At 39.6% G+C, this 288358-nt stretch overlaps 6 protein-coding genes and 2 long non-coding RNA genes across 23 annotated transcripts; 5 read left to right on the forward strand and 3 right to left on the reverse strand.

The window, feature by feature from the left end:
- Nucleotides 1–1991: 1991 nt before the first annotated feature.
- Nucleotides 1992–28813, forward strand: CCNC (cyclin C). 2 transcript variants are annotated; one of them, XM_082731874.1, is made up of 13 exons: nucleotides 1997–2244; nucleotides 8385–8491; nucleotides 9324–9408; nucleotides 9575–9644; nucleotides 12402–12453; nucleotides 19688–19743; nucleotides 20660–20695; nucleotides 21374–21465; nucleotides 22116–22183; nucleotides 24769–24848; nucleotides 26005–26123; nucleotides 26943–27033; nucleotides 27576–28813. In XM_082731874.1, exons 1-12 carry the CDS (start codon nucleotides 2213–2215, stop codon nucleotides 26992–26994), a joined length of 849 nt encoding a protein of 282 aa, XP_082588000.1. In that variant the 5' UTR covers nucleotides 1997–2212; the 3' UTR covers nucleotides 26995–27033; nucleotides 27576–28813. The 2 variants fall into 2 exon arrangements, with proteins under 2 accessions (XP_082588001.1, XP_082588000.1); XM_082731875.1 differs by lacking the exon at nucleotides 26943–27033 and having other exon boundaries at nucleotides 1992–2244.
- Nucleotides 9293–26983, reverse strand: LOC309865506. Its single transcript, XR_014312140.1, has 2 exons — nucleotides 26885–26983; nucleotides 9293–9720 (listed from the first exon to the last, which is right to left on the reverse strand). It is a non-coding gene; the product is annotated as an uncharacterized lncRNA (long non-coding RNA).
- An 8518-nt stretch (nucleotides 28814–37331) lies between the features above and the next one.
- Nucleotides 37332–50906, reverse strand: LOC309865507 (thiosulfate sulfurtransferase/rhodanese-like domain-containing protein 3). Its single transcript, XM_082731877.1, has 4 exons — nucleotides 50647–50906; nucleotides 38177–38350; nucleotides 37918–38077; nucleotides 37332–37628 (listed from the first exon to the last, which is right to left on the reverse strand). The coding sequence occupies exons 1-4, from the start codon at nucleotides 50717–50719 to the stop codon at nucleotides 37556–37558; spliced, it is 480 nt and encodes a 159-aa protein (XP_082588003.1). The 5' UTR covers nucleotides 50720–50906; the 3' UTR covers nucleotides 37332–37555.
- A 4599-nt stretch (nucleotides 50907–55505) lies between these two features.
- USP45 (ubiquitin specific peptidase 45) lies at nucleotides 55506–129042 on the forward strand. 7 transcript variants are annotated; one of them, XM_082731878.1, is made up of 18 exons: nucleotides 55506–55576; nucleotides 60367–60485; nucleotides 64469–64641; nucleotides 67221–67324; nucleotides 72944–73044; nucleotides 87117–87259; nucleotides 87654–87749; nucleotides 91137–91267; nucleotides 96305–96392; nucleotides 110895–110976; nucleotides 112961–113052; nucleotides 114242–114298; nucleotides 114632–114775; nucleotides 116471–117146; nucleotides 118947–119044; nucleotides 121084–121170; nucleotides 124505–124658; nucleotides 125287–129042. In XM_082731878.1, the coding sequence occupies exons 2-18, from the start codon at nucleotides 60386–60388 to the stop codon at nucleotides 125415–125417; spliced, it is 2457 nt and encodes an 818-aa protein (XP_082588004.1). In that variant the 5' UTR covers nucleotides 55506–55576; nucleotides 60367–60385; the 3' UTR covers nucleotides 125418–129042. The 7 variants fall into 7 exon arrangements, 6 of the variants coding, with proteins under 6 accessions (XP_082588004.1, XP_082588005.1, XP_082588006.1 ...); XM_082731879.1 differs by having other exon boundaries at nucleotides 64472–64641; XM_082731880.1 differs by lacking the exon at nucleotides 114632–114775.
- A 3879-nt stretch (nucleotides 129043–132921) lies between these two features.
- PNISR (PNN interacting serine and arginine rich protein) lies at nucleotides 132922–156666 on the forward strand. Of its 6 annotated transcripts, none has more exons than XM_082731884.1 (13): nucleotides 132922–133189; nucleotides 141405–141484; nucleotides 143305–143423; nucleotides 144853–145041; nucleotides 146407–146630; nucleotides 148077–148248; nucleotides 149353–149543; nucleotides 151257–151394; nucleotides 151827–151926; nucleotides 152656–152709; nucleotides 153779–153949; nucleotides 154993–156079; nucleotides 156322–156666. In XM_082731884.1, the coding sequence occupies exons 3-13, from the start codon at nucleotides 143336–143338 to the stop codon at nucleotides 156350–156352; spliced, it is 2445 nt and encodes an 814-aa protein (XP_082588010.1). In that variant the 5' UTR covers nucleotides 132922–133189; nucleotides 141405–141484; nucleotides 143305–143335; the 3' UTR covers nucleotides 156353–156666. The 6 variants fall into 6 exon arrangements, with proteins under 6 accessions (XP_082588010.1, XP_082588011.1, XP_082588015.1 ...); XM_082731885.1 differs by having other exon boundaries at nucleotides 132925–133022; XM_082731886.1 differs by having other exon boundaries at nucleotides 132940–133026.
- Nucleotides 156667–160800: 4134 nt separating this feature from the next.
- On the forward strand, nucleotides 160801–184087 carry COQ3 (coenzyme Q3, methyltransferase). Its single transcript, XM_082729608.1, is given in 8 exon segments — nucleotides 160801–160841; nucleotides 160843–160922; nucleotides 165351–165468; nucleotides 168082–168234; nucleotides 169885–169984; nucleotides 171052–171294; nucleotides 181584–181743; nucleotides 183206–184087. Coding segments are annotated over 8 exon segments (1101 nt in total). The 5' UTR covers nucleotides 160801–160815; the 3' UTR covers nucleotides 183427–184087.
- A 17849-nt stretch (nucleotides 184088–201936) lies between these two features.
- Nucleotides 201937–277162, forward strand: FAXC (failed axon connections homolog, metaxin like GST domain containing). Of its 4 annotated transcripts, none has more exons than XM_082731757.1 (8): nucleotides 201937–201971; nucleotides 202770–202891; nucleotides 208202–208337; nucleotides 219792–219988; nucleotides 229430–229653; nucleotides 260073–260189; nucleotides 268695–271188; nucleotides 273924–277162. In XM_082731757.1, exons 2-7 carry the CDS (start codon nucleotides 202785–202787, stop codon nucleotides 268982–268984), a joined length of 1071 nt encoding a protein of 356 aa, XP_082587883.1. In that variant the 5' UTR covers nucleotides 201937–201971; nucleotides 202770–202784; the 3' UTR covers nucleotides 268985–271188; nucleotides 273924–277162. The 4 variants fall into 4 exon arrangements, with proteins under 4 accessions (XP_082587883.1, XP_082587882.1, XP_082587880.1 ...); XM_082731756.1 differs by lacking the exon at nucleotides 201937–201971 and adding an exon at nucleotides 202010–202269; XM_082731754.1 differs by lacking the exon at nucleotides 201937–201971 and having other exon boundaries at nucleotides 202279–202891.
- LOC309865431 lies at nucleotides 202723–203902 on the reverse strand. Its single transcript, XR_014312091.1, has 3 exons — nucleotides 203322–203902; nucleotides 203021–203087; nucleotides 202723–202807 (listed from the first exon to the last, which is right to left on the reverse strand). It is a non-coding gene; the product is annotated as an uncharacterized lncRNA (long non-coding RNA).
- Nucleotides 277163–288358: the final 11196 nt, after the last annotated feature.

Raw genomic sequence — 288358 nt, forward strand, 5'->3', positions numbered from 1 at the left:
CATAAGTGTTCATCAAACATACTACATGTTCCCCTGCATTTCTCAGCCTCCCTTGCAGTTAAGGTAGATCATGCACCTATTCTCGTCAATGGGTCAGGAGAGGAAGGGATTGTACTGTTTCTGGTTCAAGTCTCTTAACACTGATTAAGAGCCAGTGAGAGTTCTCTGTGCTCTCTTTAGAAAGATATTTAAGCCTAGAAGCAAAGAACCAAGAGGCAATAGTTGAAAGATGAAAATATGCTGGATCCTTAAAGATCTGGAGGACAACCACCAAGGAGGTCAATCTACTCCACATCAGACTTTTTGGTAGTGACATGCGACTTATAAAATATTTTTATGTTAAGTCACTGACATGCATTTCACATCTGGACCCAGTGTGTATGCATGGGTGTGTATAAAACAAAAATTTAAAATAATACGACTGTAATACTTGCTGTTTCTGACATAGTTATATTTTCATTCAGGAAAATGCTCATCAGACTTACAATGTCACTACACCCTAATTGGTCTCCACCCATAATGTGAAAAATAATGTTTTTAAGGGGCACCTGTGTGGCTCAGTGGGTTAAAGCCTCTGCCTTCAGCTCAGGTCATGATCCCAGGGTCCTGGGGACTGAACCCCACATCCCGCTCTCTGCTCAGCAGGGAGCCTGCTTCTTCCTCTCTCTGCCTGCCTCTCTGCCTTCTTGTGATCTCTGTCAAATAAATGAATAAAATCTTTAAAAAATAATATTTTAAAAGTTTTTCTCTAATTTCACCTTTAATTCCAGTATAATTAACATACAGTATTAGTCTCACGTGTACAACAGAATGATTTAACAATTCCATACATTACTCAGTGCTGATCACTGATATGTGTACTCTGAATCCTCTTCACCTTTTTAACCCATCACCACTCACCTCCTCTCTGGCAACCACCAGTTCTCTATGCTTAAGAATCTGGTTTTTTTGTCTCTTTTTCTTTCTCCAGTTGTTTTGTTTCTTAAATTGCATGTGAATGAACTCATATCCCATTTTCTTTCTCTGACTTATTTCGCTTAGCTGAAAAATAATGTAAAGCTGCTCAAAACATTCGTCGTCTAGCAACAGCTTTCAGGTGTATCCAATTATTTAGAATAGGAAGATTTACAATAAATGCAATGTCACAATGATAATAAAAATGGGAAATACTTGGGACACCTGGGTGGCTCAGTGGGTTAAGCCACTGTCTTTGGCTCGGGTCATGATCCCAGGGTCCTGGGAGGGAGCCCCAAATTGGGCTCTCTGCTCAGCAGGGAGCCTGCTTCCTCCTCTCTCTCTGTCTGCCTCTCTGCCTGCTTGTCATCTCTCTCTGTCAAATAATAAATAAAATCTTAAAAAAAAAAAAAAAGGGAAATACCGAGTATTTCATCTTGTAAAATTAAATTATTGCATTTTGGCTGTATGTTTCTATTTGGCATCTATTGGGAATACACACACCTACATACATGCATACGTAATAAAGGAACAATGTTTTTCACTGTTCTGCAAAACCGGTAGTCTCTGGCACTGAAACGTACCGCTGCTCTAAAAATTGCATTCCAAAAAATAAAAATAAAAAATAAAATAAAATAAAATTTGCATTCCAATCCTAAAGGACTCCATTAAGAAAGTATTCGGCTTGGTGCAGGCAAATTTTGGTAGATCCCTGAGGACAAAATAAGCTTTATTCCTTTTCTCAATAACAGGAGAAAGAACCGAAGTCAGGAAATCTTATACTTTAATGAAGTGCCGTAGCGGCGGCCTGTAAAATGAAGCAGCAAGATCCCAGACCGGCCTAGCTTTCCTCTCCAGTCTTTGAATGGACATAGCTCAGAGAAAACAGCTCTCGAGCTCTAGGCCGGAAACAGAATGAAACTCTCGCGAGAGCCTCCCGAGCGCCGGGAGCCCTCTGAGAGCACTAGTTCCCGCCCCGTCAGTGCGCCTATAGGCTGCCTGCCCCGCCGGCTGGCTTCCTCTGCTACTGCGGGGCGGGCCGGAACTTTTATCCGTAGGAACGGGTTTACACTGTAGAGTGTTGCCGGCCGGCGTCAAGGAGAATAGAGTGCCATCCTCTTCCTCTCACCGTAGCCGCCGCGGAGCGGAGCCGAGCAGATCAGATCCAGGAGCGCGGTTACCGGGCGGGCTGGGTCTATGGTCGCTCCGCGGGCCGCTCCGCCGGCTGGTGCTTTTTTATCAGGGCAAGCTGTGTTCCATGGCGGGGAACTTTTGGCAGAGCTCCCATTAGTAAGTGATCTTCCGTCTCGTCGCCCGGGGCTTGCTCTTGGGGAGTCGGTGAGGACAGGGCCTGCGACTCCCTTTGGCCTGGATCCCGGCCCCTGTCCCGAGCGCCGCGGGGTCTCCCGGGAGGCGGCAGCGGCCGGAAGCGGGATGCACTTTTCTCCGGCGACTCCCCTCTCCCCGCCCCCTGGCAGCATTTCGGGGGTGGCGGGGGGGGGGGACATCGCTGTGAGCGGGGAAGGGCAGGGGCTGAGGGGGTTCGGTCTCCGGGGAAGGAAGGAGGTTAACTTCCAGTTCTTGGATAATCTAGGCCTGGAAGCGGGGTGGGGCGGGCTGCGGTGCGATGGCGTGGCATGGGCCCGGGTCTAGGAAGCGTGGCCCGGTTCCGGACTGTGAGGCCGGCTCCGCGGGACAGTGGGGGTTCGCTTTTGCCTGGGCTCTCTCTTCCGTTGCCGGCATTGTAGTCTTTTGTCGTTGACCTTCTCTCTGGAGTGGATTGAATACTATTCCGAGGAGAGATCCAGACTCCGTCTTGTGTCTGCCCTCTCCCCGCTTCTTGCCATTGCCTTATGCCTAGCTGGAGTTGGATTATTGGTTAGGTATAGGGCAGGTGCTCTCAGATTATCCATTTCATTATTAGTCTGTGCCTTATACTTTAGGCATGTATTTTCCTGTGACGTCGCCAATTTCTTGAACCCATTTCATGAGTTTTTGTTTTTGTTAGTGACCATGGAAGAACTAGAGCAATATTAAAAATGTGTAAAGACATATATCCCGTACATACATTTGTTTAGGCCGGAAGGTGGGTGATGCGACTGACAGAACTTGGACCAGGCTTTCCGCTGCACGGTTCAAAGATGAACAGAGCTGGATACTGTTATATTTTAGTGTAAATAGGTCTGAATGCCAAGAGAGCGTTAGTAATTGGAAGTTAAACTTTGATTCTGTGAGGATGGTGGGTTCCTATTCATTCTGCTTTCAGTCCTTTGTAAGAGAAGAAAACAATGGGGTTGGAAACCTATTTTCAGAACAGCTGGTTTGCCCCTTGCTGTAAATGATTCTGTAGAGATGAAATTCTATAGAAGCCTTACTTCTGATTATATTTTTATTTGGCACTCTTTTGCTCAGTGTAATACTTGCTTGGGCAAAATTAAAATATAGAAAATTTAGTGAAGAAGGGATAGTATTTTTTTTTTTTTTTTTAAGATTTTATTTGTCAGAGAGAGAGGAGCTAGAGCGAGCACAGGCAGGCAGAGTGGCAGGCAGAGGCAGAGGGAACTGAAGGCAGCTGTTTAACCAACTGAGCCACCCAGGCGTCCCCAGGGATAGTATTTTGATAAACTTTGAAAGAAGGTGAAAGAATTGACAGGTAGCTAGGTGTTAGTTATCAGAAGTTACAGCCATTTTTCAACTTAGAAAAAAAAGATCCTACCTGCCTTTTGATAAATGGTCTCATTATGCTTTCATTTATTTTTGGCATAATGAGACCATTTATCGAAGGGGGAGCAGTATCTATAATACTTGTTTTTTTCACTTTGGAAACATAAAATTGTTATACTGTTAAATGCCTCCACCCCCCCAAAAAGTGTTTAAATGTGCTTTTTTGAAAGCATCCTTTCCTTACAATTCAAATAGTCCTGGAGAAAGGGGCCACTGAGATCTTTTGAGGATCATGAAGTGCCTGATCTGCAAAAGGTTACAAGTGAGAAAGACAAGGCAATCAATTCTGGGAAAACAAACCAACAAAAAGATTACAAAAACCATTGTTCTAGGTGATTTTGGTAAAAGAGGAAAATTGACGTGAACTATGTTGTATATCATGGTTTGAAGATGCACAGTTTAACATTTCTGAAATGGGCATGACAGTTTTTTTCTTAGTAGCACATGATATAATGGTAAATTTTACAAACAGTGTAATCTTAAATTTTATGAGATTTCCTATTTATAAGTGTTCTTGGCAAACCTCCATACTATATGCTGTGAGGAAAAACTTGAATACTTGTGAAATTTATTGTTTTAAAAACCTTAAATGACTGTAAGGATGGAATTAATGATAATGCCAGAACATAGTGAATCACAGTATTTTCTAGAAAGTTGAAGTAGAGCACAACATATTCTTTGACCTTAACTGCAGTAAAAGTGGAAGGGCACTGAATACTAGGGGTTGACTGAACTAGTGAAGAGATAACAGAAATAAAAAAGTACAAAATCAGTTCTGGGTATTTTATTGTATCAAAGAGGAAACTGAAAATACAGTTACATAATATCAAGGAAATAACCTGATGAGATCAATATATATCCATACCTATGGGATGTAGCCAAAGCCAGTTATAAACAAACATCCAGAATAACTGAGAATAAAAATAAGTCAAAATAGTCTACTTAAGAATATTAAAAAGAAAATGTTGGAATAAATCCAAGGGGGGAAAAAAGACTTAAAAAGGTAACACTGATAATAACATATTAAAGGAAAAATAGTCAAATGATAAGCACTGATTCTTTGGAAGGGAAAATCAAAACAGTAGACTGAACTGTTGAATCAAAGTTGAATCAAAGAAAAGAGGGATGATGCAAAGATAAAAATTAGGATAGGAATGAGAAAAGTAAGTAAATCTAGACGTACCTTTGGGTCATCTCCACGCTAGTAGATTTGAAAGCCAAAGCAGGGGTGCCTGAGTGGCTCAGTGGGTTAAGCAACTCTGCCTTCAGCTCAGGTCATGGTCTCAGGGTCCTGGGATTGAGCCCTGTATCTGGCTCTCTCTTCAGCAGGGAGCCTGCTTCCTCCTCTCTCTCTGCCTGCCTCTCTGCCTACTTGTGATCTCTCTCTCTCTGTCAAATAAATTAAAAAATAATAATAAAATCTTAAAAAAAAAGCCAAAGCAAATTAAGTTTCTACCCCTTAAAAAATGCTCTGGCCTACCTTATGTCATGGGTAAATGTTTTCGCATTTTCAAGAGAATCTACTGAAATTATTCCAGTTCACACAGAAAGAAAGCTTTCCAGTTCTCTCTTTGAAGCTACAAGAACACTGATAAAATATAGCAAAGGTAGCACTAAAAACAGTCTCAGTTTTGAATATTGATACAAATTGTAAATTATTAACAAGTAGAGTCTAACATTACATTAGAAATATAAAAAATGATAGTCATTTTATTGTAGAAATATAGTCAGTATTAGGAAATCTGTTAATGAACAGTGAAGACATCAAAAGAAGCCTATTAATCTATTTTTGACTAAAAGAAGTATGTTGCTTTTTTAACATGGTAAGAACATCAAAACATGAATAAGAGATATTTAGCGGTGAAACATTAGGAAAATTAGGGTGCCTGTTTAACATTGTTCTGAATTGCTACTCAATACAATTAATAGAATGAGGTATTAAAAATGATAAAGTAGTCAGCCTGTAGAGATAAAATTAACTTGAAAATTCAGCTGATTGAAAAATTATTATAAACAATAAAGGTTTAATAAAGTGACCAGTTACAAAATGTAAAAATGGAAAGCTTTCTTTTAAATGAATAGCAATGGAAAATATGAAATACACAAGAATAAACTAAAGAAATGTGCAGGACCTATCTGAAGAAATTTTTAAATTCTGTAGTAGAAGATTTTAATAAGAGGAATTTGAATTCTAGCATTGTAGAGATAACATTTCTTTATTTCTAAATTTTTATTTCTAAATTTCTAAATTTAATGCAATTGGGACTTGACATAATACTTCTAAAGTTCACGTCTTGGAATAATTGTAATAGAATATTGAGTTTTTTTAAAAGAATAGCACGTGGCAAGGGGGATAATTTCCATATGAGATTTTAATAATTTAATCTTACTTTTTAATATAGGATGGCATAGGAATAAGAAAAATTGAAAGGAAAAAGCCTGAAGTGTATTAGAGAATATAGGTGATTTTTTAATTTTTTTTTTATTTTTTTTTAAAGATTTTTATTTATTTATTTGACAGAGAGAGATTACAAGTAGGCAGAGAGGCAGGCAGAGAGAGAAGGGGAAGCAGGCTTCCTGCTGAGCAGAGAGCCCGATGCGGGACTCGATCCCAGGACCCTGGGATCATGACCTGAGACGAAGGCAGCGACTTAACCCACTGAGCCACCCAGGCGCCCCTAGGTGATTTTTTTAAAAAAATAATTTTGTGTTAGGGTAGGCCTTCCCATTTGTGACCAGCATAAAATCAGAGTGAAATATGGGTTAGTTTTAGTAAGTGATTCATATTTCTATGTTACAAATAATTAAATGTTACGAGATCATGCTAAACTTAGGAAATGTTTGCAGTTTATTTGACAAATGATTTATTATCCATAATATGCAGATTATAGGGGTGCCTGGGTGGCTCAGTGGGTTAAGCCTCTGCCTTCAGCTCAGGTCATGATCTCAGGGTCCTGGGATCAAGCCCTGCATCTGTTGCATCTGTCTCTCTGCTCAGCAGGGAGCCTGCTTCCCCTTTCTCTCTGCCTGCCTCTCTGCCTACTTGCGATCTCTCTCTGTCAAATAAATAAATAAAAATTTTCAAAAAATAAAAAATGCTTTAAAAATATGCAGATTATATGGGAAGACTCTCTAAATCGTGAAAAAGACCATTCCATTAGAAAAATTATCATTAGAATTACAGTGTACAAAAGAACTCTATTTGGCCAATAAGGCATGGAAAAATGTTTAACCTCAGAAGTAAACTAAAAAACAAATAAGACTCCCTTAGACTCCTTTAAAGATACTACTTTGCCTTTAACTTGTAAAGTATTTAAAAGATTGACAGTAGTAACCCATGGGGGGTTAAATATCTTACACTCTCAGGTACTGTTAACATGAACGGAAATTGGTATGACACATGGAATACAAACTGACAATGTAAAACAGAGTTACCAGCAAAACCTACTGATCAGTTCTGTTTCTGGGAAATTATTTTAAATATATTATTAACCAAATATGCAAGGGTGAATTACAAAGCTGTTCATTAAAGTATTAGTTTTAATAGTGAAAAATTAAAAGCTGCATGCCTATTAATAGGAATTAACTAAGTAAGTAACAGTCTATCCATAATACTGTGCAGCAGTTTACAGGTATGCTGAATAACAAATTTGTTGACATAGAAAGACCTCTAGAACATACTCAGTGACAAAAGGAAGTTGCAGAATAGTAATTTTAATTTCATATCTCTGGTTAAAAATAGACATGATTAGGCAGGTGGAGGAGACTATTAGTGTAATAACTTCTGAAGCAGCTTTTTTTTTAGATTTTATTTATTTATTTGACAGAGAGAGACCACAAGTAGACAGAGAGGCAGGCAGAGAGAGAGAGAGGGAAGCAGGCTCCCCGTTGAGCAGAGAGCCGGATACAGGCCTTAATCCCAGGACCCTGAGATCATGACCTGAGCCGAAGGCAGCGGCTTAACCCACTGAGCCACCCAGGCGCCCCTGAAGCAGCTTTTAACATGATTGGACTTTGTGAAGTAGGGAAATTAAATACTGTAGTTACTCATGAACAACGAGAAAAGATACTTTATTTTTTTTTAAGATTTTATTTATTTATTTGACAGAGATCACAAGCAGGCAGAGAGGCAGGTGGGGGGGGGGGTGCAGGAAGCAGGCTCACTGCTGAGCAGAGAGCCTGATGATTGATCCCAGGACCCTGGGACCATGACTTGAGCTGAAGGCAGAGGCTTTAACCCACTGAGCCATCCAGGCGCCCAAAGAAAAGATACTTTAAATCTAAGGCACCATCATTTGATGCCAAATAATTATATATGTGTGTGTGTGTGTATCTATCTATCTAATGATTTTATGTATCACTAGGAAAAAATAAATATGTTGCCAGTTAAAAGCTTAAGGCATCAGTGATTGTAAGATTTTCTTGATCCCAGAGTCTTAAAGCCAATAAAATAACAATATAAGGTAGTGAGAGAACAAAAAAGAGAGACAGACAATTAGAGTAAAATTTTTTTCAGGGCATATTTACATTCTTTACTGAGATACTTTCAAGAGTTTCAAGAAATGTGGAAAATACTATCTTCTAAGGTTACTTCTTACACTTCGTGTTTTTCACAATGTTCATAAATTGTTCAGTCTTAGAATTTTTTTTTTGTGACTTTGTTTGTTGATTTTCTGTAACATATCTTAACATCTTCATTCTTCTAGTTTACAATGGATTTTGGATAAACAAGATCTGTTGAAGGAACGCCAGAAGGACTTAAAGTTTCTCTCAGAAGAAGAGTATTGGAAATTACAGATATTTTTTACAAATGGTAAACTTAAAAAAAAATTGGCTGAAATGGTATAGTTGGTGATCTCTGAATTAAATCTTTGTACAATAATTTGTGATGAGCTATTTTAGTCCCTACTTAGTAGTATTTTTTATTCATGTATTCTTTTTATGACTTACATTCAAGTAATCTAAATAAAGTCTTTTGTGGATCTTGCGTTGCAGAGACACTCAAGACAGTTTGAAGGTGTTCATTAATCTCCCTAAGCCTCTATAATGTGTTGTTAAACCCAATTTAATATTGGCTAAAGCAAGTATTTTGAGGATAAATGGATTCTTTGGGCTGATATCCTATATTGGTCATTCTTACAAATTTGCTTTGGAGGGAGAGGGACATGGTAGCTTTGTTACATGATCTTTCTAACCCTCAGTTCACTCTTCTGCAAAACTACCTCTCTGTTGTTTAGAGAATTTACTATGGACTTTTTAATAAATTTTACGAAATAGAAGTTGTAGTGAGTTTGATAACTCTCTAATATTTTCTTTTTTACATTTATTCTAAAGATAATATAAAAACATTGAAAATACTTAAGGTAGAGGGAAATAATTATCATTCAACCTTCTTAATAGAAGAATAGTGTTTGCTGTGGGACACTCTCTATTTTTTATTGTTCATGCATACCTATATTTTTTTTAACAGATTTGCAAATCCTAGTACCAGCCCAGTGTGATCCAAATAGAGTTTTATAGCATATGTAGGTTTTTCTTTTTGTTAAAAATCAATACAGTCATTATTTAACCACACGAAAGTTCTTGTTCAATGTCAAAATTATAGAGATACCAGAACATTTAAAATTTTATTATTTTTCTTTTAGTTATTCAGGCATTAGGTGAACATCTTAAATTAAGACAACAAGTTATTGCCACTGCTACGGTCTATTTCAAGAGATTCTATGCCAGGTAGGACTTTTATGTTGGGATTATGTCACACCTATTTGAAACTCTTACATAATGTTGATGAGCCTCATAAATGAATCATGAGTTTGCCACTAGAGTTATCTTGTTTTTTATTTTTTACAGTGTTTTCTAAATAAGTGATATTTAACTTTGTTTTATCATATTTTAGGTATTCTCTGAAAAGTATAGATCCTGTATTAATGGCTCCTACATGTGTGTTTTTGGCATCCAAAGTAGAGGTATGAAATAGTTTTCTGTTCTTCATTGAAGTATAGTCAATGTACATTGGTTAATCTGTCCTGATTTTCACATTACCTGTATAAAAATAACAACAGATGGTGATTTATGCAAAATACTGAAATTCATGCAAAATCAAAGATACACATCTTTATATATTCCTTTAACGCTTATGTAGCATTTACTATATACGAAGTGCTATTCTAAATTCTTTTACAACTATAATTGACTCATAATGTGATTTATAATCCTCATAAGAAACAATGGGGTATATGGTAGTAATATCTTCCATTTCATAAAGGAGGAAACTTAGGTATGTAGAGGTTGAGAAATTTGCCTAAGATCATAAAGCTGGTAAGTGGCAGAGCCTGGGAGCCTGGCTACTAATTCCATGCTTTTAACTGCGTTGTTCTAGGTCCTCTAAGACATTTACTGTTTGGCACTGTAGTATTCCATAAGTGCCACAGCTTCTCTACTATAACTTGAATTATAGTACTTCTTCCTATGTTTGTATTATGTTTCTTAGATGTCTTTAGAGTCATAATTGTATTTTTGAAAATTAAATGTAATTTATTTTATTTTTTTCTAAAGATTTTACTTATTTGATAGGCAGAGATCACAAGTAGGCAGAGAGGCAGGCAGAGAGAGAGAGAGGGAAGCAGGCTCCCTGCTGAGCAGAAAGCCCGACATGGGGCCCAATTCCAGGACCCTGGGATCATGACCCGAGCTGAAGGCAGAGGCTTTCACCCACTGAGCCACCTATGCACCCCTAAATGTAATTTAATCATAGTACATTTATGTTCCTTTTGGTGGTCAATTTTGAATTAGTTTTTAGTCATTATTTAGGATTACTGAAGAAATTTTACCTAATTATTACCTGAAGTAATGAGAGTTGACTCTGTTAGAAATAATATTAAGACAGACTTTCTAGAGGCTTATGGTTTTCTAATTTTAAGTGGTGGCTTAAACAGAATCTGCTGTGTTGTTATCATTGAGTTCTTAATAGTGGTAAAAGGAAGTGTTTATAAAAAGCCCATGGTATTGGGTGTTATTTCCAAATGTTAACATGTAATTTGATGTATCTGAAGTGAAACCAATATGGAAAATCTAGATAAAATTTTATAAATTTCTATTCTTGAAGATTAACGTGGGGGAGTTTAATTTGTTAAATACCTTTTGTTGTATGATTTACTGAGTGAAAGTTTTCATTCTAAGAATTTTAGATAAAGAATAATTCCTGGATTGGGGTGCCTGGCTGGCTCAGTTGTTAAAGCATATGACTCTTGATGAGTTCAAGTCCCACATTGGGTATAGGGAATACTTTAAAAAAAAAAATTATTCCTGGAAAAAAAGATGTATCCCTTCATATTTGCTTATAGCATTATGTTTTTAATCTTTAACTGTGACCATATGTTTCTGTGTTTTGTCTAGTTGTGTGGGTATTATATAGAAATGACTTTTAAGACATCTGAGGCATTTACTTTTTAGTATCAGTTACTATGGTTTAAGATTTGAATATAAATATAAATATATATGCACACATACATAACCACCCCAGAAATAAGGATGTAGGTTGAAGGTATTTATATAGACTAGGTTCAGTTTAGTTCCTTTTGTTGAATAAGGAAACCAATTTTTGACTTTTCTGTTTTAAAATGAAGTGAAGGCTTTAGTAATCTTACGAGGTTAATCAAATCAAATGAGACAGTATATGTAAGGTGGATCACCTCCTAAATTTTCGTTATTTTTACAATGGTGGCATACTAAGTTCAAAAAGGAAGTGGGAATTGACATTAAGAATCTTGGGGCACGTGGGTGGCTCAGTTGGTTAAGCATCCGACTATTGATTTCAGCTCAGGTCGTGATCTCCAAGTCTTGGGATGGAACCCCACATTAGGCTTCCTGCTCGTCACACAGTCTGCTGAAGATTCTGTCCCTTTCTGTCTGCCCCACCTCCCACCCCCAACACCGCTTGCGCTCTCATTCTCACTCAAAAATTAAAAAAAAAAAAAAAAAAAAAAAGAGCTTGCTTTATGGTAAGGCTGAAATTACTTTAAAAAAAAAAAAAAGAAGATGTCTTATGGGGCATCTGGGTGGCTCAGTCAGTTAAGTGTCTGACTCTTGATCTCAGCTCAGGTCTTGCTCTCAGAGTCATGAGTTCAAGCCCTATGTTGGGCTCCTCACTGGGCATGCATGGAGCCTACTTTAAAAAAGTAGAAAAAAAGAAAAAAAGGAAAGTTTTACATTGTATCATTCTATTATTCTTGTCTTCTTCCAAATAGAATAATAGTTTCAGTGGTCTTTTAAATTATTTTGGTGATACTAAAGTTTATCTTTAGAGATTTAGCTGTTTTATTACTAAATAGCGTAAGTACCTGTTCATTAATCTAAAAACAGTTGAATAGGAAGCATACTTAGTATTTTTCTTGCAGTTAAGTGTAGAATCTAAGATAATCTTTTTGGAAACTAATTGGCGTGGAGAAAACTGGCACTGTTGCTTTAGGGCTTGACTTCTAACTTGGTATCTCAGTGATGTTAAATGACAAAATTATTTAAACATTTGTCTTACTGCAGCAATTTTAAAGAAAACGAATACATTTTAGAGACTTAAGTACTTCATGCCTCAAGTAGGTAGAAGATAAAAAACAAACTATGAACATGGGGGATATATAAAAAATGCTTTGCTTTGAATAAACCCAGATACCCTCAGGCTCATTGGGTTACTATGTACCTGATCTCATCCACTTTTATTTCTCTAGGAATTTGGAGTAGTCTCAAATACAAGATTGATTTCTGCTGCTACTTCTGTATGTAAGTGCAAAAAGTATATTCTGCTTTAAGGACGTAATTCTTTAAAAAAGCTCCATAGGACCTTAATGTTTTTCAGTTTATGAGAACTGTAAAAGATTTGGTTGTGTTTATTAAATTTCCTGGGGTCACATTTATGGCTAGTGTGTTTGGCTAAAAATAAAGTTAAAAATACAAAAATTTTAAAAGCCACTTGTAGTGTTATGTCCAGGACATTGCTTTTTAATTCTAAAAGTGGATAGTAACTATTGTCCAAAAACATAAGTTCAGTGGCTCTTAATTTTAAATAATAAGGGTAAAGAAAAAACTTATTTCCCAGCTCTTTTGTATTTTTTTGCCTCATAATGACTAACCATTGTGTCATTCTTGTGGGTAAAATAAACTGTTTCTTTAGTAATTGTAGTATATGTATTTGATGGGAATTAAGTATTTTGCCTCCATATTGAAAAACAGAGTGCAGGGGAAAAAAAAAATGCTGACTGTAGTAGTCAGCCCCAAGTTCTGTCTAAGCAGCAGCTGTATAACCTTGAGCAAATTGCTTTACCTCTTGGCTTTAGTTCTGTTTACAAAAAGATAGGGTTTAGCTTCCTTGGAGTCATGGCATTAAAGGAAATAACACTGTAGACTAGTGATTGTAAAATATTGTATACAAGGTATTAACATGATGCTATGCTGCATCTTCATAGGTTAAGCACAAAGGCAGCACCTAACAAAAGATGAAAGATAATGTGATCTTGCACAGAAGAGGCAGAAGGTTTTTTTGTGTGTTTTTAGGTTTCTGAACCACACTAATTTTCATATTTTTGGGTCTTTCACTTTTCTGAGATGAGTGTAATAATCTAATTCAGTTTTTTCCATGCCATATTTTACTCTTCTGAGGATAGCAGAGTAGTAATCAGTTTTGCCATAGAATTTAATATAGCAGACATATCTCATTGATAAGTATTGAATTTCCCTCTGGAAAATTGAATTATTAAACATTGAGAAACAGCCGGAAGGTAATCCACCAGAATGTTAGCAGTGCTCATCTGCGAGTAGTGGATTCTAGGTGCCTTATTTTATTCCTATGTCATTTTTTGTTTTCCAAATTTTTTAGAAGGTGTGTATCTTTAAAAATGTAAAATACAGGGGCACCTGGGTGGTTCAGTTGGTTAAGCATCCACCTCTTGATTTTAGCTCACGTCATAATCTCAGGGTCCTGAGATCAAGGCACACACTGGGCTCTTTGCTGAGTGTGTTAGCCTGCCTGAGGTTCTCTTTTTCTCTCCTCCTGTCCCTCCCCCTGCTCACACGTGTGTGCTCTCTCTCTCTCTCTCTCTTAAAAATAAATAAATAAATAAATAAAATACCTATTACTAAGGTTTATTTTTCATGCAGAGATGTAAAGGTATATACTTAACAGTGTTTGGTTCCTAAAGGAATAGGAAATTGTTACAGTAGAATATTTTGTTGAATTTCATAATGTTATGGTGTATTATATTGGCCCACACAGCTAGGTTTCAAATTTCAGCTCTCTTGCTTTCTTTGTGGCAAATTGAACAAAATACAATATCTGTGTCTCAGTTTCCTCACCTGCAAGGTGAGGATTAGTAACATTTACGTCAAATGGTTGTTGTGAGGATCAAATGAGTTAGTATCAGTAAAGCTCTTAGAACAGTGTCTTGCTTAGTGTCTTAGTTTGGTAGGTCTGCCATACAAAGTGATAGAGACTAAGTGGTTTAAACAACAAAATTATTTTCTCACAATCTGAAAGCTGAAGTCCAAGATCAAAGTCCACAAATTTAGTTTCTCCTGAGGCCTCTCTTCTTGGTTTTCACGTGGCCACCTTTTTGCTATGTCCTCACATGGCCCTTTCTTTGTGGTTGTGCACCCTTAGTGTTTCCTCCTCTCTTAAGCACACCAGTCCTATAGAATTTGTGCCTCATCCTTATGACCACATTTAACCATAAGTACTTCTTAATTACCTATCTCCAAATCAATCACATGGGGGTTAGGTCTTCAACACTGAAATTTGGTAGGGGCAGGGGCAGAAAGCACAGTTCCATCCATAATACTCAGTAAACTTAAGTGCCTACTCATCATCAATAACTGGATTATCCTCACTAGAAACACCATATCAAATGCAGTGATGGTTACAAAGATAAATACAAGGAATTTAAGGACAAGAATACAAGACATGCATATATAAATGCTAATACAAAAGAAAAAACAAGTGGCATAAGAGAATTAGAGAATGCAGCGAATGTTTTAAGTGATAAAAGATGATTTGTTAGAGGAATCCAGAAAGGCTTAACTGGGATTTGGTAAAGAAAGACTTTGAACCTGGGGAAATGTAGGGGAAAGATAGACTAGGAACATTGAACAGTTTGGTCAAAAGTAAAGAAAACTAATGAGTTCCATTCAGTGAATAGTCAGTAAGGAAAGAGGCAGGAATAGTCCTACCTGGCTAAGGCCAGGTAAAAGAGGGCCTTCAATGAAGAATCTGCCATTTGTTCTGTATGTTTGAAGGCTTTTTTCTCAACATGAGGATAATGCCAGAATGGCAGATTAGGAAGGTAAATCTGGCAGAATAATGTAAGATGAATTAGAAAAGAATGTGAGTTGAGGTAGACAGATTTTAAAGTTTTTCACATGCTACAACATGGATGAACCTTGAGGCACCTGGCTGGCTCAGTAGGATAGCATATGACTCTCAATCTCAAGGTTGTAAGTTTGATCCCCCACATTAGATGTAGAGATTACTTAGAAATGAGATCTTAAAAAAAAAAAAAAAAAAAAAAAACCATGGATAAACCTTGAGTACATTAGGGTAAGTGAAATAGGCCAGTCAAATACTGTGTGATTCCATTGAATACTATAAATAATCACATTATTAGAGATAGAAAGTAGAATAGAGGCTGTTAGGGACTGCAGGGAGGGGAACATGGGGAACTGCTGAATGAGTAGAGAGTTGCAGGTTTGCAAGATGAAAGTTCAGGAGATGGATTGTGGTGATGGTTGCACAATTGTCAGTGTACTTAATACTACTAAACTGCATACTTAAAAATGGCTAAAGATGATAAAGTTTATGTAATGAGTATTTTACCACTTTACCATTTTACCATTTTGAAAGCACCCAAAAAAATCCCTCTGAAATATACATAAAACTGCAAATTGTAGTCAGTGACCTCACCACAGGGTGCTATGAGAAATAAAAACTAGGGACGCCTGGGTGGCTCAGTTGGTTGGGCAGCTGCCTTCGGCTCAGGTCATGATCCCAGCGTCCTGGGATCAAGTCCCACATCGGGCTCCTTGCTCCGCAGGGAGCCTGCTTCTCCGTCTGACTCTGCCTTCCACTCTGCCTGTGCTCACTCTCGCTCGCTCTCTCTGACAAATAAATAAAATCTTTAAAAAAAAAAAAAAAGAAAGAAAGAAAGAAAAACTAACAAGTTTAAAAAAATAGGAAAATATTATTTTGAAGTTACTGAAGTGGCCCAGGTGAGTACTAATGAAGGGTTAAAATGATGATTGGGCCCCCAGCAAGGAGAACAACAAGCAAGCTAGATTTGCATAATAGAGTCAGCAGAGCTTTTACAAAGCAAGGTTTTAAGACAAGTCAGAAATGGTTTTTGAGGTGTTTTGCCTGGGCATTGGGAAGGTGAAGGTGGTACCAGAAGAGGAGAATAAGTTGGTTCTGAAAAGAGTTAAATTTAATCTTGGACCTTCAGTGTGTAAATATATCAGTAGAAATGTGAGGCCGATGATAGAAATTTGGAACTTGGTAAAATTTAAGAGATAGAGGTGCATAGTGTCTTATGCTGCTTAGAAGATGAGTGCCAATGGGGGTGGGGGGGCAGGAAGAGACAGACTTTTGGTTTTGTGATCTTTGAGAATGTTGCCATCATTAAACATGCAATGGGTGTTGAAGCCAGATTGCAAAGAACTGAGAAGTGAGTAGGTGCAGAGAAAAGGAGAATCTAACTGTATTACAAATACATAAAATAGCCTTAGTGAAGGGGGTGAGGGGAGGTGCTGACCTAGTAACTTTAGGAAGTAACTTTAGGAAGAAGAACAGTCTGTAAGACCAAAGGCAAAAGGAACTGCATACGAGCACTATATTCTAGTTGATAGATTTGATACTTAATAATATGGACACAAGTTAATTCTGATACTGCTATACTGTATCTGGAATTGAACAATTCCAGTAAATATATATATCCATAGTAAATGGATGGCAGATGTTGGGAACTAGGTTTCTCACTGCTGGAATGGGAATACACAAATAAGGAGAGGAGACCAGAAAATCCATGTACTGTTCAGTTAGAGTTAGAGGCATCAGTATGAGCTCATGGTTACCTTAACATCTCAGTTGCAATGAGTTCTCCTTGTGTTCACATCATTGTATCTAATGCCATTCTCCAATAAAAGAACTAGGTCTCCTTGGAGACTGGGACAGGAAATATGCAAGATAGACCTGGTGCATAGTGCCAATAAGTAAGGAATTGCTTTAAAAAAAAAAAAAAAAGGCCCCGAAACAAAAACACCTAGCTTAATAGGATTACAAAGGGGACAGAAAACCCAACTGAAAGCTGTCAGTGGCCAAGGCTAGAAGAATTTGTACTACAACAACAACAACAACAACAAAAAAATAGTATTGGATTATAATCCAAAGTATAAAAAAAAAAAAAAATCCACGAGTCCATACTGATACAAATAAATTATTGAGTAAATGGGGGAAGAAGAGACAAATTTCTAATACAGGAGAATTTCATATACTTTACATAGCTAACTACATCGTCAGGGAAGCATAAATTTCTGCTTCTTAAGTATTCATTGTGCATAGTGACTTCCTTCTAATGTGTATATTATGAAAAGGGATGGGGAAAATAATTTTACAGTAGACTAACCCAACAAACACTACCTCAGCCAAGTGGTTGAGGTTATTTTCAACAGTGATAAATCACTAGTAGTGAGTACGTTTCATGCGATATGATGAAATGGTGCTTTATTTCTGTCATCCTTCCTTCCAAGATCCCACAACCCCAGTCTAAACTTTAAGTAAACATCAGACAAATTCCAATGGAGCGTCAAGCAACAAAATAATACTTGGGGGGGATACAGTACTCTTAAAACTGCCAAAGTCATCAAACATGGAAAGTCTGGAAAACTGTCACAGCCAAATGGAATCTAAAGCAGACGTGACAAGTAAATGTAAAATGGTCTTCTGGATGAGAGCCTGGAACAGAGAAAGGACACTAGCAAAAACTAAGGAGATCTGAATAAACTATGGACTTTAGTTAATAATGTACCATACTAATTATCAGAGGTTAATAATAAGGGAAAACTGGGTGATGGGGGGTTGTTTTAGTCTATTCCAGCTGCTCTAACAAAATACCATAGACTGGGTGGCTCAAACAATACGCGTTTATTTCCCACAGTTCTGGAAACTGGGAAGTCTAAGATCAAACAAAGTGTCTTCCTTGATCAGCTCCATGACTGGCGGTTTCCTGGCAGGCAGACAGTGGCTTTCTCATTGTGCTCTCACATGGCAGAGAGCGATTGCTCATCCTCTTATAAGAACACTAATCCTGTCATGGGAACCCCACCCTCATGACCACCTAAACCTGATTAATTCCCTGAATTTGGAGGTGGCTCTAAATACCATCACACAGGGGTTGTGATTTCAACATATGAATTTGGGGGGACATATTCAGTCCATAACAGGGAGTATATGGGAACTCCCTATCTTTTCAGTTCTATAAATTTAAAAATGTTCTTGAAAATGGTCTACTTTTAAAAAGCAGAAGAATATAATTTGGTAGAGGTTTTATGTGTTTCTGATTTTGAGAGAGATTTGTGCATTTTAGTAAGTGATGGGACAGATTTATTGGAGGAGGAATGGTTAAGGGTGCAAAAAAATATATGAACTGTCAGTTGAGCAGATGAAAAACAAATACACAAGTGATAGAGGTAGCAGTAGAGTGGAGGGGTGTACTTTCCTCCCAGGTTAGAAAAGGATTAGAAGATAGAAAATCAATATGCAGAGCAATTTTATCATGGAGTAGGAGAGAGGTTAACAGTATCAGGTGAATGTCAGAAAGTTAGGCGTCATAGTTTCAGCGTTAGGGATGCGTATTTGTTTTATGTACATTTTTAAATTTGTTAATTAGTTACCATTATGTAAGTACCATATGTAAGTTATGTAAGTATATTTTACATCTTGTTTGTTTCACCAGGATTTGTAAAACTCAGAAGCCTTAATATTAGGTATGTCTTCAAATAAAGGAGAAAGAAAAGGAAAGCTTAAGTATAAATTTCCTACTGTCAACTTTAAATGGTTTAGATTTCAATCTTGGCAGATGTTACCTATCTAAATTAGTTGTTAGGTTCCTCAGTTTACAAAATAAAACTTTTTGAAAATAAAATACATAGAATACATGAAAAAAAATTTAAATCTCTGTGAAGTCTTAGGCTTTATACAAATGGAAGGGATCACAGAACAGATCCTCTAGAATGTCACTTGATTTAGTGAAATGTTGCATCATAATAACCTGAATACAGTTTTTTCCAATAGTAGTACTTAAAAGTGTACACTCACCATTTTGAAGAGATAGAGGATTGATAGTTCAGCTTTTTCATTTGTACTTAGTGACAAAGAAGAGTAGTAACTGTGTGTATGCGTTTGTGTGTGGTGTGAAAAAGTCCTAGAGAACTTTGCACATATATTTATGCTTTTATTTAAATATATCTTTTGACAAAGAAATACCTATTTATTCTAGAAAGTATAGATTAGTAAAAATCCTTAAATCTCAGATGACCACTATTAACATTCTTTGGTTGTATTATCCTTTCAATTATTATATATATTTGGAAATACATATATTATATATATATTTCTGAACACATAAATAACTTGTGTTCCTTCTACGCTAAATTACTGAGAAATAAAACCAATACCATTCTAAAGTTGGAAAGATTTTAGAGATGAAACCTGCCCCTTTATTTTTTAAACTGCAGAACCCCTTTTTAATACAATAAGTATATAATTAAAGCTCTCTGATTGTAATATAGATAGGGGCCTAGGACTTCCTGCCACTTAGTTCTTTCCCCTTGACTGACAATAAACAAGTCTGGGTCCCTAAGCATCTCTAAGAGCACTTACTAACAATGATTTAGCTCTTATACACTGTGTTAAAGAAATTTTGGTTTAATTTACTTTTTCTTTTTCTTAGTTTAAGTCATTTTTTGTTTTCTGCAGTAAAAACTAGATTTTCATATGCCTTTCCAAAGGAATTTCCTTATAGGATGAACCATGTAAGTATATTATATAAAATAAAACTACTTGTCAAAGCTGTATATAAGCTAGATCCATTTTATGTTAGAATAAACTGTATAGTTTATAGGAAACTACAGTTTCCTATAAATGGCAGTTTCAAATACTATAAGAATATAAACTTTAATTCTAAATTAAAGCTGAATTGCTCCTACCTTAAAAAGAAAAAAACAAAACTACTTAATAGCATTGGTTATCAACCCTGGGTGCTGCCTATTAAATCACTTTGGGAACTTTTTAATAATGCTGATACCAGGGCCTCTGTAGACCAATGAAAACAGAATTTTTAGGCTTGAAACCTGGGGATTGGTATTTTGTAAAAGCTCCCAGGTGATACTAGTGTGTAGCTAGGGCTGAGAACTATTATAATGGAACAGTGTGAAAACCATATTTGAAACTTTAATTTAGAAGGCGAGTTTCTGTTAACATTTTTAATAGGCATGTCCTTTTTCTACTTTTGAGGGATTTCATCATCCTGTATAAATTGTATATTTTTGTTTCATTTTCAGTATTCTTCCCTTTTATTGATGCGTAATACAATAAGAGTAACATAAGTGGAGATAGTTGCATTTTTGCATTTGTTGAGTGTAAAGTGTATTAGAAAATCTGAAGTTTACACAGCAGCTTTTAAATTAAAAAAGTAAGAATGCTTATATGAGGCTGACTTTTCTATAATGATTAAAGTCCTTTATAGTCATAATTGCATTCACTGTATAGTAGTAAAAAAGTAATTTTTATTGAACCTGTTCATTTTGATATATTATATGTATCTATGGATATTTTCTTGATTTAAAAACATTAGTAAAAATTTACGGTATTTTAATGTATAAATTGTTAGGTTAGACTAAGACTCACCTAATTTGTTTCACAATGACATTTATAATTTTTTTTAAACAGATATTAGAATGTGAATTCTATCTTTTAGAACTAATGGTAAGTATAATACTTCCTTGTGATTAATAGAATAAAACTTATTTTCAAATTTAGTGAAGTCAGAAATTCTTTAAAGAAATGATTTATAGGGAGGTGCATTTTTAAACCATCAAAATGATACATGATGGTGAAATCGGAGTACCTAGTAGCATCATCACCTATTACCTCTGAGAAGCCTGTAAAATAATTTGTATATCCCACTTAGGATGGGAAAATTTTTCTATTCTGTGGTAACTGTAATAAAAGAATACAAGCAAACCAGTCAGAACATGAAGCCACTGTAAATAATTTGCACAATTTGTGTATGTGTGTGGTGTTATTTAAAGATAGATTATGTCTTTGGCAGAATTCTGCTCCTCCAGTTGGGAATTACGGATTTATAGGCTAATAAGAGGTTTCAGTGTGTTGCAGATGTGACACTTTGAGTCTCTAAGGGAATGGATGCTGACTGACTGCCAACCGATTTACCAAGGTATATTCCAGAGAGAGCGCTGCCTTCACTATTATAGTAGAGTTTAGGGCTGCCATACTGCTTGCTTAAGAGAATAAGAGGGAAGCAAGCATGAGTTAGAGAAATACATTTTGAAATACACAATTACAAATCAGTTGGGTAATGATAAGTTTTTGTGTTGTAATAAATCTGTTTTTATACATACACATTTTTTAAACTGTTTCTAGGATTGTTGCTTGATAGTGTATCATCCTTATAGACCTTTGCTCCAGTATGTGCAGGACATGGGCCAAGAAGACATGTTGCTTCCCCTTGCATGGTAATTAGAACAGAAGTTATTCATAGTGTAACATGTTATTAGCTAGGAAGGTTGACAAATGAATGTGAAGTTTAGTATTTTTAAAGTAATTAAACTAGTGCCCCAAGATGATGATTATTGAGTGAAATACCTGTTTGTTGAATTTTAATTAACTATATTTATAAATGCTAAATTGATAAGGATCCTTAATTCGATCAATATTTCCATTAAAATTTGGTCTTATCCAAAAAACCCAGACTAATTACATAAAAGTTAGGACAGTTTATCTTTCAAATACAGTATTTTTTGTTGTTATTCAACAATATTACATATTAATTCATTGTATAATTTCTGGTTTCCTCTGATTTTCTAGTTTTTGAAAAATTGGGAAAATCCTTATTGTAATTTATTATAAGGTTTTAAGTTTTAAAATCTATTTAGCTTAATTTTATCCATTAAAATATGCTTATTCATTGTCATGTTCATGTATCCATCTTTTTCCCTTGATTGGTTTCACCTGTGTATCTATGCTTTAGTAATAATATAATGTACAAAGATGGAAAATCTGACCCTCTCTGGGGGGGAACTCTGACCGTCTCGGGGGGGAAATGTACAATCATACAAGGTAGTTCTGATTTCAGTAATAAAATGATTTACATTTATTTCTATAGGAGGATAGTGAATGATACCTACAGAACGGATCTTTGCCTACTGTATCCTCCTTTCATGATAGCTTTAGGTATGTAAGCATGGTATGCCTTTACTAGTAGAATTGTTACAAGCTTATTTAGGTCATCCCAAAAGAAATTTCACCCTGTTACGCTTTGGATTCTTATGGTTCATGAAGTAATAGACTAATCCTTGCATGTGAACTTGTAATATTCTGAAATGCAACTCTCAGAAGTGAGAGTTATTGTCCTTCTTACCCCCCTTTCTTTTGGTAAGTGTTTATTTTTTGTTTTTTTTTTCTAAGTCATTTAAGATAATTTTGACCAGTGTTTGAACAGAACGTTTTTGTTTAGAAGGAAAAGTTCAGAATTAAGCCTGCTCATATTACTTGTAAATTATATAGAATAACTGGGCCTGACTTTTATTCCCTGAGCTCAGTTAAGTCCTCAGAGGTTCAGTAAAGGAAACTTGTCGTCGTTGCCTTGCTGGAGGGAGAAGTTAGCTACCATTTTATTTATTTGTGAAAGGTAGTGTACTGGGTTAGAACACTGTCTTTGGAGTCAGATAGTCCTTGGTTTAAACTTAGCTTTCTTTACACTTGTGGGAAAAGCATTTAACCTTTCTGAGTTTGTTGCCTTAATTGTAAAATGTTGGGGATACTAACTCCATACAATTGTTGCAAATATTAAATGAGATATATTAGAGAACATCAGTAATTGGGACACCTGGGTGGCTCAGTGGGTTAAGCCTCTGCCTTTGGCTCAGGTCATGGTCTCAGGGTTCTGGACTCCAGCCCTGCATCAGTCTCTCTGCTCAGCAGGGAGCCTGCTTCCCTCTCTATCTCTGCATGCCTCTCTGCCTATTTGTGGTCGTCTCTCTCTCTCTCTAAATAAATAAAATCTTTTTAAAAAAATTTTAAAAATAGATTAAAAAAATAAAAGAACATCAGTAATGCCTGCCATATATTAAGCACGTAATAGTTTCTTTTCCCTTTGTTTTTCCTATCAATTTCCATGATTCTGTCCTCTTGATTTTCGCCCATTCCTTTACCGGCAATTTCTGGATAAAATACACAACTTCTTTTAACCTGTACAGTACCATTCTCTGCTGCCATTCTCACCTTTTTTAAAGACTTGTCTCACATACCATCTCTTTAGTGACCCTCTCATCCCCAAACTTCCTACATCACCTCACTCCAGGTTTAGGATTTTTCTCTGTTTGTCCAGTAAATGGCATTTTCCACTGTATTTTATTTTATTTTATTTTTATTTTTTAAAAGGATTTTATTTATTTATTTGACAGACAGAGATCACAAGTGGGCAGAGAAGCAGGCAGAGAGAGAGGAGGAAGCAGGCTCCCTGCTGAGCAGAGAGCCCAATGCCGGGCTCGATCCCAGGACCCTGGAATCATGACTTGAGCCGAAGGCAGAGGCTTTAACCCACTGAGCCACCCAGGCACCCCTCCACTGTATTTTAATTACCCGTACTGTAATTTCAGTTCTTTGACCTCTTAATCCCTTAAGGGCCTACACAGTACTTTACAGCTTCATTTGGCTTGGGTCAACCAGTATGTCAGTTCACATTTGAGTCACTATTTGCCTAGAATGTCATCCTTTGCAAAATCATGCGGGTAACTAAACCAGGGAATATAACTCTTAAGAAGCTGGTGTGGGCTTAAGGTAGCCAAGCTGCTGGTAGGAATTATATTAGGTAAAATGAGGATGTAGATTGTTTCTGGGTTCTTTTACTGTTTTTGTTAATTTATGTTGTGTGTAATGTATATATACTTGACCCTAGAACAACATGGATTTGAATTGTGCAGGTCTACCTATTTTACACAGGTTTTCCTTATGCTGGTCTTAATAACATTTTTTCTTTAGCTTTACTTTATTATAAATATACAGTATATAATATATACACAAAATATGTGTTAATCAACTGTTTATCAGTCTTCAGTCGAGAGTAGGTTATTAGTAGTTAAGTTCTGGGAGAGTCAAAAGTTACCTGCAGATTTTTTTAACTGCAGAGGAGGCTGGTGCCCCAACATGTTGTTTAGAGGTCAACTGTAATTATATTGTATATAGTGCATTATACTTCTTTCTAAGCTCCTTTTAATTGTAACACTGAAATACTGGGGTGCCCAGTGTTCACTGGACTTGGTCATGCACTAATAACTGAAAACAGAAGCAACACACTGCTTTTAATTGAAATATCAAAAAATAATCAGTTGTTGAAATGTATCAGCATATTATTGGCCTGTGTGCACATGAGTATATGTGTGTGTGTGAAACTGACTTCTGGGTGTATTTTGACCACTCCTTTAAGCCACTGCTCAGGGATTCCTTCCCTGCTCTAATTTCCTCATTGGATTTTTTTCTTAACATGCCCTGTCAGAGCAACTGTACCGTCCTTATTATACAGTGAAGAGGAGGAAATGTCAAGAACTTTAATATAGTCTAGTAATTTTTCTGTCTGTACTACATTAAGTTGATGGGATGGTCATTGGTAACTATTAGATGAATCTGTGTAATTTTTAAAAAAGAATGTTGGAAAATGCACATGCAAATTTTAAATGAAGACCTTATCTTTAGTTTTGAGTCCATACATTCCATATTTGTGGTTAAACATGGGCCTTTTTCTTTCATTTTCTTTCCAGCTTGTCTACATGTAGCCTGTGTTGTACAGCAGAAAGATGCCAGACAGTGGTTTGCTGAGCTTTCTGTGGATATGGAGAAGGTATTCTTTAAAATTCCCTTATTGGAGGGGCGCCAGGGTGGCTCAGTTCGTTAAGTGTCTGACTCTTGGTTTCGGCTCAGGTCATGATCTCAGGGTTGTGAGATCAAGCCCCATGTTGGGCTCTGCACTGGGTGTGGAGTCTACTTAAGATTCTCACTCTCCTTCTCCCCTTTATCCTGCTTGCACTTACTTTCTCTCAAACAAAAATTTAAAATTTTAAAAAATACATTAAAAAATAAAATAAAAATAAAACACCCTTAATTAAATATAAACTTGGACATTTTAAAGTTATTATGATATTTACTTAACATGAATCTAAAGTCTTACTATGACCACAAGGCTAAGAAAATTTTTGGTAAAAAATATTAAGAAACATATTTGGCAAGAACAGTTGATGTTGACTGTTTTGGTTATGTTTCTCTTTTGGGTTTAGGCTTAAACAGAATGATAAGCTTTTGGTTTGCTGAGGTGCAAAACTGCCTCTGATTTCCAGGATTATTTTAAAAACTACCTAGAGACCCCTAAATACTACTGTAAACTTTTATAACAGCCTGTCTCTGACAAAGTGGGTTTTGCCCTTTTTTCTACCCTTTCTGTGTAAAATGTTGATAGCATTAAAATCAGTCCAATGTGAGGTCTACTCAGATGAGAAAGAGGGCTGATTTGGAAACTGGATATGACAGATGTATAGCTGCCAGCTTTTGAGTACCTTAACTCGTGTGTAGAGTAGTTAACAGAGAAACCAAACAATGTCTTTCCTGTACCAGCTCCCATTAATTTGTTTGAAACAACTGGTTTTAGAGGACCGTACTTTGTAGTGGCATACTCCTTCATGATTTAGACCTTGTTCCCAGTATATCACTGATTTGTTTTGGTTTAGGATAGTAGCAGATAGAAGGAAACCAACTGCGGAAATCGGTAAGGATGAACAAAGTATACATGTTAAAAGATGAGAGGGTAGAAGGAGAAGCTTATAGAGCAGTGCAGTAAAAATACTGCTTTCAGGTTTATCAGGATTGTCTAATAGAACCTGAATACTTAAGGACAGAGACTATCTTTTCACTGTTTTCTGAGGATGTGTGTGAGATATGTGTTCTTTATATACTAAATGTTGCTTGATATTGCCACTGAGAACTTCTCAAATATTTACTTCTAGATTTTGGAAATAATCAGGGTTATTTTAAAACTATATGAGCAGTGGAAGAATTTTGATGAGAGAAAAGAGATGGCGACTATTCTTAGTAAGATGCCGAAACCAAAACCTCCTCCAAACAGGTACTTTGTAGACATTAATTACTGATTTCACTTATATATTTCATATATATTTTTTCATAGATTATATTTATTCTTTTAATGAAATTGCTTCCAAAACTTCATGATTTATGTAACTTTTTAAAAAATCTGATTTGGTAGATTGACAATGCCTCATTTTAAAAAATACATTAATCTGATTATCTGTTAACTTTCCCTGATGCAATGGCAGGTCTCTTACAGGTATCCCTCAACATATGGCTATATACAGTTCATAAATTTAAACAGAACAGAATTTAGGCTAGTTCATTTGAAATTCAGGGATAAAGAATTCTGTGGTATCCTATGTCATTTTGACTCTCTGACCTCCCCCCCGCCACACACAGTGCTGGCTTTTATCCAGTTTTATAAATTTCAGTAGCAGTTTTCAAAAACTTAGGTGATTGATCTATTATTGTAAAGATAAATAATTTTTTCTTTCGAGCTACCTGAAGATCCACGGCACATAGTAACATGATTTTGGTAACTGAATCACTTGTGCTAAGAGGGTTTTCTTTGTGGTTTTTTTTTTTTTTTTTTTTTTTTTGGTACAGGATCTTTTTATTTAGTTCAATGGTTCTCAACTCTTGGTGTATATCAGATCACTTAGAGTAGGAAAAAAGATCAGAAGGGAAATAAAGAAATGCTACCCATCTTAATGATCAAGAAAAATAATTATATAATATTAAGATAGATTTATAGGTTTGATAAGTTGATGTTACCATTTAGAAAAAATTGATACTTACACAAGGAGCTGTTTAAGGCAGTTATTCAAACAGCTGCCTTTGGATACATTTTTTGCAGAAATTCCCTGAGTGATTCTCCACTAGTGGCAGGGCCTGAAGCTGCAAGATGATGATGGACAAGATAAGGCAATAATCCTGTTGCCACACTGGTATTTTCAGTTTTAGTTATTTTTATTTTAAGTATTCAGCATTTTCCAAGAAATTGCCATTTTTCTTTCTGACTTATATAAGTTTGCTGTATTTATATGTGATTCTATTATGCATTTGGACAATAATATTTTGGGAAGAAAACTTCTTGATTTTCATATTTAGTAGGAATGAGATTTTATATGTAAGATTTAATTTTACAGGAAATTTGTTCAGAAGAAGCTCTAATCTCTATGTTGAGTGATACCTGTAATGACAGTAACATCCCATACCCTTATTTAAATTTTTTCAGTGTATATGGACACTAACTTCCAGAAAGTTTGTTTTGTGTGAGGGCACCAAGTTAACATAAGAATAAAAATATAAAACCAAATGTTAGTCTTCTGTATTTCAATTTTCCATCTCTTGTCTTAATGATCAGGAATGCCTTTGTTTTGTGGGTTGTACCATAGAGTAACTAACTTTAAAAATTAGTTGGCTTATTGGGATGTTGAAAATGAGTCTTTTAATTGGTATAAAATCTCTTTCTTCCCCACTTGAACAGTGAAGGAGAGCAGGGTCCAAATGGAAGTCAGAACTCTAGCTACAGCCAATCTTAAAACATTCCGAAGAATTCCGTAGTGGACCAGTTGGAAATAAACCATTGGACAGATTTCAGTTATGTCTTCAATGGAACACAAATGAAAATGAATAGCTTGTTTCTGTCAAGCATATTGGGAAGTGATTTTATTTTTGCAAATAAGTTTTTCCTTACCTAATTTGATTCTAGCACATAATTGATTAAAATCTCTTGATTATAAAAGCATGAAAGGTTCTAAGGGGACCTACAGACAGACTTACATAGACATTTCAAAATTAATAGCTTTTGATTAGTATAATTTTTCTTAATTTGGATAATAGAAATTATAGCTTTTTAGTAAGCCACGAAACATGAAGCATAATCTGTTTAAAATTCTCTTTGGTCATTGAAGGACCAAAAAAGGACATTAAAAAGTGAAATATTTGAGGGGTTTTTTCCCTCCTTAAGTTAACTTTAAAACTGTATTTAAGGAATCAAATCTTACAAAATCCTGGAAGATTTTGGTAATGATGTTGATAATTTCAGGGAAATTAATCAAGTACCTATTGATTTAAAAGTGTATTTTATTCAATAGTTTTAGTATCTTGCCATGGAAGATACTAGCCCAGCCTAGCAGAAAAGTGCAATATGTATAGCATACTTTGACATTTTAAAAGTTATATTAATTCCGTAACCATTTTGAAATGCTGGGCAAACTTTTAAAAAAAGAATCCTACATGATGTTATTTGTATTTGATTCACAGTTAATCAGGCATTTTGAAAGCTAATTGGATAAAACATGATAATATGGTTGAAATTTGGTAACATTTTAATGTTAATTTTTACTCTACTGTGAAAAGTTTTTATATGACATACACACCCTAGTTTATTTTTGTGTCTTAGTGTGGATTTACAAATTTACTACAGGTATCCTGAGCCAGGAACACAATCAGGTTTCAGGCCAGTTTGATACTGGCTATTCTTAATTCTCATGAGTGTAGGACTTTGGACTAAATGTCATGTCAGTGGGCCTGTGCTGTCTGTGGAACTTAATCATTTTCTTCAGATTTAAGGAGAGTGATAAAATTTGGAGTCAAAGGATATTGATGTACGATTTAAGGATTAAATTTTTTTATAAATCAGTTGTGAACAATGGATTATTAAATTAAATGTTGACTTCCTAGTATAAAACTGCAAGAATAAAAAGTAAAGTTCTCCAGCTATATTGACTAGTGTCTTGAATTTATCTCTTTGAATCTGCCTTGTGTTTTCTGAGAGCCTTCTTCCTTTAGATCAGTATCAAAGTCTTCTATAGTTTGTCAAGTGGGTAATTTCAAATGGCTTATGAACAGACTCTGGAGTTTGCTTCCTAATGGGGAGGATTAGATAAGTTGGAAAGGAAGATTATGTGTAAAGTCAGTACCAATGATAAATACAGGTCTCGTAGGCTTACAGGGCAGGATAAGAAATGAGGAGAAAAGCTGTCCTCGGGTCTGAAAGAATTAAGGTTGGATTTGGGTTGGAAGAGCAGACTGATTATATATCACAATCATTGACTTGACCCTAATTTTTCACTTAAGCCCACCTTTATTTCAAAGTTATCATTTTGAAAATTAATACATGTGACTTGCAGTTTTGTTTTCAACCTCTTGTTACAGAAAATTTAAAACAGATACAAGAGTGTAAAATAGTGTAATGAACCTCCATGTATCATTACCCAGTTTCAACAATGATCAGTTTATGACCCATTTCATTTCATCTAAACTCACATCCACTTCTCATATAATAGGCATATTATTATTATTTTGTTTAAAGATTTAATTTATTTATTTGACAGATGAAGATCACAAGTAGGCAGAGAAGCAGGCAGAGAGAGAGGAAGGGAAGCAGGTTCCCTGCTGAGCAGAGAGCCCGATGCGGGGCTCAATCCCAGGACCCTGGGATCATGACCCGAGCCGAAGGCAGAGGCTTTAACCCACTGAGCCACCCAGGCGCCCCTGCATATTATTTTTGAAGCAAATCCAAGATACCATATTTCATCATCAAAGTATTCCTAAAGGTAATGGCTCTTAAAAAACTGTTATACCTGAATAATTAGTTAAAAAAAGGGGCACCTGGGTGGCTCAGTGGGTTAAGCCTCTGCCTTCGGCTCAGGTCATGGTCTTAGGGTACTGGGATGGAGTCCTGCATCTGGCTCTCTGCTCAGCAGGAAGCCTGCTTTCTCCTCTCTCTGCCTGCCTCTCTGCCTACTTATGATCTCTGTCAAATAAATAAAATCTTTTAAAAAATTAGTCAAAATAATGTTAAATCTAGTCAGATCTAAATAAGGATAAATTATTGCAATTGATGAATCCTTTAAATCTTTTTAAATCCATGGATTCCTCCTCCCATCTTTTTTTTTTTTTTAATGTTCAGTTAGCCACTGTTTAGTACATAACTAGTTCTTGATGCGGTGTTCAGTGATTCATCAGTTAAATATCATACCCAGTGCTCATCACAGCACTCCTCAATACCAATCACTCTATTACCACCACCCTACCCTATCTTATTTTTTAATTTTCCCTTTTTGGCTTGATTACCTACTAAGAGTATCTCTCCATATGGATCTTGCTAATTGTATTCATGAGGTACCATTTAACACACTCCTTTTTCTGTATTTTCTATAAATTAGTCATTGAATCTAAAGGCTTGATCAAGTTCAGATTTTTTAAAAATATATTTTTTTTGGTGCAGGTAGACTATTGTGTAAGGTTCTTTTATCAGAGGGCATACCATACCTGGTTGTCTTTCTGTGACTTATCAGCCATTGATGACATGAATTGTTTTTAAAAATCAAATAGTAAAAAAAAAAAAAAAAATCAAATAGTACTGTAGGCTGCACTGTCTAGTGTCATAGCCACTAGCTACATGTGGCTGTTGAACACTGAAAATGGGGCCAGTCTGAACTGAGATGTGCTATAAATGTAAAAATAGTGTTAGATTTCAATACTTAGTACAAAACAAAAGAATGTATACTATCTAGTGTTTTTAACTATTAATATAAATGATAGGATGATGGGACCAAACAAAACAGTATTGAAGTTAATTTCACCTCTTTTAAAAATGTAAGACAATTAACGATCACCTAAATGGCTTGCATTATAATTGATGGACTGTGCTGCTGCAAGGCAAGGAAGATGTTAGACCCCTGACCCATTCTCCCTACTGCTCATTCCTGCTCCCCAGAGCAACTTTTAGTTATTTCTTTGTTGTTGTGTTACTTTCCACATTTCCCAATAATAAGCATATAATTACAGCATTTATTGAGCACTTAGGTGACAAGAATTTTCTCTGCTTTCTATATTATGAAATTGAATTCTCAGAACAAGAGAAGGAAACTCAGGAACAGAAAGTTAACTTACCCAATCACAGGTCAAGTATGTGACAAGAGCTTGGATTAGGTTCTAATTCTTAAAACCTGGGCAGCTGGGCTCCAGGGCCCATGTTATTAATGACTTTACTGCCCCCTCTGTTTACCTTCCAGTTTTTTAATTCTTTTTTCAATTGTAAAATTATCTAGTAACTTCCTACTCTGGTAGATGAAGATTTCACTTTCTTATACACCCCCCTTTATTCTGTTTCCCCACCAGCCAGGTTCTATACTAAGACTTCTATTCCATAGGGCGCCTGGGTGGCTCAGTCATTAAGTGTCTGTCTCGGACTCAGGTCATGATCCCAGCGTCCCGGGATCAAGCCCCACTGTCAGGCTCCCTGCTCATCCGGAAGCCTGTTCTCACACTTTCCCTGCATGTGTTCCCTCTCTTGCTGTGTCTCTATCAAAAAAAAAACCAAAAAACAAAAAACAAAAAACGATTCCATCGCATTCCCAATTTAATTATATAATTTTTGTTAAATTCATGTAAAGTGTACATACTAACAAGTTCTGTAGTGTACTGTGTTATATTTCCTTTGAGAATATTTTTAATCTTTCTGAAAGGAGTAATTGCCTTGGTTGTAATTTGCTCAATTTGTTTTGCATCTTTTGTTAATTTATCACTGGAATAATTTATTACTCATTTATTCCCTAAGTCACTCATAAGAAGACGTTCTTCCCCCAAGTCCTTCATCTTTTTGTTTTGGTATCCAAGATATGGGGAATCCACTTACTTTTCTTTGCCTGCCTTTGTTTTAATGGGATACATCCTCTAGTTGCTTCAGAAAAGGTGTTTTTTAAGTAGCACCTTGTTCTTGCTTGAGAATGCACTGTGTTATCATTCTACAGATAGTCATGTAGGTTTTCCGGTCATTTTAAAAATTTTCTTTGCTTCCTGCATTAGCACTTTTTCCTTGAAGTTCCTTTTTTCTGTTTGGTCATAATTTTTCAAATTAGAATCTTGCTTTAATTGTCTCAAGATCCATATTTGAGAGACCAAGGGAGATAATTGGGAAGTCTGTGTGCATGAGTAGGACTTTACAGAGGTGGGCCTTATTACACCACAAAACATTTTCATTATTATCCCACCCCTAACATCCTATTCTAAAGCTCTTCTTTGCCAGTGGGTCACTTTTTCTAGAATGAAAGCTGGCTTTATCTGTGGTGGTACGAGCCGGACTGTTCAGAGTTCTTGGAGGCAAGTGAGGTCAGGGGTCTAGGTATTTCATTATTCAGTATTCAGAGTTTCATTTTACATTCCCACCTGCAATAAGGGATCTCACTGCCATTCTTGCCACCAGATGTTTAACTGGAAGTTTCACCTCCCTTCTTTATCTGTTAACTGAATGCAAATAGCAACCCAAAATACCAGCTGCCTATAAACAGGTAACATACCATACAGATCCACAAAGCAGCAATAAAGCATAGTATTAAATATTTAGCATAAATTATCTAATACAATCTTCAAAACAGTAATATTAATCCCATGTGAATACACTTTTTTTTTTTAAAGATTTTTAAAATTTTATTTGACAGACAGATCACAAATAGGCAGAGAGGCAGGCAGAGAGAGGGGGGGGGGGGAAAGCAGGCTCTCTGAGAACCAGATGCGGGACTTGATCCCAGGACCCTGGGATCATGACCTGAGCCAAAGGCAGAGGCTTAACCCACTGAGCCAACAAGGAGTCACCCAGCTCCCCCCAACATGGATACACTTTAACCAGATGCTACCATTGTAATACTTTTTATTAATTTTCTCTCCTTTTTGGGGGGCGCCTGGTGGCTCAGTCGGTTAAAGTCAGCCTTCAGCTCAAGTCATGATCTCAGAGTTCTGGGATTGAGCCCCACATTTAATCAGATTAAAAATATTCTCAAAGGAAATATAACACAGTACACCACAGAACTTGTTACTGTGTACACAGAGGGACTATAAATGAAGGAAACCTGAGACACTTTAATTCAACTCTGAGCCTGTCCACTTGCTACTTTTTCTAGGACCGCTTCCTTCTATCCCATTAGGAGAAAAGTATATACAGTATTTTAAAACATAATTTGGCTGTTCTACATTTCTAAAACTTTTGATCTACCCTTGCATTAGCAGAGTAAAAGGGGTATTCTCCCATGACTGAATTAAAACAGCCACTTCTTAAATGATGTATTAAATCATATGCTATATGTATTTTGAGGCATTCAATACCATAGAACTTAGTAATGATTTTACTCTTAAGATTTAAGTGTAAAGGTCACTGCAACTTCAGATACATTTGTTAAATTTTAATTTCAAAATAACGAAGCTTGTCTTTTTATAAATTTGAATATAGAAAATAAATTATTCGGGCGCCTGGGTGGCTCAGTGGGTTGAGCCGCTGCCTTCGGCTCAGGTCATGATCTCAGGGTCCTGGGATCTAGTCCCGCATCGGGCTCTCTGCTCGGCAGGGAGGCTGCTTCCTCCTCTCTCTCTCTCTGCCTGCCTCTCTGCCTACTTGTGATGTCTCTCTGTCAAATAAATAAATAAATAAATAAATAAATAAATAAATCTTTAGAAAATAAATTATTCTAACATATGAACCCTTTGCTTGTTCACAAATACACAAGTGCATTTATGCTTGTGTTAATAGGATACTTTATCATAAGTTTTTTTTTTTTTTAAGTACCAGGAATCCAGGATATTATAATTGTAAAATCTGGTTTAATTTCCTCCAAGTTAGAGATACTAAGTTCCTATCCCATTCTCACAAAGGTAAAATAGAGTGTTTAACCAACAAACATGCTAAATTAAAAGTCTATGCTCTCTCCCCAAAGGAAATTATTCTGAATCTGGTATTTATTCATCTCCTAATTTATACTTACACTATATAGGTACATCCATATATGTATAGATAGCAGTACTTTGCATGGTTTCAAACTATATTCACATTTCTGTAGTATACTTCTCTCAACATTCCCCGTGCAAGTCATGTTCATGTGTACCTCAGTTTTTCCATTTTTATTAATTCTCATCAGCTGTGTCTGTTAAGCCCACCTACCGTCTACTGGGTTAATTTCAGTTATTGTGTTCTTAAATTCTAGAATTTCTATTTGATACTTTTTTGTAGTTTTCATTACTTTAATAATTTTTGTATCTAAGTTATTGAATATGTAAGTCAGTTATTTTAAAGTATGAAAATTCCAACATGCGGATCATCTTCAAGGTGGTCACATCACTTTTCTACTTCAGATTCCCCTTGTAATACCATTTAAGATAGGTTTCTCTATTGTGTCTTTTTTTTTTAATCTTCTAAAAAATTTTTTCAATCATGAGGTCTTACATACTGCTATTTCTAATAAATTTCAGAGAATTCTGAACAATGAATATGACAAACTGTAAGGAATGTTTGTGGCTTTGGCTCAGGGGTCTGTAAGCTGTGCCCTATGGGCCTAATCTTCCCTGCCATCTAGTTTTGCCTGGACTTTGAGCTAAGAAGGTTTGCCATATTTTTAAATGTTTGAAAAATAATTAAAAGAATATGCGGCAGCACATGAAATATAAAATTCAAAGCTAAGTGGCGGTAGTTTTGTGGGTATCCAGCCACACACATTCATGTATGTACTGTCAGTGGTTGCTTTGTGCTATAGTAGGAGAGTTGAACAGCTGCAATAGAGACCTTATGGCCCACAAACCTAAAATATTTATTGTTGCCAACCCCTTGCTCTAGATAATGACATCTCTCTCTAAGAGAGGACTTACTGCTGGTAGGCCCTTAGGTTAGCAGGAAGATCACCTTAATTCAGTCAGGGATTTAGTTGATTCAAAGCCATTCTTAAATTTTATGAGGGTTGGTCAATTTCTGGTTCTCCTTTGCTCTGAGGGTATCGTTTCCCAGGGGTTCCAACTAAACGTCTGGTGTATCTACCCAGGTTCTCATTCCTCGATGGGCCCAGTTCTTCAACCACAACTTCCCTTCTCTCTGAGATCGTGGCTCTTCAAATCCCACCTTAGTCTATATGTTCTAGTACATTTGTTTCTATAGATAAGATCAGTTTGATTGATCTTATCAATGAAGATCAATGAAGGAATTACTAAAGCAGCAAGGGTTTGAAGGGCTATGCTCCCGAGAGCAGGAAAGCTGTAGAGGATGACCCAACATGGAGGGGTGTGCGTGCATCAGTGCATGTGTGTTTACTTGCCAGCTTCTCTAGTTCTTATAGGGAGTTTGCTAGAAACTAGACTGACATTCTCAGAAATAGAAGTTCAAGGTGGTCACATCACTTTTCTACTCCAGATTTCCCTTGTAATACCATTTAGGACAAACCAAGTCCTAATAATTACTTCTTAGGCCTTATATGGTCTGAATGACTGCCAAAATGAGACAAAAACATTTGGGGGTGAAGAGGTACAGAGGAAAGAAACAGAGTTGTACCGTCAGTGCTCTAAGGCCTATACTCATCCTAGTGAGAGTCCTTTACATTTAAACTCCCCCCCATTTTCCTTATTTGTAATTGAGATATAATTACAGAAGATGTGTTTTTTTTTAAGATTTTATTTATTTATTTGAAAGACAGAGATCACAAGTAGGCAGAGAGGCAGGCAGAGGTGGGGGGGGGAGCAGACTCCCTGCTGAGCAGAGAGCCAGATGTGGGGCTTGATCCCAGGACCCTGAGACCATGACCTGAGCTGAAGGCAGAGGCTCAGACCACTGAGCCACCCAGGTTCCCCTAGAAGATATGTTTTCAAGTGTTCAATGAGTTTATACTCTGGTTTCTCTTCAGATCACATAAATCTTTCGCCTTTTAAAATGAGTTTTGATACATGTATGTACCAACACCTCACTCAAGATCTAAAGCATTTCCATCACCCTAGAAATTTCCCTCCTTGCTGCTCTTTCCAGTTAATCTTGCCTCTACAGAAGCAATCATTTTGCTATTTCTATCTTTTTTCTTCATAGTTTTTTAAAAAGATTTTATTTATCAGAGCGCACAAGCAGGGGAAGAGGCAGAGGCAGAGGGAGAAGCAGTCTCCCTGCTGAGCAACGAGCCCAAACTTGGGGCTTGATCCCAGGATCCTGGGATCACAACCTGAGCTGAAGGCAGATGTTCAACTGACTGAGCCACCCAGGCATCCCTGTTATTTCTATCTTTATAGATCATATTAATTTTTTGTTATAAATCATATCACTACCATGGTTACAACACTACCGTAAGCCTTTTAGATGGTGTTAATGTATTTTCATTGTTTGTATTTCACCTATTTTTCTGGATCTCAGATTCTTGGTGTTTTAAGACAAAGTCTGCTTTTAAAAATCTAACTTCTATATACCTCTGCTAGACATCAGACCTCTTCAGAGAAGAATCACATCTTTTTTATTATCTTTTTAGCATTTGTAATATTTAGCATTGGATCTAAGCCAAGGAAATGTGTTCAAGAAATGATTACTAGCTGTTTTTATTTTATTTAATACATGGGTGAAAGATATATCCATCAGAAATATCTGTACTATATATCATTATAAGAAAAGAAATTTTATGAATTTTCTAAAATGGGAAAATTTACAAATATATTATTAAAAAATAACTTGTTTAGTTCATAGCCCCTTTATTGAACAAAAGCTATGCTAACACAATGGCCATACATTATGATTAGGTACTGTAAGTATCCTGGGCTTGGGAATACTATTGTACTATACTAAACTATTTTAAAAATTCATTTCTAGGGTGCCTGGGTGGCTCAGTGGGTTAAGCCGCTGCCTTCGGCTCAGGTCATGATCTCAGGGTCCTGGGATCGAGTCCCGCATCGGGCTCTCTGCTCGGCAGGGAGCCTGCTTCCTCCTCTCTCTCTGCCTGCCTCTCTGCCTACTTGTGATCTCTGTCTGTCAAATAAATAAATAAAATCTTAAAAAAAAATTCATTTCTAGAATCCTAACCCTTTTTTTTTTTAAAGATTTTTTTTTTTATTTATCTGACAGAGATCACAAGTAGGCAGAGAGGCAAGCAGAGAGAGAGGAGGAAGCAGGCTCCCTGCCGAGCAGAGAGCCTGATGTGGGGCTTGATCCCAGGACCCTGGGATCATGACCTGAGCTGAAGGCAGAGGCTTAACCCACTGAGCCACCCAGGTGCCCCTAGAATCCTAACCCTTAATACTCCCATGGCAAGTCACATACATTATTTCAATCCTCAATAGCCTTTGAAAATAGGCAAGGGCAAGTAGTATTCTCAACTTAAACAGTTAAAGAAAAGATACAACAAGTAACTGAGTTACACAAAACCCTTTCCGGTGATGCCCTGGCTTTGTGTAAACCTTTGTACATTTCAATATCATAAGCTGCATATACAGAAGGAAAGAGCCAACTTGGTTTTCTTTTTTTGTTTGTTTTTAAGAATTTATTTATTTATTTGACAGAGAGAGATCACAAGTAGGCAGACAGGCAGTCAGAGAGAGAGAGAGAGGAGAAAGCAGGCTCCCTGCTGAGTAGAGAGCCTGATGTGGGACCCTGAGATCATGACCTGAGCCGAAGGCAAAGGCTTAACCCATTGAGCCACCCAGGTGCCCAAAAAGTGCCAACTGGTATTCCAAAAATCAATTTCCGTGTTTCTTCTCTGAAAATTCATAGGTTGCCCATTCCTTCCATCCTCCAGCATAGTGTTGAGCACTGAAAACATATAGCAAGGTTAGTGCTGTAAAAATTCCCTTCTGCTTTATAACACAAAGTTGATAGGAACTTTAGAGATGTAGAGATGCCATGACTACTCTAGCCTTTAAACCTACGTGAAAGACTGTTACTTTTGAGTAGGATGAAAATATAGAGGCTTAGTCTCTATCCTGCTATTAATAACACAGTATTAGAAGACATTTTTCAGTCGACCAGTAAAAATATAATACATATGAAACACTGCTATTATACACACTCTTGAATACAATTTTATACTTCATTTATGCACCTGTTAAAGCCCAGAGATACTGCCATGTCCAAAGCCTTCTTGCTTCTCACTCCAGCTAAACAAGAAAACACCAGACTGTCTGATTTGGATGGTTTTACTTCGTTGTACTTCTCTTTGAAGTCTTTCGGGTTCATCTGTAGAGCTTTACCTACCTCACCCACTGAAAGAAAATGTTAAGAATTTCAATTAAATCTTAGGTACAGTATATTACTGAATATATACTTTTGTGAGGAATTAATTCAAGTCACACATCACTTACGTGGAATGTTGATGGACCCGGGAATTTTCCCATACTCGACAATTTCCCATGGCTCTCTAACATCAATTAACATAATTTTTTTGGAATTCAAGAGGTTTTTAAGTTCCTTATAAGTGACATCTTTAAAAATAGCTGTACAAAAGTTATAGCAGCTTCCCTTTATTGACTTCAAACCTGGAAAGAATAAAATAATTTCGGTACCTTCAAAGTAACATTGCTATTAATATCTGGAAGGCAGGTCAAAGGAATTTCCCCCCTGATTCCAGTCAGTTCTTTTACTTCACTGACCTGTATATGTATTTTGTACACAGCCTGACAGAGCCACAGGAAGGCTACCCTCGTGCCCTCCATGCTGAATGGCTGGCCTTGTGCCAGCTCCATATTCTACTCTCTCCAAGCCCTTAATTAGGTGGAACTTATAAATACACATTCAGCATTTGGTACCTGAATCCTGCAAATAACTTGTGAATTTAATCATAATCCAAATTACAATGTTAAGAAAATTTCAATTTCCCCTTGCAAGTGAAGATGTGGGAACCTTATATTTGAAACTACACTTGTAAGTACTTAAAGGTTGTTTCTATCTGTTAAATAATTGGTGGGGCACCTTGGCTGGCTCTGTCAGAAGAGCCTGTGACTCTTGATCTCAGGGCTGTGAGTTCAAGCCCTATGCTGGGTGTAGGGATTACTTAAATAAAAACTTAAATAACTGGTAACATAATATGGTACTGGGTCATATCCTATAAAATAAATCCATGGGTCCACACTGATATAAGGATAAAATTGAATAAATGGGGAGAAGGGGTTATTTCAATTGATAAATGTAGAATGAATGATGAAAAGAGAAAATCACCATTAGGTTAACAAGTAATAATTATTTCAGCGAGAGCCATTGACAGAAGCTAGAGTTAGTAGGTGAAATTTTGATTAGAAACAGGATAGTATCTCCCCCAGGAAATACGTACTAATAACAAAAGGAAACACCTGAAAGATACTACTTTAACCAATTATTCAAAGATCACTTCACTAGTAGTAAGAAATGTCAACATGTATACTTTGATAGGATGCTCAAAGAAGAGCACATCACTTCCTTAGTATTTTTGCCAAAATACATACCCTGAATCAAGTCAGAAGAAAATCTCAAACTCAACCTACAAAATAACCAATACTCTTAAAAAAGTGTCAAAGTTATGAAAGACAAAAGCTGTGGAACTGTCACAGATTGAAGCAGACTAAGGAGCCATGACGAGGTAATAACATAGAATCCTGGATTGGATCTGGGACTAAAAAAGACCTCAGTGGGAAAACTGGTGAAATTCAAATAAGGCCTATGGATTAGTTAACAATATTATGTTAGTATTACTTTCCTGATTTCAGTAACTGTACCATCTAAGATGCTTACGTTAAGGGAAGTTGGGTAAGAATAAAGGGAACTCCATTTTATTTTTCCAACTTTTCTAAAGGTCCAAATTGATTTCTTAAGCATGAAAGAAAACCCCGAAGATTTTTAAAATAAAATAAAATTAAAAAAAATTTAATAATCATATTTCACAACAAAATGACTGCTATAAAGTAAATAATAAATGCTCAAAGGTTGAAATATCTGGGGCGCCTGGGTGGCTCAGTGGGTTAAAGTCTCTGCCTTTGGCTCAGGTCATGATCCCAGGGTTCTGGGATCAAGCCCCGCATCGTGCTCTCTGCTCAGCTGGGACCCTGCTTCCTCCTCTCTCTCTGCCTGCCTCTCTGCCTACTTGTGATCTCTGTCTATCAAATAAATAAATAATAAAAAAATCTTTAAAAAAAATGAAGTATCTTATAAAGTGAAATTGGTATAAACAGTATAAGCTGGCATAGAAAGAGTTTTTTTTTTAATTTTTAATTTAATTTTTAATTTTTTTATAAACATATATTTTTATCCCCAGGGGTACAGGTCTGTGAATCACCAGGTTTACACACTTCACAGCACTCACCAAAGCACATACCCTCCCCAATGTCCATAATCCCACCCCCTTCTCCCAAACCCCCTCCCCCCAGCAACCCTCAGTTTGAGAAGCAGACACACAACATACCGTAATCTATGAGAATTCAGTATTTGGTAACAATTATATTTCAAAATAATGGGGATATTTTGTTCAACAAATATGCAGGGCAAATAGCCAGCCAATAGGAAGAAAGGATAAGCAGGCTATTGCCTCATTCCTTACATGTAAATAAATATAAATTTCAATCTAAAAACTAGTATCTTAGAAGTACCAATAGAAAACATGAGCAGATAATTTAAACCTTGGAATAAGAAGACCATTCTAAACACGGCAAAAGCCATAAAGATTTGACCTCATAAATATGCTAAATTTATATATGGGAAAAGAATAATGAATAACTAGAAGACACGTGGCAGGCAGGAACAAAATATTCATAACACAAAAAAGACAAAACATTAGTATTAATAGAGCTTATACAAATAGGAAAAGGACAAAATTCCCAATAGAAAAATGGCCAAAACAGGAACAGGGAATTGGCCCGAATAATACCAATGATCAATAAAATGTAAAAAGATGACTTAACTCACTACTTATTAAGGAAATGCAAGATACAAACAAAATTTTTCAAATTTTGCCAGATTTGTAAAAATTAAAAGGGATTGATAACATCAAATATTGGTAAAGGTATGAAGAAATGGGTACTCTTTTACAATGTTGGGAGTGTGTAATGTCATAACCTTTTGAAAGGAAAATTTAGCAGGAATAACACTCTATGTGTATATTTTTTACTTCACAATTTCACTTTTAGGAATCTATCTTCCTACAGGAGTATTAACATGAATGCATACAAATGTATATTTGTATAAATATATTCATGGGCAGCATTCTTTGTAGTACTGAAAAATGGCAAGAGGCTGGAAGTCTATCCATAAGGAAATAGTTGTAAGTAGTGCATTTATACAATGGCATATTATTTAATGTAAGTTATCAAAAATATAGTATTAAATTTATAAAACTAGTTAGAGAGCATTAGGTATAAACCAGGGGTTCCCAGACTTTCTTGGTTCATCCTTTAATGTCTTAGTAAATTTTCTGCAATGTGCATAGGCCAAACAAAACAAAACAAAACACAACACACACACAAAAAAACACTTCATGGTTCTATTTATTAAATAGTTAAGAAAATCCAAAAGTGAGTTTTGAAAAACCGCATTTCCTTTGTAAAACCAAACACTGCGCTATTTTCATTTGTCTTTCTCACTGACAGCAAAAGATGGAAAAATGGACAAATATACTAGTTAAAAAATTCAGGTTTCCTAGCAATTCCACTCCAAGGTATGTACCCAAAAGATTTGAAAACAGGGACTCAAACTCAGACACCAATGCTCATAGCAGCATTATTCACAATTATTCGCAATAGCTAAAAGATGGAAGCAGCTCAAGTGTTCATTCAACAGATGAATGGATTAACAAAATGTGGCTTATACATACAATGAAATATTATTCCGTCATAAAAAGGAATGAAGCTCTAACACATACTGCAGCTTGAAACTAAGACATGGAGAACACGCTAAGTGAAGTAATCCAGACACAAAATGACAAATATTTAATGATTCCACTCATGAAATATCTAGAACAGGTAAATTCATAGAAAGTAGGTTAGAGATTACCAGAAGTTGGAGGGAGGGGTGTTATTGCTCAATGGGTTTGAGTTTCTGTTGGGGGTGATGAAAATTTTTTGAAATACAGTGGTAACGATCCCCACAATGTTGTGAATACAATTAATGCCACTGAATTGTACACTCAAAAATGGCTAACAGACACATGAAAAAATGTTCATCATCATTTGCCATCAGAGAGATTCAAATCAAAACCACATTGAGATACCACCTCACACAATTAGAATGGCCAAATTTATCAAGACAGTAAACAATATGTGTCGGAGAGGATGTGGAGAAAGGGGACCCTCTTACACTGTTGGTGGGAAGCAAGTTGGTGCAGCCACTTTGGAAAACAGTGTGGAGATTCCTTAAGAAATTAAAAATAGAGAGGTGCCTGGATGACTCAGCTGTTAAGCATCTGCCTTCGGCTAGAGTCATGATCCCAGGGTCCTGGGTATGAGCCCTGCATCAGGCTCTCTGCTTGGCCGGAGGCCTGCTTCTCCCTCTTCCAATCCCCCTGCTTGTCTTCCCTCTCTCGCTGTCTCTCTCTCTCTGCAATAAATAAATAAAAAGTCTTAAAAAAAAAGAAATTAAAAATAGAGCTACCCAATGACCCTGCAATTACACTACTGGGTATTTATCCCAAAGATACAGATGTAGTGAAAAGAAGGGCCATCTGTGCCCCAATGTTCATAGCAGCAATGGCCACAGTTGCCAAACTGTGGAAAGAGCCAAGATGCCCTTCAACAGATGAACAGATAAAGAAGATATGGTCCATATATATAGTGGAATATTATGCCTCCATCAGAAAGGATGAATACCCAACTTTTGTATCAACATGGATGGGACTGGAAGAGATTATGCTGAGTGAAATAAGTCAAGCAGAGAAAGTCAAGTATCATACGGTTTCACTTACTTGTGGCGCATAAGGAATAACATGGAGGACACTAGGAGAAGGAGAGAAGTGAGTTGAGGGAAATCGGAGGGGGAGATGAACCATGAGAGACTGTGGACTCTGAGAAACAAACAGGGTTTTGGAGGGGAGGAGGAGTAGGAGGAGAGGTGAGTCTGGTGGTGGGTATTAAGGAGGGCACGTATTACATGGAGCACTGGGTGTGGTGCCTAAACAATGAATCTTGGATCAATGAAAAAAAATAAAATTAAATTTAAAAAATTTATAAAAAATGGCTAAAATGGCAAACTTTATATTTATTTAATATTTAATATAATATATAATATATAATATAAATATATATTTAAAATATATTTACATATATTTTATCAAAGCAAATACAGTAAAAAAATAAAAATACAGATTTCCCCATCCTCTTCAGATTTTGAATAGTTGGCTCATGTAATTTATAAGATTCTATCTTAAAATGCCTGGGATAAAACTATTTCTCACTCAACTTTTTTGTGAATTCCCGGAATGCAACAAGTCAGCCAGCTGACTTGATACAGTTCCTCGTTGTTAGGAATTGGAAAACTACGGTAATTTAAAAAATGGTTAAACTCAAGTCTGTGGTACTTCACCACAGGGAAACAAATATCATCTCGGCATGTAACTTGTGTAACCGAATCAAAGATAGTTATGTTTTTCTTAGATATTAGAGCCAAACTGACATTCAGTTTTCTCTATGCTTCCTGTTGGGGTGTGTGTGTATGTAGGGGGCAATGGAGAGCACGTGTACAGTCAATGAGGACTAGATTTCCTAGCTTTCTACGGCACAAATATTCTCTTAATGAGTCTCTGCCCCCCCCCCCCCAAGCCTCTCATGCTGTGAGCCTCAAGTCCATACTAACTCTTGAGTGAAAGCTATAGTGTATTTTTGGGGCACCTGGGTGGCTCAGTAGGTTAAGCCTCTGCCTTTGGCTCAGGTCATGATCTCAGGGTCCGGGGATCGAGCCCCACGTCAGGCCCTCTGTCTGTCAAAAAAATTAAAAATTAAAAAAAAAAAGCTATAGTGTATTTTTTGTACAAGGCCTCTACTTGTAAATCAACCACTTCATCTATTGCGTGATCAAAGAAACAGCGATCAGTTCCTACACTGAAGGAAAACTGGCTGTTTGGGATTTATTGCGATGAGGTGTGATTCTCTTGAGGGATTCTGAAGAGTAACACAGGCTATATGTGATTTTCACATTTTTGAGGCTCGTTTTTGAATAAACTCCAGTTTGGCTTTTCTACACTGGTCAATCTAGCCTTGCCTGGATGTTCCCTACAGCCTACGTTATAAGACACAGTCTGAACTCCTTAGCATGATCTTTCATGTCCTTCAATCTACTTTACCAGCATAATTTACCAGACCTTCTCCTCCTCCCCATTCCTCCTCTGCATCAAGAACCCTACCCTCCAGCTACATCAAAAGTAGACATGTGCCCCAACTACCTTTTTATAATGGAAAGAGCAGGGATTTTAGAGTCTGATAAACCAGGTTCAAATCCTCCCTTGTCCACTTAGCTCTGTAGTCCTGGGAAGATTACTTAAATTCTCCAGGACTTTGTTTCTTATTTTTAAAACAGTAATAATATTACTTAACCTTTCTGAGTTATTGTGAGGTTTAAGCAATCTCTATGGTGCAATCTTCAAATACATGTTTTCACCTTCCTTCATGATATATGCACACGGTTCTTTCTGAAGGGTTCTTTTCTTCCTTCCTCATCTCTACCTGGCACACTCTTACTCTCCTTGAAGACTCTGTTGAATACCACTTGTCACCAACCCAACAGTTCCACTTCTAAGTATCTATTCTAGTAAGTTACTTGTAGAGATACACAAAGAGCTGTGTACAGTAACTACTGAAGTTTTCAGAACGGCAAAAAAATGGAAACCAAAATGTCCATCAAGAGGGGACTGGTTAAATAAACTGTGGTAATCCATACTATGGACTATATGCAGTAGTTAAAAGAGTTATATGTACAGCCATGAAAAGTTTCTGAATACCTAAGTGAGAAAAGAATTCAGAAAAGTATGCACGATAGATCACATTGTATGACAAGAAGTAACTAGTGTCAATGAGAATGTGGAGAAAAGGGAACCCTCATGCACTACTGGGAATGTGAATTGGTGCAGCCACTGTGGAAAACAATATGGAAGTTCCTCAAAAAATTAAGAATAGAACTACCATATGATCCAGCAATTCCATTTCTGGTATTTATCTGAGCAAAATGAAGATGCTACCTTCAAAAGATATATGCACCACTGTGTTTCCTGCAGCATTATGTGTAACAGCCAAGATATAGAAACAGCCTAAGTGTCCATTGATGGATAAATGGATAAAGAAATTGTGGTACACAGAGCGCCTAGGTGGCTCAGTGGGTTAAAGCCTCTGCTTTTGGCTCAGGACATGATCCTGGGGTCCTGGGATCGAGCCCCACATCGGGCTCTCTGCTCGGTAGGGAGCCTGCTTCTTCCTCTCTCTCTGCTTGCATCTCTGCCTACTTGTGATCTCTGTCTGTCAAATAAATAAATAAAATCTTAAAAAAAAATAAAGAAATTGTGGTACACACACACACACACACACACACACACACAAATATTCAGCCATAAAAAAGAATGAACTCTTGGCATTTGAGACATGGACCTTGAGGGCATTACCCTAAGTCATATCAAGAAAGATAAATACCGTGTGATCTCATATGTGGAACCAAAAGCAAACAAGCAAAAAAATAAACAAACCTTCAAAATCCAAGTTCACAGATACAGAGAACAGACTGGTGGTTGCCAGAGGCAGGGAGGGGTGGGGCAGGAGAAATGGGTGAAAGCAAAAAAGATAAAAAATTTAAAATATGTACTTTTTTGGGGCGCCTGGGTGGCTCAGTGGGTTAAGCTGCTGCCTTCGGCTCAGGTCATGATCTCAGGGTCCTGGGATCGAGTCCTGCATCAGGCTCTCTGCTCAGCAGGGACCCTGCTTCCCTCTCTCTCTGTCTCTGCCTGCCTCTCCATCTACTTGTGATTTCTCTCTGTCAAATAAATAAATAAAATCTTAAAAAAAAAGTTTAAAAAAATAAAAAAATAAAATATGTACTTTTTTAAATTAAAAAAAATAAGAATTCTCATCTTCATAGGGAGACAGAATGTAGGCCTCTTGGGGGAGAGTAAATGATTTTTAGGAAAGATGAACGGGCTCGTAGAAGAATAAATGGGAGGTATGCCAGTTTGTGACAAAGATTGGGTGTGGTGTTGAGTTCTAGTCTCCTTTCCTGTGATGAGTCAATCATCCTTGGTTGGTGAAACTCTTGGGGAGGGGATTTATGAAATTGAGTTCCTTTTGGAGGACTGTCTTAAGGCAGGTAAGAGGAGTTCAGAGAAATCCTCTCTCCATATTTGCTCTTTTTCAAATGCCTATAGCTTAAAAAAAAAAAAAAAAATCAACCTACCAACCCAAATTTCAGTGTGAGATAAAATGATGACCTAAATTCATTCATTCATTCATCCATCCATTTATTTATTTATTTATTTATTTATTTGACAGAGATCACAAGTAAGCAGAGAGGCAGGCAGAGAGAGGGGCAAGCAGGCTCCCTGCTGAGCAGAGAGCCCGATGCAGGACTCCATCCAGGACCCTGAGATCATGACCTGAGCTGAAGGCAGAGGCTTAACCCACTGAGCCACTCAGGTGCCCCTGACCTAAAAATATTTAAAATCGCATCAAATTAGACTATGCAAATTGAAGATCCAGTATAATTCAGAATGGTCTGATACATACTGCATATACATGTTTAGAAGCTTGCTTTTCTAAAATTGTCAGGTCTGTTTAGTAAGAAGAAACTTGTAGGAAGAAGCTTTTTTTTTTTTTTTTCCAAACAGAAAACTTAAGGAATTTAGGATTACTTCTAGAGGCGCCTGGGTCGCTCAGTCATTAAGCATCTGCCTTCAGCTCAGGTCAATGTCCCAGAGTCCTGGCATGGAGCTGCTCATGGAGACCCTCATGGAGTCCCCCGCTCTGCGGGAAGCCTGTTCTCCTTTTCCCACAACCCCCTGCTTGTATTCCCTCTTTCTCTGTCAAATAAATAAAATGTTTTTTTTTTTTAAAAGAAATTTAGCATTATTATGATATATCTCTAAGTTCTAGATTCAATTATTCTTTGAAAAAATTTTTTAAAATTTTATTTATTGATGTAATATCTACACCCAGTGTGGGGCTTACCCAAGATAAAGAGTTGCATGCAAGTTCTTCCAAGTGAGCCAGCTGGCACCCCTATTTTTTGAATTATTTAATTTCAATTAGCCTAATGCAATTTAATTATTATATGTTTAAAGAAACTATATATAGAAGTCATACACATGATTTGGGTTCTGAATGTATTTTTTCATAAATTTAGCTTCTTTTCTATATTATAATATAATATAGTTTTGTATTATATGTTCTGCTTTAAAATACTGAGCTAGGGGTGCCTGGGTGGCTCAGTGGTTTAAGCCTCTGCCTTCAGCTCAGGTCATGATCTCAGGGTCCTGGGATCGAGCCCCACATTGGGCTCTCTGCTCAGCGGGGAGCCTGCTTCCCTCTCTCTCTCTGCCTGCCTCTCTGCCTACTTGTGATCTCTCTCTATCAAATAAATAAATAAAAATATTTTAAAAAATAAAAAATAAAATACTGAGCTAAATTTCACTTAGAGGGGCACCTTGGTGGCTCAGTCTGTTAAGCGTCTGCCTTCAGCTCAAGTCATGATACTAGGGTCCTGAGATCAGAGCCCCGCACTGGGCTCCCTGCTCAGTGGGGAGCCTGCTTCTCCCTCTCCCTCTGTCCTACTCCCTGTTTGTGTGCTTGCTCTCTCTCTCAAATAAATACAAATCTTTAAAAAAAATTTTCCACTTAGAAATAGCGTACCATCACTTCCTACCAATTCAGTTTGATATTCTTTTTATAATTTCAAACAAAATTTTGATGGGAAAAATGTAACTATTTGAAACATAAAAGTTTTTGCTTAATGATAACAACCATAATGATGGCAACTCACTCTTGCCACAACTATAAAATAAATTCTCTGGTTCATCTGTAATCCTCTTTTGGATGTTGACACCTTAGAAATCCCACATTAGTATCTGTTGAATACCTAAAATTATTTCTAGGGATACCTGGGTGGCTCAGTCGGTTAAGCTGCTGCCTTCGGCCCAGGTCATGATCTCAGGATCCTGGGATCAAGCACTGCATCATGCTCCTTGCTCAGTGGGGAGCCTGCTTTACCCTATTTCCCCACTTGTGCTCTTTCTCACAAATAAATAAATATAATCTTAAAAAAAAAGAAAATTATTTCTAGAGACCATGTAACAGTGAATATAAACAACCCACAACCAAGAAAGAATACATTAGAAATAATGATTGTTACTCCAGAGAGAAAATATTAGTAAGAACATTTGGTGTGCTTCCTTATCGAACGTGTATTTGGGTTTGGTGTGAACATTTTATGACTTCCAATGTAATCACTTCAATAAATATTTTGACTTTTTGAGAACCACTTGCAGCAAAATTTGAAAAGCAAGTGAACAACCATCCTATGGGATATAAAGATTATTTTAGGGACTCCAGGGAGTAAAAGATTAAAGGGAATCTAAAGATTCTAGGGAATAAAAGATTAAAATGGAAATTTTAGATACGGCAATGCATTTATCAGATGAAGTGGTGAATTTAATATGAAAGGGGAATCCATATACTGTCTTTGAGCTCCTCAAAGTTACTTGTCTTCTCAACCTCCATTACTACTCACTCACAGTATTTTCCCTTAAATAGCCGCTCGAGTCGCCACGTCCTCTGACTGTCACCTTCCCCAACCTCCCTCCTTTTTTAAAGCATTTTCTACTGCTGCCAACTGATTCATATTGACAAAGCACTTCCGTGTTTTCTGTTGTTCTTTGTAGGACTAGGATTAAGTAAAGGCCTTTACACAACCTGACTATTACCCCAAAATCTACTTAGAACCTTAGAGAGGTCAGAACTCAGGGGAGAGACAGGACAGGATGTGGTAGATGAAAGTTGACTCACTTCAGGTCACCACAAAGGTGTGTGAGTACAGCTCAGTGTACATGACTTAGTAGGTCAGGTTTGGGATCCTGCTTCAGCCCTGCATAAGTCTAAACAGAAGCAAAGAGGAAGATGAGAATAAAACTAGTAGAATAAAACCTGAGGGGATACTTTCAGAGAATAAAGGTAGACGGCAAGTTTTTATCCTCGTGGAAATGTAGGAGACAAAGGACATTTTCAGTGTTATGGGGAGGGGCCACTGTTTCAGTAACAAGCACTCATGTTAGCAGCCTCAGGTCATTAAGAAGACAAGACTCGACAGTATTCTCTTTGGAAAGTCTAGGCTGCAAGATTAGAAACCCACCCTGGCGATTGGAAGCAATGTAAATATTCATACAGGGAATAGTTAAATTAATTATGAAGCATAGCATGCAGCATTTACAAGCATTTACCTACATTTATTGACTTGGAGAGATGTCCATATTGCTAAATGAAAAAGCTCTCCCTTTAAGATCGATACACACATAAGATACAATACTTATGTTTTATAAATGTCCAGAAGAACACCTGGAAGTAAACAAGAAACTATTTCTGGGGAGTGGGATTGCAGGGACAGGAATTCTGGGGCATAAATTAAAAAACACCAACACCTACATATTATATATGTAGTATTTTTAAGTGTACATTTATCTAGACTCATAGAAAAGTGTTCAGAAGGATGTATACCCAACCACATTTGGCGAGGAGGGTGGAATATGGGAGCGTGTATAGAGGGAACTGTCAGCTGTTCTTTATTGTCTGTTGGAATATAATGGGAATATAATGTATCACTAGCAGAATTTTTTCTTTAAAGATTTTAAGTCATCTCTACGCCCCACCTGGGGCTCCAGCATAACAGCTCTGAGATCAAGGGTTGCATGCTCCACCAATGAGCCAGCCAGGCACCCCACTAGTAAAATTTTTTTTAATGAAAAGGCACCTTTTCTCTAACACTTTCTCCAACTCGGATAGAATACTTGCTTTTTCCATTGCAGTCTCCCGGGGCTCTGTGTGTGGTCATTGTTTACCTGTGTCTGTCTCTCCCTAAAATGGTGACGTGAACTGAGGCTGTATCCCCAGCAGGAGGTCTGCATTTCTAGGCACTCAATAAACAACATATTTGCATCGAACAAGCACATTTTAAACTACAGAGGATGCACCAAGAGTGCACGTGGAGTAAGTGGTTGGGAGAGTTTGGGACACAGTGTCATGCCACGGTCTCTGCAGCTGCATCCACAAATAAAAATTGTGGTAACGGAGAGACCAGGTAAAGCAGAACGAAGGGACTGGAAGCATGCTCTGAGTCATGCACACAACGCCTCCACGAACAACCTTCGTTTCTCCGGCCGGTTTTGCCGTCCGTAAAATTAGCAGTGGTACTTTAACAGCTCTAAGTGTTACAGTTCTAGGTGACTTGCCACGGAGCTCTGAGCGCGGCTCCCCAGTGGGTCACAGGTGTAACTCGCAAAGCTGGGCTCATCCTCAGTCTCCAGCAGAAACTGGCCCTGTTGCTCGCTCGTCTAGTCGCCAACTGACCTTCACTGCCCAGTTCCGCACCAGTATCTTCCTAAAAGCCTCCCCTACGCGAGCTCCCTGGAGCAACGCTGACCTCTCTCCCTGCGTCCCCCGAGCACCCCCAGACCCAAGTAGCCCGGAATCGGAAAGAACGAGAACGGAATGTAGGTGCTATATCTTCCCAGGAGCCAAGAGTAATTGGACTGATTTTTAACTGGAAGCCGCAAGCAGCGAGCACCCCCACCAATGCCATTCCTTCCCCGAGCCCGAGGTCAGACGCTCTCTCTTTACCCAGGGACCACCGAGCTCACCCCAGAGAGCAGCCTCCGCGGACGCCAGGATCGGCCGGCGCGCGCTCCGGAACAGCGGCAGCGGCAGCACCATGGCCCGCTTGCGCCCACCGGGCCCCAGACTTCCTCCTCTGGCTCCTCCTCCTTCTTCTTCTCCGCGGCACCGCCCTCCCCCCCGCCCCCGCCCCCGCCCCCGCCCCCCGCCCCGCGCCGAGCTCTTGAGCGCCCCCGGGACGAGTGCTGGCCGAAGCGGGGAGTTATCGCCGAGGGAACCGTTCCCTACTCTGGAACTTTAAATTGGAAAGTAACTCGAGAGTTGGGGCGCGCCTGGGTGGCTCAGTGGGTTCGGTGTCTGCTTTTGGCTCCGGTCATGGTCATGATCCCAGCGTCCTGGGATGGAGCCCTCACCGGGCTCCGCGGGGAGCCTACTTCTGCCTCTCTCTCTGCTTGTGAGCCCTCCCCCTGTCAAGGAAATAAATAAAATCTTTAAAAAAGAAGCAGAGTTGAGCTTGCTTTTTTTGTTTTGGATTATTATTTTTTAAGGAGAGACGAAGCTTAAAAGTGGAAATTAGAAAATATACCAAAGATGAAACTAAAAGTTTTTTTTAAAAAGATGTTATTTATTTATTTTTGAGAGAGAGAAAATGAGCCGGGGGAGGGGGGGGCAGGCTAGGGGTAGAGGGAGAAGCGTGCTCCCCATGGAGCTGAGAGCCCCTAGCCCTGCTCATTCCGGGACCCTGAGGGGAAGGCAGATGCTTAACCGACTGAGCCATCCAGGCGTCGAAATTTAAATATTTAAAGTAAACAAATTTTTCCAACTTACTTTATAATGGGATTCTTATAGATTAATTTAAAGGGAATTACATGGACGCTTTTCTAAGAACTGCTCTTAACTCCAATAGCTGGTTTAACTAATGTCAGTATTAAGATAATCTCATGCGATCATCTTTCCCCCGCAACTCTGATACTTGACTACAATTGACCACAGCTTGCCGGAGTTAGATCCAACTATTTTATAAAATGCCTTAGTTTGCAATTGCTACTGTAACAAATTACCACAAATTTACTGGCTTCAAACAATATAAATGTATTATGTACAGTTCTGTAGGTGTCAGCAAGCCTGTGTTCCTTCTGAAGGCTCTAGGCAGAATGTCTTTTATTGCCTTTTTCATCTGCTAGAGGCTGCTGGCATTCCTTGGCCAGTGGTCCCCTTCCCCATTTTCAAAGCCAGCAACTAGCATCTTCAAATCTCTAACTCTGACCTCTGCTTCTGTGGTTGCATCCCTTACTCTTCGTCTGACCCTCCTGCCTCCCTTTTATAAAGACCTTTGTAATATCTTGGGCTACTTGGGTGATCCAGGATAATTTCCCTATCTCAAGATCCTTAATTTAATCATATCCGCAATGTCCTTTTGCCATGTAATGTAACATGATCACACGTTCCAGGAATTAGAATACCTTGGGGGTGGGGAGTGTTGTTCAGCTTACCACATAAAGTTTATTATTGGGACGCCTGGGTGGCTCAGTGGGTTGAGGCTCTGCCTTCCTCTCCGGTCGTGGTCTTGGAGTCCTGGGATCCAGCCCAGCATCACATAGGGATCTCTGCTCAACAGGAAGCCTGCTTCCTCCTCTCTCTCTGCCTGCCTCTCTGCCTACTTGTGATCTCTGTCAAATGAATAAATAAAATCTTTTTTAAAAACGTTTATTATTACTGTGGTTCATTTCCTTTTTTTAAATTTATTCTCAATTTGGGGGACCAAATTGAGAATAAATTTAAAATAATTGAAAGCTGTATTTAACTGCAAATTAATTTACAATGGAAATTTAAAAAAATTAACTTCTAAATGATATTATTATTTTTTAAGATTTTATTTATTTATTTGACAGAGAGAGAGAGAGAGAGATCACAAGTAGGCAGAGAGGCAGGCAGAGAGAGGGGGAAGCAGGCTCACCGCCGAGCAGAGAGCCCAATGCGGGGCTCGATCCCAGGACCCTGTGACCATGACCGGAGCTGAAGGCAGAGGCTTAACCCACTGAGCCACCCAGGCGCCCCCTAAATGATATTATTAAAGTATGTGTCCAAGGAATAATTTCGTTAAGCAGTCTAAAATTATTCTGTTTTCAATAATTAAATAATTAATAGCACCACTTCAGATTTCTATGCCAGTGCCATCACTTACCATTATGTCTCTCCAAATTATTTGGAGTTTTGCTATAGTTTCTATATGATCTATGTTGTGGATTAACTTTGAATTAAAATGTCATCAAATTCATGGACTTCCCATGGCATCCCAAAGCTGTCTTGAATACATCAAAACAACAGATAGTCTGAACACAGATATGGAAACAATGAAACAAAGCGCTTGACCTCAATAACTCACATTCAATTTGATTTATACTTTTGCAACAGCACATATCATGAAACAATTTTTTTCCAATGTTCATGACTAAGTATTTGAGATATATTTTTCTGCAGGATTTTTTCTCTCAAAAGGTGAATAGCTCCTCCCTTACCTAGCACAGTGCCAGACTTGGTTTATTTAAGAGTTCTCATAACAAAAATTCTTGTCAAGAAAGAGCCTTGATTATTGTTCTTTGGACAGGTGTCCAAGTTCTTCTTTCAGAGAAGAATCAGGAAGGCTTAAAGTGAGATGAAGGGAGAAAAAATAGTTTAACTTTTCTGGGAAAGGTCTACCAGTGTTGAGTTAATATGCACCATTAATTCTCCAACAACTCCTTTTATTTCTTGGCATAATGAAAGTGAAAGGCAACTTTAAAGGAGGAGATTTTCCCCATTTCTTTCTAAGTCACATCAAGCCTCCAGATATTTGACAAATCAAATGAAGATTAGGAAATATTTTTCTTGCAGCTTTTTTTTAATGTGTTTCTATCAAAACTTAAAATAACTATCTGTTGACTCAGCATTTCCATTGCTGTCTACTAATGATTATTTGCACAAGTAGGCAAAGATAAAGATAAAAGTACATCAACAGAAAACTGGGGAAAAAACGATACATCCATTTTAAGTTTAAGCAACTAGACAAAAGAATGAGGTTAATGTAGGTTTATGTCCAAGATATACTTCAAATGAAAAAAAAATCAAGTTGTAAAATAGAATGTAGACAGCTAGAAATCAAGATAGTTTTGGAATTTTATCATTTCCAAAAAAAATTGTATGGTATTTGCATAATTGCTGTTTCTTGTCCCCTTTAAAAAAATTTATTTATTTATTTATTTGACAGAGAGAGAGAGAGAGAGATCACAAGTAGGCAGACAGGCAGGCAGACAGAGGAGGAAGCAGACTCCCTGCTTAGCAGAGAGCAAGATGCAGGGCTCTCTCCCAGAACCCTGAGATCATGAACTGAGCCTAAGACAGAGGGTCAACCCACTGAGGCACCCAGGCACCCCATCTTTCCTTTTGAGAGAGAGCAAGCAGGAACAGGAGAGGGTGAAAGGGAGAGGGGCAGAGAGGGAGAAGCAGACTCCCCACTGAGCTGGGAGCCTGAGCCACCCAGGAGCCACCAGGCACACCTAATTCTTAAATTTCTTTGTTCTAATTCAGTCCCCACCTTTTTAAACTATAAATTGGGAGTCCAATATATGATACATTTTTTCTTTTCTTTTTTTTTTTAAGATTTTATTTATATATTTGATAGATCGCAAGTAGGCAGAGAGAGAAAGGGAAGCAAGCTCCCAGCTGAGCAGAGAGCCCGATGCAGGGCTCTATCCCAGGACCTTGGGATCATGACCTGAGCCGAAGGCAGAAGCTTTAACCCACTGAGCCACCCAGGTGCCCCTATGATACATTTTTTAAAAAGTTCATTTACACCAATGCAGTTTAGTATGGAAATTTAGATTTTTGCAGGTTTGCATATCTTCTTTTCCTCCATGTTCTGTTTCAAATCTGATGTTAAAATAAATAAAAAACTTCGATTTGTGATAGACAGTTTTGACTCAACAATTACACCACAGTACGACATGTTCTTATTTGGGGAATATTTTTTTTTCCCTAAAGAAAAAAAAATTCCCCTACTCCCGAACTTGAGTAGTGATCCCTATCCCCAGCAGGTAACTGGCAAATTTGTACTTAGTTACATTTGTCGAATGGGTGGTTTCCATAAATACAGTGTGAACACCTAGTGACCTCCTTTGCTAAGTTCTGTACATAGAAGTAATGCTAACTATTTCGTAAGAAATTAATTAGAGATTTTACGGGGAAAACCAGAGTTTTTTAAATTTAACCTTTGGTATCTTGGACTCTTAACCCAAGGTTCTATCATTAGGCCACCTGTCTCCTGGTTGAAGAGTTGTGAAGGATTACAAAGCTCTTAGGACTCACGCATAACTAGAGTGGATGTTTGCAACATCATTAAAATATTTTCAAAACGATTATTTTTACTAAACAAATGCAGTGTGCAAACCAATTTAACGGATAATCGAGCTTCGAAGAGCTATAGATGAAGGTCAAGAAATTTCTTGTCTCCGTAAGTAAGCTAGGACAGGTAAGCCGATAATAATGAAAAAAAATGCGAGACAACATATGACAATGACAAATGTCAGATGTGATTTTATTGCAGTGTGACGGAGAGAAGTCAGAAGCTATCCCTTCAGGCCCTCAGCAACAAGTGGGATTTAAGCCCGACTCCGGGAAGCCCTTGAACTGCTCACACCCGAACACCAACCGGACGCAGCCGGGAGTTCCTTGCGGTTACCCTCCGATTAGCCGGCCTACGGGGCTCTGCAGATCCACAGAACGCAGGCGCGGCGCCACCGGCCCCGGGGTGAGGGTGGGGGGGTCCACGCCCCACTCCCGTGCGCCGCGGCGGGGAAGGCGTCAAACCCCGCCCCGGAGGCGGGGCCGGCACACGAGGCCCCGCCCCGGCCGACCGGGAGGTCAGCCGCGCATGCGCAGTCTCTTCTGGTTATAGACCCGGCGGCTCGGCCCGGCGTGGTGAGTCCGGGCTGAGGGGCTGGGGTCGTCGTAGTGTCTCGGTCATCGCTTCCTTTACCCCAGCCCCTTGTGGCAGGGCAGGCCTGGGAGAGAGGCCTCCTACGCGCCCCGGTGTTGCCGATCCGGAGGTTCCCGGCGGTCACCGAGGGCTGCGTGAGTGCGGCCCGGCTGGGCGCCGGCGGCGGCGCCGGGTGGTTTGGGCGGGAGGGGTTCGCAGGGAGGGGCCCGAGTCTCCCTGTATCGGGAAGCAGGCGCTCCCCGACGCCCTTCCCGCCTTCCTCCCGCGCGCTCTGCTCACTACCCATTTGCTCTTGAGAAACTTGGGGTGCTGTTGTTAGTGACGGGAGGGTACTGTTAGGAGCCCCGGAGAAGGGCTGCTGGGGTCCAGGTCTCCATCCACCTCTTCCTGGCTCCGGGACCTCTGAAGTCACTTAACCTCTGCGGCTCTCAGATTCAAGTGTGAACTGGGGGCAGTCCTAGGAGCCCGTCTCCTAAGGTGGTTGTAGCACTACGTGAGGAAGTATCCTGGAGTGCTGGGAGCCGAGCGTGATGCACGGCCAACGTGTGCAAGTGCTGTTCATCTTCTTGAGCCTGGTACTAAACGGAGAGTGTGTCTTCCTCCTCCCCACGGCGAAAATAATTGCCCAAGAGTTCAAGGGTAGGGAAAAAAGATTTTTTTTTTTTTCTTGAGACTATGGGCTTTTGTTTGTATAGGACGTTAAAAAAAAAATAAAACATTTCTAAATAACTTAGTTGCGCATCCTACAGCAGAGAAAAGACAGATGTTAGAGTAATACTGAAATTGAAAACTGAACAGTTTTGTTTGGGAAACCGCGTGAAAAAAAAAGGGCCAGAACTTACATGTCCTGAAAAGAGTTAACATATCAGGCCTGAGACTGCTCTCCTTAGAAAGGCCTGCTTGCTTGTTTGGCGTCTGGAAACAAAATAGTTCATGCATTACCCTGTGGTTTATGCCGAAGTTAGCAGCCTCCAGGAAAACCCCAATCCTGTGAGTCTGTGATGGGCTTCCCTGGGCAGAAACATTGCACAGACGTTGCTGGACTTTCCTTATTGGGAGGAAGAGTGTGCTCTGTTTGACCCTTTCTGGGAGGAAGAGAACACAAGGAAGCCTGCACATAGATTCCTGCAAACTTCATTTGTGTCTTTCCCTTATGCTCAGGTTGTATGTCCATACTCCATTGCCCTAATAAAAGTTAGCCTTGAGTACAACTACGTGCTGAGTTCTGTAAGTCCTTCCAGTATATCTCCAAACATGACGGTGGTCTTGAAACTCCCCACACACAATATTGGTGATACAAAGTACTTGAAGCTTGAGTAAATAGATTTTAATTTTGTCTCTTTTTGCCTAAAAAAGGAAAGAAAAAGCTGTACAGATAAATGATTGCTAAATAGTGGGTTACTATCCAAAATTATTGCAGGTCTTAGAAAAATCACTGGAAATTGACTGCATTGGCAAGTGAAGTTTGAGTCACTGTCTTTTACAGACCTTTCATAGATTGTGGTCAGATACCTTTTCTTTTTGTTATTCTGCAAGCAGTATCTATGGGTTGATGTCTGTCTTTATCAAGATAAAGATGTCTGGGAAGCTGGGGAAAGGTATGGCTGGTTTCTCATGGCCCATTTTTCCTGGATTTTTTTTTTTTTTAAAGTTATGCCTGCATTTTCAGGACATCAAGTTGAAATAGTTGGAGGTAAGTCTGTAAATTTGGGGTTGGAAAGAGCAGATTGCTTTCTGATTATATCTTTTTTCCCTTGATAAAGTAGAAGACTAGATACTATTTTGAGAAGAAGGGAGATGGAGGAGTTAGACGTTTAGAAGAGTGAGGAAGGTTTCAAATTGCTGTGTGAGGAATAGGTAAATAGGTTTTCCAGAAAGTGTAGTAGATAATGTCATGTCTCGATCCATTTGAGATTGAGATTTTGATTATGAATTTAGCGGACCCAGTCACCTTTCTTACAAAATTTTCTCCAGCTTGTTTGGATGCAGACGTAGAGAAAGTGGTTAATTGGATTCATTTAGATTTGGGGTTCTGTTAGGGGGGTTTTGTGGTAGTCCTTAAGGCTGGGCACACATATTTTGTTCTTTCTGTATACATGGTAAGGTTACATTCTTTGTACACATCCCACATCCCACTTCCTTACCCACATGTCTACTCGAAGTTGAACGTGTCGAATGAGTTGCTTGGGCTGGTAAAATACAAGCAGACGTGACATACATCATTTCCAAGTGAAGCTTTAAGCACCAGCACTCCATTTGCTACTTCCCCATCTGTGCCTTGCTATAGTGATCATCTCACTTGGTGAGATGCAGCCTCTCGCCAGCCTGGGCACTAAAGGTGAATAGGAGTGGCTGAAGAGGCAAAGCTGGAAGAACTTGAATGTGTGATTAGAACTTGAATTAATGATTTTGCAAGGTAGAGCTATAGGGGTTTATAGCTAATAAATATAACTATATATATATATATATAGTTATGTAGTGGAAGTTTGGAGGGAGAAGGCAATCAGAAATGAAGTGCTCGGGGCGCCTGGGTGGCTCAGTGGGTTAAAGCCTCTGCCTTCAGCTCAGGTCATGATCCCAGAATCCTGGGATGGAGCCCCACATCGGGCTCTCTGCTCAGCGGGGAGCCTGCTTCCTCCTCTCTGCCTGCCTCTCTGCCTACGCGTAATCTCTGTCTGTCAAGTAAATAAATAAAATCTTAAAAAAAAAAGAAACGAAGTGCTCAAGGAACTCAGAGCCCTCGTGCGTCTCTCACCCTGAAGACCATAATTTGTTGCAGTTCTGTTCAAGAGTGATGACCTCTGGAGTTAAAGAAATGGCTCTTAAAATGGTAAACTAAAAAGCTCCCTTATGCGGGATGTGGTATAACTGAATCAAGACTCAGAGTTTATTTTTTTATTCATTTTTGAAGATTTATTTATTTTAGAGAATGTGTGTGCGCATGAGCACAGGGAGGGGCTGAGAAAGAGGGAGAAAACTTCAGACTTTCCACTGATTGAGGAGCCCAGCAGGGGGCTCCATCCCATGACGTTGAGATCGTGACCTCAGCCAAAATCAAGAATTGGCCACTCAACCAAGTGAGCCACCCAGGCACCCCAAGATTCAGAATTTATTATTGAGTTGAAAGATTCTTCCATCTTAATCAACAAAAGCAAATAAACAAATAGCCATGAAAATTACAGTGTAGCTTAACCGTAGAACAGATGATATTAGGTAGGATTTAGGCTAAGCTTTAACAGAGACACCAAATACAGTGATTTTTAAAAAATGCTTAATTTCGTTTTAAATGCTTACTTTTTAATCTAAAATCTTAACAATTAACTTTGGATTTTTTAAAAATATAAGGAACAGAGGTAAGTAACAGCTTGAAGAGACAAGTGTGGGACATTATACAATGTTGCTATTGAAAGTGTGGTCTGTGAAAAAAAAGAAAGTGTGGTCTGTGGGGGCACCTGAGTGGCTGAGTTGGTTGAGCGTCTGACTCTTGGTTTCAGCTTGGGTCATAATCTCAGGATCCTGAGATCAAACCCCCTGTTGGGTTCCTCACTCTGTGGGGATTTTGCTTGAGATTCTTTCCCTCTACCTCTCCCTCTGCTTCTCCCAATGGTCGTGTGCATGCTCTCTCTCTAAAATAAATCTTAAGAAAACAAAACAAAATAAACACACCTGGTTTTTGGACCCACAGCAATGGCTTACCATTGGGAGCTTGTTAGACAGGCAGAACCTCAGGGCCTGTGCAAGACTTATTGAATCAAAATCCACATTTTAACAAGATCTTTAAGGTGACTCATATGCTCTGGCCTGATTCTTAAAAAAGCCAGTGTCTTAGGAAAGTGTAAGATGGGAAGAATAGCTGTGGATTAAAAGATGCGAACAGTTAGCATGACATAACCAATACAAAGTGCACACCTTGACTGAATCTTGATTTTTAGAAAACAAGTATGGAAGATAATTATGAGTCAGCTGAAGAGGTTAGAATACGATGGAACCTCAGAATGGGGAATTACTGTTAATTTTCTTAGATGTCATAATGATGTGGCTATATATAGGAAAATGCTGTTATTCTTAAAAAAGATACAGACTCTTTGCAACTTTGAAATAGTTCAGCGGAAACAAATATACTCACATGTGTGTATTTCTCTGTCTCTCTCTGTACACACTGATACTTAGGTAAAACAAATGGGGCAGATGTTCTAGATGTGGAATGTAGGTAGTAAGTATATGGGTGTTTATTATATTGTTCTTTTACCTTTTCTGGAAGTATAAATTTTTTCATAATAACGTGGGGAAAAAACCCCACAAAAAATGCAGTATAGCTTAAAACAATTTCTGTCAGTCATTGCTAGGTCATACGGTGCAGGTAGAAGGGCTCATGTTGTGTTGGGCACATGGCTTCCGTCCCTGGTCCATTATGGCTTTTCCAACTTCTGTTTCCTAGCTGGTGGGACGGAGTAGAGGCAAGGAGACCACATGACCCAGAAGGAGCACTGATTTCCTTGATCAAACCTTTTGGGTTTTTTTGTTTGTTTGTTTGTTTTTCATCCACCTGGACATCATGTATTTGGAGGGTAATTGGTAAAAGTCAAATGTAGTGTGCGTCTGTATATTGGTTTATAAAGATGTCTTTGGTTTCACCTGATGTTCTCTTCTTATTTTGATGTACTAGGGCCCAACTAAAACTGAAGTCATTTCTATTTTAATATACATTAAGTAATATACCTAAAATTTTAATTTTGAGGATTAAAGTGTATTCATTTCCCCCTACCCCCAGCCTTTTCAGTAAGTAACAGATGCGGGTGAAAGAGCCTTCCAGAGCTTTGCCTGAGAAAGCCAAAAGAACTAAAAGGCCTGCTCTACCTCATGATGAAGACTCTTCAGACGACATTGCTGGTAAATTGTGACCTCTGGCATCCTGAATAGTGTTGTGGAAAATAACCATATGTTTTTAATCAATAAGTCTTTTGCTCTTTATTTCCACTATTTTCTGCATGAACTGTAAAATCAGCTTGTCTAGTTCCAAAACATCTGGGTGATATTTTTATTGAGATTTCATTTCATTTATAAGTAACTTAGAATTGGCATCTTTTTGTTGTTTTCTGTTTCTCATGACCTGTTAAAGCCAGGCCTTCAAGCCTTGGGAGGGGTGGGTAACTGGGGAGTTGCTGGCCTCAGGCTCGCTTTTCTTTTGAGCTTCATGCCTTCTGTTTCAGCTTTTCTGAGAATTTTCCCTACTTTCTCATAGCTCTCCATTTAAAAAGACGTTTTTAATTTTTATTTCCACTTTTAAGTATTTTTAACTTGGATAATGTTTCAGGATAGATTGTTGTATTGAGGGAAATCTGAATTCTATCTTTAAGCATTTGTTTCATTCTGTGAATATGATTTTTTTCTCAGGGATTCTGATGATTCTTATGTTAGCTCTTCCTTGCCTGTCTTCTAGTTATTTTTTCTCAAATCCTCTGAAACTCCTACTTCCTTTTCATTCTGCTTGCTCTTTTCCTTTTTATCTTTTACAGTGTTTTCTGTAGTGCATCCTTTTTAGTTTTATCATCCTTTTTGTGGTTTTATTTATTTGTTCTTCCATTTCTATCCTGAGCTCTGCCAGTCACTTCCTACTGTTTTGCCACCTCATGTGGGAACATTTGCTTCTTCTGTTTTGTATTTTTGTTTCATGGCGGTGATTTTTGTGCCATTTGTTTTTCCTTTTTTTTTTTTTTTTTTAATATTGGATAGAAATTGTGGCTTTAATTTTTCCTTGATTTCTCATTCTTTGATGTAGGGTTGCCTTTCTTGGACCAGGTAGTTTTAGAATATTTGTGTAAGGAGGAGGGCCATAGCACTGTCGAGACCAACTGGAGTTTTGAGTGTGAGCTCAGTTAGCTTGTATTTCTTTTCACCCAACAGGATGATGCAGCCCTGAGGTATTTTCCAGAATCTGAAGATCTCTTCTCCCCTCCTGTCATAGAGACAAGACTGTTTCTGGCAAATTTGGCTTCTTTGTTTCTCACTTAGTGAATTAGAAATTGCCTTCTTTTGCTTCTTAAAACAAAACTGGCTCTAGGGGCTCTGCTGCCAGGGTTGTTGCAGCCCGGAGATTTAGGTTTCATTCTGCATCTGCGAAGCATGCGGGGTTCTCTGTGAGACCTACCGCTGCAGTGTGCTCTCTGCTTCCTTCTCTATGCACTCCTGTTTGAGCTCTGCTGTGTTGTGCGGGGAGGGCCCTGCCACTGGATTTATGACATGGGGCTTCAGAAAATGAACTGGGCGTTTTTGTTTTCTACTCTTGTTGACCTTGGACAATTTCTGGAAGGAAAATAGGGAAGTGTTGATTTTATTTTTTATTTTATTTAATTTAAAGATTTTACTTATTTATTTGAGAGAGAATGAGAGAGAGCAAGCACGAGAAGACGAGGGTCAAAGGGAGAAGCAGACTCCCTGCTGAGCAGAGATCCTGATCTGGGGCTCAATCCTAGGACTCCAGGATCATGACCTGAGCCAAAGGTGGTCGCTTAACGAACTGAGCCACCCAGCTATTGACTTTAGACTATCATTTGTAAACTAGAGGACTTTCCTGTAAAGTTTTTTAATATTTAAAGTGAAAAACATGGATTTTAATTTGTTGTTTTTTATTTGTTTATGTGAAACAACTCTAGACTTTAATATATTTATATATTTTATTCAGGAATCTCAAGAAGACTTATTTGGCAGATGAAATTTACACAGTTGTATGATTAAAGAAATTACAGAAGACTGAGGAAATTTTATTAGCACAGAAATTTTTTTTACATCCCCCCCCCAAAGATTGTGAATATTATTTAAACACTGGTTAACTCTTGTAAGAAAACATAAAATTTTGAAATTTACTTATAAAAAGTATGTATGGTTGAGACATTTAAAAGCTCATAGAGTTAATTTGGACTCCTAGAACCTTTTTATCATGAATTCACTTGTCTCTGGATTCATTAACTATTTCAGTTTTGTAAGTCTGAATTGTAGACTCAGAGAATAGTTAAGTTGTGTCCTGGCCAGATCCCACCTCAGAGATGATATAGAAAGTGTATGGAATGATTTTTAGCCTTAGAAATTTAAACTATAAAAAACTCAAAGCATTGATATCTAGTAACCCACTTCTAGGTCCTGTATTTGTGTGGTCATCTATCAGTCTTCCTCAGAACACCCCTTTCTTTAATGGCAGGTGTCCTTGCTTTTCAAATATAGGACTCTGGAATTCCTCCTTTTGTGTCTATTCTTATAACTTGCTTTTGGTGTAAAATTAGAAGTCCTAATCTTTCACCAGATTTACACATTATTTTTGTTGAAATTATATTTTATAATAAGTCACTTGTCAGGAGTCACATACTTAGGCTTGAGGATGAAGAGAACTAATGCTTCATCTCTCACTAGTTAACTAATAGGTGAAAAGGAGTGCTCTGCACTTGGGAAGGAAATGGAAAAAGTTGAAATGTACATACTCCTGCCTCCCTCTTCAAGTTACTCAGTCTTTCCTTCATTGTTTACTTTTGGTGGATAGTTGTAGTTCTGGTGTTTGAAATAGTTGAGTTGGAAAAATAGAAGTGTTCAGGTATTTGGGAGACGTGGAAATGTCATTGTGCCCTTGGGAGAAGAACACGATTATCTGAAGAAATAAAAACATATTAGTTGATTTAGTTCAGTTGTCTCCACACAGTGCACCCGGTTCGACTCTGTTATAAAGGATAATTAAGGACCATGCAGAGTCACTTGTTATTTGGAAATATTCGTTAAGGAGAATTCTTGTTCCTGTAAATTATGCCATTGTTTGTTTCTCTTTCTCCTTTCTCTCAATAGTGATGAAAATAGCATCTGAGCAGAGGTAGGCTCTGTGAAAAGATTTTGTGTGTATATTTTATTTATTTATTTATTTATTTATTTATTCAAATATTTTATTTGACAGAGAGAGAGATCACAAGTAGGCAGAGAGGCAGGCAGAGAGAGAGGGAGAAGCAGGCTCCCTGCTGAGCAGAGAGCCCGATGTGGGACTTGATCCCAGAACCCTGAGATCATGACCTGAGCTGAAGGCAGAGGCTAAACCCACTGAGCCACCCAGGTACCCCTTTGTGTGTATATTTTAATGAGAAGGAAAATATTCAAACTGCTTGACCTGCTCACTAATAATATATCTATCTATCTATCTATTTATTTATTAGACTCTTTATTTTTAAACTAATTTTTGTATTAATAGGAAGGTTCAAAGAGATATACAAGGGGGTCCCATTCACCCTTCACCCAGACCCAACATCTGGTTGGGTGATTAACATCTGATTTAACATCTGGTATCTCCTTTTTTTTTTTTTTAAATATTTTATTTATTTATTTGACAGAGGCTTTAACCCACTGAGCCACCCAGGCGCCCCAATATCTGGTATTTCTATAGTACAACGTTAACACCAGGAAAATGGCATTTGTAGAATCCTTAGAACTTATTCTGATTTCACCAAGATATTCAGGACCTCGTGTGTGTGTGTATCTGTGTCTATGTGAGTGGGTATAACTCTGCACACTTTTATTACATGTGTAGTTTTGTATAACCGACACAATTGAGAGACTCGACTGCCCCATCACCACCCCCAAGATTTACCTGTTTATAGCCACACTCCCTGTTATCCATCCATGGTCCCTGGCACCCACAAATCTGTTCTCCAAATCACCAATCATGTTATTTCACAAATGCTTTATAAATGAAACCATACAGTATGTATCCTTTTGAGCTATTTTGTTTTTCGGATCTCTCTTCTTTTTAGTTACAGCATTATAATGCTACTGACTTTTGCTTACTGATGCTAGCTCTTTGGTTTAGCAAAGAAAATGTTCCCATTTCATTTTGTCTCATTCAGCAGGTTTCACTTGCCAGCATGTAAGTCATGCTATCAGTGTGAATCATGTGAAGAAAGCAATAGCTGAGAATGTGTTGTCAGTTTGCTCAGAATGTTTAAAAGAAAGAAGATGCTGTGAGGGGCGGCCAGTACTTCCCTCTGACATTTGGTTGTGCCTCAAGTGTGGTTTTCAGGTGAGAAAATTGATTTTTATCTGTGAGTTTGTCTTAAATATTTTTCTTAAATGCTTATTGTAAGTTGGACTATTGGTAATGTTTAGAACTTAAAATAAATTTATTCATGTTCAGATAGACTTCTGCAAGGTTGAACTAAGAAACATTTGTTAAGGTAAAAAGGTATATTATCTTCAGAAAGCAATCACGTGTGGTTTAGAAATACTTTGATAGGGAATCCAACCTACTTGCAGTAGTTCTCATCTCTGGACCTGCCTTTACCTATTTGTATTTACTTAAGAAATAGATCCAAGATTTTTTGTACATCTTACTAGATTAATTTTTTTTCTCTCTACAAAAGGATTCTTTAAAAAAAACAATTTTTAACATCTTAGAAGCTATTAATATCTGTAATATATTTTTTTAATTTTTAATGTTTTTTATAAACATATAATATATTTTTATCCCCAGGGGTACAGGTCTGTGAATCGCCAGGTTTACACACTTCACAGCACTCACCAAAGCACATACCCTCCCCAGTGTCCATAACCCCACCCCCCTTCTCCCAACCCCCCTTCCCCCAGCAACCTCAGTTTGTTTTGTGAGATTAAGAGTCACTTATGGTTTGTCTCCCTCCCAATCCCATCTTGTTTCATTTATTCTTCTCCTACCCACTTAAGCCCCCATGTTGCACTTCCTCATATCAGGGAGATCATATGATAGTTGTCTTTCTCCGCTTGACTTATTTCTCTAAGCATGATACACTCTAGTTCCATCTACATTGTCGCAAATGGCAAGATTTCATTTCTTTTGATGGCTGCATAGTATTCCATTGTGTATATATACCACATCTTCTTGATCCATTCATCTGTTGATGGACATCTAGGTTCTTTCCATAGTTTGGCTATTGTGGACATTGCTGCTATAAACGTTCGGGTGCACATGGCCCTTCGGATCACTACGTTTGTATCTTTAGGGTAAATACCCAGTAGTGCAATTGCTGGGTCATAGGGCAGTTCTATTTTCAACATTTTGAGGAACCTCCATGCTGTTTTCCAGATTGGTTGCACCAGCTTGCATTCCCACCAACAGTGTAGGTTCCCCCTTTCTCCGTATCCTCGCCAGCATCTGTCATTTCCTGACTTGTTAATTTTAGCCATTATGACTGGTGTGAGGTGATATCTCTTTGTGGTTTTGATTTGCATTTCCCTGATGCCGAGTGATATGGAGCATGTAATATTTTTTAATAACATTTAAGATGTCTATAATTTTTTTTTAAATGAGAGGAATGCTTATTACCTTACATAGTTTGTAAGTAAGAACCCTTTAGGATTAGTTAATTCAATGAAAAGAGCACTGAAAACTGAAATTTCTTCCATTTTTCTTTTGTCCACCCTCAATTTCGTAGCTTTTTATCGCCAAATATGGTTCATGCGTTATATGTCATACAGCAAACCTCAAAGGCCAGAAAGAGGGCAAAAATGACATCCTTTTCCTGTTTTTTTTTTAATTATTTTTGTTAACATATAATGTATTATTTGCCCCAGGGGTACAGGTGGCTTACACATCTCATAGCACTCACATAGCACTCACATAGCACATACCCACCACAATGTCCATAACCCCGCCACCCTATCCCTATGCCCCCACACCCCAGCAGCCCTCTGTTTTGTGAGATTAAAAAACTTTTCCCAGAAACATCTAGCAGACTGCCCCTCATGTCGCATTGACCAGAACTGGATCTCATTTCTTTACTTAGCTGGTCAGGGAAATTACTGTGATTGGTCTGAGTCTCATTAGTTGCCAGTGGGTTTGGGTGGAGGTGTGGACAGTATTAGAAAATATGTTTATGGGGGGGGCACTGATCTGCAAGGATGCTTGGTGCCCCACAGTGTGTAAGGCAGAGAGTATGTTCATTTTTTTTTTTTAAAGATTTTATTTATTTATTTAACAGACAGAGATCACAAGTAGGCAGAGAGGCAGGCAGAGAGAGAGGGGGAAGCAGGCTCCCCACTGAGCAGAGAGCTCGATGTGGGGCTCGATGTGGGGCTTGATCCCAGGACCCTGGGCTCATGACCTGAGCTGAAGGTAGAGGCTTAACCCACTGAGCCACCCAGGCGCCCCAGTTCATTTTTAAATAATAGGGAAATGAACTCAGCCCATGATTGTTCTAGGCAAATACTATATTACAAAAAGCAAGTTAGCCTCTTTGCAAGAAATTAAACTTAATGAGAATCTATATTATTTTCTGAAACTTTTCTCTCCTGCTTGAAATTAAAAACCAAAACTTTTCTAATCATGAGTATGATTTAAGTTTTTTTTTAAATTTTTTTTAAAGATTTTATTTATTTATTTATTTGACAGAGAGAGAGATCACAAGTAGGTAGAGAGGCAGACAGAGAGAGAGAGAGAGGGAAGCAGGCTCCCTGCTGAGCAGAGAGCCCGATATGGGACTCGATCCCAGGACCCTGAGATCATGACCTGAGCTGAAGGCAGCAGCTTAACCCACTGAGCCACCCAGGCGCTCCTGATTTAAGTTTTGATTAACTTGAAACAAACCAATATGCAAATGGTACAAATAGCATTCTGTTCATCTTTAGGGATGTGGTAGAAACTCAGAAGGCCATCATTCACTGAAGCACTACAAGAGTTGGAGAACAGAATCTCATTGTATTACAGTTAGTCTGAGCACATGGATTATATGGTAAGTTGGATTTTCTTGCCGTTTGTGTCCACTACAAAAAAATATCATTTTCTTTGAGCTTTACAAGGTAAACTATTTAAAGATATTATACCCTCTTGTGCTTTTTATCCTGAACACAACCTGTGGAATACTTTAAGAAAATTCACATTACGTGTGAATATAAAATTTAAACAAGGAATAATTTTAGTCATCCCTCTACTTTTTTTTTTTAAACATTTTTTTCATAGGATAAAGAAACGTTCTTCCTAGTTGATTTCTCATAATCAACTTGCTAAGACAGGAATTCCAGAGTACTAGGAAAGGAAAGTGCTTCAAAAGCAGTCAAGTGGTTTGGTGATTCCCTGGAGGGGAAAGGGTAAGCCGGGTGATTCTACTGCTTAATCCTGGCTGGGAACAAAGTTCAGTTCCCTCCTTTTACATATAAGGACACTGAGTATCATTTACTATTTTATAGTTACAAAGTAAACGTCCAGGCACTAAAACAAGTCTTTGATTCCCTAGTTTCTTACTAGCATGGCATACCTGCTTCAATGGCATAAATGGATACTGTATCAAAAAGCTTCCCAGCTTTTTTTTTTTTACAAAAAAAAAATTTTTTTTTAACAATTTTCTTTTTTAAATGTATATATGCATCTTTTTCAACAGAAATTTTCTAAAAATTTCAAAAGCTTTCAAGTTTTCCTTGAATGAATTTTCAGAGGTTTTCACAGAAATACTTTAACTTTGTGTTTTCACTTCTCGGATCTAAAATTAATGTAGCAATATTTTGGCTTATAGAAGAAATCATCATCTTATAATATAAATTCATGACATGGGTCAGGTGTTGCTGCAGTTGTGTTTTTGTTGTTCCCAAGTAATAATATTGGGGGGAATGAGGAAAGCATAGAGACAGATTACTATGTAAATGATACATTGGAGTAGGGGAGAGGAGGAGGATGATGCCTGGTGTGGCAGCTGAAGAACTACTTCTCTGCAGCCTGAGTGGAGCAGTGGTCTCCGACAATGGGGCCCATCACAGTCTCCAGGAAGTCTTGTTAAAATAGACTGCTGGGCCTCGGACTAGAGATTCTGATTTCGTAGTTCTTGGGTGGGACCTAAGAATTGCATTTCTAACAAGTTCCTAGGATTGCTGATGCTGCTGGCCTGGGGACCACAGTTTGAGGACTACAGAAACAGAGGAAGGTGGAGGGAGAGTTGACTGGCACCTGGTACAATAGGCTTATTTCAAGTGAGTCTGTGTCAGAACTTCTGTTGTAGCTCTGAGGACCATAATTATGGTGTGAATCATGATGTCATTTCAGAAAAAAAAAAAAAAAACCCTCAAAAAAACAAAAAAACAAAGCCCACAAAAACCAAAACAAGTTACCTAGCATAATAGTGTTGTTAGATTTAACTTTATTGATTTTGTAATTTTATTTTTATGCTTAATTATTTAATTTTGCTTTCATAGATATATAGACCTATAAGGACAATCAATTATTGATCATTTTGTGAGTAGACTGTTAGATATGTATTATAATGAAAATAATTTAAGTCATATTTGAGGAAAAAATTTTAAAGGAAGAAATTCAAGCTGGTCATATGCATTTACAGAAACTTAGAGGTTGGGACTATTTTCTTTTCCCCATCTAATTCTTTTTTTTTTTAAGATTTTTTGTTTTTTATTTGACAGACAGAGATCACAAGTAGGCAGAGAGGCAGGCAGAGAGAGAAGGGGGAAGCAGGCTCCCTTCGACTCGGGGCTCGATCCCAGGACCCTGGGATCATGACTTGAGCCGTAGGCAGAGGCTTTAACCCTCTGAGCCACCCAGGTGCACCCCCCCTGCATCTAATTCTTAAACCTTAAAAAGTTTAACAATTTTTGGGGTGCCTGCGTGGCTCAGTCACTTAAACGTCTGCCCTCGGCTCAGGTCATGATCTCAGGGTCCTGGTTCCCGGGTCCTGGGATCGAGCCCCACATCAGGCTCCCTGCTCCTCAAGGAGTCTGCTTCTCCTCCTGTCCCTTCCCCCTTCTCACGTGTGTGCTCAAATAAATAAATAAAATCTTAAAAAAAAAGTTTAACAATTTCAGTAGAAAACTTTACTAATTTTGATTAAAGGCCAACTTGAACTAGAAAAAAAAAACTTGGAAACCCTAAAAAAGAAAGGAATGTAGTAGATTTGATTTAATTATGGCTAATAAAGTGTTGCTCAGTGGTGGATTTAATGCTGCTTTAACAGGTAGTAATTATTAGCGTAGTGGCTTCTTACCTCTGACTTTCTTCAGAATCACAGAGGTGGAATGAAAAATCCATTGGTACCATTCATTGGTCTTCTGTTAAATCAGGGCTTTTATATTGTTAAATTCCATATGTGATTCTTACGCCTGACCAGTGTTAAAAGGCACTGGTTTAGCACTTAAAGTTAACATAGAAGATGAGTGCTTTTATTTATCTTTTTACTTTTTCAGGTGAGTGCTTTTATTAAAGTACTTAAATCTTGGTTGAAAGGTATAGCATTTCCCCTATACTTTTATTACCTTCTGATTTGTGAGCCCTCCTGTGTTCTAGTTTCTCATCTGTAAAAAGGAAGTATTATACTTCTGGAGAGCCAATTATTTTAAAAATGATAATAGTCTTCTGGCTGTTGTGAGGAATTAAACCAGAAAATGCATGTAAAGCATTTACAGTAGTTCCTGACACAAGTAGAAGCTCAATTAAAAATTTTTTTGGGGTGCCTGGGTGGCTCAGTGGTTAAGCCGCTGCCTTCGGCTCAGGTCATGATCTCAGGGTCCTGGGATCGAGTCCCGCATCGGGCTCTCTGCTCAGCAGGGAGCCTGCTTCCCTCTCTCTCTCTCTCTCTGCCTGCCTCTCTGTCTACTGTGCTCTCTCTCTGTCAAATAAATAAATAAAATCTTTAAAAAAAAAGAAAAAAAAATTTTTTTGGTTATTTCTAATGGGAACAAGTAGTATTAATTCATGTTGAGCTGTCCTTTTTTCTCCAAATCCACTGCCATTGTGTAGTTTTTATTTACATTTTCTTTTTGTATTCTTAAAGTGACAATATATTTTATAGCAAGTAAAAATTTCTTGATATTTCAATATTTTGCAAATGAGCAATTTTTATTATTTTTGGCAATAGTTACATCAGTAAATTTTGAGGGTGTATAATAGTGTGAATCTGGTAACAACATTGTTTGAATTCCATCATGGTATATTAGAAAAGATATTCTGGGAATGTTTTCTGTGGTTTGTTTCCTTCACAGGTTTATGTACCTATGTATTTCCTTTTTTCTTTTCTTTTTTTTTTTTCTTTTTAAGATTTCATTTATTTATTTGACAGATAGCGCAAGTAAGCAGAGCGGCAGGCAGAGTGAGAGAGAGAAGCAGGCTCTCTGCTGAGCAGGGACCTCGATTGGGGGCTTGATCCCAGGACCCTGGAATCATGACATGAGCTGAAGGCAGCCACTTAACCAACTCAGCCACCCAGCCGCCCCATACATGTGTATTTCTGTATGCAAGCAATAAAGTAATATTTGTATTTTGTGTATGAGTAAATATTTGACTGAATTTTGAGTGCTGTTTAAAATAGGAACCCAGACCTAGTTTGTAGCCATTAATCTCAGGACCACTAGTAATTACAAGAAGATTGTGAATATGTAGTGTGTTGGCATAACACTTAATATTTAGGGGTGCCTGGGAGGCTCAGTGGGTTAAAGCCTTTGCCTTCAGCTCAGGTCACGATCTCAGGGTCCTGGGATCGAGCCCCGCATCAGGTTCCCTGCTCAGGGAGCCTGCTTCCCCCTCTCTCTCTGCCTGCCTCTTTGCCTACTTGTGATCTCTCTCTGTCAAATAAATAAAATCTTTAAAAAAAAAACCCACTTAATATTTATAAAACACTTTCAATATATTCAAATATATGTTCTTATTTAACCATTGGATCTTATGAAGATATGTAAGATATTATGAAGCAAGTAATGATAATACATAGAAAAAAATTTTATTAATACTATATGCACTAATGAGTAAACTTAGTAGAGGGCAGCTTTCTAGAAAGAAATGTGCTTTTGAAAATCTTTGGGAACTCTCTTCCCAACTAAGCCCCAAATAAAACAAAACAGTTAGCCAGTCTTCCCCTCTCTATAAGTGGCATCTCCATCACTTAAGTATTCAGGTCAGAAGCCTAGTACTTACTTTCTTTCCCTTTCCATTTTTAAATCCTTTAACAAATGTAGACAAAATGGTATAATGATATTCTCCATACCTGTCAACCAACTTTAAACATTCCCAACTCTCAGCAGGTCTTTCCTCTAGACCAGAATTTCTGGATCTCAGGACTGTCGTCATTTGAGCTGACAGTTCTTTGCTGTGAGAGGACTGCCCTGTATGTCACCGGAGGTCTAGCTGTCTACCCAGCAGCTTCCCCAGTTGTGACAATGAGACGTGTCTCAAAACATTACCAAATGTCTCCTGAGGGGCAAAATTGCTCCTCTTTGAGATTCTCCAACTTATCCTCATCCACTTTCCATGGCAGTTATTATTATTTTTTAAAAGATTTTATTTATTTATTTGACAGAGAGACACAGTGAGAAAGGGAACACAGGAGTGGGAGAGGGAGAAGCAGTCCTCCCGCCAAGCAGGGAGCCTGATGTGGGGCTCCATCCCAGGACCCTGAGATGACATGAGCCAAAAGCAGGCATTTAACGACTGAGCCACCCAGGCGCCCTGGCATGGCAGTTATTTTTATACCTCTCTGTTTCTACCTGTAATTTCCATAAAATAAATCTGTTCATTTCTCTCTTGCTTCTACCCTGACCTTCTATTCCTGATTTTCTCCATCTGACATTTGCCAGAATGATGTTTTTTTGTTGTTGTTGTTTGTTTGTTTTTTAATTTATTTGACAGAGAGAGCCACCCAAGTGCCCCTCCAATCTGTATTTTAAAAACATCACTCTTGGGGCATCTGGGTGGCTTAGTGGGTTAAGCCTCTGCCTTTGGCTCAGGTCATGATCTCAGGGTCCTGGGATTGAGCCCCACATCGGGTTCTCTGCTCGCCAGGGAGCCTGCTTCTCTTTTTCTCTCTCTGTCTGCCTCTCTGCCTACTTGTGATCTCTGTCTGTCAGATAAATGGACGAAATCTTAAAAAAAAAATACAGATTGGATCACATCACTTCCCTGCTTAAAAAACTCCTCATGGCTTTCCCTTACACTTAGTATAAAGTACTAGAACTTTAATTTGAATAAGGCTCCGTATGAACTCTCTCCTGCTCATTTCTCTAGACTTACCTAATGCCCCACTCTACGTATATTACCCCCCCCATTTTATTTATTTACTTATTTTAAAAAAATTTATTTATTTATTGGACAGATAGAGATCACAAGTAGGCAGAGAGAGAGAGATGAGGATGCGGGTTCCCCACTGAGCAGAAAGCCTGATGTGGGGCTTGATCCCAGGACCCTGGGATCATGACCTGAGCTAAAGGCAGAGGCTTTAACCCACTGAGCCACCCAGGCACCCCTACACACCCCCCCCATTTTAAAGACAAGACTGGGTAAATATCAACTTTACTACTTTATTACCTGGTGTGCAAAATTATTGAAGATGATTTCATATTTACTTACATATTTATATTTTTTTCAGGTGTTATGAATGTGATGAAAAATTATCAACACAGTGTAATAAGAAGGTTTTGGCTCAAACAGTTGATTTTCTCCAGAAGCATGTTTCTAAAACACAAACAGGTAAGTTAAGCAGTTGCTAAAGAAATTTGTATTAATGTATAATAGTTTATATTTAATACAGAGAGTTTATAAGTTCATAAGTAGTACCTTAGATTTTACTGAGAGCTCTCCACACAAGAGCCATGCATCCTTAGGTGGTAATCTTGTGATGTTATGTTGTGTTGTATTTACGTAGCTAATATGAGAAGCTAGACAGGGTAGTGACTGGATCGTGGGCTTCTGAGTCAGACCAGTGCTGAGTTTGAATTCAGGCTCCACTTAAATTTCTTACTATCTGTGTGTCCTTTACTTCTTAGTTTGCTTACTTTAAAAATTAGGATGATAATTCCAATGTGTGCGGTTACTGTGAGCCTTAGAAATAATGTTTTCTGAAAATTTAGAAATGGTGAATGTAAAAATGCTTGCATGGTGCCCAACACCTGTTTATGGAGTGATATCTGCTCTTCGTTATGTAATCATAGTGTGGTTCTGACACTAACCACCAGGAGTTAGGCTAACCTTGCAGGTTAAGGGCTTGCTTAGTCCAACTCAAGATTAAACTCACTTTGGACACCATCCTCAAGCTCCCGTGCTTTCAGGCTGTCCACATTTCTGACAAACTGGCTATAAATTTAGGGGTTCCCACTATCCTTCTTAGATTGAATAATTTGCTAGAATGACTCAGAGAACTCAGGAAAGTCCTATAGTTAAAATTATAGTTTTATTATAACAGGAAAAAGATACAAATTAGGACCAGCCAGAAGAATAGACACATAGGGCAAGAACTAGAAAAGTCCCAAGCATGAATCTCCTGTATCTTCTTGTGGAGTCAGGACACTTTACCCTCCTGGCACACTGATGTTTATCAGACACACAAAGTATTGTTAACCAGGAAAGGTATCTAGAGCTGTGGTGTCCACAGTTTTTAGTTGGTGTTTCATTGGATAGGTACCACTGCTGGAATCATTGGCCACATAGTTGAACTCAGTTTCTGGTACCTCAGCCCTCTAATCACACGTTGGTCTTTCTGGCATGGCTAGCTGCCATCCTGAGTACTCTTATCAGCATAAATTGTCTAGGGGCCCACCAAGAATAAGAAAGACATTCCTGTCCCTCTGGAAATCCCAGGATAGAGGGGTTACTTTTCAGGTACCTGGTTACTGAGAGGCCAAATCCTTTCTCATTCAATAGTAATGTATTATATATTATAAACTTCATTAGTTATGTGTGTTGTTGTCTAACATATAAACTATGTATAACACATGTTAATCTAAATGAAGAGTGTGTAGGGAAGCAGTTTCTTCATTTCTTCATTCAGAAATATTAAGTGCCTACCACATACTGGGTTTTATACTTTATTCAATATTAGTGATAAAACAAAAAACAGTTTTATATTGCCCTTTTGGAGTGTACAGTATAGTGGGACAGACAGACCAAAAATATGTGTATGTATTTCTGATGAGCACAAAGGAAAGAAGAGATTGCAGGGATAGGTAATAATCTAGTGGTCACAGTGATCAAAAAAGGCCAGTAGAGCTGGAGTGTGGTTTGCTGGGAGAGAGTAGAACGAAATGAAGAAGTGAGTGGGGAAAGAAAATAAGTGTGAGTTCGTGAAGGATACTGTAAGGAATTCCTTGGTAAAGAATTTTTATTTCATCGGAAGTGTAATGGAAGCTCTTAAAGTGTTTCGAGCGGGGGAGATGAATGTTTCATCTTTTTAAAATAACATTACTCTGATTTCTGTATGGACTGTTGGAGTTGAGAGCAAAGGTGAGGAGATCATTAAGAAGGTCAGAGGAGGTTGTTGTGGTAGGGCAAATGAGAACCCAGGAGGGGCACTGGTGGAAGGTGGGTGGAGTAGATATAGAGGGTGAGGGAGAGTGGGGAGAATCCAAACTCACCTCAGGGTTTTGGTACTAGGTGAATGGGTGAATGGACATGATCATTTTGAAACACCTTTGGTGCAGAATTGAACTGCTTAGTAGGTGGCATTCAGAAACTGAAAAATAAAATTAAAATATACAGTCGTTAGCTATATTTTCTATAACCCAACATACAAGCATTTTTGTTAGCTATTGCTCAAGACAAAAATGGCAAACAAATTGGCAAAGGAACTGGAGGAGGTAAACATGGGTTCCGGACAGCAGTAGAAATGATTATTTTTTTTCACTCATTTATTTACTCAGCAAACATGTATTGAAACATTACTCTGTCCCAAGCATACTAGTCATAGCTCCAATTCTGCTCAAATAAAGAACCAGGAAAATATGATGATGCTAGACATTTAACACTTAAGGAATGGCTTAGGGTCTTAATGCTGCCTCCTGAAGACTGCACATTTAATGTGCTTTTTTGGCCATGAGAAGGTATGTGGGGCTATCTGGGGGTGGCAAAAGTACAATTACAGAAAATATTTTATCTGGATTTTTTTTCCATCTTAGAGGTTCTTTGAGATTAAAAATAAAGCCAGTCTGATTTCATTCCATTTCTATTGGAATAGAATGAATAGAAATCTATTCCATTTCTATTTCTTGAGTATTTATTATCATAAAGGATATAAGGTAGGGAGCATGGAAAGATATGGTCAGTAGAAAGAACATGGGCTTTGTCGGAGTGTGGGTTCTGGCATTCAAATTTGACTCTCTCAGTCACTGGCTCTTTGACCTGGGGCGGGTTACAGTTCATCTGAGCCTCATTTTCCTCAGCAGTTCCTCCCTCTTTCCCGTGGTGTTTTAGGGAATAGAGATTGATGAGTTTTTATCCTCAAGAACAATAATAAGCAGAATAGAGTTGTATTTTGAGTGATGTTCAAACAGAGTCCTTCAGAAATTCAAAAAGGGTTGAAATGTTCAATCGAAAAGAACAGAGAAAGAATTGCGAATGAGTTGGCTTTCAAGCTGACCCTTAAAGAAAGAATTTTGGGTAGGCAGAGACGAGAAAAGCAATCATTTCAGGTAGTGGGAAGCACCAGTGTAACCCTTAATTGTGTTTGTGGAACCATGGGTAGCACCTGGGACAATGGGAACAGGTTCTTGAGGGAGTTAGAGAGTGTGTCAAGCCTTCAAAGTTAGGGAAAGACATAGTTCTCAATTCAAGGTTTCCTGAGGTTCCAGGTCAAAATGTCATTATCTTTCTGTTCCAAGCTACAATATCTCTCAGGCAAGTTTGATTTAAAATAAGATGCATTGACATTCTAGAAATATGTTTTTTGGGATAGTAATCTGCAGTATTTTTTCTTGTGTGAGGCTTTATTTTTATAAAATACATTAAAAATCAGATCTGAAAGTTCTGTTGAGGTTTGTAGGAATGCCGATTATGATTATGCAACTATTTTAAATGATAATTGTGAAGACTGTAGAAATACAAAAATGTATATGGTAATTTAACAAAAATATGAAACTAAATTGTGTTTTAGGAGGGAAGATAAGAATGTTTTTAAAGGATTCTGTTTATATTTTGCTCTAAGAAAAATAACTGCTGAGCAAAGCCTGTACCTGTACTTTACAGTCTGAACAGTTTCGTTTCTAATACATCTAATTTAGCTACTCTGTGCAGAGAATCTCAGCCAATGCCCCAACCATTTGTAAATACCACCAGCTCAGTGAATCTCAGCTTTTGGTCTCAGTAGCCCTTTAGATTCTGAAAAAATAAGTGAGGACTTAAAGCGTTTTGCTTGGGTAGGTTATAGCTATCAATATTTATCACATTAGAAATTAAAGTAAAAAATTACAGTATTTATTAAATCACTTAAAAATAGCAATAATTTCCATGACATGTTAACACAAATAATGTTTTAAGGAAAGATAACTTTTTTGTAAAGCAACACAAACTTAATAAAAGGCATTGTTTTACATTTTTGTAAAGCTCCTTAGTGTCTAGCTTAATAAAAATAGTTGCATTCTCCTAACTACTTCTGTATTCAGTCAATGATACCATGGTGTCTACTCTCTAGAAAACTGCATTATATAACTGAGAATGAATGGAAGGGGGAAAAAAAACCCCAAATAATGTCCTAGATTTATTATGAAAATACTTTTGACCTTATGGACCAGGGAAAGGAAGAGAGTGTCTTCAGATCCACTTTTAGAACTGCTGAACTAGCATATTTCTGTCTGCATTTTCTGTCTTCAACCTTATTTGCCCTGAGTTTCAGCTCACACCCTACTTCAAGGACACTGTCCCAGTCTTTTACCTTATCTTTCCTACTTCTGTGCAGCATACTAGAGAATCTAATAACACAAGGTTTTGTGGTGTTTAGTTTTCCTGTATGTGTGTCTTTTTAAAAATTTTTTTTTAATTTAAATTCAGTTAATTAACATGTAATATTGGTTTCAGAGGTAGAGTTCAGTGATTCCTCAGTCTTATATAATACCCTCTGCTCCTTACATCATGTGCTCTCCTTAATGTTCATTACCCACTTTATGTGTCTTTCTATGAAACTGCACGTTCCTTGAGGATTGTACCCTGGCTTATATTCTCTTTGACTCTCAGTGTGTCTAAGCAGTAAATACTTGCTGAATTGAACTGAGCTAGCATGTGATGAGTTTTTACTGAAGAAGTAGGAAAAGCTTTGCATTTTCACCAAAAAAGCCCTATTAATCTCAAAATTATCTTATTTATTCATTCAGCTTTTATTATACTTGAGCTTCTACCTTGTGCCAGATGCTGTGCTAGATATTGAAGATACAATAGTGAATGAAACAGATCTATTTCTGTTTCTGCTATTATCGATCTTCTGGTCAAGTGAGGGATATTGCCAAATCACACTTAATTGGTTAATGATTGCTTACGTACTGCTGTGATGGTGCAAGTGCAGGGGACTATGAGGATACTTCTGAGTAGTAGTGAATGTAGGCTGGCTATTTTTATTTCGAGCCAGAGCTTTTTTTTTTTTTTTTTTTTTTTAGTTTTATTTATTGCAAGAGAGGAGTGGGTGCATGAGCAGGGTTGGGGGGCGGGGAGAAAGAGAGGGAGAAGCAAACTCCCCACTGAGTGAGGGCTCAGGATCCTGAAATCATGACCTGAGCCAAAGTCCGATGCTTAACTGGCTGAGCCACCCAGGTGCCCCTAGAGCAAGAGCCTTCAGAGCGAGGAGCTGAAGGATATGTAGAAATTAGGTAGACAAAGAGGAAAGGGGTGTATGTTCAGGTGGAGGAAATAGCTCATTGATAAGGGAGCTTGATTTGTTCAGGGAATTCTATAGAGCTGTAGGTTGAGTTTTTTGAGCTGGGGGGTGGTGAGGGGGTTAGACTAGATGTAGGTAGAAACAGATCTTGAAGGGCCTTCTAAGTTTAGAGTATATCCTGTAGGCAGTTAGGAACCACTAAAGGATTTTAAGTGGAGAATTGAATAATTAGTTTTGTATTTTAGAAAAATCACTAACAGTAACATGGAGATAGACAGAAATGCATATATATATATATATATATATATGCCTACTCAGTCATGTGGCAGTATCAATTTAATATGACTGAAGATTTTCTGAGGCTAATGGTTCACTAAGAGTTTGTGGAATTTTGAAAATAGACAGGTGAAGTAATTATTATTTGCTTCCAAGGTACAGGAGTAGCAGGGCAGACAAGTTTTTTCTTTTTACTCTTCAAAGATTAAACTTTTCAGCTGTAGAAATGGGCAAATTACATTAATACTACATGACTGGTTTAGGTAATTGCATTAGGCAGTTGAGGAAACCCCAGTGCAGGTTCCCAGAAGAATGCTTACAGCTGTGTAGATTTCACATCTGATGCTAGGATTTGCTTTAAAAAAAAAAAAAAATCTGTCTACATCTCCCCCTCAAACACATACCAGAAAATTGAAAACAAATAAAATCCCCATAAAATAAGGTCACATATAAGATTTTTAAAAAAGCAAGAAAACTTTACTGTGAAAACCAAGAAATATGTATTATTAAAAAGTGGGTCACTGTTCTCTTCAGGTTCATGAGATATGTCACTTTGATAGTCTTGTAAATGTCTTGTAAATATTCTACAATTACTTAATGAATATAGGTATTCCTGAAAAACTAATAGCATTGAATATTGATTTGCTTTTTATGAACTAGATGGATGATTGACAATCCCATATTGTTTTCTGAGTAATATTGGCCCATAATTTTTAATACGGGGGGATGCCACTTTCAAAGAGCTTAAAGAGGGCCTGAAATATATTCTGTTAAATTCATTAAGCTTATGCTTTTGGTATAAAAAGATACAAGTTATGTTGGTTCTTTCAGTTTTATTAGGAATAAGTTTGCTGTATCTTTTTTTTTTTTTTGGCATGTTTGAGATCTGAAATAATGTGTCTGAGGATAAATAATATTGTGCCCTTTTATAGTAACAATTTGAATATAATGTGGTACTTTATAGCTTTTTGTAAAAAAGGAATACATTTTGTTTTGCTATAAAGTGACCATCAAACATCTCTTAAATTTATTTGAATTTTCAAAAATAAGTACTAAAAATAGTTAACTTTCCTGTGTAAAAGAGGTTAGGGACAAAAAGATGTTGGGCATTTAAAAATAACTTATTATTACCTGTAGGGATAAAAATCCACAGCTCTCCATCCAAACTACAGAACACAAAATTATCTGAGTGACTATTTTCTCAGTTCTCTCAAAGATAGTACTAACTAGTTCCTTTGTGAATACACAGAGAGAAGTTAATTGTATACAGTGAGTGCCTCGGGCATTAGGGCTTAATTCTTTTTAGGAACCCTTTGAGAAGGCTGCTATAAACTTTAATAAGGTATAAATTCACACCAAAGACATCTGGCAATTGATTACATTCAGCCTTTGCTAAAGAGTAGTGGCCTTTTCTTTCATATCACCACTAGCATTTCGTGTCTTAAGTTATCAACTTATTAACCTTATAAACCATTGTTACCCAGACAAATAGTAGATAATAGTGGTTAAATTTGTGGATTCTGAAGCCACATTGCCTGGGTTTGAATCTCCTGTCACTAAAAACTGTGTGCTTTAATTTCATCATCATCTCTACAGTGGGGGCAATTATCAGATATAATAATGCTCTCAAACTCTTCCTTTAAAGAAGCAATTTACAAAATAAGTTTACTTTCCTTGTGCTCGTGGGAAACTCAGGAATCACCAGGGTTCCCTTTTTGGTTTAACCAAAGTAATTTACAAATCACCAAGGTAATTTAAAAATATTTATAACTTTAAGAAAAGGTAGACATTTAATATTGTTTGGCAACGGTTTGCAACACTGTGGATGGAACCTAGGGGGTATTATGCTAAGTGAAATAGTCAGAGAAAGACAGTTATTGTATGATCTCACTGATATGAGGAATTTGAGAAACAAGACAGAGGATCATGGGGGAAGGGAGGGAAAAATGAAACAAGATGAAAACCAGAGAGGGAGACAAACCATAAGAGACTCTTAATCTCAGGAAACAAACTGAGGGTTGCTGGAGTAGAGGGGAGTAGGAGGGATGGGGTGGCTGCGTGATGGGCATTGGGGAGGGTATGTGCTTTGGTGAGTGCTGTGAAATGTGTAAGACTGTTGATTCACAGACCTGTACTCCTGAGGCAAATAATACATTATATTTTCAAATTCCATTTGATTTAAATACCAGAGAAATGTGTTAAATTACAATAAGATGGTAATAACAGAAAAAAAATATTGCTTGGCAACAAATTTACTAGTCACTATTTTCATTTTTCTCCCATGAAAGCTGCATCTCTTTGTACTTGCTCTTTATTTCTGTAGGTAGTTTTTTTTTTTTTTTTAAATTTTGGAGAGTTGAGAAACACACCTTAAATTTTGATGACTGTTGTAATGCTGCCTTCCAGAAAGATTATACAGAGGGTATAGTTGACAAGAATCCCTATTTTCCTGTATTTAGCTTTGTTTACAGTTTTTAGGGGTTTTATTCTTTGGCAATAATGAAGTTTGAAGTTTTAAATGTCATCATTACCAGATCCATCAATCTTTCCTGTAAAGATTTTTTAGTCTTTTGGGCCATGCTTTGAAAGGCTTTTATACTCTGCAATTATAAAGATATTCACCTACAATTTCTTGCACATTACATTTTAATATATGTCTGGTTTGATTTTTTTTTTTTGGTTTGATATTTTTAAATTTGATTTTTAAAAAATCATAGGAACTTTGTATTGGGGTCATATTTGTGATAGGAAAATTTGAGCTACATAAGATTACTTTTTAGATAGTCTTAGCCAAGTCGTTGAAGAAAAAAAAATTTTTTTCTTTTCTGGTTCTGTGATCACCCAGTTTTCTATCTTGCAAGACCTGAGGTATCTATAGAACCTATCAGGTCTATTCAGTTAACCAGAAACTCTTTGAGTACTCAAATTCAAGGCTTAAAGGGAAACGACAGAGATCTAAAAGAGCTTTAATAATTATATCTGGAATGCCTGAAGCTTTCTCTTGATGTTCTCTGTCTTCTGGGTCTATGTTTATCTTATTACGAAAGTACAATATCTGATGACAGTGTTGTAATATAAAAAGATAAGGAGGGTAAGCTAGAGTAAATCCCTTTTGATGTAATAACCTTATAACCCTGAAAATCTTTGATGAATCTTTCTAATTATGGGCATTTCATGGGTTCAGGTAAAAGTTGAGAACAAAATAAATCATTGGTAATCAAATTTTGTATAGTTTGTCTTTTTTGTTATTGCTGTAACAGCCTAATCCTTTTTTTTTTTTTTTAAGGATTTTATTTATTTATTTGGCAGAGATCACAAGTAGGCAGAGAGGCAGGCGGGGCCGGGGGGTGGGGGGGCAGGCGTCCTGCTGAGCAGAGATTCCCAGGACCCTGAGACCATGACCTGAGCTGAAAGCAGAGGCTTTAACCCACTGAGCCACCTAGGCAACCCCAGCCTTATCCTTTTAATTATACTGTACTTCAGAACACCTTGAAGTTCAGTCCTTAGTGCATTTAGTTCTGCGTTTATAAAGGAAGAGTTCGTAAAGTGAGAATGACCTGAAATCCCTGCCAGATTGAGAAAGCATTGTTGTCTCTATAAACAAAATGATCGGTAATCATTCCTCATTAATAATGCATTACTCTTTATTAAAACACACACACATGTCAGTATGTCAAATTATTGAGAGACTGATTCAGATGCCCTTGTTTTATTTAAGATTTATTTGAGGGGTCAGGGGCAGAGTCAGATGCTTAATGACAGAGCCATCCAGGCGGGTCAGATACTCTTAAACTAGAATCTTAAATTCTCAGCTGATACTTTCTTAGTGAGCAAATGTGAGCATATATACTTAACTGCTAAAAGTTTTGCTAAGATGTTATGAATCTGAGGTTCAGTATCTCTATGTTGGCTATATATCAGTCTTTACACTCATCAGTCATAAGCAATCAAATATAAATCAAATATAGTGGCTCATATAGTACCTGAGACAACAGAAATTTAATAAATCAGTTGTATTTGAATTGTTACATGTTATAAATGTGCTGTTTAGTAAAACAAAAAACTTGCACTTTAAAACACATTTAGGGGTGCCTGGGTGGCTCAGTCATTTAAGTGTCTGACTCTTGATTTCAGCTCAGGTCATCATCTCAGGGTCCAGGGATGGAGCCCCAAGCCCCGTGTCATGCTGTGCTCTCAGCAGGGAATCTGATTGAGATTCTCTCCCTCCCTCTTTCTACACCCACCCACCTCAGCACTCATACACACTCTCTTTCTCTCAAATAAATAAATAAATCTTAAAAAAAATTAAGCACATTTGAATAGTTCTTAGAAAATGTCATTTTATTTTCTAGTTAAATTATCTGATCTATGTAATATTTAAGTCTAACAGCACAATTGTGAATATGTTCTCACAGACTTACATGTAGAAGTCAATAAACAGACCCTTGCCACTTGTGTGAAGTGGCTATTTAACCATGAAATAAACTATTTTTATTGCGATTGCCCTGTGGCTATGTTCTTTCTGGCAGTGCTGTCCATATTTGGTGGCTCTGCATGGAGAGCCAGGTGGTGCTGAAAAGCATCGCACAGTGAAGCGTGGATATATCTAGGTTCGACATTTGTCATCCCTTACTGCTGAAGGGAAGGGTAAAATCTGTTTTTCCATATGTTTATGCTTTTTTTTTTTGCCCGCAGTTTTGTCCAGATGGTCTTATGAACATTGTTTACTTTAGGATGCTATCCCAGATGTTTTGAAAACTGATGGGTAATGTGGTACACAGATACATAATCATTTGCATGTTACAGTTTTTAAAAATGCTATTTGTTCTTGTAAGAATAAAGTATAATTTATTTCTGGAAGTATTTTTCAGGTGAACGATTAATGTATTAAAATACAAAAATATGAAAAATATTACATATATATGATTAGCATATATAGTATATATGATACACATATAGACATATATACTACATATATACATTAGTATCATCTGCAGTTTATTTTCCCCAACATTTTTTTCATGTTAATAAGCAAAAAAAAAAAAAAAAAAAAAAAAAAAAATTCTGGCAGCTTTAACTGAAGGAAGTACTTTTGAGGAGTGTTTTGTTCAGGGTTGTATATACCTTGGTATGTAAGACGCTTGCCTTCCTATCTTTTATAATTCTTCTCATAGTACATAAATCAGGAGAAGAAATTAGGTGGTAAAATGGCGATAGATTTATAATCAAAAGATTATCATATGACTTTGGGCAAATCAGTTAACCTGTTGGATACTGTGTTTTTTAAATGTAAAATCAGAGTAACAACCTTGCCTAAAAAGATTTGTTAATTACTCTAGCATCTGAAATCTCTTCAAAGTCACTATGAAGCCATCTAGTGGCAGCAGCAAGAACGAGAGCTGAGACCAGTTGATTCTAGGCTCGACTTGGAATCTCAGATGTAATGACGAGGTGGATGGCTCCCATGTGCACAGCCAGCCAGGGGCCATATGGGGCCTCCTCTTGTTTGTGCAGTGCTTCTTAACCACTGACTGGCTTTTTTCAGTTTTCATTTTACATCCAGTTACAGGCTTGAATACTGTCTTGCTTTTTCCTGCTTTTCCTTCTCTGTGTGCCTGGTTTCTGCCCTTGAGTAACCTTTCTATTGATTTTACCAGCCTTTGCCCCCCAAGTTCTAGTATGGAGTTTAATTATTACTTGTTTTAATATATGAAAGACAGGAGAAGAGATCTATCTTGCTAGTTCTTTTCTGTGTTAATTCAGAACTCCAGGGTTCAGAGTCCAAAACAACTCTTCAGTATCTGGACACAGACCTCCTGTAACAACCAGTCATGTTTAAAGAATAAGCCAACAGGAGAACTTGTGTGGCTCAGTCAGTTAAGCAGTCTGACTCTTGATTTCAGCTTAGGTCATGATCTCAGGGTCTTGGGATGGAGCCCCGTGTAGGCTCTGTGCTCAACAGGGAGTTTGCTTAAGATTCTCTCTTTATCTGCCCCTATTGCCTGCTTGTGTGTGTGCGCACTCTCTCAAATCTTAAAAAAAGAAAAAAAGAATAAGCCAACAGATACAAAGGGAAAAAATGGGTAATACGGTTTATGGGAAAATATTACATCATGGATAAAAGTTGCTAAGACATGAAAGAAAAATATTTTCCGGGGTTTCTGGATGGCTCTGTGGGTTAAAGCCTATGCCTTCGGCTCAGGTCATGATCCCAGGCTCCTGGGATCGAGCCCCACCTCCGGCTCTTTGCTCAGCAGGAAGCCTGCTTCCTCCTCTCTCTCTCTTCCTACTTGTCATCTCTGTCTGTCAAATAAATAAATAAAATCTTTAAAAAAAGAAAAAAGAAAAATCTTTTCCATGCAGTAGATTTACTTAATGAAAAAACCCTTAGAAACCACCGTTCATTTTTCTCAATGAGGTATGAAAACCACACAGTCAATATAAAAGGCAAGACTCATATTAGCAGTTCTGAAAATCGATTAGAAATAAAAGCTAAGCTTGAGGGCAAAAACCCAGGAAGTTACAGGAAATGATTAAAGAGAAGAAAAAAATGAGGGCAGATAAACAATGGATGTGAAGTATCGCTTATGAAGGTATGGGTTTTGGCACAAGTAACAATTTTGGGTAGACTCTCTAGGCTGTTTTCACCTACTTACATAGTGCTTACCTTGCCAGGTGCTTTGCAGATAGTCGTTCTGCATTTAATCCTTATGAAAAGCTTATTAGAAAGTTTATTAACCCCCCTTAATGGATGCCTTTTTTTTTTTTTTTGGCAAAATTCACAAGTGCTGAGTCAAGCTTTATTTGAACCAACAGGATGCGTATAACATCAGTCTGTCCTACCTTAGATTACACTTTCTTTTTATGGTGTTTGCTTTCTGCTTCTGTTCCTGAAAAGAGGGCGACTTCCAGCCCCGTTCCTCTCCCTCAGTGCTGTTATGTTGAAGGGCAGGATGGGAGGGGTGTCTTAACTTATTTACTCTTAAGAACACATCAGAAACACGGAGGGCTGAGGTGCTACTGAACCTGTTTAATCCGGTATGTTTTCATTTATATTGAATTTTTCTTATATATGATCTCTCCAACATTACACCCTTATGGCAGAAAGAGCAGTAGTGAGACATTTTCTGATCTCCCTCAGTCTGACTGGGGAGACAGTCAAATATTTAAAAATTAATTAGCAGTGCAAGGCAGTATGTCACATTAGATGAATAAAACACATAGTTGCAAAGAACTACAAAATCTGAAGGATGAAAGGAATTTAAAAATGATATTTTGGTTAGGGGCCCCTCCGTGGTCAGTTGGTTAAGCGTCTGCCTTTGGCTCGGGTCATGATCCCAGGGTCCTGGGAGCTTGCTTCTCTCTCTCTTCCCGCCCCTCTGCCTATTTGTGATTTCTCTCTCTCTCTCTCTCTCTAATAAATAAAATCTTTTAAAAAAAGAAAAAGAATACTTAGGTTAAAACCAAAAGATTTGAGAACTTGGAAATTTCCTGTTCCAAATTGTATATATATAATAGATTTAATAGATTTTATTTGAGAGAGGGAGAAAACAGAAGTGGGGGGAGGGCAGAGGGAGAGTCAGAGAATCTCCAGCCGACTCACGCTGAGCATGGACCCCATCATGGGGCTCCATCTCCTGATCCTGAGATCAAGACCTGAGCTGAAATCAGGAGTTGGCTGCTTAACTGACCTGAGCCACCCAGGTGCCCCTCAAATTATATTTTGATTCAGAAAGTAATTTGCTGTTCAATAGATGTGATCATGTCAGTTTGTAAAAGTTAGAAATTGTTCTTTTTCGAATTGTTTTGAAACATGATGAATTGATATAATTTTCATATCTTTATTAACATAAACCAGTGAACCCCAAACATGTACTTCTATACCATACATATAGGCATTTTACTTTTTATATTATAATATAGTTCTAATTTGTTAAGCTTTTTATTTTGTTGTTTCAAACTTATAAAAAAAGTTGCAAGAACAATACAAAAAATTGCTATTATATGGCAATTTTACAATTCCAGTATTTCTTCTGTATATTAGTTGGCATTTTCTTGTATGGAAGAGTTTTTCCCTTTTCCTCCAATTTAAAAAAAAAAAAAACCTGTTATTGATTCTGAGCCATTCTCATTATGTTCAGTGAATAGTAAACTACTACAACCCTTTTTTATTTTCATATTCAGGTTGTCCCAGAGTGGACCAGTGGAAATGTGTTCAGAATGGTGCATGTGTATTTTTGACCTACTCATCACTTTTTTTGAGCACTTCCTTATTTTCTGGCACAATAAAAATGTTATAGGCTTACTTTGTTTCTTTGCTGTCCTAGGTGTAGAATCAGCCTTTTCCTCAAGGAGTCTTCATTTCTTTTAGTTAGGAATAGTGTTTAGGAACAGAAATCTGGATGTTTTCTTCGTGTTTTTTTTACTTTATTCTTTTATACCTAACCATGTAATTCATCTGGAATATATCCCTCAATGTTGTATGGAGTTTAAATATATAGCAGTAAGATACAAACTGGAGATATTTATTTGTGTTTGTATTCTTGCCCTTCAGGGACACCAATTCAGGGGAAAATCTTAATTAATGTATTCAAATTATTTCAAATTATGTATATTATTACATATAATATTATTATTATTATGTATATATTTGATTTTATGTCTTATGACAGTTATGTTTTCTCTAACTTAGGTGCATTTTCTAGAATCCTAAAACTTTGTGAGGAAAAATGTGAAACAGATGAAAAAAAGAAGGGACGAAAAGGCAGCAGTGTACCGTCTGTGAAAGGAATTTCAAATTTAGGAAATACTTGCTTTTTTAATGCAGTCATGCAGGTAAGAGCCATCAGGAATCTTTGTAAAATGTAAAAGATAACTTTAATTAATTTATATTTACCGACACACCTGTAAACTAGCAATTCACTGCTGAAGGTTCGCCTAGAAATTTCCATTTTCTTTTTGTTTTAGGCTGTCTGTAGCCATTGCTGCTTACATATATATGCCTCATTTTTGCACAGTGCTTCTGGAAGTCCTTCTCTGTTTTACTGTGGTTCTGTCCATAATACGGACATCTATTAAATGTGAAATGTGCACAGTCAGGTTTTTTAAAACTTAAAATTATTTTTTGCTCTGCTAGATGACATTGAGAGTTGAAGGGACCATTTATTCCATAGAATCAGAGGCATATGACAGCCGAATCAGAAGACTTTTTACTTTTGCTTTCTTTTAGAACTTGGCACAATCTTACATTCTTATGGAACTGATGAATGAGAACAAAGAAAATGGGACAAAACTCAAGATTTTTCCTTCTCCAGACTCTCAGCTGGTAAGAAGAATGACTACTGGGATAATTGCTCTTTTTAGATGAGCCACTGATGGTGCCAAAATTGATCTTTTGTATTTCTCAGCACTGTTAACTGAGATGGTGTTTTGAAAAAGTATTTTGAAAAAAATAATTCAAAAGCATTTTGTGAAAATAATCTGATTTTTAAATTCTAAAGTAAGACCTCCAAACATATGTGGTTCAAACATATCATGGGCCAAACGATACAAAAATATTATGGCAACTTTCAAACAAAAGGGTTTGGACTTTATTGAGCAAAATGTCTAGGACTCCTATTTTGGAGCATTTGCTTAAATATGACATTTTAGTTCTTTAAAACTAGATTTTATTTTAATAGTGAGCATCTAAAGGTTTTTTGGAGCCTAGTTTGAAAATAGGTTTAAGCTAATGAGAAAAGAAAAAAAAAGAAAGAAAAAAAAGCAGCCCTTAATATTCAGAAGCTGGCCTGGCACCACAATTAGGCCATATTTTTCAGTCTCACTCAAAATACCAACCTCAGGCCAGGTTACTCAGAGACTGATAAAATAAGACAAAGTAAAGCCACTTGATAATTTTTTCTAAACTCAGACAAAAGCAAGGTTAGTCTACCGCTTAGAAAAATCCCAAGCACCCTCTCATGACCAAAGTGAGAGACTGTGACTTCTTTGCTAATTACAGATTTAGCCTCATTCTTGTCTCCCAAAGAGACTAGAATTTTGGTTACCGTAACTCAAAGATAAGATTTATTGAGATACCAGTCTAAGAATTGTCTCCACTTTCTGACAGCAGTCCATTGAGAGCAAACCTTTGTTTCCTTAGACTCATCCCTGGATTATTCAACCAAAGACATATCCTGTATCAGTTCTTTCCAACACCGTCTTTTTAAGACACCGTGTGGTTTCCCATGGTGTGTTTTCTTCCTAAATGCAACAAGTAATAAACCCCTCTTGTTCAATTACTAGTGTGTTCCTGGTAGTCTTTGCCTAGAGGGCCCTGAGACCAGTAATAACTTTTTTGTTAGAAAGTGGTGTGTGTGTGTGTGTGTGTGTGTGTGTGTGTGTTTTGGAGGAAGAGAATGTATGTACAGCTCATGCCTTTTGAAAACACTTCAGAAAGGGGAGTTCTAAAAATTCTTAGCCCAATGTAGTAATCTTAGATTTTTCTTCCAAGGAGGAAGTTTTGAAAGACAGTATTGTTGTATTTCTTTGTTGAAAAGGCAGCCTGTAAACTTACTGCCTGTTCAGCCCCTTAAAATTTTTATGGCAGATCCCAGTGCCCTCTGCTAAAATGTAGTGAGGTAGTGAAAACTACTCACTGGGAGTTAGTGCTTCGTCATTTGAAAATATTTCCTATTAAATGTGATTAAATGTTAGGTACTTTACATGTGGAACTGTGTCTTGAGATGACTGTGGCAATTAGATATTATAGCTGATCACTTTCGATTGTGTTCTTCTAAGAGGAGAGTTTCAAGCTTAGGTCTTCGGTCTTTGGGACATAGAGTTGACCTGAGCTGGAGAACTATCAGTGTAGATCACTGCTCTTTGAATCACCAGTTTTACTTTGTCCTTGGCAATCTATATGCCTTTTGTTTTCCTTACCTTATTGTACTGGCTCTAACCTCTAGTAACATATTGAATAGAAATGATGAGAGCAGACATCCTTGCCTCAAATACCCAGAGTAGGGCAAAAATATTCAGTCCCTTTCATTAGCATCAGGAATGAAGTTAACTGTAGGATTTTCATAGGTTTTTTTTTTTTTTCTTCTTTCCTTTCATTTTCATTTCATTTCATTTCATTTCCCCATTTACCATCCCCTATTCTCTATGAGCTGGTTTTGGGGGTTTTGTTTTGTTTTAAATTCCATGTGTGAAATCATGTGGTATTTGTCTTTCTCTCTCTGATTTATTTCCCTTATAATAATACCCACAGGATCCATCCATGTTGTTTCAAATGGTGAGATTTCATTCTTTTTTTATGGCAGAATAATATTCCATTATATGTGTATACCGCCACATCTTCTTTATCTGTTCATCAACTGATGGGCCCTTGGGCTGATTCTGTAATTTGGCTATTGTAAATAATGCGGCACTAAATACAGGGGTGCATGTATCCCTTTGAAATAGTGTTTTTGTATTCATTGGTTAAATACCCAGTAGAGTGATTACTGGATCATATTGTAGTTCTATTTTTTAATTTTTGGAACCTCCATACTGTCTCCCACAATGGCTGCACCAGTTTGCATTTCCACTAACAGTGCACAAGGTTTCCATTTATTCCACATCCTCACCAACACTTGTTGTTTCTTACGTTTTTGATTTTAGCTATTCTGACAGACATGAAGTAATATCTCATTGTAGTTTTCATTTGCATTTCCCTGATAATGAGTGATGTTGAGTATCTTTTCATGTGTCTGTTGGCCATCTGGATGTCTTCTTTGGAGAAATGTCTGTTCATGTCTTCAACATGGCAGAGAGCACTTTTGATATTCAGAAGCTATGAAGAATTATAGCCTGTCCTTTCTGTGGTTTTAGTCAGATGATAGATTTTTAAGGATAGTGGGTATGAAATATATATATGTATGTATGTAATATATATGTATATATGAAATATACATGTATTTTATGAATACATGAATGAGATAACGTATTTGATATTGTCTTAAAAAATAATGTTCTGTAATGTCCTAAGATTATACTAGGGATCTGTTTTTAATTATAAGGAAAGGGGGTTACTAAAAATTCTAGAATAAAGTGGGTTTCTTCTTCACACAAGTCTACCTGCTTTTGTTAAGCTTTATGACTCTCCCTGGTAAAGAGGGAGAGTGGTGTACCAATTTTGTGACATAATTTCCCATTCCTTATTTTATTAGTAAACTATTTGGGGCAAAGAAGGGTATGGAGTTTTGCTAACAAATGTAATTTGTGATCATATGTAAAGTACACGTATCAGGTAGATCAGTAATTTTGCTTTTAGGAGAACACTTTTTTTTAAGACTTTATTTTTTTAAGTAATCTCTACACCCAATGTGGGCTTCAAACTCACAACCCTGAGATGGAATTGCGTGCTCTCCTGACTGAGCCAGCCAGGCGCATCTAGGAGAGAGCACATTAAGGGACAGTAATGAGCAACTAAAGATTGGTGATTTTACTTTTAAGCTAATAGTTTTATTAAATAAGGGGCAGAGGATATGCGAATACCTGTGTTTTTGAAGGTAAGGCTTTTAATTCCAATTTCCATTTTTAATATTCATTTTATATATGTAGGAATGAAGTTTCTTGATACACTTAAGGCAACTTAGTTCATTTAAGCAAAATGTAACTCCTAGATTTTTAATAATATTTAATTTTAAAATTGCATATTTCTGACATAGAGTTGATCATGTTTTTAAAGGACCCATTAATAGTGGAACTTTCAAGCCCTGGACCATTGACCTCAGCCTTGTTGGTGTTTCTTCACAGCATGAAGGAGACTGAAAAAGGACCACTTTCTCCTAAAGTTCTTTTTAATCAGCTTTGTCAGAAGTGGGTGCATCTAAGTTCTTGATATAAATAATAATGAGTTGTAAAATTCTAACGTATCAGTGCTTGTGAAATTCTAATATCACTTAGTATGAGTAGTTTTCACTCTTATTCTAACATCGCTATTATTGTCTAGATTCTCAAGAGAAAGGACTAATATTTATTTACTTGCAGCTCTGTGCTTTATGTAAATGATATCTCATAGCACTCTGAATTAGTGCTTGTTTATCCCCATTTTATAAATAAACTTAGACTCACAGAAGTTGAGCAGATTACCTAGTATTTTTTATTTGTATAAGATTTTATTTATTTATTTGACAGACAGAGATCACAAGTAGGCAGAGAGGCAGGCAGAGAGAGAGAGGAGGAAGCAGGCTCCCTGCTGAGTAGGGCTTAATCCCAGGACCCAGAGATAATGACCTGAGCTGAAGGCAGAGGCTTTAACCCACTGAGCCACCCAGGCGCCCCAGCTTACCTAGTTTTACAGTGGCAAAGCCACGATTCAAATAGATGTCTGTCCTGATTCAGAAGCCCATGATGTAATAACAAAAAATAAGAAAATTACAGAATTATAAAACCTGAAAGGTGCTGTAATAGGACATCTCAATCTAGTTTTCTTATATTTACTTTTATTTTATTATTATTTTTTTACACACACTGTACCCCCTGATGTGGGGCTCAAACTCATGACCCCAAGATCAAGAGTCATATGCTCTGCCAACTGAGCCAGCCAGGTGCCTTCTTTATTTTTATTTATTTATTTTTAAAAAGATTTTATTTATTTATTTGACAGAGATCACAAGTAGGCAGAGAAAGAGAGAGAGAGAGAGAAAGAGGAAGAAGCAGGCTCCCTGCTGAGCAAAGAGCCCGATGCGGGACTCGATCCCAGGACTCTGGGATCAAGACCTGAGCTGAAGGCAGAGGCTTAACCCACTGAGCCACCCAGGCACCCCCTTCTTTAGTTTTAAAGACAAGCTTTGAGGGAAATAGAATTTAAGTGAATTTCTCAAGATAGCACTGTATGTTGAAAACCGAAATTCTTGTGTGCCAGAAATAAATACATACCATAAAGGACCTGACTTAACTTTAGTTCTTTCATATATTCTTTCATCTAAAGAATATGAGAGCTTATTTGTGTCAGGTGTTTACTAGAATCTAAGGGTACAATGTGTAATATATTAAAAATAGATACTGTCATGGAGCTCATGAGCTAGTCTTATCTCCAGGCTTTAAAATTGCATTTTAATTTAAGCTAGTTATTTGTGCATAGTATTATATTGTATTTCATCTCCTAGAACTGTACCAATGTTAATTATTTTTAAAAAATTCTAATTGTGGAAAGGACACTTAGCATGAGCTCTGCCTTCTTAAAAATGTTTAAGTGTACATTGTTGATATAGGTACAATGCTAAACAGCAGATCTCTAGCTTGTCGGTCTTGCCTGAGTGAAACTTTATGTCCATTGATTATGTCTATATATTCATTTCCTCTTCACTCCAGCCCCTGGTGGACACCATTGCCCTCTCTTTGATTCAGTGACTTTGCCTATTTTAGATTGCTTATGTAAATGGAATCACGCTATTTGTCTTTCTGTGACTGGCTTATTTCACGTAGCAAAATGTGCCATGGTATTTTGAATATAGTACAAAATATAGAGGGATATTACGTGTTTCATTTGGTTGGCAAATGCTGTTTTTTTCAAAGCCCAAAGAACAACAACAACAAAATCCAGGAAAAGTCTCAGAGACGTTGGTGCCTCACAGAGTTAAAGTTTTTAGGATTCTTTGTGTTTTCAAAATTTGTTTTTCGCTCTGCCAAAAATAACTGTTTTATATCTTTTTGTTGTTGTTGTTAAGATTTAATTTATTTATTTGGCAGACAGAGAGGCAGGCAGAGAGTGGGGGGGGGGGAAGCAGACTCCCTGCTGAGCCAGGAGTCTGATGTGGGGCCCGATCCCAGGACCCTGAGATCATGACTTGAGCCGAAGGCAGAGGCTTTAACCCACTGAGCCACCCAGGCGCCCCCTTTTTTTGTTGGTTTTGTAAAGATTGACAAATTTTTAAAAATAAGATAATAGGTGCTCATGATAAAAATTTAGAGTACTATTTGTACTCTGATCAAAAATCAAAAGCGATATGTGCAGGCACAGACATATATAGAAATTGTTTGCAACTTGCTTGTTTTGCTTAATATCTTCTTTTTAAAAAAGATTTTATTTATTTATCTGACAGAGATCACAAGTATGCAGAGAGACAGGCAGGGCGTGGGGGTGGGGAGCAGGCTCCCTCCTGAGCAGAGAGCTCCATGCAGGGCTCAATCCCAGGACCCTGGGAGGCTTAACTCACTGAGCCACCCAGGCGCCTCTGCTTAATATCTTTTCTACATTTTTCCATATTACATGTGGAAATGACATGTTTGATTTAATGTGTGTGTGTATTGCTCTTGTGAAAATACATCTGTAGGACCAATAGAATTACTGGATCAAAGCAAATTGTATTTGCTTTGCTATGTTTATGTTAAAAAGAAATTTATAAGAAAAGTAATTTTTTAAAAAAAATCTGGTGAAGATTTAAGCCATATACATTGTGTCTGTTTTTGGACTCTGTTCCACTGATCTAAATGTCCACCCTTACCCCAGTTCTGCACTCTCATTACTGTAGCCTCATAGTAAGTCTTAGAATTGGGTAGTGTGAGTGCTCAAACTTTCCTTTCCTTTCCTTTTTTTTTTTTTTTTAACTACTCCAGGTCCTTTGCTTTTTTATGTGAATTTTAGAATCAGTTTGTTCATTGGGATTGCATTTGGAGATCAGTTTGGAGAGGACATCTTAACAATGTTGAGTCTTCCAATGATGATTATGAAATATCTTTTCAGTTATTTAGGTATTTGATTTTCCTCATCAACTTTGTGGTTTTTCAGCTTACAAACCCTGCACTATCTTGTTACATTTACCTTAAGTATGTAATATTTTTAAATACTATTTATTATAAATTGGTATGTTAGAAAAACTTCAACATCCATTTGTACATTCCTTTTTTTTTTTTTTAAGATTTTATTTATTTATCAGAAGGGGGGGGAGAGAGCGAGCACAGGCAGACAGAATGGCAGGTAGAGACAGAGGGAGAAGCAGGCTCCCTGCTGAGTAAGGAGCCTGAGTGGGACTCGATCCCAGGATGCGGGGATCATGACCTGAGCCGAAGGCAGCTGCTTAACCAACTGAGCCACCCAGGCGTCCCCATTTGTACATTCCTAATATACAGAAATATACTTGAGTTCTGTATATTGATCTTGTTTTGCATATTGATCTTGTTTTTGTTCCCTTACTCAGTTTATTTACTGGTTGTGGTAGTTTAATGTAGAAGATCTTCAGGATTTCTCATTTTGAATAGGTGACTCTCTTCACATGTTTGTTGATTTTTCTCTTTTAATTTGGTATTGGTAACTCAGATAGGCTCCATTAAAGATTCTGTATGTCATCACAGAATATTTTACTCCAGTCCTAGGTAGAAGAAGAAAGAAAAAAATCTAAGTTTAGCAAATTTTCTTGAGTGGTTTAGAAAGCGGTACTGCTTTGTGCACAGTTGAGATGGAGCTATAGGCAGAGATGTGGTAGAGAATGTTCCTCCTCTTTTCATGAGCAATTTCCATCCTGTGCATCTGCTTCCAAAGCTGGAGACTGGTCGTCCTACCTGCCACCTGGCAGATGAGGATCTCTGAAGGATTCCCTGGTTTCCCCTTGCAGCCTTCTTCCATTCCACAGACCTTTCTTAATCCCTCCGGCACAAATGTTGTGTTATGCAATTTCAGCCTTATATGGATTCCAGCCATGAAAGCCCAAATGGGGTTAGGATTTGTGTCCCACTTGGTTTCTGTCCTCAACACTGGTCTAGAAGGTGAACAATATCTACCACATGCAGAAAGGGAAGCCTACAAGGGGAGTAAATCAAAGTCTCAACATCTTGCTGCTTTTGTTACTTCTTAACAAGAGTGAGTAACTGAAATTATGGCTCCTGTTATAGGCTAGATTCACTACTATTTCAGATAGCATTTTAATACCAGGGACTCACAGTAGTGCATTACTGGTGTGAATGTTTATTATGAGATGAGGAATAATGCTTAAAGTATGGAACTTAAGAATCAAAAGATCTGGATTTAGGTCAGTGGCACTTAGCTTGTTCTTCAGTTTTCTCAAGTGTAAAACAGAATTCACATTAATTATGAATTTCTTAACAGCACTGCTGTGCATGTCAAAGGAGATATGTTACACATACCCTAATGAGACCATTGTAAACTCGTATTACCACAACATATTCTTACTCTTTTATATTATTTAGACAGAATTCTTTCTTTGTCTTCAAGCACTATCTAAATTTAGTACTTATTTTTATTTAAGGCAAAATGCTCATTTTAGTATTGGAGTTTGTTGCAGAAAATACTACTTTTTAAGGTTACTGAAATCACCTAAATATTTGCTCTGTTGAAGTCTCCATGAACAGCACCTGATCCTTTGATTAATAGAAGGAAATATAATTGGTCAAATCCTTAAAATAAATACATTCACAGAGATACCAGATTGTAGTTCTTTATTTTAATATAATTAACCTCTTGTTTTTCTTTTGGTTATTCAGGGTGGGAAGAAAATAGACCACAGTGGCTTGGGTTTGAATACTTTTTGTTTGCTTGTTTGCTGTGTGACCTTGCAAATTCTGTAAATAATCCCTCTAAACCTCTTATATAAGCCAGAGAAAATAGTGCATTCCGAACTTGTTTGAGGATTTGATGACTTGTCATATATAAAGCTTCACATAGGTACTGTGCATGCATGTAGTAGTTGCTTGATAAATGGTAGCCATATTATTCTCTGTGTACTTAAGATCTCATCCTAATTGGAACAGTGATCACATCTGGTCTTTTTACTTAGTAGAAAAAGGACTTACATTGAATCTTTGACTAGATGCTATTTAAAAATAATTTTAGATGATAGTAATATATTGTTGATGAAATGATCTTTTTTTCTTTCCTGTTTTGTTTTTAAATCATAGGGCCCCTCGGTTTAAAAGTTTCCAGCAACAGGACAGTCAGGAGCTTCTGCATTATCTGCTGGATGCAGTGAGGACAGAAGAAACAAAGGTCAGGTTTTGTTAAGTTTATTGCATATACTCTTTAAGAAGAGGGTACAAAACTGAAGGAATTAATTTTTACCATCATTTTAATGTAGGTTAAGAAGTAATTTGATCTTTCTTTCTATTTATTCCTTTATATGTATTTTTTGCCTCTTCTTTTTTTTTTTTTAAAGATTTTTATTTATTTATTTGAAAGAGAGACAGTGAGAGAGAGCATGAGAGGCCGGAAGGTCAGAGGGAGAAGCAGACTCCCCATGGAGCTGGGAGCCTGATACGGGACTCAATCCTGGGACTCCGGGACCGTGACCTGAGCCGAAGGCGGTTGCTTAACCAACTGAGCCACCCAGGCGCCCCTTTTTTTTTTTGCCTCTTCTAAGAGAATGTTTTCTCTCAACCTTTTGCAACCCTATTATCCTTTATTAGTTAATACCATTTAACTATAAATAAAAATATCCAAGCTGGCTTAAAGAAAAGAGAATCTGAGACTCTAGGGACAGGAAGAGTCTTAGAGTCCAGAGAACATTCTCCTAACTTCCCTGGGTTCTCTGACCTGTTGATTCTCTTTGTTCCTCTCCCCGAAGATGGAGCTGTCGCTGTGCTGCTCTCTCTGAACGCTAAATCTGCATATTGTGCAGATGTTGCGGTTCCACATGTATTAAAACAAAACTGGCTGCTTATGAAGCCCCAATTCTGAATTCCCAAGTGAGAAACTTTGTTACTCCACGTTGGATTAGGGTCTACTCAAGGATCAGTCACTTACAAGAAGGGAAGGAGGATCCCAGCCTCCTGGATCAGGGAATATTTCTGAGAAAAGAAGGAATGGCTCATGGCCTGGATAGATTTCCCAAGTGTTCCTTGTAATCCTGTCCCTTAATCAATTGGGTCATAGTTGACTTTAATATTAAATGAGTGAAATTCATCATTTTTTGGTGGAGTCCTGCAAATGGCATACAATTTTTCAGAGAAAATGCAAGATACCAAAGATGTCAAGTACATAGTACATATCCTTCTTATTTCCCCCTTTTCACTCAGAGCGAAATAATAATAATATTAATAATAATAATAATAATAATAATCCTTCATAACAGTTGTGCTGAGTCTGGATTTAACCTCAGAACCATTTTCAGCCGAGCACTGCAGACAGGCTCTGTCAATCGTAATTGTCTTAATAGGTCAAATCCTGTTTTCCATTCAAGATAAATATACTTCTTAATCTATATTAACATGTGGTTAAGCAACCATCTGAAAATGAAGTACTCATATGCTTGTGGTAGCCGTTACCATGTTACTAGGTAAGGGGGACCTTTCTCTCTCTCTCTTTTTTTTAAATCCCACCTTCAATTGTAATCCTGCAGTATTCTAGCTTCCAGTGAAGAGAGAGTTAGGGTTCTGATATTTTCTTATAAGTTATCTCAAAGAATGAGTTAATCATTCCCTCCTGCTACCAAATAGTGTTTATTACAATCCTGTTCTTGTCTGTTTATTGACTTTCATATTAAATTAGTTGAATTCAACTTTTGAAGGTGTCACTTTTTAAGTTTTTTTAAGTTTTTAAAGTTTCTTTTTAAGTTTTACATATACATTTTATATATATATATATTAAGTTTTTATATTAATTGCAGTTAGTGAACATACAGTATTATATTAGTTTCAAGTATACAATATCGTGAGTCAGCACTTCCATACATCACCTGGTGCTCATCACAGGTGCAGTCCTTTATCCCCATCACCTATTTCACCCATCCCCCTGCCACCTCCTCTCTGGTAACCATCAGTTTGTTCTCTAGAGTTAAGAGTCTGCTTCCTGGTTTGTCCCTCTCTCTCTCTCCCCTCCCCCTCTCCCTGGCCCTGTACTCATTCGTTTTGTTTCTTAAATTCACATATAAGTGAAATCATATGGTATATGTCTTTCTCGGACTCTTATTTCTCTTGGCATTATACTCTAGTTCCATCTGTGTTATTGCAAATGGCAAGATTTCATTCTTTTTTATGGATGAATAATATTCTACTGCATGTTCAGACATAGATACATATATATTACATCTTCTTTATCTATTCATCAATCAGTGGACTCGGGCTGCTTCTATAATTGGGCTATTGCAAATGATGCTATAGTAAACATTGGGGTGCATGCATCGCTTTGAATTAGTGTTTTTATATTCTTTGGGTAAATACCCATTAGTGCCATTGCTTTATCACAGGGTAGTTCTATTTTTAACTTTCTGAAGAAACTTCAACTATTTTCCACAATGGCCGCACCAGTGTGCATTTCCAACAGTGCAGGGGGCGGGGAGGGGACATGGTTCCTTTTCTTCTACATCCTCACCAACAGCTGATATTTCTTATGTTTTTTATTTTAGTCATTCTGAGAGGTGTGAGGTGATCTCCTTGTAGTTTTGATTTGCATTTTTCTGGTGATGAATGATCATGAACATCTTTTCATGTGTCTATTGGCGATGTGTATATCTTCTTTGGAGAAGGGTCTCTTCATGTCTCCTGCCCATTTGGTAATTGGATTACTTGTTTTTTAGGTGTTGAGTTGTATCAGTTCTTTTATGTATTTAGTTACTACCCCTTTATTGGATTTATCATTTGCAAATATCTTCTGTTTCTTGCCTTTTAGTTTTATGGATTGTTTCCTTTGCTGTGAAAGAGGTTTTTTATTTTGGTGTAGTCCCCCAAAAGTTTATTTTTGCTTTTGTTTCTCCTGCCTCAGGAGACATACTTAGAAAGAAGTTGCTACAGCCGGTGTCGAAGTTGTTACCATCTGTTTTTTCTTCTAGGATTTTTATGGTTTCAGGTTTTATATTTAGGTCTTTAATCCATTTTGAGTTTATTTTTGTGTCTGGTCCAGTTTCATTCTTTTGCAGGTAGCTGTCCAGTTTTTTCACCATCATTTGTGGAAGAAAGTCTTTTTCCTATTGGATATTCTTTCCTGTTTTGTCAAAGTTTAATTGACCATATAATTGTAGGTTTATTTCTGGGTTTTCTAATCTGTTCCACTGATTCATATGTCTGTTTTGTGCCAGTACCATACTGTTTTGACTCCTACAGCTTTGTAATATAATTTGAAGTCTGGAATTGCGATGCCTCCAGCTTTGCTTTTCTTTCTTAAGATTGCTTTGACTATTTGGGGTCTTTTGTGATTCCATACAGATTTTAGGATTTTTTGTTGTATGGTATAATTTAACATGTGAAGCCATCTGGTCCTGGACTTTTGTTCGTTGGGAGTTTGATTACTGATTCAATTTCTTTGCTGGTTATCTGTTCAAATTTTCTATTTCTTCTTATTTCACTTTTGGTAGTTTATATGTTTCTAGAATTTATCCATTTTTCTAGATTGCCCAATTTGTTGACATATGGTTTTACATACTACTCTTTTATAATTGTTTGTATTTTTGTGGTGTTGGTTATTTCTTCTCTCTCATTTGTAATTTTGTCTGAGTCCCTTCTCTTTTTTTCTTGTGAAGTCTGGTTAGGGGTTTATCAGTTTTATTGATATATGTTTTATTTTTTCAGAGAACCTGCTTCTGGTTTCACTGAGCTGGATTTTGTTTTTGTTTTTTAGTTTTTGTATCATTTATATCTGCTCTGATCTTTATTATTTCTTCCCTTCTGCTGGTTTTAGGTTTTATTTATTGTTCTTTTTTCTAGCTCCTTTATTTGTAAGGTTAAGTTGTTTATTTGAGACTTTTTTGGCTTCTTGAGGTAAGCATGTATTGCCATAAATTTCCCTCTTAGAACTGCTTTTGCTGTATCTCAGAAGTTTTGGGCTGTGGTGATTTTATTTTTATGTGTTTCTATGTATTTTTAAAATTTCTTCTTTTATTTACTGGTTGGCTTATTCATTGTTTAGTAGCATGTTGTCTGACCTCCATGTATTTGTGGTCTTAACAGATTTTTCTTGTGGTTAATTTCTAGTTTCATAGTGTTGTGGTCAGAAAAGATGCATGGTATGACTTTGATTTTGAGTTTGTTACGACTTGTTTTGTGGCCTAATATATGATCTGTCCTGGAGAATGTTTTATATGCACCTGAAAAGAATGTGTATGCTGCTGATTTAGGATGGAATGTTCTGCATATATCTGTTAAGGCCATCTTGTCCAGTGTGTCACCCAAAGCCATTGTTTTCTTGTTGAATTTTTTGTTGAATCTGTCCATTGACATAAGTGGGGGTGTTAAAGTCCCCTACCTTTATTGTGTTATTATTGATTAGTTCCTTTATGTTTGTTATGAACTTTTATGTATGTGGTTGCATAAATATTTACAGCTATCATATCTTCTTGTTGGATAGTCCCCTTTATGACTATATAGTGTTCTTTTTTGTTTCTCATTCTAGACTCTGTTTTTTTTTAATTATTATTATTTTTAAAGATTTTATTTATTTATTTATTTGACAGGCAGAGATCACAAGTAGGCAGAGAGGCAGAGGGGGAAGCAGGCTCCCTGCTGAGCAGAGAGCCCAATGCTGGGCTTGATCTCAGGACCCTGAGATCATGACCTGAGTCAAAGGCAGAGGCTTAACCCACTGAGCCACCCAGGCACCCCTAGACTCTGTTTTAAAGTCTGTTTTGTCCAATATAAATATTGCTGCCCTGGTTTTCTTTTGACATCCATTTTTGTGATAAGTGTTTCTCCATTCCTCACCTTCAGTCTGCAGCTGACTTTAGATCTGAAGTGAGCCTCTCATAGATAGCATATGGATGGGTCTTTTTTTTTTTCTCCCCATTCTATCACACTATCTTTTGATTGAAGTAATTAGTTTATTTACATTCAAAATAATTATTGATATTGCCATTATATTACTTCTTCTATAGTTGTTTCTGAAGATTTTCCGTGATCCTTTCTTATCTTTCTCTTTTTTCATGGTTTGCTGGGGTTTTTTAGTGATCTGTTTTTCTAGGGATATATTTAGTGATATAATTTTTTTCTTCTTATTCTTGGCATGTTTTTAGTGGTTCTTGATTTGTGGTTACCATTAGGTTTGTATATAACATCTTCTACATGTAACAGCTTATGTGAAGTTGGTGGTCATTTAAGTTGAGCCCATTCATTATTCCTCTCCTTCCTACATTTTAGGTATATGATAACATACTTTATATCCTTTTATTTTGTGAGCTCCTTGACTAATTTTTTTTTTTTTTACAGAAGTACTCATTTTTACTGCTTTTGTGTTTCTTACCTTCATATTGTCACTTTTGGTCTCTCCTTTGTTGAATAAGTTTTCTGTGCTCAACTTTAAATGGACAATTTCTGTGGAGAATTTGAATTGGAAAAAAACAGTTTTTTTCTTTTAAAGATTTTATTTATTTATTTGACAGACAGAGATCATAAGTAGGCAGAGAGGCAGGCAGAGAGAAAGGAAGGGAAGCAGGCTCTCTTCTGGGCAGAGAGCCCAACGTGGGGCTTGATCCCAGGACCATGACCCAAGCCGCAGAGGGTTTAACACACTGAGCCACCTAGGTACCCCAAAAAACCAGTTTCTTAAATAAGTTATACTACCTAGTTTCTTGGGGATTTTCAGTTATTTTGAATATGTCATAATTTGAAAGAACTGATAAATTGATAAGATAATACTACATCATGTTTTACCTATAATTTATTTTTAAAAAATAAATTAAGGGATTTATAGGTAAGTTTTGAGGACATTAGCACAATCCTCCTGAGCAAATATTTGATCATATTTTCTTTGGTTTAGAAATTGATTTAGAAATTTAGGATGGGAGATTCAAACTTAAGTCTTTCTTTTTTTTTTTTTTTTAAGATTTTATTCATTTATTTGACAGAGAGAGATCACAAGTAGGCAGAAAGGCAGGCAGAGGAGAGAGAGGGAAGCAGGCTCCCTGCGGAGCAGAGAGCCCAATGCTGGGCTTGATCCCAGGACCCTGAGACCATGACCTGAGCTGAAGGCAGAGGCTTAACCCACTGAGCCACGCAGGTGCCCCCAAACTTAGGTCTTTCTGACTACTAGATGAATGGTGCTTTTTAATTCTATACAGTACTGCTTATTAAAGTTTAGTTTTAATGCTTGATCATCAATGACCAATATAAAAAAATTTTAAGCTTGCTATTTAAAAGTTAACCATTTAACCATGTGGTGCATAAACAGTGAAATCTTGGAACATGGAAAAAATAAAATTAAATTTAAAAAAATTAACCATAATTATTTCACTCTTTGATATAATATTAAATCTGATTCAGTAACTTTGGCATATTGATATTCTTGTTGAGGGAGTTGATACAATGCAACAAGGTGGGGGAGAAATACAGACAGAGACTTGTATCTTAAATGATAAATGCATATTGATGCTTCTAAGCCTACAGACAATATAGGAGTTAAGATTAATTCAGACAATCAATTTCTAGATGATTGTTCTTCTGGTATGATTTGTAAGAATATGTTTACTATATGGTCCTGTATCATTGTAAATGGAATTAAAAATTACCTCTACATTGTTTTTGTCATTATTCAAATAAAACTGTAAAATCTATCCCTATCATCTTCCCCTATCTTACTTCTGTTACTTGATGGCATACTTTGTCACAATTAAATTGAATTAAATTAATTAAATTATTTGTTTTGTGCATTAGGATTCACAATATCTTAAAAACTCAGGCAGTACAGTGGGAAACCTGGCTTTTTGGAAGCTCTCATTCCTCTGTTTGAGGGTTTAGATGGTGTGGCAAAATTAACATGTCAGATCTGTGGGTTTATTCGCTCTTGTAAGCAGGGACAGGCATGCGGTCAGTTACAGTGAGTCCCCAAGCAAGAGCTGCATTGTCTGGCCTGGGAACGCCACAGCTGGCGATCGTGCCGTTGTTGTAGTTTGTCACTGCTGTGTGTGTTTTGATTGAAGAAAGGCTCCAGCGTGGTATCTGCCACCAGAATCTTGTAGTAATGATGAACAACTACTGACCTCCTTTCGTAATGTTTCATTAAAGTTTTTTCCTTATGGCTGTAAAGTTGTGAGCGATGCCACACTTTGGCCAGGTAGAGTGCTAAAGGGACCATTTGTGCAAAAATTGTAAATTTCTTGTGGACAAAGTAAAATCAAATTTACTGTAAGAAATTATTTTATAGGCAGCCTTTCAACTTATAAGGTATGTGCTTCTTCACTGTCTTGCTTTTAATTTGAGCTATCACCAAATTGGTGATGCTACATTTTTATTTCCAAAGATCTATCACTGATACATTATTGGTTAGGATTATTGTAAAGGCAGACTGTTTCAGTTAACTTTTAAGCCATGGGTGTTACGCATTCTTACTGAAAGAAGTTTATGGTGGAGATTTAAAATAGTTGAACCTTGACCCTGCTAATTGATTAATGTGCTGCAGTTGTTAGCAGCTCCCTGGCCAAAGTCTGTCTCTCGCTGGTGCTCTCTCTCTCTCCCTCCTTTTTTTTTTTTTTTTTTTTTTTAAACTTAAACGGTTCAAAGCATGACTCTCAACAATGAGAGGCTATAGCTGAACCTAAACTCATTTATTCTATTCAACTTGATGAATTACCTATTAATTAACTCCTTTAACAGTTTAGAGAATATAAATCTGTGGCTAAGATACAATAAAAAAAGCAAATGTCTAATAGTTTAGAAGTTAATAATTTAAACAGCTCCATTGTTTTTATTTTTAAGAGTTTGACATATATTATAGCTTACATTTCAGCAAATGTCAAAGACTCATTAAATCATATTGAAAGTCACTTTTGAATTGGTAAAATATTCAAATTATAAAATATATTTATAGACTTATAACTTGGTTTAGAATTTTTTATCTTTGCTAGCTGGAGAGGCTTTTTACAGTGATACTAAGTATTTACAGGTGAATATGGCATTTATTGGAATCTTTAAGTCCATTTTCCTGCATGGAATTCATTCTAATTTGTTTATTTTGATGCAATAAATTCTGTTTTGAAGGTGTAAAAGTCAGCTTCAGCTCAGTATCTGAGTTACATCAATTTTCAAATTTATTGCATCTGAATTGGAGATTATTTCAATATTTAATTGCTTTGGGGATATATTTTATAATTTTTATTTTCTTCACATATATTTCAAGAAAGTATGACATGGCACAGATCACTGTATATTTACTTTTGTACCCTACTTTGTATGTATTTACGTTTTTGAATCTTGAATCAACTTTCAAAATATACTTGAAGAAAATAGTCAGCAGTTCTAGGAAATATAATGCGCTGATTGTAGGCCAGTTAATAAATGAAACTCAGTTTCACAATTATTGGGGAAGGTATTAAAAACTTATCATGAAATCTATCCTACATACAGAAGAATGTGTGTCTATATGCATATAGATCTATATATACACACACAAATAGTTTAAGCATAATATAAGGAAAAGCCGTTTTCCACTAGAAACCCTCCTCACCATCACACCCAAAGTTTAAAAAAATAGGATGTTTTTAGTGCCATAGAAGCCACCTGTTATTTCTTTTCAACCATATCTTCTTCATCAGAGGAGATGATTTTTTTTTTTTAAGATTTTATTTATTTATTTGACAGAGCTCACAAGTAGGCAGAGAGGCAGGCAGAGAGAAAGGAGGAAGCAGGCTCCCTGTGAGCAGAGAGCCGGACATGGGGCTTGATCCCAGGACCCTGGGATCATAACCTGAGCCGAAGGCAGAGACTTAATCCACTGAGCCACCCACACGCCTTGATTTTTTTTTTTTTTTACTTTTACAGTAATCGTTTTATTGCCTTATAGTTTTGAGAGCGACCTGTGTATGCTTAAGCTGTAGATTGTTTAGTTTTTCGTAACTGGTTACTAAGTGCAAACCTATTCCCATTATCGGGATGAAGGATCCCCAAAAAAGAGGGACTGAGAGAATCTCTAGAACATTGTCTGGCTTTGGTGTCCCAGAATTTCTAAACGTTCTTTCTGCGGAAGTCAGTGGGCAAGATCATGAATGTGTCCTGAGCCACGCTTGTCAAAGTCAAAGCCACAGACAAAGTTACTAGCTCTCCGGTCCAAAAAGGTTAAAGGCTGCTCTGCGTCTTCTGCTTCAGAGTTCATCATGACCCACCTCCTTGCTCTCAGGAACAGGTCAGAGCAGAACAACTTTGGGTTAGGTAATGTGTATCCTCTGCTGATCCACAGCAGAGCTGGGGGAGGAGAATAAGGACATTAGCAGCTCATTCCCCATATATTCTGTTCTCAGATTTAAAACATGGTACAGGAGCAGGGGGATCTTGGTGGTGACTGTCTGTCTGTCTCCTGCTCTCACTGCTTCGGTTTGGGTTGGTTGCCTCCTACATTTGATGTACAGGCATTGTTCTGGAATTCCCTCTAATTATGCTCCTGGGAATTCTCTTGCCTCTTTTTTTTTAAATTATTTTTTCTATTTTTTATTACGTTAGTCACGATACAGTACCTCATTAGTTTTTGATGTAGTGTTCCAAGATTCATTGTTTATGTATAACACCCAGTGCTCCATGCAATGTGTGCCCTCCTTAACACCCATCACCAGGCTGACCCATCCCCACACTCCCCTTCTCTCTAAAACCCTCAGTTTGTTTCTTGGAGTCCACAGTTTCTCATGGTTCATCTCCCCCTCTGATTTCCCCCAACTCACTTCTCCTCTCCTTCCCTCAGTGTTCTCCTTGTTATTCCTTATGCTCCACAATTAAGTGAAACTATATGATAATTGACTCTTTCTGTTTGACTTAGTTCACTCAGTATGATCTCCTGCAGTCCTATCCATGTTGATGCAAAAGTTGGGTATTCATTATTTCTGATGACTGAGTAATATTCCATCGTGTATATGGACCACATCTTCTTTATCCATTCGTTTGTTGAATGGCATCTTGGCTCTTCCCACAGTTTGGCTATTGTGGACACTGCTGCTTTGAACATGAGGGTGCATATAGCCCTTCTTTTCACTACATCTTTGGGGTAAACACCCAGTAGTGCAATTGCCAGGTCATAGGGTAGCTCTATTTTTAATTATTTGAGGAACCTCCATGCTGTTTTCCAGAGTGCTTGCGCCAGCTTGCATTCCCACCCACAGTGTTTCTGCAACCTCGCCAGCCTCTGTCATTCCCTGACTTGTTAATTTTAGCCATTCTGACTGGTGTGAGGTGGTATCTCATTGTAGTTTTGATTTGTATTTCCTTGATACCAAGTGATGTGGAGCACTTTTTCATGTGTCTGGAAGACATCTGGTTGTCTTCTTTGCAGTAATATCTGTTCATGTCCTCTGCCCATTTCTTGATTGGATTATATATTCTTTGGGTGTTGAGTTTGATAAGTTCTTTATAGATTTTGGATACTAGTCCTTTATCAGATATGTTGTTTGCAAATATCTTCTCCCATTCTGTCAGTTGTCTTTTGATCTTGTTGACTGTTTCCTTTGCTGTGCAGAAGCTTTTGATCTTGATGAAATCCCAATAGTTCATTTTTGTCCTTGCTTCCCTTGCCTCTGCGCTGTTTATTATATTCCATATATGAGTGAAATCACTTAATTGTCTTTCTCTGACTTATTTCACTTAGCACAGTACCCTCCAGTTCCATCCATGTCGATGTAAATGGTAGGTATTCATCCTTTCTGATGGCTGAGTAATATTCATTGTATATATGAACCACATCTTCTTTACCCATTCATCTGTCAAAGGACATCTTGGCTCCTTCCACAGTTTGGCTGTTGTGGACATTGCTGCTATGAATATTGGGATGCATGTGTCTCTTCTTTTCATTACTTCTGTATCTTTGGGGTAAATACCCAGTAGTGCAATTACTGGGTTGTAGGATAGCTATATTTTTAACTTCTTGAGGAACCTCCATACTTTTTTCCAGAGTGGCTGTATCAGATTACACATATAAGTGAACTCTTATGGTGTTTGTCTTTCTCTGACTTATTTCACTTAGCATAATATCATTCAGGTCCCTTCATGTTTTTCCAAATAGCAAGGTCTCATTCTTTTTTATGTCTAAGTAATTATTGCATTGTGTTTGTATTCCATTAGAACATTTTCTTTATTCATTCATCTATTGATGGACACGCGGTTTCTTCCATATCTTGTCTATTATAAGTAACACTACAGTAAACATAGGGGTACCTATATCTTTTCAAATTAGTGTTTTTGTTTTCTTTGGGTAAATACCCACTAGTGAGGGGCACTTGGGTGGCTCAGTCAATTGAACATCTATCTTCGGCTCAGGTCATGATCCCAGGGCCCTGGGATCAAGTCCTACATTGGGCTTCCTGCTCACAGGGAGCCTACTTCTCTCTCTCCTCCCTGCTGGTGCTCTCTTTCTCTCTCTCTCAAGTAAGTAAATAAATAAATCTTAAAAAAAAAATACCCACTAGTGGAACCACTGGATCATATGGTATTTCTATTTTTAATTTTTTGAGGTATCTCCTTACTGTTTTCTACAGTAGCTGCACCAAACTTACATTCCCATCATCAGTGCGCAAGGGTTCCTTTTTCTCCACATCCTCACCAACACTTGTGATTTCTTGTCTTTTTGATACTAGCCATTCTGATGGGTGTGAGGTGATATCTCATGGCAGGTTTGATTTGTATTTCCCTGATGACTAGTGATGCTGAACATCTTTTTATGCTGTCTACCATCTGTATGTCTTCATTGGAAAAATGTCTGTTCAGGTCCTCTGCCCACTTTTTTTTTTAAGGATTTTATTTAGTTATTGGACAGAGAGAGAGATCACAAGTAGGCAGAGAGGCAGGCAGAGAGAGAGGAGGAAGCAGGCTCCCCGCTGAGCAGAGAGCCCGATGTGGGGCTCCACCCCAGCACCCTGGGATCATGACCTGAGCTGAAGGCAGAGGCTTAACCCACTGAGCCACCCAGGTCCCCACCTCTGCCCATTTTTTTAATGCATTAAAAATCAAATCTAGTGGGACCAACGTCTGTCAGTATATTTCCTCCCCCCACACTGATTTTTTTCATTGCTCATTTGGAACTAATCTCTCCCTTCAATCTCTCACATTAAAAAAAAAAAGAGACAGAGTACCTATTATGTTAAATGAACACATTTAGGGGGCAAAAATGAAAGGTTTATTTAGGATCTGTCAAAAAACATGGTGTGTTTTTCCATTTGATCAGGTTTTCTTTTGTGTCTTTCAGTAGTGTTTGTAAGTTTTCTTCCTTTAGGTCTTACACATTCCTTAAGTTTATTCCTTATTTTATCTTTTTAGTTATTATAAATGGGGCATTTTCTTCCATTGCTTCTAACTGGTTTTTGTTTGTGTGTGTGAAGGCTATTGATGTCATTATATTTACATACCCCATATTAAATTCTTTTATTATTTATAGTAGTTTTTCATTTCAGTTTGTTCTTTTGGCTTTTCCAAATAAAAAATTATATCATCTGCAAATAATTTTATCTCCCTTAAAATTTTTATACCTCTGAGATTTATTTTTCTATCAAATGCATTGACTAGAACGTCAATACAGTGCTAAATAATAGTAATAAATCAAGGGATTTAATCTTATAATCTTTTTCTTCTTATATCTGTTAATATGATGGCTTGTATGAATAGATTTCCTAATATCCCTGCATTACTAGAACAAAAGTCTTAATGATACTATATTATTCTTTTAATGTGCTTCTGTATTTTACTTAGAGCTTTTTTCATATGTGATGTTGGCGTGTGTTGTATATATTCTTTGTCAGCTTTAGTAGAAATATTATGCTTCATGAAATAATTTGGAGGTTTCTCTTTTTTATGCTTTGAAAAATATGTTTAGTGGCATTCCTCTGTGAAATTATTAGGGCTTGGAGCTTTTTGTAAGGAGTACTGTGTAAATACCATTCTTCTCTCTCTGCTCATTCACCTACCCCATGAAAGCTGGAAGGTACTCTGTCTCTTCTGGGACTCATTTCCTAGAGAATTATCTAATTTTTTCTGAATTTTCAAATGTAATTACATGAGAGTGGAACAAAGTTGTCTCTTATGATTACTTGAAATATCTTTAGTCATGTTAGCGGTTTCCTTTTTCTTAGGTTGATGTTAACGCTTTTCATTCTTACTTTGATTAAGATTGGCTGGTAGGGGGCGCCTGGGTGGCTCAGTGGGTTAGGCCGCTGCCTTCGGCTCAGGTCATGATCTCAGGGTCCTGGGATCGAGCCCCGCATCAGACTTTCTGCTCAGCAGGGAGCCTGCTTCCTCCTCTCTCTGCCTGCCTCTCTGCCTTCTTAAAAAAAAAAAAAAAAAAAAAAAAGATTGGCTGGTAGGGGGTGCCTGGGTGGCTCAGTGGGTTAGGCCGCTGCCTTCAGCTCAGGTCATGATCTCAGGGTCCTAGGATCGAGCCCCACATCGGGCTCTCTGTTCAGCAGGGTGCCTGCTTCCCCCACCCCCCTCTAACTGCCTCTCTGCCTACTTGTGTTCTCTGTCAAATAAATAAATAAAATCTAAAAAAAAAAAAAAAAAAAGATTGGCTAGCAGGTGGGGTGCCTGGATGGTTCAGTGGGTTAAGCCTCTGCCTCCAGCTCAGGTCATGATCTCAGGGTCCTGGGATCGAGCCCCTGTGTCCTGGGATTGAGCCCCTCCCTCCTCGGATTGAGCCCCACATCCTGGGATCTCTGCTAAGTGGAGAGCATGTTTCCCCCTGCCTTTCTGCCTACTTGTGATCTCTCTCTCTCTGTCAAGTAAATAAATAAAGTCTTAAAAAAAAAAGAAAAAGATTGGCTAGTAGGTTTATTTATCCCTCACCCAAAGAATCAGCTTTTGATTAATTTATTAATCGCTTCAGTTTACATACTTTTATTTTCATTAATTCTTTTGTTTTGTTATTTACTTTCATTCAGCTTTGATATCCTTTTCCTAAATTTATGATTCAGCTGTTTAATTTATTTGTTTTTATTCTTTTTAATTGTTTTAAATATTTAAGGCTGTGAGTTTTCTTCTGAACAGTAGAATGTATCTGGCTTCTGGAGGATAATTAACAAGCTTTCCTCTCTCTGCACTGTTAAAAACGTGAATTAGAGAAGATTAAATTCATCCACTAAGTAGAGACATAATTAGTATAAAAGATGATAATTTATTAGTTCAAATGTCTTTATTCTTGGAATCCCGTTTTCATTCTGAAAAAGTTTTCTGTGATATTGGATCTCTCCTGAAACATAGGCAAAAGCTATGGAAACATATAAATCTCGTCATTTCCTAAGAGCTGCTAAAGACTTTAATACTAATACTCATTATTGATAACTGAATTCAAATAAAATGATAACTAGTCAAGATTTGGGGTATTCTTGCTATAGAAATTATTTGATGTTCTGGACTTACTCATGTATGTATATAAATAATCTAGATGAAGATCATCGTGACTAGTTTAAAAGCTTCTTATATAGAAAGATTTTCTTCAATAGATAAATTCCACATGGTCTCTGTGTTACCTTTTGTCCTGATTAAAATGATACATCATTTTAGGGACAGAGTGGTGGAGTGGGGGAGAGAGGGAAAAGAGGGAGAACTTACTCTAAACCTATAAGAATACATTCAAGTATGGACTCTTACTAAATTCTTGTTTGTTTTATAGCGAATACAAGCTAGCATTCTAAAAGCATTTAACAACCCAACTACTAAAACTGCTGATGAGGATACTAGAAAAAAAGTCAAAGGTATGTTGATTCTCTCACTATTAAAACTTTCTGCTGTAGAAAATTGTAAGTTTCTTTTCAGGGGAAAAAGAACTGAGCATTTATGTGAACTAATTCTATAAAGTAGTGGCCTTAAAGGGAGCTTACCCACAGCTTACTCCTGTGGCTACCAAGATAGTCTAGTTAGTCATAGAAAGAAAATTTTAGGATGTGTCCATGTGAACTTTAAAAACTAAAATTAGTATCAAATATACAGACTGACACTGATACCCTAATGTGAGGTTTCCTAAGGGAGACATGAAAGGTTGTTGAAAGCAGTAGCCTCACTTGGAAGTTCCGTTTCATCATACTGTATCATTTTGCATTTGACCTGTGCTTGGATAAGTTGACTTACGGATATTATACAGTTTCATCTAGTCAAGTGCCTAAGCGTTCCAAAGATTCCTGCATGGAAACCAGTTATTGGAGAGAGTACTAAACCAAGCATACCTGTTTACTTTAGTGTCCGACTCTTCCTTAGCCAAGGTATGAGGCAAAACCAGTGATTATCTAATCAAAGCTGATTATTTATAATTATCAATATTTAAGTGTGGGCTTATATCTAATGATATGAGTGATTTGCTTTGTCCTAACTGTATATTCTGTCTTCAGATATTAACTAGTGGTTATATGAAATCATCATTTTTAGAAGGTGTTCAAAATATTATTTGTATTTTATTTATTTTCTTATCTATTTTTTTTGTCATTATATATATACTGCAGGTCTGTAATTCACAAAATGATTGTACATGCCCAAACTATATACAGTTAAGGGTTCAAGATATTTTTAAATTAAAGTATAGTTGACACACAATGTTACATTAGTTTCATGTGAAGGATTCAAGATTTTTAAAAATGTGGATTCTCATGTATGCTTTGGTTTTTTTGTTTGTTTTGAGATAGTGCCATCTACTGTATGTTTAGAATAACTGCCCAGTTTTGCTTTTCCTTCAGTTTTGTGTGATCTTTTCTATTTTTAATCCCTTGTACAGTTTTCTTAATGAAACATCTTAGTTTACCATAACTTATAGTAATTGTTATATTAAAGATGTTTAATGATATATCTAGCTATGAGTTGGCTGTGACATTCATTGCTTCAGATAATGTTTTAAAATGATTTTAAATGTTGTTTGTATTAAATTTGAAATTAGAAATCCAAAAAGGATTGAAGTTTGAAAGAGGAGTGAAGTTTGTTAATATATATTTTTTGTCCTAATTTACTGTGGAAAGTTTTAAACTTCTATTAAAGTAGGGAGAATAGTATGACGGAGCCTCATGTACTCCTCACCCCTCTTAAACTCTTAAACTACATTGAAGTCATGGCGTGTTATGTTTTACCTATGTTCTCCTAACCCATGATTATTTTAAAGCAGATCACAGGCATAATTTTCTTTGATTTATAAATATTTCCCAAACAGAATGATTTTACCATTTTAAACTGAATACACACAAACACACATACATATATAAATGTTATATATATGTATGTATTATATATATAAATGAGTGACAAATTGCCCACATTAATTCTTTACACTATGCTATGTTTACTTGTCTTTACTGCTCTGTTGCTTCCATAGTTATCGCCTAGGCATCGATATAGCCCTAAAAGCATAATCTTCTTTTTCATTCCCCCTGTCTACCTCTACGTTAGGCACAGAGGCTTTAAAGGGTTTAATGGGAGCAGTTGAGCTATGGTATAAACAATGGTTATTGGTCTACTTTTCTTGCCTCAAGTTTAAGAACAGTTCATCATTTCTTGGAATCTACTGTAGCTGGTAATCCAATTTTCTCTACAGAATTATAAAGAAGAAAGACATTATATAGTATGATGTATGTACATCATACAAAGAAGTATATTATTAATGTAGTACTGGACATCTTTTAAGTCAACAGAGAAAAAGCATGTTACATTGTTAGGTTGATGGCTGACTTTTTTTTGCATTAAAAAGTATTATTTTTACAGCATATGGAAGAGAAGGTGTGAAAATGAACTTCATAGATCGGATCTTTATTGGTGAATTAACTAGCACAGTCATGTGTGAAGAATGTGCAAATGTAGGTGCTTTGCAATTCACTTCAACATGGAATAGATTACAGTGATATCATTTTTTGTTTTCTTCCACATATAATCATCAGCATTTATTTTTGTTTGTGACAGATGACTACCTAATAGTTTTCAAAAGTCATTAGAATATCTCCTTCACTCCCAGAGGAGAAACATAATTTATAATTTTTTTAAGTGTTATTTTTCCTCTCGGCAAGCCTGTGAAGTTCTTTTAGCCTATTTTAATGTGCTGGAATGTGTTAGCTACTTGTTTGGATTGAAATGAAAGAGAAACTTATGGGAAGGGAGTAACTAGGTTCTATAACTATGCATTGCCCTAAAATATGATTCTAATAGAAATAACTTAAGGTAGTAACATAACTTAGGGTAATCTATCATATTTTATTTAAAGTTTACATTTATGTAACTTGTTTAAGTTTTGTTTAAAGTAGACTCACCTTTGAATGTAATGATAATTTTTATTTTGAATGCTGTCTGTACTTTTAACAACTTAAAACACATAAAGATTTTTTATAGGTTTTCAGTTACTTGGTAAAAGTATTTCTGAAAGCATATGGCTTGGAGTATGATAGGGGTAAACTTTTGTTACATTTTCCTGTCCCAGATTATGGCGTACCTTTCTTTTCCTCTGTAATCTTATAAAATCAGGATTATATGTTATATCTCCTTCTAGCCTGTCATGTTGAAGCACAGCATTTGTCAATGTGACATTACTTAAATTTCTAGTATTTTCAACACAGAACTTGATTTCTCGCTCACAAGCTAGAGAGAATCCTTTTAAACAGAGTTCACCTAAAGAATATGCAAAACACAGTCAAGCACTCTGGTTTTTGTTTTTTTTTTTAATGTTTCTATTTGATTTATGTTGTGGCATGTAATTTAGTTAATCAGTTTTATTAAACACAGTTTATTTTGAAGTTACTTTGAATATTCTAAGTTAGTCGTATTGGCAATATTATAAATTTCAGCTGGGTTGCATTTATTAGGTTTTGGGATATCTTGTTTTGATTAACAATATGTGCTGCTCTACCCAATTAAAATCATGGTTTGTTCCAGGGATGTTTTTTAACTTGAAATTCTAAGTTACCTGGGAAGTTTGATTTCTTTAAGAATTTATAAAACTCTACCTTGTCTATATTAGAACTCTAACTGAATTTCTCAATATGTTTTCTTTTTAAGATCTCCTCAGTGAATGATCCTTTTATTGATATTTCACTTCCTATAATAGAAGAACGGGTAAGGAGAAACTTAATGAGTCTTCTGTGAAGAGCATTTATTCGTTCATATACTTAGATATTTGTTGAGCATATGATCACATTATCTGCGAGTCTTTTTTTATACGATAATGGAGTTCATATACTGTATTTGATACTGGGATTTATGTATATATGCATAAATTATGATATAGTTCTTACTCTCAGGGACTTCAAACCATTATGTATTATAGTTTGAGAATTAATGTTAAGGAAGTTACCTAATTTCAAATGAGCTAGAAATTTTAAAAAGTAGATGATATCCAGAATTTATTTCCTAAAGAAGTTTTGTGTTATGTACATGACATCTATATAGGTTTCAAAACCTGTACTTTTGGGAAGAATGAGTAAATGTAGAAGTTTGCAGGCGACAGATAATGGTCAGTACAGTGACACTGTTACTATAGAAAATACTCCTCAACCCAGAGCCACCAAGAACCAGTCTTCATCTAAAGATAAGGTAAGATAATATGCATTTGTGAGACAAGTTTTTTAAAAAAACTTTTTAATAAGAAAAGTTTTAAAAATACACAGAAGTAGAGAAGGTAGTATAATAAATTCCCATGTACCCGTTTCTCAGATTCACAGTTATCAGATCATGGCTAATCATATTTTATCTATATCTATCCCACATTCTCCCCTTCCCCATTTCAGATTATTTTGAAATAATTCTGATATAAAAGATACTTTTTTGAAGACATAACCACAGCACATTATCCTAACTAAAAATATTAACAACTTTTAATACTGCCAATATCCAGTCATTATTTAAATTTTTGTAGTTGTCTCATAAATACCTTTTTTGTTTTTGCTTTTTAATGTGTGCTTGAATTTAGGATCTAAAAAAGATTTATAGGGGCACCTGCGTGGCTCAGTCATTAGGCATCTGTCTTCAGCTCAGGTCATGATCCCAGGCTCCTGGGATGAAGCCCTGCATCAGGCTCCCTGCTTGGCGGGAAGCCTGCTTCTCCCTCTCCCACTCCCCCTGCTTATGTTCCCTCTCTCACTGTGTCTCTCTCAGTCAAATAAATAAAATCTTTAAAAAGTAAACAACAAAAAAAATCTATCGACTGCAGTTGATTGCCATCTCTTAATCACATGTCTCTTATATCTCTTTTATTTTTTAAAGATTTTATTTATTCATGAGAGACAGAGAGAGGGAGAGGGAGAAGCAGGCTCCCAGCAGAGGGCATTTGTTAAAGAAATCAGGTCATTCTTTTCCCCCTATGATTTCTCACATTCCCACATTCAGTAGTAATTTATTTTGCTATTGCATTTCCATGGTGTTAATAGGTTTCTTTAGTCCCTTTATTTCCTCTCTAAGGCAGTTCAATCTAAAAACCTAATTAGGCTCAAGTTTTATTATTTATTTATTTATTGGCAAGAAAACATTTGTTTAAAATTTCATTTATTTTGAGGGAGAGAAAGAGACTCCGTGCCCAGCGTGGAGCCCCATATGGGGCTCAGCCTCCGAACCCTGACATCATGACCTGAGCTGAAATCAAGAGTCGGATGCTCAACTGGCTGAGACACCCAGGCACCCCTTAGCAAGAAAACTTTTAACTGGTGGTATATGCTTCCACCAAGGAGATGCACATAATGTTTAATATGTAATCTTTGATGTCACCAGTCATTCATGACTATTGTCTAGACCCATTATGTCACTAGGGACATAGTAGGGACATAGCTGGTTGTTGAATTATCCCATAAAACTTAAATCAATCTAAATTTGTACCTTTAAAAAAAAACACAAACTTTTTTTTTTTTTTAATGTGATATGATTTGTATAACTTGGCAAGTTGATATATTATCAGGTTTACCTTTTTCTGTTAGACTGCTCTTGAAGTGGCCGGACTCCAGAAAAAGGATTGTAACTTAAAAGCCTGCCTCACAGCTCTGTTCTACAAAGACCTGCTTCTTTCTCCACAGATTAGTAACTGCTCTTGTGGGTTTCTTGTATCAAGATTAATTTTACATTGGCGCTGTTTGTTATTATATCTTCTATTGATTGTAGTTTAGGTAGATTTAGGAAATGGATGTCAGAGGGTCTAGAAAAAGCATTTATTCAAGAGTTGCGGAACGTGTAAATAAGCCTTGCATTTATTTTCAGTAAAGTCAAAAGATTCTTTCCTCTGAAAATACTGTCAACTTACAGAATCAACTAGTTCATGGCAGAAAATGTGTGAGAAAATGGTCATCTGGAGAAGATCGGGCGGTCGTCGGGCCCCGGAAACGTGGGCCCCCTGAGCTGAACGGGGCGTCCCCGGCCGCGGCCGCGGCGAGCACCGCGAACACCGAGTCTCTGACCGAGAGCGCCACGGAGGGCAGCGAGAGGGAGGCCGGCCCTTCTGAGAGCAGCGCTGATGCGGACAGCGAGGCCTCAGAGTCCGAAAGTGCTTCTGAGCAGCCTGTGCTGTCCGCGTCCCCCCGGGGCTGCGGCGTGCAGCCGCGCGCCCCCTCTCCGCAGCCGCCGGCCGGTGGACCCCCCAGCCGCGAGCCTGGCCGCGGGGAGGAGCGAGTGGCCGAGGCTCTTTCGGAACTTCGTCTGAGCAGCCCTGTACCCCGAGAGAGAGATTTTGATAGAGAAGATAGGCCCCAAAGGGTTCCAAGCAGTGCATGCTCTTCGGAGGAGAAGCGCGTGCTGTCTCCTCGCCCCCCCAATGCCTTTCAGACCCTTTCTCGGAGCTATGTGACCGCCTCCAAAGAATGCTCGCTTCAGTCCTGTTTCTACCAGTTTACATCGATGGAGTTACTAATGGGGAATAACAAGCTTCTGTGTGAGAACTGTACTGAGAAGAAACGGAGGCACCAAAAGGAAACCGGTTCTGCAGGTGAATATTTAGGTTTTTGTTTTTCTTGGTATTCACGGGGTATTTGATAGTCAGTGACCACTGGGTATAGATCCGAAATAGAGGAACCTGAGAACCTTGTCCCTACACTGAAGCTGCTTGGAAGCATGAATGATCCTTTTCATTCTTGTATCTCAGCCCTGAAGATAGGGACTGCACTTCTAAATAGATTTTTGATGAAGTCGATTGAACAGGAAATACCCATCTCTGCCTCGAAAAGTGCAAATCCACAGAATCTTATTTTGGTGGACTAGCTCTCTGAAATCTTTCCAGAAAAAATTTCCCTAGTGCATCTCTAGCCTTAATATGGAGAGAATACTCCGCTTCTTAATGACTAGTTGTTTCAAAATGCAGGCTTTGTAACCAGTTGTGGTGAGGCGGGTAGATCAGGAGAAGCCGCTGCTGAAAAGATAGTGTGTTACGTACAGTTCTGAAGAGGAGGGAGGACACTAAGCCATGCCATGCAGGGCCACATGGGGAAGCACCAGGGTTGGGCAGGAGGCAGAAGGAGTGAGGAGAAGACATGGACAAGCCTTTTTGTAGTTTCCAGGGAAGGAATTGGAATCAATGAATTTGGGACTGATTGATTAGTTTTGAATAATTCCAGTGGGCTCTGGGACAATGGGGCTGTCTCTAGTTGGCTAGTGAGTGACACTAGTGTGATGAGGGCACACTTTGATTGGTTTGCATAGGAGAGGCACACTTTTGTTTACTATATCTAGGAATTTCCTAGTTCTGGCTGAAGCCTTCCTTATAATGTCAGCAAGGGGGTGCCTGGGTGGTTCAGTGGGTTAAGCCGCTGCCTTCGGCTCAGGTCATGATCTCAGGGTCCTGGGATCGAGTCCCGCATCGGGCTGTCTGCTCAGCAGGGAGCCTGCTTCCCCCTCTCTCTCTCTGGCTGCCTCTCTGCTTACTTGTGATCTCTCTCTGTCAAATAAATAAATAAAATCTTAAAAAAAAAAATAATGTCAGCAAGGCCCTAGGTGTCAAAGTATCAGAATAAAGACATGCTTAATACACTAGTAATTAAAGAAATGTCTAGATGGGAGAAGTAAGAAATACCAGTTTCTATTAATCTAAGTTAAATATGCTGTTGGCCATATTCAAATCCCACCCCAGGTACTTTTTTTTTTTTTTAAGATTTTATTTATTTATTTGACAGACAGAGATCACAAGTAGGCAGAAAGGCAGGCAGAGAGAGAGGAAGGGAAGCAGGCCCCCTGCTGAGCAGCTAGCCAGTTGCGGGACTCAATCCCAGGACCCCGAGATCATGACCTGAGCCGAAGGCAGCTGCTTAACCCACTGAGCCACCCAGGCACCCATTTTCTAACAACCTCTTACTGAAATGCCTCGTGGTTCCCATGACTCGTGATCTCCTTTCACTACAACAAGTAATGACCTATTTTTTCAACTACAGGTGTGTTTCTGGTGGTCTTTGGCTGGAGGGCATTGACATAAGTCGCTTTAGTCCATCTGCTTCCCAAAATTTCATTGCAAGTGTCACCTCCCCTATTCTTTGTCCTCATAAGCACGTGCTTTTTAAAAAAAATCGCTTTCATTTCAGTGGAGTTTTGGAAAGGAGTATATGAGGCACCCTTGTCACCAGAGTCTAATCTCTTTAACATGTTTAAAAATATGATACGATGCTTCTTCATGAATGTTAACTCTGTTGTCTGGTATATAATGTATAATATGGAATTTTACAAATAAATTATTAAATAATTTAAATTATTTAATTAAATTATATTAAATTATAATTATAAATTATTATATTTTTTATAGAAAAGAAAGCAGAAGGAGTTTATACTAACGCCAGGAAACAATTGCTCATTTCTGCTGTTCCAGTCATCCTAATTCTCCATCTCAAAAGATTCCATCAGGTAAAAGCCCTTTTAGTGGCACTGTAGTAATTTTGTCATATGTTTCACAGAGCCCTACGCCTTGTAAAGTGCTGTCAAGGATTAGACAGTAACTTGTTTAATATAAAAATCTGTCTTAAGGGATTTATTGCTTTTTCAGCTACAATAGTTTACAAGAATTTTCTAATTAAAATTGTTTAATTCATAATACTGTATTTGATGATTTGGGTGGTAGGAACCTAAGTTTTGTGTGTGTGTGTGTGTGTGTGTGTGCGCGCGCGCATGTGTGCACACGTGTATGGAAGAGAGAGAGAATGAAAAATAAAGTTTATTAAGAATCCTTAGAAACAGGGAAATAGCAAAGTGCACATAGCTTTCTGAGTTCTCATGAGCCCAGTGATAGGGATAGGTGGGCTGAGCATGGTTGACTTGGACTACCTGCAAAAGGGCCACAAAATGCAAATGTAGGGACTTTACAGTGAGAGGTAACCTAAGTGTTTTTAGTGGGTCAGATTTTTCTCTATGCTTAGTTTTAATCCAGTGCCTTGTCTTATTTTTTGTTTTTGTTTTTTTCATTTTTTTTTTGCATTTGATATAATGATTTCAAAACTTCTCTGAAAGACTAAATAAATGACATACTAAAACTTTTTGGAAAAAGTTAGAATGGGTGATTTTTTTTTTGACACCAGTTTAAAAATAAAACTATATCATTAGAACAGTATGGTTGAGATTGTCAATAAATAAAACATGAATATTATTTAAAACTCTTGTTATGATAAAGGAAGAATCTCAAATCACTTGGGAAGGAGGTGCATTCTTTTGTTTCTAAGTTTATTTATTTTTAAGTAATCCCCACACCCAGTTTGGGCTCAAACTCAGGGCTCCAAGATCGACCCCAAGATCAGGAGTTGCTTGCTCCTTCACCTGAGCCAGCCAGTACCCCACAGCGTACATTATTTGATAAAGGATTTAGGAAAAAGAGCTGAAATTAAAAAATGTAAAGCTTTCCTCTATATTATGTATCAATACTATTTTTAGATTAATATTTTAACTGTGTGAAACGAATCTTCAAAAGACTAGAAGAAAACTTAAATGAATGTTAACCTGACCTCTGGGAAGAAGATTTTTCTTCTTCTTCTTCTTCTATTTTTTTTTTTTTTTTTTTTTTTGGTGGGCAGCAAAGCAGAGTTTATTGAGTGATAGCAAAATAGCAAGGTGATAGTACAAAGCTCCCAAGGAGGGAGGGAACTCATGGGAGTTGCCTGGGAGGAAGATTTTCTAAGCATAAAACCCATGGAAGAAATCTCAAGGAAAAGATTAGGAGTTTTGATAATATATCTGCAACGTTTCAGGCAGGCCATAGGTAGGCAGGAAGAGGTTTTTCTCTATACACCCCCATCCGTATCCACAGAAAAATTAGACTAAATTGTTGGTTTTTTTTTTTTAAGATTTTATTTATATGACGGAGAAGAGAGACAGTTAGAGAGGGAACACAAGCAGGGGGTGTGGGAGAGGGAGAATAGGCTTTCTGCTGAGCAGGGAGCCTGACTTGGGGCTTGATTCTAGGACCCTGGGATCATGACCTTAGCCAAAGGCAGATGTTTAACAATTGAGCCACCCAGGTGCCCCCTAAATTCTTGATTTTTGATGGCCAAGAATTAGAAACTCAGTGAAAGTGAAGTGGCCGAGGAGAGCAGAAATGGATGTCTTGTGTCTCATCACATGAGAATGACTAGTGAAGGGCGTATATGCACAGTTACTCTGAACAAGATAGGGTCATGTGACATCTGAGAAGCCAATTTCATGATGTACCACAGTTATTTTATATTTGTTACTGCATCTCAAGTTAGAAAGTTACAGAAATAATTCATACCCTTAGAAAGGAAATATTTACAGACTAATCAATGGTGTCAAAGTTATATGTCGGTTTTGGACTACTCGTTAGTCATGTTTTTATAGCTATTAAGAAAGCTAACTTCTAGGATTTTTCTTTTGGTTTTACTTAGTAACAGTGATTTAGATGGATCTTGCATTAAAAATAGCTTTTTGTTCTTTTTAAGGCTGGCTTGAGTCTTCGAAAAGTAAACAGACATGTAGATTTTCCACTTGTGCTTGATTTAGCACCATTCTGTTCTGCTACTTGTAAGGTATTGTATATATTAAGATGTTTAATTGACATGTAAATAATATGCTTAGATGTATTAGGCCTTTGTTTCTTTCATACCTTCATTCATTCATTCATTCATTCAGTTTCTCTGAAAGAGAATTTTATCATTAGTGAAGTTAAATCCATAACGTGGGACATTTAACACACTGAATGACTTCTGTCCTTTGGGAGACAGAGTAAGGGACAGTTGGAAAGTTGTGTAAACCATGAGGCATGGTGGTCAGGAAGATCAGTGCTGCTTGTCAGTGCTGCTGGAATCAGATAGTTGCAGAGAGAAGTAAGCAGATTTTGTGACCTCTTCTGTTCCTTGTGAATGATGTGCTTGATTGACAACAGTTTTAGCGGTTGTGGAGTTCATTCTCTTTTGTGAGTCAATATTCTAGTGCATTGTTTTTGATGCCATTTCATCTACATTACTGAAAATAGTATACTTGTCAGCTGAGTATGATACTTTAAAATCGATAATATGTTAGTAATTAGGTACAGAAATCAGACTGGTTTATAATTGCTTGTATTTGTATGTATGTAAGAACTATGTAGGTGAAATCAATGGCTTTGTCTCCATTGAGGGAACCACATGTTATAGGGTAACATGTTCTGTTCATGATTCCTGGTTAGCAGTCTAGATTTTGTGGTATGGAGTGGAATGCCTCTTGTACTTAATAGTTTTACTACACTGATTAATCAAAACAAAAATATCTTAAAAGCAACTATTTGGCAGATTCAGTTTATCTGCTGCAGAATATCAGCACTATCTATCAACTAGTAACACTCCATATTCATAGAATTTGATAATGTGGCAACAGGGTTTGTATTAAATTTATGAAAACATATTTTTAAAAGGTACTTTTTACAGAGAATTTTCAACATACACAAAAGTAGACAGAACAGTACAAAGAACCTATATAGCACCCATCACGTAGCTCTAAAACCTTAGGTACGTGGCCAGTCTTGCCATATCCACATGCTAACCTACTACTTCCCATGTTATTTTGAAGCAAATATCAGGCATTATTTCATTCATAAGTATTATTTTGTGTGTCTATAAAAGAAGAATCACTCCCTCCCCTTTTTAAAGAACATAACCACAATACCATTTTCACACTAAAAAACAAAACAAAACAAAACAAAAACAGCAACACTTCTTCATATCATTTAATGTATTTATTTCCAGTTGTCTCACAAGTGAAATTTTAAAAATAAATTAGTATCAAGTAAGGTCTATACATTTAATGACTGGATGTCTTCTGGTCTCTTCTAATGTCTAGTACCCCTCTCCCACCTCTCTCCCCTTTTCTCCCTTGTAATTTATGTTTTTAAGAAATTGAGTCATCTCTCTGGCAGTTTCCGTAGTTTAGATTTTGATGATTCTTTCCCTGTCCTCTTTATTTCCTACAAATAGATAGTTGGCTCTTAAGAGCCTTGAGCAGATACAGGTTTGATGTTTTTTGTTCCCCCTGCTAAGACTATTTTATAGGGCTTTTTGTTTTGTTTTGTTCTGTTTTGTTTTACTCAGGTGGCACATAATGCCATTTACCTTTCTTTCTGTGGTATTAGCAAGCACTGATGCCCGAGTGCTAGATCCACGAGTTCATTAAGAATTACAGGATGGTGGTATTTTAAATCTGTCATTCCTTCTTCATTGATTAGCTGAACACATCTATACAGAGAGAAATTCCTTTAATCTATTTAGTTATAAAAGAGTTTTTATAGAAAAGGCTGGATAAATGTTTTGATTCTTAACCTCTCCCGTTCTAAACCAGTTTTCAGAATAATGAATTCATTCAGTGGCATCCTTGAAAACTATGATCAGTTAATTTTTGATTTTTTAAAAAGATTTTCTTTATTTATTTGACAGAGAGAGAGATCTCAAGTAGGCAGAGAGGCAGACAGAGAGAGAGGGAGAAGCAGGCTCCCTGCTGAGCAGAGAGCCTGATGCAAGGCTTGATCCCAGGACCCTGGGATCATGAGCTGAGCCAAAGGCAGAGGCTTAACCCACTGAGCCACTCAGGCACCCCTAATTTCTGATTATTAATTTATGAATTGAAACACATTAAGTATATTTCAGCTTACTACACTTTTCTTTTTGTGTTCTAATATATTTAGTAGAATATAAATGGGTCCATAGTTGGCTACTGAAAGGCCCTCAAGCTGGCATCTGGGTTCTCTTGATATAACCTTAGTGGTTTCTCTCTGAACGATTATGCTGCCAACCAGAATATATTATTCACCTGTTTAATTTTTAAATTTTCATTTTAGGGATTTCTTTTTAAATTCAAACTTAAATGTTTAAAATTTTGCTAAATACATAAAATATTTACATAGTCCCAAAAACAAATGTATTAAATGAATGAAACAAGGTGAATTCAAATAAGTGTAACTTTCCTACTCCATGTTCATTCCACCTGTTTCTTCCCTCCCTTTATATATGAACCATTTAAAATTTGTTTATTCCTCTGTAATTTTTAAAAATATAAACAGATATGTGTATATGTGTCTTTAATCTTAAATAATGACAGCTTACAATACGTATCCTTTTTTTTTTTTTTTAACCTAACTCTTAACATTATATCCTGGAGATTATTTCACAGCAGTATTTTGAGATAGTCTGCACTCTGTTTTTCAAGCAACGTAATACTCAATGCATCATAATTTATTCAACCAGTCCCCAGTTTAATGGGGACTGATTTATTTGGGTTTATTCCAATTTCTTTTTAATTGAAGTGTAGTTGACATACAGTATTATGTCATTTTCAGGTATATAATACAGTGATTCACCCTTTATATACCTTACAAAGTGATCTTGATAAGTCTAGCTATCATCTGTCACCACACAAAATTGTTATATTATTACCTATATTCCATGTATTGTACATTATATCCCCATGTCTCCAGTTTTTTGATATTACAAATATTTCTGCAGCTAATTGTCAAAATAATAACTAATAGCATTTTTTTTTTTTTTACATTTTGCTCATGTACCTGTAAGATAGACTCCTACAAATAGGATTGATAAATCCAAGAGTAATACCTGTGTAATTTAGATAACATGAAATACCTCTGCAAAGGGGTTGTATCCCTTTGTGTTCCTGCAGGCAGTGTGTGTGAGTACTCTTTTCCCCACAGCCTAGCCAACAGAGAATGTTGTCAGGCTTTTGCATTTTGCCAGTCTAATACATGTGGAAACACAACTCATTGTTGTTTTAACAATGCGTTTCTCTTGGTTTAAGCAGGACATACATTTGACTTAATTTTCCTTTTTATAATATTTCATGAAAAAAATTACTAATTTCAGTTTTTCCTTTGTCCCAAAGAATGTAAGTGTGGGAGATAAAGTTCTCTATGGTCTCTATGGCGTGGTGGAACACAGTGGCTCCATGAGAGGAGGTCACTACACAGCTTATGTGAAAGTGAGAACACCCTCCAGGAAATTATTGCAGCATATCACTGGAAAGACATACGTACCTGGTATGGCATCCCAAGTTCATGTTATTCCTAAAAACAAATGAATGTGTTCTTCCTATTCTGGAAGGGGTCTTCTGTTTCATGGATACCTCCAGTGGATCCACTTTGTTCAAGTTAAGTGAGAAATACCTTGAAGAGTACTTCGATCATTGTAAAGAACCTTAAATATCATAAGGCTGTCCCCTTCTAGATGGTGTGAAGTGACACACTGTTTTTCAGGGTGTTGAGTCATCGTGTATTTCAGTGGAGTGGCATTTTACTTAACAACACCAAAAGATTTTGAAGACCTACCAGGTCCTCAGAATAGAGTGGGGGTTGAAAATGTGCATACTCTGCCTTATGAATGAGCAGGCTTTGCTTTTGTTCTTTCTATTTCAGTGAGAATGATTCTTTTCCTTGAGCAAATAAATATTCATGGGTCTATCTAATATTTCAGTAGGTATTTAGAGTGAAGTGATGCCAATAATGCTTTGAAAGAGTTGGTTGATTTTGGAAGATGTGTAACACAAGAAGAAACACACCAGTAAGATCTAGCATTAGATAGATAGAGTTGGTGATGAATGCGTTGTTATTTATAATGTAGAATAAGAGCATATTTTTTGTAAAATTATACTTCTTTTTGTCTTGTTAGATTTGAAGGAGCCTGATAGTGAATCGACAGGCCAGTGGGTCCACGTTAGTGACACTTACGTGCAGGTGGTTCCAGAATCAAGAGCGCTGAGTGCCCAAGCGTATCTTCTTTTTTATGAAAGAATATTATAATTATCTGGTAATACTTGGTGATGATGATGATTTTAGATCACTTTTGTTTCAATGCTGCAACCATAACCATAATATAGTAATGTGCCTTTGTAGTCTTTTCTGTAGGAATAGCATGTCCCTCAAATGCCTCTGAAGATTTTTAACACTTTGGTGAATCCTTTTAATGTTAATTAAATTTACTCAACGCTTCCAAACTTATATTCTTAAAATACATGTAAATAAATGTTTTTAAGGAATATTTATCCTAGGAAAAAAAAGAGTTTGCAGCAGTAGAGGAAACCCCCCCCCCTTATAATGTGGCTTATTACTACCAGCATTCAGAAATGATGCTGGCTAATCACATTGTTCCTTAAAACAGTGTTTACCAAATGTGAGTTGCATACCACCTTTCTGATTTCATGTGTGTGTGTGTGTATGTGTATGTATTTATCTAGTGTGCCATTGTTTAGTTATTTTTAACCTGAATTTTTTGGCTTACATTTTTAAACGTAGCCTTGTTTTGAGCATATTTCACATTTTATGTGCTAGTTATATTATTCCTAATAAACATTAAAAATACATAGCGATTAGAGAAAAATTTTTCATCCACGTAGCACTCCGCTTCATGTCTCAGGGCTGTCCAGTGGTGTACATATACTGCTGTGTGGGAAACATTGTTATAACATATACTTACACAGTAGGTACAGTGACCTCATGATATTTTGTGTGATTCCACCTTATAAAAAGATACCACTGTAGCTTCAGTAATAGGATCCTACACATAATTTATTGATTAGCTTGTTGCTTTGAGGTTTTGACAACTAGACAAATGTTGAAATATATCATCAGCGTATTATTTGCAGCCTGTTCATGATGGAATTGAAAATAATCTGCATGTAATTAGCCAACGTCAAAATATAACTATTGGTAATTATAACAAGCGGAATTGGTAAAAAGAAGTTGTTAATCCACATGGGATCATTGGATACTTTGAAATATAAATTACCAAATTATATTATTATACTTGACAGGGAAATATAATTTTCTAGTTCTGTAGGTCAGTAAATATTAATCATGGTTTTGGAATTTGTGATCACTTTTGTCACCAACAAGCATCATTAATAAGTTCATGTGGGCTTAGCTTGTATTTTAATGAGGTGTAAAGTTGGCATTTCAGTTTTTAAATAAATACAGTAAGAATTTGGTACTTAAACCCTCCCTGCAGAATACAAATTATTGAGCTGTCTTGGCTTAATACTTGGCATGAACATGCTTCTATTATTACTTAGGCATAAAATTTTAAAAAATAACGGCTACTTGGGTCTTGTATTACTGAATCAAAACCCATACCTGCATGGTTCAAGCATTCTAATCATTAGTGCCAACACATCATACTACAGGCAGCTACTGGCCAAGTGCCTAGTTCCAGTTCATTTTCCTCTTGGGAAGGAAGGATAGGAGTAGAGGCTGTAGATAATGTGTGGAAATATTTAACCAAGCCTTTGACCCTTCTTAACATTTAAGGTTGTATAATATTGTCAAGTTTACTGGTGCTGCCTTTTGATATGTGGTTAAGAGGAATTGTGATTAGTGTTAAAGATGGTAATAATATATAAAAATCAGAGCTTAAAAATGTCATTGCACAAATTCTATCTTTAAGGTATTCAAATTTGAAATAATAGTGTTTTCTTGATTTTTTTAATGTGATGGAGAAATATATCTTTATAAATTAATCTGCAAACTCAGATTGGGTCCTATAAAAAGCAGTTTGAACTGTTTAAATTAAACAATGTTTTATGTTTATTTGTAATCCATGAACATTGAAGTTTTCAGTACCAGAGCAGTGAGTTTTTTTTGAAAATATTAGCTAAACCTTATTATTCAAGTTAGCCATATTGGTAATGACAATTACCATCTTTTCCCCCAAATGTAAATACCAAGTCACCTCATTTTTCTCCTAAGAAAAGATACCATTAGGAGGCACATATTTTTCATTGGATGGTCACTTGCTTCCTGTTTCATTGGTAGATGGATAGACACAAGAGAAAAAGTGAGAGAAAGAAGGAAAGAAAGGGAAAGGAAGGAAAAAGGATAGGAAAGATACAAGAGCATTCTTTTCTCTTGCCTCTTGGCTTTATCCCTTACATAGCTCAAGTCAGAGATGGTGAGACAGGTAAGGGCAGGAATCAGGGAAAGTGCCTAGTCCTCTTTTCATTAATAGCATGCCCAGGAAATGCAACAGTGCTGTAGTTACCAAAGAGGAGACCGTATGAGCTTTATTCTGCGTACCAGTTAAGACAATTTTTCATTGAGTGATACATTGTAGCTTTAGAATATTACCTCGGTACTCAAGTACTGCAGTAGTTCTTATGTTTAACTTAACATTTGTTCAGTAAGTATGTATTTTTTGAATACCTGAGATGGGTCAGACACTGTGCTGACACCATTTTAACATGTTTTAAAATGAAGAAGCCTATATATGTTTTAGACATTATTCCAGAAGTAACATGAAAAGAGAAACTTTATTTTCATCTCATGGTAAAAGAGCAAAGTCTGAAATCTACTTTTTTATGGCCTAGAGTTTCTGAATATTTTTCAGGGTCTGCTGGTAAATGGAACAAATTTGATTTTGATACCTAAGAATTTCCTAAAGATAGAGTTGTAATAGGGAAAGTATGTTGAGGTACTCATGGGCCTACATTTAATTTCTTGTTTATTCTGAACATTTTGAAAGCACATTTGCAGGGGTACTAAATTGTGAAGCTGCTAGAATAACAATAGTTTCTAGATGACCTCAGGAAACCATACAAATAAGTGAGAAATGTTTACAGATTCTTGAAACAACTACTGTTGTGCTTGGCCAAGTGAGTTTAAGAAGTAAAACAGAAGTTTCACTAGCTGTATTTAGAAACTGGTTTACAGGGTATGTCTAACCTGTTTCCTCTGTTTTTTCCTATTTAAAATGATAAAATTTTGATTATGTGTCAATTATGGGAATACTTTTGGCATAACCAAATATGTTTCTGTATTTAAGACTTTGTTATTTAATGTTTTTAAACCAGATGTGAAAACCACCTTTTTGGGTGGCAAGAACAGTGGTAGTGGTGTCAGTTCTAAGAGGAGTTGATTCCTGTTTTCTTATTTTAAATGCTCCAACAGAACTATTTTACTATATATAATAGCTCTTAGCTCGCATGCGCGATGATTTTAGTGATTTTATACAACAGCTGAATAAAATTTCCTAAAGATTAAGCTGTGAACTGTATCACTTTCACCCAATTTTTATAGAACAAAATACCATTCTGCCCACTTCTAAATTCATATTCATAATTTGCATGATATCTGATCAAATAAGCCTAAACCAAATATGTGCAATAAAATTGAGCCTTTATATATTAACTAGTGAATTAAGAAAGATGATTTTTAGATATTTAAAATATTTTGGTTCATGTAGAAATCACCAATTCAAATCTGTTTAAAAGATAGAGGACTGTATTTTTAATTTTGAGTAATGCTGGTTATATACCATTCCTACCGTTTTATCTTTTTTGCAGTGTTTTTAGAAAATAGCTATGTAACTTATTGAGCACTATTTTGATGTTACTGTATAAAAATGCATAATAAATATTAAATTTTTTGTTTCGCAGTTGGTCCTGGAGTTTTTGCAATGCACATTATTGATAATATTTATTTATCAACACTGTATTTGCTTACCTAGCTATATTCAAAATATCCTTTGCATTTCAGAAATTCATTATTTCAGAACAAAAGATATTACAGGTCACTTTCACTCAAATTTCAGTTATCTACCAAGGGCGAATCTTCCTCTTTTCAGATGTTTCTCAAAATATTTGGATTATTTAGACAGGATTATTCCTTAGGAAATATTTTGTCTCCCTGTTTGGATTTAAGCTCTTTTGGGTCATGAAGCTCTTTGAGATTATGATGAAAGTTATAGACCATCTTTCATTTGTTCACTAATTTAAAAAGTATTTATTGAAGCTGTGAGTTGGGGGAAGAGGAGGGTTTTAATTCTGGACCCCTCTTCACTCTTGCTAATGACAATGTAGAAGTTGGGAAGGGATATCTTGACAGTTATGTAGTCTCAGAAAAATATACAACCCAGATTTTTGTATGTAAGTTCAGAGGTTCATGGACCCCCCCCCTCAACCGAAGCCATTTTCATACATTTTTAAAAGTTGCTCTCAAGCAGAAATCCAAAACGTTTGCATTCCAATATGCATTAGGACAGCCTCATTTTTGCTGCAGTAACAAATAACTCCATAGCCCAGTGGTTTAATACAACAAAAGTTTATTTCTTCCTCACCCAATGCCCCCCTGTGAATCCGGGCAATCTTCGTAGCCAACTAATTTTCCAATTGATGACTTTGTAATCCAGTCTTTTATGTTGTGCTTCTATCATTTTAACACCAGGTCTCCCCACTCTAGCAGGGGAAGAGAGCACTAAACAGTCTTGCACCAGCAATTTAATTCATCTTGAATGTGTCGCTCACAACCCACCGGCCAGAAGTAGTCACATGGCCCTGCCTAACAGCAAAGAGGGATAGATAGGATGGGTAAGAAAGGGTAAGTCTCCCATGGGCTGTCTTGTTTCCTTAGCAAAATCTTTCCAGCATTCATCCATGTGGCAGCATGTATCAGAATTTCATTCCTTTTTAAGGCTAAATTATATATATATATATATATATATATATATATATATACCACAGCTTTAAAGAATTTTATTTTTCAATGTTAAGATGGACGATATATGGAACTTAACACTATAAAGATTCCTATCTTGAATGGTAGGAATACTTCCAAATTCTGTATCTTTACCACATCTCATTTTTTTCCCCATTTAACCTTGAGGCTAACTTGATTCCACAGTAATGCAAAATTCTAACTTGAACATACCCTCCCTTTGAATTTTCTACTTCAAGCACTGCAAACAGGGAAAGTTAATAAAAATTTAATTGACAGTCTGCTAATCTGTTAGTCATAAATAGCAGATTACCAATACTGCCAAGATGGTGGCTGCTTCAGTACTTTCTGATCAAAATGCAGAATGACCAGACTGTAGCAGATAATGTACATGATCACTCTTTAGACACTTTAATACGAAAACATTCTGAGAAAGTTTGGGGATGAAATACATATATGTGTGTGTGACGTTTCCTTCAGATCCTACCTAACATTACAGGGAAATCCTAGCTGATAAGTCAGGGAAAGGGAAATGGGACTATAAAATTCATTTCCTGGGGTGCCTGGGTGGCCCAGTTGGTTAAGCGACTGCCTTCAGCTCAGGTCATGATCTCAGAGTCCTGGGATCAAATCCCACATGCAGAGAGCCTATTTCTTCCTCTTTCTCTGCTGTTCCCTCTGCTTACGCTCTGTCAAAAAAATAAAATCTTTTAAAAAATACAGTTCTTGATTTGGCAATCAGTGATTGCTGAGAGTGTCTTAAGTTGGCACAAGGAACAAAACATGAGTTATTTAATAATTATCTCCATTTGGCAAGGGGTTTCTAAAATTATTGGCTTATATTGGGCTGTTCAAATCTTCACTCATCTGACAAATGGAAAAACTCTTATATGATACACAGTATGCTGACTGGTTGGAGAATAGAGATGGGGTTGGGATAACTACCAGAAAATTGCTTCAACTCTACTAGGGAAATCAACAAAGAATTACAATAGGATTATAGGAGGTCCGTAGGAACATGCGGAAAAAGTTTCAGTAGGGGGATCAGGTTTCATAGACCACTTTCTCTAATCCCAATGTTTCTCAGAGGTGTGCTTGGGTAGCTCAGTAAGTGAAATGTCTGACTTTGGCTCATGTCCTGATCTTGGGGTCCAGAAATCAGCCACTAGTCCTGCTCTGTGCTCAGTGGAGAGTCTTCTCGAGATTGTCTCTCACCTCTGCCCCTCCCCTCACTCATGCATGCACACACGTGACTGCGCCCGCGCTCTCGCTCTCAATCTGAAGAAGAAGAAAAAAAAAAAACCTCAAAAACAAATTGGAAAATCAGACACTGCAAAAAAAAAAAAAAAAAAAAAAAAAAAAAAAAAAAAAAAATCTGGAAAATAAAATCACAGATCAAAATCAGAGAGAACCACTGGTAAAATGTGGTATATGTCCTATGTTTCCCCCCAAGAGCGATTTAAAGAATCTATTAGATTATTGTGTAGTCTTCTTTGTGCTAAGTGGAAATTAGGGAAAAAGGCTAAACGAATGGAACTTTTCTCCACTCACATTATGGTATTGCCAGGTGTAATTTGCAAGGGTTTCTCCCAAGATAAAATTTTAATTTCGAAGGCCACTTGGATTTGAGAATCAGCACATCTTTAGCTACTGAGGACTTTCTTCTGATGCTCATCCAGGAGTATCAGGGTTTCAAGTGTTTTATTAAGGAAGACTGAATTTCATGCAACTAACATCTATATTCTCACATCTATATTTATCTTCTTTATCCAACTAGATGCACTTAATTTTATTTCTATTGTAATATGCCCCCCACCTTTTTTTGCACAATTCAGTAACTTGGTCCACCCTTCAGTCACGCAGAAGTTTCCTATACTTTCCAAGATTCCGTTGAAAATAAATACCGCATCTTCGGGATAATTTTGTGTTCCTTGTAACTTGTAGTGCTAGCCCGGAGATAGATACTTTTGATACTTTAAGGGTCGCATGAACACGCCGTGCAATCGAAGAATTCCACTCGAGGAACTGCATCGCGTAAGCCCTTCCGGGAGGCCATCTTGTAGTCGCGAGAACGGGAGCCACAGGACAGAAACTGATTTCCCCACTTCTCCCTAGGGGTCACGGGTAAAGAACGAAATACCGGGACCAACTGGGTGACGTAGAGTTGAGCAAATGCTGCCGGAAGGGGGCGCGACGTTTTGAGGTTAACAAAGAGCAATCGCCGCGGGTTTAGTTAAGGTCTCTGCAGTCGCTACCATCTAGACTGGCCATTTCACTAACGTCCGGTCTTCCTGAGGTTGAGCCGTCAGCGACGCTCTGTAAGGCCCAAGCCTGGAGTACTCCAGATGTTCCAACAGAAAAATGCCGCTGTGGGCGTACTGAGTAACCCGCCGGAGTTGGTTCAGTTTGACCCTGAGGCCTCTCCGTAGTCTGAAAGTAGCGCCGCGAATTCAGCCCCTCCCCCCTTTTCCGAAGCGAAAACGTTCCTGGCGGGGAACGTACCTCCCCCTTGAAGGAGATCACGTTGCTAAAGTTAAAAAAAAAAATCGAGGGCGTTCTCTACCGAATACTTAGGCTCCTGGCTTTCTGGCCATTGTAAAGATGAAAATGGGCTCGGCATGACTCAATTAAAAGGTATCCTACAGGAATGTTAAGACCCTTGCACGGTGCCGACTACGAAGTCCCAGGAGCTTTGCCCAAAACAAAAATGGCGTCGAGGCAAGTTAACTGGCTATAGTCACGTGCTCAAAGATCAGGATGGGGGACAATATGGCTTCAGATGACAAGCGGATGTTATTATTATTCACTTCCTGGTGCAACCAATCGGGCGCCATCTTGTCTTGTTCGTGAAGAAGTAGAAGCATCGAAAGGTTTGGAGAGGTATTACAGGAACGGTGGCGACAACGGTGTTCCGGAATCAGAGTGAGTAAGTGGTGGAGAACAATTACGCGTGGGGACTTGGCAGGCCATTACAGCCTTCTTGGCTTCTCTGGCGAAGCTAGCATAACTTAAACACGTAGGCTGCGTACGCTGCTTGGCGCGACCGCTGGAACCTCATCTCCTTAAAGCGGCGGTGTCCGCCCGACTTGGTGAGTCAGAGCTATGCTCTCAGGGAAAAGGAAATGTTGTTACTAAAGAGAATGCTTACGACCCCTTGCTCTAACTATGAGAGTTTTCTCTTGGATGAGAAGGGACTAATTGTTGGGCTCCTGACCGGCCGTTAAGCACTGCGCGTGCGCAGTGGGAACCCCCTTATGGGGAGGGGGTGCAAGGGGGCGGAGGAGGCGGGGGCCGGGTCCTGGACCTTCTGCGCTGTGCAGTTCCGAGTACGCAGGCGCAGCCAAGGGCAAATGCGTCCAGTTAACTACAATTTCATTCCCTAGTTTGTATTTTTGTTGTGTTTTTATTCGGTGATGGACATTATGTCTTAAGGTCCACGAGGGAAAGAGTAGTATCCAGCATTTCAATTTTATTATCTTGTGGTGAATATCATCATCTGAACATCACGGGCACTCGACGGATTTTGATTGATGATGGCTAATTCATAGAAGAGCAAAATAAACTTGAAATTTGTGACGAGTGCAGCAAAGCAAAAAAACAAAACTTGGACACAAAAGATTCACCTGTAGGACTATCTCGTGGGGCTCTAGGGGTAGTAACAGTAAACAGGTTCTTTGAAGATGTTCATGAGACTGTATTTTAAACATACTTATTAATAGTTTATTTTTTTAAAACCTTTTTTTTTTTTTTAAAGATTTTACTTATTTATCAGAGAGAGAGTGGGAGAGAGCGAGCACAGGCAGACAGAATGGCAGGCAGAGGCAGCGGGAGAAGCAGGCTCCCTGCTGAGCAAGGAGCCCGATGCGGGACTCGATCCCAAGACGCTGGGATCATGACCTGAGCCGAAGGCAGCGGATTAACCAACTGAGCCACCCAGGCGTCCCAAAACCTTTTTTCAGTTACAGAAAAAGTGAGCAGATGGCACAGAGTTCCCATAAAAACACCCCGCCTTACACACAGTTTCTTTATTATAAATCAGTATGATATGTTTGTTACAATTAGTGGACTAATATTGACACATTATTATTAGAAAAAGTCTCTAGTTTATTGATATATCCTAATATTTTTTTCTGTCCCAGGATTCCGTTTAGGATACCATGTGATGTTTAGTTGTCCTGTGTCCTTAGCTTTCCTTTGGTTGTGACAGTTTTCAGGCTTTCTTAGTTTTTGATGACTGTTACAGGCTGAATTTTGTCCCTTCAAAATTCATATGTTGATGTCAGTACCTCAGAAGTAACTCTATGTGCAGACAGCGTCTTTAAAGAAGGAAATGAAGTCGTTAGGGTAGGCCCTGATCCCTAATGACTGGTGTCCCTTATAAGAAGAGATTAGGATACAGAGGGACGACCGTACATATAAAAACATAGAAGACAGCCATAATAAGCCAGAGAGAGGCCTTCAAACGAAACCTGTGGACGTTTCTATCTTGGACTTCTAGCCTCCAGAACTATGAGGAAATAAATGTCTGTTCTTTAAGCTACCTAGTGTGTAGTACTTTGTTATGGCAGCCCTAGCAAACTAATTTAGTGACCATGACAGTTTTGAGGATTACTGGTCAGGTATATTGTAGAGTGCCCTCCTACAGGAATTTGTCTGATGTTTTTCTCATGGTAAGACTGGCGGTAGGGGTTCTGGAGAGGAAGATCACAGAAGAGCAGTGCCTTTTTCAGCACATCCTATTAAGGGTATGCAATATGAATGTGATTTATCACGTTGATATTGACGTTGATCATCTGCTTAGTTTATGACAAGTTTCTCCACTGTAAAATTACTCTTCCCTATCCATCTCCTCCTTTCCACACTGTACTCATGAGAAGGAAGTCTTTTTGCACAGTATACATTTGAGGATTAAAGAGTTACGTTCCCCGTCCTTTAGGGTGGAGTATCTGTGTAATTTACTTGGAATTCTTCTGCATGGGAGATTTGTCTGTCCCTGCCAGTTTACTAGATCATTTATTTATATTAGTATGGACACATGAGATATTTATGTCATAATTGGTTATAATACAATGTTACTTTATTTTGTTGCTCAAATTGTTCCAGCTTTGGACATTGGGAGCTCTTTCAGTTGTCTACTGTGACCTGCCCCCATCCTTTTAATATTTTCATTTAAAAAAAATTTTTTTTAGCACTTTCTTCTTGGCACTGTAAGGTATTCCAGGCTCATTTTGTATATATATTTTTTAAATCTCAGTCTGAAGAATCACTTATTTCTCTTAAGGATTTGAATTCCTTTTATTGGAGACGTGTATTAGAACCAAGATATGTCTGCTCTCTGTTACTGGGGTGTTGTTTCCTTTAGGATTGCTTGCTCTCCGTACGTTTATTATTTTAATTATCACTTTTTTTTTCCATATCTGTAATCAAACTATCCAATTCTCCAAAGTTTTGAGTGCCTCTTTTGATCTGTAAGCTGCAAAGTATTTCAATATATAGTAAAATGTATGTCCCAGCAAGTAGCAAAAGTTTGTTTTTTACTTTATTTCAAATATTATAAGGTTAGCCTTTACTGGGGCCATTTCCACCTAACCTGAATTGAAAAATGAATTTTTTTTTTACTTGGAGGTCCAGTCACCTGATATGTAGGGCTGAAATGGCAGGGGAGAAGAGGTTTGTTGCATTTTATGGTTTTTTACACTGTGTATGTGATGTGAGAAACATTTCACCATATGCATCAAAAGCATGAATGTGTTTCTGTATCTCTGATTTTGCAGTTGATGCTTAAGTGCACCCCCCCACACACATACATACACACAGAAAGGAGGGGCAGAGGGAGAGGGGAAGAATCTTAAGTAGGCTCCATGCCCAGTGTGGACCCTGATGTGGAGTTCCATCTCATAATCCTGAGATCATGACCTGAGCTGAGATCAAGAGTTGATGCTTGACCGACTGAGCCATCCAGGTGCCCCTTATTTATTTATTTGATGCGTTAAGTGCTTTAAAACAAACACTACATTTTTATCCTCATTCATCTTTGTCAGTCTGTGAGAGGACTTCTGCAAATATTAATGATGTCCTTTACACAAGTAATTTTAAGAACCTTAGAGCAGTGAATATTCTAATGTAGAATCATCTAAGAAATGGATAAGATAAATGATCATTTCTGGTTATATTCATTTCTTAGAGTTACTGTAACAAATTTCCAGAAACAATGGCCTAAAACAGCAGAAATTTATTCTTTCACAGTTCTCTGGGCTAGAAGTCTGAAATAAAGGTTTCTGCAGGTCCATGCTTGCTTACTCTACTCCCAGCCCCTCACCCCTGTTGTAGGGGAAGATCCTTCCTTGCCTCTTTGTCTCCTCCTAGCTTCTGGCCGTTCTCAGCCATCCTTGGTTTTTCATGGCTGTAGGCACATCACTCCAGTCCCTGCTTCTTTGGTCATAATGCTGTTCCCTGTGTGTGTGTCTGTGTTTCTAATAAAAAACATCATTGGATTAGGACCTACGTTAATCCGGTATAACCTCACATCTCGAATACATCTGCAGAGACCCTGTTTCCAGAAAGGGTCACACTCATAGTTGGTGGGAGTGTGGATAGGACTTACACCTCTCTTTTTAAGGGGTCACAGTTTATTATATAACACTTGTCATAGTCATGAGTTAGATTTTTCCAGCTGTATGTGATAACTTATATGATCTGATCCAAATCCCAGTTGTTTCCAAGGAAATAGCATAATAAATGGGATTAATTTAACCCCATAAAGGGAAAGGCCTGCAGCCTGCCTGATCTGTAATCAGATTTTCCAAATTTGAGAAGTTGAGCCTAAGGATCGTTAAAATTAAGGATAAAGGAAGGACAGATATATTGGAGTTGAGTTTTGATGTTATAAAATCTGAGTAGTAACAATATTATTTTCTTCATTGAATATTAGTGTACTTATAAATAAATTTTAGCGAAGAGTAAAGTATTTCACCACTTAATATGGGCAAAGAAGCATGGAGAATTCAAATATTTGTAAGACTCTGCCCTCAAGAAGATCTTGTTTTGAGGAAAGAAAAAAGAATGGAAATTCATTGTAAATCTCTGTAACTGTATACTGTATCATGTTTAACTTATCATCATGGAAATTTTCAAACAGTACAAAAGTAGAGTATAGTGAACCCTAATGTACTTATCACTCATCTTTAACAGTTACCCTTCCAAATCATTATTAAACCAAAGGTGTAAATGCCATTTTTAAGGCAATGAGGCTGTTAAGATAGAGGGTTGTGTTACTTCATTGAAAAATATTGAAGTTACGGGGCTCCTGGGTGGCTCAGTGGGTTAAAGCCGCTATCTTCGGCTCAGGTCATGATCCCAGGGTCCTGGGATGGAGCCCTGCATCATTGGGCTCTCTGCCTACTTGTGATCTCTATCTGTCAAGTAAATAAATAAAATCTTTAAAAAAAAAAATACTGAAGTTACAAGATAAAATTTTTTATTATCTATATGTGCCTCATATTTCTGTTTTCCAGTTATGTTTATTAGTGAATAAAGAAGGTTTTATATGTTGAAGATGAAGAAAGTGTGGGTTTTCTAAGTCCTTGCCATCAAATCACTTACCAATCATGTTCTTTAATCAAGAAATAATTAATGAAATCTTTATCAAGTATTGTGCTAAATGCTTAAACATACATAAAACTTTATATTAAATTATTTGAATATACTAAGTATTTTTTTTAAATCTGTCCCTTTACAAAATTCAGCAGAACTCTACATTTTATTCTCATGACCAGAGATATCCTTTTTGGACTATAGAAATTTACTCCAAATCCTTCATAGGAAAATGAGACAGAAGTCAGGTTATTTGTCCATAGTCTCATCATTATATTACTTGTGTGATGTTTATTGCCAGAGTCACTCAGGACTGTGCTGGTCAGCTTCCTTTGATTCTTTGTCTCTTTTAAAAAATCTATAGATTTATTTTTAAAAATACGCATTTAGGACACCTGCGAGGCTCAGTCAGTTAAGCACCTGCTTTTGGCTCAGATTATGATCCCACGGTTCTCGGATCAAGTCCTACATTAGGTTCCTTGCTCAGTGGGGATCCTGCTTTTCCCTTTGTCTGCCGCCCCCCCCACACCTGTGTTCTCTGTCTCTCGCCTTGCTCGCTCTCTCTGACAAATAAAAATCTTTGAAAAAAATATATATTTAAAAAATAAAAACCCGCTCATGGGGCATCTGGGTGTTTCAGTCGTTTAAGCACCCAGCTCTTGGTTTTGGCTCAGGCCATGGTCTTTCTTGGGTGTGGGATTGAGCCCTACATTGGGCTCTGCCCTCAATGCAGAGTCTGCTTATCCTGCTCCCTCTGCTCCTCCTGCGCTTGCTTTTCGAGCTCTCGCTCTCAAATAAATCTTTAAAATAAGTAAAAATATACACTTGTGGTAAAATCATTCAAAGAACACAAGGATTTAAATAATCATTTTCTGATCTCTGTTTTCACTTCCTAGAGCTTACCAGTTTAAGAGTTTTTTGTAATTTAGGAATTCTCTATACTAAATTGCATTTTTTTTTTAAGAGTTATTTATTTGAGAGAGATAGAGTATGTGTGTGTCTGGTGGGGAGGGGGCAGATGGAGAGAGATCTTAAGCAGACTCTGCACTGAGTGTGGAGCCTCACATGGGGCTTGATCCCAGGACTCTTGAGATCACGACCTGAGGGAAACCAAGAGTCAGACATCTAACTAACTGCCACCCAGGTGCCCCTAAATTACCTTTTTTTTTAAGATTCTGTTTATTTATTTGAGAGAGAAAGAGAACAAGCAGGGGAGCAGGAGAGAGAGGGAGAAGGAGGCTCCCCAGTAAGCAGGGAGCCTGATGCAGGGCTCCATCTCTGGACTCTGAGATCATAACTGAGCTGAAGGCAGACGCTTAATGGACTAAGCCACCCCGGCACCCCTAAATTGCATTTTTAATAAGATTTTATTTATTTATTTGACAGAGAGAGCAAGGGAGAGGGGCAAAGAGAGAGGGAGAAGCAGGGAGCCCAATACAGGGCTTCATCCCAGGGTCCTGGGACCATAACCTGAGCCAAAGGCAGATGCTCAGCCAGCTGAGCCACCCAGGTGCCCCTAAATTGCATTCTTAATGGAAAAACCTCAAGTGGGATCATAGTTTCTTTCACTTTGTAAGGCAGTTTATTTATCAGTATATGTCAGCATATAAAAGTCCATCTTTCTCATTATAATGGCTGAATAACAATCGACTGTATGGTTCACTTTTATCTCTGACTTTGAGTGACCCTAAAAACAGGTGTTCCCTGTTACAAACATGTTGCAGGTTTTTGGGTAGTATGGTGAGTATACTCCTGTGGTTTAAGTTCTTAAAGTGGAATTGCTAGGTCAGAGGGACCTAGCAATAAATCAAATTTATAATTTTGATAAAATACTGTAATGCTAAATTGTCTCTCCCAAAAGACTATTGGGTATTTTTACCTTCTTTCTCATTCAGCAGTTATCCTCTGTAGCCAAGTCAAGTTTCTCAATTGCAGACTTAATTGAAGCATTTTATTAAATACCTCCTAACTACTTCTTTGACTTTTACTGTCACCTTCTTTGCTGTATTTTTATTCTGTTTGCCTCTCAAAATTTCACATTTCTTTTTTAGTATTTTTCTCAGCCTAGGTGTATTAAACACTCTGTGTGAATAGTTTACGTAAAAACTTGGGGGAGTAAGAGGCCTTGGGAAACATAGTAAAAGTAGAAGTGACTGGTTTCAACAAACAAAACTGACTACAAGTAAAACAAATCAAACTCTTGAAAATATGCAAGTAAAAACATTTTGTGTGGAAGAAAACTTTTAAGGGTTTTTTTTTTTTTTTTTAATAGTTAAAGCTTCAATTTATGATACACTGAGAGGTAGGGACAGGAAGATATTTTTCCAAAGATAAAATGAAATCTGGTTAAGTGTCAGATTGCTTTCAAAGAAGAAAAAAGAGTTGAGTAAAATGGCTTGGCTTGATTACCGATGCCACTGCCCCCCCCCCCCCCCCCCCGCCAAGCCCAGTTGTAAACTTGAGTGCTAGCAAAAATGATAGCTGAGAGAGTCTTTATGGCAGCATTAAGCATTAATTTTTGAAGGCTCTTTTGCTGAGTTTTCATGTATTTCTCATTTAATCCTCACAAGAACTGTATGAAGTAGACACTTATATGTCCTTCGTTTTATAGATGAGAAAACTGAAAATTAGAGAGTGGTTAATTTGCCCATGTTCATGCAGGTAGGGAATGGTTTAGGTAGGCATCATGAACCAGAGCTTGTGCTCTGAAGTCCAGGTTACAGGTGATGGTTAGAAACTAAAAAGGAGAACTGAAAAAGTTATACACGACAACCAGAAAATGTAAGTAAGTGAATGTAACTTCATAGTGATTTTTTGGGAAGTAAATATGTATTGAAAATGATGATAGGGAGTCAGTACAGTTTTTTTCATCATTAAAGTGGTGTTACTAAATGCATATCTGTTTGCAACTCTAGGAGGCACTGAATAGAGCTAGTTATAATGCCTACATTGTTTATAACCTAGGACAGAAAAATCCATGCGTTGTGTTCTGATATACCATTAGAGCTTTGGAAAACGCAGCAAACCATGCTTACACCAGCTTTTTGGTTCTCATAAATACAACAATTTCCTTATCATTAACCTTTTAAAAGTAAATGGAAGGAGCCAGAGACAGTTCATTTTTTCAGTTTGTATTCAGTGACTGCTGTGTGCCAGAAGCCAGAAGATAAAAAGATGAATGGATTTGTCTGTTTACCAACTTTTTAAAAGCTGTTAATCTAATGGGAATAAAATGCAAACGTTTGAAGGACAAATTGTTTTCACCTTGCTGGTGTTAATTTTTAAACTTAGAGTTTTATCGAAAAACCTAAATTAAAGCATTTATTACTTCTTTGTGCCATTTAAGTTAATACCAGGTGGATGAAACTTCTTTTCAAATGTTTGTTGTTTCTTTTTTCTCAGTATATATAACAGTACCTAAATTGTTGGACATTATTTTGTATTAATAAATTGTTCCAGTAAGTAAAAAGGTATTTTGAGAGGAAAAATTTTTTAAAAAGTGTTGCTTTCATATTTGTGATGTACCTATTTCCCTTAACTTTATAAATGGTAAGTAGTATCTCATTATAAAGTTAGTGGAAGAAAAATCTCCGGATTAATTTGAAGAAGATTACACTTTTATGTTGTATCTCTGGAATTTGTTTTTATTCTAGTAATTCTTCATAATTTAAGAGTAAACATATGCTCTTTTTCTCCCCCCCCCCCCCCCAGGGCATAAGTAATCTTGCTGCTATGCTTCCAAGCTGTAGTCTGAATCAACCTAAATTTTAAACGGAAGGTGAACCTCTGAGGTCAGTCAAAATAGCAGTTGGTATTTCTTCTGGGTGTCCCCTCTTTTATTTGTTACCTTTTAATTAAAGTTGTAAAGGGTTCTAGTAAGTCATTTAGCTTTTAAAGTGTTTAAAGGTATAATTGAAAAAGAGGAGAGGGGAAAAAGGAGAGAAGAAAGAAAATCTGAAGAAAGATTAGAAAAAGAAGCATATGTAGCTTGGAACTGAAATGCAGTCTAGTGGTTGGTTTTAGGTGTGGTGCTATTTAATTTCTATTTTGCCATATTCCAGTGATGCTATTATAATAAACTGTATTAGTGTAACTAGAAGTCAAAGTCAAGGTAACAAAAGGGCTGCTGCATATTTCATAATTTACAGTGCTCTTCAGTTGAAAGGTTAGGATCTGCCATTGATAGAACTTTATAACATTCTGTGAATGCTGCAAAGACCAGAGCTGTAAACTCCTTTAAGAGACTGAATCGTAGCAGCCAGTTATCCTATTTGAGTGGGTGTTTCTCACTTGTTAATACGACTTTTTTATTTTTTGTGATCCTGCTTGCTTTTGTCTTGTTTTTAGAGTAGAGGAAAAGGTCAGTCTAAAAAGATTCATTTAGTAAAAATTTATTTAATGCCTGCTCTATGCTAAGTCTCAAAAATGAAGAAACATACCCTATGTGTGTCATTGGTTCTTGAATAGGGTTGTATATCATTGTTGGATGAAGTACAAATATACTGGACTTGTAGGAATTTTAAATTTCTTATTATGAAAGCTTTTAAAAGTAGTTTTAAAGTTTTTTAAAGTAGTTTAGAGAAAAGTAGACCAGTGTGGTGAAACCCCTCCCCCACACCCATCACCTAGGTTCTCTCTCCTTTTGTTTCCCATGCTATTTACGTGTTCAAGAAACTTGGGTCTTGGTAGACTCTCTCACTTTCTGGATTTGTCCGATTGTTTCTTTTGATACTGCCTACGTCATTCTTTTGTTCCTTATAATTTCTTTATTCTGGAAGTAAGATCCAAAAGCTCAAATGGATTCAGTTAAACATTTTTGGTGAACATATTCATAGTGATTCTGGGGACACAGTATATCTCAGGAGGAGATTCGTCTTGTAGGGGTGATATTTCAACAACCTTTGTATTTGATTTCCTATCAACTTTTAAGATTTCCTGAGTCAGTTGTTTCATTAGGTTTGGTAATATGTGATTTTCTAATTCTATTTTACTTTTGCATTCACTAGCTGTAATTAGAAGAGTTTTCCTTCCTCAACCAGAGCTGTTGTTTGGTTGCCCTTTTTAAGGAGTCTTGGTTGGGGAGAGATTAAATCACTTTTTTTCTTACAATCTTTTTTTTTTTTTTTTTTAAGATTTTACTTATTTATCTGACAGAGCTCACAAGTAGGCAGAGAGGCAGGCAGAGAGAGAGGAGGAAGCAGGCTCCCCGCAGAGCAGAGAGCCCGACGTGGGGCTCCATCCCAGGACCCTGGGATCACGACCTGAGCCGAAGGCAGTGGTTTAACCCAGTGAGCCACCCAGGCACCCCTTTTCTTATAATCTTGAAAATAACTACATTTCCAGAGATCTGTATTGAAAAAAAGTAGATTCACCCCATCTTTTTAGCTAAATTGATTAGAGCTATGCTTGCCATCAAGTTCTGACACCATCATTAACATGAAATTTTGTGCTTTTGCTTGCCAACCTAAAAATTCCAGTTGCCTCTGGCAACCTGTTGACCAGAATTTTAGAGCTCTGATCACATAACTGTATCATCGTATAGTTTTTGATGTGTGAGCTTTTAAAATTAAAGAGCTCTCATTCTCATTTTTAAACTGTTATTTTATTAAAGGTAGAAAATCAAATATATTTTAAAAGTCAGGATGTGGGATCAAGGAGGACAGCCTTGGCAGCAATGGCCCTTGAACCAGCAACAGTGGATGCAGTCCTTCCAGCACCAGCAGGATCCAAGTAAGGAAACAAATTGAATTTGGAAGTTGGGGAAGGGGAGATAGAGATGAGTGGGAGATGGGCGATGGGATTAAGGGAAATGGAATTGGGATTGATTTATTGGAGCATTTTATGAAAAACTTTAATCTTTTCTCATAAATAATATGGCTATACCACACATATTAGGGAATGGGTTTCTCTTTGGGGGACTTCCCCAAAGAGTAGAAAGCTTTATGAGTATCTTACGTTTTCAAAACTGATTTAGTTCTTGCTTTTCTAAAGAAAGAAAAAATCTTCCTTAAATGTGTTGCTTAAGTAAAGCACACTTTTGTTTTTTAATTCCAAATCTTAAAATTCTATGTAGCTCATAGTCAACTGATGTTATGCTTTATATCTCATTTAAAAGTTTCTTTGTATTATGGAATTTAACAAACATATATGGATGTAGAAAAGAATATAGGGGATCCCTATTTATTACTTAGCTTTAATAGATGGCCAGTTTTGTTTCATTAATGCGACCCTTTCCACTGCACTGCTTTTATTGGGTTAATCTGTTTCTGTTCCTTTTTTTAATACCTACATAGCTTTGTATTACAGGATAATACTGTGATTTAATAAATCACTTTTGGACGATTGGGTGTAGCTTTTTACTTTTTGAAATAATTACCATAATTTTGTGTACATGTCATTGCGTTGTTACTTGTCCAGTAATTTGGTGAGGAAAAAAAATCCAAGAACTAGGTTTGTTACATTGCTGTTGCACATTTGAAAAGTTTTAGATACATATTACCTAAATTCAGCTCCATCTGGGTTGTACCGGATGAGTTCTCTTTAATCTTCACTGAGATGTGAAAAAAACATCTTACGCTTCTTTGTATCCTTTATTAATAATATTAGATCATCTTAAAATGTTATGTATAGATATTGGAGAAGGAAGAGGACCTTTAAGATAGCAAGGCAATGCATTTTGAATAAAGAATGACTAAGAAGTTGTTAAGCAGTGTATTTTAACTAGAGAAGGAAAAGAGAGTGATGGTGCAGAGGAACATGGATAAATAACTCTATTTCTCTGAAGCCTTAGAATTCTCTGTAGGCCTGGGTAGGTCCTGTTTGAAGAAGTGGTGTGTGAGTTTGATCATTTGTGTTATAATTAGTTAAAAAAAAAGAAGACTTAAAAGTCTAAACTAAGGTACAGGGGATAAATTTCTTGGGAGTTAATATTAGAAATAACAGTTAAGAGTGTTTTACTGGAAGTTTCTGTAAGTCTTATAGTTAAATCATTTTGTAGCCTGGGTATGGGTTATTTTCTAAGCATCCTTTCAGCCATAACATACTGTAATATTTAAAATCTCTAGTAAGGAATAACTGAGATGTTTGTTTTACATAGAGGCACTATTCTTTTAGCTTTTAAATTCTGAATGTTAAATTCTGCTATATTAAATTATGTTAGGCCAGATTGACTGGGCTGCATTGGCTCAAGCTTGGATTGCCCAAAGAGAAGCTTCAGGGCAGCAAAGTATGGTAGAACAACCACCAGGAATGATGCCAAATGGACAAGATATGTCTACAATGGAATCTGGTCCAAACAATCATGGGAATTTTCAAGGGGATTCAAACTTTAACAGAATGTGGCAACCAGGTTTGTTGTTTCAAGTTATCCAGATTTTAGGACTATTTTTAAAATAAAATGTGGGTTAAATTAAACTGTTTAATTTGCTTAGTTTTATGACTTCTTGAAATTAATGGTCCTTAAAGAATAGGCAGTTTCATTTAGATTTGAATTTGAAATTTTGTGGTTAAAGTTGTTCTGTACTCATTCTGCTAGCATTGTGGCACTCAGTTTGATTCTTTTCTTGGTTCTTCATTCCTAGGCTGACAGGGGCTGGGAACACTGGAAACCTCACTTGGCATCTAGGGAAGAGAGCATTCTATGTCTCTCTGTTGCAACCTCTGGCCTTTTCAGAAGCAGCACTGGCAGAGCAAAACATGTCTAGCCTCTAATTAAAGAAATACTGTGTCACTATGTGACAAATTAGTCTGTCAAATATACTCTGCCCCTATTGTCCACCCATCTTTTTCTTCCCTTTTTTTTCAGATAGTGAAGATCTTCCATAAGTTTTTATGTTTTATTTTTTGTTTGTTTGCTTTTTTTTACTTCACACTATCATTTAGATTTCTTGATGCTAGTTCAGTTTTCCATGTCTTGTGTTATTATTTTTAGTAGTCACTTCAAAATATTTATAGAGGAATCTTTAAGTATGCTAATGGTGAAGTTTTAATCTCCCTTTCCCTATTGATACTTATTATTTCTCAATGTAAGAGTGGAAAATTCAGGAGGTAAACCTCTAACATCACTTTTTAAAGAATAATGAATATTCTAATCTTTGATACTCTGAGGTAGTTTATTTCTAGTTTTCTTGAAGTTACACCAAATTTCCCCGAATTTGAAAATGTTCTGGTTCCCAAGTTCAAGTTCTTAAATAACTTACCCTGGCATTCCTACTCCCCAACTTTATTTTACTGGCTCTCTTTGTGACCTGGGCAAGTGATTTACCTCTGTGTGCCTTAGTTTCCCCTCCTTAAATTGGCAAAAATAATACCTGCTTTCTCCCTACCTCACAGGGATGTTGTGAGGATAAATGTGTTCATGGAAGAAAGAAATTATATATAAAATCTCAAGGTGTTATTTTCTATGGTATTGTTATTGAACAGAAATAGAAAATTTCAACAAAAAATTGCTTTGGATTTTGTTACATTTATTAAAATTTTGGGCATTTGATTTTTATATGTTTAGGATATGAATTAGAGTGGAGTTAGCTCATTTGAATTATTTATTAGTTTAATTAATTGCTTATTTTTAAGATATACAAGAGGAATTTGACCAAGAAGTCATAAATTTTTAAATCTATTTCTTTGCTGAAAAATCTTTCTTGAGATCTTAAAAATTTGTGTTGATTTTGTTATAACCCCCTGTTGAATGTTTTTATGCCTGAATCCTAAATAGAATGGGGAATGCATCAGCAGCCCCCACACCCCCCTCCAGATCAGCCATGGATGCCACCAACACCAGGCCCAATGGACATTGTTCCTCCTTCCGAAGACAGCAACAGTCAGGACAGTGGGGAATTTGCCCCTGACAACAGGCATATATTTAACCAGAACAATCACAACTTTGGTGGACCACCCGATAATTTTGCAGTGGGGCCAGTGAACCAGTTTGACTATCAGGTGAAAGATATTTTGTTGCTTTAATATTGTAGATGTGCACGTAATCTACCATTCTTTGGAAGTGTCTCATCAAGAGTACCTAAGATCTGTGTTTCACTTTTCAGTCTTGTACAGATAAGGGCATATTATGTCTCAGAAAAGTTATCGATTTTTGGGTATTAAGATCATTAGATTCTTATTTTGTGGTTTTTGGTTTGCTTAGGAGAATGATATAAAGGATCGTTAGGGAAATGTTTGGATAAAATGAGAAATATGTAAGTGCAATAGCTATATGATGTTTTCTAATAATTTTAAAGTGGCATATTTAAATGTTGAATAAAGTTTAGAAAATTCACAGTAGTTGAATACATTATTTGTCAATAATAGATTATGAATAAGACATGAATAAAATACATGAAGAACCGATCATCTTCCTAAATGCAGTTCCTTCTGCTATGTAGAATTATGACTTTTTCTAGTGAGGTCATTTTTTTTCCATTCTGACATGACATGTTAATGGAGTTGTACATAATTTCTTTTGTAGCATCTTATTCATTCCTAGGGACATAGAACTCTATGGGGATAGTATTATTATGTGGGGCTTTATTTTCTCTAACTACTCTGCCAAGGGTCCACCCTTAAACTATAGTGCTAGGCGTCATTTTGAAATAACTGATTGCAGTTGTTAACCTTATAAACTGAACTATCATAATTTAAATTCTTGAAAAAATTCACATTATGGACATAAATATAACCAGTATTCACTTTGAGAGTAATCTAAACATACTCAGATATTTGTGGTATACTCATGCTTGGTATACAAATACGACCGTTTTTTGTTTGGTTTTGTTTTGAAGAAATGTAGAGGCAGGGAGCTTCTACTCACACCCTAATATCTTGATAGATCCCTATGCTGACAAGCCAGAGAGCTCTCTTGGTGATGGGCTTAAGAAAAGCCTCTGAATAGCAAAACTACAAAAAAAACTTAATGATTCAATAACTTTTATTTTGTTTAAAATAGATAACTTCTTGCAAGATTACAGAAACAAGTTCCACTAAGAAATAACTTGGAATTGATTTAAAAATTTTTTTCTTGTATTTTCTAGTTACAGAAAAATTGACATTTGATACCTTGGTAGTGGAAGGACTAGTTTATAAATGGATTCAGTATATATATATATATACACACATATATATAAAATATCCTTTTCTCTACTTCTTGAAAATAGTGTATTAGCTGAATTTTAGATGGCTTTTCACATTTACATAGGGAGAAAATCTTTATCTTTCTTAAGAATAGTAAGCCTAGGTTCTTGGGGTTACAGAAATATCGGTGGATGTTAGAACCATGGAATTCTTGGATTTGCTGCACACATGGATTTCTACTGTCCCAGTTCATAACACACGTGTGTCCCAGAGAGTATATTGTATTAATGTGAAGAAAAATAAACTGCAATACTCTTTCAGCATGGGGCTGCTTTTGGTCCACCGCAAGGTGGATTTCATCCTCCTTATTGGCAACCAGGACCTCCAGGACCTCCAGCACCTCCCCAGAATCGAAGAGAAAGGCCATCATCATTCAGGGATCGGCAGCGATCACCTATTGCACTTCCTGTGAAGCAGGAGCCTCCACAAATTGGTAGCTATTTAAGTTTAGTGAACCGCAATTGGCATGATTTCTTGATCATGTGAAAAAACTATCTTATTTTCTCAAATTGTTTTGACACTTCTGATATGTTAGGAATTGATAGTTAAAAACCATATCATTTTATAGTCATAACCCTTAAAATTACAAAAAGGGTACTGGTATAAAATATAAAAAGTTCTCAGTAATTTTCTTTAAAAGAAATTGTTACCTTAAACTCCAGATTTTGTGATGAATTGTAAATTTATCATGGCCATAGCATCTTGATATTTTTTCAGTGTTGATAGTTTGATACATTATGCCAATTTATGAACAGTTGTTCTCTCTCTGTTGTCTCTTTCCACTCTCCATTCATCTGATACGCTAATGTCAGATTAATTTTCCTTTTATTATTTCACTTTCCAGAAATATTTTGGCAGAAGATTTAGATTTTTAACATAACTAACTTAAGTCTAACCATAAGTTACAGACTTAAACTATTTTATATTTAGAAATCCAAATTGAACATATATTATACCAGAATGTTCAAGTGCTCACTTTCTGTTACGAAATAGACATTTTAAGAAGATTCTAACTTTTTTTTTAACTTACGGAAATCATACTTGTTCAGATGAATTCTCAGTGTGAAAGTAGACATGTACTTTTGTTTGTTCTGTTTCCATATTTTAGGAAGCAGTGTAGTCTGAGTTTGGCTTGGAATTAGTGCCCATCACTACTACTGTTTCTTTAATTTTGAGCACATCACTTAATTTTATAAGCCTCTGTGCACTTAATTTTATAAGCCTCTGTGTTCTTATTTGTAAAAGAGATTGAGTAATAGTGATTTTTTTTTTTTTAAGAATTAAGCGAGATGGTGGTTTTAATGTGCTTTCATAGTGCCTGGCTTATTAGAAGCATTAACACAATATTCACTGCTGTCATTAAAAATGATTTTAAAAAAGAAGCATAATGGTTAGTGGGTTGCTTTCCTATGGTCTTACTGGAGAAGGATAGTTATAAGCTCTCAAGTGGCACCAGTTTGTAGAAATCCAAGAATAAGGAACTCATGCATTTGTGATTTTTACTTAACTTAGAAAGGTTTCTTTTCACATGAAACAGATGCAGTAAAACGCAGGACTCTTCCAGCTTGGATTCGAGAAGGCCTTGAAAAAATGGAACGTGAAAAGCAGAAGAAATTGGAGAAAGAAAGAATGGAGCAACAACGTTCACAATTGTCCAAAAAAGAAAAGAAGGCCACAGAAGATGCTGAAGGAGGGGATGGCCCTCGCTTACCTCAGAGAAGTAAATTTGTAAGTATTAGAATTACTTAACATGAAAGTCCATGTGATTTATATGTGAAAATTACTGAAATAAATAACTAGTAATGAGCACCGAAAGTAACAAAGTTCAGTCTTTATCATTTAGATGGCGTGAGTGGCTTAAGAATTTTTTTATTTAGCAATAATGTGCTCTCAGATGACATGATAGCCACAGCACTGGCCAGTATGCAACTCTGGAAATAGGTAGGCCTTCCAAGGCCATTTTGGGCTTCAGAAATAAATCTTGAGATAGCAAGATTTAAATCACTTAAATCTAGTGATTTAAGCAGACATTGGTTTAGCTTAAATGTCACAAATGCCATAAGTTACTTTTATCTTTTGACAAAAGAACGATGCCAAAGATGTGGTTTTTTGGTGGGTATTATGAAGATAAGAACCAAAAAACTGCCACTATTAAAGTTTACCTTTTTGGGGGGTTATTTTTAACTCTTTAGATGAAATAATGGATTTCCAGATTTAATAGGTTTAAGTGTCAAAAAATTGTTTGAAGATTATCTTCCCTCTTCTCTTCTCCCACATGCCTCTGGGCTTATGTTACATGTAGTCTTCCCCTAGTCTTTTGAACTAGTCTGAAATTAGTGTTTCAGTGATCACCTTGTCTTTTACTTAGTAGGATTTTTTTTTTCTTAAGATTTTATTTATTTATTTATTTATTTGACAGAGAGAGAGAGAGAGATCACAAGTAGGCAGAGAGAGAAGGGAGAAGCAGGTTCCCTGCTGAGCAGAGAGCCCCTTGCGGGGCTCGATCCTAGGACCTTGAGATCATGACCCAAGCCAAAGGCAGAGGTTTAAACCACTGAACCACTCAGGTGCCCCTGCTTGGTAGGATTTTTAAGGGTAACTGCAGGACACTTCTTTGCCTAAGAAGAGTCCCCCTTTTAAGGTGTGCTATCTAGATACTGAAAACCTACAGCCAGGAACAGACAGACTGCTGGCATTTCCTCCATCTGAAGTACATCTCATTTCTTACCTGCCCATTTCATAGCGAAAAAGAAGCAAGTTTCACTGATTTCAAGGCCAGTTAAGATCTGCAAACTTGGGGCGCCTGGGTGGCTCAGTGGGTTGGGCCGCTGCCTTTGGCTCGGGTCGTGATCTCAGGGTCCTGGGATCGAGTCCCGCATCGGGCTCTCTGCTCAGCGGGGAGCCTGCTTCCCTCTCTCTCTCTGCCTGCCTCTCCATCTACTTGTGATTTCTCTCTGTCAAATAAATAAATAAAATCTTTAAAAAAAAAAAAAAATCTGCAAACTTACTTTAGACTTTTTAAATTTTTAAGTCACATGGTTTTAGGTATAATACCTTAAATTTGTAGTTTTTAAAATTACATTGAATAATATAAATGTTGTCTACTTATCCAAAGTGCTATAAGCCACTCATTTCAGGACCATCATATATAGTGGATATTAATTCAGTCAGTTTTGGCATGTTATATTCCTGGTTATTTATAAAATAAAGTCAAAATTAACCAAGGAAAAATTGAAAAATAATTAAAATACTTGATTCTCATAACTGTCTTATAATTTTAGATTTCTTTTCAGCTAACACTTTATATTACTAAGTGAAGGCTGTCATTTTTATTTATCTGTTTGTAGACTTTTTAATTTGGGGTTTTAAAGTAGTGTGTAAGATAATGATTTTACATTATAAGCCTGAATTTGGGTTACACATACTATTACTTGTTTTTAGGATAGTGATGAGGAAGATGAAGACACTGAAAATGTTGAGGCTGCTAGTAGTGGAAAAGTCACCAGAAGTCCATCTCCAGTTCCTCAGGACGAGCACAGTGAACCAGAGATGACGGAAGAAGAGAAAGAGTATCAAATGGTAGAATGTTAAATTTCTTACCATGCACTGAATTTTAAAAAGTTTGTTATTTTCATTATTTATTTATTTATTTATTTTTTGGAGAGGGAAATGGGGACAAGAGGGAGAGAGAGAGAATCTCAAGCAGGGTCCATGCCCAGCACGAAGCCCGGCATGGGGCTTGATCTCACGATCCTGAGATCATGACCCTGAAATGAAGACTCGGATACTTAACCAACTGAGCTACCCAGGCACTTCAGCTTATGTGTTTTAGAATAATTTTCAAATATGCAGTTGCTTGGAATGGTTGATATGATCTCTTTAAATATGTTTTATAAGGTGGCTTTGCACATTAATTTTTTTTAAAAAGTCAAACTGTATTAGTAACTGTAATAATTAAGTTAAAAATAATATGCATAAATGTATGTAAACATGTAAAATATCCTTCCATAGATGTTGCTGACAAAAATGCTTCTAACCGAAATTCTTCTGGATGTAACGGATGAAGAAATTTATTATGTAGCCAAAGATGCACACAGGAAAGCAACGAAAGGTATATTGTGGGTGTTTTTGGTTTTGTTTTTCTGGGAGTATTTTGGTTTTGGTGGCTATTTTGGACTCTTTTTGGTTGTCCTTGCTGAATTCTAGCAGATATTTGAATATTTTCTTCTTGCATGTTTTAACTCTCCAGGAAAGTTTAGGTTTGTAGACACCATATTAAAACTATATGAATATTTTTCTTTTATTACCCAACTTGCCTGTGTGCAAATTAGCGATTAGGTTGTTTTTCTATAAAACATATAGTGGAAAAATTCTTGATATTTGATTTATTTCACCCGATTTTGTTTTTTTATAGATACCATGGTATTGGTGTATAACTTCTAATACAGTTTAGTTTCACTAGTGAATTGAATCAGTTTTCACAGTTTACCACTTAGAGTACTTACAGAAGCAAGAAATTCACCTATCCCACCCCCTCTATTTTTAGTAACACAAAATATATTGAAAAAAAAATAAAATTATGGACCATACCTCAAAAATAAAATAACTGATGTAGTAGTCACATTTTTCATCATTATAAACCAATTTCAGCTCACTTCAGAATTATAATTTCAAGGCCAGACATGCTACTGGTTTAAAGTGAATGTTATGTTTTTAATGTTTCTTCTCTCCCCAAAAAGCAGCAATAGTAGTAGATTTAACAATACCATAGACTCTCATGACTATGAAATCGTGGCTATTTGTGTTAACATGTTGTTCCTGTTGTTGATGTGATACAAAGCTCCTGCAAAACAGCTGGCACAGTCCAGTGCACTGGCTTCCCTCACTGGACTCGGTAAGTGTTTTCCTTATTTGTGAGAGGGCCTTAAAGAGAAAATCACACTTACCTTGTCTCTCTACGTGTTCTGTTTTGAAACTGTACTATTCCTACTCAGTTTATAAAACCTAGGTTTTAGGGTTATATCAGTTTCTAAAAGGTTTGCCAATTTTTTTTTTTTTTGCCTAAAGCATTCACAAAGGGATTATTATAAATCATTATAAATGTGACTAATTCATAGTTTATTGGGGCAAGTTGTAACAGTTCATAATTTAGCTGTGATAATATTTAAGCTCACTTTCTGAATTATTTGCATACGTGCTTTAGGGAAGAACCCATCTAATGCTTTTAAGCACCTTTATGTAGATTGTGTTGTAGTAAGTTGAGTTTTAACATAGAGGAAAAGAGTTTATCTTACCATAGTATCATAGTAGTGATGTGTTCATAATTTGCTCTTTGCATGATATATTCTCAAATATATGAAAGCTTAAACGTGCCTTTTCCGCATCATATCAAATTAATCTTTGTGGGGACCAACAGAAATGGTTAGAAGCAAATGCCCATGTGATTTTGTGATGATTACTATGTAGGTCACTTCAGGGTGGGGAGTAGTTTTAGCACCATACCATTTCTGACCAGTGAGAATTACAATATTCTAATTTTTTTTAGGGAAAAAATACTTTTCATACTACCTGGGATTTCTAAGCTTTGAACAATGAAAGAATTAATTTTACAAATATTTTCAGGAATATCAGTAGTTGAATTGACTATGCTTTAGTGAGCCTTTGTTATTGCCCTGTTAAATGGTTTCGTTGGTTTGTGTGGACAGTAAAACAAACCATTCTCACGATTCCTTTGTGGTGAGAAATACATGAACTATTCCAGGAAGAATGAAATTCTGTTAATTTTCAGGAGGGATCTATAAACTCCTTAAGAATTGGAATTTATACTTCTCCCCACCCCGAATAAGCATAATCTTCCAAGAAAAGGCAATGAAAAAAGAAATTAGCTTTCTTCTCGGACCTTAAAAATTTTTTAGTATATAGAATAATTTTTCCATATGATAGACTGGGCTTTATGCACACAGGTGGACTGGGTGGTTATGGATCAGGAGACAGTGAAGATGAGAGGAGTGACAGAGGCTCTGAGTCATCTGACACTGATGATGAGGAATTACGGCACCGAATCCGGCAAAAACAGGAAGCTTTTTGGAGAAAAGAAAAGGAACAGCAGCTATTACATGATAAACAGATGGAAGGTACATCTTTAGACTCCCTTAATTTTTTGTCTAGTTCTGTTTGTGTGTGTGTGTTTTTTAAATAACCAGAAAATACCAGGGACAGAATTAAGGTTAGAGTATAGATAATATGGGACGTAACTGAAACTAAGGGTTTTGGCTTACTTGTATTTTTTTTCAAAACTACAAAAGCTTGTAGTATTCAAAGTATGTAGTTTATAAAAGGTAAACTTGGTATTGTTTTGTAAGACATTAATTTCAGTAGCTGTAAGTCAGTATATTTTCATTTCTAAAGTTATCATAATGAAGAAGAAAGCTTTTGAAATAGAAATATATTTGTAAAACTAATGTAAAGCAATTTGTAGCTAGAGTATTTAGTGTGTAGCTAGTATATTTAAGGAAATAGAAGGCTTTTAGAATTTATGCAAAATACTGTATATGTTCTTTATAGTTTATATAATGATATTAGGAATACTGAAAGTATTTTGAAGTTTTTGGAAAAATCATACTTGGATCATTGGGAAGGTAATTATTAAGAGTTAGCAGTTGAAAATTCCCTATAAAATTACTTACTTACCTTTAAGTTGCCTTATTGGACAAAAGGGAAATCGTTTTAGATTGCTTGAAATGTACCTTTATACTTCAGTACCCTGTTGCTGTATTGTCCAGGAGCATGGCTAACTACTTGTAGCTATTGAACATAAGAAATGTACCTAACCCTAAATTGAAATAATGCTGTAAGTAGGTGTAATACATAATAGATTTGAGAGATTTTATGTGCCCCAAAAAAGCAGAATATCTTAGTACTCTTTTGAATTTATTACATGTTGAAATGATAATGTTTTTGGTATATTGGGTTAACAAACTATTGAAATTAAGTTTATCTTTTTAAAATTTTTTTAATGTAACTCGACAATTTTTAATTGCTTATGTGACTTGTATCCTATTTCTGTTGAAGAATGCTGTTTCACTGTTACGATCTAGTAGCTTGAAATTTGGTAGTTTGGGAGTTTTTTTCATTATACATTGACATTTCATAGTATTTTTGTCTTTTTCTCTTTCAGAAGAAAAGCAGCAAACAGAAAGGGTTACAAAAGAGATGAATGAATTTATCCATAAAGAGCAAAATAGTTTATCACTACTAGAAGCAAGAGAAGCAGATGGTGATGTGGTTAATGAAAAGAAAAGAACTCCAAATGAAACTACGTCAGTTTTAGAACCAAAAAAAGAGCATAAAGAAAAAGAGAAACAAGGAAGAAGTAGATCAGGAAGTTCTAGTAGTGGTAGTTCCAGTAGCAATAGCAGAACGAGTAGTACTAGTAGTACTGTCTCTAGCTCTTCATACAGTTCTAGCTCAGGTAGTAGTCGTACTTCTTCCCGATCTTCTTCTCCTAAAAGGAAAAAAAGACATAGTAGGAGTAGATCTCCAACAATTAAAGCTAGACGGAGTAGAAGTAGAAGTTACTCTCGCAGAATTAAAATAGAGAGCAATAGGGCTAGAGTAAAGATTAGAGATAGGAGGAGATCTAATAGGAATAGCATTGAAAGAGAAAGACGAAGAAATCGGAGTCCTTCTCGAGAGAGACGTAGAAGTAGAAGTCGCTCAAGGGATAGGCGAACCAATCGGTCCAGTCGCAGTAGGAGTCGAGATAGGCGTAAAATTGATGATCAACGTGGAAGTCTTAGTGGGAGCAGTCATAAGCATAAAGGTGAGGCTAAAGAACAAGAGAGAAAAAAGGAGAGGAGCCGAAGTATAGATAAAGATAGGAAAAAGAAAGACAAAGAAAGGGAACGTGAACAGGATAAAAGAAAAGAGAAACAAAAAAGAGAAGAAAAAGATTTTAAGTTCAGTAGTCAGGATGATAGGTTAAAAAGGAAACGAGAAAGTGAAAGAACATTCTCTAGGAGTGGTTCTATATCTGTTAAAATTATCAGACATGATTCTAGACAGGATAGTAAGAAAAGTACTACCAAAGATAGCAAAAAACATTCAGGCTCTGATTCTAGTGGAAGGAGCAGTTCTGAATCTCCAGGAAGTAGCAAAGAAAAGAAGGCTAAGAAGCCTAAACATAGTCGATCGCGATCCATGGAGAAATCTCAAAGGTCTGGTAAGAAGGCAAGCCGCAAACACAAGTCTAAGTCCCGATCAAGGTAGTATACTTTTTAAAGTATTTTGTCTGATTTAAAAAAAAAAATTTGACTGAATTTATTCAAAGTTGAAAGTGTCCTTTCTCTCTCTCTCTTTAATAACAACTCAGTTTGGTACTTGATAAATGAACATAGTCTTAAGTAATTTTAGAAATCCTATATAATAATATTTATTTAAAAATTGCAGATTCTTTAGTTTAAAATACATTTTTATTTTTAAATTTGTCTTTTCCCTTTTTTTTCAGATCAACAACCCCTCCCCGTCGTAAACGCTGAGGAATGATGTGGCAAGAATGCCATGATGTTTAAAAAATTCCATGAGTTTTAAGGGCTTGTCTCATTATAGAGGCACATTGTGGCTGTGTAGGTGAAACCAGAATCTTTTTTTTTTTTTTTAATCTGTAAATAGGTGTACTTTTTCCAAATGCTGCTCCAAGTTACTTAATAGGATTTCTTTGTATTACATTTTTTTCAAAAAATAGTGCTTAATAAGACTATAAACATGCCATTCTCTTTCAGCTGTAATGTTCTTAAAATTATTCTTGAATGTACTGTGATGTCAATAAAGCTCTTCAGTTCATTTTTGTTAACCTCTTGCACCTTAATTTTATGATTTTAATCTAAGGAACGTACTTTTATAAAAAGGCAGCTGGAATTTTGTATAACAGGTTTTAAAGGTACTTCCTCTCATCTTCCCCAAAGAAAATGGTTTTAACTTAATAGTTTGTCAAAGTTTGTAAATTGTACCCATGGATTTTTGTCAAATTCCAACTTTAAGGGTGTGGAAGAGGGCCAAAAATAGACCTTTACTTTTCATTTGGAAACATTTGACAGCTTTCTAAACTTTTTTTTCCTATTTTGAGGATTTTCAAGTAATATATTCTCTGTGTATAAAGTATGGTTTACTTCTGTACAGTGAAATTGCTGGAATCAATCAAGCCAGTGCACCATTAGAGTCATTTATAAGGAACAGTTGTGTTTGACACTAATAGTCAAGTCTGGAATTCTATTCTGCAGTTATCCACTTCTGTTTTAGAAGCATATTTCAAACACTGGGGATATTACAGAAATAAGACTCACAATTCAGTGTATTTATTTATATTTTTAAAGTATAATATGACCTCAACTCAGTGGAGGAATGCTATATTATGCAGGTTTGTGTCAATTTCATGACATTAAAATGGTCTGGTTTTGTCACTTTCTTAACAATTATGATCAGTGAGTGGTCTAGCTATTTAAGGCAGTCATAACTTATAAGTAAAATGAGGCTCTGCAGGCATTTAAATTAAGCTCAGCTGCTTTCAGGGTCTGTTTTTGTGTGATTATTGTCTTATGCCACAATCAGATACATCTCTGAAAACAAATGCTTTTAAATTTTAATTTTAAAAGGAAAAAAGCAGGTGCAGGTCACGGAAAAGTTTTAAAGTATGCCTTCTTACCAGCAATAGTTCATTTTAAAATAAGCCAGATTTTTGCCAAGATCAGTGTTTCTTCAAAATGAAGGTAGAAATAGATTTGTAAGTGTGCTCTTGTACCTCTACATAGGTTCCTAAATAATTTTGAACAGTTATGCATTTATCTAGAGGAAATAAATCAACTGTGAATAAATGCATGTTTACCAAAATGGTTGTTTTACAGTGCATTTAGTTCTGATATTTATAAAGTTGATATTCACAGAATAACTTTTAAATAGTTTGGAATTCTATATAGTTTAGACATCAGTCACGTGGAGACAAAATGAAAATGTGCAATATTTTTTATGTAGGTGAGCTAACACAGTGTACCTAATTGCAGAATTATCAGATTAATTTGTAATAGATAAGTTGTATAACATTTTCATATCTTAAAATGTTTTTTAGATCAATCTTCAGGTTAAAATAATATTTTCAAAATAAAATTCTACAGAAAAGTTCTGTTGGCTATGATATGCACATTTTTGGGCAAGACAAATGACAAGAGCCAAACATAATATTTGACAGTTTTATTTACTCTTCCATAATATGCAAGCTTTTTATCATTTAAATCTGTAGATATTTTTTAAAACACAGTCATGATATATGTGATTATTAGTAGATACATCAGTGTTATAATTAGATATTTGGGTTTTTTAGGTTTTATGGATAATTTAGAGAATTCATCATTTCACTGACATGTAATTAAGTATGTTTACCTTAGTGGTAAGATTTTATAAAATAGGGCTTCCATGATTTGGGATGTGAATGCTAACATACATAAGTTAACTAGATACATAATTTGGTTATGAAATCTTCTAAAATGACACCACCAGAAAATCAGTAGATTCAATTTTTGAGACAATCATTGGTCTGAATTGGTTAATAAAACTGTCTTTGGGTTCTCTTTTAAAATATTTCTAGTGTATTAATCATACTTGTTTTTGTGCAGTGGGGGTAAACCACACCATTAAGAGAATAAAATGTAATTTGGAAGAGGTAATTATAAGATTTGTTTAATGAAGGCCCCAAAATATAAATAAAGACTGGTGTGGAATCTCAGTGTATATGTTTTCTGCCATTGTAAAATGCCTTTTTTTAGCATCTGTTTTGAATGGTATAATACACAATAGGTGAGCTTCCCAAACGTCTATTTTTTTTTAGTGTCTAAGTTATTATTTCTTTAAGGAAACACATGAAGTATAATTAATTAGTAGGGTGAGGTTCTTTATTTTATGTGAGAATTTTTACAGAGGAATTGTATAAGGTTCAAGTTCCTGTAATACTGTCTTATGGAAACCTTTACATTTAAGTGGAGTTTTTCTTATATACATTAAAGTCTATTTTCATTTATCGGAGTTTCTAAAATGTACTAATCATGGTTTAATGGAAATACTAGATCCACTGGATGGTCCTGATTCTGCTGCTTAATATATTTTGGGCAAATCACATAAATACTATGTCTCAATTTCTTCAACTGTGGAAGGGTGGAATTCGATTCTAAGGTCTTTAATATTTCTAGCCCTTAAGTTTCTCAGTTTTAAATAGAATTTGGCTGTAATACCTAACACTAAAGAAAATAGGTTTTTTTATTGGCCCTTAAAATAACTCGTGTGATGAATTACATTATATTCCGTAAAGGTTTATCATGTATCGTAGAGTTTTCCTCTAAGTACACAAAAGATTAAACCTGCCACAAGCTGATTATGTGAGTATAGATTAAGATGAAATTGTCCTAAGTTACCCATTTATGTGGAATTCTGTAAGTATGAAAATTTACCAGTTAAACTCTGAGTGCGTGTATATCATTTCAAAGTGATAAAACTGTTAGCTACAAGGGAGCACTTTGCCCTTAATTTGAGAAAAGTTTTTATACTTGAATTACACAATACTAAATAGATTTTTAGTTTTACAGTAGAATAAATTGTAGACACAGATTTACCACACATGGGTGAGACCATGCCAGTGGTCTAGGAAATACTCCCAACAATGGCTATATACCGCATTACAACTGCCAGTCATACCAACACAACTTGGAGTTTAAGCATCATTGGGAAAGCCTTTGTTGATATTTGTAGAGTATAATGAGCGAGTTTTGCTTATCTGGGCAAAACTAGTGGCTATTAAAGAGGCTTTTGTGTCAGTATTAAGGCAAATCACTGATTACCTTTGTTGAATTGAAAAGGTAATGGGAAGGCCCTGAAGCCCCGTGAAGGGGTACATTCAAAGAAAGTACATTTAAATAAAGCTTTTAAAACTTTATTTAATCATACTTGCACTCTGCTTTTTCCTTGGATTTGTCTGTCATTCTAATAAGTACAACACATGCTAAATGTCCTTCTGTCTCAGAGCTTTGTGCCTTTGTTTGGAGAGATGCTGTGTGTCCTGAGAGAGGAACTCTGAAAGGACATTAAAAAAGGCTGCAGCCGGCTCGGCGGGGAGCCTGCTTCCCTCTCTCTCTGCCTGCCTCTCCATCTACTTGTGATTTCTCTCTGTCAAATAAATAAATAAATAAATAAAATCTTTAAAAAAAAAAAAAAAGTCTGCAGCCACTGTTAGGAGGAGGTCAATACTTTACAAAGAGGCTCTAAGTGAAAGACTATTACTGAGCATTAAATTTCACTAATTCAAAGAACCCTTTACCAATATGACCGTGCCTGTTGAAAATGTACGATTTTTTTGCCTTTAATCTTCAAAATGTATCATTGCTCTTATTCAAGGAAAGGCTTCTATACATTTAGAAGTAAAGTGTTAATACCGCTTTAGTTTTCAGTGAAGTTTGTCTGGCTAGAGTTTAACTACATAAAGTATGAGGTCACTTGGAGAAACTGAATTTTCAGTTTAGACTTCTAGCCCCCTGACATTTGAGTTCCTTGAAAGGGGAAAAAATTCTACCTTTAGGAAAGAAGTGCTTCCATGCATTTGTGATTCTAAGGGTCAGTGGCATACAGGAGTATAAATATGGGAGACTTCTGTTAAATACGAAATAGTTACATGAGAATAAAAGCTCGTTTACATTGAAGTGAGGATCCATGACTGTTGGCCGTGAGGTTTGAGGTGGTCATACAGAAATAGGCTATAATAGAGACTTGAAGTTCTCTTTTAGCAAACATAGTTGCATGCGTAGTTTGACGGGTGTTGAGCGTGAAGAGTCTAGTCCCACGCTAGTAACACCCATTAATGCAGCCGTGAGTAGACTGGTTCCCGACAGTGTGAGAGTGGATCTCGGAACCTTTCTGTTGGGGATCTTTTGCTGGAGGGACCGGAAAGGAGGTGGATCCTTTCACGATGTGGGGAGGCCGCAAGCTGAGCTCCTGGGAATCGGTTTGTAGGAGGGCTTAGATCTAGGTGTTGGGGTACACAGGCTGAGGGTGCTCGCTTAAGCAGTTCGGCAGGTGAGTGTCGCCTAACCACGTTGGCACTGTGAAGGTTCCTCGCGCAACCCACGGGGGGGGGGGGGCGCCGTTTTGCGCAGGCGCGGCCGAGGGCGGCGGGCTGTCCTGAGCTGCGCGCGGGGTCCGCGCAAGTCTGCCTTCGGTCCGGCCCCTCGCTGTCGAGTAAGCTCCCGGCCTGGGCTCTCGAGTCTCGCCCCGCGTTCCCGGAGACTGGGACTGGGGACGAGTGGTCCCGGCCGCGGAGCGCGCAGTCTCCCGGCCGGCCGTCGCCGTGTATCCAGAGACCGTCTGGGTTGAGTCCTTGCCGCCGGCGACCACTCTGTGCCTGCCGGAGTCGGAAGGTCGCGTGCTTTCCTCCCCAGCCGCCGCGGAGGACTCGGCTGCGGTCCTCGAGGGCTTGATAGCGTTGCATTTGTTTGGTTTGCACGTATCTTTTTTTCAGAAAGAATTTAAGGCAACCATTCTACTTGTTTTGGTTTAATTCAGCAAACTCTTGCAAATCAGATCAAGGAAATAACTCACTGAACCTGAGACTTGCAGAAGACAGTTTGATTAACCAGAAAGTTACGTTTACCCTTTATATGAAACTCACTTAACAAATGCTGTGTGCCAGGCCCTGGGAGTTTGTTTGTTCTTAAGATTTATTTATTTCTAGAGAAGGAGAGCCAGCCTATAAGGGCGGGGGCGCGTAGGGAGAGAGAATTCAGGCCGACCCCCCTCTGAGCCCGTTGTTGGGCGGAGCTTGATCCGGAGACCTGGAGATCACGACCTGAGTCTAAACCAAGAGTCGGACACCCAACCGAGGCACCTAGGCACTGGGAATTTTCTAATGAAGGACACCTCAGAGGTCTCTTTAAAAAATGTTCAAACTGAAATTAAGATATAATAGGTGAAACGGGAAACTTGGAGGTCCACCATAGAGTTGATAAGTTGGTGCTCTAATGCAATGAAGAATAGTGCAGCCAATAAAAATGATTTAAATCAGCGTGTGCCCCCTTGGAAAAATGATTCAGGTACTGCATTAAGAAAGTAAGTTACAAATCAGTATGTATTATGATTTTAGATCTATATATGGAGCTATATGAGAGAACAGAAAGACATAGAAATTTTAGCAGTGATGATATGTGGTGGAGGTGGTTATCCATCGCTTTATCATTATATATTTTTGGAATTTATTTTTTCAGCAAACATGTCTTATAATCAGAAATTTAGAAAAATACAAATATTTTCAGATTTTGGGACTGAGTATAGAAGGAGTGTCTAATACATATTTAAGATCAGGGAAAGTTTTTGAACAAAGTATTTAGGAAGCTGTCTTGAGGGAGTTGGGCAGTTTTGGAAGTCATTGGAATGGCCAAAGGACTAACTAGAATATCTGTGAGATTTCTGGGAAAGTGTAAAGTGTTCCTTGAAAAGGAAGGCTGGAAGTGAGGACAGAGACTGGCAAGGGATGAGACAGACTTTTTAGGCCATGACAAGTCTGTGAAAGGCTACCTATACTCCTGAGAGTGACTTTACCTTGAGGACAGAGGGAAATTACTGAAGGAACAATCTAATCAGACCTGTATTTAAGAAAGAACACTTGGCAGCTGTGTGGAAAGTGGAATGGTGGCAGGAAAGACTAGGCTCAGGGAGGCCTTAAGAGTCATCTCGACAGTAAATGATGATTGCTGGAACCAAGGTATTGGTAGAGTAGAGGTTTTGTTCACTGTTGGCATGGTACATTATAGGCTCTGGATAAATGAGGTTTTGAATGCATTAAATGAAGTTTTCCTCTATGTCTTTAAAATCTCATATACCAAAATGATCACACTTCAAAGTAGAGAAGGAGTCGGTAGGATTCTATTTATTAATACAAACTCAATTAGTTTCTCTCAGTTGTGGTGTGGTGGTTTTTAAAGCTCTTGGGAATTGTGTTAATAGTGGTAACTGGGGGCTAATTTTACAGAAGTAGAGGAGGAGTAGGGATGATAAGGGTCATTACTGAGTACAGAGCAGAGACTTTTAAAATCTCATGTGCAGTTTCATAATAATAACTTAGATTTTTTATCTACATATCACAGTTTACATAATTCTCCAATAACACTTCCTTTATCTACCTGAAGTCATAAAGAAGGTGGTATTTGAACTAGGTCTTAAATGTAGTATAGGTGGAAATGGTGGAAGAGAGAGTAACATGAGCAAAGGCCTAGGAACACGTGTGTGTGTGTGTGAATTTTGAAATGGCCTTGGACCAGACTGTGAAGATCCTACTGAAAAACAAAACAAAATTTAAAAAACATAAAAAGCTCAAGAGAAAAATATTCAGAGACTATGAAAAGACAAGCCTTGAAATATAAATGACCATTTGTCTTAGTCCATTTGACTACTGTAGCAACATACCACAGACTGGGTGGTTTATAAACAAGTCTATTTCTTACAGTTCTGGAGACTGGGAAATCCAAGATTCAGTGCTGGTAAAAGCCCATTTCTGGTCCATGGATGGAGCCTTCTTGCTTTGTCCTCTCATGGTAGAAGAGGCAAACTTGCTCTCTGGGGTCTTTTATAAAGTCGCTACACCAGTCACGAGGGCTCTACTCTCATGATCTCATCACCTCCCAAAGGCCCCACCTTCTAATATCATCCCTTTAGGGGTTAGGACTTCAAAGAATAAATTTGGGGAGGACACAGACATTCAGACCATATCACCATTAAGTTAAGAAAGGACACTTAACCACACTTATGATAAACTCAGACAACACTGAGATCCCATGTTCACCTATTGGATTATCAAAAACAAAACAAAAAAATTGATAATACACTGCATGAGTGACTGTCAGTGTATTATTGGTGTGGGGAAGCCTGCACTAGAAACTGGTTTTACCCATGGGGTTGGGAACTGGTTCAACATCTGTGAGTGGCAATTACAAATTTATAAATTCACCTGCCATTTAACACAGTCGTTCTTGGGATTTCACCTAAAAGTACTCTCTGAAATATATGAAATCACCTATGGAATTCATTATACTAAATTCATTTTGCCAACTTGATAGGTATGTAGTGGCTTTCATTTGTATTCTCCTAATGGTTATTGATATTTTATATCTCTTCATGTGCTTATTTGCATCTGTATACCCTCTTTGATGAATTGTCTGTTCATGTCTTTCTATACCCGTTTTATAAGAACCAGACCCATCATATAATTGGGTTGCTTGGTTTGTTGTTTTCTGGGAGTTGGGTTTTACTGTTGAGTTTAAAGAATATCCTCATTTAATCCAGATGTAGAAGTCCTTTGTGGGTTATGTGTTTTGCAAATATTTCTTCCCCATCTATGATTTGTCTTTTCTTCTTCTTAACAGAGTCTTTTGCAGGATGAAAGGTTTCAAGTCTAAGTCCAAATTAATCAATATCTTCTATTTTGGATTGTGCTTTTGGTGTCAGATGTAAGAAGAACTCTGTGCCAAACCCTAAGTCATGAAGATCTGTGATAATTTCTTCTAAAAGTATTATGGTTTTGCATTTAGATCAATGATCTATTTTAAGTTCATTTTTGTATAAGATGTGAGATTTAGGTTTAAGTTTTATTTTATGGTCTATTGGTATCCAATTGTTTCAGCACCATTATTGAAAAGACTACTTTTCCTTCATTGGACTGCTTTTCAACCAGAGTCAAAAAATCCATTGGGTGACCTTTATAATGTCCGTAGTATTTTCTTTGCTCTAAGGTCTACTTTGTCTAAGTATTTATTGAACAATTGAATGTTCTGCTGCAGAGTAACTAGTTCACAAAACAGGTCTCTATGTAAGTTTGAACATGTAGACTGGATGAGTGATTATTTTAGGATACTATGTATACACACACACACACACACACACACACACACGTGTACATGCAGGTTTTTCTTTTGGAAAGGGTTTTAAGTCTATGTATAAATCCATTTCAAGTAGCTTACGTGACAGAATTTGAACTTGTTTTGACAAATAATCTCAGAATTAATATCATCCTAGGTTAAAAGTTCACATAGTTTTATTTTAAATCTCATTTCTTATAATTATGCAGAATAATATTGGTACAGAAACTAATGGTATGAAAAACTTTTACATATACATTACTTATTTTTGCCAATTAAAATTTCAGATATTTGATTAGAGTTAATTGGCAGAACGGAGGATATTTATTTTATATTTTAGTATAAATCCAAAAGTAAGGGGAAAACCCTTTTGTTTATCAATTGTAATATGAGATTGCCATGTAAAATAGTTTCTTCAAGTATATACGTATGAAGGATTTATACTGTGCAGTTTTCTCTAGACATTTAATTTTTATTTCCAGAGGAACCTGACTGACTCAGTTGGTTAGAACATGTGACTTTTGATCTTGGGGTTGTGAATTTGAACCCCACGTTGGGCACGGAGATTACTTAATAATGTCGTTTTCAATTTATTCAGAGAATCAGTTCAGTTGGACTCCACAAACTAACCCGTGGGTTTTCAGTGAATACAGCATGATGTGGTTCAAATCCTATAGAATAACTTTTGCCTGCTTGAGTAGAATGAAAATTTACAGGTAAGTTTATTCATTACTGTGGCAAGTATTTACATAATTATTTATAATCATAATCTAGTATTCATTATGTTTAATAAACACTGCTAGTATGAAATAGCTTATGTGCTTTGATTAAGGTATCTTTTTATTTATCTAAATATTCTTACTCTTCCAACAACTTTTATATCTGGAAAGTTTCAAACCTACAGAAAAGTTGTAATACAATATACATCTCTTGCATACCCTTTATCTATATTCAAAGGTAGCTTTTATTTTTTTTTTTATTTTTTATTTTTTATTTTTTAATTTTATTTATTTATTTGAAAGACGGAGATCACAAGTAGGCAGAGAGGCAGGCAGAGAGAGAGAGAGAGGGAAGCAGGCTTCCTGCGGAGCAGGGAGCCCGATGCGGGGCTCCATCCCAGGACCCTGAGATCATGACCCGAGCCAAAGGCAACAGCCCAAACCACTGAGCTACCCAGGCGCCCTGTAGCTTTTATTTTTAATGTAAGACTGTATTATCTGGAGAAATCCTTTTTGCTTCCACACTTGTGACAAGACACAAATAATGCAATGCTTAAAATCATAACTGATTTGGGTACAGCATAAATGTGATAAGGTAATTATACAATTCTAGGTGGTAAGATTGAATCAAAGTAATATCTTCCTGTAGTTGTAGTTTATAAACTAATTTCTAACTTGTGAAAAATATTGCATAGAGTTAATGTATGAACTTTGTTTTCTAAGTGCTTGCTCTACTTCTTATAAATAAGCTAGCTCCTGTAAAATTGGGTGTATGTGAAATCACTGGTAGTCAGCTGAGCACCCACCTACTGTTACCTATTGTATATTAGTCATTGATTATTGAGGCTTTGCATGAAGCACAGAAAAAGATGGTAATATTCATAAGATAATATTAAAGAAGTATGATATTTAACTCTTAAAAAGATCATAAGTCATCAATGTAGAATGTACTCTATGTAGCTAAGAAAAACACACTAAAAATTTGAATGGAGTTACCTATCCTAATGTAACGACCTTATTCTTTTTTTACCTAAGAACTTCTGGAGGGTTTTCCTGTGGTATACTTTGACATGGAATTTGGTATAATGTCTGATCTGTTTGGTTCTTGTTTGATCCCATTTGATTTTTTTTTTTAAATTAGGTGAATTATATACTTTTCTGTGCGTTTTTTTTTTTAAGATTTATTTATTTATTTATTTATTTGACACAGAGAGAGGTCACAAGTAGGCAGAGAGGCAGACAGAGAGAGTGGGGGAAGCAGGCTCCCTACTGAGCAGAGAGCCCGACATGGGCCTCGATCCCAGGACCCTGAGATCATGACCTGAGCTGAAGGCAGAGGCTTAACCCACTGAGCCACGCAGGCACCCAGGGCCTTCTTTATTAGATTATTCATTTGACACGTTTCCCGAGTACCAACTGTGTTATAGGAACTGTGCTAGTCACTAGGAATAAAATGGTAAATAACACAGTCCATACCCTGCCCTCATAGTGTTTAGTGGGGAGACATGATCAAATTGTCACATTGTTCCATGAAGAAATGCAAGGTTATATGGGAATTAAAATAAGGGACTATAACCCAGTTTTGAGAGTCAGGGAAGACTTCTTTGATGGCACTGAATTATGTGTGCAGAGGAGGGAAGGGAATGTGAGAAGAATGTGAGAAGAATGGTCCAGGTAGAAGAAACAACCTGTACAAAGTTCCTGAGAAAAGGGCATGGGGTCAGTGCAAAGAACCAAGAGAAGGCCTGTGGGGCTGGAATGGGGAGGATGAGGAGAGTAGTTAAAAAGTACATTTGAGGAGGGAAGAAATTGGGGACCAAGTAATTCAGAGCATTGTAGGCCATGCTAAGGATTTTGAGTTTTTTCCCCAATATCACTGAGAAACCATGGAAGTATTTCAAGTGGGAAAATAGCATGATCATATTTATATTTTGGGACACTGTGGATGCATTGTAGGGAAAAGATTGAAGGGAGATGAGGTAGGAAGCATGCAGACTAATTAGAAGGCTAGTGCAATAAATAGTTTAACCAAGAGATGATGGTAGCTTAGACTAGCATGATAGTAGTAGAAATGAAGAGAAGATGGGGGCACTTGGGTTCAAATCCTGGTTCTACCATTTACTTAATCTAAGTCTCACTTTTTTTACTTGTGTATTAGGGATTGTGATATAACCTTCTTCACAGAGTTACCAGAACAATTAAATAAGATGACACATGACATATACGGAGTTCTTAAATAGTACCACATTTAGTAAGTGCACAATAAGTGGTTACTATTACTATTTCTACTTCTACTACTACTGTTCCTATTATTATGTTATTATCTTCATTCCTATTAGATGTGACCCAGAAGGCCAAGTCTTATAACATCCCATTTCTGTTGCAATTTACTTTGAAAGCAAATTAACTTTGTTAATGGAACTCTGTTCCTGCTGTGAATATATATATTTGCAGTGTGATTATGAAAACCTGGTTTTAAAGCATCAAAAATGAGCCACTCATTTAGAATCTAATAAATTATAAATTAGAATATCTTTCTACATAAATAGATTCTATGTTACATTTTTTAAAATGTCTCTTCTTGCCTGGCTCTTCCTTTTGATCCCTTAGGTACCCTTGGACAAGACTGTACGGTACTTCTCAAACCACTGTAGACAGCAGTGAGATAAAAACATTCGTGGCCCTGGCTCATAGGTGGTGGGATGAACAAGGAGTGTATGCACCTCTTCATTCTATGAATGACCTGAGGGTGCCATTCATTAGGTAACATTCCAGAAACTCTAGATATTTTTAAATGTAACTCTTCAATAATTTATCTTCTTTTGAGTTTATTTTTCTCTAGATTTATACCTCAGTTCAAAATGCTGCATTTTAAGTTTGCTTTAGAAATTAGAGAGATTCTGGGGCAGCTGGCTGGCTCAGTCAATAGAGCATGGGACTCTACTTCACATTGAATGTGAAGCCTCCTTAAGATAAAAATTTAAAAAAAAAATTAGAAAATTTTCAGTGTCCATTGTTTGAGCCATTAATTTTTAAATAACGTTATTCAAAATCTAGGCTGCTTTTATTAACTGATTTGAAGCATTTTTGGACGATTTCAGGTTACTTAGAACTAAATTCTTATGAAAAGGACCTAGGATCCTATGGCATCGAGGTCATTTCATACCCACTTTGACCTTTAGGCAGTCTTGATAAAGAGGGATCTGCTGGTTCAGTCACTAGAGCATGCAGGTCTTAATCTCAGGGTCATAAATTCAAGCCCCATGTTGGGTATGGAGCCTACAGAAACAAACAAAATATATCCTTAAGTATCCTTATTATATATAACGTTTATTTTATTTTTGTTGCTTTTTAAAGATTTTGTTTATTTGAGAGAGAGAGCGAGCATGGGTGTGAGGGGAAGAAGCAGGCTCCCCAACATGGGGCTCAATTCTAGGACCCTGGGATCATGACCTGAGCTGAAGCAGATGCTTACCTGACTGAGCCACCCAGGTGCCCCCATATAACGTTTATTTTAATATAAATATAATTAAAATTCATATACAGTTCAACTTAAAAGTGTAGTATACAGTGCTGTTAGGTATATATGTCTGGGTGTATATGTGTGTGCTTATCTTTGTATATGTGGTAGAGTGTTACTATGATTATCTTAGAATTAAGTTAACTTGATTTGGATGCCTATTTACATGATCATGAAAACACCACTAACTTAGAAGATCAAAAGAGAATCAATTTAGAAGGGAATCTAGGCAAAATCTGAAAATATAGATCTCCAGTATGCTTCTTCTAAGCCATGTAAAATAACTTATTTGTTGCTGACATGAAATGTGTCTATCAAGTACTGACAATGTAGCTAAGAGATTCCTTCGCTAACATGATATCTTTTTTTTTTTAAAAAGATTTTATTTATTTATTTGACAGAGAGAGAGATCACAAGTAGGCAGAGAGGCAGGCAGAGAGAGAGAGGAGGAAGCAGGCTCCGTGCTGAGCAGAGAGCCCGATATGGGACTCGATCCCAGGACCCTGAGATCATGACCTGAGCCGAAGGCAGCAGCTTAACCCACTGAGCCACCCAGGCGCCCAGCTAACATGATATCTTAAGCAAATAAAATTAGATGAATCTAAACTAGATTGTTTTTAAAGTTTTTCTTTAGATTATTACTGAAGTAATAGTTAACATATAATTATTACTAGTTTATTTTAGAAGCTTTACTTAAAACCTCCTTCCTGCTTTTGATTGTTAAAAAAGTCTTTAATGCTGAAAAGAAAAGAGCTGTTTACCCCCAAATATCAATAATAGCAATAATCCATTTTAAAATGAGAGTTTAATATATCCTCAAAAATTATACACGTTTAAGATTTTATTGACAAAATTAATAATTTGTTTTTGTATGTTTTGGATTTTTAAAAAAGAGACAATCTTTTAAAAACAGTTGCTCATCACCAGCCCGGAAAACCTTTGTCTGGGATGAAGATTCTTGATGTTGGCTGTGGTGGTGGATTGTTAACTGAAGTAAGTGGTTTACAACTTTCCTCCATTTTTAACCATGAAAAAAATTTTGAAAAAGTAGGCCTATGACTCATTTATCCTTTTAACAAGTAGTAGTGTTTATTTAAAAAAAAAAAAAGAAAGAAATGCCTAATGTTCTTCTTAATATTTTTACCAGCATAAAACTAATAAATGCCTTTTACTTTGTTAAGAAAATATATAAATATTTTAGAAAATTATAGAGGATTTTTTTGGTGTTTTTTGTTTGTTTGTTTTTTGTTTGTTTTTACACAAAATTGGGCCCTGGTCTTTGAAATATCTCTGAAAATTTTGTTGTCTCTTCTAAGAGATTGGGCAGTTTTCACTGGTTTAAATGCACTGATAAGCCATTCTTTTGCACTTGCTTCAGTACGAAAACCTAACCGAGTACTGTCTGCTTGTGGTGTTCTCCCTGGCATAGGTGCTTTAGAGTACTTAGAAAAATACTCATTCATCTTACGCAAAAAATATTTGCCTCCACTTGTAGTATATTTATGCCCTGCAGCTCTGTTTTATAGTCTTCTTTCAATAAATGCATGGTAACTTTCGTGCACTTCAGAGATGTTAATACTCTATTGTGTGTGTGTAAGTGTACCTATAAAATATAGAACTCTTTCAAATAGTTCTTCATAAATTTTTTGTTGTGATTATTGTTCACTCTTAAGTTTTTATTATGGTAATTGTAAAATGTGTACAAACTAGAGGAAATGATATAATGAACTTCAGTGTACCCAATAAGTATTCAATAATTATCCTTTCATTATTAATCTTGTTTCCTTTTTAATAAGCTCTTTATTGCTAACATGTATTCTGTTTTCTTCTTGAGGATAACAATTTTTTTTTTTTTTAGTTTATTTATTTGACAGAGAGATCACAAGTAGGCAGAGAGGCAGGCAGAGAGAGAGAGGAGGAAGCAGGCTCCCCACTGAGCAGAGAGTCCGACGTGGGACTCGATCCCAGGACCCTGAGATCATGACCTGAGCCGAAGGCAGCGGCTTAACCCACTGAGCCACCCAAGTGCCCCGAGGATAACAATTTTTTTATCCTATTAGCCTCTAGGGCGGCTTGGAGCTTCAGTTATTGGAATCGATCCTGTGGATGAGAACATTAAAACAGCACAGCACCATAAATCATTTGATCCAGTCCTAGAAAAGAGGATAGAGTACAGAGCGTGTTCCCTAGAAGAGATTGTGGAAGAGACTGCTGAAACATTTGATGCTGTTGTAGCTTCTGAAGTTATAGAACATGTGATTGATCTAGAAACATTTATACAATGCTGCTATCAAGTGTTAAAAGTAAGACTTACTGGTTTACTTGTTTGTTTTTTTCTTCTGAGTGTGTGTATGTATCCACAGCAATAAGTATTTCATAATACTTGCAATCAGTAAACTAGGATTAGGGGATAACATCTCTGCTAGGGATTATTTCTGCTTCTCAGATTGCACTCAGTCCTGGGGTTTTCTTTTCTTTTCTTTTTTTAAAAAAATATTTTATTTATTTATTTGACAGACAGAGATCACAAGTAGGTGGAAAGGCAGGCAGAGAGAGAGAGAGAGAGAGAGGAGGAAGCAGGCTCCCTGCTGAGCAGAGAGCCCGATGCGGGGCTCAATCCCAGGACCCTGAGATCATGACCTGAGCTGAAGGCAGAGGCTTTAACCCACTGAGCCACCTAGGCGCCCCCTGGGGTTTTCTTGATACAGTATCTTGATATCCAAGAAGTTTGAAAAGTGTTGGTCCTGAGCATAATTATAAACAATAGATTTAAAGTTTTTTTTCCCATTGGTGAACTCTGGATTAAATAGCTAATAAATATCGAATGACAATTACAAAGAAATTGATTTGGGGGGCACCTGGGTGGCTCAGTGGGTTAAAACCTCTGCCTTTGGCTCAGGTCATGATCCCAGGGTCCTGGGATCGAGCCCTGCATTGGGCTCCCTGCTCTGCTGAAAGCCTGCTTCCTCCTCCCTCTCTGCCTGCCTCTCTGCCTACTTGTGATCTCTGTCTGTCAAATAAATAAATAAATAATCTTAAAAAAAAAAAATTGATTTGGATTGATACTTAAAAAAACAATTAAAATTTTTATTAATTTGTATAAATTGACTTAGGTAGCATTTCTTAAATAACTCTGTATATAATATTTTTAACAGTTTTCAGCTCATAGGGGAATATTTCATATATATGATCTTACTGATTTTCCCTACAACCAGATGAGGAGGGTAAGCAGGTAGTGTTGTGACCAACTTGGCCCAAAGGAGATCAGGATTTGAGAGATGTCAAAGGTCACTTGGCCTTTTTTTTTTAAAGACTTATATATTTATTTTATGGGATGCCTGGGTGGCTCAGTGGGTTAAGCCTCTGCCTTCGGCTCAGGTCATAATCTCCGGGTCCTAGGATCAAGCCCTGCATCAGGCTCCGCTCGGCAGGGAGCCTGCTTCCCCTTCTCTCTCTCCCTGCCTCTCTGCCTACGTGCGATCATCTCTGTCAAATAAATAAATAAAATCTTCTAAGAAAAAATAAGATTTAGGGACGTCTGGGTGGCTCAGTGGGTTAAAGCCTCTGCCTTTGGCTCAGGTCATGATCCCAGGGTCTGGGATCGAGCCCCACATCAAGCTCTCTGCTCAGTGGGGAGCCTGCTTCCGTTCCTCTCTCTCTCTGCCTACCTCTCTGCCTACTTGTGATCTCTGTCTGTTAAATAAATAAACAAAATCTTTAAAAAAAAAAAAAAAGAAAAGACTTAGACATTTATTTTAGAGGTTGGGTGTGGAGGGAGAGGGAGAGAAAGTCTTAAGCAGATTCCTCACTGAGCGGGGAGCCCCACATGGGGCTCCATCTCACAACACCGAGATCATGACCTGACCTGAAACCAAGGGTCAGACTCTTAACTGACTGCGCCATGCAGGCACCCCTTTTTTTTTTTTTTTAAATTGAGGTATAGTTGATATACACTATTGTATGACTTTCAGACGTACAGCAGTGATTTGACAATTATAGAATTATGAAATGCTCACCACAATAAGTCTATTTACCTCATCTGTCACTATAAAGTTATTACAATATTACTGACTACATGCTCTGTGCTGTATTTTTCATCTTCATGACTTGTTCTAAAACTGGAAATTTATACCTTTTAATCCTTTTTACCTATTTTGCCTATCTCTTACCCTCCTGTCTTCTGGCAACCCCAGTTTGTTTTCTGTATTTATGAGTGTTTCTAGTTTTTCTTTCTTTCTTTCTTTTTTTTTTTAAATTTATTTATTTGACAGACAGAGATCACAAATAGGCAGAGAGGCAGGCAGAGAGAGAGAGGAAGAGAAGCAGGCTTTCCGCTGAGCAGAGAGCCCGATGCGGGGCTCAATCCCAGGATTCTGGGATCATGACCTGAGCCGAAGGCAGAGGCTTTAACCCACTGAGCCACCCAGGCACCCCGTGTGTTTCTAGTTTTTGTTTGTTGATTTTTTTTTTTTTAATTTTACATGGAAGTACAGTCATTTGATACTTGTCTTTTTCTGTCTGACTTCTTTCACTTAGCATAATACCCTCTATGTTCATCCTTGTTGCAAATGTTAAGATCTCATTCTTTCTTTATAGCTAATATTCCATTGTCTGTATATACCATATCTTTATTCATGTACTGATGGACACCTAGGTTGCTTCCATGTCTTGGCTATTGTACATAATGCTGCAGTAAACATAGAGATATGTATGTGTGTATATATATATTACAGCCCCCCATGAGGTACATATCTTTTCAGATTAATGTTTATTTTCTTCAGGTAAATACCCAAAAGTGGAATTGTTGGATTCTGTGGTATTTCTACTTTAATTTTTTTGAGGAACCTCCATATTGTTTTTCATAGTGGCTGTACCAATTAACATTCTCGCTGAGAGTGCACACGGATTCCTTTTCCTCCGCATCCTCACTTGTTATCTCTTGTCTTTTTGATACTAGCCATTCTGACAGGTGTGAGGTGAAACCTCATTTTGGTTTTGATTTGTATTTCTCTGATGATTAGTGATGTTAAGCATTTTCTCATGGGTCGGGTGGTCATCTGTATGTCTTCTTTGGAAAATGTCTGTTCAGGTCCTCTGGCCATTTTTTAATCAGATTTTTTTGTGTGTGTTGTTGTAGTTCTTTATATATTTTGCAGATTAACTTCTTATCAATTATATCATTTGCAAGTATTGTTTTCCATTTAGTATGTTGGCCTTTTTGTTTTGTTGATGGTTTCCCTCGCTGTGCAAAAGGTTTTTGGTTTGATGTAGTCATAGTTGTTTATTGTTGCTTTCATTTCTCTTGTCTGAGGAAACAGATCCAGAGAAATATTGCTAAGGCTGGTGCCCAAGGGATAGCTGCCCATGTTTTCTTTTAGGATGCTTATGGTTTCAGGTCTGAGATTTAGGTCTTTAATCCATTCTGAGTTTATTTTTATATATAGTGTAAGAAAGTGGTCCAGTTTCATTCTTTTACATGTAGCCATCTAATTTTCCCTACACCATTTTCCATTGTATATCTTACCTCCTTTGTTGTAGATTAATTGACCATATAAGTGTGGGTTTATTTTTGGGCTTTCCATTCTGTTTTATTGATCTATTTTTATACCTGTACCACACTGTTTTAATTACTGTAGTTTGTAGTACAAACTACAAAATCTTGTATTTGGATGTGATACTTCCAAATTAATTCTTTCTCAAGATTTGGGGTCTTTTGGGGTTCCATACAAATTTTAGAATTATTTCTTCTAGTTCTGTAACAAATACTATTGCAATGTGTTAGAGATTGCATTGACTCTGTAGTGTAGACATTTTAACAGTATTCTTCCCATCCATTAAGTATGGTATATCTTTCCATTTATTTGTGTCATCTTCAATTTCTTTCTTCAGTGTCTTATAGTATTCAGAGTTTAGGTCTTTTACCTCCTTGGTTAACTTTAATCCTAGGTATTTAATTCTTCTTGTTGATAAGATTGTAAATGGGAGTTATTTTCTTAATTTCTCTTTCTGCTAGCTCATTGTTAGTGTATAGAAATGCAACATTTCTGGGTCTTAATTTTGTATCCTGTATCTTTACTGAATGTATTTCGTTCCTGATCTTAGAAGAAAAGCTTATAGTTTTCCACCATTGAGTATGATGTTAGCTGTGGCCTTTATTCCGTGGAGGTATTTCCCTCTTTACCCACTTTGTTGAGAGTTTTCACCACGGGCAGATGTTGAATTTGGTCAAATACTTTTCCTGGATCTATTGAGATGGTCATGTGATTTTTGTCCTTCATTTCATTAATGTCTTGTAACACTTTTGTTCATTTGCAGATACTGAACTATTCTTGCATCCCTGAAATATATGCCACTTGATTCTAGTGAATGGTCCTTTTAAAGTATTCTTGAATTTAGTTATTGGGATATTGGTTTATAATTTTCTAGCAGTGTTTTTTCTGGTTTTGGTATCAGGGTAATGCTGCCCCTTTTCAAGGAATTTGGAAGCATTTATTCTTCTACTTTTAGGATAGTTTGAAAAAGATAGGTTGTAACTTTTTAAAGATTTGGTAGAATTCACCTGTAAAGCCGTCTGATCCTGGACTTTTGTTTATTGAGGATTTTGGTTTTTTTTTTTTTTTTTTTTTTTTTTTTTTTTAAGATTATCTATTTATTTGTTTATTTGACCCAGAGAGAGAGATCACAAGTAGGCAGAGAGGCAGGCAGAGAGAGAAAGGGAAGCAGGCTTCCCACTGAGCAGAGAGCCCAGTGTGGGGCTTGATCCCAGGACCCTGAGATCATGACCTGAGCTGAAGGCAGAGGCTTCACCCCCTGAGCCACCCAGGCACCCCTATTGGGGTTTTTTTGATTACTAATTCAAATGTTACCAATAATTGGTAATGTTCAGATTTTCTATTTCTTCCTGATTCAGTCTTAGAATATTGTGCACTTCTAGTATTGATCCATTTCTGTGGGGTTGTCCAGTTTGTTGGCATTTAAATTTTCATAGTGGTCTCTTATAATCCTTTCTATTTCTGTGTTGCTTGTTATAACTTTCCCCCCTTCATTTATCTGGACCCTCTTTTTTTCTTGGTGAGTCTGGGTAAAGGTTTATCAATTTAGTTTGTCTTTTCAAAGAAACACCTGTAGTTTCATTGATTTTTTTCTCTTGTTTCTTAGTCTCTAATTTATTTCTGGTCTGATCTTTATTATTTTCCTCCTTCTACTGACTTTAGGCTTTGTTTATTCTTTTCCTGTTTCCTTTAGGTATATGATTAGGTTGTCTTGTTTGAAATTTTTCTTGCTTCTTTGAGGTAAGCCATTGTCATAAAACTTCCCTCTTAAAACTGCTTTTACTGCATGCCAAAGATTTTGAACCATTGTGTTTCCATTTTCATATGTCTCTTTTAATTTGCTCTGATTTCTTTGTTGACCCATTAGTTGTTTAGTTGCATGTTATTTAGATTCCACATTTTTTCCAGTTTTTTTCCTTATAATTGATTTTTAGTTTGATTCTGTTATGGTCAGAAAAGATGTTTGATATGATTTCAGTATTCTGAAATGTATGGAATCTTGGGGCACTTGGGTGGCTTCATCTGTTAAGCATTTCCCTTTGGCTAAAGTAATGGTCTCAGGGGTCTTGGGATCAAGCCCCTTGTGGGGCTCTCTGCTCAGGAGGAAGTCTGCTTCTCCCTCTCCTCCTGCCCCTCCCCCCAGCCCTGGCTTGCGCATTTGTGATCTCTCTCAAATAAATAAATAGAATCTTAAAATAAATTATTGATTCTTGTTTTTTGGCCTAACAAGTTTCATCCTGAAGAATGTTCCTTGTGTACTTGAATATATATTCTGCTGTTTTTATGTAAATGTTCTGTATCTCCCTGTTAAGTCTGTCTGGTCTAATATGTCAATCAAAGCAACTATTTCCTTACTGATTTTCTGTCTGGATGACTTAACCAATAATGTAAGTGGAATAGGTGTTAGAGTCTCCCCTCCCCTCTCCTCTCTTCAACTTAGGTGCTTTCTAGTATCCTGTATTCCCAATTGCTGATCTATTCTTCTGCATCTTCTAATCTGCTGTTGATTCCCTCATATATTTTTTCATTTCAGTTATTGTATTCTTCTGTCCTATTTGTTCTTTTTTATATGTTCTGTCTCTTTCTTGATTTGAACTCTCAACTGAGTTCATCCACTCTTCATAAATCTGGTGAGCATCTTTATTACCATTACTTTGAGCTCCTTATCAGGTAGATTGCTTATTTCCATTTTGTTTATTTTGTGCGTGTGTGGTTTTTTGGTTTTTTGTTTGTTTGTTTTTTGCTAAAATTCTAGCTTGTTCTTTCATTTGGAACATATTCCTCTATCTCCCCATTTTCTGTTTTTGTTTCCATGTATGTCAGCTACATATCTTGGTCTTAAAAGTAGTGGCCTGGTGTCAGGAGGCACCATGTGGGGCCGTAGGGTGCCATCTTCCCAGTCACCAGAACCAGACATCCTGCTGGTGTCCCCTGTATGGGCGATGTGTGTCCTCCTGTTGTGACTGGACACACGCTGGTAGGCAGGGCTGACCTTCAGCCCCGCTGTGACTTCTGCAGGTATACTGGTGTACCTTGTTCCCAGCCATACTGTCAGAGTGGCTCAGCTGCAACTGCTGCCCACGTGCTGGTGTGTGGGGCTGCCTCTCTCCAAGGAAGGAGTTGCTTTGGAGAGGCCGGAGTCCTGGCTAGGGCTGCCACTAGGTGTGGTGGGCAGTTGTGTGTGTGGTAGTTGCTTCGGGGGAATGCTGATCCTGACCAAGCCTGCCTGTTGGGTGTGGCAGATTTGCTTTAGAGGGGCAATTTCCAGGGCAGGTAGATCTACAGGGGAATGCCAGGACAGGGTGAGTGGTGTTAGCAAGATAGATGGAGAATGTCAGAACTAATTCCCACAAATCTGACCAACTAGGCTGAAGAAGGACAAGAAAAGTGACGTCTTTCAGTATTTACATGGCTGAAGAAGGCTCTTGCAGATTCCTGACTTTCCAACACATGCCCTAAAGTTAGTCAGTAAATCTCCATGTAAAACCCTGGCACTTTTTAAACTGCTTTCTCTGTGCTGGGTGTCAGCCTGAATGAGGTATTGTGCTTGCCCTTTAAGAGCAGAGTCTTGGTATCCAGTAGCCTTCTGGCTCTCTGAAAAGTTAAACCTTCTGAATTTCAAAGCCAGGCAGTATGAGGGCTCATCTTCCCAGTGTAGGTCCCTGGGACTAGAGGGGGCCCAAGGTGGGGCTTGAGCCCCTGGCTCCTCTGGTAGACTTCTGTGCCTGTGATAGCCCTCCCAATTATAGGTTGCTGTGTCAGGAGTTTGGTTCCCTGCCGCATCTCTGCCCCTCCTACCTTTCTCCATGTGGCTTTTTCTTTATGTCTTCAGCTGTGGAAGAGCTTTTCTGCCAGTCTTCATTCAGCCAACAATTATATGTAGTTGTTGCCTTGGTGTGTCCATGGGAGGATGTGAGCTCCAACTCTACCGTCTTCCACAAGAATCCAGCGTTCACTTGGTCTTTATGTCAAAGTTCACTAGAGGCACTTAAGTGGGCTTAGGGTCACATCTTTTAATTTCAAGTCTCGTTCTTCCCATTATATTATAGACTTAGTCCTCTGAAAGTGGTTCTAATTTTTTTAAAAATAAATCTCCTAGAGTATTATTGTTGTTGTTATCGTTATTACCGTATTGACTGTGTTGTTAATGTAGAGGTAACACCCAAAGATCAAGAGCCAGAAGAATGAAATGTTTGGCCCTGATTTAAATAGAGCTTTTTAGAAATACTTTTTCTGGGGTGCCTAGGTGGCTCAGTGGGTCAAGCCTCTGTCTTTGGCTCAGGTCATGATCTCAGGGTCCTGGGATCGAGCCCCACATCGGGCTCTCTGCTCAGCGGGAAGCCTGCTTACTCCTCCCTCTCTGCCTGCTTCTCTGCCTACTTGTGATCTCTCTGTCAAATAAATAAATGGAATCTTAAAAAAAAAATACTTTTTCTTTTTACATAAGTTTAGTTTTAGAGAAGATTACAAAGATAGTACAGAATGTTCCCACCTGGCCTTCCCCCAGTTTCTCCTATTGTTAACGTTTCACATAGTAAAGATAGGAACTAGGGTGAGGCAAATGAGGCAGGTACGGCACAAACCTGAAGGAGACACTCAGGCTTAGGTGCCAACCATGCATTTACACAGTCCGGAAAGTGAGTGCTTCCCTCGGTTTTGTTCCTTAAGCATCTCACTTGTCTCCTCATAGTCCTAGCCCTGTACGTAACCCATTGTGCATTTCTTAAAACTGAGAAATTAACATTGACATTATGCTATTCACTATACTACAGACCTGGTTAAATTTCATCAGTATTTCCACTAATGTCATTTTTCTGTTTAGGATCCAACCCTGGATTCTACATTGAATTTAGTTGTCATGTCTCCTTAGTCTCCTTTAAGTCTATAACAGTGTCTTGGTGTTTCTTTTTTCCTTTTTTTTTTTTAAGATTTTATTTATTTATTTGACAGAGAGAGATCACAAGTAGGCAGAGAGGCAGGCAGAGAAAGAGGGGAAGCAGGCTCCCTGCTGAGCAGAGAGCCTGACGCGAGGGGTTTGATCCCAGGACGCTGAGATCATGACCTGAGCTGAAGGCTGAGGCTTAACCCACTGAGCCACTCAGGTGCCCCTTGGTGTTTCCTTTTAAATGAGTTTTATTAGGCTTATCTTCTATTTGCCAAACAAAACTCCTTACTTTTTACTCTTTGTGTTGTGTGTCAGTACATATGAATGGAGGTTCTTTCACACATATTAGGAATGTGTGTGGCATTGTGGAATTTGAAACTAATTTTTGCATCGATGGAAAGCCTATTAAGAAAATGACCGTTGCTCACCAGTGTTTCCTTAAATTTTGTAGGATATAGATGAGATACCCATAAGTGATTTTTTTCCCCAAGCTCTATTGAGATATAATTGACATGTAACTGATTCTTAATAAGATTTTAGAACACTAGAGTTTTAGAAAAGTTACAGTGTATCACAAAATAATACCTTATATTTCAGTTTTTAATTTAATGGCACATTGCAGTATTTCAGGGTCTCATCTTTCTTTTTGGTTTTGGGGTGGTATTTGAGATATAGTTTCTCTCTCCCTACACACATAAACACGTGTGTGTGCAATTACTAAAAGGACTCTTAAGCAATTTTATCCCCATAAGGCCGATGAGAATGTGTAGAAGAGGAAGGAGACATTAATCTTTGCCATATGTGGGAGTAAATATAGGAAACACCATGAATGTAGCCACCAAAAAATGTCAGACTAGGGGCATCTGGGGTGGATCAGTTCGTTGCATTGTCCAGCTCTTGGTTTCCACTTGGGTCATGATCTCAGGGTCATGAGATCAAGCTCCACCACTGGCTCCGAACTTTGGGGAATCTGCTGGAAAATTCTCTCTCTCTCTCTTCCCCTCTACCTTTCCCCCAACTAGTGCTAGTGCTCGTGCATGTGCACTCTTTCTCAAATAAATAAATAAATCTTAAAAAAAGACATGGCAGACTAAAGAGTCTCACAAGGGCGCCTGGGTGGCTCAGTTGTTAAGCATCTGCCTTCGACTCAGGTCATGGTCTCAGGTCCTGGGATTGAACAGGAAGCCTGCTTCTCCCACTCCCATTCCTCCTGCTTGTGTTCCCTCTGTAGCTCACTCGCTCTCTGTCAAATAAATAAATAAAATCTTTTTCAATAAATAAATAAACGGTCTCACAGATGGTTTGTATTCATGTAAGTGCTTATCTTGATCTCTTCATATTGTTTATACTAATGAAATCAAAACAAAATAAAAAAACATTCTAACCACAACCATTAATGTTTTTTTCAGACAACAATGATTAGCACAAGATGTGGCACTGTATGCCGCACAGAACAAGTTAGACAGGCTTGCACCCAGAAAGAAAACAGTGTCAACACATGTCAGATTGGAAATGTGGACATGTAACAAGGAGGAGTAGTCTGATCCCATTTCTATATTTTTATTATAAAGTATCTGTTATGTATCTGATATGTGCAAAAGTATCTGATATGTGCAAAAGCAAGTTTATAGTATGTCACAGTAGTATGAGTTTAACAGTTGTAAGCACTGTTGCTTACAACTGGAATTTGGTAAAAACTTAGTAAACATAAGCTTTTTTTTTAAGATTATTTATTTTTTTTTAAGATTATTTATTTATTTGACAGAGAGAGATAACAAGTAGGCAGAGCGGCAGGCAGAGACAGAGGGGGAAGCAGGCTCCCCGCTGAGCAGAGAGCCAGAGAGCAGAGATGCGTGGCTTGATCCCAGGACCCTGAGATCATGACCTGAGCGGAAGGCAGAGTCTTAACCCACAGAGCCATCCAGGGGACCCTGTAGTAGATTGCCTTTAGTAATTAATTTCCCAAAAGAAAAAAAAAAACTATTTTGATAAATTATACTTTACTTATATTCATGTATCTTAATTGCACTTAAATTATTTGGAAGGAAGGAGGAGGGTGGGGGAAGCCAAGCCTTTACCTGATACTCCTGACATCTAAAATGTTTCTTCTATCTGTATGGTTCTTTTTTCTTTCTTTCTTTTTTTTTTTTTTTAGTTTGGTGGTTCTTTATTCATTACTACAATCAACAAAACACAGCTGTCTTATGCCTTGGGAATTGTCTTTTCAGAGCAAATTGCAGGTATTGTACCAAAAGGTACTCATACATGGGAGAAGTTCGTTTCACCCGAAAAGCTAGAGAGCATTCTGGAATCAAGTAAGTATTAAGAAGGTTTCCAGTTTTCACAGCCTTACTGAACGTTTAATGTATCTACAACGTTTAATCACTTAATTAAATGGGCCACTATTTTCTAGATGTTGGTTTCATCTCTCAAGTAGATTATAAACTCCTTGAAGTTAGGCGTGGGTATTAGATACCACTTCTCTCTCTCACCTGTGGCACCTAACCCAGGGCCATGCAAATCACACATGATCGTGAATACCGTTGGGCTGCTTAGTCCTCATTTGCTTAAGGAGGAGGTGCAAATGTGTGTGTCACTTACACATCCCCACTTGGTCCTGTGGAGGCCTGCAATATCAGCTTATCCTACGTATTATTTTTTCTGATTGCTCCGTACTCAGGTATACTTTGAACTTCCTTGTCACTTTTTATGTTTTTTATGCTACTTAGAGCACGTCTTATATTACGGTTTTTTGGTGTTTTTAAGCCCTTTCTGGTCTGTCAGCTCTGTGGAGGCCAGACTGTCTCCTTTTTGTACTCCCCGCAGTGCCTGCCTCTGCTTCACACGTTGTGAGCTCTTGATTTATGTGGTGAATTCCTCCCAGGTCATAACATGTAGTTGGTGTTTGGTACTCCTGCTGAGTACTTAACTCATGTGTGTCTCAGGCTTTTTTTTCACATCACAGTATATCAGTAAACTTGATTTGGAGTATTGAAGTAGTATCAATCCAAGGCGATGGAGGAGGTTCTGAAGATTTCTGCAAGTGATATTGCTGAAAACAGAATAGGAGAAAGTACTGTAAGATGCTTGATAGGAATGATCACTTGTTGGCAGATAGTCTCTCTTTTTTTCAGATTTAATTTTTTTCAGATTTAAATATTTATTTTTTCAGATTTAAATATTTTGGGGGGGCAGATATTTCCTAATAAAAGCTTATGTTTACTAAGTTCTTACCAAATTCCAAGCATTGTACTACTTTAAACACATATCTCTAATTCTAACAACTCTAGGACTGTATGTTCTGTATGTGTAAGAACATTGAGATTCAGAAAGGTTAAGTGACTTGACTCTGATCACCATCTAATAGGTGCCAGGTCGGGGGTTGAACCCAAGCAATTTGATTTAGAGTTTCTTTTCTGTGCTATAGTAAAGAATGATATGTATTTGGTTACACAGTACTTTTTTCCCATCGAGTCAGGAATCTTTTTTTTTTTTAATTTTATTTATTTATTTGATAGAGACATAGCGAGAGAGGGAACACAAGCAAGGGGAGCTGGGAGAGGGAGAAGCAGGCCTCCCACTGAGCAGGGAGCCCGATATGGGCTCGATCCCAGAACCCTGGGATCATGGCCTGAGCCAAAGGCAGACACCTAATGACTGAGCCACCCAGGTGCCCTGAGACAGGAATCCTGTATTAAATATAGAGTCACATTAGAGTCTTGGCATTTGGAAAGTAATTACTTAACAAAATCTACTCTTTCTGATTGTTTTTTTCAGACGGTCTGTCAGTTCACACTGTGGCAGGAATGCTCTACAACCCCTTCTCAGGTTACTGGCACTGGAGTGAAAATACAAGCCTGAACTATGCAGCTCATGCTGTGAAATCCATGGGACAGGAGCCCCCCGTGCCTGCTGGGTTTGTTTTCACGGGGAAAACGGAGGAGCTCCATGATAAAGACTCCATCAGCCCCGGTGTGCAGGAAGAGCTGAAGAAATGAATGGCTTCGAAGGACTGTGTATAATATGGCTTGAGAGTCTTATGTTTACATATGTGAAAATACACACTTTGTCTTTTGTGAGTGGATTGTGAAGAAAAGAAAGTCAACAAAAAGGGCTAAAACCTTGGATAAAAGTTTTGATTGTTTCCTCTAATGGCTGCTTTCAAAGGATGATTCTGTGGTTAAAAACTTTTGGCAAGGTATTGTGTAATGTAGGCATTTAAATTCCTCAGCCTTTGTTTTATAAATAGGGTATATACACTTGACTTAACTTGACGGATTATATACATTCATCCAGCGTGTGTGCACATAGGTATATGCTGAAATGGGTTTTCATTTAGAGGAATCTGCATTATCTATGTTCTTTATCGGGTTTTAGCTAAAGGCAGTTATGCTTCTGACATATGAAAACCAAATACAGTTTTATTCCACTTATATATGGGAGGATAAAACACATTTTTTCCTTTAAATTTTAGTTTGTTGGAAAGCAAATGGATTGTTAAATATATACTGCATTTGGATTCAGACATTAAAATCAAGAAGTCCGGATAATGTCTGGCATACTTCTATACAGTTCCATAAATGTTTTATTGTGACTTTTTTTTTTTTTTTTAAGTAGAAAGGACTTTCTTAAACTCAATTAAAAATTCAGTTATGGAAATTTCTTCTTCGGCTAACATTTTTTTAATTGAAGGCTCTGACTTGAAATGTACTTTTATGCTCGTTGAAGTATGTGAATCCCTGGCTTTTTCTGAAAGTCCAGATGCTCTCTAGAGAGACAACATTGTTTGTTGACCCAGTGTGACAAACAAACATGGATTGAATACATGTGACCAGGTTGAAGGTCAGCTGTTTATTTCTTATCATTTTTCCCTTTTACACTCATGTTTGCTATATTCCCTTGTCAGTGTCTGTTAGAGTTAGCTCTGTAGGCAAACACTTCCCAGCCACCTTAGTTTGTCATGTACTTGTTCTCAGCAGCATTTCAGGGGAGGAAACTGAAATTTAAAGAATTAAGAGAGGAATTATAACTTCAGTTGCTATGGTGTGATTAGGGTGCTAAAAATTAGGAGCTTCCATTGGCCTCCACTTAAAAGTTAGACTCTCAGTCTGAATTCTGATAGTTTTATTACCAAAACAAAGCTTCCTCATTCTGTCTGTTAAAAAAGAAATGAAGTGTTGGTATGAAAAAGTAATCTAAGAACAATGTAATGGAATTGGTTAAAAAGTAGTCCCCCAAACAAGTATATTTATTTTAGGGAAAAAAAAACACTTTCAGTTATTAAAAATACATTCTTTTTTATTTTTTTTTAAGATTTTATTTATTTATTTGACAGAGAGAAATCACAAGTAGATGGAGAGGCAGGCAGAGAGAGAGAGAGGGAAGCAGGCTCTCTGCTGAGCAGAGAGCCCGATGCGGGACTCGATCCCGGGACTCTGAGATCATGACCTGAGCTGAAGGCAGAGGCTTAACCCACTGAGCCACCCAGGCGCCCTTAAAAATACATTCTTAAGTACTGTAATTTCAGGGTGATTCAGTAATAACTACTTCTGTGTTTCCCTTGACTTCCAATAGAATGAAGAGATGAAAATTTCATGCCTCTGTGTATAATCTAATTTGATCTTTCAGGCCAATTTCAACCAAATTTCAGGAGAAATAGGTTCAAAAAGATAATACAAATTGTTTTAAGTGTGTACTTGTGGAATGAGGATTGCCCAGCCGAAAACTTTTAATTCTGAGAACTAAGAGCTTTTGAAAAGCGGTAATCTAGCAAGGAGGGCTATGCTAGGGAGTTTCGTCTGCAAACCTTCCCTCAGGAACTCCGGGTTCTTGAGACTGCCCTGCAAGAGATAATGATGGAGACTTTATGACGAATGGTCCAGCAAACGAATGTAAACCTGACTTAGAACGGAAAAGAACAAGGCTCAGAGAGCAAGAAGGTGATTGTGCAGGCAATCTTAATTTGGGGTGAGGGGAACAACCATGGGAAGCTGGGCAGTGACCTTGACCACCTTGCTATAGTCATGAAGGAAGTCAGATTGCTCAGTGGGACTGTAATTCTAAAAACTGCTTGACCATTTAAGGTTGGCTCAAAGGGGTACAAATTAGGAGAGCAAAATTTTCAGCACTTAGCAGTAGCTATGAACGATGGTAGGAAGGGTCACTGGCAAGGCCGGTGGTGACGAGAGAGATCAAGGGGTATAGCTTTCCCCAAAACTTTTGCAAGGAGCAGTAGGATCTAGCACTCCGCACAAACATGCAAACCCCCCTGGGAACCTGGAGGAACCTTCTGGAAGCAGGATTCTAGAAACTGCCTGATTAAGAGACTAGAATAAAAAGCAACGGCAGTTGTTACAAAAGCGTTGATTTTTTCCCAAAGTTGCTATGTTTTGGGGAAAATCAGTGCCATCCAGGTGTATAAAACATTGCTGTGTTTGTGTGTTCTATATTTTTCCTGAAGACAAAGCATCACAAAAGAATTGTCTTTAAGTCTTTTATTTTATGGAGCACCTGGGTGGCTCAGTGGGTTGAGCGTCTGCATCTGACTCGGGTCATGATCCCAGGACCCTGGGATGGAGCCCCAGGTCAGGCTCCCTGCTCAGCGGGGAGCACTTTTCTCCCTCCCTGCCACTCCCTCTGCTTATGCTCTCTCTGTCTGTCAAATGAATAAAATCTTTAAAAACTTTTATTTTATGTCTAGACATATACTCGAGGCACTAGAAATGCTATCACATTTTCTTTCCCCTAAATCAGGCCCGAGTGCTCTCAAATGAAAATGTCAAAATCATTGCAACTTGTGACCTTAAGAAACTTTCTGGTTTTTTGATCAACATGTTTGGATTTGGAAAACAGGTGCTGTTTGGGCACTAAGGTTGAACATTTTTGTTTGATTATGATTTGTTAACTGAGTCATTTTTAGATAAGCCTCAGACCCACGAAGAGCCCTTCTTTGTAGTTGTATTGCTTTGGAGAATCTGTTAAAGGCGTTGCCATGGTTCCACCTGATTTCACAGTAGATAATTGGAAATTATCTTAGAGATATGCCGATATCTTAGAGATATCTTAGAGAATGACGTGTGTCCTATGTTTTCCTTCCACACCACAGCCAAACATATCAAAAGGGTTTTCTCTGTTTTGTCATTATCTCTCACTCTGGTGGACCCCTCTCCATTATGGTTTCATTGAGACCATCCTCACCAAAGGTCATTCTCACAGATTGACCCCGTGACTATACCCAAAGACCATTTTTCAGCTCTAATCTCATTCGTTGACATTATTAATTACCTCCCTCCTTTATTCTCTTATTTCCATGATTTTACCCTCTTTGACTAACCACTTGTTGTCAGCCCGAGTTCCCTTTTCTTGCTCTACCCACGCACCTGTTGGCTTTAATTGGATGGGTCCCTCTACCCATACTTTTATAGTCTCTTGTAAATAAATCTGCCTCAAATTACTATATTTCGGGGGGGCCATCTGCTTCCCGCTGGGACCCTCACTGATAAACTGACTCACTCCCAACCACTTCTTAAAACCCTCCAGTCATTTCTCACTGCTCTGAAGGTTAAAGTCCTAAATCCCTTAACATGGCTACCGAGTCCTGACCTGATCTGACCCTACCTACTTCTCAAGCTTCGTCATTTATTTTTGACAAGTATGCTGGATTATTTTTTAATGATCTTATTTATTTATTTTAGAGCTATATGGAGAGAGTGTGTGCAAGCACAATGAGGAGCAGAGGGAGGGGGACGAGCAGACTCAGTGCCAAGCGCCAAGACTGATGGAGGCCTGGATCCCAGCCACCCTGAGATCATGACCTGAGCAGAAATCAAGAGTCGGACACTTAACTGACTGAGCCAGCCAGGCGTCCCAAGTATGCTAGATTTTAATAACAAAAGTGTTCATCATAGTTCTTTTGCATTATATTAAACCTTACATTTAAAAATAATTATAAAATAGGGGCACCTGGGTGGCTCAGTGGGTTAAAGCCTCTGCCTTTGGCACAGGTCATGATCCCTGGGTCCTGGGATTGGCCCTGGCATCGGGCTCTCTGCTCAGCAGGAAGCCTGTATCCTCTGCTAGCCTGTCTGCCTACTTGTGATCTCTGTCTGTCAAATAAATAAAACACTTAAAATTTTTTAAAAATATTTATAATTTCAGATTCACAAAAAAAGTGTCAAAAGTAATCCAAAGGGTTCCCATATATCCTTCATTCAGCTTCCCAAATGTTACCTTTGACCACAATACAATGATAAAACCTAGAAAATTAACTTTGATAATCTACAAACCTCATTTTTTTTAAAGATTTTATTTATTAATTTGACAGAGAGAGAGAGATATCACAAGTAGGCAGAGAGGCAGGCAGAAAGAGGGGGAAGCAGGCTCCCTGCTGAGCAGAGAGCCCAATGCAGGGCTCCATCCCAGGACCCTGAGATCATGACCTGAGCTGAAGGCAGAGGCTTAACCCACTGAGCCACCCAGGCGCCCCTCATTCAAGTTTTATTAATTATCCCATTAGTGAGGGCGCCTGGGTGGCTCAGTGGTTAAGCCGCTGCCTTCGGCTCAGGTCATGATCTCAGGGTCCTGGGATCGAGTCCTGCATCGGGCTCTCTGCTTAGCAGGGAGCCTGCTTCCCTCTCTCTCTCTCTGCCTGCCTCTCTGTCTACTGTGATCTCTCTCTGTCAAATAAATAAATAAAATCTTTAAAAAAAAAAAAAAAATTATCCCATTAGTGTTTGTTTTTAGGGGGAAGCAAGATCCCACATTGCATTAAGTTGTCATGTCTTAGTGTCCTTTAATTTGGGACATTTCCTCATTCTGAATTTGCCATTTGTGACTTCGACAGAGCACTGGACATTTGTTTTAAATGCACCTCAATTTGTATTTTTTTTCTTATTTTTCTTCACAATTAAATTCGGGTAATGCCTTTTTGGCAAGAATACCACAGAAGTGATGTGCCCTCCTCGGTGCGTCCTGTCAGGAGACACCTGATGTCGGTATGGCTTGTTCCTGGGGATGCTGAGTTTGGTCACATGGCTAAGGTGGGGTCAACCAGATTTCTTCACTGGAAGTTACCGTATTTTTCCCTTTATACTGAATAACTACCTTATAGTAAGATACTGTGAGAGTATGTAAGAGCTGTGGCTTTCATACTCTTGCCCACTAGTTTTATCATCCATTGATGGTTATTGCTTGAAACAATTAAGACTGTGGTGTTTGTCTAGTGGTCATTCTCGTCTTTCTTTCCACACTATTAATAGAATTCTGAAAAGAAGAACTGTCCCTTCTCCCCAAATAACTCATTTATTTAATTATTTATTTTTATTAGAATGGACTCGCGGACATTATCTTCTATGGGTTACAACCCACCGCTATCATTTTTCATTACTCAGGTTGTTCCATATTTGGCCATCGGGAACCCTTCCTGTGGCCTTTCATGTCCCTATAGCTTTTCATGCACTTCTTTACTTTCTGGCATCACAGGGGGTCTCCAGGCTCAACTTGATTTGTCTTGATCCAGCCTAGGAATTCAAGGAACCCCAATTCCTTTTAGTGGAGAATAGTATTTAGAACCCAAGATCTGAGCACTAAGTATTGTTCTACTGCTGGGGCGTCGGTGCTTCTAGGGCATCTCTGCAGACGGAGCTAGGAGGTGTATGCTGGCACACACCTGCCCACGTGTGAATGACCATGAATCCATACCAATACCTCCGATTGCAGGCCAGTGTCACAGTGTGGATCCCACCAGTCCCGCTTGCTTTATTTTACTTATTTGTTCAATCCTCGCATACTCAAAGTTTCACAATTGCTAAACAAATATAATTTAATCTTAGTATATAGTTAAAATACTATGTTCCAAAGTTATATTGAGTTTGTTCTTTTCTTTCTCATCTGCTTCAATCGGCTGTATTGTTCATTGTAATTAGTTCGTGATTTGTAGTTCATTTTCATTCAGTTAGGTTCATCGTTGCTGCTTGTATTTCTTTTGGGGTTCTCCCTTCCCAACATCCTGGCTGATTTAAATTACTAAATTTACATTATAATCTTATAATTATATATCATTATAATGATAACTTAAATTATTACTTTTAGAGTATGTACCACTAAACACGGTTCTAGAAGTCAGAACTATATAAAAAAGTTACACACCGAGACCTGTCGCTGCCCCACATCCCTTCCACTCCCATATTCCCTACATCCTATTCTTTCCACTCCATTCCTCCTGACTCACTGTAGGTAGCCAGTCTCATTATTCTTCCGGTTTCTCACATGTGTGTGTTGGGGGGGGATGCGTGTTTTTGCAAATAAACAGATGTGGGCATAGTTCCTTATTTCCTGTCTTGCTTACAAGAAAGGTAGCCAGCCATAGTACCATTTCACACTTTGTCTCAAGTTTTGTGTTGTTACATTTTGCTACTGCGGCTTGCCCAGTTCCCCCTCCACTCAAGAACCTTCGAACCCCCTGTTAGTCAGCATCCTCTTTCCCCCACCTAGTTCCCTGTACTCTCCTTCAGACCGAAGCCCAAGCATCACCTCCTCTGGGAACATTATCTTTGATTCTCTGGCCTAGGGCAAATACTGCTTTTAACTTTATGCCATATTTCCCCTATCACTTATTAGTACAAATTTAGATTTGTTTGTGTGAATAGTTGATCAGGATCCATCTCAAACACTTATGTGGGTTGGACCATTGTTCTATTTCACTCACTATTATATCCCCTGACCCAGCTCAGTGCCTGGCACTTGATATTTGTTTGTTGAATGGGAAAACGAGTGAATGAAATGCTGGTAATATATTTGTGACATTTCAATAAAGTCAACTAATTTGGATAATCCAACAGGTTATTACAGGTTATTTTGAAATGATAGGCCACTTATATTTGCTTCACTATGGAACTTCTACCTTCATAAAAATCCAAAGAAATAAATTCAGTTTTTCTTGAGGCTCCGTAAAATATTTAATCTGTCTGTCTTTATTCTCAACTCCCCTTTTTCTAAGACTATGGTCTGTTTTCATCTTTTTGAACAGTAAGCCATGCCATTTCCAATGCCTAAAGAGCCCCCCCTTTTTTGTTCCCCAATAATGACTTCTCAGTGACCCTCTTGACTACCTGCTTATTAATAGACTTGGCCAAGCTGGTGGATGTCCCCTTACTCTCTTCTTCCCTTCTGTAGCAACCAAACCCCTTATTTTAGCTACATTTCTTGACCTTCCTTGAAGCTAGATGTGGCCATATAACTTAATTATGGCCAATGAGATGTGAGTGGAGATGGTATGTGCACCTTCCAGGATGTGTCGGTAGGGAGCATGCTCTTTTCCTTCCCGTTCCTCCCTCCTGCTGGCTGAAAGGGAGACATGGTGGCTCGAGTTGGGACAGGCAGCTCAGACTTAGAGATGGAGCAACAAGATAGCAGAGCCCTATATCAGGGTTGTATAATGAGGGAGGGCAGGAGGAAGAGAGAGAATGCATGACTATCCGCTTGCTTCAGCTACTGCTGTTTGTGTTTTCTATCACAGCCAGATCAAATTTTAACTTACTGTAGTTTGCCTAACCATAACATCCAGACCTAGCATCAATTATTACCATTTGGTGGATGGGGGTAAATGACCTAAACAAACATCTGTTGAAAGGAAGATCCCACACATAGGAAAGCAGTGATTTAGGGATCCTCCCAAGAGTGACCCTCTTTAGCTGTAGGAAGTCAGGACTGTGTGGGAAAGGGGAAGAAGCTAAAAGAAACTTCCTCTAGGGAAAAGTCAGACAAATCCAAAATGTGAGACATATACAAGTGAACAGACCCAAACTGTGATGAGATCAGTACAGTGCAAGAACTTAGATGCGGTTCTGGCTAGAACAGCAACAGCAAAACAGCTATAAAACATCTTTGAGACAATTGCATAAACTTGAACATAGACTAGATCTGAGTTAACTTTATGGAATTATTAGGAACCTTCTTGTGTGTGATAACATTGTGTTTGTGAAAGCCAATGTCCTTATTCTTAGGAACTACAGAGTTGGGAATATAGGTAGTGAAATGCAACATATCTCAACTCACATTCAAAGGGTTTAAAAATGAAAACAGGCCATGTTCTTAGAAAAGGATAAAGGGGAAGCAGGAACAGTGAGATAAAGACAGATTAAATACTTTTCAAGACTTTGTGAAAACTATATTTATTTAGGTTCTGGGAGTGTGTGTGTGTGTGTGTGCTTCCACATAAACACAGAGAAAGTATATGCAGTAACGTTACTAACTAGTGAATTTTGGTGAAGCGTGTATATGCGTTGTACTAGTCCATCAATTTTTCTGTAAGTTTGAAACTCTCAGAATAAAAAGAGAAAATGTTAGTGATATTGGGATATTGAGTTGGTCTAGAAAAAAATTCTGAATGAATTAATGTAAATTCTGTCTCATGCTGTTTTTTAAAAAGAATTCGTAAGTCATGTTGGCCACTTGCTGTAATCCTTTGCTTTTATGGAATGTCAGACCCTGTGTGAAGGGCTCTGCACGGATTATCTCATTTAAACCTCACAGCAGCCTCTGGAGATAGGGATGATTGTCCACTCCACTTCCACAGGGCTGTTCAATGTTTTCGGCATCATACAACTAGTAAGACTCAACCAGGATTTGAGCCCAGGCAGTCTGATTTGTGAGCCTGTGCATTTCGCTACTTTTATCCTTGGACCCCGTGTCTGTGCCATCATGGGTCGGAGTGGTAGCCTGACCTCACACATCGGCCTATCACATCTCTGAGTTGTCTGAATGCAAGGGAATGTCTTCAAACCATTAAACCCAATAAAGCTTCACAAGGTTTATAGAATGTGCTATTTGCCTCTGTTCTCTTAGAGTGTAGTATCATTACTGTTCTTCAGCTAAACCAACTACATGCTGCTCATTGTAACTTGATAAATGCTTTAAAGACCCAGAATAAAATGATATCCTTACTTTCAATAGTATAGTCCTAGGTTTTGCTAATGTATTAATGATAAATTGAGGATAAGTATTAAAGTCCTACACATCAAAAGTATCTCAGTCAAGCAAAAAAATCAGAATGTTGGACACTATTTGAGATGTCTTTATGATGTACCCTGGGAACACTCATGAGGGTTTCTGTGCTGTGGTTGACCTGGACCCTCAGCACTGAGAGGCATCAAATAGAGATTTAGAGAGACTGCTCGGTAATCAGGCACAGGGACAATTATGCTTCCTAGAATTATTTTTCAAACTTGGACTGGAGATGTCCCTGCAATTCCATAACACATATTTTTATCATTACAGACTTACAGAAATGGGCTGAAAATCTAAGGATCCTAAGAAGGTATCGATAGAACAATAAAGATGGAAACAAGACCAATGCAAGGAAGTGTCAGTATAACCAACACATAATTGCTTTTATTAACTGACAATGTGACTTTATTAGAAAGGAGATTCTTTGTTGATTATTACTAATGAGATGCATTTTACCCTTCTCTGTGTCAAAAAATTTTTAAAAATATATAAATAAGTAAAAAGTTCTGACCCTGGGGGATGCCTGGGTGGCTCAGTTGGTTAAGCGACTGCCTTCAGCTCAGGTCATGATCCTGGAGTCCTGGGATCGAGTCCCGCATCAGGCTCCCGGCTCCATGGGGAGTCTGCTTCTCCCTCTGACCTTCTCCCCTCTCATGCTCTCTCTCTCTCTCTCTCTTTCTATCAAATAAATAAATAAAATCCTTAAAAAAAAAAAGTTCTGAGACTGAAGGTTTGCATGGAAATCAAACAAAAGAATTTATTGTGAATTCTTGTATTCTTATATCAGTAAACCTCTTGTATTCCAGAAAGAAAAGGATGAGCACTTATAAATGAGCCACTGTTTAGGAGCTGAAAGGCACCAGTTGGACCATGTATGAAAACAATATGTTCTCAAGATGATATGGCAGAGCTGAGAATGGGGTGTGTAAATACAGTAAATATGGACACCAGACATTTCCATCTTGCTCAATTTGAATTTTTGTTTCTTTTTTCTCTTTAATTTTTAAAAAGTAGGCTCCACCCCCAAGGTGGGGCTTGAACTCATGGCCCTGAGATCAAGAGTCCCACACTTTGTCAACTGAGCCAGCCAGGCACATATATTTTCTTTATAACAGACCCTAGGGGTGCTTGGGTGGCTCAGTTTGTGAAAACAGTCCCTATAGTATCTGGGGTCTACAGACAGGCTTCCAAGGTTCCAGAAACCCTTTGAAATAGGGAACAAAATTGTTAGGGGGGGCACCTGGGTAGCTCTTGATCTTGGAGTCATGAGTTCAAGCTTCATTTGGGCATGGGACCTTTTTCTTTTACACTAAAAGAAATAACAGTGTGTGCACGCATGCCTTTTTTTTTTTTTTTTTTTTTTTTTTTTTTTTTTTGCTGAGAACGTCCCATAGCTCTCATCAGAGTCTCAAAAGGGTTTTTGACCACACAAAAAGGTTAAAAATTACTGTACTAAAATGCTGCAGTGAGAAATATAGTCTTTACTTGGCAGAGTATGTTAGGAAAAGAAAACTACAGTCACTCTATATTTTGCCTATAATTTGTAAAAAGTGAATATGAAGGCTGTCAAGAGTTGTGAAAGGCAAAAACTGGGATATTTAAATTGCCTCTTTTAGGTTGTTTTGTTTTGTTTTGTTTTTGTAGGCTCTATACCCAAGTGGGGCTTGAACTCATAATCCCTAGATCAAGAGTCATAGGCTCTAATGACTGAGCCAGCCAAGTGCCCCATTTTTGGTCATTCTTTTTATATTGAATTGGAGAGATGTTCTGGAATTCTGTTCTTAGACTTAGTTTTATCAGGATGGCATGTGGAAGGCCAGCCTGAATTAATTAGCTATCAGATTTATACAGTGTTTAAAGAATTTCAACTCATAGGGGTGCCTGGGTGTCGCAGTCCATTAAGCATCTGGTTGTGATCTCTGGGCCGTGGGACTGAGCCCCATGTCAGGCTCGGCACGCAGCTCAGAGTCTGCTTGAGATTCTCTCTCCCTCTCCCTTGGCCCTCCTCCCTGCTCTCTCTCTCTCTCAAATAAATACATAAAATCTTTAAGAGAAAGAATTTCAATTCCCAATGCTACTTTTATTTTTTAATTCTTTTTTAAAAGATTTTATTTATTTATTTGACAGAGATCACAAGTAGGCAGAGAGGCAGGCAGAGAGAGAGGGGGAAGCAGGCTGCCTGCTGAGCAGAGAGCCCGTTGCGGGGCTCGATCTCAGGACCCTGGGATCATGACCTGAGTCGAAGGCAAAGGCTTAATCCACTGAGCCACCTGGGCGCCTCTCAATGCTACTTTTAAATAGAGATATATAGATTAATAGGTAGATAGCCTGGTAGATGATGGATGGATGGATGGTTGGGTGGGTGGATTCGTGATAAATACTCAGCTATGTTAGCAGAGAACTTACGGGGGCAGCTTCAGTCCAGTGGGATATCCAGCCAGCTCACCTCCCTGCCTCAGCTACCCCCTTGTTCACACATACCACGAGGTGGCACCCAGACCCACCTCAGAGTGACCAGGCCTTTGTCTTTACCGGCCTTTTCTTTCTACTTGAACACCCACAGACCTGACAGTTTTGCACCTAGAACTTCCTCTGAGAACCCAGAACCTCCTCAAAGGAGGCTGGAACTTAAGCTTTTCTGCAGGCAGATCTCTCCGTGCTCCTGAGATGACATCTTCCTTTGCAATCAGTTGGTGCAAGCGCAGATAACTGGGGCTCCAGGGACCTGCAGAGGCCCAATGCTTTTGATATTCTTGTAGCCCAGTAAGGATCCCGGTGAACTATAGTTACTGGCCGGGATTTGGAGACCCCATGCTGATTCTTTTCTACAACCTCTCCTTGAGACTCTTCCTTGAGTTCTTCTTGCGTGATTCTATCTCCCACTGCTCCCTTCTATACTTCCTGAGGCAACCTCTAGAAGCCCCATTTCATGATTCACCAATTACACTCCTTCTCAAGTCTTCATTGAAGTTTTCTTCACCCGCTGCGTTAACTGGCTTGTCCTCTGAGAATATAATTTCATCTGGAGCCATTTTGAGAGGAAGTTTCACATTCTCGGAATTGAGAGATGTAGTTTGTGTCCTTTTTACTCGTGACCATAGCTCTTGTGTAACAGCTCTCCTGTCTCCACGCCTCAAGTCTGGCTGTCCTGTCCTCTCCTTCTCTATTGCTAACCCCCTACTTCTGATCACTCCCTTCAGTCACAGCATCTCTTTTGTTCTTCCCCTTCTCATGTTCTCCCGTCTTCCTGAGGAGCTCCAGTGTCTATGTGGATGGTTTGTGTCCTACCTCATCAGCAACAGGACCTTTCTCTAGAGGTTTCTACCTGTATGGACACTCCTAGCACTTGTGGTGACCTAAGAACATTTGAAATTGAAACCCCCCACTCAGAGGAAGGAGCCTCTCTAAAACAAGGATAGAAAACCGAGAAGCCATAGAAGAAAAAAACTGAAAAAAATAACAAGCTGGGGAAAATATTTGCAAATCAATTCACAGAAAAAAAAAAAACCTGTTTTCTCAATTAGAAGCTCATATAAATCAATAAAAAGTACTTGTACCCAGTAAAAAATGAACAGTTCACAGAAAAGTCAATACAAATGCATTTTAAAGAAATGCACCCAAGTTCACACATAACAAGAGAAGCACAAATTTAAAACTACAGTGAGACACTTTCTCACCAAATTAGTAAAGAACAAACATTTAATATGTGTGGTAAGGTTTGTGTGAGGAAACAGACACTTTCAAAACTACTGAGAATGTAAATTGTCCTCTATGAAGGGCAATATGGCAATATATGTCATAATTACAATTCATGGCTCCTTTGACCCTGAAATTCCACTTCTAGATATGTGTGTGTGTGTGTGTGTAAGTGTGTAACCACTATTTTCTGTGCTGCTTTAAAAAAATTCAGGAATCTAGGAAGTTCTACATTTAAGATAAGAAAGAAAGGAAAGTAATATACAGGACAGGCATTTAATGATCGAATTTTGTGTAAAAATAATCTAAAATAATACATACATACATATATACAGGTAGATGTATATATAGAAAATGCTTTCATAATGCACAGACTATCTCTGGGAATAAACACAGAAGCTGGTGGCTCTATTTGTCTCAGGGAGGGGAACTGGGCTACAAGAACAAAGTTAGGAGAGAGACTGTGTCTCTTAGAGTCCCGGCAAGAAACTGAAGGTGCACTAAAAGTGGGTATTTTGAAGAGGGGCAAAAAAAGACTATTTACAAAACTGCAGTGCCCCAGGGCTGACAGCAGCAGTAAGTCATTACCACCGCTCCTGCTGAAGGAAAGGGGTATGGGCTTGGTTCCTGAAACCCACGGAAGGTGGCAATGTGGAGAGAGCTGCCTGATCGGAGCTATGGCCCAGGTGACTGCAGGAGAAGATCCTACAGCTTAGTCATCTTTTCCTTGTTCTCCTCTTGTCCTCCAAGCTCTGTCGTGGGGCAAACTGCATGCAGGACGTTCCAGTGCACACAACCGGAAGCCACCGTATGAAGAACTCATTGATGTCGTTCATGCGGTTCAGCCTTGGGGGCGAGGAGCAGGGGGGCAAAGAGTCAGGGCACATTTGGAGGCTAGGGGAGAGTATTGGACTCAGAGATCTACTTTTCATTGCATTCTTTGTAGCCGTTGAATTTTGTACTGTATTTATATATTTATATTAAAAATAAATTACACCATCTCTTTTTTAAAGAATGGATGACTATTTACTTCCCCCTCCAACCATCTGTCACCTTTGCTTTCCTTTTCACAGCCAAATTCATGATGGGCATCGTCAACACTTACCATCCTTCCCTTAATTTTTCAAAGCCTTGCTTACGACCCCTTGACACTTGAATGTACTCAGCCACCAAAGGTCAGTAATGCTGGCTAAATATATTTTACTCACCTTTTGAGAGCATGTCACACTACTGATCCCAGCTCACACTTTCTTAAGACATCTTGGTTTCTGTAGCCCCAACATCCATCTGGTTTACCTCCTGGTTCCCTCTCCTCCTTAATTTCCTGGGTGGGCACCTCTCTTCCTTTGGCCACCCTCTAGATGTGGCGTTCTCAGCGTTCTGTCCTTGGCCCATTCTCCTCTCACATAGCATGGACTCCCACATTCTCAGGCCTATTCCCTTGTCTTTAATGACTCCCAGCCATCTCAATCCTGGGCCCAGATCTCTGCTCTAAACCTCACACTTGGAGACATCTCCACTTGGGCCTTCTATCAGCTGTCTGTTAGGGGCTGAATTGTGTCCCCCTAAAATCCATATATTGAAGTATTTCAAAAGGTGACGATATTGGGAGAGAGGCCTTCAAAGAAGTAATTAAGGTGAAATGAGGTCACCGGGGGGAGCCAATCCACTCTGACTGGTGTGCTTATAAGAAGATATACTAGCTTCTAGCTCTACTGTTGATGAGGATTTGGGATACCTGGGTAGGGTAGTGTTTGGTCTTTTCTTCACAAATCAAGCCAAGAAAGCAGAAGCCTTAAAAAATCCAGGGTAACATTATCAATTAATTTTTCTATTATTTGAGTAGTATGTTATTTTTTTAATATTTTAGAGCTATTTTCATAAAATGGCATCTTAAATTTTACGTGTAAACCAGCGATAGTACCAACCTCACATCCATTTATTGTTACCACAGCAGCAAGGTCTTAAAATCTTTTAAACTGTATTTTGAAACATGAAGTATAATATAAATTTTTTCCAAGTATCAATGAAATTTATAAAAGAATCCCATTCATTTATTTATGCTCTTTGTGTTGGCACTTGAAAAAGTTCTGTGCTAACAGTAATCTCCCAGGATCCACTGTCTTCTCCCCGCTTCCAACCCCCTCCTGTCCCCCGCAACTCTCCTGCCCCATGGCTTCCTCTGTCAGCTCCTAGCACTTAGACTGGGACCTCTCAAAAGGCATACCCAATCCTGTCTCTTCTAATTGCTCCTCTTGAGTCTTGATTTATTTTCTCTCCATATCTAATTCTGCAGCACCAACCCTTTTATCTGTATGTCTGGTGTTCAAACTCATCAAGAACTGTGACTTGATTGGGCTGGTTAAGAACCATTGAACATGGAGTGTGTATGGTGGTGGGCAGAGAGTTTCTTTTGGACAGAGTTTTTGGTCCTTTTCAGAAGCTGGTGGTCTAGACCACTTTTATTTATTTTTTATTTTTTATTGCTTTATTTAAGTTCAATTAATGAACATGTAGCATATCATTAGTTTCAGATGTAGAGTTCAATTGATCTAGACCACTTAAAAAATTTTTTTTTATTTATTTGACAGGCAGAGATCACAAGTAGGCAGAAAGGCAGGCAGAAAGAGAGGGGGAAGCAGGCTCACCGTAAGCAGCCTGACACGGGGCCCGATCCCAGAACCCCAGGACCATGACCGAGCCAAAGGCAGAGGCCCCAACCCACTGAGCCACCCAGGTGCCCCTGATCTAGACCACTTTTAATCAAAGTATGGTTTCGTCTTACCAGGAAGCTTGTTAGAAATGAAGAATTTCAGACCTCACACCAGAACTACTGAGTTAGAATTTGTATGTTAAAAAGATCCTAGGTGATTTATATGTAAACTAATGTTTGAGAAGAACTGATTTAATTATACCTTATTTGGTCATCATGGCAGAGCTGCAGCTGAAACACAAGTTTGGGAAGCACTGATTTCCTTGTCCCTAGCCAGGGATAAATAGGCATAGCAGTATTAGCATAAGGAACTGTCTGAACCCACCTTTCTCCAAAGGTGACAGTATAACTGGTAGGTATTTGAGGCTTGAGAGCCATCGGATTTAGACATTGTTCAGAATAGAATGGTGTAAAGAATGGAATACCATGGACAGCGCTCCAGCCTTGGTGTAGGAGAGATACTGTAGATGGTGGGAAGCTCAAAGAGCTGTTGGTGTAAGACACGGTGGGTTTGAATCCTGCTCTGGGAATTGAACTTGTTACCTTACCTCCCTTAGCTTCACCTTCCTCATTTGTAAATGGGATGGCAATACCTATCTATGACAGGTTGTTTTGAAGCATTATTGAAAAAAATATTACCAGACAGGCAGGTCTCATGTACAATAAATATTAGTCCCTTCCCTTTTCTTGTCTGTAACACCTCAATTAGAGTTAATCAATCAATCAATCAATCAATAATAAATCTTGCAAAAGGAAAATAACAAGATCCCTCTAGCTTGGGGTTAATGCCCATGGTTATGACACCAAGGCTATCAGGATTGGAGGCAGTGGTGGAAGAGGTGGACATCTGGCACCCATAGTCTTCTTACCATTTCAATAGCTGAAGGAGAACTGGGAGGGAAGCTGGCAGGCAGACATACTTAGCTCCCTACACCTTCACCCTGCAGGGTAGGGGTCCTGCACAGCCACTGGGAGTTCAATCTGGGATCTGGCTCTACACACGGGATGCTGAAGAGCCATTCTTGGAAGAGTCAGTTCTTGACCCAGTTCTGTTTGGTTCCCCTCTGACTGTTAATTACACCGCCACCATCCTCTGGAGCTGAGCCCCTGCCTCTGAGCCTTAGTCTTCCTTCTCTTTGTGGCTGGATTGTATCCCTTTGTGGAGCAGCGTGGCTTTGTAGGGCTCACCCGATCTTGCACAAAGGTTGATTAAGGCTGCTGTGCCTTTGTAACTGGAGCTGCTTTTCTTGTTCGCCGTAGCTTCGCTCTGGCATTCTCATACCAAACTTTTGGTGTCTACTGACTCTTATGTCTACTGACTCCTCAGAGATTACTCTGCTTCCTTTCACTTTTATACAAGCTGACTTATAATACTCTTTCTTCCATGCCACAGGTCTAAAGGCTAAATTTTAATCTGCATCAGATTAAGATTATAGTTTAGGTTTTTTCATGAAAATTTCTGTTACATGGGCATCTAAAAGATGTTCGCTTCAGAACATCTCTGGAAATTTAAACCACATCTGAACTAAAGACCAGGTAATGCTCAAAGACGATCTGCCGGGACCAGGAAGCAGCAGTTGGCTGGGCTTCCATGAGTGGGTGGGGCAGGTCCACCTGCCAGAGGAGCTGTGAGGGTAACATGCAGCCAGTGGCTCTCTGGGATCAAAACATTAAATTCATCTGGTTTCTAACTTGTTTCATGGACATCGAGTTTGCCAATATTGATTCTCCCTTTTGCCTTCCATATTGCTTCGCTGCAGGTAATTTATGCTCATTCTCATGACTGAACCTGGACTCTCAGGAAAATTATTCAGTACCAAATAACAAATGGTCACTCTTTAAATACTGGCTCAACATTTAATGAGAGCAAAGGCTTAGTGCTATGTGGGAAGGGTGCAGAAGAAGGAAGAAGAATCGCTGGTGCAGAGCTCCTTGTCCCATCTCTGCACAGAGCATTCTTTTTCTTTCTTCCCTTTTTTTTAAAGGTTATTTATTTAAAAAATAAGATTTTTAAAATAAAAAAATAAAGTTCATGTAAGCAACCACTACACCCAACGTGGGGATTGAACTCACCAATTGGGGATCTAGCCCCTGAGCCAGCCTGGTATGCCAGCACCAAGCATCTCTGTTCTGATCCCAAACTTGCACACTCTGCTTCCTGAGACTTCCTGGAAGCCTTCGGGTCCTGCTTCCTGTTAGAATCTGGTGACTGCCTGTCACTCCAACAGGCCTTCTGGTTGCATTTTTCGCAACCGGCTCAGGCGAATGTCTTTTCCAAGCACACACAGGACTTCTCCCAGACAGGTCACGTGTGCGGACACAGTGGTGAATGGGACTCCGCAAGTGCGGGTGCGTGGCTAGCTCCTTCTGCATCTCCCTCATGATGGCAAAAAGCCCACAGTTTAGGGCCTTGACAGCGTTCACTGGGGTTCTAAGGCGCTGGTGTGGGAGCGGAAGTAGAAAAGAAGTTCTCCTTTAACCCAGTGTCGCCTTCCTCACGCAAAAGCCTAGAGGGTTCCTATACCCATCTTTTCACCTTTCAAGTGATAGATAAATCCCCTACTTGATTTTTTTTTTTTTTAGTTCTTTCTAACAACCTTAAGCTATCCATGCTCTTGCTAAAATTTGTGTGTGTATCCTAAAACTATAAAACATGGCCCTATTGTTTGGACTAACCAACTTTTCAAAATGAAATTAACAAAATGAAGTTAAAGGGGAAAAAACTGAACACACAGGCGCGCGCGCGCACCACACACACACACACACACACGTTTGCCAGATTTTTTGCATCGAAAAGAAAAGGAAAACAAACCCAAACACCCCACATCTACGAGTTCCCCGATAATGATTTCAAACGGGAAAGACTCGAGCTGATCTGTCAGAGGGGAGCTCTCTCTAGAGCACATTTTTGTTGTTATCTGTCAAACCAGACATCTCTCCGTGAGCACACGGCCAAGACCCAGGTAACTGGGTACTGTAACAAGAGTGTTTTTATAAATTATGCAAATCCACAGCGCTTTCCCGCTGGCCAGAACTATTTAATTGCCGACCTTGGTCCGGGCCCTCGTTCCCAGCCGCCCCCCCGCCCCCCGGGCGGCGTTTCCAGCCTGCCACTCGCCGCGGCCTCAGGTGAGCTCCGCGCGCTCCGCGCTCCCGGGCCTGCGGGAGGGGCTGGAGCGACAGCAGAGGGCGGGCCGGGGCTCGGGGCGGGGTGGTGGGGGAGACGGAGATCCGGGCCCTGACTGCGGCTTCCTCCCGGTGGAGCCGCATTTCCAGGCACCTCCGCAGCCCTAGCCCTAGCGCGCCGAGCCGTTCCCGGCCGTGCCGCCTGGAGGCGCGGAGCCCGCGGGGCGCCTCCAGCCCCGCAGCTCCCGCCCGGGCGGAGGCCGCCGGACCGCGGAGATGCGGGGCGGGGGCAGGGCGCGGGGTAGGTGACTTTATCCCGCCTCTGTTTCCCTGCCCCGGGGAGCAATGACATCACGCGGCCTTCTCCAGGCGCCGACACAAAGAGCGGCGCGGAGAGGCCGCTGCGGGGGGAGCCGGCGGCCGCCGCTGCCGCCGCCCCGGGCCCTGGGGCCCCGCCGGCCAGGCCCGCCGCCCGCGGCCCGCGCCCTTCCTGCTCCTCCTCCGCTGCCGCCGCCGCCACCGCCGCCTCCTCGGTCGCTGCCGCCCGCGCCGCCCGCGTCCGCGGCGCGCCGTTGAGCCCGCGCCGGGCCCCTCCGGCCCCCTTCCCATGCGGGCGGCGCGGGCCCTGGGAGGGGCGCCCGCAGCCAGCCGCGCAGCATGCACTGGGGGGTTGGCTTTGCCTCGTCCAGGCCGTGCGTGGTGGATCTGAGCTGGAACCAGAGCGTCTCCTTCTTCGGCTGGTGGGCCGGGTCCGAGGAGCCCTTCTCCTTTTATGGGGACATCATCGCTTTCCCTTTGCAGGATTACGGTGGGATCATGGCAGGGCTGGGCTCCGATCCCTGGTGGAAGAAAACACTTTACTTGACCGGGGGAGCTTTGCTGGCCGCAGCTGCGTATCTGCTCCACGAACTCCTGGTCATTAGGTGAGCCGGAGAGAGGGCCCCGCGCAGGGGCGCCGAGTGGGGCACCTGGCCAGGGCAGGGCTGGCGCGAGGGGGGACCATGCCAGCCTCTCGGCCACGCCGCGCAAATGCCCAAGAATCCTATCCTTACCTTTCCCTAGAGGCAGTCCGTGGTCACCCGGCCTGAGGGGCAGTTTCGAGTTGACAGGAGAATTAAACTGATTGTGGGAAGGGAAAACATTTATCTCTCAGTCCTTTGGTGCTAAAAAGCAAAAATTCTCCGGGATGTTGTGGAGCAAAATGGTCTATTAGGAAATGCCCTTAGCAAGATCCAAGTGCAATGTTTGCAACAATAGAATGAGGCCTGGTGGAGATACTAAGTTACACTTTTAGGGAATGCCTTATTTGTTTATAGGTAATAATTATGCTAGAATATTAACCACTAACCTTACCTTTTACTTAAAGGTTAGTTCTTCACTATTCCTCCCCAAATTTTAATATCATTAAAAAACTGAAATTGCAAAAGCTCCAGGGCCCTCTAGGTCCCTGTTAAGGGGCATGGCCAAGTAGAGGGGTGTGCGTTTTGGTGCAGCCCTTAACCTGGTTATGGGTTGCTCAGGTATTTCGAGCTAAGCCCCATCGCGGGGGATTTCGATGTCATTGTTGTGTGAGCAGTAGGAGATCCGAGGACAGGACTAGCACATGGGCGTGTTTGACAAGACACGGGAGTCACCCATTGCCGTAAACAGTTGCATAGCCTGCCTGCCGCAGAATGTTTACAGGACTGATTTGGAAATGCCAGAAAATGGAGGCCCCTACTGTTGGTACATCCAGAAGGACAGGAGATCTTTGTCTGAGTAGGACAATACCAAAGGCTCCTGGGGTGGTCCTTTGGCTCATTGACAACATCAATTTAGGGTTAAAATCTCCATGAGTTTGGAGTCCTCTGTCCCTGGGAGATGACCAGAAGCGGGCAGTTTTCAATAGCTCAGAATATCCCCGTTGACCAGTATTTTTAAAGTAGTGACAAATGTGTTCACACTGCCTTTTTCCAGGGGGAAATCTTACACAATAGCTTGTAAACAAAGACAGTGATCGGTGACCTTTAACAGGTCTACAGGGATTCCAGGAGATTGTAACAGGCTAACTTGGGCATTTTGAATATTTCTAATCTCGGAGAGGGTGGGAAATCATTTAAGTCTGAGGAAATGTATTGGCTTTCACTATTATTTAGCCGTAATTGAGAAGTTTTATTTTAACCTTATTATGTACTGTGAATTCTCTCACTTAGCAGGTGCCTTGAATCATCTAGTTGAACCACGTAAAGATTTTTGAAGTGAATTTAAGGTGCATTTCCCTAGATTACTTCCTGTTTTTGCTAGTTTTAGAACTTGATTTCGAGTTAGATTTCGAGCTGTATGAAAATACCCAAAACATTTGTGCAGTACTTAAATGGTAACCCAGCTGTTTCTCAATTATATTCCAGTCCAGAACCTTTTCAGGATCCAGAACCCTGTGGCTTCTCACCGGTTTAACACTTTGTGGAGGGAGTGAAGGCACGCGGCTTCATAGGACCAACTCTAAACCTTGCTTAAATGACCTTGCAGAAATAGCAAGGAGCCCAGAGCTCATCCTGGGAACAGGCCACACCCTGGCAGGTGTGGTCGCTAGACACAGAAGAGCCTTCTGCTCGAAGATGTGTCCTTCACTGCTTAGCAGATTACTTGGATACTTACGTGGATTGAGATGTTTTTAATCTTTGTTATATTCACTTTTTGTTTCTTGACAGATGTCTAAAGCCTGGGTAGGAAATGTGTTATAATGGAGGAGAAAGTCCTGTTATAATGCAAATAATAAAAATGGCCACCCATTATCCATCCCTTAGAAGGGACTCTGCCCATCTAGAAGTGCTTTATTTGGATTTATCCCTCTCAGCTGTGGCTGGATGCTTGGTTCCCAATTCATAGTTAAGGCAATTACAGCGGAGGGAGAGAGAGAGGTAAAACCACTTGCCCAAGATCACACAGCAGGAGTAGTAGGATCCAGATTTGGGAGAGTGTGTGTATGTGTGTTTAGTGCCTGAACTTTTCCCCACCGCCTCCTAGAAAGTACGAAAGACGACATAAGCCCGGCTGGGGGGAGAAGAAGAGAAATGTAAAGAATTGGGGTATGGCCCAAGGAAGACAGGCCTGTAGTAGGGACTGGAGTTTTTGACAGCGTCTAGGGGCACAGAAAGACAGGGGGGAAAGACTGAGCAAGGTCTGGGACTGCCAGACAGAGGTGACATGACAGACTTCCATTGAAGGTGAAATCTCACTGTCAGTTGTCTCCATAGTTTAGGCAAGACAAAACAGTCCAGAATCTGCAGGATGGAAGACACATCTTGAAATGATCACAGTGTCTGAGGTCACGGGCAACGGTAAAGTTGTTACCACTCAAATTGGATTTTCTGCCGGAGAGACTTAAGCTGAGTGTGTGGCCGTGTGTCTAGCAGTAAAGTTGACCGGTGAGAAGTACTTAGGAATTTGCATTAAGGAGTAAAACCCAAGGAAGTGTTTTGGATTTTATGCCTGCTTTTCCCACGGCAGTATTTTTAACCAAATACTGTCTCAGCCCTCTACCTCCCCTGAGTGGTGACAGTGTAGCAGCTATCTTAAAGTTTGAGAATGTGTTGTTTGTAAATTGAATGACTAAATAATGATTGTGTTGTTGGTAGCTCTGTTGCACTTTAGGCGTTAGGGTTCAGCCTGTCCTAGAGAACTTAGGGAATCAGAGCAGCCCCCAGGTCAATCAGTATCTGATCTCCATAAACTAACAGCTTGTCAATGGCACACAGAGGCACAGTCCCCCGAGATATCCTTCACGATGGGAGGAGGGGCCAGTCTTGAGGCTCCGTACACGTTCTCTTCTGTAACCCTCATTATAAAGCCACTTTGGGAGGTACAGCAGTCCAGGTATTTTAAAAAATAACCTGCTCCGCTGATCCTAAGTCAGGGAGAAGTTTCTGATGTGTGGAAGGAGGACTCTGGAACCAGAGGGGGTTCACATTCACTTCGCTTTTAACCAAGTAACCTTGGAGATGAGAAGAAACTTTTTGGCTTTTTGGTTTTCTCATCTGTAAAATGGGTTAATAATAGCAGCCTGCCTTACGGAGTTGATTGAGTTAGCGACGTGTGAACTGCTTAGAACAATTCACATATAAGTGAGTATTTAATAGAAGTTGGCATCATTGACCATTAAAACTTCTGTAGGAAAGTTCCAGGCTTGAGTGACCCAAGTCAAACCGGCCATTTTGATAGAATTAATTGAGAAATTGCCCATTTCGCTGTCGCTGAAGGGCTTAAGAGCTTGGGATCTGGAGCTGCTAATGGCCTGATGTTAGAGTGATGTTCTTTGGACAAATTATTGAGCCTCTCTGAGCTTCAGTTTCCTTATCTGCTATGTAATATAATATACACTAAATTTAAACTATAACAATATCCACTCTATGGTATTACTTCAGAGTGAAACAGGTTAGTATGCATCATGTATACAAAGTCATTGGCCCATGCTTGTCACATCCGTTCTTACTATGATATGGTGGCCAAGTTAACCATTAGAATTAGATATTTCTGTGGAGCCGAAGATTTTATATTTATCTCCTCCCTTTCCAGTCTTAAATTTTTGCCTAGCAGAAAATACCACTTGAATTATTTGACTGGACAAAACCAGTTAGTTGTCGAATGTAGTTTGTGCTCTCTGGGAACAGTTTAAGAGGCTTCTTGATTTTAATATCTGACCTCCCCAACATTTCATCTAAATGAAAGTCTTCATTTTCTATAGTAAATTTTGCCAGAAAACAGCAAATATTTTATTCTTTTGACTTGAGCAGTGTTTTCCAAGTGAGTCATTCTGAGCTCTTTAAGTGGAATGGGCACTCTGGTCATGAACTTCTCTGGAAGAGTTGGTTTTCTTGAAGGCAGGTGCTGCAGGGGGTGAGCTCTATGGGCCGAGGATGCAAAGAGCTTGCCCTTGCTTTGGGGGACATAGGTACGGGATTAAACTGGGAGTGATGTGAGGAGCCAGAGGCTTGGGGAAGGCCCCAGGGAAGAGTGACGTCTATGTGACCACGTCTATGTGACCGGGAAGTGGTTGGGCCAAGCGAAAGGTGGGGAGTTGCAGATGGGTCTCGATGGTGGTGTCAGAGCGAAGCTGTGGGGGATGGTGAGATAGTGTCGTTTAAAGGGATAAGACCCTATCTCTGTGCATGAGAATGGATTCTACCACTCTTACAGGATGCTTGGGAGCTCCACAGATGTTTATAGATTTTTAAGATTTAATCATGCTCCCTGATGCATAATTGGTCCTGCCCTCACTTTCTGTGCGTGGGAAGAAGAGAGGCCTAGGGTAATGTGGCCAGTAGGAAGCAGGGCTTGGATTTGACCTGTGTCCACACTTGGAATCTAGCATTTTCTCTATTATACGGTGTCCATTGCAAAGCCGTACCAGGGAAATCCTCCCACCCAAAAAAGTAGCCAAGGGAAAGCTAGATGTGTGTCTGAGACAGAAGAAAGGGAGGAGGCAAGGATATGAAGTTATGTACTATGTGCTGGGAACCTAGAGAAGATGAGAGAGAGCCCAGAAGCTGGCTTTCTTGGTATCATACAAGTGAAGGGCCTGGCGAGGGCACACTAGTTTGGAAGGGGGACCAGATTCAGGGTCTCAGATTCCCAGCAGACTTGGTTCCTAGCAGAGTAAACTTATGCTGTGATTCCTGGGTTCTAGGGACAGTTTCAGGGTACAGTCCAGGGGTCAAGAACATAGACTCTGCTTGCCTCGATCAGTCCCCGGTCTGCCGTTTACTAGCAAAGGGACCTTGGGCAGGGTAATCCTCTCTGCCTCAGTTTCTTCATCTGTCACGCATGGATAACAGTCGTAGTTCCCTCAAAGTTATTGTGAAGATTCAATGAAATGATACCTGTGAATCCCTTAGAACAACGCCTGACACCCGGGAGGCACACACTGTCATGTTTATCCGTCAGTTTGTGCCGAGTGGCTAAGCATAGCCTGCCGGAGAAGAGGTGGGCCCTCTTCCTGCCCCGTGGGCTATAGTTAGCCGAAGGAGGTTGATACGCGGGCACTCTTTAAGCCCTTGGGGTCACCGTGATCGCTTGTAAGGTTCTCTCGTGTTTTGGTCAAGCTTCCACTCTGCTTCTGGGTGAGGCGAGCCCCCGTGACAAACAGATCTGCGTGTTCGTGGAGGAGCCACAATCCACCGGGGGCCTCCGGGGAACGCAGGGCATTGAATGTACAACACGTGGTTTGTTCTTTATTTCTGTTTTGGTTTTGGCAGGAAACAGCAAGAGATTGACTCCAAAGATGCTATTATTTTGCATCAGTTTGCAAGACCTAACAATGGTGTTCCCAGTTTGTCTCCTTTCTGTTTGAAAATGGAAACTTACTTAAGGATGGCTGACTTACCCTACCAGGTACTTGTGTACGAACGGGTCTCACTGTCCCAACAGGAACATCAGAGGGGTGGTTCTCATCTCACATGGTGGGAAGGGCTTGCTCTCGGTGCCGGAGGGGTGGGTGTGAAATTAGCACTGCCTGGTTCTTAGCAGTTGCTTCCAAGAGACTGGATTGTAAGGTCTGTTGATGTTCACACCTGGGTTAATGGGGGGATCCAAAGGGTTTGGATTTCTGTAGGTTTCAGGGTCATGGTATTTTTTTTCCTGACATGCAATAGGCCTTGGTTAAGCTTGGCGAGGCCTCTTGGGCAGTGGTTAATTAAGGTAGGTGTACCATTGCTGTACGTGGTTTTTTCCTTGAGATTTCTGTTTGACAGCATTATATTTTGTCTCTCATGAGTCTGGGGGGCAGAGCACCTGGCAGGCCACCAGGGAGATAGTGAGATAGCTGTAGATTTTGGAAGAACATGTCCACAGTGCTCCACCTTCTGTTTGGGTGACTTTCGGGGAAACATTCGCTCATTTCAGCATCAGAGAATGAACATGGGAATGTATTTAATGGTATCTATTTCTCTGTGAGTTGTGTCTCACAAATTTGGCAAGTTGTGTTTTCATTGTTATTCAGTTCTAAGTATTTTTACAAAAAATTTTCCTGTCTCTTTTTCTTTTTCATGTAATATCCAGCTATACACATGTTTTTTAAGCTTTGATTTTTGTCATTTTTTAAAAAAGATTTTTAAAATTTATTTGACAGACAGAGATCACAAGCAGACAGAGAGAGAGGAGAAAGCAGGCTTCCCTTGGAGCAGAGAGCCCAATGTGGGGCTCGATCCCAGGACCCTGGGATCATGACCAGAGCTGAAGGCAGAGAGGCTTTAACCAACTGAGCCACCCAGGCGCCCTGTCTTTGTTTTTTAATTATGTGATCAGAACAGATAGTCTCTATCTTGATTCCTTGAAATTTACAGAGGCCGTCGCCTAGTGTGGCTAGTTTTTATGAATGTGGAAGATCATCCCATGTTCTCCGCTTAGGTGAATCTAGCTCTCTAGATTTACTTACTTGAGCATTTGTTTAGACATCTCTGCATATTTTCTGTTTGCCTGTTCTAGTATTTCTTCAAGGAGTGGATTAAGATATCCACGGGTATTTGTTGACTTCTCTTTTCTTCCTGCCATCATCTGGGTTCTTGCTTTATGTCAGAGATTGTATGGTTAGGTACATGCAATGTGGAAGATCACGTTCGTACCCTTTTGCTTCTTTCCCCCGTATATACAGCACCTGGCTGTGTCTTCTGCTTCTTATTTTTACCTCTTGAACTTTATATCATCAAATACTGAGATTGGTTCTCCAGCTCTCTTCTGGTTCGTATTTGCTTGGGATGCCCTTCTCCATCCTCTTTCTCTATTTTTTTTGAATCTGTCTTTCATAGACAGCGTATTACTTGTGGCCAATCTAAGAGTCCTTAATTGGTGCATTTTATTCATTTATACTTGTAATTATTGTTTAACTCTGAGATATCTCTAACGTCTTTCTCCCTCCCTCTTTCTTTTCCCTCCCGCCCGCCTGCTTGCTTTCTTTCTTCTTTCTGACGTCTTACTTAGTGTTTTTTTTTTCCCATTATACTTGGCTTTTAAATTTTTTTTCTTGTTTTCTGCATTCTAGTGGGTAGATAAGAAGGAACTTCCTTACCACTTAAAACAAATTCTATTTTTGTTTTCGTGGCGGTTGTGCCTAAGATCCAACTTTGAGTTTATTTATCCCTATTATCATTTCTCAAGTGCAGGTTGGTCCTTTGATGATACAAGGATCGTACAGGTTCACGTGAACTTTGCGTCTCTCTTTTCCAAGCCCTGATCCCCAGCGTGTTGTTGTTGTCTAATGTTTTAATTCTGGAATTTTGGAAATTCTTTCCTTTTTTCCTGATTCTTTTTTTAGGCAACAGGGCTTACTCAGTCTGACTAGCCTTGTTTCCCATGTATCTTCTCTGGGATTATTTATCCTCTTATTTGAGGACTTTCATGGTGCATCTGTTCAGATTGAGCCTTTATGCAGCAAACCTCCAGTGGCTTTGCACACTTGATGATGCCGTTATTTCTCCCTCATGTTTGAAATGTCTGTGTTCCAAGTTCTTTGCCTTTAGGGCTTTAAAAATATTACTCCCTTGTCTTTCTGCATTGGTATTGCTATTGAAAAACCTGATGTTTTTCTCTCTTTCTCTCTGGAAGCTTTTAGAATTTGAACTTAATCTCAGTAACTTACATTTCACTAATATGTGCCTTCACTAATATATATCTTGTTTGGTCCTTTCTAAACTCTTGTAGTATAAAGTCTTGAATCTTTTTTAAATTCCGGGGAATTATTAACTTTCTTCAAATACTTCCTTTTCTTTTTGATTTGTTTTAGCCTTCTTCTTGTCCCCTATTCTCCGGATACCGAAATCTCTGCTTTTATTTTCTCTATCTCTGAATATACTCCTTCATCTTTTCTTCTTCCTTCTGGATGGATTTCTCTTCCCGGCATCCCGTGGCCTCTCTCTGTGCTCTTCTTGCGTCTATCGTACTGCTTATCTGTTGTGTTCAACGTCTGTATTTTTCTCCTTCATATTTCTCCTTGGTTTGTATTACAGTTTCTTCTTTTATGCCTTAGAGGATCTCTCTTATGCTAATTAAAATCGGTCTGTTTCCGAGATCCTGCTTCATGGTGCGGAACGTCCGATGCTCTTCTGTGACAGCAGTTGTGTGCGTTCTGTGTTGCCTTTGGTTTGAGATTCCCTTTTTTGCCAGAGATGTCCACTCTCCTGCCTGGGGACTTGTACGGGGCAAAGGCCAGAGCTCAGGCTACAGGTTGTGTGCCTCTGAGGGGATGTAAGAAAAGTAAGGGTGCCCCAGGCACCCCCAAAGCACTTTGGTCCCACTGGTTTGCTGCCTTTCCTCCAGGGAAGGTGGCTCCGACCGGTCAGGGGCTCACCTGTAAGCTCCAACAAAGTGGCAGCACTGGGAGGAGGGGTCTCCGTTGCAGGTAACAGAGCAGCTGGACCAAGCTCTTGGCTGCTGGGATGATGTTAGCTCGGCAGCTCCCAGTGCCCCCACCGACCCCTCAAACCTGTGCTTTCTGAGCCAGTTTCTCTGCAGAGGAATGGTTGGGGTGGCAGGGACCCTCCTAAGGTGGTGCTGGGATGAGATGCGTGACAGCCCCTTTGGCTCAGCAAGTGCCATTACGGAGGCCCCACCGAGGAAGTGATAGAGTGACACCTAACTGGACTGCTGGACTGTGGGGGCAGTGCTCTGGGAGGGCACAGCCTGTCTGGAGACTGGAAGGAGGTTGCTTAAGTCTGGGACCTGGAAGGCAAGGGCTGAGTCTAGAGAGAGGAACGGGGAGATCATTCAGGACTTTGTAAACCAGGAGTAGAGCAGAAATCAGCACTGAGGACAGATAAAGCTTGAAGCCGCTAGATGCAGTGGGTCAGATTTGAAAGATTGCTGTTGAGCTTGGCATTGGCAGCCAGCACTGGAAGACACATGTCACGGAGGGGCTCCGGTTGAAGGAAGAGGCCGGCCGTGCTACCCTTTCCCCTCTTGCCTTCAAGCCTGCAAGCTCTGGACCAGGAGCCAGACTGCCTCCATCCCTGTCGCAGAGCGGCTGCTTTTAGTGGGTGTGACGAGGGCAGCAGGACACACGTCTCACTGGGAAGTCTGAAGCTAGTGCCGAGGCCGTCGAGGAGGTGGCCACCTACCCCCTTGCAAAATTATTATTTCTTGTTAAGTATATATGTATGTATTTTAAAAGAAAGGTGTAGGCGTGTTTTTCCTTCAGCAAAGTCTCTGTGGAAAATAAATGGAGGGGCAGAAATTTAGGGCAGAGAGCTCAGGGCAGAGATTTAGGCAAGAGAAAATGGTTCTGTGGTTTAGAAGGCTGCTCTGTGCCTGCCGTGGGTGCCTTGGGACCTGTGTGCCCTCAGTGAGGGGCTGGGTTGATGCAGGCGGTGCCTGGGAAGTGTTTGGCGGGGTGGGGGTGGGGCATCGCCTGTGCTCATCAGTACAGAGGCATTTTGTCAGAGATCCAGGAAGCTCTACACTCTGCCCCTTCTTTGCTCTGTGCCTTGAAAAAGAAAAGATTAAAATGTCATATTCCTAAGAGCTCGACTTTATATTTGAAGCTTTTTTTTTTTTAATGTTTTAACCAGAGAGAGACTGAAATAAATATTTAATGGCCATTAGTAGAAACTCAAAGGCTTTTTAAAAAAAAACAAAAAAACAAAAACAAAACCTTCAGGGCACCTGGGTGGCTCAGTGGGTTAGGCCGCTGCCTTCTCAGGGTCCTGGGATCAAGGCCCGCATTGGGCTCTCTGCTCAGCAGGGAGCCTGCTTCCCTCTATCTCTCTGCCTGCCTCTCCATCTACTTGTGATTTCTCTCTGTCAAATAAATAAATAAATAAAATCTTTAAAAAAAAAACAAAAACCTTCATCTATTGGTCACAGTCACTTATCTTTCCATCTTTTAAAAATAAGATTACACATATTGGTAGGTCAATTTCAGAAACTTTTCATTGTGTAATAATTATAGATTTGTAGGAAGATGCAGAAAAGTTATAAGGAAGCCCTGCAGATATGGTTAATTTTTTTTTTCAAAACGAAAATAACTTTACCTTTTTTTCCCTGATTACATAGAGATGACATATGGTCCTTATAAGAATTTCAAGCAATACACAGAGTGTGAATGAAAATCACCTCTCATCTTACTAGCTAGAGATCACCATCACTAAAACTTCGGGCCACCCTTCCATACATTTCTGTAGACACACACAAAGATGCCTACATTGTTTGCTGTAACTGATTGTATAAGAAGCCTGTATTTCACACAGTAACTTTTTTTAAATATGAGAAAGACAAAGAAAGAAATTGACTCCTTTGGAACTCTCTGCTCTGGCTTTCAGCCCTAACTTTATTTTTTTTTTTTTAAAGATTTTATTTATTTATTTATGAGAGCAAGAGCAAGTATGAATGGGGAGCAGAGGAAGAGGGAGCAGCAGGCTTTCTGCTGAGCAGGGATCCCGATGTGAGGCTCGATCTCAGGACCCCAGGATCATGACTTGGGCTAAAGGCAGACGTCTAATCGACTGAGCCACCCAGGCACCCCCAGCCTTAACTTTTGATTGTTCTCTTTATTTGCTGATATTATCTGTACCCACCCACCTTTTATTTTTTTGTGTTGAAATTTTGTGTCTGTAAAGCTACAGACAAGTTAAAAGCCTAGCACTCTGAATACCCATATACCTTTCACCTAGATTTACCAATTATTGCCTTTTTTGCTTTGTTTCTCTTGGTATAAACCTTTGTGAACAACTTTTTATGAACCATTTGAAAGTAAGCTGCAGAAATCATGATACTTTACCCCTTACTACTTCAGTATGCATCTCCAAAAAAAAAAAAAAAGGACTTTTTTTTTTACTACAAAACTACCGTACATAGTTGTAAAGGGAAGTACTTCGTTTTTTCCTTTCTATGAGGGAGAAAACCCAGTTTTTCCCTACTGTTTATTTCTTTCCTCTGAGTTTCCTTTCCTACTAATGTAGAACACTTCACGGCTGATACTTCTGGTCACCAAATGTGTGGATGTCCCCTCCCCCCACCAACACCAGGCAACCCTCTGTGACATGATCTGGATGTCCTATAATTTATTTCAATTCTGACACTCTCTACCCAGAGACAGTGTCATAACCCACAGGTTAAGGGCTCAGTCCCACAGACTGTATCCTTCCCCCCTACGGAATTCAGGGAAATACCTATGTTAACTAGTTTATTAAAAACATATGTTAAAAGATACAAATGAGCAGCCAGATGCAGTGGTGTATAGGGTGAGGTCTGGGAGGCTCTGGGTGCGGGAGCTTCTGTTCTGTGGGGTTGGGGCATCTCCCCCTCCCCATATGGATGTATCTGCCCATCTGGAAGCTCTCTGAACCCCATACTTTTGGGATTTTATGGAGACTTCCTCACATTGGCATGATCAAGTATTCAGTCCATTTCCAGCCCCTCCTCTTGCTCTGGAGGATGGAGAGGGGCTGAACGTTCCTAGCTGCTAATCCAGGTTTGATCTTTCTGGTGACCAGCCATCCAAGGAGCCCACCCAGAGTCACCTTATTAAGACATAAGATGCTCCTAGTGCTCTTATCACTTAGGAATTATTATAAGGCTTTGAGGGGCTCTGTGTGAGGAACTGGAGGCAGAGACCAACATATGAATTTCTTATTTTTTTTTTAAGATTTTATTTATTTATTTGACAGACAGAGATCACAAGTAGGCAGAGAGTCAGGCGGAGAGAGAGAGGGAAGCAGGCCCCCAGCTGAGCAGAGAGCCCGATGCGGGACTTGATCCCAGGACCCTGAGATCATGACCTGAGCTGAAGGCAGAGGCTTAACCACTGAGCCACCCAGGTGCCCCTGAATTTCTTATTATTTCATAACAGGGGATGCCTGGATTTTTTGGCCAATGTGTTATAATCCACAAAAGTTGCTCAAATTATCTCAAATGTAGCCAATGGGAGACCTTTCAAGATGGCTCCAGGGCCACAGTGAATGTAATGGATATATATTTAGTTGAAAAGTGAGGGACCATGACGAGTGTAGCAAGTCAGTGTCCCAAGACTTTGGGATTTAAGGTCCCCATTTCAGAGTGGTGAAGACGATGTTAATACTCATGATGAAGGCACTTGTCAGACATTTCATGTGCATTTTCTCACTTAATCCTACAACTATTGTTATCCCCATTCTGTAGATGAGGAAATTGAAGCCCAGGAAAGAGTAAGGGAGACCCAGGGAGGACCAGGGTCACACTGAATAAATGATGGAATGAGATTTTAAAACTCAAAAGCTATGGCTTTCATGGCTATTCTGATAATACAGTGTAAGTGTAAATTAATCTCTGCTAGGGCAGACTTGCAGGGGGAAATTTCAGCTCAGAAAAAATAAAGAGGATTTATCTCCTCACGTTTCTTCTCAGAATTACTTTCAGAAAACTACCCTCAGTGGGCCAGTCAGACTCCAACTGCTTAAATAAAACAGGCCAGGAGTTCTTGAATATATTTAAGGAAGTTAAGGAAAATTAAGTATTATTTTTAAAAGATATGTTTTTAACAGTCATATAACCAGTTCTGAAAAATTGAAGTTCATGGAAAGCTCATCTGCCTCTCATAGTTTTGCCATTTACTTTCAACATTTTTGTGCTTCTCTTTTTAAATATTTCTTGAATTCATGTATTTTTTAATTATATATAATTATAGATTCTCTAAAATGATGTCTTCTATTTTTTTGTCCAGGAGGCAAAATACATTTTTTTTCAGTTGATCTTTTTTTATGTTTATTTTTATTGGAGTATAGTTGACAGACTATGTTATATTAGTTTCAGGTACACAACAATGATTTGACAATTATATACATTACAAAGTATTCCCCACAATAAGTGTAGCTATCATCTGTCCCCATACAAAATTATTATAATATTATTGACTGTATTCCCCATGCTGTACTTTTCATCCCTGTGATTCATTTATTTTATAACTGGAAGTTTGTACCTCTGAATTCCCACTCACCTATTTCACCTAACCCCTACATCCCTGCCCTCTGGCAGCCACCACTTTATTTTCTGTATTAATGAGTCTGTTTCTGTTTCTTTGGTTGGCTTTTTAGATTCCACATATAAATGATAAGGTATTTGTCTTTTCTGTCTATTTCACTTAGCATAATATACTCTAGCTCTCTCCATATTGTTGCAAATGGCAAAATTTCATGCTTTTTTATGGCTGAGTAATATTCCATTCTGTCTATCTATCTATCTATCTATCTATCCATCCCATATCTTATTTATGCATTTGTCTATTGGTGGACACTTGGGTTGCTTGCATAGCTTGGCTATTGTAAAGAATGCTTCAGTAAACATAGGGGTGCGTATATCTTTTCAAATTAGTGTTTTATTTTCTTTGGGTAAACACGTAGTAGTGGAATCACTGGATTGTATGGTGTTTCTGCTTTTAATTTTTTAAAAAAGATTTATTTATTATTTATTTGAGAGAGAGGGTGCATGCACACATGGCGGGAGGACAGAGTGAGAGAAAAACTCAAGCAGACTCTGCACAGAGTATGGAGCTCAATGTGGGGCTTGATTTCACAACCCTGAGATCGCTACTGAGCTGAAACCAACAGTCAGACACATAACTGACCGTGCTGTCAGGTGCCCCTGTTTTTAATTTTTACTGTTTTAATTCATACTGTTTTCCATAGCGGTTGCACCAATTAACATTCCCACCAACAGAGAATGAGGGTTTCCTTTTTCCTACATTCTTGCCAACACTTGTTTCTTGACTTTTTGATACTATTCTGGCTGGTGTAAAGTGATATCTCATTGTGGTTTTGATTTGCATTTCCCTGATGATTAGTGATGTTGCACATCTTTTCATGCATCTTTTGGCTATCTATGTCTTTTTTGGAAAAATGCCTGTGCTCGTCCTCTGATCTTGTAAAAATCGGATGATGATAGTGATGATGATTATTTTAGTGTTGAGTTGTAGGAGTTCTTTATAAATTTTGGACATTAACTCCTTATTGGATATATCACTTGCAAATATTTTTTTCCATTTGGCAGGGAGCCCTTTTGTTTTATTGATGGTTTCCTTTGTTGTGCAAAAGCCTTTTAGTTTGATAAAGTCCCAGTAGTTTTTTGTTTTATTTATTTATTTATTTGCTTTTGTTTCCTTTGCCTGAGGAAACAGATCCAGAAAAATATTGTTAATGCTGATGTCTAAGAGACTACTCTGTATGTTTTCTTTTAGAAATGTTATGGTCTCAGATCTTACATTTAGGTACATAATCTATTTTGAGTTTATTTTCGTGTGTAGTGTAATAAAGTTGTTCAGTTTCATTCTTTTGCATATAGCTCTCTAGGTTTCCCAACACCATTTACTGAAGAGACTGTTTTTTTCCATTGTATATTCTTGCCTCCTTTTTCATAGATTAATTGACCGTATAAGCATGGGTTTATTTCTGGTCTCTATTCTGTTCCCTTGATCAATATGTCTGTTTTTATGCCGATATCCATACTGTTTTGATTACTGTAACCAGGGAGAATGATACATCTAGCTTCCTTCTTCTTTCTCAATGGCTTTGACTATTCGGGTCTTTTATAGTTCTATACAAATTAGGATTATTCATTCTAGTTCTTTGAAAAATATTAATAGGATTTTGGTAGGGATTGAATTGAATCTGTAGATTTCTATGGGTAGTACTGACATTTAAATAATTTTAATTCTTCCAATCCATGAGCATGGTATATTTTTCTATTGTGTTGTCTTCAGTTTCTTTCATCAGTGTGTTATAGTTTTCAGAGTTTTGGTCTTTAATCTCCTTGGTTAAATTTATTCCTAGGTATTTTTTTCTCTTTCGATGCAATCGTAAATGGGATTATTTTCTTAAGATCTCTTTCTGCTAGTTCATTATTAATGTATAGAAATGCAACAGATTTCCATATATTAATGTTGTATTCTGCAACTTTACTGAGTTAATTTGTTCTAATAAGCTTTTGGTGGAGACTTTAAGGTTTTCTATATATAGTAACATGTCATCTACTAATAATGACAGTTTTACTTCTTCTTGCCAATTTGGAACCCTTTTATTTCTTTTCCTTGTTTGATTGCTGTGGCTAGGACTTCTAGTACTATGTTAAAAGTGGCAAGAGTGGACATCCTTATCTTGTTCCTGATCTTAGAGGAAAATCTTTCAGCTTTTCACCATTGAGTATGACATTAGCTGTGTGTTTTTTACTTATGACCTTTAATCTCTTGAGGTATGTTCCCTCTCTACTCACTTTGTTGAGAGTTTTCATCGTGAATGGATGTTGAATTTTGTCAAATACTTTTTCTGAATCTAAAAAATAAAATTTTTGATAACAAAAACCTACTAGGACTTTCATTTCCATACGAATCAATCATTAATTTTTGTTACTCCAGTTTTTAAAAGGAGTCTAGATAAAAATGTACCAAATATTCAGGGAGGGGGTGTTCTAGAGGAAAAGGCAAAGCTACCAACAGTAATAAGAAAAGGGGAATATACACTGTACAGTGGAAGCACGGAGGAATGGAGGTGATGTTTGTACTTTGGGGAAATAGTTCACTGACCAGGTGAACTAAATATTTAAAGTTTGAGTAATTTGAACTAAATATTTTAGGATGGATATGACTTGGCAGAGTTTGGAGAAAAGGATTCTTATAAAAAGTAAAGTGTGTACAAAGTCAGAGAGGTGGCAAAGACCTTGATGTGTTTGGGTGTGGGCAGTTGGAATTTAGAAGCCTGGAGGACTTGATAGCAAGGCTGGGCAGATGGGCAGCGGCCAGATGGTACAGGCCTAGACTGCTATGTGGAAGGGATTAGAATAGGCCCGTTAAAAACCACCGGATAATTCTGAGCAGCAGAGATCTTGGATCTCGTTGGCATCGCAAACAGTTTTTTCTGATTTCAGTGTGCAGGGTAGAATCTGTCTGCAAATGACAGGAGTGCTGAAGGGGATGTGTTAGGATGATATGGGCCGTATCAAGAATTCACCTGAAGCAGGTGCTAGGGTCTATGGTAAATTTACATCCTTAGTGTACAAATTACAAGAATATCTGATGTCCTAGAAGCTTTTGGAGGTATGTGACATTTCTCGTGGTCAACATCAGGGGGAACATCTAGTGCCTGGCCAAGGAGTGGGGGCAGCAAATGCCGCTCTAACTCCCAGTGTTCATAAAGTGTGTGACTCCCTCACCCCTACTCTGCTCCATCTGGGACCATGTCTTCTGAGATGCTGTAAGATTCTAGTATGGTTGTGAGTCAAAGGGAAACTTATCAGAGATACAGAGCTCTAGGCACCATTCCCAGGATTCTGATGCAGAGGTCTGGGCTGGGGCCCAGGAATCTACATTTTAAGTGGTCCTGGATTGGAGTCTGTTGGATGCACTTTCTTACTCTTAAGTGTTATAATTTCTGGGGCCACTTGTGTGCAGTGCAGTGGTATTAAGCATTATGCAGGCGTAAGTTGCTGGGATTCAGATAAGGTCTTTGGTTAGTAAGTAGCCTGGCCAGTGCAAGCCTTATTATGGTTTATTTTCACTGTTCTGTGTCTGTGGCTTGTTCTTATGTTGTAACTAGACCAGCTGTTGCCTGGATCATTTCAACACTACTTCTCCTCTCTAGTCTTTTTTTGTAACAATATACCAGAGCTCAAGATGAAATCTATGGGAATAAAGTAATGTCTTCATTTGAGGTAAATCCTTTTTCTTTTTCTCCAAGAGTAGCTATTTGTTGTCTTAAAGAGTTTATGTGCTGAGTTCATTCACTTGCACAGTACAGTCACTATCAAATATAGGGTTGGGATGTTTGTTTCTTGTACCCATCCAGTGAAATTTAAATAAAACATTGCTTTTCTCTTTTCAAAATTTACTCTGCTTAGAATTATTTTGGTGGAAAACTTTCTGCTCAAGGGAAAATGCCTTGGATCGAATATAATCATGAAAAAGTTTCTGGCACCGAATTCATAATTGACTTTCTGGAAGAGAAACTTGGAGTGAATTTAAACAAAAACCTTGGCCCGCATGAAAGAGCCATTTCCAGAGCAGTGACCAAGATGGTGGAGGAGCACTTCTACTGGTGAGTCCCGTGGGCACGCTGGGCGAGTGCCCAGGGCCTTTCTGGGCCTTTGGAATAAGCCCAAGTCCAGTTTCACTTTTCAGACTCTCCCCAACCTTTTTAAAGTTTTCTACATTCTGACCGACCTCGGGGTTGAAGTTATGACCATGAATTTCCAGGTGTCTAGCTAGACCAAAGGTAGACAGGCATTTTCTGTAGAGGTCCGGCTAGCACCTATTTTAGATTTTATGGGCCATGGCTCTGCTGCCACTCCTTAAACTTGGCCATGGTCATGCCAAAGCAGCCATGGATGACCTGGGAATGATGAGCAGGACTCTGTTTCAGTGAATCGATAAAAACACTGACATTTGAATTACATTTAATACTAAATACTATTCTTCTGAGTTTTCCCCCCAACCACTTAAAAATGTATTCTTTTGTTAAAAATGTATTTTTAAAAGCTTTTTTGTGTTTTAAAATTTTGATTCATTATTTATTTATTTTAGAGAAAGAGAGAGAGAGAGAGCGAGCGAGCAGGAGAGCAAGGGGAGAGGCAGAGGGAGAGGAAGAGAGAGAGAGAGAGAATCCTGAGCAGACTCCACTCCAAGCTCAGAGCCCAACCTGAGGCTCTAACTCATGACCTTGAGATTATGACCTGAGCTGAAATCAAGAGTTGGACACTTAACTGACTGAGCTACCCTGGTGTCCCCTCCCCCAACCATTTAGCAATGTGGAACCTTCTTAGCCTTCGGGCTGTGTTTGCTGACCCCTGATCTAGACTGTAGCTCGCTGAGGTGAGGAAGGTGTTTCAACTGACTCTGCTCTTTACCAGTAGAAACTGCTGAATAACATACTGTTACATCAGACACCCAGAGGAGGGAATGGAGACCAAGTCAGGATAGAAGTCTCACATAAAGGAATTATTCAAGCTTTGTAAAATTATCGTCAGTTTTCCTTAGACGACAAGAGCTTCTCTGTGTTCCAGAAGTCAGGGATCCTAATGCTCTCTGAGCGTCTTTGCCCCGCCTGGTGACTCCTGGGTATGTCCCTTGTCTAAACCGTCACGCGTTGTGTGGGGAGTTGCCCGAGTTATGCGAGTGGCCCGGTGCTGGCTAGGACCTCTGACTTCAACAGACACAGGTCTTCTTGGTTTACAAATTCATCGTCATGTGGGTTTTTTTCTTTGCCTTTCATCCGTTTTCTGTAGTTTTAGTGCCTTTCTGGACACCCCAGTAGATAAGAGAAATTTTCTCCCTGATGTCTCTAAATTTATTTTGTTCCAAAGACTTAATTAAGAGTCATGAAACCACTGTTCTGGCATTCGGTGTCACTCCTGGGCCAGGTGCTTGCCGGTAGCTTTCACCTCCCCCACCAAGAGATGCCCACTTAGTGTAGATGGTTCTTCCCTGCCACCTTCCGATCTCATCAGTTGGGCCCTCTTTCTCCATGGAAACTTGCTTGTTCTTTCTAAGGAAAACTTGCTGTTCCCTCTCTTGGATCTTAAGGGACTCTCTATTTCTCTTTTCCTCTTTCTGCCTGCGCTTCTTGCCCAGTTCATTCCAGGGAAGACCTGAAGTGTCGCTTCCTCTTCCCCCTCCCACGGTAGGGGTGAGGAGGTAGGAGCAAGGAGGGAACCCGGCAGAGAGTGGTGGCAAGGGTGCAGATTAGCCTGGAAGTCATCATAGATTCCGTGTTCCTGGAATGAACCCAGGTCTCTTCTGGAGGACACCCGCGGAGAACTGTTGTGACCCTCATCTTCTGGAGTGTAGGGCTTCACTGTGGACGACTGCACGTGTTATGCTGAGCCTCAGAGAAAAGCCCGCAAGACAGAGCCCATCTCACCTCTTGCCACGTTCGGGTCCCTACTTTGCAGCAATTGAGTGAAATGCAGAACCAGCACAGGGCCACCCTGACCCTTTGTGCCTTCTTTGGATGGAGCCCTCCAAAGAGCTACCTTGTTTGATGGGCCCGTTAATGCCGAGAGCTCTTGCTTTGTGAGCTGCCTGAAAAGAAGCCAAAAGTCACCATACATTTCCCTTAGTACTTGTGCTCCAGCTCCTTGATTTTTGTATATTCCAGTCAGAAAGACTTTGATCGAGCAAGACCCCCAAGTACCACCTGTCCCTGCTTTTGGCTCTGGGTGTGCAGGCGTTCTGTATGTTTACTTCCTGGTGGAAGTTCATCTGCTCTTTCCCTCCCCTTCTCTCCTGGCACCAGCCCCAGCTAATACTTGAAGGGAGGCAGCTCTTGGTGGGGGTGGGCGGGTGGAGGGTGAATGGAAGAGTTGGGAGCTGGTACTCTGGTGGGGAAGAATCTCAGTTCCATGGACCATAAACACCCACGTGCTTGGGGGAGTTGCTTAGGTCACACATAGACTCTTCTAAGGATAATTTTGTTTCTCTAATCTGCTTTTGAATTACAAAATACATTTTCTGGGGTGGGGGGGATTAGCTACTATTTCTCATGTGTGTCTCCTCAAAGGTTAATTTGAGAAAGAAATAGTGAAGGTGGGAGGTCAGGTCTTGATAGAGATATAAATATCCAGTGCACTTCCAAAGAAAAATTCCCCAATTCCTTCAGTTCCCTTTGGTCCCTAGCAGCAGAAGGAAAAACAAGCCTTCCTCTATTTCATAAAGCTCCCTAACCTTTAGTCATGTTGTTGCTTTGGGGAGACCTTGAACAGGCTTTTCCCAGAGCTCTAAATCCCAAAGGAGTAAAGAGCCCTGTCCCTCCTGTCCCTCCAGTAAGAAAATGCCCGAGACAAAGAGTCTGTGGACACTTTCCATCAGGTTCCTCTCCTGCTCCCCTTTTCCGTGTCTCAGAGGCCACACACAAAATGTGCAAGCATGGAAACGGTGGCCAGCATGAGGAATGGACCACTGTCTGCAGGAAAATATTACAAGGATGAGCTTTTCATGAGAGCTTGTTAAATTCCGAACAACGTGTGAGCTCCAAGGTTGGGTCTGTGTTCGCAGCGGTGGAGGAGATGAAATCAGTTGTTTGACTCAATGGAGTGGAATCATCTGGAGTTTTCAGATATGTTTATTTGATCTGAAACTGTGAAAACACTCCAGGTAGGATTTTCTAAAAAGCGAAGACAATGGAAAGCTGGCATTGTTACGTAAATACCACCCCAGCATCCCAAGGCTCTGATTCTGGTTTGTTCAAATAAGCACACTAAGTAAAAGAGGTTTTTCTTGAACTTAAAATCCATACCAGCCTGTCCCACTTGCATAACTATTATTGAACATGAAGAAGACAAGTTTTTATCCTCTTTGTTCTACTGAGTGCTTAAGTTAGATCCAGTGCAGGCAAGTTGGTATGAAGGGCAGTACGAGAGACATGGGGTTAAATTAGTGGAACAAAATTGCTTTGGGAACAGATACTATGATTTCTGTATGACAGGCTAGTGTAGTAAGAGTCTTGTAGCCCTTGGGGCACCTGGGTGGCTCAGTGGGTTAAAGCCTCTGCCTTCGGCTCAGATCATGATCCCAGGACCGTGGGATGGAGCCCCATATCAAACATCGCACATCGAGGTCTCTGCTCAGCAGGGAGCCTGCTTCCTGCCTCCCGCTCCCCTCGCCCCCGCCCCCGCCTGTCTCTCTGCCTGCTTGTGATCTCTCCCTCTCTGTCAAATAAATAAATAAAATCTTAAAAAAAAAAGATAGAGAGTCTTGTAGCCCTGCAGGGAGGCGTGAGGGCACCATGGGCAAGCCGTTTGGTCATACCACTTTGACCCATTAAAATATAGGCGTTAGAAATGGGGATTCAAATTTGCTTTTAGGTTGGCCGTGATTTTTAAATTTTGAGTTGGGCTTTTGGTGTAGTTTCACTGAGAGGGGAGGTAGGATCCTGACTAAAATGACTTACCCAAGATCTTGTCCAAAAGCCAGCAGTCTCTCTCCCTCCTTGATTACAACTGGGTTAATGTGTGCCCCTCTGCCCTGCTGTCCCTGCCCCCAATTTCAGATGTAGAGAGAGGTCCTCTTCGGAGGGGCACTTCTGGGGCCTGTGCCATTCAGGGAAATCACAGAAGCTTATCATACACTCTTGCATTGTTAGAAGACAAGCGTACGATGACAGGGATGGAGCAGGACATGGAGAAAGGCGTCCACGGTCAGGAAGGCCTCATGCTAAGGCTCACTCATCAAACAGTAGATTGCCATGGTCCGCACTTTCCCAATGTTACTGTCATCTCTGCTGTGCGCCAGGCCTCCTCATGATCCCAGGACCGTGAGATCGAGCCCCATCTCGCATATTGCACATCGAGGTCTGTTTCATTGAAACATCAGGGGTCGGCTCTTTTTTCCTGTCCTCTTGAATCTTCTTTAAAAATGTTGAACAGTATTTATTCTTCTGTTCTAAGGTAATCAGTCTTGAAGAGAGGCCTTGACCCCATTTTGCACAACAGATCAGGAACATCAGTTGTTTAAAGGAAATGAGTAGCAAGTTTCTGAAAGAGGTTCTCAGAATGATGACTGAATTGTTCAGCCTCCTCTAGCTTCCAGACCGGCCCTCCCTGGCCTCGCCAGGTCATGATTCACAAGTCCTTGCACAGTGGGTCTGTTCCCGGTAGAGAGTGACGTGGATCTCAGAAGCGAATGGGCAGCCCCTTCTTCATTCTTCAGAGGCATTTCTCTTTCTTCTTCATTCCATTTAAATACTGTCAGCCTTTAGAAACACTACGTAGCCATAGCTGGCTCAGAAGTGAAGCTTTTCTACATTTCAATCAATAATTCATTCTTTCAGTGAACTTAATGTGTGACTGACGCCTAGTGGCCAGGTTTCATGCTGGATGGGGGGAAGCCAGGTGATAAGATGCTGTCTGGGTCCTCTGGTGACTCACAGGTGGCGGGAGACATTGAGCCATCATAATGGTGGGTGCTGGGGAAGAATTGAAGAACTGAGGAAAGGCAGCCAGCACCTGCTGGAGTGATGAGGGAAAGGCGTTCCCAGAGGGGATGGTATCACAACCAAAGTGAGGGACTGTCAGTTGTGGGTGAAGGGGCTGGGCACCTGGGGAAGATTAGGGTGTCTAGGCAGAGGGGGCAGCATCTGCAAGAGTTCTGAGGCAAGACTGAGGAGCCTGGGCAGGCACATGGAATTCTGTGTGGCAGGTGCACAGGAGGCAGTGTGGGGGATGGGGCTGGAGAATGACCAGCCCTTCATGGATCAGATAGTAGGGAGTGGGGCGGTGCACTGAGCTCAGCAGCTGGTGGCGGGGGTGGGGGGTGGGGGGGGTGGGGGGGTGTTGGTTCGTGAATGACTCTGAGAAATAGGCTGATGGGACTAGATTTGCCTTTTAGGAGCTCTTTGTAGCTGCCTACGACAGGATTTGAAATCCAGACAACTGGATTTCTGAAGGACCTTGAGGGGATGTCAGGAGACCTGCTAGGAGACCACTGTGCTCAGGGTTGAGAAATGATGAAGGGCTGAGCTACCTGCTGATTGAATTGGAGAAAAGGGCAAATTCACAGGGTGACTGACTGTCAGGAGCGAGGGATAGAGAGCAGTGAAGAATGGGTCCCGAGATTCTTTCTGACTTGGGTGGGGAGAAGCAGATTTGAAGGGAAGGAAGATCATGAGTGCAAGTTTGGAAATACGGGTTTGTAGAGGACCCCTCAGGTTCTCTACAAAGGTGTCAGGACAAAGGTCTGGGCTGGGTATGGGTTTAGGAGTCATCAGTTTGAAGTTGTGGGTGTGAATTAGATCACACTGCAAGTGCGGAGTGAAAGGTAGAAAGAATAGCAATGAAAATCTGGGGAACCTGCATGAGGTGGTGGGAAAAGCAGTAGAGATGTAAGCTAAGGGAGAGCTCTTCTATGAAAGACACAGCCAGTGTCACATGTTGCAGACTGTTCAAGAAAGAGAAAAATATGCAAAAATGTTTAGGGGTGCCTGGGTGGTTCAGTCAGTTAAGCATCTGACTCTTGATCTCAGCTCAGGTCTTGATCTCAGGGTCATGAGTTCAAGCCCCATGTTGGGCTCCATGCCCAGCATAAAGCCTACTTTATTTATTTATTTTTTAAAAGATTTTATTTATTTATTTGACAGACAGAGATTACAAGTAGTCAGAGAGGCAGGCAAAAAAAGGAGGAAGCAGGCTCCCTGCTGAGCAGAGAACCTGATGTGGGGCTCGATCCGGAGACCTTAGGATCATGACCTGAGCTGAAGGCAGAGGCTTTATTTAACCCTCTGAACCACCCAGGCGCCCCCTAAAGCCTACTTTAAAAAAAAAAAAAGAAGAAGGAATGTTTATTGGATTTTGCAACAAGGAGGTATTTTGATTTGGATGAGAGTAGTTTCCATCAATTGTTAATAGTTTGTTAATAGTTATGGAAGGAGGTGGATTCTTGGTTGTAAGGATTGGGAAGCATGTGTAAATGAGGTTTGCTGCCTGTAACAATTGCATAAAGAGCCCACGAATTACCCATTTTCTTTGGTATTTGAAGTTTGTACCCACTTTATAGGAGTTGACCCTTACAGAGCCTGGCTGGCCTTCATTTGCTTCTCTTCATTGACACTGGGCGGCAGTATTAGGCTCAGGGAGGGAAGGAGGAAAGAAATCAAGAGAAGTGTGGGAAAGAGAAGAGAGGAAGACCAGTTTCTCAGGTTACCTCTAGATGCTAAATTCCATATCAACCCAGTATCCCTCCTTCTGTGCCCTCCATTCAACCTGTTAACGAAGATGGAGAACCTGATGCCATTGCCTTGGTGGGGTTTCCTCCAGCTTAGCTGTATCACCTAGAACAGCCGCCTCTTCCTTTCCCATCTGCTATTTGAACCCGTTAGCGCTCTGTCCGTCACTGCAACCTCATCCTGGGCCCATGTCCCCACTTCCTGCTCTATGGAGGAAATGGAAGTCACTAGGCAGGAGCTCTGAACCCCTCACCTCTTGTGACACTCTCCTCCTCTCTGTCTCAGAAAAAGTGGTGTCTTTGCTTCTCTCTATGCTGGCCCTTCCAGCCTGGCCTTCTCACCTTCTAACTTGCCCTTGACCTGTGGACTTCCTAATACCACTCCTTACCCTAGAAACTTCTCCTCTGACAGCTTTAGCACTCTTGCTGACATGCCATCAGCTACAAGTCCTCTATCTTGAGTTTAAACGTATCTCCGGAGTTCTCAGCCTTCTGCACGTTCTCACTTGGGGGTTCCATGGGACCTTCAAACGCAACAGCTTGATGTGTCTTTCATCATCTAAACCTGTGGTACCTGGTGTGTACCCACCCGTATTTGTTAATGGCACTATCATCCACTCAAGTCATTGGCCTGAGAGAGAAGACAATCTCTCCTTATACCTAGTCCTTCAGCCAATAGACTCTTTTTCTCATACCCCAGAGTTTCTCCCCTGTATTCCCTGTACACCCTCCCTCCCATTGCCCTAGCCCTTAGGTCTTGCCAGAGTCTTCTAGCCAGCCTCCCTACTGGTGGTTTCTCCCTTTCCAACCCTTCCTTCACATCACCACAAACCTGATTATGTCTCTGGTCTGCTTAAAACCTTTCAGTGGTACAACTTTGCTTCCAAAATAGAGTTCAGCACCCTTTGTCTCAGGCCCAGCCAGATCTGGTCCTGGCCCACTCTTCGGGTCTCTGCACAAGTGTCCCATGTCACCCAGCTGGTGTTCTTCACGCACACCCTTCCCCCCTGCTCTGACTGGTGAGCTTCTGCCCATCCCTCCGGATCACTTATGCTTATGGTGAAACCTGTGTCATTTGTCTACAAAGAATGTCTCTTTTTTCACATCAACCTGTCAGTGTAGAGCCACCACATTCCTCATTTTTACTCTTTAGACACTTCCTGGATGCTCTTATGACCTGGTCATGCTTATTTTGGGAGAATTTAGTTTTATTCTCGGTTCATGGACTTGTGAAATAATCAAGGATGGCCTAGGTCTTCTACTGTGCCTTTTAATCCAGTATAATTCAAATCAAAGTACTAAATTGTTCTAATGGAATATGAAAACTGATACCTTAATTACTGCAGGTTTAAAAAGAAAAGCAAATAGGAAAGTATTTAGTTTGCATGTTTATAAAGAATTTACTAGAGTAAATATGAGATCTTTTATGTCAAAGGATTCACTGACTTCTCTTCTCTTCCATAGTGCAGAGAATTGTGTTGAAATTGGTTGTAGGACTTTTCAGTAAAAGTCAGTAATGCCTAAAAACTTTCAGAGAAATCTTCTGTTTCTTCTTTTCTTTTCTTTTTTTAATAGAAGAAAGAACAGAGGAGAGAGTAGAACCATATGAAATGATCAACATTTCAGGGACTTTTTTTCTTTAAAGAATTGAGGTGGAAAATAGCTATAATTTATTATAATTCCTTGTGTTTTCTCTGTAAAAATATTTTTCACTCTTCTAATTTTTTTGAAGTGGCCATTTTGCCACTCCTAGTAAACTAACACTAGGAGGTGAGACGACTGTCAGTACATCTTTTATTGCTCGTTATGGGGAAAAACTAAAATATCTTCTGTAGACACTCCCACAGCTACATTTTTCTCAGCCTTCAGTAGGACACCCTTTTAATTTCTGTCCACCAGCACTATCAGGAAACATAGGAACATTCCTGCAATTGCATATGTTCCGAGCCCCAAATCGGCCAAGGCTTGAGGGTGGTGGCCAGCAGCCCACGGGTCGCTGCTCAGCTTCTCTGTGAGTCCCATGGCAACATCTGGACCAGAGAGGTGGCCACAAGCATCGCCCAGATGGGAAGAATGACTCAACGGAGTTCCTTCCGTCTTTGTATTCACTTTAGAGTCCTGGAGCACAAACTGAAACCATTCTCCAGGCTTTCTGGAGAGCAAATCAAATATATAATATTTGTAATTTATATAATTTATGCTAACCTTGGACAGGTATATCTACTCCCTAATCCTCTGCCAAACAGGCAAGAGTTTTCTTTGTTAAACAGCTCTTTGATATGGTAAAATCTAAATTGCATACACAAATTGTGCAAAAAACCCCCAAAAGATGCAGCTTAATTAATGAACACAGAGCATATCCCTGCATAACCATTCCTCAGATCAAGCAAGAGAACGAAGCCAGCCCTGCAGTCACTGTGCCTCCTTCCTGGTGTCCCCATAGACCTGCACAGTCCTGCCTCAGAACCTCTGGAAGGTTTTCTGTGGCGTTGTTTTCTGTGGGGTTGCCCAAGAGGATCCAGAAGCCAGCCTTGGGAGGTGGGGAGTGGTGTGGATCTGAGGGTGGGGGCCAGGAGAGGTTTGGTTTGGTGGAATTGTGGCATGGCATCGGTATCTGGATTTGTTCTAGTTTCTCTTACAGACCCGGAGTCTAGGCACTGGCCGGAAGCTGTTGTGACATCTGCCATGCAGAGACTGCTCTTTGTAAAAGCTGCTCTTGCTCATTTCCTCCCGTGTGCCCGCTTCGGTCGCACTCTCTGGAAATGGACTCAGGAGCTGATGTGTACCTAATGCCCAGTAGTAACCTGTTTCCACACAATTCCAGGACGTTAGCTTATTGCCAGTGGGTGGACAATCTCAATGAGACCCGGAAGATGCTCTCTCTTAGTGGTGGCGGTCCCTTCAGTAACCTGCTGAGGTGGGTCGTGTGCCACATAACGAAAGGAATTGTGAAGCGCGAGATGCACGGCCACGGCATTGGCCGCTTCTCAGAGGAGGAGATTTACATGCTGATGGAGAAGGACATGCGGTCCTTGGCAGGGCTTTTGGGTAACGTACCACACCTTCTATTCTCTATTTTCTGTCCGCACCTTTTTTGCATGATCCTCAAAGCGCTCTTCGTTGGCTGATTTGAAGTCTTATTTTGGTTGGTTTCTTTGCTTCCTCGTGTAGGTGGCAGCCCCACCCTTTAACCCGACCCCCTAACTTTCAGGATCAAGTGTCTGTGTCCTCCGTCACCAGCGCCAGCCCAGCCCGTGTGGCGAGGCGGCGCGGAGAGGACGCGGGCGGGCTGCGGGCTCACCGCCTGCGGACAGAGCCGCCGGCCGCTGGGGAGGCCGTGGGAGCCGCGGGTGGTTCTTAGCCGGGAAGCTCTTCGGATTATGACAGGCCTGGGTGGAAGGGCTGCTTGTGAACGCCTCTGCTGGAGGAGTCCCGGGGTCTCCATGGCCATCTGGCTGCTGCGAGCGCGGGCAGCGCCGCTTCTGACCCGCTCCGCGGACACCTGCCGCGTGTCATTTCTCACGCCTGTTTCCGTTGGTGATCTCGGTGCTCTCCTTCCCAGCGCGTGGTAACGCTTCTGATTTTGCATTTACGGCGCACAGCGGGTTTCGCTGTGCCTGGAAGCCCCTCGAGGTGGAGGAGAAGGGGCCCCCCCGGAGCGGCGTATGTGTGGGCGGGTGAGCAGAGGTCGGTGACCTTGCTCCCCTCATTGGCTGGGCTGATGGGACTCTGTGCTGATGGGACTCTGTTCTGGGCAGAGCGCGAGTCTCAACTATGTCAGTTCAAGAACACATTGTTTGAATTCAGAAGCTTCGGTGTGGGAAAGGATGGTTTCTCCTGGGGACATCTAAGTCTAGGGAGCCAAGCCCTCTGTGTGACCAGCTGTGTGACCTGGTCCCTTGGGACGGCGTATTTTGGGGTTTCACTAACTTTCTTTTGGCGTTCTCATCTCCATTCTAGGGTATATCACGTTCCTTACCTTCTGGGGGGGGGTGGTTGGGGTCTGTTTTGTTGAAGCCCATGGAGCCTCCAGGAACTGTGGGCTGTGCTAGGTAGACCCTGCCCCCTCTCCTCCAGGGTGACTTGCTCTAACTGGCTCCTTCCCTTTTCTGCACTCCAGGTGCTTCCTGGACCTGGAGTTACACCCCCCCCCCCAACCCCCCTCCCCTGGCCTGCAGGAAGAGAGCCCAACAGCGTATCCAGCTCTCTGCCAGCTTTGTTTGGGGGAGGGGGTTGATGCTGTCCAGACCGTCTGGTGTTTTCTAGGCCCTGCCTGACATAGATATGGAATTGGCCTTAAGTTCACCTCGTTCCCGTGGAAACGGCCCTGGACTTGCAGCCTGGACTTGCAGCCTCTTGGAGCAGGCCTGCCCTGGGCCCTTTACTCCTTCGGAACTGCTCTACCTGCTCGCAGCTTCCTTTCCAGCTCACGCTGTGGGGAGCCCCAGCAAGCCAGGCACTGAGCCCTCAAAGTTAAGCCAGAGGTTATGCAGTAAAGTGCTGCCCTTCTCCAAAAAGTTCACAATGTTGTTTCCTTAACGAGGAGGGGGTGAGCATCACTTTTCTGGAGCACTTCCGGTTGGGAGAACCAGGGAGCATGGGGTAGTGATTCTCTGATACTTAATGACTTAGCAAAGTGCTTTTTTCCCAGTTACCTCCCATCTGGGAGAGCGATTGTTGGCAGCTGGCTTGGAGACCTGGCAAGTATTCCAAATACCATCAAGTCTAAATTATTTCCTGAGATGAGAAATTGATTGGGCTATTTGAAAAGCAGGAGTCCACTGGAGTTCTCTTCCATGCGGGAGCTCAGGGAACAGTCTAGGCTCTCATGAGAAGCACTTTTGCTGCATTTGGGGAGGGATAGGCTCTTTAGCTGAACATCAGAGGTTTTCTTACTAAATGAGACAAAAGTGTTACCTCCCCCCTCACCTGGAAATGTAGCTTAACTTTTAAGGCCCAGATGCCTAAGAGACTCAAAATGCATAATGACTTTTTGTTAAGTATTTCAGGATTTGGGGAAATTGTCTAGGGAGGTATTTGAGTCATCAGAGTAAATTAATTATTGCTGTTTCAGTTCAACTGACTTCAAGGATTGAAGCCCCTTCTTTGGGGCCAGTGCTGGGGAATACAAAAGTGAATAAGAGATGGTACCCGCTCACAGGCAGCTTCCTCTCCAGCGGGAGAGACAAACTTATAAACCAGAATAGGCGAATTGTGGCCCATAGCTGGTGGCCTGTTTTTTCTGTTTGTTGTTGTTGTTTTGTTTTTCCAATGGCCTATGAGCTAAGAATTATTTTTACATTATTAAACTGTAGGGAAAAAATGCAACAGAGATGAAATATGGCCCAGAAAGCCTAAAATATTTACCATCTGAAGCTCCATAGAACTTTGTGGATCTCTGCTCTAAACGAATACCCATGTTCAAGTTGGGCTGTGATGGGTGTCATGACAGAGGTCTATGCTCGGTGCCCTGGAGACAGCAGGGTAGGGGTGAAATGGCAGGGAGAGCTTGGGAGGGCCAGAGAAGAGGCAGCAGGCATTTTGGCCCCAGAAAATAGACAGTTGCCCCAAGGAAGAAAATAGGGAAGAACCATCTGGGCAAGTCATGAGAAAAATGGTCACAAGTGAGGAACATTTTGGAATCACAGTTGAAAAGAAGGTTAAAAGGTAGTTTGGGACCGTATTATAAAAGGTAATAATAACACTGAGATTCTTCATCATACAGAAAATATGGAGAGGGTGCCTACTTTTGAGTATTAGAGAGAAAGAGGCATGTTTGTGATTTAGAAAAGTGGCTCTGTTGGTGTCATAGCAGATGACTTGGGCCTGAAGGGGTGGGTGTTAAGAGAGACTGAAGATAGGCAGCCCATTTCTTTGGATGTAGTTAAAAAAAATTGTGATGAAATTCAAATAAAAAAAATAAATTTAAACAAAATAAAAATTAGTTGAGAAAGATGATACCTTCATGTTGGAAAGGAGGAGACAAAATTATTATTTATAGAAATTAAGAGCTTATGTAGCTAAAATAGGGACACCTTGGTGGCTCAGTCAGTTAAGCGTCTGCCTTTGGCACAGGTCATGATCCCAGGCTCCTGGGATCAAGCCTCCACGATGGGCTCAGCAGGGAGCCTGCTTCTCCCTCTCCCTCTGCCTGCTTCTTCCTATGCTTGTGCAATCTCTCTCTGTCAAATAAACAAATAAAATCTCAAAAAAAAAGAGATTATGTAGCTAAAATAATAGAGAATCAAAATTATGGTTAATGAGGGAGTTCAGTAATTTTACAAAGTTACAGACATCCAGATGGTCAACAAGCACATGAAAAGATGCTCAACATCACTCATCATCAGGAAATGCAAATCAAAACTACAGTGAGATATCACCTCACACCTGTCAGAATGGCTAAAATTAACAACACAGGAAATGGCAGATGTTGGTGAGGATGTGGAGAAAGAGAAACCTTCTTGTACTGTTGTTGGGAATACAAATTGGTGTGGCAATTGTGGAAATCTGTATGGAGGCTTCTCAAAAAATTAAAAATAGAACTACCCTTTTTTAAAAAAAAGATTATTTATTTGAGAGAGAGAGAGAGAGAGAGAGAGAATGAACGGTGGAGAGGGGCAGAGAAAGAGAGAGAGAGAGAGAGAGAGAAGCAGACTTCCTGCTAAGCTGGAAGACCGATGCGGGGCTTGATCCCAGCACCCCAGGATCATGACCTGAGCCAAAGACGGACATTTAACCAACTGAGCCACCCCCACACCCCCAAATAGAACTACTCTACGATCTAGAAATTGCACTACTGGGTATTTGCCCAAAAAATACAAAAACACTAATTTGAGGGGATACATGCACCCTAAGTTTATTTATTGTAGCATTATTATAACAGCCAAACTATGGAAGCAGCCCCAGGATGAATGGATAAAGAAGATAAATATATTATAAATAGTGGAATATTATTCAGCCCTAAAAAAGAGAATGAAATCTTGCCATTTGCAATCTATCAATAAGAGCTAGAGAGTATTAGGGTAAGTGAAATAAGTTAGTCAGAGAAAGACAAATACCATAGGATCTAACTCACATGTGGAATTTAAGAAACAAAACAAACAAGGAAAGGAAACAAAAGAGAGAGAAAGACAAACCAAGAAACAGACTCTTAACTATAGGGAACAAACTCATGTTACCAGAGGGAAGGTGGGTAGGGGATGGAGAACACAGGGGATGGGGATTAAAGATAAATTCATCCTGATGAAATAAACCAAAATAAAATGGCAAGAAGTTTATAAAATTACAAACATGTAAATCTTGATATCTCAAATAACTGATTAGGAAATATTAAAAGTTTCCATTTATAATGATAAAAAATCAAAATATTAGAAATATGTATGAGAAATATTCAGGTCCTACAGAAATAAAATTGGATAGTTCTAATAAGAGATAGAAGGTTTTTTAGAAAATGGGGAGTATACCCTCGTTTATCCATTGGAGAGTGATTCGAAAGTATACCCTTGTTTATTCATTCAAGAGCCAGAGGTCGAACCTAGCTCCGTCACTTCCTAGCTCTGCGACCTTGGGCAAGTTTCCGAACTTCTCTAAGGCCTTAGTTTCCTTATGTGTAAAATGGAGACAGTAATGGTGAAAAGAAAAGTAGCACATGTAAAGTGCTCAGAATAGTGCCCGGCAGGTAGTAAGCAATCAAGTAACAGGCAAGTGTAAAACACAACTGTGATGAGGGCAGGAAGCAGAGGATCATGGTGCTGTGGGTGCTGAGAATGCGGGGAGGGTTGCCCAGTGGTCAGTGTTAGCCTCTCTTCGCTTCAGCATGTTTCCATGGCCCCTTGGGGTAGGTGTATACGTTGGAAGCCGAAGTAATGACCAGTAGTGGATGCCTGACTTTCACCTTGTGCAAGAAGTGTGTAGACTATTTCTATCCCCTCCCAACAAGGTGAGAATCAGAAAAGCATGGGGGGGGAAAAAAAAGAAAAAGAAAAGAAGAATAGCATGACGTAAAAATTCAGTACAGAAAGGCCAGGTTTTGGGGAGGCAGTGTGGCCGGAGTGGCCATGTGAGGGGGGGATTTCGCATCTTGGGCTCCACTGTTTAAGTTATCCCAACTTATGTTGTTAGGATAACCACAGTTGCCCTCTTGGTACACATCTTTCTAATATTTTTATGTGTAATTTTAAATCATATAGATATATTTGTATAAATATACACATACACATAATTTTCCAACCTGCCTTTTCCTTAATATATTGCAAGTGTTTTTTTCTAAACCATATGTTGCCCTGTGCCTGGTCTCACACTTGAGGCCATAAAAACTGACATAAAACTCATCAGCCTTCTGCCTCTTTAGTATTTCTGTGCTATCATTAATCCTGAGTCTACAGGTATGAACTTGAAGTGGAAGGGAAATAAGACAGAATGAATATAAGAAGATAAGAATGCAGCTGGGTCCTGCCTTAGCCCTGAGATCCCCAGCTGTGATCGTGTGATAGGAGATTAAAGTAAGAAAAAAGGTGGAATCTGGTACCCAGTCAGAGTAACGCCACCCATTTGGCAGATGAGGAAACTGAGGCACAGAAAGGTTGAGTGACTTGCCCACAGTTACACAAACAGCAGAAAGTAGGGCATAGGCCTGAGCTGCTGCCTGATGGACATATTGTTGCAAACGTTTATAAAATGGCAAGACTTGTGAGAAGTACCCCCCGGAGAAGTACTAGGTGAAGCGAGGGCCCTTTTGCGGGGGAGACTAATGTGGTCACGGGGTTATGCAGGACTTCTTTGAGGACATGGCAATTCCAGACTCTGAAAGATAAGTGGAGTTAGGCAGACGTGTGTGTGAGGAGGAATGGGGTGGGAAGTGAGACCAGCATGGAACATAGAAGGGACGTCACCTGTGAAGGTCTGACATGAAAGGCAGCTGGAAGCCTTCAAGGAATGAAATGATGGCTCGTGTGTGAGTAACTTTGTGTGAACCAAAGTGTGGCATGAGGTAGAGGTCGGCAGGGGCTAGATCACACAAGTCTTCCGTATCACTTAAATAATCTTGGCCTTTCTTCTAACAACATCAGAATCTGTCAGAAGTTGAAATTAGGGAAGCGACATGACTTTATTTATATATAATGCGCTAGAGGGCCATGGGTGGGTTTGGGGGCCCAGTGAGGAGGCTGTTGAAAGCTAAGATGGTGTTGTGGATTACAGTCCTGGTGGTAGAGTTGGACCTACGATGATGGTTTAGACCTATATTCTAGAGACAGAGTTGACTGCAGTTTGGTGACTTGATATATGTGTGATAAAGGCACCCTTTTTTTTCTTAACTCATTAAATTTTTTTAAAAAAGATTTTATTTGAGAGAGAAGCACAAGAGCATGTGCGGGCGGGGCGGGGAGGGGCAGAAGGAGGAGGAGAAGCAGGCTTTCTGCTTAGCAGGGAGCCCAGGTGCAGGGCTCAATCCCAGGACTCGGACATCAGGACCTGAGCCAAAGGCAGATGCTTAATTGACTGAGCCACTCAGGTGCTCCATTAAAAAAATTTGGGGGGGAAGATTTTATTTATTTATTTGAGAGAAAGAGAGAGAAAGAGCATGAGTGAGGGGAGGAAAGGTGCTTTTTTGAACTGGTATAGAAAAGGCAAATTAATTTAGTAAATGGTGTTGGGACACGTGACTAACCATTTGGAACAAAATATGTACAGCCCTCCTGACTTTATGTCATACATCTGAATAAATTCCAAATGGATTAAGCACTTAAATGTAAAATATAAAACCATAAGGGTGTCAGGATAAAATATGGGAAAACTTTTATATAATCTTGAACTTGGTAAAGTTTTTCTAAATATGGTACCAAAGGGAGAAGTGATAAAAGAAAAGTTGAATTGCTCGATTTCTTGAGACAAAACCACCTGGATGTCAATAACCACCATAAATAAGGTTAAAATTGAAATGGAAAGCTGGAAAGATGTTTGCAATCTGTGACAAAAGAATTAATGTTACTGTATGAAGAACTATAAAAATCTAACAAAGTGAATACTTGGAGAAAACTGGACAAAAGACATAAAAAGTGAATTTGCAAAAATGACACACATGATGAGTAAATCATGTGTGTTGAGTAAATCTATGAAAAGTGTTCACCCTCTTTAGTAATCAGAGCAGTGCAAATCAACAAATGAGGCACTACTCTGTCAATCAGATGGGCAGTTTTTTTTTTTTTTTTTTTTTTTTTTTTAATGTGGTATATTGGTGGGGTTATGAAGGAGGCATTGGCATTCTCTACTGATGGGAATAAAAACTAGGACATACTTTCTGGAGTTGAGTTTCACAGTTCTAAAAGTCATAACATTTTACATATTTACTTATTAAATAATTAAAAAAATCCGGAATCAAAGCTTTGAACCTTAACAAGAACAAATAGGGAGAAATGTCAAGTTCTGTACTTAGGTCCCCCAATTGAATTGCACAAATACAGGGTTGGGGAGGGACATGTGAAAAAGAGACTTCAGGATTTGAGTGGTTTTCAGACTCTGAATGTCACCAAGTGTGATAAACTGTCAAAGAAACCAATCAAAACCTAACCTGTTTAACGTAGTGTCCTGTCTATAAATTTATCTATGAGAAGGATTATAATACTGAAACTTTGCGATCTTAGCAGTTATGAATAATATGGGTTTTCTAACTGGAGTCTCTGGTTTTTGTTTACGATGATAATGGAAAACCGAAGTTATTTTAGGCACTGGCTGCTCTCTTTCCCACCCTTTCCTCCCCACTTCTGTGGTTAACTTTCACTTCTTTCCTCTGGTGGGGGCGGTCTGAAGGTTTAACCAAGGCAGAATACTTATAAGTTAGTATATTTTTAGGTGCCCACTTGCAGATTGTTTGTGAGTAATTTGCATTCTCTAGAATGGATTTCATCAGTTCTCTTTGGTACAGACATACCTAAAGAAATTATTATTACTTCAGAGGATTTTCTAAAGGGCTAAGCCTTGAGCTCTGGTATCAAGAGTTGGTAGTCCAGTGGACTAAGATTCCTAGTTTGTACAAAGCTTGAGACAACAAAAGGGCTTTTTAAAGGGCACAAAGTTAAATGACAGCAAGGAGAAGGTCAAAACACTCGACTCATAGTTTGCTTCTAAATAGGTAAGAATTGAAATCTAAACTAGATGATAAGGTCTCAAGAGAGCACTACAGTATTTTCACACAACTAAAAGACTAACAAGCAAAATAATTATTTGAACGTGATTTTTGTATTAGTTACACACAAAGAGTAATGTTAGGGTCTTGGGAGCCAAAGATGAGTAAGAATGGTGTCTGCCTTGAAGAACCTTATAAACCAGTAGCACTCAGGTCTCTAGGTCCAAACAGTGTCCTAGGACATGAAAAATTTTCCATGTGATCTTGGAATTTTGAGTGTAATCCTTCAGAAACGGGAAAAATCGGAACATGTCAGAAAATAGAGATAGGAAATTGTCCCTATTTCCAAAAGGGGAGGGAGAGGTAGTTTCTGATAGTGAAATAAAATACTAGAGTGAATTATTAAATAGATGGTTACTGTTCACCAAGAATGATCTTCATTCATTATGAATAAATCATACCAGAAAGTTACTACTTTGTCTTCTTGAGTTGTTGGACTTACCAATTGGATAGACCGTGTCTTGATTTATTCAAACCATTGGATACCATCTCTCAGGATATTTTTGTGGGCAAGATGGCTGGTTTCCAGAGGGGGCTTCCATGGGTGCATACGGTGGCACCAGGGTTCGGTGAGTGCCCTGGTGAGGAGGAGAGGAGCATGTTGGATTCTCTTCACCCCTGTTTTACCTAGAACAGCTCCCTTGTTATCTGTTTATATATTGGAAATCTGTTGCATTTGGGTTTGATAGAAAACTTTCCCTATGGAAGAAAAAGAATTAAAAGCCCCCAGATTAGCTAGTGGATTTGTAGCTGATGGAGTGACTCTATCTTTACAGTGAGGATCGAGGGCTTGATGTCACTTAAAGAGAGCTCTCCAGGAACTCTGCTCTTGACTTTTCTCAATGACCAGTTGTCAACTTCAAAGACATGCTTAGTGGTTTTTTCAATGACTCTAGGTGGAAGGATAACTAAAAACCTGGTTGGGAAAATCAGGAATCTAAGCTTTGAACCTTAACAGGAAGAAACCTAATAGGGAGAAATGTCAGATTCTGCACCTAGCCTGTTTAATGCAGTGTAGAGTTTCAATTGAAAGTTGGTTCCTTAAGGAAACCTTTCTGGACCTTTCTCCGGTGTGTCAGTCAAACCTGTTCCTTGCCCCAGGCACTTGGTGCTTTCTTCCTTCAAACACTCCTTGCACCTTCTTTTAATGGTTTGGTTTGACTGTCTCCTCAGCAGGACTGTGCCAGGTCTGGTGCATTCGTTTCTATCTCTAGGGTGTGACGCAGTGTCCGGCACACATTAGGCACCCAGCAAGTGTTTGTGGAACAAAGGAGTTCAATGTTAAGTTCTGGGATCCATTTTTTAAAGGAGCTTGATCAAACTAGGGTGTATCCAGAGAACAGTGGTTAGGAAGGTGGTTTGTCTCAAAATAGTTTCATGCAAGGAAGCTGAGGATCCCGGGGGAGGGTGGTCTGCAGAAGTGAATCTGTATGGGTCATATACCCGCGTTTTTCAAATACTGGGAGTGGGTACTGACTTAGGTGTGGAGGCAGCTGATGGACATATTTGGGGAAGGGGGAGGGGGACAGAGGAGAGGGTGGGGTGTATATGTGGGGGAATGACAATGGATTACAACTCAGGGTAAGGCAGCACTTTAAAACAGACCAGTCCTAAATGGGAAGGGCTTGTCTTGTGATGTAGTAGGAGTGGTTGTTCTTTGGAATTACTCCAAGGTGAGGTTCATGACCACCGCCAGCCATCATCAACCATCATCACAGGTGGTGAGATCTTTAGTTAGAGGTGGTTGGTCTCTGGGGAGGGGAGGTTCTTCCAGTTCTGATGGTTTCATGATTTTATATTCATTCTCTAGAGAGGAGAGCAGAGATGTTTCCAAGTTATGAAACAAGGCAGAGGCCAAAGTAGAGATCATTCGAGTTCTGGTTGGTGTCTTGGATTGTGATTTGTGTTTGGCTGCCGCTTCTGCCTTCTACAGCCCCCGTGCTTTAAATGATCTGTGTTTACATCTCCTGTTACTGAATCTACTTTCTGAACAATGGTTGGTTCCCAATAAACCTCTCTTTGAATTTCCACTTTATTTTTCAAGTTGTTTTGATTTGAAGGCTCTTGGACAAGGGATTTGTTTTGTTTTGTTTTGAAGCAAGCTTGGGAATAGGCTATTTTAATAGCTGTTCTTCCTACCCTGTTTAATTATGTTCTGCAAACAGCTCTGCAGCACAGTAGGTGCTGAGGCCTAGGCTGGGAGCCCACTGGGCTAGACACAGCAACCACACACCTTGCCTCCCAGTGAAAGGGACAGGGTGGGGCAGGCAAGTCTACAGGACTAGGTGCTGGAAAACGTTGGGAAGCGTCAGTTTTTATCTACCACGTAAGAGCACGTTCAGCATATGTTAAGTAACTGAGCAGAGGGCAGAGGAATAAAGACAGAGAAGTAATTTTGCCTGTCAATCTAGCTAGAAAGATAAACACGCAGATAAAAGAGGAAAATAACAGACACTAAAAAGGGAATGTTTTGGAACCTCAAAGCAGTGTTTCCTAATGGGGGTTCTACGCCCTTTCCACATGTCTGGCACGGCCTAGATGATGGTGGTTCTCAGCCCTGATGGCTCATTAGAGCACCTCAGGGGCTGATAAAACACAGCGGCACAGGCCCTATGCCAGGCCAAGTAATTCACATCTCTGGGAGTGGGGTCTGGGGAAAGGTGTTTTTAAAACTGAACAGGTGATTCAACTGTGTCTGTAATCTGATATATAGGGCAGCGGGGGAGGTGAGAAGGGCTGGCCTGGGTGCTGGGGGGTGCTGGGAGGAGGACTGGGGAGGGGGGTAAGGAAGGGCCTCAAGAGGGCACTGGGCCTTGGTCTGGGCAAGTATCAAAAGGGAAAAATCTTGAACAAGCCAAGTCTGCTGGATTTTTGTCTCGAGGGTAACCCTGATTGGGTCTGTAGGCACAGACTTTCCTTCTTTCCATGTCAAAAACCTAGTAGGTTGATTTTTCTTAGGGATACATTTCAGACATTTAGATACATTTAAAATTTTTAACAGCATCCTTGAGACATTGTATTTCGCAACACCCCCTAGGGCTAGTTATTTCACAGATGAGAAAGCCCAGCCTGGGTCAGAGAGGTGACGGGGTGGGTCTCGGGTCTCTCAGCGAATGGGACACTCTTCTTTGGTTCTAGTACAACTTCTGTGTGTTTGCATTGGTGGCTTGTTAAGATCACATGCAGGGAGAGTAATAATTTGACTTGGAAACCATAAATTCTATTTTTACCTGTACTGATTAGATTCCAAGGAGTGTTTAAGCTTTTTATACATTCCTCCTGGAGTCCTATACTGTCCTCCTGAAGGGGAGGTGATTTCCTCTATACGTATTATCCAATAACTCTCAGCTGCTTGCAGCCCACTATTGCACATCAACTCTTCTTTTCAGGCATCTCTCTAGTCTGGATTTCCAGGATGAGGGCGGAGGAGTGGCTGGCCAGGGACTGGTGGGGCCAGACCCTGCTCATGGGGGTTGCGCCCTCACAGGATCTAGGCAGTTGGGACCCAGACTGTGGCTTGTTCCTTTTCCATTTTCATTGTGGCTATCTCAGTGGGTATAAATATGTTGGTTATTCATGAAAACAACAACAAAAAAAGGACTTCTAGCACAACACAATTAAATGCTAATGAGTACCAAGTGTTTAGAAATCTTCGTGGTTTATTTCGCAGCACAGATTGGTTGGTATAAATCTGACGGAAGCAACCTGATCTCTATCCTGGGGGCATTCTGTCTGTTTCTTCCTCTGAGAGAGGTCTTTGACTTTGTGTTTAAAATATCAGGGTTCCAGTTCCCGAATGATTAGAATAAAAGAATGAAAAATTCGCAAGATAGCACCCTATGGATAACAGGCTTTTAAAATCTTCACCAGCACACGTCCTTTCCTCTTGTTGCCAGATATAGAAGCCTTTCTGCATTGTGTTCTGTTTGGGTTGATTTTTGCCTGGATAAAATTCACTGAGTAGACTGCCTAACTCAGGGAGGAATTACAGAACAATGATGGCCTGATGTATCGTAAAAATTAAGTCCTTGGTGAATCCAACCACATTTTTATTTAAAAATTTTAATTTGTATGAAAAAGACTAATCAGCATTTAAAACATTAGGGAGAAATGTAGGTATCTTTCATCATTCTGTCATCTAACTCAGTAACGATTTTCTATTTCCCTGTATCTTCTATATGCATATTTTTTAGAAAATATTATTTCTGATGGATACATATCTTTGTATTTTGCTCATTCTTTTAAAGCAAATGCTGAAATGTGCTTTACTTTTGAGGAACTATTTACTTTAAATAGACTCACAGGAGTGAAATTACTGGGTGAAAGATTATGAACATCGTTAGGTTTGTTTCTAGGCATTGCCATGGTGTTTTCCAAAAGAGAAGCACAGGTTTACAAAGTGACCAGTAAAAGTCTGAGCTACCAGTTTCCCTGAAGGCTTACCAGTAATCGTTCTGATTCCTAAAGAAAAAAAAATCATTTACCACTTTACTCATTATAAACTGTTATCTTCAGTTTAGTCTATATTCTGATTCTTTAATCACCTGTAAGAAATATTTTTTCTTTTTATTTTTCCTAATTGTTTCTTATGTGAATCAGCTGTTCCAATTTTTTGTCCATTTTTCTACTGAATTTGAGGTTTCCTTTAAAATGTAATTGATCTATTTATATCTCACTGAGTTCTACTCTCAGTGATGTCTGAGGCAAATATTTTCTCCATCTCACTTGGCATCTTAAAGATGTATGCATGTGGACAGTCTGACTCATGGTTATCCTCGGCCATCCTGACCCCACTGTAGGCATCTGCGGTGCTTGTGTGGGTGCTTGTCCAACTCCTCCTAGTCCCAAACCCAGCCCTGCAGGAACCTCTGCTCCTTCCACTGAGCTGCCAGCCTTTTCCTCGAGGCCGGCTTCAGACTTGGGGCTGTTGACTTCTGACCAGGACCCCAGAGTCTGCCGGAGCACCCTGTGTAGCCCACCTCCCTCCCACACTTGATTACTGCCTGCCTCTCAACCTCAGGCTCCTTTCTCCTTCAGGTTCTCCTCACCCCGCCATTTTGTTAGCCCCCACTTCCCCGTTTACTTCGCTTTCACTCAGCCTAGCCTGTGATCCGTCATGGAAGCTACTCTCATCCCTAGTGGCCCCCCTTGGCTCACCTTCCCCAGCTAGCAGTGCTCCAAGTGGCCTGGTCAGCCTCGCTCTGTGGAGTCCTGCCCCTTCCCTTCCTTCTTCAGGAGGTTGAGTTCAAATTCTTTCTTTCCTGTCTTCAACCTTTATTTCTTTACAGATTGCTCCTACTTACCATGTAAGTCTCTCCCTCCCTTAAAAACACCACTCCAGGTCTGTCCTGTCTCTTGCCTTCCCTTCACACAGTTTATCTGAAAAGCCACAAGTCACACTCACTTCCCATTCGCTCCTAGCCCCGGCCCCACAGTTGCTCTTGAAAGGGTAAAGAACAACCTGCCCGTTCACCGGATCTGCTTAAGAGCCTTATTTTTATGTCCGTTTTTATTTTGACCTTTTGGAAGTGGGAAATGTCAGCCTGAGGGAGAGGCTGAGAAGGCTCTCTCTCCTGCTATAGGCTAAGGGAAATAAGTTTTTTTAGGTGTGTTGAAGAACAGAGGATTGGGACGTCTGGGTGCTGCAGTTGGTTAGGCAACCGACTCCTGGTCTTGGCTTAGGTCATGATCTCAGGGTCCTGGGATCCAGTCCCTGCCTTGGGCTCTGCTCAGCCTTCTGGAGTTTCTCTCTTCCTCATCCTCTCCCTCCCCCTTTAGTCTTCCCCTGTGAGTACATTTGTGCACACCTGCACTCCTGTTCTGGCTCAAGTAAGTAAGTACATAAATAAATTTAAAAAAATCTTTTAAAAAAAGAACAAAGGATTCAGGCTTTTTCTTTCTCTGGAGTCTTCATCCTCCATTTTCAACTCCTCAGATTCCCAGGCGCCCCCTGAGGAGGCATTAGTGTCCTGCTGTTTCAGCTGGGGCTCCCGTTCTTGGCTGTAACCTGCCAACACTTGCAGGCACTTCGTTTTTATTAACTCATTAGTGCTCATGAAGATCTTTTTTCCATGAAGAAATTTAGGCACAAGAAGGCAGCTTCCCAAGGAACAGCCAGCTAGCAAATAGTGGAGCTTAGATTGGACCTGACTGGTCTGGGAGAAGCCAGAAGTCCTTGCTGAACACTTTTTTAGCCTTTATCTTACTTATTGGGTCTGTCGGACCCCTTTTTCCTGATTTTCCTTTGCAGGTTCCTAAAATACCGATGGTGGAGGGAATGAGAAATTCTTTTCTATCCTTTAAGGGTCCTCTAGCTGGACTAAAAATTAAATTTACTAAGATAGATTAACAGGAGGGAACAAAAAGTTTTATTACATGTGCAGAGAGGCCCAATAATGAAATTGAGAGTGGAAGAAATGACCAAGGCAGGCAGTTTTTATATTTTTTAGACAAAGAGACAATAAATCTGAGGAACTGAGAGGAAAAAAACCCCTTGGGAGCTGTGGTTAGTAAGGAATTCTGAACAGAATTTGGGCTGGGGTAATAAATTAGTAAAAAGTAACACGGGTTGTTTATATAGCCTTCTTGGCTCTAAATTTCCCATCTTCAGTGGTAAGATTGTCTCTTTAGCTCCCGGAAGACAGGGACGACATCTTTCACGTGGGAGATTTATTTCCTGTTTTCAGGGGGATGGGAGGGGCTGACTGTGCTGGCACCCTCTGTCTCTGGGTCACTTTTATACAAAATAATATGTCAAAGTGGCATGTTTTGGGGCAGCCTGCCCTTAGCCCCTGCAAGCGTTCCTAGGATTCCATCCCCTGCCCGTCTGTGTCCAGCTCTTTTCTTATCTTCACTCAGATGTCCCATAGCCGCCTAAATTCAGCACATCCTGAAAGAACTCACCCTCCCACCAGACCAGCACGTCTTCCCGTGACCTCTCTGGGAATGGCATTGTCATCCATTCAGTTATTCAGGTTGGATGCTAAAAAGCTATTCTAGATTTCTCCTTTTCCAGGAGATCCTCCACCTGGCTTCCAAAGTCCTGTACTGCTGGGGCCCTGCCTTCTTTCCAATGTCATTTCTTTCTTTCCTTTTTTTTTTTTTTTTTTTTTTTTTTTTAAGAAGGAGAGAGAGAAAGGGTGGGAGGGGCAGAGGGAGAGAGAGAATCTTTTTTATTTTATTTTATTATTTTTTAGAGAGGGGGAGAGAGAATCTTATGTAGGCTCCATGCCCAACACAGAGCCAGAGCCCTATGTAGGGCTCGATCTCACGACTCTGAGATTGACCTGAGTCGAAATCCAGAGTCAGACACTTAATTGACTGAGCTACCCAGGTGCCCATCCAGTCTCATTTCTTAAGCTTCACCCCTTGCCCATTATATGCTAGCCACACTTGTCTTCTTTCCGCTTCGCAAACCCACTGAACTTATTCTGACTTTAGGCCATTTGTCTTGGCCATTCCTTGTGCCTAACATTCTCATCCTCAAGATCTTGGCATTGCTAGATCCTCCTTGACATTTGTATCTCTGGGTAAATAATCACCTCCACAGAGAGGCCTTCCCTGACTGACCTAGCTATTTAACGTAGCTGCCAGTCACCCGCTAGCACGGCACTTGACTTTAATTCTCTGCACGGTGCTTATCACTTATTGATTGATTGGTTTATCAACGCTCCATGTGATGTAAATTCCACGAGAGCAGTGACCTTGTCTCTTCTGTTAGTCCCTGTATCCCAAGCATCCAGAGCTGTCTTGCACATCATCAAAATAATATTGACAAGAGCTGACATATATAGAGCCTTGCCAATGTGCTTAAGCAAATAGTATATATTATATATTAGAGCCTCATATGGTAATCCTTACTTTCATAATAATATGCATAATATATAGTCCACATTGATTATATAATTTAACATTATACATATATGTGATATAAAATATCTAAGATAAATATGCTATGTACATATATGTGTATGCATATGTGTGTGTGTCTCAACAGTAATGTAATAACAATATCTATGCTTAGATGATTTGATGAGAATTAAATGAGGCAGGAACTATTCTCATTAATTCTCACCAAATGTAGATGAGGATCGGTATATTGTGATTAATTTCAGTAGTAGTATGTCTGGTTTGTCAGTGAGGAAACAGAGACAGAGCGGTTAACTAACTGACCTAAGGCCACAGAGCTAACAAGCAGTGGGGTCAGGCTTGGACCTCGGTGTCGGGCTCTAGAGCTGAAGGGTTGGGTATACCTCATCACCGGGGTACTCCCCAAGCCCCTTCATCTCCTGTTCTTTCTGCCCCACAGCTGGAGGAGGGGCACCATATCTCTCACCTAGATTTTGCCACAGCTTCTTAGCTGGTGTCCCAACTTCTTGGTTTGCTTTTTAAATTTTACTAGTGTTTCATCTAAAATGCAAATCAGAACTGGAGTCTCCCGGTCTTGTAGACTAAAATCTAAACTCCTTTTCTTTACAACCTGAATTCTGTTCCCGTGTCTGCCTCATTTCCCGCGTCTCCCTCTCACATGCATTTATTTCCCCCCGGGATTGCTGAAGCACACGCTGCTCTTTTGCAGTTTTGTGCCTTCGGTAGCCTTTTGCCTTGCCTTGCTTCATCCCACAGTCTCAAGTTTTCTTTCTACTTAGAAACTTCCTTAACGTTCTCCTCAATCTCCTCCACCCCACGAGGCTACCTACATTGAGTGTTTCTCTTCTCTCCTGTTACATTTTGTGCAGACTTCCATCATGGAAATACTATATTGAACTTGTCTAGCCTCCTCCTGTTGCTCCCCCCACCCATCCTGACCTGAACTTTCCCCCAGTCTTGCCTGGGAACATTATTATTTTGAAGGAATTGGCTGACTGACTTCCCTCTGACCCTGGTACCTAACAGAAGGCCTGGTAAAATAGTAGACACTCCATAACTGTTTGCCGAATGAATACTAACTTCCAAAAGGCAGTTGAAGCAATCCACAGATAAGAGAGGGCATAGTCAACCATAATATAAAACTTTCAGAAACCAATTGAAAAAATCACTTTCTTGGAATGAGTTTATTCCTGGAGTTGGGCACCAATGACTACTGAGACAGAAAGGGAAACTTCAGCTCAGGACCCTGAGATCAAGAGTTGCATTCCCTACAGACTGAGCCTGCCACGTGCCCCTTTATAGACAGTGTTTTTGAATGTAAACATTTGTAAGTTTTTCTTGATAAACTGAATTGCTGTTCTGAAGGCATTTTTCTGGGGACTACTTTAATGTAGTTCCTCTATATATTTTTTCCTGATACAATTTATTATAGGGATTGAGCTCGGAGAGCCTAGAGGTTTTGATAACTTACCCAACAACCATAGCACAGGCACCTCATAGACCCACCTTGCAGTGTAGGTTAGTTCTAGGGGGAGAAGTTGAAGGCAAACTTCAGCTAGTTCTGAGTCAGCTGTTTTACGTTGAACTCTGTGGTGACGTAGCTCTTCCATATTGTTGGTTAAAGAGGGTTCTCCCTGCCTTAGGAACCTGGTGGTCGAGCCTTGGATGTTCTCTTATGAGAACTTAAGGATCTGACTTGTTGGGCTGTTCGGAGGCCCTCCTGCCTCCATGGAGCAGTGAGCTGTAGCTGTCTGGGACAGGGCGAAAATAGCTTAAATACCTATACAACACCTTGGTTGAGCCCCAGAGTTCTACATCCTAGAGTTCTATGCCATCAAATAGAGGGGTGACTCTGGTCCAAAAGATTTAAGGGCAAGGTATTATAAAATAGTTGCCATTCACTGAAAAATATATTTACTGTGTACCTACTGTGTATAGGGCAAGGGGCTGGGTATTGGGGGTACTGTGTTAACATTTAAGTAGGGCTCATTGTCTGATACGATTTTGTTCTTCATTGAGTTCACTATATAGACAAAGTTACAAGGAACCATTCCAATGATACTGGCAGGACCCCTACTTATCAAATAACCCCCAAGTGGCTGAGTTCATTTAACCGTTAGATTGCGCGGGGGTGGGGGAGTGATTAGTGTTGTACATTTGAACATTGAGGGACATCTGCCAAATGTTTTAATTTAACGTAATCTAGGATTTTGCCTTGTTGATGCAGTTTTTCCCCATGATCCACTGTTACTGAAAAAGATCAGGTAATTTTGATTTTTTTAATTAGGAAAAATTTCAAACACACAGGAAAGTATAATAGTAGTACCATGAATAACTTTTTATTATCATCACCTTGATTTCATAGTTGTTAATATTTTGTCATATTGCTTCAGCAGTTTCTTTTTCTTTTTTCCAGTGTGCATTTTAGAATAAATTATAGTGATCATGACATTTAACCTCCAGACACTGGACTGTAGCTCCAATAATTCCTTCTGTAGTAGGCAGCCTCCAAGATAGCCCCTGGTGTTCCCTGCCTTCTATGTAATCATCTTCTTGAGTAATCCCCTCCCCCCTGAGTATAAGCTGGATTTATTGATTTGTTCCCAGCAAATAGGATATGGCAAAAACAATGGACTATCCTTTCCAAGATGAGGTCATAAAAAGACTGTACTTCATCTTGGGCATCTTCTCTCTCCTGCTGTTGCTCTCGCTCACACTGTCATGAACTGCTCTATAGAGAGGTCCATGTGTCAGGGAATGAATATCTCTGGCCAAGAGTCAGTGAGCCCCTGAGGCCTGTTGACAGCCACGGGAGTGAGTTTGGAAACGCTCTCCCTGAGTCAAGCCTTGAGGTTACTGCAACCCTGAATATTTCTTGATTAAATCAGTGAGACGCCCTGCGCTAGGGGTACCCAGCTGAGGCTGCCTGGATTCTTGACCCATGGAAATTATGAGGTAATAAATGTTTGTTGTTTTAAGCTGCTACATTTTGGGGTACTTTGGTATTCAGCAACAGTAAGTACACGGACATAACTCCGATCCTATGAATCCCTGTAGGAGACTCTTCCAGTTGCTGCTGAGTTGTGAAGAGGGAAAGCCAGGTTGTCAGCCAAGGAAAGAGCACTTATCCTGCGATGGTGGGTGGCACACATCAGATCTCAGTTGCCTCAAGTTGTTTAAATAAAAGGTTTTACATCTTTTAGAAGTAGAATCTTATCTTTCTGTCTCTCAAGATACTATTATTATTGCCCATTCTGATTTTTAAAGGATTATTTTCATCTTGGCTCTGAAGAAATCTGTATCTATGCCAAAGTAATAGAGCTTGGCATGTGGGAGGCTTCTGTCTCTGGATTTGGTGATCTTTGAGAAAGCAGTCTGCTCTGAGGAGAGAGCTATGGGGCACATTTTAACCCATCTAATGATTAGGATACCTGGAAGAAAGCATTCAGTATAGGAGTAATAGGTCTCCTATAAAGTAGGGTAAAAACTCAGTCCTGCATTGGGCATCACACAGAATTTTGATAGCATGTTTAGCATAGTCATGGGTATGTCATTTGAGAATATATAGGATTCCTTGATTGATTGATTAATTGATTGAGGCATAGTGGAGGGGCTCAGGGAAATGGAGAAGACATCCCCATGCCCAGCATGGGGCACAGTGTGGGGCTCAATCTCATGACCCTGAGATCATGACGCTTAACCGACTGAGCCACCCAGGCGCCCCTCGATTCCCATTCTGTGGTAACTTGATCTCACCTCAAGAGATCTGTGCCTATTGAGTGAATCTGAGTAAGATCCATCACTCTGGGCAGGCCTTAAACAGTTGTGGTGGTTAAAGATCTTTACCCATTTTTGTTGCTTGCTCTCTGATGTTTGAAAATGGGTGAGGATCCTGGGTTCCAACTAAGGTGAAACCTTAGTTTAGTGAAACCACAGAATGAATAAAAGTTCTTCATGATTGTGGAGTCTGCTCCTGTGGCCCTGATGCCAAACTCAAAACCTCCCATGGGAACCTATGACCAGTCAGCTATCTCAAAAGGATAAGTTCCTCACAGAAGGATTTGAACTTAAATTTTGATATGACATTAAGTTCTGCCTGATATATTGTTTCATTAGCCAAAGCAGAATGTGGGAGCTACCAGATAGTCTTTATTGAATTAAGAGATGGAACAACTGATTCCTTTGTCCAAATACAAGGCAGCCAAGGCTGAAATGAAATTAAGGGGAAAGCCTCTCCTGGGATGTAGTTTGAGTGACCTCTGTTCTTTACCCTCAGAAGATATACTGGGGAAGGGGAGTCTGGGGGGACCCAGTGACGTTCATACCCCTCAGATTTCAGACCAATGTGCAGTCAGACTCAGAAGCAACAATATGGCAGCGACTTCAAGGAGAGAGAAATAAGGCTTATCGTTGGTGAGTCAGTAACCTTATGTCACCATTAGAGATGTAGTTGTAGTTCGTTCTGATTTCCAGGAGCTGTTGTTCGTTGATATTAAATTAGGATATGAGACTGACCAGGCATTTGCCTCCTCCTGAGGAATACTTTCCTAATCTAGATTTCCCATGTGGGAAGTTTTTCCACAACTGGTGCCAATCCTTCATCCCAGTTTTCTAAAGTTATAGCATATGCCCATGGAGGCTTTGGGTATGTGGAAGTCAGAGGTACTCAGTCACCTCAAGAGGGCTGACGCACAGAAGAGCAAGTGCAGCTCTTTCCTTATTGTGGGGAAGAGATGTACTTCCTGTCTCATCCTAGGGAATCTGAAGAGGTGAGGTGATTGGTTTTGGTCAGTGGAGACAGGGTCAAGATCATACAAGCTGAGAAAAATTCGTTCTGTGGGTTCTTTCAGAGAATCCTACAGAAAATTGCAGGAGTATCTGGTTGCTTTCCAAAAATTAAATCTGAGGAGGGATTAAATGTAGGTGCTGCTTCTGGTGTGTTCCCCAATGGTTTATAACCTCACATATAAGATAGCAACCCCTTTCTCCCCATAACGGAAAGAATCACATGCACAGCAATTTTAGAATATGCTGGGAGTATGAGCAAGAGCTCTTTAAAGGAAGTCGCCTGACAAAGGGAGTCTGATCAGGAGTGTAACAGAATAAAAAGTAGATTTTATTTTTCCCTGTAGCTTTGCTCTTTTGGAGATTCACATGCAGAAAAAGAGCTTAATGTCCGTTCTTTGAAGGTTGGATGTAAACTGTACTATCTTTGGGGAGAGTGCTAAAAAATCTTTTTTTCCCCAATTTTCCTCAAATTCCCAGTTAACTAAAGGTGAGAGAAGGACAACAGGAAATATGGGTGATGTCCTCATTGACTTCACTGGACTTTTCTGCTTCTAAGTCATATCAATGCTCAAGTATAAGGAACCGTGTGGTTGAAATATGCAATTACTCTTTATTTCTTAGACTAATAGAAAAATAAGTGCTTGAAAATTTTTTGACTATTTTCTTTCATTTCTCTCTTGAACTTACATTTTCTAGCAAAGCCCTTTCTCTGCCTCTTATAAGAAATTTACCTAAATGACAGAAGCAGAATTGACAGTGATCAGTGGAAAACAAGAACAAAATTAGTAAGGGAGGGAACAGATATGAGTCAGAGGTTCATTTCTACAGTGATTTCCAAAACCTTGAAGTAAACTTTCTACCCACAATTCCATAGTGATATATGTGCCCATGGTCAGCTTTTGCTTAGAAGTATGTTAGTAGAGATTTACTTTCCTAGGAATGGGTAGAGTAAATATGGCCATAAATTCTTTGTGTGATCTCAGAGGAAAGAACTGGGATCAGTGATGGAATTTCTAAGGAGTCATATTTTGTTTCAGTGTAAGCAACTGTCTAATCATAGACTCGTCTGTCCTGCCCAAGAAGGGATAGAGATGTCTCTAGCAGGGCGAGGGCTGGGACATATGGGGTGGGGAAGTGGGAGAAGGAATTTCTATCCTGGTAGAGATATTGGACTGGTTCTATCCATGGTCAGTACTTGTGTTCTGATTACTGGTGATGAGTAGAAGATCATTTCTAATGTTAAAATAGCACCGCTAGTTTGCAAAGTACTTTCACATTATTCTATCTTGTAATACTTACAAGAAATAGCTCTCCATTTTAAGAAAGGACAAAGATCACACATAATTAACACTATGATCACCTAATTGGCAATTTCTACTGTGATAGGTACCCAATGGACGGAAAAGTAAAACTGAGGGTTATTTGCCCTCAAAGAGCTGAAAAACTACTTGAGGAGCTAGTGCACACACTTAGGGCAGACTATGAGATAGTATGTGGGAATTACCTATTGGTGTGCTAGATCCGTGGTTCTCAAAGGGTGTTCCCTGGACCAACAGCATCAGCATTATCTGGGATCTGTTAGAAATACAGTTTTTTTTTTTTTTTTTAAAGTTGGCTCCATCATGGAGCCTAGTGCAGGGCTTGAACTCACGATCCTGAGATCAGGACTTGAGTTGAGATCAAGAGGAGTTGGATGCTTAACCGATTGAGCCATGCAGGCACCCTGCAGAAATGCATTCTTGAGTCACACCTGCCGAATCAGAAATTCCAGGTGGGGGGTGGCGGTGTCATTCCGTGTTTCTAAAAAGGCCTCCAGGTGATTATGAGGCATGTTCGAGTTCAAGACCACTCACTGATCTAGTCCAGACCAGTACTTCTCAAACTCCAGCACGATAAGAATCACTTGGAACAGTGCTATTAAAAAATTTTTTTTTCCAAGTTTTCATTTAAATTCTAGTTAGTTAACATAGATGATAAAATTGCACCTGAAACTGCTGCCTGAAATATGGCCCAAGAACTGCAAGCTCACCAAGGTGGTTTTTACTGACCTGAAAACTTGTTAAAACACAGATTTTCCAGTCCCACTCCCAGACATTCTCATTCAGTAGATGGGACTTGAGAGTCTGTGATGCTGAGGGGCTCAGACTGTTCTCTGAGCAGCCTTGCTCTGAGCGGTCGTGCCTCTGGGGTTTAGCGGACGAGTGCCCAGCGGGAGGGACTTCTGCACCAGGACCATGAGCGTGGTCTTCGCAGACTGGAGGACAGACCACCTGAACTGAGTCTGATGGGAAGGTTTAGGTTGGCTAAGAGGAAATTATTTGATGCAGGGGTGGAGGGGAGGATGGGATGAGCCTCCAGTATGCGTGACGGAAATAGAGCATTCACGCTAGTCACACCTCCTCTCGTTCTGCCTGGGACTGGGGGGAATTAACAGCTGTCAGCTCTCACTCATCCTCCCCGAGGAGAGGGAGCAGGAAACAGCCTAGGACCAGGAGCACTTTCTTAGTTGCGTTGTTACATGGTCCCGCCCTCTAAGTGAGACTTGTAAGACCCATGATTGCGCTCTTTTTTTCTCCTCTTCCCTGGGTTCCCCTGCTCACCAAGCCTGGTTTGCTTCAACTCTACAGCTTGTTCTCTCAGTTTGGTCTGAATCTTCAGGCTTGGATTCTGACCGTTCTTCTCAGACTCCATGTTGACTTAGTTCTCCCTGGACAACTGTGTGGCTCTGCTCTCCATATTCACTCTTCCCCATCATGCCCTACCTATTTCCTCAGGCTGTCCTTGGTGAGGGGGAGGAAGCTGGCCAACGTGCTCTGTCCTCATCTTTGTTGTGTCCTGGTGTCTCCTGGTCAGCCCTGTGTTGCTGTCCACGACAGAAGAAGTGGAAGATAGTGTGGTAAGAGCCGGCTCAGGCTTGGAGGTCAGGATAAGCAACCTTGGATGAATGGGGTCACTTAAGATTTTGACCAGTGATCTTATAAAATCCAATCACAGCTCAAGTCTGAGGTACAAAGAGCAAATATCCTTTAGGGCTCCAGAACGTTTTTGTTATTCTTGACTTTGCACTCCCCACCCAATTTGTGGTCATCTTTGGGGTCCCCAATGGTAACTGCATCTGCATCACAGCTTTTGCCATGGAGAAGAGCTGCCCAGACCACCCAAGAGAGGTAGGATCACATTCTAGAAATACCGAGGACTAGCTAGTATCCCCTACCCTCAGTGTGGCCAACTCTAATTGCCCCTGCCATGGGCGCGTCTGCATGGCCCCTCTCCCCTGTTTGGTCACTGTCCTTGCATGTCCTCACTGGTCTCTGCTCCCTAATGGCCACTTGAAGATCCAGGCATGGAGTCCTGTGAAATCACCCTGGGCACCCAAAGTCGCCTTGCCTTCATTGGCTGGATGTACTCCACACTCTCCTGTGACGTGGGCTTGCTCTCACGGTCAGGAGGGCTCTGCATCCTCACGGAGGTTTTCTAGGCATGTGGAGACTGGCCTCTGGTGGAGAATCTCTCAGGGAACCTGATATCCCTCACCTCCTAGGGTTTCTGATATTTTCAACCATCATTTCTGCTCACCAGTGTTCTGGTCCTTACTCCTAACCTGGAGGCTGGCAAGGAGTCACAGGGACTCAGGTTTCTCTCAGCTGCTTCTGTCCCTTCCTATAGAAGCCAGCGGGGATAGTTTACCTACTGAAAAGGAAGCTTGAGTTGCCTTGTCCCCCAAGCCTGTTCTTTCAGTGCCCTTCAGAAATGCCCTTAGTGTTTTGTTTTTGCAATGTCTGGCCGCAAGATCTGGAACCACTTGGTGAAAGCTGGGAATGTTGCAGTCTTGAGAGACCTTAGCTTGGCCTCTTTGTCTCTAAGCAGAGTCAAATCTAAATTCAATTTCCCTCTTAAAATGACTTCCTGCCAGTGTCCAAAAGGCCAAAGCTAGAACTATTTGAGCGATAAAATATATAATGAAAGTACTGGATTATAAGCCATAGAATAAAATAAGTATTGATGAACACATACTTACATAAATAAATAATTGAATACATTAGTAAATGGGGGATGCAGGGAGTAGTAGAATTCTAATCAATAAATGTAGGAGGAGTGAGAAAAATAGAAAATCCTGACGAGGCAAACATAATAATAATTGTTTCAGAAAACATCCCCTAGTGGATGCTGAAATCAATGGGCCAGACTTTGCAGGGAAACATGGTATTCATACTGTTTCAAAAGATCTCATCCAGGATTATTAGTTGCAAAGGAAAAGTAGTACCCTACAGTGAGGAAACCTCACAGGTACCACCTTCACCACATATTCAAAGTTAACATCACCGTGATAAGACACATGGACATTGTGGTCCTTCTGCTAGGAGGCCCTGAGGAGGTATATTAGGTTTCTTCAGAGAAACAGACCAGTAGGATGTATGTAAACATATACATATATATTTGGGCTATATATATTTAGTATAAAAATTTGTAAGGAGGTTATGGAAGGGGGCCTGTCTCAAGGTCTTCAGGGTGACCCCATGATGGAGACCCAGGAGAGCGGAGGGTGTGGTTCCAATCCAAAGGCCTGCAGGCTCAGCTCCAGGAAGAGCCCATGTTTCCGCCTGAGTCCAAAGGCGGGAAAAACCCCATGTTCCCTTTTGAAGGCAAAAGGATTTCTCCCTTAGGAGAATTCTTAGGAATTCTTCCTGGGGAGAATCAGCAACCCACACCCCCCGCTCTTTTAAAAGGCCTTCAACTGATTGGATGAGGCCCACCCACACCAGAGAGGGTAATCTGCGATACTTAGTCTGCCACTTAAATGTTAACCTCATCCAAAACACTCTCACAAAGACACCCAGAATTATGTTTGGCCAAATAAGCACTCCACAACCCAGTCACATGGACGCATAAAAGTAGCCAACACAGAAGGTGACATTGACTTCCATGGGATTCTTGGCAAAAATACGTGACCTGATCTAATCATGAAAAACCGTAGGTGAACTCAAATTGATGAACGTTGTACAAAATAACTGGCCAGTATTCTTTATAAGTCTCAGGGTTATGCAAGACAAGGAGAGACTGGGGTGTTTGTGGATTGGAGGAGGGAGTAAGGACACGTACAAGCAGTGTGGGATCCTATACTGGCTCCTGCAACACAAAAGGGTATTATTGAAAAATGAATAAAATGTGAATGGAGTCTATAGTGCAGTTAATAGTGCATTAATGTTAATTTTTTAGTTTTGATACTTGGACTGTGATAGTCTAAGATATTGATATTGGCCGAAGCCAGCTGAGGGGTACACAGGAGCTCTGTTATTTTTGTAGCTTTTCTGTAAGTTTCAAGATCAGGTTTTTAAAAAGCTTTCTGCCATTTGGTACTTGAGCACTTTTCAGTAACAGTACATTTTTACAGTAACAGTAAACTTTTAAAATTTAATAAATTTAAAAAATACTTTGATATTTTTTAAATTTATTATTGGTGTGTGTGTGACTTTGATTCTACCATTCAACATTTTCCACAAATGCTAAATTCTATCAGTTTTTTTGGAAGCACCTTTAAAAAACCCCAGACTCTTTTTCTTTCTTTTTTTTTCCTGTTTTCTGTACTTCTCCCTCTCTAAAGCAGTGTTTTTGGTAAATGATTATAGCTCAACCCTCCGGGGGTGTTAACCTCTGAGATGATGACCTGTGGGGCCCATTTACACAGAACAAGGAGCCTGCGGCCGGAGGTCTGAAGACCTGGGAGCCAGCCTTCTTGGCCCAGTTCTGTTGCTAACTAAATCCATGACTTTTCGGTGTTGATGTTCTGATGCCAACTGGGAAATTCAGGTTAGATACTGTATGCATAGTTGATGTATGTATTCAAATGATTACTTTTTTTTTTTTTTTTTTTTTTTTTTTAGGATTTTATTCATTTGTCAGAGAGAGAGAGAGCACAAGCAGGGAGAAGGGCAGAGGGAGAAGCAGACTCCCCCCCCCCCCACTTTTTTTTTTCTTTTAAACATTTTATTTATTTATTTGACAGAGAGAGAGATCACAAGTAGGCAGAGAGAGAGAGAGAAGCAGGCTCCCTGCCAAGCAGAGATCTCGATGCGGGGCTCGATCCCAGGACCCTGAGATCATGACCTGAGCCAAAGACAGAGGCTTAAGGGAGCCCGATGCGGAACTCATCCCAAGACCCTGGGATCATGACCTGAGCTGAGGACAAATGCTTAATCCAATGAGCCACCCAGGTGTCCCCAAATGATTACATTTTTTTAATTATTTTTTTTTTTTTATCAAGGTCTAGGTGCTCTCTTTTTAGGTTCCCAAGTTTTTGTTTTGTTCTGTTTTATCCATGTTTTTTTTTTCCCTCTTGCCTCCAAAGTCTTTGGGTTCTACAACAGCTCTCGATTTACACACTTCATTCTGGCATTTTCCTTAGACAATCCCTCTTTCTCTCTCTCTTTTTAAAAATCAAATTAAAGGGGCGCCTGGGTGGCTCAGTGGGTTGAGCCGCTGCCTTTGGCTCAGGTCATGATCTCAGGGTCCTGGGATCAAGTCCCGCATGGGGCTCTCTGCTCAGCAGGGAGCCTGCTTCCCTCTCTCTCTCTCTCTGCCTGCCTCTCTGTCTACTTGTGGTTTCTCTCTGTCAAAAAAAAAAAAAAAATCAAATTAAGGAGAGCAACATTTTCTTTTTTTTCTTTTTCTTTTTTTTTTTTTTTCTTTTGAGCAGGAAGCCCCTACAGCTGTCCTCTGTCTTGCTTTTCTTCTCTTTAAACAGTGTGTGGTCCTTTTCACAGTTGTGCCTCCAACTGTCTCATGGCTTCTGCGTTGTGGCTTCTGAACATTTGGGCCTCGACTGGGCTGAGCCCTGGCACCATCCTATCGGATCACTGGTGGGCACGCCCCTCCTGCCCACGCAGGGTGGCATGAGAGCTCAGGGTCGGGGTCCCTTGGCCAACCTGCATTACTAATACCAGCACTAAGGCCAGGGCATGGAGCCAGCAGGGTTGCATTAAGCAATAACTGACACTTTTTTTTAAATTTAGGATTTTATTTTTTTAGAGAGAGAGAGAGAGTAGAGAGTGGTGGGCTGACAGGGAGGGAGACAGGAGAGAGAAAAAAATTTTTTTAAAGATTTTATTTATTAGAGAGAGTGAGCATGTGTGCAGGTGCACAAGTAGGGAGAGGGGCTGAGGGAGAGAGAGAAGCAGACTCCCTGACGAGCAGGGAGCCTGACTCGGGGCTCAATCCAAGGACCTTGGGATCATGACCCGAGCCAAAGGCAGATGCTTAACGGACTGAGCCACCCAGGTGCCCCAGAGAGAGACTCTTGAACAGATTCTGCTCACAGAGCCCAAGGTGGGGCTCAGTCTCACAACCTTGAGACTATGACCTGACCTGAAACCAGGGGTGGACGCAAACAACTGAGCCATCCAGGTGCCCCAGGAAAATAACTGACACTCTTGAGAACAGATGATTCACCCGGGTTTGCTTTGCTACTTTCGTCAAGGGGTGGACCACTTGCTTGTCCCCACCGGAATAGACAGTTTGGTTAGGTTCAGGATATTGTGGGGTATTCCTTGATCCCTGTGGAATATAGAGTAGAAGCGATCTTTTTAAAGATAATCTCCAGCTCCATTTGTTATTTTTTTGTTGTTTTCAACTCATTTTTAAAATTGGATATAATTGCCATAAAACATTATGTAAGTTTAAGGGGAACAAATGTTGATCTGATACATTTCCGTATGCTTGTATCTTACTGTGTCGGTCTGTTAGCTCTCATTCCCTACTCCAGCCATTTCTCCTTCTAGCTCATTTATAGGCAGGCATCAGATACTTGATTTTATCAGTGTGCCCCTCAAAAACAGTGAAATGGCTGCAGCATTTAGAACGATACCTGGTATGTAGTAAACATTGCATTAGCGTCTGTTTAATAAAAATAAGAACTTATTCTCACTCTCAAAAAACTTACCATTTAGTTGGAAAGATAAAATGCACAAACAAACAAGCAAAACCCAAGCAGCACGTAGCACAGTATGGAAGAAATGTCACTCGAAAGAGTGGGCGAGCAGAGGCGAGACCTCTCTGCTGTGTGCTCACCTCCAGTCATCTCCCTTATTCGCCTAAACAACCAGCAATTCCTCCCATTTTATGGCTCAAGAAATTAAGGTTGGTAGGTGTAAAAGGCCTTACAAGGTTTATGTGTAACCGCAGCATTTGAACACAGGGCTGGCTGCACTGAAGACTCCTGTTAGCACCGGATAGAATAGACAGAGGAAGCTTTGGAAGGAGGCTTGTGCTGGACCTTGAAGCATGGATAGAATTTACCAGATGGAGAGAAGTGGGGAGCGCATACAGGTTGTGGGGGGCAGGGACAGGGGTGGGCACAGCGTGGGCAAAGATGCGTCCTTAGGAAGCATGGAGTGTGCTGGGGAATGGGCAGCGTTGCCCAGGTTTGCTAGAAGGAGGGAGGAGCGGCAGAGAAAACTGGAACCTGGGTTGGAGGCAGAGCCTAATGAGCCTTGAATTCCAAGTTTGGACTTTATTTCATAACCCATTTCATAGCCCATTGACAGTGTTTGTGAAGGGGAGTGACGTGGTGAAGAGAGGACTTTGTGTGATTTAAGTTAGGTGGGGAACGGAATGGGCTGGAGGAACAGGGGCTGCGCTCATGAAAGCTAATGCTTGAGGTACTGACATAGGGCGCTAAGTGCTCCTTGTGCATGATGCCATTCATTCTGATAGTCACCCTAGACAATGAGTGTTACTATCATCCCCATTTTCCAGATAGGCAAACTGAGGCTCGGAGAGGGTTAGTACCGAGCAGGCTCCCACAGTGAATCACGGTGCTGCCAGGATGTGAATGAGGTGGATCCAGTTCTGCCTGTGTGGCCTTCGTTTGCTACAGCGCCTGTCGGTGGCTCTGCACACGACCTGGGACAATTGTAACAGGTCGGAGGAGATGGTCCAGCTGATGAAGACTGAGCTGGCTCAGCAGTGATGGAAAAGGAGAGACTGGGAGCAGGGGTGTGACACCTCGTTGTGTGTGAGCCCGATCTCAGGGCTGGGCCTGTAATTCCATAGTTTTTCTTTCTGTAGTCCTTCTCATGGGAGCTGGTGCTCAGTGCTGAGAGCTTTGCCAAGACCGTGGAACAGCACGGAAAACCTTGCTGTGCAGCCCAGGCTTCTTGAGTTCTTCTGAGGACATGTATTAATTTAATAAAATAGGTGCTGACGTTGGTGTGCTGGTTGTGGGTTACCTTTGAGATGGGTTAAGCATATTTCCAGGCGTTCTCAAGCATCTCAAGTTTTAGTTCCTTGAGTTTGAGACAAGGAGCTACCTCCAGAGGTCTGTGGGTGATAAGATCTCCCTTTCCCCATGAACCTTCCTCCCTTATGTGCTTTTCTTGATATGTTCCCAGTTACTTCCCTGTTTTGCTACTGTATGGATTGGTCCATCACAGAATTAATTTGTTTCATTTTTGCTTCTTCTTCTTCTTCTTCTTGTTTTTTTTTTAAAGAAAAAGGGGGTACGTGCATTTTGACTCTGCAAAGCTTTTGACAAGAGTTAAATGAACCTATAATTTGAGTGCGCCAAATGCCACGGTGACCACGTGGGGCAGTGCAGGCCAGCCCAGTGACCTCTCTGATCTGTCTGCTGCAGGTGACAAGAAGTACATCATGGGGCCCAAGCTTTCTACTCTGGACGCCACTGTCTTTGGACACTTGGCACAGGCAATGTGGACCTTACCTGGGACAAGACCTGAGCGGCTGATCAAAGGCAAGCCCTACAAACCTCTTCAGGCTTTAGGAATTGCTGTGGGGTGAAGGGTACGGGTAACACAATGGAGAATTCTAGGTCTATGCCTGTGAACTTGACTGTGCTTTTTGGAGACACCAGGCTCTGGTGTCCAGGGCTGGGGTCAGTTTATTTAATTTTTTATTATTATTGTTATTTTTAAAGGTTCTATTTATTTATTGGCAGAGAGAGAGAGAGACAGTGAGAGAGGGAACACAAACAGGGGGAGTAGGTGAGGGAGAAGCAGGCTTCCCCCTGAGCAGGGAACCAGATATGGGGCTCGATCCCAGGATCCTGGGATCATTACCCGAGCCAAAGGCAGACACTTAATGACTGAGCCACCCAGGTGCCCCAGGTCAGTTTATTATGCTCAGGATGTGTAGGGGTTGAAGGAAGACCAGACCTTCACCTGCCATCTTGCCTAGACCATGTTCTCAACAAAGTTGATGCAAATTGTACTGTGTATTACACCAGCTCCTTACACAGTGGACTTAACACTTGTTGATAACAGGGCTGGGATTCCACCTCGTGCCCTTATTTTGTTGGTCTTCCTTAATTTCTGTGGGACATTGGTGCCGAGCCTCACCACTTTCCGTTCTACGGAGTACGGCAGTAAACATGGTGGGCTGGGGCTGATGGACTCACCGCCCATCCCGATGCTGCTTTTGAGTCTGAACTGGTGTTACATATTTCACGTGTAGGTATAGGTACATACGTTTCTACATCATTTGAGTACATTCTTTCCTCCTGTTCCAGTGGGTATCTGTAGATCATACATTGAGAGTAGTAGAGCTAGGAAGTTCAAGATTATGAAAAATAGGGGAAATGTCCGCAAATGTTTTATAGTGTGATACCATATAAAATGTTATTATTATTATTAGTAGTAGTAATTGTTGTATATTTTGGCTGTAAGGCCTGCCACAGTTACATTACGGACTGGGGAGGGCGGGTAGAAGTGCGGATGAATGGGACCAGACCTAGGGGATGAATGAATATGTGTGGGGGGTGGTAAGCCAAGAGTTGAATTCAAGTAGGCGAGGGGCAGGGACAGTAAGCTCAATGTGGGTTGGTATCAAAAGACCAGATCTTGGTGTATGTGTGTGTCGGGGAGCAGACTGAACAGGTGGGACGCACATGAAAGCTGGGCCTCTGGGAGAGGCTTCCTTTCGAGAATGGGAACTGTTTGGAGTCCGCTCCAATTTTTTTTTTTTTTTAAAGATTTTACCTATTTGAGAGAGAGAGAGAGAGAGCAGGAGCAGGGGTGGGAAGGAAGGGAAGAGGGAGAGGGAGAAGCAGACTCCCCGCTGAGCAGGGAGCCTGATGCAGGGCTCTATCCCAGGACTCTGGGATCATGCCCTGAGCTGAAGGCAGATACTTAAACCGAATGAGCCACCCAGGTGCCCTGAGTCATCTCCAATTTGAAGAAGTACCTGAGCAGGTACCTGGGGGCTGCTGATACAGGGATCAAAGTTCAGTATTTGGGTTTGGGAAGGGGAGTGACAGAGTTGACCAAGGTATTTATGCCCCAGCTGAGAAGGCTGGGGTTGTAGACGAGGTCACCAGTGAATAGTGCAGAGCATGTTTTTAATGTTGCTGGATGGATGGTCAGAACCAAGCAAGGCAGAATCAGACAAGAAACTGAGGCAGGTGAACACTCACCTGTGGTGGTCACAGGTGGGTGTATAGGAAGATTGGGGAAGGCTGTAGCTCTGTGTGTGTGTGATTCATGTACATGCCCAGAAGCTCAGGCCAGGTAAAGGACAGGAGAAGTCATTCTCCAGATCCTCCCATTGGTGAGGATGTCTCCAGATACATTACCAGACTTGGCTGGAATAGAGCAGGCATTGACTGAAGGTCTTCCAGAACTTCGGCTGGGTGAGGCTAGGGATAGTATGGACGGATATTTAATTTCCTATGTGATCAGCACAGAGATGTTCCTTGTCTTGCAATGTGTTAGAAGTTAGTAAATCAAATATGTTACCTTATTGGTGATGTTTGTAGCATTTAAAATACTTTCTCTTCATTTTAATCATCTAAGATATATTGGTTCCCTTTAGTTCACGTTGTATATCCACATTCTATTCCTGTTACTTCCTATTTCCTGCCACCACTCTTACTCACCAACAAGCACACACACTGCCACATCTACTTACATACTTCTATACACACATACCCCATACACACTCAGTTGTATACACACGCCCACATGCATGAACATACCCAGCTGACGTCATCTGTTATTAGTCAGAAGCATTTGGGTATTATCCATTATGACTAGAACTATCAAATTCTATAGAATCCCTTCTTGCAGGAATGAAACATCTTCTGTTAAATTATTTATGACTTGTCCTTTTTCACTTTTACTTCCTGGAAGGACTCGAGACATTTAGTGTCCTTTTTAAAGAAATGGGTCAGCCTTTTTGGAGGATCAATTTTGAGTTTCACCCAAGATCCACACACTTGGGAGAATCTGACACCACCATGTGTGAGGGACTTTGGCACGTAGCTGTGTGTATTTTGGTTCTTAAACAAGTTAGAAGCTTCCAGCTCTCCCTGGGAACCGGGAGTAGCACGAATCGTTAAAGTCCACAGAGGGTCTCTAAATCCCATTTTGGTCATTGGTTGCATGGCCTTCCAAACCTTCTGATGGCAGCTGCTAAGGCAAGCCACTACTTTGGTTTCTACTTCTTCCTCCACCTTTGCTCTTTCTATGGTGGAGACTTGCCCAAGAAGTAACAAGAGGAAGGGGAAGCAGGAACAACGAAGCACCTGTGTGCTTCCGAACTGGCACAATCTAGGAGCATCAAAGCTTGGATCAGGCAGTTTTCTGCCTTAGCTTTGGAACATCCAAAGCACTGTTGGCCTTGCCACATGTGTGAGTGTGGGTGTGTGTGTATAATATTCGCTTTTGGTCCTAGATATTAGTTACAGTATCTAGCCACATAGTGTAGCAGAACCATCGAAAATATTGAGAAATTTTCCTTAATTTAAGGGAGTAAGAGGACAGACTTTGAATATTAAGCCGTTCTTAAAATATACTTAGTATGTGTTTGTGTATTATAGATGTAGATACATGAAATATTTCCTTGCTGGAGAAAATTTAGAAAAGATAGAAAAATTAAAAAATAGAACTTGTGCCCCCTGTCACTTACAGAGAACTACTGTTAATATTGTGGTTGGTGTCCTCATCTTTCATCAAGTACATGTATGTGTATATTTTAGAAAAATTGGGATCATGATGTTGATACACTTATAAACCTGTAGTTTTAATTAACTATGTATCATGGCCATTTCCCTTGTTGTTAAATATGCTTTAAAGCAACATATGTAGTAGTTAGATAATATCCTATGCCCTGGCTACATTGTAATCGATGTGATTAATATTTTCTTTCTGGACTTGTTCTTGTTTCACATAATTTTTAAACTAATATTCTCTAGTGAATATTGTATAAAAATATATTCTTGCTTATCTCTGGTTATTTCCTTAAGCCAAATTTCTAGTTGAGGAATTTCTATCTCAAAAGGTCTAAGCTCTTGGTCTGTATAGCTAAATTGCTTTCTATTTTTTTTTTTTAAGATTTTATTTATTTATTTGACAGAAAGAGAGAGAAAACACAGGTAAGGGGAGCAGCAGGCAGAGGGAGAGGGAGAAGCAGGCTCACCGACCTGGGAGCCCAGTGCGGGGCTTGATCCGAGGACCCCAGGATCATGACCTGAGCCAAAGGCAGGTGCTTAACTGCTAAGCCACCCAGGTGCCCCTCCCCTTTAGCTTCAAGGAGTTGAGGGGAAGGTGGTGTCTTCATCACATCATTCAAATTTATTTCAAACTTTTCTGAGGAGGATATGCTCTGTGCCCTCCCTGCCCTGTGACAGAATGCCGAAGAGAGCAAGCAGGGCTCTCCATGAGGTCAGCCCTTCACACAGGTCTGCAGTAGTGGGGGGTGCCGAGGAAATGCCTGTAATAAGCGTGTGGGGGTGCCAGCCCCATGTTTTCCAAATACTTGCTGGTTAATGCCTGAGGGCTGGACAGGTGCTGCTGGGACCTGCTGGCTCCCCCCCCAACCCCCACCCCGCACTTCTCCCTCACGCTCATTCCTGCTGCACACAGTTGGCAGCTGGGAGAAACAGAGTCCTGGGTTCTAGGGCTGGTAGACAACGTTTTCAGTGTCAAATTGTACAAAACATTTTTTTTTTTAAGATTTTATTTATTTATTTGACAGATGAAGATCACAAGTAGACAGAGAGGCAGGCAGAGAGAGAGGGAGGGGGAAGCAGGCTCCCCGCTGAGCAGAGAACCCGATGTGGGCTCCATCCCAGCACTCTGGGATCACGACCTGAGCCGAAGGCAGAGGCTTTAACCCACTGAGCCACCCAGGTACCCCAAAATGTTTTTGAACATTAGAGAAATTGCAGTGATGCAAAATAAATAGATAGATAGATAGATAGATAGATAGATAAAAAATTAATCACTTTTTTTCAAAGAGCATTAGGGAATATTTCCATTTGGAGGACCTCTAAGAGAAAAGCTCTTAAATTCTTTTTGGGAGTGACCTCTGGGTCGAGGACCATTTGGCTTTCTGATAAATGGCCTCTCAAGCCACCCAAGCATATCACCAGTCACTCATTAGTACTTCACTAATGTACCTTATTGGAACTTTAGTTTTAAAAATACAATGGTTGTCAAAATAACTTGGATTAATAGGAATATTTTAAAAGATTTATGACTTCCCCTTATCCATGTCTAATATTCCCCCCCATGGAATAATCAATATTAAGAATTTGGAATAAATCTTTTTCTGCCTTTCTTTTTCATATGTAAGTTTACATACATGTATATAATAGTTTTGGGTTTTTTTAAAACTATTTTTAAACAATGGAATTGCATTCTATACATTACTTTTATAACTTGCTCTTTTCATTTAATAGAATGCCATACCTTTTTAACAACTACAAAATATATAGGATTGATGCACTGTAATTTATTCTATCAATCCCTATTGATAGACATTCAGGTCATTTTCATCTTTCTTTTCTTCCTTATTTTTTACTGACACAATGCTGTTGACATGCATATACATACATCTTTACATACCGGGGTTTTTATCTTAGTATAATAGAGACATAAAAGTGGAGTTCTGGGCCAACATATAGGTACAGTTAACATTTCAACAGATGGCACTGGATTACTATCCAAAAAAAAGGTTATAGAAATTTATAATTCCACCAGACATGTAGTTACAATGCCTCACCCTCCACGTTGGAGATTACCAGACTTTAATTTTTACCATTTTTTTTGGTGTGACCTTGTTATCTCATTATTAGGTATACTTTGAAAAAAATGCAGTTTTTCTATTATTTCACAAGGTTCACACCTTCAATGTAGGCATTTATATTAACACAGGCATCTCTCTCTCTCTCTCTCTCTCTCACACACACACACACACACACACACACACACACACACACAATTTCTACTGCCAACTTTTTCTTTTCTTTTGTCCGGTAGCATGGTGAGTGGGTCAGCTGCTGGAGAATCCAGGGACAGAAGGGATTGGTGAAGTCAGTTGGGGTAGAACTCAGCCATAGCATTTCATTTTTCATCCCACTGTTTTTTTTTTTTTTTTAAAGATTTTATTTATTTACTTGACAGAGAGAGATCACCAGTAGGCAGAGAGGCAGGCAGAGAGAGAGGGGGAAGCAGGCTCCCCGCTGAGCAGAGAGCCCGATGCGGGGCTCGATCTCAGGACCCTGAGATCACGACCTGAGCCGAAGGCAGCGGCTTAACCCACTGAGCCACCCAGGCGCCCCCATCCCACTGTTTTTATCAGTGGTGGGATTTGAGGATGGGTATGTGGGCTCCCAGTTTTTGCTTATCAAAAGCAGTCCCTTTCTGGACTCCATGATGGAATGATCACTTCTTGACAACTCATTATCTTTGAGGGGCAGTACCCGTCCCTCATAATTCTTAAAACCCCAGGAAGAATTACAGAAAAAGCTTCTGGGACACGAGTGTGAAGCTATTAATTCCCAAACCAGGCTGTATGTGTGGGGGGGAGAGAATAGATTCATGGTGAAGGGCACGGAGCTTTCTAGCTATGTGACCTTAGGCAAGTTAATTAACCTCTTTGTTGCTTCCATGTTCCCATGACAGATGGGGATAATAATAGTTTCTGCTTCATAGGATTATTGCAAATACTATTTCAACAGATGATTAAAGTCCTTCAAACCAGTGCCTGGTACACAGTAGAGACTATATCCATGTTTGCTGTTATTATTTTTATTAACTTTTATTATTGCATGCTGAAGGGGAATTCATGTCACACAGGACAAAGGCAGGGCAGCCCTCCTGGAAGAAAAGTGAAGCAACAGGCTGTAGAAAAAACAGCCACAGGAGAAGCGCCTAGAACCATATACGGTGTAGATCCTGTGGATACCGTGAATAGATTTTGACTTTCTAGCTGCTTGCTAAACAGCTCGGAGCGAATGGTCTTGATTGAGGCAAACACAGCTCTCTCCAGACCCAACTGTGAAGTGACCATAGTCCATCTTTGATCACTTCCTCCCACTCCAAGGCCTGCCCCCCACCCCCCATCCCGCTGGCCAAACCCTGCTGGGGCCTCCACAGCTTTGTCCAAGTCTTGGTTAGCTGGGACTGGCAGCTGTACCCAGGGAGGTGTTTCCTGACTGCTTCCCTGAGGGAGAATCTAAGGGGAGGGTTTGTCTGCGTCTTTTCAGGGAGCACTGATGGTGGCTCCTTGGCTTCTGGCTCCTGGGCGTGTATGTAAATTCCTTGAGTAGGGGGCAGTCAGAATGGACTCTTAGTATGGGGGGAGCTGTTATGACCTGAGGCAACTGAAAATAGTGCCCTGGAAGCGATATCAGCCCACCAGTTTGTAGGGCTCATGGAGTAGGGGAATCGCTTCTTCATGTTTTATAGGCAGCATGCTTACTTAAGCAGAGCGGCCATCAAGTTTTGAAAAATTTCCGTTGGAAAATGTGTATAATAATGTTATGCAAAGTAACAGGAAGTGGTAATAATGACAAATAAATAGAAAATATGCTGAAATAAATTCCACCAAAATGTTCATTGTGATGACCTGGGATTGATGAGATTATAGGAGCCTTATGTTTTCTCCCTTATCTATTTATGCCGTTTTTATATACAGGGTTCTCACTTTCCAAAATGAGAATGTCTTATCTTCTTTGATAGAAAATAGAGTAGTTGAAGGCTATAATCAATAGACCCATTAATACAGAAACAACCTATATGGCCATAAAGGGGGTATGGTAAAAACAAAATAAACAATGGTACATCTAAATAATGAGCTACTGTGCAGTCATCAGGTAATAGTGTGAAATAGAAAGTTTTTTACTACAGGTTCTTAAGGGGGTAAAAGTAGCATAAGAAACAGAATATATAGTAAATGCTTAAATAGCAAGTATAAATATATGTAAGCATATATATGTCTATACATTTCTGAAAGAACATAAAAATGTTATTACAGTTGTGATTATTGGTAATTCTTTTATTTTTGGTGTATCCATTATTTTCTAATTTCAGCAGTGAAACATTGGATTACCTGTATAATGAGATGTTTATATAATTTTTAAAAAACAAACATCCAAAGAATATTCTTAGGGCTAGGAAATCCAGAAAAGGATAGTGACTAATTATGTGTTTGTAAGCAATGCTGCCATCTGGTGGATCAAAGGCAAAAACTCACTCTTGCTTTTTTCATCAGGAGTTAGGAAATGAATGTCCTATTCTGTGTTGTGTTTCAGACGAACGCTTGGACAATTTTAGTGACTTAACAAAAGTGTTCCTTTGATTCACATGAAAAGAAGTAGCCCAGTGACCGAGTGGGAACTTAATTTTGGGTATAGCTGTTCCATTTTATTTAAAAAAATATTTAAAAACCTGTTTTACTAAATGTGCCTGTGGGTACGCTCATCCACAGAGAATTCTGAGTTATCCATTTTATTTAGGATTATTTACATCTTAACATAACTTTTTCCAACTATGTGACATAGTACGCAGTCCTAAATAACACTACAAATATTTGTGGAACGAATGATTATTTCTGACTGACTTAATCCAACTAATAGTTGGTGTATTTCCATGGGCTATATTTTAATTCAAATATGAACCAGGCAAAGCACCAGTTCTCTTGATAACCAAACATAAAATAATAAAATGCTTGACACGGCCAAATGAGGGTTGTTTAGCTGCCACTTTGGATAAACTACCCACCATAGGACTTCCTCCTTAGTCTCACTCAGCCCACTCACGAATTTGACTTTTCCTGCTTACCTTTCTTCTTACACGCATGAAAACCTAAATATCCGATGGTCCCTCTGTGGAAAAATATTGTGAATGTCTCCCCCACCGTATTCTTCCCAATGAATTCCCCACGCCAAGTGGCTAACTGGTAGACTGCTGCCTTTGAGAATTAACCCTGACTTTCCTCACCCCTTTCCCCCCAACAGGTGAACTGATCAACCTGGCCATGTACTGTGAGAGGATAAGGAGGAAATTCTGGCCCGAGTGGCACCACGATGACGACAACACCATCTACGAGTCTGAGGAGAGCAGCGAAGGCAGCAAAACCCACACGCCCTTGTTGGATTTCAGCTTTTACTCAAGGACAGAGACCTTTGAAGATGAGGGAGCAGAGAACAGTTTTTCCAGAACCCCAGACACGGATTTCACTGGACACTCGCTCTTTGATTCCGACGTGGACATGGATGACTACACAGACCACGAACAGTGCAAGTGATGTTCAGCCTCGCTGACCGTCTTCTGCCCGAGCTGCCACTTCCTGGGGGGTCTACCAGTTTCCCAGGTAGAAATCCAGCTCAGCTGGGAGGAGACCCTCGTGCGTGGCACGCTTCTCACAAGCTAACTGGACGATAGCAGCCTTATTTCTTTTTGTACAAACGAAACACAGAACCATTAAGATGGCTCCGTTTAAAACAGGCAAAAAACCAAACAACAAACAAAAAATGTCAGCATGGTTCCTGAAATCCATTTTTGTTTTCATTAGAAAACTAACATCCTGTGGCAGAGCAGGGGCAAGAACAGGTCGTCTGTGGATCCCGATTCCGTAGATCCCCTTCAGCCCGAGGGCTTAGCTGTGAGACGGACTCTCGAGCGCCCTTCCTTGCTTCACGTGGGTTCGAAGGAACCCGAGAAGTCATCAGGAGACATGTAGGAGACAAGGGTTCTATGGTGGCTGCTTGTATTTTATGTGTGTATATTGTATGTTGCGATAATTCAAATAAAATCCCTAGATATTCAGTGAACACCTACTACGTGCAAAGCACTGTGCTAGGTGCTAATCAGTATAAGTTTTCTTCTCAGTCCTGCCAGTGACTAGCTGTGTGATTTCGGGCAAGTCCCTTAATTCTCGTGTGCCTCATTTCCTCCACCTGTAAGGTGGGGATAACACTACTCTCCACCTACCTACCTCACAGGGGTGTTGTGAGGATTCATGGGGTAACATTCGGCGCTTGAAACCTCTTGGAAGAGCTGCAACGTAAACACCTTTTCTTCTCGGTTGTGCTTCCGACTTGCGGAGATGCAAAGGATCCACGTCCGGCCAGCAGCAGCCGCCGTCACTCGCCAGAGCCGAGCAGACGAAACACGTGCAGAGGCACAGCTGGGACTCGGTCCTCGTTCTTCCCTGTGATCTTGCTTGAATCGAACTCTTTGGCGGAGAGAACCTTGAACATGCCCTCACAGCTCATCAACAGCTGCAAACAGTCTTCAGTTCTGTGTGTCTGCAGAAGTCCTTCTTTCGTTGCCTGAACGCACGCTGGAGTGTTGTCCTTTGTTGACTCCCGAGCGTTAAGTTGCCCGTGTTTGGTTTATCTGAAGGGAGTAAAGCTCAGGAACATGACGGATTTCACGGAAGTGGAGGGGAAAGGATTTGGCTGATTTTTCTAAGCAGATGCTTGCCAGTTTGTAATGTCTTTTTTGAAAACAGACCTTGCGAGATGTGCTGAAATGATGAAGTGTGAAGAGAATCACGGCGCGGGCATCAAAGCACTTCGTGCAGTGCACACTCTATGCAGTTTTCCTAATGCAACTTCTCCGGTGTTCTCAGCCATTGCCCTGCGAGAGGAAGGCAATGCCGGGGACAAACGTTAATGTTTCTTAAGGATTTCCCATAGCCTCCCTGTGCTCCCTCTCCTTCCCCGTGGAGCACAGGGACCCTTGGGGTTACTGTGTTTGCTAAGGCCCTCTTTCTCTGAAGACATTATTTTTGGTGACTTACAACATTTTCCAGTGAAATAGGGGGTGAAGATGTGGCGGTAATGGTCGTGGATTTGGGCAGGAGAGTCAGTGTTCAGATTCACATCTGCAACCAGAACTGCTTTGCTTCTGATCACAGCGGGCTCACGGGGCGATGGTTATGCGTTGAGGGGCTCAAGAGACACTACTTTAAAGACAGCAACATGTGCTGGGACATGTTCATGTTCTTTGCTTGATAAAGACTCTTTGAATATGGCTTTTGCAAAAAACATCCTAAAATGCTGTGGATTCCACTGAGAGGTAAAGAGGGAGAGTTGCTGAGGCTGTTTACCATTGAAGCAACCGTGTAGGAGATGCCCTGAGTTGGACATTCTTACTGCACAGGAAACCTGGTTGTTAGTATCTTATTAAAACCATTCATCTTGGAGAGGACTGTTTGGTGCCTAATGAAAATGTGGTGCAGAAGCTATGAATGGAGGATCGTGTTTCATCTCCAGGGTCACTTGGGAGGACTGTCTGCTTCTGTCTCTAATGAGTGTGTTCCAAGGCCAGCTGGTGGTAGTTCCGTGTGACTAGGGAAACTTTGGGCTTGGAAATGCGAATTCGACAAACAGATGGACTGTTGACCCATCCATGCAAGGACCGAGTTGCCTTGTCCCCACTCTTAGCTGGAGAGAGTTGTGTTTGGAATTTTGCCTATGATTTATTCTTACTTTATAGCACCAGGTGTGTTGTATCTTTACTTCAAGAATGATTAAGCTATGATTGTGTAGAGTTGCATTTTTTTTTTTTTTTTTTTTTTTATCGTGCATTGCTTGGAGAGATGGAGAGACATGGAGAGACAATGTTCATTGTCATTCTATCCGGGTGCCTCTCAGGGGCTTGAATGGACGTTACCACTTGGAGTCTTGGGTACCAGCCTGACAGCTCATGACTGGGTAGCCAAACATTTCGGTGTGGTTTGGATGACCTGGGTAGGCTTTATTGGGAGGGCTTTAATTTTATCTTTTTAATTTTGATTTTATTTTTCATTCCTAAGCTCCCCAGATCTGAAGTGTTCTCCAATATGGCGAACAGGTGCTACTTACAAGAAAAAAATAACAAGAAATTAGGGGACATTTTGGTTATCTGGCTTACTTGTTCAAGTTGTGTTTTTGTTTTTTTTTTTTTTTTTTACTGGAAAGTAACTTAAGGAAAGTGATCTTCAATGTTAACAGACGTTCTAGGTTGGGCAGAAGACCCGCGCTAGCCACCTGTTCTTTTTTTATCCCAATAAATTTCTCCCCTCTCTCCCTCTCCCTTTGCCCCTCATCCCCACTCATCAGGATTGAGGAGCAGCAACAGTATCTGCATATGTCAGAGTAGATATAAGGGCAACATAAATTTATGCAGAGGTAAACCGTATCTTCAGAGTTTGCCATTTTGTTGTTGTAATGTAACGAATTGTGAACAGTGATGCTCCTGAGGCCAAGGGCTACCCAGGTGACTGATTATAGACTTAGAGCAACTTGAACTTGAATCACAACTACAGTCTGACGCTCCAGTGAACCCTGCCTGTGTATGCTGTGGTATTAGGTATTGGGATAGGATTCCTGAAGTAGTGTTCAAGGAAAGGAAGAGCTAGGGATTTTAGCTTCATGGGTCTTGTCTAGATTATTTGAGAGAAAGTGTAGAATTAAGCAGTGTATGGCTGGGCCATGGGTTGGTTGTAGGAAGCCCCTTACAAGAGAGCCTTTGAGGTTGTTATTGGCCCCGCATCACACGTGTGTTCATTTGCAGGGCAGGATCCGAACCGAAGTCTTTCGCCCGGTCTTAGATGGTTCTTGCCATGGCACCATTTTGACTTGGTTTCCTTTGAAAACCCACGTCCCCTGAGAAATTGCTCTGTTCCCATGGAGCCAGCTTGTCCCCAGTCTCTCTCCAAGAGTGCTTAGAGTCTTCCGCTCTTGTCCTCCATGTCCATTCAGTCCGGTCCAGGCCAACCTAAGCGATCTTTCGTTAGGGTTTACTCTGCAAGGTACTGCTAGGCTGTGCGAATGATAGCAAGTAGCCAAGACTCCTTATTCTTTGTTATTTATCTTTTAAGAATGCATGCCCATATGCTCCCTCACTGTGTGTTTACTGAGCACCTACCCTGGGCCTGGCCCTGGGATCCACCCTGGCTATGGAGTGGGGAACAGAACAGACATGGCACCCTCATGTTAGGTCATCCTCTTTTCCTTAGACTTCTGTGGTAGCCTCTTTTAAATGCTTGGTCACTTCCCTGATCCGTTCTACCCATCACCACTAATTTTTTTAAAAAGCTCTGGCCCTGAGGGCGTGCCATATTGCCTCAGGGTGAGGGCCGCTCCCTGGGGCCTGGTATCCTCCCCTCTTCCTTCTTCTTCTTCCCTGGGGTGTCTCCCACAGCTCCTCCATGTGAGCCATTCAGTGCATCCAGGTTGGATTGGTTGCCATTGCCTAGACATACCTCATTTCCCCCCTCTGCCTCTGCTTATGCTAGCCTCTCTCCTGAAACGCCTGCCCTTTCTGTCCGCTGGCCCAACTCATGCCCACCTCTTAAGGCCCAGCTTCCTCCGTTCTGCAAGAAGACTTCTCAGCTCATTATAATCTCCCCTCCCTCTAGAAACACAGCTTCCATCATCTCCTTCCCTGATGGCTGCATGGGAAAGGTCTACCCAAAAGCAGGCCACGTGCTAAAAAGCAGTGGTTTTAAATTGACCTCAGAGATGCCACTGAGAATCCTATAAAAGCCCTCTGCCTTTTTACCAGAAAAATACATATATGAAAATACACAAAATTTTACCCAGAAGTGCAGATTTAGAGACCTGAAATCATCCACGGATTCCTGAGGCGCTCACGGACCCCAGTTGAAGAAACCTTCTGTATAAAGAGCGTTTAAAAGTTCCCATGATTAGTGTTCATTCTTTTCTTGCCTTTGACCTATTCAGAGAGGAGAAAAATTGGTATGGGACATGCATGCAAGAGAATTTCTTACTATCCATGCCGTGTGTGTTGAGTGACAGGGAAGGAAGGGAGAAGAGGTGTCTTGCATTCATTGAGAAAATAGCTTTGTTTTGACAGATTTGGCATTCTGAAACTGACAAGGCTTTATTGTTATTGTTTTTGTCAGTTATCCTTAAACCATCCAAATATTGGTTTATCCGAATGAATTCAGGGCCCTGTGAGCTTCCTCTCAGCTCTTGAGCCCACCACTTCTGCATGGGTAGGCTGACCCGCGGGGGGTGGGGGGGTCAGGTCGGAGAGAAGAGGCTGAATTGTTCCTTATAGGAAAAGGTCTGCACAAGCACATTTTCCTGTATTCATCCGTCCATCCATCCATCCATTCATTCATAGGATAATTGTTGAGTGTATATTCAATAAAAGGATGGTGCCTTTGTTGATAGATAACTACTCAGGTTCTTCTGTGTCGCTGTTGTCGTCTTTTTCTTTTTTTACAGGGTGAAGGGATTTTTATTGCTCCTATCATCCAAGATGCGTTGCTCTTCCATATGTGCAGGGCTGTGTAAGTTGAACAAGAACCGATGAAAGTACATTTGAGGACAAATACTTCCAAGTCTGAACGCTGAACTCCGGCAACCCATCCTTAATAAGTTCAGCCGTCCATTATGTATGATTGTGGAGTGCTCGACCTTTGTTCAGTTGCTTCCAGCGGTCTGGAAGAAGCTTGGCAAAGTTTGAGAGGATCCCCTGGGTGGGTGCGACAGGAGGTCCCGCTTGCCTGGAGCGCTCTCGCCAGCGCCGGGAGTAAATGCAAACACATCGTGAATGTTTTCTTCATTGGAATTCCTTACCAGAAACTTGGGTTTTTAGTCCCTGACTTGACAGAATGTCTGAAAATTATTTAAGGTTCCTTAACCTTCAGGATAAGATAACTGGAATGAGTAATGTATCAACCTTGGTCTTGAGCAACAGTTACAGAGGAAATTGAAAAATCGCTTAAAGGAAAGTGACTCAGCTCTCTTGGGGCTGACAATGTGATCCCCTCAAGCATTCTGGCTCTTGCTAAGGTGGGGAACTTGTCCCCAGAACAAGGCTTTCTGAAACTTCTGTTGCTGGCTAGATTATGACGAGGAGGGATGCTCAAATTTCAAGAAGATTATTGCCCCAAATTGTAAAACTTTTAGATAAATGGAGGGGCCCATTGCAATAATGAACTAACTTATGAGTGTGGTCTAGCCAGCACCAACACTCGTGATCATTTTAGTGGGAGAAACAAGTTACCTAGAATAAGAGATTGGTAGAGACTTTAGTGTTCTTATGTAATTAAATAATGTCAGCAATGAACTTGATGGCCTTCTTGGATTTTTAAAAATTGTTGTTCCTGACTGCAGCTTTAAATATTTTGAAGCAATCCACTAATAGCAGAGCAATATATATTTATGATAATGGCTAATTTTATAAAAAGTAGTATTGCTAAATATGACTAATTCCCTTCTCCCCCGCCCCTACCCTTGCAAGCACACTTTTTTTTTTTTTTTTTACTTTGTGGTTGAAATAGAGCAACTCATTTATCAATGATAGTTAAACCTTTTCCTTTCTTTAGTGCTTTCTAAAAATTACCTATGGCTTTAAAAACAATAGGATTCAGCTCCTGAATTGCCATGTTAATTGGCTGTGGCTAAACAGATAGCAGAGAGAATGCAGTTGTTCAGTGGGGGGCTAGGAAAGAGAAATGCTTTGGATATTCACCATCTCCTTCCTCTTAAACAAAACAGAACAGAAGAGCAATGTAGACTCTTCCCTCTAACAGTTGTTCAGAACTGGAAGCGTTGTGCCCTGTTTGCTTCTCTCTCTCGATAAGAGATCCCATTTGGCTTATTCGTGCACAACCCACGTCCAGATGATTGTATTTTTACTTTAAGCAAATCGTATCTGAATTCTCTTGCAGCAATAAGATTAAAAACAGTGCTCAAATTTTTGAGGAATCTCTGCTTCCGCCGGGGTGACATGTTTTGTTCCTCCTGTCAAAACGATTACCTCAAGTAATCCATCTCACGGGATCATGCTTCTTGTAAGCATGTGTTTTCCCCAGAGATGTGCATCCCACGGAGTGTCGAAGACTCACACGGCGGTGATGGTGGTCATGGTGGGGAGGATGAGGGTCCGAATTCTTCACTTGGTGGTATTAGGATTTCGCGGAGTGGGAGGAGAGGAGGAAAGGGTGACAGATGCGACGGCTTCAGGCAGCCATGTGGCATGGCTGTGTTAGAATGTGTCAGGCACATCAAAAGTTGTCTCAGTGGTGGCGTTAGTGCCACAGTACAAAATCCAGGCTCATAAATCGAAAACACAAGCAATTTGTAGGGAAGGATTGTTTGTGGGTATACAAAAGACCACAAAAGATGGTGCAGGGAGCACTGAAGTAGCATTGATCTTTGTCTTAATTTATACACTCAAGCTCCGGGATTGTCCCACCTGAAGCCAAGTCTGGGAAGTTGGGGGACAGCTAAGAGCAGAGAGCTGGCCCCCACCCCGTTCCTTTGACTCTGGAACTTCCTTCTAGTTTCTCAAAAGGGTTTGTGGCATATGGTTTCCATTTTATAAATAAAAAATGTACAAAGTAATGTATATTTGTTTTATAGATGTATTTTAGAGGGAGACACCCCAAATCATCTGCATTGAGGTAGCGGTCTCCAAACCTTTGTGCTCATTCACCCCACAGTAAAACTTTCTGAACTTGCCCTTTGGTATATTTATTTGTAAACACACACACACACTGCTCACACTGCTGTACTGATACATACATTAAAAACCATGGCAAACATAGAACGTTGCAAAGACTATTCTCCTGTACTCAATAGAGTTTAGGGAGCAGGGCAAGGTGTATTTAGGGCTAGCACCTAGAAGGCTGTAATTGATTAAGGAATGTGTGTGTAACATTTGTGGAAAAGCGTATGTAAAATAGGCACGATCGTAGGTCAAGGAATGGATGTATGTGTGTATTTATTTTTACTGAAAATGGGCATTTTTGGTTGGGGAAGAGAATAGCAAAGAGCTATTTTTAATTCTGGTTTTGGGACCACTTGATCTAGAATGTTTCGAAAATTTCTGGAAGATTTCACAGTCCATGGATTTAAGCAAAATAAGAAAAGAAAAGAGGGGAAGAAAAACAAATTATGCAAATGTGGGATGTATTGCTTGAGAATTTCGGTACCCATCTGAAAAGCATGTTCCGATAATTCCTGGTAATCATTGTCTCACTGACTATATATCTCTCTTCTATTTGTTTATAACCCCACGTCTCCAAATGTGTAGAAGATGCACGGATTTATTTCCAGATATCTGAGGCAGGAAGGACTGAGGTTGGTCTCATTCAGACCCACATTTCAGCTACTTGGGGGCTGATGGGTGGAGGCGGCCTAGAAGCATTGAACCTGCACCATCTGTTTTGCAAATACAGTGATGGCATCTTGCTGAACAAGGGCCTCAATGTGGAGGTGGCATTCCAGTGTTTCTGGACCTATAAGTTACGTTAGCACAGTTATTGTTAGTAGTTTATAAAGCCATATTTAAACTTGTACACTTGATTGTAAGATAGATTTGAATTGTGCACTATGTTGATTACTGTATATAAATGTGGAAATTCTGTACATTTGGTCTCAATGCCGTATGTATTTGATGTGTAAATGATAACTCGTGGTTATGAAATAGCTTGCTGTGAATGTCTTTATTCCCATTTGCTTCTCTTTTGCAAATTTGAACGTTTAAACTTTACACTCATGAGGAAAATCTGAAATTTTTGCAGCCAACACTGTTAAGTGGTGGCCTTTTAGATGCTTGGGAAGATCTTTTCCTTGTAAGGCTCTTGTATGATTAAAACAGAGGTAATGAATTTTTTAGGCATATAACTTTTGGATCAGAATTTCAAACAAACGTTTTTTATTTTTAAAGATTTTATTTATTTCTCAGAAAGAGAGAGAGAGAGCACAAGCAAGCAGAGTCAGAGAGAGAAGCAGGCTTCCTGCTGAGCAAGGAGCTTGATGCAGGACTCGATCCCGGGACCCCAGGATCATGACCTGAGCTGAAGGCAACAGCTTAACCGACTGAGCCACCCAGGCGTCCCTCAAGCAAATGTTTTTTAAGTCGAAAACCAGGTCTTTGAATATGCTCTCCTACCCTCTCCGGGCTTTAGTTCTTGCCCAGAGCTTTTGGGGAGTGATGTCCACTAGTAGAGAGAAGAAAAGGAGAATGTGGGAGCAGGATACATATTAAGACCTTTTTCCTGGGCACTAGGCCTGGAGAGAGCAACTTTCTCTTTTATTAATAGTGTCTAAATGAATTTTTGTATCACTTTGATGAAGCTGTTATGATTCCCATTTTGTAGATGAGGAAGGAGACTTGGGGAGGTAGACTGGGGTCAAGTGGCTAAGTTGGGGTCAATTGAGGTTTTTAAAAATACAAATATTACTAAGTGCTCCACCCAGACGTGCCTGGCAATGAACAGCAAAATACAGCTGGGCCTCTGGGCATGTCAGGATTGAGGGAGACATTTAGGATGTTTGGAATCCTACGTAGAAATTTCACCAACTATTATTCACATCTTAGCATTTAGAGCAAATTGTAATACAGTAACATCCAAATCCCAAACTTCCCGAACCATGGGATTATCTATTAAGTAGAAATGGAGAGAATACTGTAAACCCACATTCTAGAGATAACAATTTGGTTTAATTTTTTTTTAATTTTTAATTTTTACTTTTGTAAAGATTTTATTTATTTGAGAGAGAGAGAGAGATCACAAGTAGGCAGAGAGGCAGGCAGAGAGAGAGAGGGGAGGAAGCAGGCTCCCTGCGGAGCAGAGAGCCCGATGCGGGGCTTGATCCCAGGATCCTGGGATCATAACCTGAGCCGAAGGCAGAGGCTTTAACCCACTGAGCCACCCAGGCGCCCCAACAGTTTAGTTTTTAGCCCTCGTTTCTCTCTTGACTTATGAATCCCAACTAATCAACCCTGCCTATTAACATAGAGCCTTATTAACATAGGCCCATAATTGAAAAGGCTTTGGGACAAATCTGTATCTACTTCAACTTAAGTTGGCTCCAGAACTTCTAGCCAACTTAAGTTGGCTTCTAGAACTTGTGTGGAGGTCTTGGACTCAAGCCTAGTGTCTGTCCCCTTAGGGAAGTGTGCTCTCCTTGATTTCAGAGGCGTCAGAAGGAAGTTTGCCTTCTCAACACACTGTGCTCTCAGAAGTAGAAGACAAATGTCTTGCTGCTGGTTGTACTGAAGATCCCAAGACTTGATTCTTCATAGTTTTGTCCTTCCTTCCTTTTAGAGGAGAGGCAGAGCCATTGCTGTCTCCGCTCTCCCACGGGCTATTTTGTTTGTACACTGTTTTGTTTGCCACTGTCAGCACCCATGAAACACTTCTTAGCTGGGCTGGTTCCCATTCGCCACAGACTTTTATTTCAAAACCTACCAAGGTTAAAGTAGCTGATCCCATGGATGAAAGAAAACTCTGGAAAACAAGGGAAAGAGGACCAGCTTCCTCCCTCATGGTAATGACTGTGTTGCTGCCCTGTGTGCCCACGAGGTCCCTGGTCTATATTTATGGTGGTGCGCTCATCGTGAAGACTTAAGGGGTCATCTCCAGTTGAGACTGAAGGGTTACCTACCCGGGCGTTGTGTTTGGCCCCGGGCAAGCACTCTAGGTAACCCATGCTCAGCATGGAAACATCCAGGGAAACCCTGACTAAAACAATGTCACAGGCAGCCTTGAAAGACAGGAGGGTTGAGGAAAGGGCCGTAGGTGGCAGGGAGCAGCTCCGGGCCCCTCCCGCGGCCCTCCCGTGTCCCGTGTTTATTGTGTGGAAGCCTTGCTCCTTCCTTCTCCACCCTTATGGACCTCCCTCCTGCTAGCTGGCACATTCCAGGGCCAATCGTGGGCATTTGAGGACTGCTCAGGAACAGAAAATCCAGACTCACTAGTGGCCCAAGCGTAAGAGGGGGGGAAGTGGGGAGGAAGACTGGACCAGACAGTTTGGAATCATCCCTCTGAAGGTAAGGAGGGCTTCTGAGCTGGGGAGGAACACAAGGAAAGAGTACTTAAATAAGATGTGTCTGCGGACAGCCTGGCTGTGCGACCAGTTAGGCAAGGGGTGGCAGGAAAGCAGCTGGGCCTGATCCCAGTGGCTTGGAGCAAGGTTGGAGGTGAGAAGCGGGGCAGGGGTGCAGGGGGACCTGAGGGGGGCACCGCCCGCCTCCGAGTGCGAGGAAGTGCTGACTCCTGGATGTGGGGAAGGAGGTAGTGCTGGGAGACTGGGGACGCCCGGGGCCAGGTGCAGGCCATGTGGAAGCATGGGGGAACGTGGTGTTTGGGGTTAGCCACACCGAACATGAGGAACCAGCAGGAGACGCGGGTCTGGAACTTGTGAAGGGGAGAAAAGGGCAGCTGCAGCCCCCAAAGGGATTGTGAAAGCAAATGGGCCGGAGAGAGATGAAAAGTCTTCAGCAGCCTGCAGTTATGGACGTTTCGCTCACTGTCTTCAGGATACTGTCTCAGTAACTCCCCGGCTAGGCCACCTGGTGTCCTCATATACAAAGCAAGGGGTCTTCAGGCTGATCCCGTCCAAACCTCCTCTCATGGTTCCTGATGGTCGAATTCCACTTCTCTGCTCACTCTGATTCCACTTCCTGCTTTATGGATTCTCCTCCTGTCGGACGGGGGAATGTCATGACTCATCAGGTTCTAACAGCTAACATTTACATATCACTCACTACCAGCCAAATGCCGTGTGGTCTTGGCCACCTACATACCTGAACTCATTTACCCTTCACAGCGACCCAGTGAGACAGGTGCTGTCACTGTCCCCACCGCTTCGACCGTCATCATCTCCACTTTCCTCAGCATCATCACCATCAGCACTGTGTCTAGTTTATAGATGAGGAAACGGAGGCGAACAGAGGTTGGTTGTCTTGTCCTGGATCACTGCCGAGGAAACAGCGGAGCTGGGGTTCAAGAGCTTAGCTACGACCCCGCCGTGTGCCGCTAGTTCTACACTGTTCTAGCAGGTTCGCCACCAGACCACACAACCTCTTGAGGAGAAGGTTGTGAGGCTGGAGAGTGCTTGTGCTGAAGCAGACATGACTTAATTAACTTCTGCCGAGTCATCCTCAGCCAACTGTGCGGGCTCTGCTTTCTCATAGAACACACGCAGATTCTGTCACCAGGTCCTTGATCCACGTTCACACAGACCCTGGCTCTCTGTTGGAGGCTATCTGAGATACAGGTGATGCCTGGTTCATTGACTTCACTTCTGGTGGTCATGGCCATTGGTCCCACACACTTCATTCACCTTGACTCCTTAGAGAGGGAATTCCTGGGGGAATGACTGAAAAAGGAGAAAACACCCCTAAGTGGCAGGGTTCTTAGGGTTCCTACTGCCCGATGCCCAAAGGAGCTCTCCACACACCCTGCTGGCCCCTGTCTCTAAGCGAGCCTGCACACTTCCCGTCTCCAACCCCAGACCTGCCTGTACATATGCCCTTGGGATGCTGCCTGTGGATGTCTCCACCTGTCCAGATGGGAGCTGATCATCCTCTTTCCCTCATGTTTCTGAGCCTCTCCGTGTCTAAGCCAGACCCCTGGAGTCACCCAGTCCTGTGGATTCTGCTTCCTGCTGCCAGTTTGAGTTCATCTCCTCCTCAGCTCAGCCTCAACGTCTGGGGCTGCTGCCTTCTCCCCAGGTTCCTTCCTTCTGGTCTGCCTCCCTCAAACCCATTCTCCCTCCTTGCTGCCAAGCTATTTGCGAATTTGCGTGTCATCCTTGCGAAGGGGCCATGCTAATCTTCTCCGTATCTTTCCAGTTTTAGTGTCTGTGCTGCCGAGGCGAGCACTGCCAAGTTACTCAAGCAGGGAAAGTGGCCACGTGGCTTCCGTCATATTCAGGATAAAGTACAGGCACGAAAGGCTTTCCGTGACCTGAAACCTGCCTCCCTCGCTTGCCGTATTTCCCACGACTGCCCTTCCCGTCCTCCCACACCAAACTCCAGAGCTCCTATGGATTCGCCACTTTGTTTTACCTGTCATTCCGCCACTGAAGGAATGATGCTGTTGTAAAAAAAAAAAAAAAAAATTATTGGCATTTTTTTCCCCTCTTCTGTTCACATAGATAACAAATGGGTGACTGTAGTTGATTTTTTTTTCTGTCTTCTCTGCTGAATGCTTTCTTTTCACCAGACTTCCCCCAAGGAGAGACAGCCAAAGAGAAAGCTGTTCTCTTTCATTTCTTTGACATGGTGGGGAATAGAAAGATAAATCAGACACTGACTCTACCTTCACTGGCAGGTAAGACATAAAACTCCAGTAAAGGATAGATGCGGATAAATACCACAAGAGAGGGACAAAGAAGATGGCTTGGACCCCATGGTGGGGAGTCCTTCCAACGCAGGAACGTGCGAGAGAGGGAGCCTTCTGAGACTCTTTCTACTATTCTCTGGCTTTTGCCATGCTGAAGGTGACTTAACCTTTCTAGCTCGTCACACTTCCAGGGGTGCCCTCTCCCCAGCAAAGAAAGGAGGAAATGTGTCTTTCTTTGGTTAAAAAGACTTCCAGAAGCCTGGATGTTTAAAAATGGTGGTCTCGGGGTGCCTGGGTGGCTCAGTGGGTTAAGCTTCTGCCTTCAGCTCAGGTCATGATCCCAGGGTCCTGGGATCGAGTCCCGTATCGGGCTCTCTGCTCAGCAGGGAGGCTACTTCCTCCCCCCCCCCCTCTCTGTCTGTCTTTCTGCCTACTTGTGGTCTCTCTTTCTGTCATATAAATAAATAAACTCTTTTAAAAAAATGGCGGTCTCACGATCTGAGCTGTGATAAGTGTAAGTAAGGTAGGGCTGAAGCCTCATCTTTCTGAGATGACCCTCCGCTGTCAAGGACCCAGTCTCCACCAAGAGCATCTTAGCTTCATTCTATTAGCACTGAAGGGATAAAGGAGGCCAAGAGGTGTCTTGAAAGGGTTAAATGGCCACAGAGCACATCTGTGACAGGGAAGGTCAAGGTTTTCCAGCAGCTGCTTGGCGGCAGGTGGTGTGGGCTGACTGGGGGCCTGTACCTTATATCTTAGCATCCGCTAGATCAACCCCTTTCTCCTCAAAAGCAGCTTCTGCAAGTCACTGTGCAGCAGCTTTTCCTATGAACGCATATGAGCTTCAACTCTTAGACGGGATGGAACAGGATGGGAACCCCACGCACAAACGCACATGGCTGTATCCTTATCAGACGTTTGTTCTACTCGTTGTGGGGTGTTTGTCCCCCAGGCGGGGCTCTGTAGCTGGCTGTAGGATGTCTGATTTCTTGTGTTGGATAACTTTAAGGGTTTAGGGTTTGCAAGTAGGTAGAGGTCCGAAAGGAACGGCATAATCCCTTTATCCCAAAGCACAGTACTTGTAGCAAATGCTCAATAAAGATTGGTTACAGGAATGGACAGATTCTAAGATGAAAGATCGGATTGCAAAGAAATTCTCTGAAGTCTGAAGTTTGACATGACAGACTGTGCAGAGGCAGCCAGTAAATAACTCATCGAACAAACCACAGGTGACTGAAATACGGGGCAGTAATTTCTGTAGGCTCAAGTGGTTTATGCAGTCCTCAGGATCTCTCGATGGAGTTATGGCCCCGTAATTCAAACAGCTCCCATTTCCTTGACACACACAGACCATGGATCTGAATCCCGAATCCCACCCATGGTTGGCACTGCGCTTTTCTCCACCCCCGAAGCCTTACGCTGCCCCACAAAACCCTGTGCTGCAGCCTCTAGTGCGAGGTACATTCACCTATGCTTGGTTTTAGACTGTTTCTATGTATTACAGTGTATTTAACTTATGAATGAGACTACAGTCACTAAAATTGTGCATGGCTTTCTTTGGGAGCCTCGGAGGTTTATTCCTTTGAGCTCTCAGTTTTTGCATCCTATAGAAAGCAGAGCGATGTTAGTGACACTTTCTTGGCTTGAGTGTTGGCACGTATGGACTTAGCCCGATCTCTGCACACAAAAATAGAGGGAGAAATCCCTCGTAGGAGGAGATTAGATTTCCTTTTTTACTTTTTCCTCCTTCTACTAGAACTCTTCCCCTATAGGAAGAATTTGAACTCGTGTTATTACTGTTAACTTTCTTTCCTACACAGTCTTACATACAGAACCAGTACTTTAACATTTATATGTGTGTGTGTGTGTATATATATATATATATATATAAATAAATTTTTATATAAAGTATTTTATATAAATATATAAAATATAAACACATAATATGTAAATATATACATATACATTTACATAAACATTTATATAAATAAATAGAAAATATTTGTATTTTCTATATATTTTTATATCTATTTTAAAGATTTATTTATTTGTTTGAGAGAGAGAGAGCAAGAGAGAGCCCAAGCAGGGAGGAGGGAGAGGGAGAAACAGACCCCCTGCTGGGTAGGGATCCCAATATGGGATTTGATCTCAGGACTCCCGGATCATGACCTGAGCCAGGTCATGGCTTAACTAAGGCAGACAGTTAACCCACTGAGCCACCAAGGGGCCCTGCATCCAGTACTTTAAAAGCAGATATGTCAGATACGATTATAAAGCAACTTATTATTGTTTTTAATTTTTTAAATTTTTATTATTTTTTAAAGATTTTATTTATTTGTCAGAGAGAGAGAGAGAGCGAGAGAGAGCGCACGCACAAGCAGGGAGAAGGGCAGAGGGAGAAGCAGACTCCCTTTGAGCAGGAAGCCTGATGTGGGACTCAATCCCTGAACCCTGGGATCATGACGTGAGCTGAAGGCAGATGCTTAATGACTGAGCCACCCAGGCATCCTTATTATTGGTTTTTAAATTGCCCCTGCAAAGTCAGTCTCTGCAGGTCTAGTTTTACCCCTGATATTGGATGAAATTTTCTGTAAGCCTCATTGTTTATCAGCTTACTCTTGGAGAGTAAAAAGTTGGAGATCTCTTTAGTCTCTCAAAACAGGTGCTGTTCTGTCAGGCATACGTGCAGTCATGTAATCGTTAAACTTCTGAGCTGCATTCAACAGGGAAGCTGCTCCCTTGCTTTGCTGGAGTGTCCATTAGAAGGGCATGGAACTTTATTTTATGTCTTCTGTCAGCCTCTACCTCCTTCCCCCCTCCCCACTCCACACACTCATTGGCTAGCTGTAACTTCTGACCTTTCTCGGGTTAGAGCAGAGGGATGCCGAGGGAAGCATGTGCCATTACCTCTGTCTCTTTTGATGCTAAAATGCAGACCTTGCCACTAAAATGCTGAGCTCTCTATCAAACTCCGTTCACTAAGCTTGGCCTGATTGGAAACTCCCCCCACCCTTCCCCAACCTCTGCTAGACCAGCTTCAGTGGTTAGAGACCCCGCTGCAGAGTGGGGTTAGTCGGGGCCCGTTGTCCTGGGGACTCAGTAGAAAGTGAGAGTGTGCTCCTAATTTTACCTCCTGTAAAATGCAGCATATGCATGTGAGAGAGAACCAAATAATTTTTATGTGGGTTTGATACTCATAAATCTCTGGAGAGCCACTGATGTCCTCGCCTAAATGGGCAGGAATTTGGTGTCTTTTCTCAGGCTGGTTGTGGGCGGCCCTTACCACAGTGGCTCTGCTTCAAGCAACTGCCCCTTTCGTGTTCTCTCTCATGGACTTCTATTTCTTCTTTTATCATTGCAAAATAAGAGAATGAAATATTCTGTTAGTCCAATGAACTGGTTGATCTTACCCTTGGACCCTGAGGTACTCTGAAGCTATCCCCTTGGCATGAGGAATGTTTCCAAATGTCCTTCTTTTTCAGTAACCTAGAATGAAATGAACATCCATATATGAAAATCAAACATGTAATCAATCAGTTACTGGATAATCATGGCTCACCTTGTGCTCTGTTCTGTGCTGGTGATTTGGGGAGGCTCCTAAGGTAATTTTTTATATGGGAATATAAAATATGACAAGATATCTAGCAGGTGGGTAAGGAGACAGCCAAGGGGCTTGGTTGAGAGATTGACTAGTAGGAGACCTTGGCCTTATGGAAAGCTGGTGTAGTTTGATGGGACAGGTTAGTGGTTTTGTTTATTTTTATTTTTATTTTTGTTTTTGTTTTTGTTAGAGGGAGAGAGAAGGTGGGGAGGGGCAGAGGGAGAGAGAATCTTAAGCAGGTTCCATGCCCAGCACGGAGCCTGACATGGGGCTCTGTCTCATGTCCTTGAGATCATGATCTGAGCTGAAATCAAGAGTTGGATGGTTAACTGACTGAGCCACTCAGGTGCCCAGAGAAAGATTAGTTATTAAAATTTTTCATCTAAAGAAAAAAATGCAGGGTAAATTGTTCATAGAAGTTTACTTCTGAATTGTGATTCAGGGAAGTTATAATGATTTGTGTTTTAATTCTGCCCAGGTATAAGATTAGGGTTCATCTAAGACTTAGAACAATAGTAGAAATCTATGCTTTGACAGTCTGGCTGGTGTGTGCTGGGTGCATAGCTGTGCCTCCGATGGCTTGAATGCAGTGGAGGGGTTCTGGGACAGGGCAAGTGAGCCTGCAGCCAGGTCTGTGCAAGATATTGGAAGAACATGGTGGAGGCCAAAAGCACGAGCTCAGATTTTGTGTCTGGTACAATGAGGACTTTTAAGGGGAAGACCGGCAAGATGATAAAGAAGATGAACCCGGCAGCAGTGGGATTTAGAAGGGAAGAGGAGAGTGTCTTCTACATTTGTTCCTTCCTTTCCATTCCCATCATTGCTCTCAGCTTGGGTCCTTGTTGCTTCTTGTCAGAACTTCTGGCCTTGGTGGTTCCTCTCCCCCTGCAGAGGAGTTTCACCTCCTCCACCTGCTGGTCAAGGCTTCTGATATCTGGTTCCCAAATTCTTATCTTTCTTATCTTTTTGCTCACCTCTAGCATCTTCACGTGAACTCTGTTCTCCACCCAGAAAGCCGAGTTATTCAAAATGGTGTCATACCCTTGGCTACCTTCACAGGTTGGTTCATAGAGTTTCCATCCTGATGGCTTATCCGTTCCCGTTCCCTGCACGATGGCCATACAAAATTCACCCATCTCCAGGAAGTGTTCTTGCTCTGAGAAATGGTCTCTTCTTAATTTCTGCAGCACTCACGGTTTCATCTGTTCATGGAGCACCTAGCCTGTGCCTACATGCTTTCCTGTTCATCTCTTGTTGTATACCACATCCCACATTCTAGATTGTACACTTCCAGAAATAACACCCGAGTTTCTCTATTTTTTTAAATTTCCTCTGAGGCTTCAGTAAATGTATGTTGGGTAAAGACAGTGGAAAAGAGAGGACAAGACAGAAAGACATGAATGACTTTGGAGGAAGAGTTCACAGAACTTTGTGATTACTGACTTACCGAGATGCTTCTTGGGGACTTATTTTTATTGGTATTCTGTTTAAACTCTTGAGATAATGGGTTCCATATACATCCATACACCTGAGCAAAGATTCTTCCTTTTATTTGTCCTAAATTGCCCTTTATACTGATGATCCTATTTAAAGCATAAGGTCTATATGCCTTTTAAAGGTTAGGGCACTGTTTAGCCAGACGCCCAAATATTTATATACTGAGACCTACACGAGTGTTGTCTGATTAATACCTGTCTTCTTGGGAAAGCTGTGAATAATGTCAACATGAACTACATTATTCCTGCTAAAAATTCATCCATTTAGTTTAACTTGCATGTAATGACACCTGAAAGTCAGGAGCTGTTTGCTGAGCGCTGTTGCAATACTGTTGGAGCTCATTCATAACGAATGGCAATGAAGTACCTTCAGCATACCAAATGGGAGCATCAGCATAAATGGGAAATTTAGGGGCTCCTGGAAACCTTTAATAGGTGATGAATATAAAAGGAAAATGCAATGGGTCTCAGAGAAGCCCTTGTTTGGGAAAAAAAAAAGACACCTTCAGTAATAAAATTGAATTGGAAGTTAAAACTATGGTATTGAGCACATGCTTTACGTTAATGCCAGCTGAAATTTATCAAAATAGCTGAACAATAAAGAAGGTGGAGACGGAGCTATTAAGTAGGCCTGGGAGTTGCTGGGGAAGGGCAGAACCCTCCATTTTCTTTCCATCTTTCTCTTTTCTCCTTTTGATTCCTTCTCTTTCTTTCTCCCATTGCAAACATCAGCCTCCCCGCTTTCCTCCTTTCTCTCTCCCTCCTCTTTCCTACCTGTGAGCCTACCCTACCTCCTCTGCAGTCCTCTTCCCTCTCCGTTGTGAGTTTTAGGGTTTTGCAATTTGAGGGACCATGAGGCCATCTAATTTAGTCTCCTGCTTCTTCTGGATGGGGCTGAAGAGCCCAAGAGGAATTAACATAGTCACTCAAATCCCTCAGATGGTGAGTGAGAGGACCTGCCCAGAAAGCACCACATCTTCGTCCTGAAAGTGACTGGCATGTCCTCCGTGCCACTCATCCATCCAACGTGGAAGCACTTTCTAAAATAGCCGGGGACGGTTAGCTTCTTTGAGAATATTTCCAGGGAGGGTAGCCTATTTCTGGGTTGGGTGTCATATTATATTGTTGGTGAGGCACCTTATTATATAAAATTGTGATAGCAAGCTATTCTTTTGGTTAAATTCTGCCTCTCTCCGGCTTTCTTCTACTGTTCCTACTTCCATCCCCTGAATTTCAACGAAGGTTTTCTTTCATGTCCTTGTTCTTTAAATATGTGATGAAGTAGCTGGACCTTCTTCAGCCTTTCCTTCTGTAAACCAAATATCTCTGATTCTGTGAATGGTTCCTCATGTCACATGGCTTATCCATCTCTTACCCCTTTGCAGCCCTCTCCTTGGTGATCTCTAATCAGTGTCAGCCTTACAGAATGACAACAGATGCAGACACCATACTTCAAATAATATTTAATCCACACAA

Source organism: Mustela nivalis, assembly GCF_964662115.1.
Source record: "Mustela nivalis genome assembly, chromosome: 5".
Classification (NCBI taxonomy): domain Eukaryota; kingdom Metazoa; phylum Chordata; class Mammalia; order Carnivora; family Mustelidae; genus Mustela; species Mustela nivalis.

What these genes read in the sequence shown, in the direction of transcription:
- CCNC (XM_082731875.1), top strand. Translation starts at nt 2,213, where the DNA reads ATGGCGGGGAACTTTTGGCAGAGCTCCCATTA. An exon ending in TTCAAGAGATTCTATGCCAG is followed by an intron (nt 9,409 to 9,574) that starts GTAGGACTTTTA and finishes ATCATATTTTAG; the next exon opens with GTATTCTCTGAAAAGTATAG. An exon ending in TTCCTTATAGGATGAACCAT is followed by an intron (nt 19,744 to 20,659) that starts GTAAGTATATTA and finishes TTTTTTAAACAG; the next exon opens with ATATTAGAATGTGAATTCTA.
- LOC309865507 (XM_082731877.1), bottom strand. Translation starts at nt 50,719, where the DNA reads ATGGTGCTGCCGCTGCCGCTGTTCCGGAGCGCGCGCCGGCCGATCCTG. An exon ending in CGCGGAGGCTGCTCTCTGGG is followed by an intron (nt 38,351 to 50,646) that starts GTGAGCTCGGTG and finishes TATTCTTTCCAG; the next exon opens with GTTTGAAGTCAATAAAGGGA. An exon ending in GTATCTCTGGGCTTTAACAG is followed by an intron (nt 37,629 to 37,917) that starts GTGCATAAATGA and finishes ATATGTTTTCAG; the next exon opens with TGCTCAACACTATGCTGGAG.
- PNISR (XM_082731884.1), top strand. Translation starts at nt 143,336, where the DNA reads ATGTGGGATCAAGGAGGACAGCCTTGGCAGCAATGGCCCTTGAACCAG. An exon ending in AAGAGAAAGAGTATCAAATG is followed by an intron (nt 151,395 to 151,826) that starts GTAGAATGTTAA and finishes ATCCTTCCATAG; the next exon opens with ATGTTGCTGACAAAAATGCT. An exon ending in GGCTTCCCTCACTGGACTCG is followed by an intron (nt 152,710 to 153,778) that starts GTAAGTGTTTTC and finishes TTATGCACACAG; the next exon opens with GTGGACTGGGTGGTTATGGA.
- FAXC (XM_082731754.1), top strand. Translation starts at nt 202,626, where the DNA reads ATGCACTGGGGGGTTGGCTTTGCCTCGTCCAGGCCGTGCGTGGTGGAT. An exon ending in GTCCTTGGCAGGGCTTTTGG is followed by an intron (nt 229,654 to 260,072) that starts GTAACGTACCAC and finishes TGTCTGCTGCAG; the next exon opens with GTGACAAGAAGTACATCATG. An exon ending in ACCTGAGCGGCTGATCAAAG is followed by an intron (nt 260,190 to 268,694) that starts GCAAGCCCTACA and finishes TCCCCCCAACAG; the next exon opens with GTGAACTGATCAACCTGGCC.
- USP45 (XM_082731878.1), top strand. Translation starts at nt 60,386, where the DNA reads ATGCGGGTGAAAGAGCCTTCCAGAGCTTTGCCTGAGAAAGCCAAAAGA. An exon ending in TGTGTGAAGAATGTGCAAAT is followed by an intron (nt 113,053 to 114,241) that starts GTAGGTGCTTTG and finishes TTTCTTTTTAAG; the next exon opens with ATCTCCTCAGTGAATGATCC. An exon ending in AGTCTTCATCTAAAGATAAG is followed by an intron (nt 114,776 to 116,470) that starts GTAAGATAATAT and finishes GTCAACTTACAG; the next exon opens with AATCAACTAGTTCATGGCAG.